Here is a 241,069-nt window from a genome sequence, read left to right on the forward strand (position 1 = left end):
ATAAATGGTAGTGATTTCCATGATTGCAGATCATGACAACATTGGCGGGAACATTTTCTTTAAATGTCGTGTCACTTTCACCTACTGCCTTCAAGCCAGTGCACGACACGCAGTAAGTGTCAGGCGAAATGTCACATCTGGGAGGAAGAGCTTGTGTGAACATTGAACTGGAATGTGGAAAAATGGTGTCACATACCCTGTAATCTCATACTGTTCTCTCTTAAAAGGGATGTTTTCACTATGGAGATACATGTTTACCAAAAAGACTTCTGCTTGAAGTTCAACAAAAACTAAACTTAGCTACTTATCCCCAGTTTTCTTGGGAAGCTCTTGCTACAGTGGTTCAATTTCAGGTCCTTGTATATTTTGCTGACATGATAAGAGTCTTCAGCAAATAAACTCAGAAAATGGAAAGGAGAGGAATGAAATTAATTTGTGCTATGAATGAAAATAACCTTCTCCTAGGACGTGAGAACAGCATCCTACCCCTAAGACTCCAAGTCTTGCAAGAGTCCCTATTCTTATATTTGGAAGGATCCAAGTATAAGAATAGGGAAGGTATCTAATAATGCATCACTGGTCCATACTCAGTTCAGGAATTTTGAGGACTTGGGATGCATTGTGTGAAGTGCCTCTTTCTGTTTGTTTTGAATCTGTCACCTGCTAGGTCTATTTGATATCCATAGTTCTTATATTAGAAAAGGCAGTGGACCTACTCCTATTCATTTTTTCTTTGCTATTCTGGTTGCAGAACTCTACCACAGCATTTCTCCATTGCTTTCTGGCCTGTGTTCCATTCCCCTCATGGAAGCCATTGTCTGGCTTCAAGAGTCCTTCTTGTCCTTGTCTTTATATTTTCTGGTTTTACTATAAGCTTTTTGACATGATGGCACTGGAAGTTCAAGTTCTGGGTCCACTGTGGATTCATGCCCTATTCTTTTGCAAAGAATTCCCAGCATTTTAGCAGCTTAATAGTTTATTAGTAAGGATATCTTTCAAAATCTCTCTCCTAAGTGACAAACTATTTCTGAATCTAACATGTATATAGATTGTTTCTCCCACAGACATTACTTTACATTTCTGCATTCAGTTTCATTTGTTGTTCTATTACTGCCTTAACATCATAGAAATCAACAAATCTTCACAAAATCACAACAAATCTTCATTGTGATTACCTTGAACAATAGAGTAGTATTGGCAAATTTTGCCACTTTGCTGTTAACCTCTTTTCCAGCTCAGTGATTACATTCTCTGTCACTGCTTTTACTTGTTTAGGTAGTGTTTTCAATGATTTTGAATTCTTATTTCTGACAAATTTAAGAAAGTCCTTTCAGCTGGTATTGAGGTAGTTATAAACAAGATGTTATATGTAACAGCTGAAAGTTCAGTTATTTCAGGCTTGAGATCCTTTATAACTCTGCTCTGAACTATATCTGGGTGCAGTGATTTGTCGCTATTCACTTTGTTGACAGTTCCACTTCCACTGACAATTCAGTTTGTGACACAGCCTCAGATTCATCCACTAGGAAGAAGGAGTCTGATAGAGAAATACACCCAAAGTCTCCGAAGAAAGCACAACTACAAAATTTTTTTTTAGAGTTTCTGCTGTGACCTTATGTTCTCTGAATGTTCTCTTTTATGTTTGGCCATCAATTACCCTGCTAAATTTCTGTCTGGCTTTTTATTCTTCATCTATTTGAAAAAGAACCTATATGACATTTCTTGTCTTTTGTAAGTTGTTCCTCAAACTCTTTTCCAACCTGCCCTCATATGCATTTATATTTAACCTGCCAGTTTTTATATTATTTTCCATTTTCCTCTTCTCAGTGTAGCCTCAGATGTCTTCTTATTTCAAATATCTTCCATTAACCTGATATTAAATCATGTCAATTGATTGCTTTGGGCTCAGGGTGGAATGTGATATATCTGACATATCTGTGTGGTAGAGGTCCTGCCATCCTTCTGAGCCTCTGATGTACTGCTTATAAATAGTCTTCATGTTAACAGCAAACATTTATTCTTTAGTTGCCCCTTCTAGTTTTGGTTTTTTTTTTTTTTTCCCAGAGTTCTCATTTTTGTATATCTGCTTGCTTTTTTTTGTTTGGTTCTTTTTTTCCCCCTGCTTTTATTTTTGCTTCTTTAAAATCAACTACTACCGAAATAAACAGATTTTGGAGACTTGCTGCTCCCCAGAACTACCACTGCCTTTGTGACCTTGCTTCTGCCTTCTCACTTGTCTGAATACCTAGCTGTAACAGATTGTCTTTATGTGCCTCTTTCAAAAATGATGAGAGATTTTGCCCATGTCCTATTTTCAACTAAGAGGTCATACACCCGGTAATGCATTGGCTCATTCAAATGGGATCCTCTGCATTGCAACTGCCCTTTCTTCCAGTGAGATATTCCCTTCCTGGAACCATATAACTGGATCAACATTCAACCTGCCCTTTTATTTCTAGGCAGGAGGATAGTTATGTAGTGTCATCACAGAGTCTGGAATGAAAATGGCAGTGGTGCAGTGGTGCCATCACACTGCATTTGACAAATCAGTCACAGAACTGTTCGTACATGCCAGCATGTCAGCATCACTGCCTCTGCCCTCAGGCTGATCATCTTCTTCATGCACCCTCTTCATTTCACCTCAGAAGCAAGTCTCCCAAACTCACATTTTTGGTGGGTTGGTACAGAGCAAGGCATACTGACCTCACTGAATACTTTATTAGTGAAGAAGTAAATTATTAAAATGCATACAGATGGAAGGAGAAAAAATGGGAACTATGCTATAAATAGAGCAAACTTGCTGCTTGAGGGTTAAGCAGCCATTCATACTCATCTTCTAAATTATTTAACTCACTGCTTTAATTCACTAGTTTCTTCCAAAATGAAAACTAGACACTCATGCCTATGGCAATCCTCTGAATTTACACTGAGCTGAAGATCTAGATAGACCCTGATATTTTACAGGGGTTTTTATCTGTTTAACCAAAACCTATAAACTCAAGTTTACCTTTATTTTTCAAAGATATCCTTGAGGTTAGCTCTGGGTCTATACACTGATGACAGCTATAACACAGTAGAAAAATGAATAAGGGAGGCTTAAATTGGTTTCATCAGGATGTTGCAGCCACAGTAACCTTGACATAAACCAGCTGCAAGCTTCTCAGGCTAAAATGGTCCTGAGGTGAATCAGTTTTAATAATGCTTCTGGCTTGTGAGCCATTTTAATTGTATCTAAAAGTTCTCCCGTTTTACTGAGTTCAAGAGATATTGTTATTATTCAGTTTTATTTGCATGAGTCACATGAAACTTAAGCAATAAGCTCCCCACATGCTATGTACTTTAGAGGGTCTTAAGTGACCTGTAAAGAAGTTTGTGGTAAATCCTTCTACCGTAGAGCTTGGCAGACAGAACCAAGTGTAACCATGAAGCTCAGAAAAAAACTTATGTCTGTGTACAAAAGACCAGAGAAAGAGAAATCTCATTCTTATCTGCTTTCTTCAGTTATGATTGAGGGGTGGGCCTGAAAGTGCCTGATCCACCAGCAGCCATTTCATTATTGTACCTTACAAATGGTGCAGGGTAACCCCATCTGTCTACAGTTCAGTGAAGTTCACGGTGAAATCAGTAAATGTAAGGATTTTCAAATTGACCCACCCAAAGGCCCAAGTCTAGGTGCTTGCTCCTTACTTATTTTTTGTCTCAAGTGATGAAAAGTATGCATGTTTTAGCAAGTGTCCTTGGCACACAGTGGACTTATACAGCTGTCACTGTATTTAGTTGCTTAAAAGTGGACTGAAAGGTTTTGGGACTGCACCTGCATTATGACTAGTTTGCACTGGGTCTCACTGTGAAGACAAATCTAAGCAATAACCAGGTGAAGTTTAATGGTACCAAATTCCTGTTTAATAGTTTCAGAATGCTTTGTCTCTCCCCCTCTGGTCAGCTTCTTATTTTCTTGGCAAGGAGGTAAATCAGAAATAGCCTTGAGAAGCAAGTCCCATTACATTTTGCTTTGTCTTGAACTAAGCACTTCTGAGGCCAATTTGGATCATGATCTTTGAATCTGATTTCATCAGTCACTTGAAATGTAAAGGATTGAAAGATTATAGATGAATCTTGCTGACTCAACAATATTACCCATAGACCTTTTCAAAACAGGGAACACTTCAATATAATTCTGACACAGCTTGGTGCAAACCAACGTAATCTGAGAACCTCTGCACGCATGCTCTTGGTGGTGACCTTAACACTAAGGACTGCAGTGTTAAAATCATAGGATCTGTCTGGTACCACAATTCAGAATGGTTGCATAAAAAAATAAAATGGGACGACACTCTAGCATTAGTTTATGAAATAACGGATCTAGGGGTAAGAAACTGGATATAGTCTGTGTTACATTGTTAAGAGTTGCTGTAGTGGGATAGAAAAGAAACATAGTTGATAAAAGCATGTGTATGATGGCAAACCAAGTAAGACCTCAGACGTAAACCTGCACAAAGGGATTCTAAATATTTGAAGAGAGATGCTCCTGGTGAAGATCCCTCTTAGCTCTGTTACAAGTGTCTCTAACTGCTGGGTATTTGGGCATATGTCAGGTTAATCACAGCATGTGAGTTAAATGTCAGCAAATTCCTATTAGATCTGTAATTTCCTGCCTTACAGCCCCTATTTGCCTTCAACCAAAAGACATACAACCACAGAAATTGCTTCTATATTTGCAGAATGGAGGAAGGCAATGTGTAAACACCGTGATTTCTTCTTGTTTGTCTTAAAGTAGTGACTTTAACCATCCTTTCCAAAAATGTCATCAACACTTGCAGTTGTTTGCATTTGAATGGATGATCTCATTATAAACATAGGCCTTTGGTGTTCCCCTTTCTCAGCATCCTGTGATTTTCACTTCAAGAAAAGGAAAATTGAAATGCAAACTGCACTTCAAGATAGTGACAAGACCCTTCACAAAGTAGAAACTCACAGCTTGAGAAAGGAACTTCAACAAAACTGGGTTTGCTGTCCAGCAAGACTGGATGATGATCTCAGTGCTGTCACTGAACCAGAACAAAGACCTGATGGGACCTGTTCAGGAATTTGAGAACAAAATGTGATGACACTGGAAAATCCTGACCTGTCAAAACCAACATGTTCTTTGGAAATAGTTTGGTTTCAACAAACTTCTTCCAAATCACTGTTGTATTTCCTTTTAAAACTTGCCTAGTTTTCTGAAAATTCATGTAGAGAGGGCGGTTCAGGAGTTTGTGTTTCAAAGGTCTAGAACTCCTGCCAGCTCTGGCAAAGCTTAAAATGAGTTGAGTTGGAAAGAGTTGAAGACAAAGTTTACAGTTTGTGAACAGAAAGGTGGTTTGCAGGAGAGAGCACTTGACAATATTCTGAAGAAATCCCTCTAATTGCTTGCTGTCTTCACAGCCCTGCATCTGGGCTAGAGCAGCTGATGACAGCTTCTGCAGAAAACAAGGTCCATTGCTCAGCCCTCCTGACGGAGTAAGACCAGGCAGAAATGATCCAGTATCACAGTTTCCATCCTGGTAGTAACAGGACCGCTCCTCTCATTTCCATCTCTGCAAAACCTTTATGGGAAAGGGGAAGGACCAAACAGCACCTGGCTCTGCCTGGTGTCAGGAAAGAGGATGTCTTTGCCATTACAAACTTGGCAGGGACTGCCTCAGAGAACAGTTCTTCATAAATCTTGCTTCCACAGTAACAGACCTGCTTTGGGTTTTGAGAGATCAAATTAAATTTTTGACAGGGGTTGGGCCACTCTCAGTCTGGTGGCCTTACCCTGTGATTATAGAACATGCAAGGCACAGGTGTATTTGCTCTTCAGACTAGCTGATGGTTAGAGGTCCCCAGATTTCAAGTCCCCTGCCCATGCATCTGGCAGATTCCCTTCTTGCTGACCTCCCAGGTTGTAAGACAGAGCGCAGCAGCCCTGGGAGCCTAAGCTCCCACTGGGTGTCACAAGACCTCCCCCCTCCTCAGCAGAGGACTGGGGGCCACATGTAGACACTAGAGTTTTTTGGTTCCCTGAGCTGGAGCTAGGAGCTGGGAAGCCAGGATACAGGTGGGGGCTTTTGAGTGTCCTGGGCTCTCTGCCACAGAGCAGAGTGCTGTGCCAGGCCGCAGGGCAGCAGCAGCAAACCTGCTGGGGAGACCCCAGGAGGTAAGTCAGCTTCCTCACCTTTTGAAGACAAAAACCAAAACCAGAAACAAAGCAAGAAGACAGAAGAAATCTGGCAAGGGAATGACAATGCCTGTAGTTTCCATTCCACATCAGAGGGGAAATATTCCACGTTTAGGAGTACAAAAGCCTAAGTTTTAGGCAATTCTAATTGCAACCACAAAGCCCCAGTCCTTGCAACTGCTTAGGCATCAGCAGACTCACAGAGACAGAGCTAGCCATGTAGTTGCTTCAGCTCTTCACCAGAGAATGTTTCTAGTGCATATTCAGAATCCAGAAGACAAAGTAATGTATGATTTACACTAAGTCAGTACTTGTCTCTCCTATTTTCATCAGGACACTGACCTTTCTGCCTCCCTTGCTGAGACTGATGAATCAGAATATTGATACCTACAGCTGCCTGTCTCTTGCATGAATACTTCTGATAGCTAAATATATATCACATTAATTTGACCCTAAAGAAAAAAACAAAAACCACTTCACCAGCATTTTTTGTCCATGCTCTGTGATAACCATAGCAGCAAGACCAAAGCAATGTTGCATTTGAGATGCAGTCATCTGCCAGTCTCAATACTTTCTGCTTATGCTGGTGTTAAGTCCACAGATGCCAAGAGAGGATCACCACATATTTCTTCTGAGTTCGCATATGCGCTGGTCATGACAATTATTTGTGGCAGAATTTTATAGAAAAGAACTCTAAGAGGCCACTCACATGCTTGGATTTTAAAGTGAGGACTTTAAGGTATCCTGGTGAGTAGCATGCAGGTTCCTTCCTCTGACAGCAGCACCTCTTTCTGTCTCTGCTCTTCCCACTGTCAGTCCTGCAATGACCCACGAGGCCCTGCTGGCAGGAGCTCAGCACAGCTCAGCTCCAGGCTGGGATGCTGCTGGTGAGGTTCTCTCTGCAGTCCCTGCGAGCAGCACATGGTAACCTTCACTGGCAATGACACTCTGTCTTGTGAAACCTAAATAGCTGGAGAACTATTCAGGGGGAGTAATATGTAAAATGGTCTGTCCAAAGCCTGAAAGTCATCCTGGGCTTTGCCTTCTCTGTCAGAATGAAAGCTGTTGGTGAAACAGAGAGTTGGAAAACCAGAGTTTTGAGCTCTTGTGTGCCATAATCAATCTTTTTTAAAATACTCACTGAAGGAAGAGCTTCCTTCTGGAGAAAAGTTGTTTACAGGATGAATTCCATGCTGAGGTTAATATTTATAGCCACTATGAATCTTTTAAAGGAGAACAGCTTCTAACTGCAATAAGGTACGAGGCTTTAATAATACAGTATTTGCAGAGCTTGGGCAAAACGTGTGGTAGTTTGTTTTCAGAGCCAATGCATTGCAGAGAAAGAAATATAAAATGAACTCTGCCCATGCTGATGCCAGCAGTCACAGTTACAGATTGTAAAAAGAGCAGAGACTATCTTCTTCCTATGGCAATCTCCTAGGTGACTGCTTGTTTTCTTATCATTACCTGTTCATCACTTTGGGCTTAAGAGTTTCATATACACTGGAGAATAAGCAACCTGACTGTTCCATGAAAAGCCACAATAATGGTAGGCATTATATGCAGCTGATTTATTTTCTTAATATAGTATCAAGGCCGTTTTAAGCTGTATTTGAAGAGATACAGTGACACCCAGTGGTTGCTAATAAATATAACAGACTGACCTATAATTTATTTGGGGCACTGGATCTGATCATTATTTAAACTAGCTCATATGCCTTCAGAAAAGTTCCAGTGTATGCTGTTTATTGAAAAAAAATGTGAATCAGTACCTTTTTTTGTTTTATATATTTTATTGAATCTCCAAAACGAAAATAAAATAGAAATATACAAAGCTAGTGATACAAGTAGTATTTTCTTATAGCCCTTGCTAAATAAAGTTGTATTGGTTCAAGCACAGTTCAAATAATCAGCTGTTTTCATCTGTCACAAAACTTTTGCTAGCCAAGTCTGTAGAGGAAATATTCTGTGTTGTCTTTAAGGTCGAAGATAGGATGGCTTACATTCAATTTATTCTTCCATTTTTATTTTAGCATTTTGGGTAGCAGATCTGCTCTTACAGTTGACAGTATGTGAAGACCACTTCGTATTTTAAAGAACAAATCTGGTTTTCCTCTGTGTACAAAGTGTAGATTGGAATTTTATTGTGATTTTTTTTTTCAGGAGCCAAATGAGACTTAAAAATGGAAACTCAGTGCAGGGTTTAATGAAAAGAATAAATTGCTCTTGCATCAGCTTGACATAAATAAGAAGTTTCCTGCTTGAAACTAAGTGAATGGTGAGGAGTGATTGCTGATTTCCAATCTAGCAGCAGTAGAGTCATTGATTTTTCACATTATGTAGAGCAGATGTTCAGTAATTCAATTCCCTTCACTCTGCATTTTTTATTGAATCTTTGCTGGAGATTCACAGAGGTTATTCTTACATTCTTGTGGTCAGCAGGAGTACAACAGTTTAAGGGTGGTTCTGTGCCAGGCACAGATGAGCATTAGTATACTGTGAAAGATGAGGCTGTGCATGTTCAAGAGTCAGGGGAGGTGAAGGAGCAGCGAAGCCCAGGCTCCACTGAAGATCCCAGAGAAACTCCCACTGTCATCAGCAGAGCACAACTGTGTGTAACTGGCCATGAGTGCTGGCCCAGGTGATTCCTGCTGTTGACAATCTGCCTCAGGGTTGGGGCAGATCTGTACCTGTGAATTGGCTGTTGCCACCCTGACTGTTGGGGGATATTGGCATACTCACTTGTCTTCCAGGCTGTGGCTTTAATGAAATACTGGTTTTGTCCTAGAGCCTGAGGAAGAAATCTCCTAGTCACCCTTACTTCTTTTCATGTCATACTGGAAAAGGTTTGCTTCCACCAGTCATGCAATCTCACACTCATCTTCTAATATATATTTCAGAATAGGGGTTGTTTAGGCCTTTTTTAGGATTATGTGTGAGCTGACATACCCTCTTACCTTCAGTGCATGAGCTTCTAGAATTTCCCAGTAAGGCACTGTTGCTACTGGCTGCAGGGAGTCAGGTGGGCTCCACATTCCTACCTTCAAACCTTCAGTTGGAAGTGGTCTGGGGTAATTTTGAGTAGAGAACTTAAGGGAATGTGAGTAAAGCTTCTGAGACCTCTGTGTGCCTTGAAGAAGGACTAGGAGTAGCTAAGTTTCTGCAAATGTCTCCAGATCACTGCAATTTCTCTCTGGACACTGGGATATTCAGTTCAGAATTGAGTTTTAATACTAACAAACCTATTACTGTTGTTATGTTTTTGCCTTGTGGCAGGTAGTACCAGTTGGTCCAGATCTCAAGCTAATTTTTGAGGCCCCAGTCTTGAAAGAATTTGAGCAGTTGCAGCTCCCACAAAAGCAGTCTGACCATTCCAATATCCCCATGAAAATCTAGTTGTTAAAAATCTCTTTGTTTTTAAAAGAAGGATGTCAGGGAAGATTCACAGAAAAAAAAAAAAAAGGAGAGGGAGGAGAAAGGAGTAAAGTTAAAAAAGAAAAGGAAAATGAGTGCAGAGGAACAAATTTAAATGCCAGATGTGAAGGTTAGAAATAGTCCCAACCTTATTTCCCTCCTATTGGTTCCCAGTAGGTTTTCACACAGGAGAACTAACACAGGAAGGACGCTAATACACTTCTTGCGTGCTAGCTAGTTCTTAGAGCCTCACAACAAGGACGGTGATCAGAGAATACTTGTCACATGCCCAAACTACCCTAAGTCAAGGAACCTGCCACCTCAGTGCGTCATATGAGGCAGGTCAAGCCTAGGGTGAAGCAAGCTTTCCGTGTAAGAATTTTAATTAGCAATGAGCACAGTAAAATACATAAGCTGCTGAAAGTTAACAAGTGCTACTGTTTGAGATTTATGTTCAAATCCATGCTGTGCACTTCCCTTTCCTCACTGCTAATGGATTAGCAGTATACTGGATAGTAATCAACAAATATTACAGTCATCCTTCTAATCTTATTAACAAACTTGTAAGAAGCATTAAGGACACATTTATACCACTTGTGGGAAAGAGTCCAAATACAACGAACCAAAAGCTGCTTATCTACAAGCAAAACCAGCATTATATGACTGAAGGGGGCCAAGTTAATCAGAGCTATCAAGAGGCTAATTCAGGTCCAGAGGGCTGAGAAGGCAGATTAAATGATCGTTCATAAATCATTGAAAGCATACCATATTGTAGCACACTATACCATATTGTAGCAACAAACAATGTTCTTTTGTAGGGTGCAGTTTCCTGCTTTCTATATGTCTGTGTTTTGATATTTTAAGTATCTCATCAGCATCTTTTTATCCTTAAGTTGTGAATATGTTATAACTCAGCTTGTTAATCATCAGATCTTTAGGAAGGAAGGGGATAGACTGTAAAAACAAACCTAAAATTGTTCGTGTTTGCAGGCAGCACTACTGTGCTTACTACAAGCATATACAAAATAGAAAAGAATGTGGTTGCAAGATACTGTGGAGGAAAACTGGGGAAAGCAACTGAAAAAATCTGAAAAATCAGCTGTATATGTCTCAGGCACCTTTGCTTTATGGAGGATGGAGGGGAGGACACTGATGGTTAATTTTTCACTTTAAAATATTTTAGAGAAGCACTGAAATGTGCTGGTTTATGTAATGTAAGCTTATTCACTGATTCCACCATGGAAAAACTGGGATCTGGTCTTATGCTTTTTTTCTTATAGGATTGAGACTATCCACAGGCTACAACTGACTACTCTTTAGAACTGTCTTCCAAAGGCTCACTTACCCATTTTTGAAAGTGTTTAAAACACTGTTCTTCATCTGCTTTTTTCCCTCCTCTCAACAGTTCTAAGTGACTTTTCCACTATTTATCATAAGTAAAGGATTCCTCCAAGGACTGGAGTTAATGGCACTTGTTTCTGATTTTATAAGACATGGAACACACTCCAGTTCTCTATACAACATAATATTCCACATTTCCAGTGCCTGATATTCTACTGCTATGCACTATAGTATTTACCTGCATCAGCACAAAGGAAAGGCAAAAGGCTGTCATTGCAATGTGCTCCCTCTGGAAACATGACACTCTGGGATGAGAGACAACATAACATGTTAGGAAGAAGAGAATAGTCCTTTAATTACAATGATTAAATCATGGTTTTGTCAATTTTTCCTTAGAACACAGAAGGTCTTCAGACTGGGACAATATGGCTGAACAGAACAAAAGGCTAAAAACCAGTGAAGTCAGCAGTTCTATTTGATAACACTGTCAAATCAAAATTGTATAGATTTGTCCCCAGCTATCTGAACAGCATTATTTGCTCATTTTTGTGACTTCAAGGACATGTTTTTCAGTTCTCTTCTTTCCTTTTCTCTACCAAAAAACTGTGCATACCCATTTTTAGCTCTAGGACGTAGATTGCCTCAGTGCTCACACAGTCCTTTGGCTTTTGGCATAGCGTGAGACATAAGCCCTCATCTGGCTCTTATTTTCTTTCTCCGTCTCACCAAAATTTGACTGCTCTGTAGCTCACATTTCCAGCTTGGTCCTATTATGTCTGAGATGCCAACTGGCAACAAACCTGCACAGGTACCTGGATTAAAAGGAAATACTTGTTCCTTCTAATTTCTCTGCAGCATGTCAGAGCCACTGGTTTGCTCCCTGACTTTCTCCCCGGGGTCCCTTAATTGCAATCATCCTCAAAAAAAAACAAACCCCCAAACCAACAAAAACAACAAAACAAAAGAAAACAAAGAAAAAAGAAAGAAAAGGATCATCCATCTCCATTCAAGCTTCAGGACTGAATTTTACCACCGTCTGTCCAGGATTTTGGTCCTACAAGGCTCCCTGCCTGGATTGTGCACACTTTCTTCTTTAGGTTCACCTATAGTCATTAACTATTTTGTCAGCAGCTTTCTAGATATGAGTTTTTGCCACTGCCTTTAAATGGAAAATGAAGTCCTTTGAAGATACATTGATTGTTTCAAACATCTGTCCACATCCTTGTGCATTAATTAGGAGGCCTAATAGAGCTTTTTGGTTTTGTATCATATGTCTTAACTGTCAGAGTGGATTTATACATCTCAAGACAAAAACACTTGGTATGCTGCAACTCAATATCCACCAGAAAACACAGAGTGTGCTTTTCTACTTGTATTTTCTTACAGAATAAAGCTCTGGAGGGCAAGGGATTTGCCTCGATCTGCAGGATCAGGTGACAGTGGTAAAGAGTAAACAAAAGAATACACAGAATAAAAATGGTCTTTCTAACTTTTCATTGTTTCTGCTGTAAACAACATTAACTACAGTCTTGGGTGAGAAGTTTAGTCTGTGGAGGAAGTAGGGGGGAAAGAAACCAAATACAGCCGTGAGAAGAGAGATGCAGGGGTTACCAAGAGCTTGGTTACTCTTCACATTTTGACCAATCTGAAAGAGAGCTTTGAAGCACAAAGTTGCTCTGCTAAGCAACTAAGAAATTGAAAAGATTGAAATTCTTAAATGTTGATGAGAATGTCTTCTTTACCGTATTATGTTGAAATCTCTGTTCTATGTCAAAATTAAAAGTAAGTATTTACTACAAAAATCCATGTGTCTATTTTCACAAATGCACCCTAGCAATTTTAAATCAATTTTTCTATTTTATTCAGCTTTATTCAGTTTTGGGTTTATATACTTGATACAGGATTTTTCTGCTTGGGGAAAAAAAATTTATACTATGTCAGATTTTGTCAATACAGATAACTTACACATTTGCACTGAATTCAGCTCTTTGCTGAATTGGGATCATGCCTTTGAAGGAACCTAACTACAGGGAAAGCTAATAAAAATGAGCTCATAAAAAGCACACAGTTAAAGTGAACAGTCTTTGAAATCATTTAAAGACCTTGGGGTTGTTACAGGTTTCCAGATCTGAGGCCAATGCAAGGTCAGCTCTCCCTTAATTTCTTTTGACTTGTTTCTTCCAGAAGAGGACATGATACTATTTTCACTCCAGTCTTACTTGCCAACAAGGAGATCCAAATAATCCTCAAGCTGCTGAGTCAATTTGTGGTTATGGAGAAAAACATTTCTCAAATATGAGAGATTGGATGTCCACTGGGAAAGCTCTTTTTCAGACTTCTCTCTCAAGCAAAACAAAACTAAACTATTTCTCTTAAGTCACATTTTATTAACCTCTAGCTCTTCTTGGTGCTCTCTCTCAACTTCTCTATACCTTTCTCAATAATCCTGCTGAGGCTGAACACAGACTTGTTTTTCAGGACTCACCACCACATGTTTTTTGCAATAGCACAGTTTTTTCAGTCTTTCACAGAAGAGCCTCAATTCTTAACCTGTTACACAGGTAAATCCCATTTATATTAATGAAAATGATTACTCATTCCCAGCTACAGCTCTTTATATCTGTCTGTAATGAATTGCCTATTGCTGTTTTTGAATCACCTCTTAAATACATCCAATTTGATTTGTGGTTTTCTGTTACACAATTATGTATTCATTTTCAAAACACACATATTCCACCTGTGAACTTACTATTATTATTTTTACCTAGAATTTCCACAGCATCTCTGGAGATACAGCAGTTGCCTAGTGGGATTTCTTCAAGGTCACTTAGTTCATCAGGGATTTATCTCACAATGTAGGTGATGGCATCCTCAATAGCTTTCAAATGTTTCATGTATAATAAGTGTAGCCTTCTCATATTTCTGATACCTTCAACCATCAATGGGATGAGGAAAAAAAGTAACAGGTCATGTTGTTAGCTGACCTGTTTTGGTATGTTTCTAATGCCGTGATCACAGCCAACTGCTAGACTAGATTTTTACTGACTCACAACAACTATCTGTATTTTGATGCCATCGAATGTATGACAAGTTTTGTTTGCATAGAAAGACAAACATAGCCTACTGATCAGGTACTGTATCATGTAATCAATATGAACTACCCCTCAGCCCAGAGAAGGTAACTCATAGAAGATCAAATGGGATCTTCCTGTGGAACAAATACAGGAGAAGCATTTTTTCACTAAGTCATCAAAGGCAGCCATATGAATTGCCATATCCATTTCAGTTACTGGATTGTGTGGCCCTAGCAAACACTCAAACTTTTCAACCTTGGTATCCAGTGACTGACCTCACAGAAAGTCAGCAATAGGTCAGAGATGGGAACTGTGTCACCTTTGCAATCTGAATGGCAGTTCATGCAGATTAGCCACTTCTGGGGTCAGTCTGTCAGATCGGCTTGACTGTGGTATGCATTACTAACTTGAAAGGAGCACTCTGATACTTTGTGGCATTTAGGATACAGAACATATCACAACTTCAGTGCAAATGTATAATAAAGTACTTTTTAAAATTAGATAGTAGGACTTCCAAGTTGTAGTAGTGTACAAACTTCAGAGGTTGTTAAAACATTCACATTCTCAGCACAATATACTTTATTATGGTGTAAAATAAGAGTAAGCAGCAAAGTGTTACAGTGCTTGTCTCCCTGTTATCTGAACTTTCTTTGCAAGTTTCCTTCTTGTAAAATTACTTAATATCTTGTTTGCTTACAGAGTAGATTGTGCAATGCCCTTCTGTTGCCAGAAAAATAGAGAACTGTTTCTTGATGTAAAGCAAGTTCCAGTTCATAAGTACTTGAAAATTTATGGTACAGCAGTTATCAAAAACTTGTCTCTCTGTCCAGAGTTAATGGTCCAGTTAGTAAATATTTCTGCTACCAGTAGAAATGAGTGTATCTGCAATGCATTTAATTTATTCATTCTTCAATGGTTTCATTACAAGATGGTAACTTTAATTCACGAACGAGATGTTTATTGTGGGACTTTGATATCTAGACTAAACCAAACAGTCATACTGTTCCAAGAAGCCAGGGCTCAGGGTTTTCCTCACTAATTTGAGCAGCACTGACTCAAGCAACTAGATATAGTGAGGCAGGCCCAAAGAGAAGCTCTAACAACCCTAGATGTAAATGCAAAAGCCATTTCAAAGTGGATGATTTATAAGGATTAACCTAATCTGATATTACTCTGACACATTAGGAATAAAACTCCACAGCAATCTGCCTACTTGCCTTGTCATGGCAGTTGGATCCAAACTTCCCCAAGAAATCAGAAGATGGCTCTTAACATCAGTGATTCTGACTTCCTTTTTACACAGTAATTATTACAATACATTCTGGTAAATTCACATAATGCATGACTCTTGAATGTCTAAAATTAAAATTAAACAGGAGCCTTTCCTACTGGCAGACAGGTTGCATTTGTGACTACCCAACAATGCAGCACAGCTTATCACAGCCTGTTAAAATGCTCCCTTTCCCTTTCCCTTTCCCTTTCCCTTTCCCTTTCCCTTTCCCTTTCCCTTTCCCTTTCCCCTTCTCTTTCTCTTACACAGTAAGCCAGAGAGAAAGCAAAATTGTCCCACTGGTGTAGGCTTTGCCAATAGTTAAGATACATGGAAGGGTGGCTATGTGCAGAGACCTATAAGATACCTTAAACTTCAGCCGACCATCCCGAACACTTCATGGTTGCTCACATATTTACATGTGGTGTGGGCCTTAATCACTGAAAGCAATTTCTGAAGTGTGCAGAAAGGCAAAATGCAGAAATTGCTGAGAAATCTGGCGGCAGCATCTGGGTAAAACAGCGTTACTCAGCTGGTTTCAAGCACTTTGTCGATCCCCCCTCTCCCCCCAGGAAAAAACCCTGAACTGGAACCCCGGACAAGGTCTGATCTGGCAAAAGCAGTGCTAGACTGCCCTCCGCTGGCACAGCCCAGGCAGGGGACAGAGGGTTGCTCACCTATGGTCTGAAGCGAAGGAGGCTGAAGGGAGGAGACCAAAATCTTAATATTTGAGCAAATGCTGAGAAAAATCCAGTGTGTTTGGATCAGGTGGATTTCTTGATCCTTCACTACCCATGTATGATAGAGCATCTGGAGGAGCAACTCGTGAAAACCTACTCACTGTTATTTTAGATAGGCATGGGCAGAACATCTATCCTTTGTCTCCTTCAGTGTCTCTGATGTGAAATTCCATCTGGATCTCAACTGGTCAGAAAATCCCTAGAAAAGGAAATAATTAATGCAAGTTTTCTTGTGTTATCAAAATTATTTTTAAAAGTAGATAATGAATGATAATGAATGTCTTTATAAATAGTCTATTGAAAGCGGAGAAATCGAATTACTTAACTGCTTGTGTTCATACAGAGATCACTGTCAGAATCAGACAATGAGAAAATGCAGAAAATATTTCCAAATAGCGAACAATATCTCGTCTTTGCTAGGTACCAGCAGTGTCACAAAATTGTCTTCTGCATCATATCAACCTACGTGTATTTCACTTAGAAAATGTTACAGCACATGCATAGCACAGGGTCCAGTGCATGAAACCATGAAACAAGGAGAGACAGAACTAGTCACCCAGCCTAACATGGAGTCTCATTTGTCACTGCTCCTTTTCGGCACACTAATAAAATCTGCATTTGTGACTCACTGCATAATATTCTGTCATTTATTATTGTCCCAAGTTTCCTCCTCAAAGCTGATTCAGTGTAATATTTCGTCTCTTTCTCTTTTGTCTCCTCCCATCCTTTTACAGTGCTCTGAGGACTACTCCTTGTGTTTATCAAGAGGTACACGACTTTTGTGCCCCAAATCACCAAGTTTTGTTCTAGCAGTGTATGCTGTTGGTCTTGTTAGGAGACAAGTACAAAACAGCTTAAAATCCTATTTATTTCAATAAATAAGAATTGCAATGAAGCAAGTGAAAGGTTTGCCTTAAGTGCAAGCAATTCCTTGACATGGCATTCTTTGTTGCCATCCCTCTATGTAGTTATACAAAAACAAGAAATAAAATCAAGCAAGCAAAAAAATAAAAACCACAAACTAAGAAACGAGTCTAAGCTCCACAGAGGGATCTGGACAGGCTGGATCAATGGGCCAAGGGCAATGGTATGCAGTTCAGCAAGGTCAAGTGCTGGGTACTGCACTTGGGTCACAACAACTGCTTGCAGCATTACACGTTTGGGGAAGAGTGGTTGAAAAGATGCCTGGGGGAAAAGGACCTGGGGATGCTGGTTGACAGCAGCTAAGCATGATCCAGTGTGTGCTCAGGTGGCCAAGAAGGCAGGCCAGTGGCATCCTGGCATGTATCAGCAGTGGTGTGGCCAGCAGGACTGGGGCAGTGATTGTCCCCCTGTACTCAGCACTGGTGAGGCCTCACCTCGAGTGCTGTGTCCAGTTCTGGGCCCCTCACTACAAGAAGTGAGATGAGGAAAAAGTTGAGGTGCTGGAAAAAGTCCAGAGAAGGGCAGCAGAGCTGGTGAAGGGTCTGGAGCACAAGTCCTGTGAGAAGCAGCTGAGGGAGCTGGGGGTGTTTAACCTGTAGAAGAGGAGGCTCAGGGGAGACTTTGTCACTCTCTACAGCTGCCTGAAAGGAGGGTGTGTAGCAAGGTAGGGATCTGCCTCTTCTCCCAGGTAACAAGTGACAGGATGAGAGGAAATGGCCTCAAGCACCAGGGGAGGTTTAGACTGGGTAAAGGAACAATTTCCTAACTGAAGGAGTGATCAGGCATTGGAACAGGCTGTCCAGTGGAGTCACCATCCCTGGAAGCATTCACAAAAGTGTAATTGTGGCATGTAGGGACATGGTTTATCGGTGGACTTAGTAGAGTTAAGGTAATGGTTAGACTTGATCTGAAGTGTCTTTTCCAACTTAAATGGTTCCATGATCCTATGATTTCATGATTTGAAATTTGTCCAATAACAGACCTGTCTGGCATCCTCTGGAGGGCACAGTTTCCAGAAGCATCCAAGACATTCCAACAACAGGGAACAGCACACTCATAGCAGTGTAGTTAAATATAATAGAAGAATCATGGAATGTCTCAAATTGGAAGGGATCCATAAGGATGAACAGGTCCAATTCCCTCCTCCTTGCACCATTACCTAGGAGTAAACCATATGACTAAAAGTATCATCCAAAAGCTCCTTGAACTCTGACAGGCTGGCTGTAACTAAGTAAAGAGAAAGAGACATCAGGAGCTGAAGGAAGCCTATTGCAAAGGTCTTGTAGCAAAGAAGTTCCACATAACAGTTAAGAAAATGAGCTGCTCTTAACAGATGTTTTGACTGCTCACCTTTTTAAAGGGAAAATCTGATTATACAAGTATCTGTAGAGGCATTTTGTAGTATCAAGACAATTTTTGATTTAAAAATAGGTTATGTGCAGTTATAGGTGATTTTTTTCTGGTGCTGCAAGGAAACTGATAATCATTGTAAAATGTCTACAGAGAACCTAAATCCAAGTCATATTTGATATAAATGCAAATTTGAGTGATCCTTGGATAAGGTAAAGTAGGAACTTCCAGTCATGTTCTCTCCATAAAAAACAGATTGGGTTTTACTTGTTAAAAATTATTTGAAACGGACCTCCCAGCAATTTCCTTTAATGGGATATGTATGAAAAGAAAAGGTTCCTTCTACAAATCAAACCACTGCTCTAATGCTATTTCTGGACCTGTAATTTTTCCAATTTATATTTCTATTTATATCCCATGGCACTTAATGAGACCTATGTATGAAATAAATTAAATATATGTGGCACGAATGCCACATTTAAGCCTGTTTCCTCGAAATGTCAGGAAAAAAATGTGTCCTCTCACAATAAATGCTGGTATTCAGTAGGGAGCAAAGGGATGGATTTACGTGCTAAGCCTAAGTGGAGTTATCTGGGAGCTTTTTTGTTAAGTCGTTCAACACAGAAAAAGTGTTCTGATTCCTCAAAGCACAGACCACAACCAGAGCCAGTGTTTGTCTTATTATATATTGTATTATTATAACAGGGATTGGCAGCAACATGTCAATTGTATTCTTTTACAACTTCTTTAGTGCTACATAGGTCTCTCTGCAGTCAGTCAAAAACATAGTCACAGCATTATTAGCCACTAGATCATGAAGGGAGGGAGGGAGGGAGGAAGGAAGGAAGGAAGGAAGGAAGGAAGGAAGGAAGGAAGGAAGGAAGGAAGGAAGGAAGGAAGGAAGGAAGGAAGGAAGGAAGGAAGGAAGGAAGGAAGGAAGGAAGGAAGGAAGGAAGGAAGGAAGGAAGGAAGGAAGGAAGGAAGGAAGGAAAGGGAGGGAGGAAGGAAGGAAGGAAAGGGAGGGAGGGAGGGTGGATGGTTCGTCCCATCAGGAGGAGCTTAGCAGCGGAGTGGAAGTGACCTCACTCCCGGGACAGCGCCGGGATCCAGTCAGCGCTGGAGCACCGGCGGCCAGCCTGGGCGCGCCTCGCGAGCAGCCAATGGCAGGGGCGGCGCCGCTTGTTGTCGCCCCGTGAGGCGGCTGCGCCCTGGGCTCGGTGCCGCCGCCGCCGCCGCAGGAGGGACCCGGCAGGCCCCAGGCCCCGGTGCCCGCTCGCCCCTCGCCGCCCTCACCGGCCCCGCAGCCCCCGCGGAGGGCGGGGAGATGCAGCCCCCGGGCGCTCAGCAGCCGCCGCTCTACGCGCCCAGCAGCGGGGACTTCACCTTCGTCTCCTCGGCCGACGCCGAAGGTGAGCGCGGGGCCGCGGGTAAGGCCGCGCTCGCTGTCCCTAGACGAGGGCTGTTCCCGGGCCGCAGAGACAGGAGGGGCCTTCCTTGCCCTCCTTCACGCCGCCCCCGCGGTTGGTGTCGTGGCTGGAGGCGGAGCGGGGTGGCCGAGGTGGCCGCTGCCCTGGGGCCGCAGCCGCGGGTGCGCTCCGCTGCCGTGTCCGCGTCACGGGAGCAGCAGCGTGGCAGAGGAGGCCGTGCCGCTCCGCTTCCCGGCTGCTCTGAAAGCCGGAGCCGAGCTTGTCCCGGCGACGTGACATAACCGTGACCCCTCTGTCACTGCCCGCTCCTCTGGCTCCCGCGTTGCTGCAAGCCCACTTTGGTGTCTTACCGAAGATTGTGTCGTGTGTTCACGTTTGCTGTAATGTTGAGCCAAAGCGTCTGCGCCGTGTCTCATTGCAGCACAGTCATGAAGGAGAAAAAGAAGCTGTGTATGTAATTTAGGGGGTAAAGTGTGGCCGACTGCCAAACTGCAGCACAAATAGCAGTGGTGTACCAGCATGCCGTGAAGATGTGCCTTAAAGCTTCAAAACTGAACATACGGGAGTCAACATCGTGCAAACTTATTTCGCTGGAGAATGATCTTTAGGGCTCTACCCATTTAAAAGGATTATACTTTCATGTATGTATTTAGTTACTCTTGTAATTGTTACTAGGGAATCATATAAATCCTTACTCATGCGTCCCACCCTGGAAAGGAATTGCTGAAGTGGAGAAGTTACTGTAGAATACCTGTTCTTTATTCACAGTCTTTCTGAAAAGAAATACATGTCAACAGTATAGTCATGGTTCTGGGGTTTTTTGTTGCTGGGGGGTTTTGCTTGTTTTCCTTTGGTTTGTTTTTCTTCTTTACCTTGGCCTGAAAAAGGATCCATGTACCTCTGAGCAGAAGCTCTCTCCTTTTTCCTCTGGAAGTATTTGTTGGGCAATGCTGAACCCAATCCAATACAGCCACCTTTCCGGTAGGTTGTGTTGAATCGCACTTAGCTCTGTGTTTTTTATGAACACAAGAAGGTGTGATCTCCTGCCTGTTCAAGTGTAGTCCTGTCCTCAAAGTACCCTAGCAAAGAGAAACATAAGCAAAGTTAAACATCTTGATATTTTAAAGTTAAAATTCTCCGCATTGCACTCTAATTTTTACATGTTTCCCAAATCTCAATCCATATGAAAAAAAAAAATAGCTGTTCTGTTTCCCCATCTTATTTCTGTGGGAGGTAGGAGCTGTATGAAAGAAAGCTGGAGAGATGTTCACAATTAGGTCGCCAGACATGGTAGAAAGAGCAGATTGGGGTTTTGCTTCTTGTACTGCTTTTTCAAAATTAAGAGTCAAGACTGTTTTGAAAGCTGGTTTTCTACAATGCTTGGTTGAAATGAGGCATCTGAGAGACCTTGGTTTTGCTTCTGTGGTGTTCAGCCTGAGACAGTAGCAGTGAAGGCACCCAGGCTCTCCCTAGGAACCATCAGTGTCATCAGTTCTTGGCAGATTTTCCAGCACCCTGTTGCCCCGCTGTTAAAAATCTCATTCAGAGCAGCATGCAGAAGAGGTGGTGACCAGTCCCTTTTTTCCTAGGTTTCTGCAGCTTTGTCTTGCAAAAGAGACTTAAGATCATGTTAACAGGTTTTATAATTCAAAAGTGTGGCTGCAAGTATTCATTGACTTGCTTAGAGTTTCCATGCCTTAGGATGGATTGTTAGCAGTCCCTGAGAAAGGAGAAATACTTGGCTGGTTGGACTGCTGTGTTTGCTTCTTTTGACCGCTGTATTTATGCATAGAGTAGCAAGAACCTCTCCTTGCAAAAAAAGTGTTATGTTGTAGCAGAAACAAATATTTCTTAATGATATAAGGGTCCCAGAGTCAAGAGAAAACTTCTGAGGCTTCAACTTGATGCCCAGGCATTAAGATTTTCCTTTTTTCCTCCCTCTGTAAACAGCAGAGGAAGGCTTTGCTAGAGTCTGGTGAGAACAGTGTGTGCATGCTGGGACTGAGAAGAGCAACGAGAAATTCCTGCCTTAGGTTAGGATGATCTTTACAAGGGTCCTGTGCAGATGGTGTTCCAAGAATCAAAGGAATGGATCACTAATTCTCACGATTATGAAATAGTTGAAAGGCATTTATGGAGAAGCTTGAATCTGAGTGGCCTAGCAAGCTGCTCTGGGAAGGAGAATTCTGTTGAATTAATTGCAATACTGAGTGATCAGTGAACACTTAAGACACGTTGGCTGAAGACATTGAGGTTCTGTAACTGTACAAATTTTGTTCCTGTAAAATTATGTAATATTTTCAAAGAGGATGTTGCAAATGTAATCTACAAATATGGCCTGATGTACCTCTGTGAGTATGTGTTTCAGAAGTATTTGCTGTAGTTAGGTGTTTTGGGAAATTTGTGCTGAGGAGCTTTAATGTGTGAAAAACACACCACAATGAAAAGGCAAAAAATATTTTCTTTGGTGAGGTGAAAAGTTGTTGGATGAGAAGAGAGTTTTTATTTCTCAATATATTTATAGTAAGCTTGTACAAAATATTTACACATTTCTGTTTGGATTTTTCCTTCCTAGCAGATAATGGAAATCCATTATTTCCAAAAGGAATAATTATTCCCTTCTTATGTATCTTTTTCTTTCTTCAAGTTGCTTCATTTATTTTCCAATACTATTTTTTATTTTCCATCTGTATATAACTGAATGAGAAAAAAAATTGATATTTATTGGTGATTTTGACACAACCAACCAGAACATAGAGAAATTACTCTTTTTTTTTTGCTTAGCAATGTGGCAGAGCAAGATCATAGTATATCAAAGAGAACTTGTATTACTTCTTATTGTCCAGAGCCTCAGGATCTCTGGTAGCATTCCTTCTCTAACATTTTCAGCTGTATTAAAGGCAGGCTACAAATTAAAACATCTTCAGATGTTTTCCTTTTATGAAAAATTAGGCATAAAAGCAGGGAGCGGTTTTGGCTGAAACAATGCCTCTATAAAAAAATGAGCTCCAAAAGAGGTAGAGTATGGTCAGAAAAAAATGATGAATAATCCACAATTTATAGCATGCTGAGGCTCTCCTTAGTTCTCTCTTTTTGTGCCTTTAAACACTTAATGATAAGGCACAAATGGAAGCCTTTCTGTCATACCATAACACTGTGTCATAAAACAAGAGTCCCATCTAAAAGCTAAAACCTGGTCATTTGAGACCTAACCCAACATTGTTACTATTGCAATAAAACCACAAGTACACTTTCAAATTATGTATCTGTGAAAGTATAATTTTATTTTATAACTTTGAGTGTTTTATGGTGATGACCAACACATGTAGCTTCAAATGTTTGTTGTTTATCTTCCAGTACTTTTAATAGCAGATGGTTTTGGCAAGACTTAAAAAGGTCTATATTTTTCTCCCTTTTTCTTTAGATCTTAGTGGCTCCATAACAACTCCAGATGTTAAGCTAAATCTTGGAGGAGAATTCATCAAAGAATCTACTGCGACTACATTCCTAAGACAGAGAGGATATGGCTGGCTTCTGGAAGTGGAAGATGATGACCCAGAAGATAACAAGCCACTCCTGTATGTTGCAATTATTTTTGGGTATCTATCTTTATTAGCTGTGTAGGGAAAACAAACAACTTGTAGTCTTCCATTGTCCCCCCGCCTTGTGCTGTGACTAGAATTGTGTTTGACAAATTATTTGACCAATGAGTGTTTTCTGGTGCAAGAATGGAAACATTGTTTCTCATTATGGGTTTTAATCTCTATAAATATAAAGCTTATATGGTTTTTCTGCTTTTATCTGTTGATCTTGTAATGGTTTAAAAAAAAGAGACTGTATTCTTTGTATCTTTTGCATTCACGTTTCTTGATATTGTGAAATAATCAAAGGCTAAGACAATCCTGTGGGAAGATTCCTCTTAAGTGAATCTCTGTCAGTTATTCTGAAGCAAAAGCATTCTGAATCATGATTATTACAGTAGGGATGTTAGAACCAAGGTAGCACAAACTTTATAATCTTTGATGCTGCCTTTTACTATAAAGCTAGATTAAAAGGGTGCTAGTGCTGACAGACAATAACCTCCTTAAAACTGAAAGTCTTGCGTCCATTGTTCTGTTCATAGAAACGTGGTTGGCTGAAGAAAGTTTGTATCTTGAGGTTACTACACTGAGTCAGGCAGCCTGGTCCTTGTTCTGCATCTAAGCAATTTCATTTTCAGTGTCTCAGTGTTTTTCTGAGAATTAAACATAATGATGCTTTTAAAAATTGGAGTGAGACAGAGAGTACTCTGGAGAACTCAGATGAGAGTGTTGGGAGACAACAGGTGTCTGGAGAGCTTAATAATGACAGTGCTACTTGAGAAGTGGTTTAAGTTAAAGTGTGCAGAAGTAGCTCCTTCTGTGCGTAAGTCTGTTTTGTAAACCCCTAACTTTTAATTAAGAAACAGACTGGTGTAGTGAGGTGACAACATAGGAATTCTGACTTTCGTGTAATTTTGTTGTTTTGATTATTCCCAGAAACACATGCCATAATGAATTCTTGCTATCTGAATCGTATTAAGGATTGAAAAAACAGCAGCCTGTTAAGGGCAGTTCACCAGTGCAGTGCTACTGTGCAAATGTTTTGTTCAATAAAGTGAGACTATTTTTTTTACTTTCTCATTGGGCAGCCTTACTCCAGACACTTGTTTCCTGATACAGCTGCCATCACTTTCAGGTGAGGTAGCTGTCAGCTTCACACAAACGATTTATTCACATGAGGAGCTGTCAGAAGCCCTAGACAATGCCAAAGAATTCTTTCTATACAGCCAATATTTGTGTTACACAGACTTCAGAGTAAGGTATAGGGATGCTACATCCTTTTTAGAGAAGTGGTGAAAGATAGATGCTTCTAGTCTGTCTATTCCTTAGATTCAGGGTTGGTTAAAGAACAATTTTTGTTACTTAGTCACCACTTAGTAATACCACTTCTGAAGTAGCTTCAGTAATAGTAATCCAAAAATTACCTTGAGAGACTGAATTAGCAGTATTTAATTTTTTTTTTAAAGAGAAATTGTGGTGAATCATGTCTTTGCATTTATTTCTCACTTCAGCTTTTCTGAAGAAAAAGCCAAAAAACCAAAGCCTTGGATAAAACCTTCATGGATGGACTTAGGATATTAAATATTCTACATTTTTCTTCACTGTGTACTTAAATATAGAGCAGTATATCTGCTGCAAGTCTCTTGCAACTCTTCAGAGCTCCTCAGTCATGTCTGAAGTTCTGCACATAAAGAAATGGAATTGCCCATTACGTGGGAAGTCTGATTCCTTCCCATTATGCTGGGACAGTCAGGGCAACATGGACCAGTTGGGAGTCTCCTGGGCAGATGAGTCTTCCTGCCAATTTGTATCTGCTTTCAGAGAGTTTGTAACAGGAAGCGGGAATGCAATGAGAGAAGGGCAAGATCTGTTGATCCATACTGCTGCTAGTTCAAGTGACCTCTATTTATTTTATCCATATTGGAAACAAGCTAGAAATTAAAAAATTGGCATAAGCTGATCTGTTGAAAACTACTGTTGTTGAAGGAAATTAAACTCCATTTTCTTTTTAAAAAATTGGCTTTATGTGAGGTATTTGGAACGTTTTAATGTTAGTGGATGTAATAGTATTCTTGCGGAATTTGAAATAAAATGTTTTCATAGTAAGTGTGCTCGTGGCAAACTGCTTGGCATAGGAATACAGGGACATTATGTGTGCACATCTTTGAATTCTAAGTAGTTACAGTGATAGAAATGTGTCACCTGTCCTCATGTGTCAGAAAAATAGACCTCCTGTCTTAATGCAGACTCTTAGGGTATCACAGAATCATAGAATTGTTTGGGTTGGAATGGTTGACCTTAAAGATCATCCAGTTCCAACCCTGCTGCCTTGGGCAGGGACACCTTTCACCAGTCCCAAGTTACTCAGAGCCCCATGCAGCCTGGTCTGGGTATGCTGTGTATGTTTTCTGTTCTCAGTCATGTAGTTTGTTTTTGACTGATTAAATAAATCTAACTGTGTCCCACCAGTTACTGAATGTGCATGAAGGTATGGCCTTGCTTTACTGTGCACCAACTGTTCCTTTGTAGTCATGGCCTCAGAAAGCCTTGTGGGTGACAGGAGACTTGCTCTATAAACCTACTGTTTGCCCCTGTACTTACTTTTTTAGGTCTGTTTCATTACTGTGGTGTATAGTAATGCTCACTTGCTTTACAATTTCAGGGAAGAACTCGACATTGATCTGAAGGATATTTACTACAAAATTCGATGTGTGTTGATGCCTATGCCATCTCTTGGGTTCAATAGGCAGGTAGTGAGAGACAATCCAGACTTTTGGGGTCCTCTGGCAGTTGTCCTCTTCTTCTCAATGATTTCATTATATGGACAATTTAAGGTAGGTATAAATCTTCTGACTAAAACGAAATCTGAACTAATTTTGGGGATGTGATTGCTAAGCAATTTGCATTCTTACGTAGGTAGAAAATCTTTTTTTCACATACTAATGTGGGGCATTTCAAGTGCTGTTTCTCAAGTTAATATGTAGAAAGACAGCATTTAGGAATGTATTAAATAGCCCACGGATAAGTTAATCATGATGAAATGTCAGGTTTGTTTTTATACAGTAAAACAAATGAAAGATGTGGTTTCTAGAGGAACCAGATTGATACTGATGGGTTTATAGTCATATTAGTGAATCTTTCCATTTTAATTGTAACCTTTTGTTAACTTGCTTTTTATTACTAAAAAATGCTACCAAAAAGCATTTGTTTGGATGCCAGGAATTCTAATTTCCTGACAAATAAAGCTGCTTATTTAATTCATGCTATATGACTGCTGTTATCTGGTATATTTAATCTTCATTAGTGACATTTGCTATTTGTCCTCCCTGCTCAGTTACAATCAAATAACTTTCCTCTGGTCAATAGACTTTTTCCACAATTCCTTTTGAACTCCAGGGTGAATAGCTGCTCAGAGGCATTGTGCATATTTAATTGATTTCCATAAACTCTGTTAGCTTTTTTCTTTATGTTCTGGTTAAAATAAAGAAGTGTTATCATTTATAGTAACAATTTGAATGTAAACCTAGGTGTTCCTGCATTGGAAGTCTTTATGACTAAATGTGTGGTTGCAGTTGTTTTAAATGTGACCAAATATGGCAGTAAGCCATATGTAAACTAGCAGAATGTGCTTATGCAAGGATTTGTGTGAATGGTGGAATAAAATCATTCCCTTTGGACCTCTGGCTTCAATATGGTGTACCAAATGCTGACTAAGAATTCACTCTCAGTATCTTGTCTCCATGAGGCTTGAAGTGAGTAGACTAAACCACTTTATTGTTCAAGTCTTCTGGGTGAACCGCTTGCCTGCCTCCTTGGCAAAGCAAGGACCATTCCTTGACCCTGTGACAGATGAACCACCTCCTGCAGTTTGTGTATCTCCTGTACAGGAACACTGGGTCTAATGTTTCTTAGGAACAGTGGGTTTACCATATGGATGCAAGAGTGCTCTTATATGTATGAGAAGGGAAAGCTAGCAGCTAGCAACAGGATGACTGACAGCAGCTGGACACATGAACCCAAAGGTGGGCTCTAAGCTGGGGAGAGATGAGCACTCCTGCTCTAAGACTTTAATCTGGTCCTCTTCTTTTAGACAGTGGAGGAAAGCAGGAAGTAAAAGGAGGCCATGTGCTATTTTCACAAATAGCATAAAGCCACTATATTTTCTTTTAGTTTTTATCTGGTTTTCCCTAGTTCATTCTTCTGGAAATCTGGAACTTTTAATTAAGCAAAGTATTGAACTGAGTACTGACTTAATTTTTTAAGTTCAGTCATTGTATGTTTGGAAATACAGAGACTGGACTTAGACTGTTTCCTTCTAAAAAGGCATTTCAAAAAGGAGAGCTTTACTTCTAGTCCTTGCAGTGGCTCAACACCAAAACCAAAGTTAATTTGAAAGTTCTGTTAAGCTAGAGAATGATTTTAGGATTTCTTCTGTAGTTTAAGAGCATAACTATGAAAGAAGCAAGAAAAAATAATGACAGACTTGGTCCCAGGAATCTGAGGCTCTTTATTAAGTTGTCATCATCATCAGGTTCCACTGAGGATTAAAGTCCTGTGTCTTCTGAGCGTCTCAGTTTGAGTAAAGAATGAAGTGGCATCTTTATAGGTGAAAGAAGAATTCCAACTCCTTATATTGGTGGAGCTGACTTAAAAACTGTCTGAGCCCATATTTTGTAATAGATGAGATGTGAAGGCATTTAGAGTAGTTTTAACTTCCTATTCCTGCTACAGTAGTTAGAAAATGCATTGCATGTACACCAAATTTACCATTAATGTGATTCTGTAAACGTAACCTCTGAACTTTATTTGCAAATTGCATTGTGCTGCTAAACACTATTCTTGCCACAATTCAGAATTCAGTTTTCATAATAAAATCCTTGACTGCAGTGAAAGTGATTATGGAAATGGATTTTCCTTTTTCAGAATGACAATTACTCATACAAATGAATTGTTCTTTATCTCTTAAGGTTGTTTCTTGGATTATAACTATTTGGATATTTGGATCCTTGACAATTTTTTTACTGGCCAGAGTTCTTGGAGGAGAAGTAAGTACTTATATGTGAAAAGGATGTAAAGGGAGGTAACGTAAAGTCTCTTGACTATGTTTTTCAGCAGTAGTTGGGTTTTCATAGTGCTTGGCTTTGGATCTTGTAGTCAGCTAAGAATGGATGCAGTTGCTAAATCAACATTTCGGGTTCTCAGTCTCCAAAATAAAATCTGAAATACAGATATCATCAGCTAATCTCTCTGTGCAAGGGATTGTGCACTTGGAAGTGATAATCTGGAAATTTGTACTATGAGTCCCAGAAATTCTACCAGCTTCCTGTGATCCAGAACTGAAGTCCATTTTTGAGGGAGAAATGCTTTCAAGTTTTTGGTCACTGGGCTAAATGGGACCTTTTTTTTTCAAATGGGAGCTAACAGCAGTTAGATGTCCTTGTGTGTAAAGCACCTGCCAGTGTTTGTTTTCAACCCTGGCCTGATGCAGTCCAAACCCATTAAAGTATGAAATCCAGTGCATGTTTCTCAACTGCAGAGCCAACTGGAGTTGTGGCCTGCATCCCTTCCTCCAGCTGCTTGCACCAGCAGGGTTGGAATAGCTGCTTGAGCTGTTTACAAATTGAGTCATTAAGTGATTCAGGTGTAAACAACAAAAAATGACTTAGAGCAAGGCCCACAGACAGCTACAGTGGAACAGTCAGGAGGATAGAACTTCTTAAAATGGATCTGCAGCATGAAATGCATTGAACTGTGTCGTGAAGAACTAAATATTCAGTGACGCTTGATTTCTATACTTTTACTATGGATATTGCATTAATGATGCACCAGTGTTGCAGAGGTCCTATGTTATTTACTTTAAACTTTTTATATTTTCCTTTTAATCATAATTGTTAGTCTTCTTGTGTGAACGCTGCTTTGAAGGAAAAATTTTTTATAAATGTGATTGCATGGTATTTCTGCATATCAACACAATCCAGATGCCCTTAAATCAATCTGGTTTGCAGCTCAAAATGTGGAATTACCAGAATGTATAAACTGGAGAAAAAGTATAGGTTAGCAGAGCTGATTGTGAAGGATTATCATCCACAAGAAAATGCTTAAAAGATGCCACTATTTCTCCTGTTAAATCCAAGAAGCCTAGCTGTGCACAGGAACATTTCAGACCATAGTAGGGGAAAATCAGACATTTCCTTCTGAAGCTAAAAGTAGTTATGGAAGTACTTGGAACACCTCTGTTCGAGGTAGTGACAATAAATTGAAGCTGGAAATCAGAAGAATTCTGTGCCTTACAGGGATCAAGTTTCAGGTGACTCCAAAAGCATTCATGTACTTTATGTATTTATTTATGTATAATGGATATGAGTATGTTAATGCAGAAATTATGTCTTTACTGCTTGGGACAACTAGGACTACAGGTGGTCCTTGAGAGGTCTGTTACAGTTCTATGCTCCTGGGTATCATATGTAAATGTTTCCTTTGAAAGTGATCATTTACAGTGTTTCAGTAAAAAAAAAAAAAAAAAAAAAAAAAAAAGACAACGTATTTCTAAGGTTCAGCATACAACACCAGTTTTTATACTACCAAGCCTCCGTTAGCGGAAACTTCACGAGTATAACACATTATAATTGTTATTCATAGTGTTATAACAAGACCAAATTGTATTTGGTGACAGAGATTGAGTACTGCACAGCTTATTTTTGTGTGCTTGAAAATTTCAGGTTGCTTATGGCCAAGTTCTTGGTGTAATAGGATATTCCCTACTTCCCCTCATTGTCATAGCACCTGTACTTTTGGTGGTTGGATCATTTGAAGTTGTTTCTACCCTAATAAAAGTAAGTTCATATCATCTATTGAGAATTGTTTAGTTATTTTTATGTCACTTTCTTAACACTTCAAGTAATCTGTTCAGGAAAACATAATGATGTGTCAAAATTTTCATAACTACAAAGTGAGCTCTGTGATCCTTTTGGTTAGTGTGGTGGAAAGTGAATGTCGTTTTAAAAGCTCCTTTTGAGTGCTTGGGCATATATACAGTGCTGTTGCTATAACAACACCTGTTGTTACTAGGCTAGCTTGTATTTAAGTATTTTGCTGTGCTCTAATAGTTGCACTACAAAAAAAATAGGATTCTCATTTTGAGAAGAGAATGCATAATAAAACCTCAGAATGAAGAATCTGAAAATAAGCTGTTCTCTCCCTTCCCCCATCGTCCAGTTTATTTTTAGTCACTGCAGCATGAATATGACGTTAGTCATTGTTCTGAGACCTCCCTGTAGTGGTAGCAGTACAAAGCTCTCGATACCCTTTGCAGACAAGGTAAAGATTGTTCTGATTTAGAGATGGGGAAGGTATGGCACAAAAAATAACCTGCCTGATACCACCTGCTGCTGGACACCTTCTATGGAACCAGCAACATTCCCTAAAAGATCCCAGAATGACATAACACTCTTCAACACTTCCAGTACTTCTTAAAACCCTTTTAATAGCCTTTGAAGTTACTGCTGAGCCTGGAAAGGTTAACTGACAAAATTCTGTTAAGAGATAAGCTGTTCACTTTCTGGGGGTTTTGTTGATTTCATTGTTTCTGTCCTTTTAGCTTGCTGGTAAACAGTATAATTGAAATACAACTAGAGTGTATGATAAGTAACAAAATTGCAGTATTTGTGATTTGATAATTTGCAATTACTGATAAACGATAGTCAGAGAGTAAATCATTAACTTGCCAGTTAACTAATATATAACTTCAAAATAAATATATGCTCATGAAACCTCTGTTATTTGACTACTACTAACAGCCTTACGTTAACTTCAGGGTGAATCTCTGCAAGGTTCTTATCTTTGCACCACTGGTATGAAAATGCATTACAAGCCCCAAATGGCCAAAGCTACTTGGGCTGTGACAAGTACTACTTCTTATGGCTGGCTCTGTATTGTATTGAGAGAAGAAGTGATTTTTACTGTGGTATTTGGAGAGACTTTCTTGTGGTGTCAGCTAAGACTCTTCATCTTCTTTTTCAGTTGTTTGGAGTCTTTTGGGCTGCATACAGTGCTGCATCATTACTAGTTGGAGAAGAATTCAAGACCAAGAAACCCCTTCTAATTTATCCAATCTTTTTATTATACATTTATTTTCTGTCCTTGTATACTGGGGTGTGATCTAGTGTAAGATGTGGCCAGAAACCGTATTTCAGTCACTTGCAGACTGATAATGTGTAAGATTAAGAAGGCTGGAGATAATACAAGTGACTGTTTTGAATCCAGTTGTCAAGATGTTTTAAGATCGAAGAGCATATTTGTGTATATTATTTAATGAAGCAATTGTAGCTATATAGATTTGTATCAAAGTTCTAGGTTTGTTTAAGACTCTTCAGATTTTAATGAACAAAATAAAAGGACCTTGTGTTTTATAACAAAGCGTAGCAAAACTGCAACTCAATACCTGTGCCAAAAGCACTGGGACCAGATTATTATATTCAAGAATTAAAAATGAGGAGTTAACTGTTAACAATCTCAAAGTGCAATTTTTCTTTTGAGCTTAAACACAGCTGTCTTTTTCTGGCACAGCAAATTCTGTAGATAATATATATTTATGAAACAGTCCTGATTGTTCACAGAATAGTCTGTATAATCAAGACAAGAAGATACTACTTTTAATTTAGTGCCTCTATTACTGTGATTTGGCTGTTGAGTTTTTATAAATTCCAATTTGTTTTCAAAACATGTATATACTGTGTATTTTGTATCTATGGCTTGTGTGTACCGTAAATACTCCTTGGTTAAGGATGTATATTGGGTTTTTAAAAATAGAAGATACAAGTATTTGAAGTTTTCATTTACTATCTCTGACCAAAGGAGCAAGATATTTACTGCGTGACATAATTAATTAAAATGCATATTTAGAGAATCAAATTATTTTACTTAAAAGTATAAATTTACAGAGAAATGGGTGAACACCTTTCTCAACTCTAGTGCTGGCTTAATGTTGGAGAAAAAAAAAGATGATCTATCAAATTTGTGTGATCTTTAAACAATGTTATTTTATGATGACAAAATAAAAATTTTGCTTCCCTAACTATGTTTTACAACATCTTGCTCTGTTTTGCTTTTAATAGCATGGTATTTAACATGCATCCTTTCTTTTTTTCTTGCACCAATACTATTAATCCCTTGTAAAGAGAAATAAGAAAGATTTGGAAGGCCAGATTCTCCCTCCACTAAATAAGGCAGAGTTACAGCCTTAGTAACAGTTGGAGTCTTGCTAATTTTGACTCTCCAAGGATTATGTAATAATGTGATGACATGTTAAATATTTCCTGTGTACTGTGTTGATTGCTTATATAATGGTCCTTATGGTAATATTTCTTCACAAGGGAAGTCCACTGAAGTTCACTTTGCATGGGACTAATATAGGCATTTGCAATCTTCAGTATTTAGTATCAACACATAGCTCTGAAGTTTCTTTTTTTTTTTCTGGTAACAGAAAAAAAAGCATTTCCAGTGCTCTGCCCCCTGCCCTTTTTTTATTGCTACAAATAATCAGCCATGACAAGGTAATAGCAAGGGCTGTCTTTGATCCCTCATGGACATATTTCCATAGCAGAACTGGAGCTTTTCAGCTTTTTAGACTGTGTAACTAGCCATCTTGGGAACTTATTTTTACCAGTCATTACTGATGCAAAATACATAATTAAATTCCAACTCTCCCACAAACCTTTAGCTCATTCAGTCAGCTTTCCTGGCTGATGCTTGTGTTGGTTTTAAATGGAACTACTTGAAGTTAGTGCTGGACATAAACTGTAGTGTAATACTTGAGCTTGTAATATATAAAAAGAGAAAAATTAGTAGAGTGATTGACATTTCACCTGATTTTTGACTTCTGAAGAAGTTGTGGTGGAATTAATGCAAAGTGGTACTAAATCAATTTATACCAGCAGCAGCTTATTTCTTACCTACAAGTGTTTTGAGAGCATTCATACCACATTCTCAAAAGAAAAAGGAAGTTACAGTGTATTTAAAAAAAGCATATTAGCTTTGGAATCTTGCATGATAATCTGGTTTTTACCTCTTCTTTTCATGACTTATATTTCTTTTTTTTAACAGGAATATCCAACTATTGTTAAAAGTCTCCACCCAGCCCCTGTGAATACGTTTAACTTCATCCCCACAAAGGTGAAGGGCAAGAACACTTTTAGGTTACTAGGCTGTCGGAGAGCTTCAAGCTTAGTTCCTCCTTCCATAGTTGTTCATAAGGTGTTCTGTGCATCTGAACTATGAATATTGACAGGATGCAAGAATGTTCTATTGAGTCTCCAGATGCCTCCCTTTCTAGTAATGTTCTGTAAAATTTATAGTTGCAATTTTAACTGTTCCTTTCCACAGACTTGGCACATGTGTAATATGCAATGTAGATATGCACTTAACATAGTACATATTTTGTACACAATTGCAGATTTGCACCTTTTAATCTTAGTATCTTTAGGGTCACTTTTTGCATATGTTGTGCAAGAAACATACAAACAGCTCTCAAATGATTCTGATAGTTTGTAATAACTTTGCATTCAACAAACTCATATTTTTAGATGAGGTATGTGTAAATACAAGATGTATTTTATAAAAATTTTGAATTAAACTTGTTTACAGAACATATGAAGCTCATTTATATTTACTGACTTAATACTGAATAATTAATATTGATGCATTAAGACACGTCCATGTTCCTGTGCATGCCACCAATATATGGATGCTATACATAGCACCAATAGCTTTGAGGCTATAAATAAGTTTTTCTGATAATCAACACACTACTTCAGTCTGTCAAAATGGTAACTTAGGCAATTTTTTTGCTAGATGGATGTGCTTAAGATGCATTTGGCATACCTCATTTCGGCATGGTGACATGGGTATCACCCCTTGGTGAGACATGCATTTTGGATGATCTCCAGAGAGCAGCTAGATACGTACTTGTCTTGTTTCCTCCTCTACCCATCAGACATACTCTGCTGTTTATCAGAAAAATTATGCTTACTTGAAAAGTTTATTAAATCCATTGTTGAGACAACATACAGCTGGAGATCTGCTGTAATTTTATCATTATCCTTATCCTTACTGGTGTTTAATGTTTTGCTTGAAGTACTACTTAATAAGAAGCTTAAAAGCGGCTTATTTTGCTCTCAGGACAGTTTTGATTAGCCTGGGTGGCACACATACCCATGTGGGTTTGGTTTGATTTCCTTATTTTTTTCTTCACACATTGTATTTCTTAAAAAATTTCCCTGCTAGAGCAGCCTGCGCTAATTTGGGTCCTTCTAATAAAAGTATTTTGTAGAAAACTTTATACTTGAAAATTAGCTTAAAGACCATCAGTAGCCTAAAAGCTTTGTGAAATATTTAACTCGTCATTTGGATAAAATAAAGCCTGTGGCACATAAAGTAATGCGTACAGGTAGGCTGAGCTATACAAATTGAATTGTTATTTTAGTGGGTGAAAAAGGGAAATCCCAACTAAGTACAAGATGTTTTATTAAACTCATGTCATTTTTGAGGCACTGCTTCAGAGCAAAATGCTGTCGTGGGTGCAATGGCTCCGTGCTCCCCGCCCGGGACCAGGGACACCTTTTCCAAGGGCAGCGTGCGTTCCTCGACGGAGCCGCGGCAGAGGCTCTGTGGCTTTGTCACTCCGTACCGGCGCTGAGGCCACTTACACTGAGGCTCTCTCGCACCGCTCGGGTTCAGAAGCAGAACCAGTGTCGGAGCCGGGGTATGAAACACAAATCCCCGCTCCGGTTTCCCCGAGGCGGGGGGCGGCGAACTCGCTTGCCCGCTTATGAGCCAGCTTTTGTCCGAAGCGGTAACGACACGGCAGCGGCGAGGGCCGGGAACGCCGCGCTGGGGCTGCGGCCGGAGCAGAGCCAGGGCCGTGTGGGCGCGCGGGGGGCGCGGGGAGCGCGGTGGGCAGTGCGCACGCGCGCGCAGCGGGGAGCAGCGCGGCCCCGCCCCCGCCCCGCCCCTCGCGGAGCCGCTGCTCGCCCCCGCCCCCCGCCGGGCCGCCGCTGCTCGGTTCCGCATCCGGCGCGGTTGTGTCACTTCCCGCTCACGCGGGCGCTCTCCCTTTCCCCCTCTCCCCGGACCCGGATGGTGACTGGCGGCGGCGGCTCCAGGGACTGTCAGTGAGCGGCTCTCCCCGGGCCTCTTGTCCTGAGGGCGGCGGCGGCGGCGGCCGCGAAGATGGCTGCGGCGGCCTCCTGCTCCTCGGCGGCGGCGGCGGCGGGGCCCGGTCCCGGTCCGGGCTCCTGCGAGTGGCTGCTGCTGCGGGACGGCTGCCTGCGCTGCGACGCCGACGGGCTCTGCAGCCTGTGCTACCACCCGGCGCTCAACGCCATCCTGGCCGTGACCGCGCGCGGCGCCATCAAAGTCATCGACGGCACCTCGGGGGCCACGCTGCAGGCGTCGGCGCTCGGCGGTGAGCGGGGAGCGGGGCCGCCGCGGAACAGGTGTCGTGGCGGGCCAGGGCAGCCTCGGGAAGGAGCGCCCGCCCTCGGCTCGGGCCCTTGGTGCCGGGAGGTCCCCCGGCTCTTTGTCACCCCTTTTTGTTCTTCTGGCCTGAACGGCCTCCCCTGCCCGGGGAGGTGGTGGAGTCGCCGTCCCTGGAGATGCTTATGGAGAGACTGGACCTGGCATTGAGTGCCATGGTCTAGTTGACATGGTGGTGTTTGGTCGTAGTGGACTCAGTGAATCTCAGAGGTCTTTTCCAACCTAACTGAGGCTGTGATTCTGTGTTCCTACTCTTTGTGGCAGAGATACTCATGTAGACAGCGCCGAGGCGTTTTATTTCTGTAAAACATATTGGCATCGTTACTAAAAGATTAAATGGGGATGGAAGGCTGCGATGTATAGGGTTGTATTTTTTAGTTTGGGTTTTGCAGGTGGTGTTGTGGATCACGTAACGTTGAACCTTCCAAAGATTTAGAAGCAGCATGTTAGGCAGGACGGGCATAGCTCTAGTTCTTATTGATATGTGATACTGTATTAATTTATTTATTGAGCCTTGCTCTGTTTTTTTAAGAAGGTTTACTGCTTAAAAGTGTCATTTGTTCTATGGCTTAAAACTATTTAAGATCAGAATCCTTCATGAAGTTAGTTGGTGATATGGTTTTGTATGTATTTGGATAGTTCCTCAGGCTGTTGACTGTCTTGGCTGTCTCTGGCGGCAGTAACCATATCCCTGCTATTATGTTCAGGAGGCATGATTGTGTACTGGCTTTGTGGAGGGTTAGACTGTAGCATCTCCAAAACTATGAAGCAACTTCATTTGTTGATCATTAGTGTTTTTGCACTGTTAGTAAACTGGCTGCTCTGTAGAAAAAGATCCATATGCCATTAACAGTTTTTGTTCCTTGTTCATTAATGGCTTTTAAATTGTGGCACTTGTCAGAGTATTGGTGGTGGGTAGGGTTGTCTCCTTGTGAGTCCCGCCCTTGGAATAGAAAGATAGGTTTCTTACCAGTTGTGTACATCCATGTTCAGGTTCTCCTTGCAGTTTTGTCATGCTAAGAAGATGTTGCTTTGCTGAGTGGTGGTGGTGAAAGGTTGTTTGTTGCCTGAACATGGTACAGTAATGCCAAGAAGTGCATGGGAATGCCATAGCTTAGGCAGTATGTACACTTTCACCTTGAAAACCAGTAACTGTATTGCAATGTCAAACTGAAGAGTACAGGACAAAAATTGCTGATTTCCTTTCATAACTCAAAGTTGATACATTGTATGTAAAGGTTAAGCGTTTGGGACAATTGAAAAAAAAAAAAGGTCTGTGGAATTATTAAGAAGGTGTCAACTGCTTTTGTTGTCAATTGCTTGCATGGAGAATTAGGGTCTCGTGTGATCTTTCCTGCATTGTTGAGGATTCAGATCGCTCTGCTTCTGTTATTCCCTTCTACCATGTTGTCTCCTAAAGTGCTTTTTTTATTAATAACTTTCTTTTCTTCAAGCTATTGCAGGAATTTTATAATCGCTTTTAAGTTGCAGATGAAGAGGGCATAAATAGAGAACTTAATTTGTAATTGGCTGTCGGTGTAGGAGATGTTTAATTCTCAGATACAGAAAAGGAAGTGAACTGTAAATCAAAGTGATTCTACACTTTGCTGTGATAGAATCCTTGGAAAAGAATTTGACTCAGTATTCAAAATGCTAATGGCAATTCTCCCCTAAATAGTAACTATTTGAAAATAACATATTGCTTTGCTTCTGCTACGTACATTCAGTCATGTATACTTCCTTTAGTGTCAGTCTTCTCTGTGACAGCATGGCTGTAAAAGATGGGTTCTACTCCTCCTCACATAAAACAACAGAATTGCTTGCAATCTTCCCAAATTTTATCTGTGCAGTAGAGCTGATGATTATATTACTGGAAAAAAAATGATAACCTTAGTTTAGTTTGAAGAAACTTCAGATGAATTTTGTTACAGATTTAAACTGGCATGCCTGTCAGAAATCTGGTTCATCTCAGTGGTTGGTGTCTGTTGCGGCTATTAGCAATGCTGTTCACTCTTGTTCTCTTTCTCTTCCTCCCGTCTTTGGGAGGAGAAGGAGAAGGGAATTTAGCTGCTCTCTGATGTCTGCCTGCACTGTACAGCATGAGCTCTTTTAATGTAAGATAGTAGTAGTTGGACACTCAGACCTGTAGACCAACTCTGCCCCTGCTCCCTCCCCTGCCATAAATGACAGGTCAAAGGATATTGTTGCTTCAGGGACTTCTGGTGCTATAACTAAAAATAGAGTCTCTAGGAATTAAAACTGCTTCTCCTGGGAGACTGCTTGTCCTCCTTGGTAATTGAGGCTGCAGGTCTTCTGCCTTGCCAAAAGATTTATGTTGGACAGAAATGCTGTTGCTTGTTACCCAAAGAAAAACAAAGTGTAGCTGGCCTCTCTCTAGAAAGCAGAGCCAGGAAAAGAATCTCCTGTCAAGGCGGGATAGGGGAGAAAAAGAAACACCACCAAGCCTCAGTGTGTTTTGTATTTGCAGTCACAGTTCACTGCGGAAATATATATTAAGCTTTGAGCTCATTCTCTGTGAAAAGATTGAACCTGTGGAATGCTGAATGTGGTAGAGCAGTGGAGGCTGCCTTCATTAGAACAGAAATGCAGATTGCTCTTCGGTGTGTAAAAGAGCAAGGCAAGATATTCACAGCCAAAAGACAGTTCAGTTATAGATCGGGTCCAGACACTAGGATGTGGTCTGTGTGCTTCAGTTCCTCATGTGAATATCATTGATCTAATGTATGTGGTGATCCAGGGATTGTTCTGAGCCCAGTCTGTAGGAATTCAGTGTGGATTATGGTTATTATTATACCATGTCGAATATTCAGCAGCTCTGTCTCTTGAAAGTGTGTAATCATCTTTAATCTGTTTCCAGTATGAGCCCTGTAGACCTATTCAAGAGGACCAGGTGATCATTTGCAACAGCCCAGAGCGCTGTAGTGCATAAAAGTAGGGGGAAAATCAGGTGACACTAACATTAAGCTCTGTCTTACCCGGTCACAAGGTTGTTCTTTCTATTCTGTCAAGACTGTTGCATGCACACTGTGCATTTCAGAGAACCAGACTGGGAGTGCAAGGAGAATTCTTGTAATTTCTGGATGTTCCGCATTTCTGTTTATTTGCTAGTAGTGGTTAGTCAGGACTACTTTTGAATCTGTCGTGCAAGTCTATCAAGTACTTTATTTTCCCTCTTAGATATTTAAATATTTCTGTGGTTTCAGTTTCAAGTTGAACACTGGTAGCCAAAAAGCATAAATGAGCAATCTCCAAATACAGCACTAAAGATGAGTCTTTTCCTGGGCCTCAAAAGAAGCAAACCAAAACAGCCAGCCAAAAAAACCCCCTGAAGAATCTAAACAAACTTCCACAATAGTCTTGAGTGACTCTTTTAGTGTTCACAGAGGTGTTTGATTTATCAGTTCCTTCTATTTACAAATAAAAAAACTGCCTGAACTGGGAGAGTGCTGTGATTCCCAGAGAAGCTTGGGCAGGATTAGAATAAGAAACTAAAATGTACTGTCAGATGGACAGTGACCATCTTGAATGTTCCAGCAGGTATTTCTAGATTAGTTTGGTGTAGCAGTAACTTCAGAGCCTCTTTCGCTAAAATGCAGTGTTTTGTAGCTAAGGCCTTCTAAATTACTGTAGAGGCCCTAACAGGAATCAAAATACAGACTTCTGAATCTGTAGGGGAAGGATCTGTTCTTGGTACGTATATACCAGTTCCTGCAGGGGAAACAGAGATTCTGTGTTATCATCAGAGGCCCTCAAGGGCTCTTCCTTTGTCAGAAGAATTTAGAAGTAAATAGATCCCAGCCCAGGAGGCTCACCTGTGCCAGCAAGTTCAACACCACTGCATTCCTGTCAGAGTTCCCTTTTGGGAAGTCTTGTTTTTCTTTAGCTGTCTAACTTCAAATTATAGTGGCTTGGAAATCTCTCAAGGGGTATCCAGCTCTGTTTCTTTCTGATTCTTTTCCATGTGATGCAGAAGGCAAAACAAGAGGAGAAGATTCTTTTTTTGCAACTTGGAAGTCATAGAGGGAATTTACGCTTCTTGTAATAATCTTTAAGGAGAAACTGTTGGGATACTGTCATCCAATTCTACACTTGACTTATTTGAAGACACCATCAACAGTTTCAGCTGTTTGAAGCTCACTTGTAGTACTGCTCAAGTTCTCCTTCGTTCCTCAAAATTGGGGCGAGTTTCTTCCATCTTTTTGTTTCTTACATTCTTCTGTTCCATTATGAAACAAAGACAATAATGAAGCCCCTTGCTCTTAATACAGAATTTCTCATCACATAGAGAATATTGTCAAATCTAGTGATCTGCTGCAGCATACCTTGGATTTGAGCATACTTGGGTGACTGCTAATCTGGGTGAAATACTTTTTAAAGTGATAATTTCATTGATTTATATGATCTTAAGATCGTTCATGAGGTGCCTTAAGCATTTGAGAAAACAGAATAGGAGAACTCTTAGATTTGGGTTCAGTGTTTTATACTAGCAAAGACTCTAGGCTGCTGTGAGCTCCATTTGTCTGCTACCTTAATCAGAGTATGTCAGATATCCCTTCTTACTTACCAAGCGTCTTGCCAGACTGTCAAGATGCTGTTAATTGGTATTTCCAAGCTCTGTTGAAGCACATCTGGATTATCTTCTGCAGAAGCTACAATAGAGTAAAATTAGAGATCTTTTCTTTTCACATGGCTTTAAAGGGATGTTTGCATGTGTATATTTCATGCAGGGATTCAGAAGTTATAACAGGCAGCAATGCAGGCAATATGTTATGTTGCCATGCATGATCACAAAACATTTTTTCATTTTATTGACAGATCATTCATATCTGGACCGATGGATTCATGGCTGTCATTGCAACAGCAGTGCAATATTAAAGGTTGCAGAATGCTTTAATGTCAGATAATCGGAAATTTCCTACACCTCTGCATATGAACCTTGAAAAAAGGTCTTCTGCAGGAAGATAAATCCTGAAATGCTTTGTAGTGACCTGGAGAGGAAACACTGTGTTGGGATTTGTATCAGCGATTTGAACTTTGACCTCCTGCCCTAATTGTCTCACAGGTAGTTAAAGCATTTCTCATTGATATGGAGGTTTCTCAGGGAAAAAAACTGACTTTCACCTCAGTGCTGATTATTATGCAATTTTGGTCAAGACAGCTTTTAATATGTCTATGTGATAAGCCCTTCAGCTCAGATCCCGGTTATGTTGTTTACCGTGTTGTGTAAGATGTAGAAGAAACTTGGCAGAAATGTATTCCGACAGGTAACTGATAGTTCAAGTCCACAACATTATGGATAAAAGCAGGTGAATCTCTGTTGGACTTAAAGTAATGAAAGCATGGAGAAGGCTTTTACTGATTGCCCAACCTTAGTAATCTTTAAAAGCCTGATCTTTTACTATTCTGAACATCCTGGTTATCAGTGGTTTGGATCTAGCATACTGTCTTGTCCTAGAGTTGGTCCTTTCTGGCAGCCCACCATAATGTTAGCTGGCCCAGTAGAACCACTTTCTGAGACTTCAGTTACACTGTTTATAATTATGTTTTTGTGGTTGTTGTTGCACTGGTATCCATAACTTAAGTGAAATAGAACATCTAAAGTTTTATAAGACAGAATATAAGAAAAATCTGTCCTAGATGAAGATTCACTTTAATTCTTTTTTAATAATGATTAGTTCTGATTGTTTTGGTATGGTGTTGATCTGTTATTTCAGTTTTTCTTTCCAAGTTACTTTCAAATCAGGAAACAAAGCTGTCCATCCTTGTTTTTATAAGCATTCTTTAATTTTCCCTGAACAGTGTGACGTATTTCAAAAGTGTTTCTTAGGCTATCTTGAAGATGGAAGTAAGGCTTGCAATCATGTGGACTCATGGACCTTTGAGTGTATCAGACTGTCCCAGGTCATGTTGCGAGATAGCTTGTTGCATGTTGTCTGTTCCAGTGGGATCAGTAACTTCTCACCATTTTTTAAAAATTTGTAAATAAAAAATTTACACATTGGTCAGTTCACTTTCCTGATGGCTCTTAAGTGATGCCACAGTATTGCTTTCTGCTGTTAGAAAGCTGTCCTTTAAATAGTTAATGCTCTCTTAATTGCACCGACTGCTTGCAGTCACCAGATGAGTGCTTGTCACCAAGTAGAGGTTTCAAGAAAGAGAAGCTATTGCTCTGAGTTCTTTCATTTTTGAAGTACACATGAATACTAACACTTGCAAGTCCTTTGCTGCCTTGTCTTTGGGAAGAGTATCAAGGTTTGGTAAGGACCCAGTGTACGCTGCTAGTGAAAAAGTAGACAGAAAGTCTGCAGAACATTTATTTTGAAGATTCCTGTGCATGTTGGGGAAAGAGCACTCCACAGATGAAGATGATAGACAATAAACATTGTGCATAACAAGTTTAAAAGTGTAAAATTATGGAAATAATAACTTATCTGTCACATCAATATAAACAGTATTGTGTTTAAAATTTTCTTGAGGTATTTGCTAGAGCCATTCAGTGAGTATTGATAACCTTTTAGTGTGTGATTTAAGAGGGACTTTGCTTAAGGTGTCTTGAAAATTGGTAGCATTAGTGAAGACATCCAATCACAAGTGCTGGTTAATGAAGGCTTGCATAGCGTACGGTCTGTCAGCAGTTCTTCAGTCCCCTGTACAGTTTCGGAAGGAAAAGCTGTTTGATCCACTGCACTTCCCTGATCTGACTGAGCATGAAGCAATCAGGATCTCATCACTGCAGTTGGCAGCTGTAGAACAGTTTGGTAAACTCTGTTTATTGGGCAACAGGCTACAAAGATTTGTGAAAAACTCCGTATTGAAAGGAAGAGCTGGGAGGGTGAAGGGTGGGACTGAGAACTATGATGGAGTGCCTGAATGACAATGGGGAAAGGGTTAGGCAGCTGGGAAGATGGCAGTGAAGACTGGAAATGAGTGTTTAATTGGACAGCAAGAAGGCACTGTGGCTAATGTGGAGAAATGCTGTGGTAGACTTGGCTGACCTGTCTTCTGCAGGATCCTAGATTTATGTTGTGATGTAAATGATATGTAACACTGCTTGATAAACTTTTTTTAATAGTGGATTTTTCCTGTTCAGTTTCCTATAGCGTTTGTGAGTCAGAAGTCATAAGACCAGCATTTTCCAGTAAATAATCTCAGGTTCCCTACCCGTGCCATAATGAGAAAGGAAAAGTCCTTATTCTGAATCTGTGGAGGAACCTGCTTCCCAGTACCTGCAGAAGGCATCTGGCAAGGCCAGGCTTGAGGTAGCTTTTCTGAATGTCCCTCTTTAGTGACAGAACTCAGGTTTAACTTAAGTGATCACCATGTTGAAATACTCTTATGCTGAAAATAAGTGTTTAAAATATACAAGGCCTTTTAATTTTGCCAGCTTCTCTGAAGAATTTGAAAAGACATCCTAAAGAATAGTTTCACTTTTAAATATAAATTAAACGCGCATGAATCTAGTCTGTTCTACTTCAGCTTCCCTGTGTAGAAGTAATTAGTAGGAGATTGTGAGAATGCATTTAATAAACTTGAAATACTCATAAGAATTTAGTGGAGTGTTAGCCTGGGGTACTGGGGTCTGAACTAACTCATAATGCCAGAATGAGATTTTGGAGTTGTGCTAGGAATATGAAATACCATCTTAATGCTCAGTAGTTGCTGTATAAGCAAATGCTAGAGAAGTTGTCAAGAACTCAGCTAATAATATGTCCATTTCAATGTCTCTATGTGTGCTGTATTTCTGTCTCAAAAAGCGTGTAACAGAACTAGAAACTTAAGGTGTGGACTGTTTTATGTAAGTGAAACAGTATTCAGTCTGAAAAAGATGATGGGGATGATTTGGAATGGGGAGGTAGGAGAGTGAGAGCATGTGAATAGTGAAAATTGGGAGTTGGTTATTCAAGTACAGGAATGGAGGGCATCCAAGAAGTAACTGTGTGAAATAGTAAAATATGGAGTTCCTGGCTGCAGGGCATTGTGGATGCTATATGTTTGTGGAATTACAACACTGTTGGACAAAGTGATAGAAGAAAAACCTATCAAAGCTCACTATAATAACCGAAATCCCTTTTGGCACAGAAGGTCCCTAAGCACTGGGGCTGGGAGTGTTACAGGAAAGAACCATTGTGTAGATTACCTTTCTTAAATTCTTCACTAGCCACTTGGTTTAGACCACTGTCTTGGACAAAATGTGCTGCTATGAGCATTGTTCTCTGATCCACTGTGGCTGCTTCTCTGTTCAGTACTTTTTTTTTAAGTAATGTCCAAAAGAGAAAGATAGGTAGTAACTCAGCAGTCTAAAATAGCTTTTGAACTACTGCTGCAGTAATGGAAAACTGCTTTTAGATTTTCTCCTAAACCTTTTTTTCTGCAGGCTAAACAAGCCCAGTCATCTTAGTGTTTCCCCACATGTTGTATGTTCCAGCCCTCTAACTTCTTAGTACCCCCCTTCATGGGACTCTCACATATGTCCTGATATCTCAGGTGGAGGAGCAAAGATGGAAGTGGTATTCTGGATGTGGGCTTATTGCTGATTAGAGGAGACTGATCTTTTCCTGTGGTTCCCTCTATGGTAACTTGCTGCGAGGATGCATTGCTGCCTCATGTTCTGCCTGTGCATCAGGATCCCCAAGTTCTTTCTGTTGGGTTGCCACCCAGACAATTGGTCCTCAGCTTCTCTTGATGTATGGGGTTATATTCCATTCTGGGTGTAACACTTTGCATTTGTCTTCATTGAACAGCAGGAGATCAGTGTTGAGCCATTCCTCTGTCTTTTTGAGATCCTTGTAAAAGGCAGCCCTGCCGTTTAATGCATCAGTTGCCCTCAGTCATCTTCTGTTGGTGTCATCCGTAGTCTAAATAAAGGGGCAGCCTGTCCCACCATCCAAGCCATTGCTGAAGGTAGTGAACCATATATCAAGCTTTGTTGAATGCCATTCATAACTGGTTGCCAGCTAGGTGTTGTATCCTTAATGACTAACTTTGCACGTGACAATGTTTTTCACTTGTCTTATAACCCACCCATCTGCTTTTGAGAACTTGCTGCTTCTCCCAGCATGACGTCTTGGAATCTCCTTACAATATTGGGGCTTGGAAGGGGGAGAAGCTAAACCATTTCCTGCCAGACAGTCTCGGGAGTTCAAAAAGTGCCATATGTGAAGATGTTTTCTCCTGTTGCAGAGACTGCAAGATACATAATGGGTGAACTCAGATGCCACTTTAGGGACCAAAAGAGGAACTGGTAGTAAAATTTCATCTGGCAAAGTTTCTTTGTTGTGAAATGCTGTGATGGGACTAGCACTTGAAGAACGGGAACTTCCTGTTACTGAGCTGTGAAGTGTTCCTTGCCTGCGTCTGATTCTGGGTGGAAGCTGTGGAATCTGTCTGTCTGTACTTTTTGAAAGACAACTTTCCTGAATTTTTTTCATCATCTTTCACTTTAAGAAAAATTTTGAGGAAGAATGTGCCCTCTGTGAGGTGTTTGCAGAAGAATTGTAGAGACTTACATTTTCACGGTTTACCAGGGCTTGCAGGAAGGATTCTAGAATGCCTTGTGAAATCTCTCCTAGTTTGTTCTTGGGATAACGGCGTAAAGCTCTGTGAGCAGCTGTGTTCTGTACATACAAGGTGGCAGTGATGTCAGATACATGGAGATCTGAAACCACACAAAGAGCACGGGCACAAAGAGCTCACCAGTGTCTGCCTGCTGATTCACTCTCATTTTGAGTCTGTAGAGTGGAAGAAGACTCTGTGCCTGCAAAGTGAGTGAGATACGAACTGTCATGATCTCAGTGGGGTTTTGTTTATGTTCTGAAACCTTTTAAGTGTTAGTGTTAGTTTCTGTTAGTAGTTGCTTGAGCAGACACATCTAGTTAATATTCATGTGGCAGTCTCCAGTGCTTTGGCCCAGATAACACATCTTCCTATTAATAAGGATTATTAAAACCAGCTATCATATAATGAAACTGATGCTGAAGCAACTCTGTCCTGCTTGTTGCCAAAAGAGAAGATGAACTTTAGATCACGTGTCTTGTTTTTTATTAACTAAATCCAGTTTTGGCAAATAAGTTTGAGTTTGAGGGCACTTGTATTTGTCTCCTTCAATATTCTTGCTGTTTGGAGAACATTTTTAGTTTTCTTTCCTGCTTTAGCTCTAGTGTGTTTTTTCTTTATTCAGTCATTTTGGACAGCTCTTCCAGGTGATGTGGCAGATGAAGTTGTGTGTATATAGTGAAGTCTAAAAGAGAAAATGTTGCTTGTGTATACCTGGTTTAAGCTATTTATGTAACTTGTCTAAAATAGGAACTTGAACTTGTGTTCATTTTACAGTTTCCTTTCTATCCTTTCCTCAAGTTTGAGTGTGTTTTTGTTTTGGGGAAAGGAGGGGCTCATGGAGTGCTTTTGTGATGGCAGCAGACTGCTTTGGTGAGGTGGTATTTAGTGGAAATAAGGGGCTGGGCCTGGACCTGGAAGATAAAACTACACTGTGGAAGTACCCACGGGGGAAGAGAAGAGGAGGAACAAGGGAGAATCTCTAACTGATAAATTCAGTAATTAGGAGCAGTCATGGCCTGATTTGGCCATGCCTTAGACAGCTTCTTGTTATGGTGTTCCCAAGTGCTCATAACCACCATGTCTTTGTTTCATTTGGGAGGCACTGATGTGAAATAATTTGGAGACAACTTTATTTTCAGACCAGCCTTGCAATGATTTACTCTTTATCCTCTTTTGTGTGACCCCATTGCAGCTTGTTCGTAGTTGTGATTTTCTGTAGTATTAGTTCAAAATAGACTCCTGCAAATACAGCAAGTTAAGACAGCAAGGTGAACTTTAAGACAAGAGTTTTCTTCTTTTTTTATTTGTACTGCAGAACTTCCTCAAACTGCAAGTGTTCTGATACGCTTGCCTTGGCAGATGTGTTGCTTAGCTAGCATATAATTAGGTGTTATACTTGCTAACTTTCAGTTGGTTTTGTAATCACATGAAGTGGTAGCAATAGGAAAGGCACCTGCCTTGTAGCAAGTGAGGACAACTGATATCTAAAGTTTTTTAATCCGAGGTACATGTGAAAAATGTATGAGAAGTAGCTGAGTGAGGTTCTAGCAGGAAGTGTTTTTGTCTCAAATGGAAAGGATAGTTTTGCTGTTCACTAACATGGCCTTTTCTTGAGTTTTGGATTCTCTTTAAGTAGTTTGATGCTCAAAATCTTATGGTACAAAATAAATGGAATAGATGGAGCTTTTGATCTCCTGAAACTTCATTCATTTGTTTTTTCCATGCTTGCAGTATTTTGAAAGGAGTACTGAGATACTGTTTAGATATTTTAGTTTAAATTGAAAATACAGAAACCAGTATTGGTGCACATAATGTATCGGCTCTGCTGGGCTAATGGGATTTCTGTTTCTCCAAAAATGTTACTTTAATTCTTAATTTAAAGACCTAGTGGCATCCATAGATCAAAGTTATGAATGTTCCTTTAGATGTTTGATTGGACTTGGATCTTTGCATTATGGAATTAGTGCTATGATGCATGTGTTTACCACTCTCACTTTATAGCTGCAGGTAAGTGTTAGTTTACTGTAATTTAGAACCTATTGGAGGGGCTTTCTTGCTCTGTACTGGGAGCTTCTAGTCAAGAAAATTACTGACTTCGGTATGTTTTAGTACCATTCCTGGCTAGCAATTTTCTAGGTGAATTAACTTTTTTTCGATACCACAAAAGATAAAGGTGTTACTGCCCGCATTAATCTACATCTCTTCATGATGGTGGCCAAGCATTTTCAGGTGACAGCCACTTCTCTTAAGCTCTATAGCTTTGAGGCTGAATCTATCTTTAACAGAGAGATGGAGACAAACTTTTTTGTTGTTCTGCTCCTTGAAATGCAAGGCTAATTGTCTAATTGGTTTGGTTCATCTTAATGCCCACAGGCAAAGGGGCACGACAGATGCTGCTTGGACTGGTATGAATTCCCCAAACAAGTTTGTTTTCTGTAATAGTCTCATAGGTCAGATTTTGATCACAGGAAATTGCTGGTCGCTGTTCTCTTATTGTTTGAAACAAAGAAGGTGGAGGTGATGAAATGTTCCTTTTCTTAGGTTCTTAATTTCTGCAGTCTGATGTTTGTTTGGTTTTAAGTTTTTATGTTGCTAGTTCTAATGTTGTAATAGATGACATACCACAATGTAATATGCTATTGGATTTGCACTTCTAGCTTGCTAGCAGCCTGCCAGGTTTCCTCGTAGGAACTGACAAAAGGTTTAATGACTTCTTCGTGAGTTGCTTTGTTTTTAATCCTAAGCAGATAGGCTGGAGATACTGGGAGAAGCTATGATTCACTTATGCCAAGACTGAAAATCAAAATCATTAGAAACTTTGAATGACTGCTTCTTTTCCTACCACCCAAAATAAATTACAGCCGAAGAAATTTCAGCTAAAATGAGAGTAACAGTTGGGTTTTGATGATCTGCCTTAAGTAATTTAGTGATTTTACATGAAACTTTTGAGCTGTCGTTTGTGAAGATGCAGATCACTATTTATTGCTAGTAAACTTAGTCCAGCTGGACAGGCAGGACATAATGCTAGAGTGGCACCAGTATGTTTTTCAAAGGGTATTGGCAGAGTCCTTTGGCAGATTGTAAAATATTGATCCTGAGTTAGAAAGGACACTTCTAACAATGCTTTGAGGATGATTTAACTTTTCTAGACATAACTTCTAGGTTACTACTCCTGTAGTGGTGACTTCTAAATTTTTTGGTTTCCTGGTTCTCAATCTATTATTATAATCATATGATCAGCCATATGTAGACTGTGTTATAGTATGTGACTAGTATTAGAATCATCTTGAAATGTGTTTCGTGTACTTTTAAAATTAAACTCCTGTTAGCAAAAAAGCTTCTCAGCAACTCAGAGGCTATTCAGTGTAAACTAGTCAGTTACAGAATGTGTTTCTCTGGGTTTTGGAACAATACTAAATATTGATCAAATCATTTCCTTGAAACTCCATCGACTTAGGCTAAGGGAGCTTGTTTTGTTTTTATGTGCCTCAAATAAAATAAAACCAGCAACTGTAAATAATTTCTAGAGAGAATTTGGCCAATCTTTCTGTCAATGTAACCAACCATTAGCCAGCACAGGGAAAATCACAGCTGGTAGGCAATATATTTCTTGTTCTGTAGTTACAACGTCTTCTTTTGTTTTGTAATGGAGTAAAAATACTATGTTACCTGCCTCGTTAGTAATATTCATTGGCTTCTAAAGATTTGGACCATTTACTCAATGGATGTTAGCAGTTTGCTGCGTTAGACATGAGATTTCATTAACATCACTACAGAAATGATAAAGTAAGAATGGTCTAGCCTGGAAAGCCACAATGACTGGGGCTCCTACACACTGCTGAACTCCTAGTCACAGGGCATGAGCATACTCCTGTGCTTGACAGGAAATAAGGAAAGTGCAAAAGAAAGTGTTCATGGTGTTGGCACTGCCAGAAAGGGTGAGCTGCTTTTCCCATTTTTTCTGGGAGGGAGAAGGAGAGAAGTGATAGGATAAAGAAAGTGTCCTGTAGTGATCCATCCCTTGGATCACACTGTACAGTCTGCACACACCATCATGCTGAGGTTTCTAGTCTAGTGCATCGGATACCATTCAGTTTATTTGCATAATAGTTTCCAGTACATTGTTGAAACTTATAAAGATATTAAAACATGTATTTGAATTTTTGTCAAAACTGTTACTTTCCTGTAGAATGATTTACTTCCTTGCCTGCAGCTGTGTTGGCTGTAGAAAGTCTTGTGTGAAGAACTCCAGTGTATTGGCAAAAACACAGTTTGAAATTAGTTGATTTGCCATTCAGAGAAACCTTTTTTGGTGAGCAGAGACCAACGACTTCATAACTATCAAGTGATTCCGGACTCTCAAAGCGTTTCTGACTGCTATATCAGTGATTACAGTTGCAGTATACTTAATGCAGGCAAGGGCATACGTCCTTTGTTTTGCGAGTATATGAGTCATTGTTTCCAAAATCTTGGTGGGAAGGGCAGCTGACAACTGTTCTTGACCTGCATTTTCAAAAAGAGGATACCACAAATGTAATATGGTCAGATTCATGTGCCCTATATTTCCAGGAGTTTTAATTTCCATTTAACTCTATCAAAGTGTGAAGATGACAGAATTATGTAGGTGTCCTTACCTGGATGTTTTACTGTATGCTAGCTACCAAAATGGTGATTTTTAAATTATTTATAATAAAAACAGTATCCAGTGCCTGAGGAAAGAGGAGAACATGGACAGGACATGACTAATGCAAAATTTAATGAAACTCCTGTTCCTGTGCAACAGGAAGCCATCTATGTTGACGATCCAGCATTTTCAGCTGCCATTGGAGAATGTGTCCCTATATTTATAGCACACACAGTCCGCTTCTGGAGTGGCAGCTTACACTGTCTGTGATTGAAAGCAGTTTACCTTCTATGCAGGTAGCATTTTACATGAATTACATTTGGTTCTGCAGTCAAGCCAGCTTTAGACGTGTAATAGTGTTGAGTAACATTAAACATTTTGGGGGTAATATCCATTGCCACAACCTTTCCTTATTTATTTGCTGACAGTCTTCCTCTACCTTCACCAAACTTCTCAAACCTGTTACTGACATCACATGTGCAGCACAGAGCAGAAATTAGCTGTTGTAGTGTCTCAAGGAACACACACACATTGGTACATGTTGCATGCTGTACTTAGTTTTGAGAAGCTTAACTATTGTTTTGCTGGATGAAATGGTGTTTATAAATCTTAATGGTAATTTAGCAATTTTGTCTCAGTGATCATGCTGATTTGTACAATTTAGTTCTTATTATTGACTGTCAGCTAGTATCAAGTATACCAGGCATCTGCATTAAGCTTGAAAACACTAGTTTTGGTCTCCTGGTAGGAGGAGGACTTCAAGTAATGACTTCCACTGTAGGAATAAAATGGTTGTAGTTATTGATGGGATGCACAGATTTTGGTAGTTTGTTTTTTAATGTAGGAAATATAAAAGCTTGGTGAAAGTTGTGGTAGCTAAAATGCTAGGTTTTGATCATCTCAAGAAGTAAAGATTTTGCCAAAGTGTTACATTACTTTCCAAAAAAGAAATTAGAGGTCTTTTCTATAAAAGCATTTTTCTAATTAGATCTTGCATTTGTCTTTCCCTTTATAGCTAAACCAGGTGGACGGGTGAAATGCCAGTATATTTCTGCTGTGGATAAAGTGATCTTTGTGGACGATTACGCAGTAGGATGTAGGAAAGATCTCAATGGTATCTTACTGTTAGACACAGCTCTGCAAACGCCTGTTTCAAAACAAGATGACGTGGTTCAGCTTGAATTGCCGGTTACAGAGGTAAGATTGGGGGGAACAAAAAGAGGTATGTAAATACCTGTGTCAGAAGTACTGAAACCAGATATTTGTCTCTGGGTTTCTAGAGTGACATTAACACCATGTAATGGAAAAGTTTCTTAGTTATTACCTGTCATAGGGCTGTAGCTTTTCACAGTTACCTGTATCTCAAACAAATAAGAGCATGCCTCAAGACCACATTATTTCAGATGGAAGAACTTTTTAGTGACCACAGATAAGAACTCACTTCCCCACCTTTGTCAGTGCTTGTGTATGGAATCTATATGCACTTCTAGGAATCAGTCTGGGCTGTTAGGTATCCCTGATTATGTTGTTGTTTCAGGGAAAGAAAGACAAAATCAGGTAATACAGTGTTTCTTCATGTGAAGAATTAGTGCTGGAATCTTAAGTTTTCTAGCAAGGCCAGCTGGCCTAACAGAAGACTTTTTTCTGTGCAAACCTGGCTTCCCTTTTATGTTTGGATCAGCTGTAACACAGTACTTCGTACTTTGAGCATTTAGTATCACTTTAAGAGAAGCTAATGTAGGCATTTCTGCTTAGAGTGTAATGCTTAAGATTTTGTTGCATTTGTTTATCCTCAGCATTGATGTAGATTATTTATGTGTTCCTGAAGTATTGAATAACAGGTGCTTCCTATGAATCAAGAATGTGTGTTATGTGTGAGGTTTTTGCTATGCGACTTGAGTAGGAATAACAGCAGTAAAACGTTTCACAGAGGTCTCTGAAGAGAGCTTCCTGGGTTCTGCAGGCTTGCTGCCCACTGGCATCACTTTTACACCCTTTGTGGGTTACTAAAGAATCTTGGTATGTGTGGCTGAGTGTGAAGAAAGTGTCAGAGGTCAGGACCTTTCATAAGGTCTGCTGTGACAGGCTTACAGTCTCATATGGTTCAATACAACCAGTTTTTTGGCACAAATGTTCTTTGGTTCTAAAGAGTTTACAGACCCTTATTTACAGCACTTCTTTGTAAAGATATTTCCTGTAGAAAAAGAAATTTGGAGTTCCGTAGGAATAGCTTTGGGAGGTTCATCACCAGATCAGTGAGGTAGAAGACAAAACATTATCTGTCTTAAGTTCTTACTTTTAATTTTAAGGAGGCGGTAACCCAGACCTTGGAAAAATTTAGTAAATATTAAGCAAATGTCATACAAACTCATCTGTCCACCTCTTTCATCATAGAAAGGTCAAGAATTTTTATTCAAGGAAGGGTGTTTAGTTTCTGTTTGTCTCTAGAACTTTTCTGCAAAGTTTTGCACTTAAGTAGTCTTTTAATATGTTTGATCTGCTGGTAGTGCAGTGCACCTTTATGCGTTTCTAATTGTCAGCATTAACAAGTTATGAAGCAACCTCTATGCTATTTGGAATTACCAGTAGAACACTAAAATTTAGGAACTACCACAGTCTGTTTGTTGTTCTTCTGATACAACCTTAGCTAGGGGACTGGTTTGCCTTATTTCAGCCTTTCTTCTCCTGAATTTCCCAAGGACATACCCAAGGGGCCATTTGGTCCATTCTGTTTTGAGCAGTTTGTGGTTGTTTAAAGGACTGTCTGACCATTGTCTTTGGGAAATATTTCCCTGTGTTTGTAACTTGAAAGAATTCCTATCATGTTTTACAGATGTTAACCCACCTAACAGCAGATTTACAATACTCTGTGCCTTGTACATTAAGCATACCTTTTAAATCTTACCTGTCAACATGAAGTTAGCCGACAGCGGGATAAGCTCGAAACAAATGAGACTTGGAAGAAAAAGTCTATAAATGGATGCTTACAGCATTCTTTTCTTGCTGCATTATTTCTGAGTTTTAAGAGCAAATTTCTGAACTAGCCTGGAGTTTTTTTGCCTTGTTTTTCACCTTCATTGTATTAGCATTTTAAGTAATTTATTTCTAGTTTTGTTGCAGTGTTGTTGCTCTCATTATTATCTACCTTTTTGAAGATACAAAGCTACTCAGAAAATGTCAAGACTTTTGTTCTTGCTCTCACTTTTGTCCTTAAAGCTGAGTGAATCCTTTTGAAGAGAAAGCACTGGGCAATAGATGTGTCCTCACTGCTTGCTTTAATAGATCTTCAGTTTTAACTTTTATGACTGACTTGTTAACATTTGGTAATATTGCCCTTGAGGGAATTCGTAGTAATTACTGTTGCCATTGCTGAAGTTTATCTATTGGCTGGCCTATGAATTTGGAACATCTTACTCAGCTCTGGATCTTTTATGGGAATTATGCTGATATAATGTATGATAAAGTAGGATATGGCAAAGGACATTCCCTGGCGTGATGAAACAGGCGTAATTCCTGTTGTAGTTATTCAGCATGGATGCTAACTTTGCTTGCAAATCTGCATTTTAGGCTCAGCAGCTGTTATCTGCTTGCATAGAAAAAGTAGATGTTTCTAGCACAGAGGGATATGATTTGTTCATCACTCAACTGAAGGATGGCTTAAAAAATACCTCACATGAAACAGCAGCAAATCATAAAGTTGCAAAGGTAAGACTTTGTACTGTCTGACACGGATTTCCAAGTCTAATTTGTGTGTCTGCCACTGAAACATGCAAAATCTGTGACTCATTGTGGTGGATTTTGGTTGAAGACAGTGTAGTATATTATCTGTTCCTTAGTTTTCTGTGTGAAGCTTTACTTGGTAAGAGAATAAACACGGTTAGTTTCTTGCTGACAAAGCTTAAAATTTGAAGTTATTGACTTTCCTTGCGTTACGTATGTGTTGTTTTTGTGTGTCTGTTGTTGTATTTCTTGATGTAACGTGCTTAGTTTTGGTTTTGACACTTCTGTGATCTGTTTGTTGTTTAGATGTTAAAATTTTAAAATGTAGACGCTTCTTTTCTTATTTAGTGGGCAACGGTTACGTTCCACCTTCCTCATCATGTTTTGAAGTCTGTCGCCAGTGCCATTGTAAATGAACTCAAGAAGATAAATCAAAATATTGCTGCCTTACCTGTAGCATCCTCTGTGATGGATAGGTTATCTTACCTCTTACCCAGCGCACGGCCAGAGCTTGGTGTGGGACCTGGACGATCTGTGGACAGGTACATTAAGACAAAATAAGTGATGAATTTGACTCCTTAGTTGTATCAGAATAAGCTCTTAGATGGCTTTAACTTACTTGCCTGAGAATTAATCCTATTTGTGCTTTGTTGCTCTTACACATACAGCTAATTAACTGTTCAATGCACGCTGTGCCATACATATTACTGAATTTAACAAAGCCTTTATGGATGCCACAAGACTGTCTGGGTTTCAACTTTAATGCCAGGCAAATTGAATTCACTTTGCTCTTAATCCCAACATATACTTTAGAAAGGTAACAATTGCAGCATTAAATACATACTACACTGTATCCTGAAGTAAATTCATTTTCCTTCATACAAGAAAGAGTCATACCTATGTTTTATGGTTTAGAAGTTTAGGAAGTTACCTTTTCAGACCATTATATATGCTACTTCTGAACTCTCTAGTCACCTGGTATGTATTTGGGGTCAGAGAACATTTTACATCAGATGGTTGCTTCGTCTCTTTTTGATCCAAGTGGCCATGTATACACAGGCAAGTAATCCATTCTTTTAACTTTCATAAGCTGAAACTAGTTAGAATACTGGTAAATCTTCTAAGTCTGTAAATTAATTCTTTCTTGAAAGTGTCTGTACAAATATAATTTTGCAAATGTATTATCATTTCTTATACCTCAAATAATTTAATCAATTTGATTACATCTCTTAACTTCCCCTTCCCAAGCCTTCAGGTTCTACCTGTGCATCACCATATTGTATTTCGATTAGAGCTCTCCCAAGATCTGTCTCTCGAACTGGTACAATGTCAAGTTAAGATAGCTCTTATGTGGGTGTTGCTAGAATAGATTACTTCCTTGGCAGGAAATGTTTTAATATTTCCATTCCTTTATAAGACAGCAAAAATCTCCTGAAACTGAGGAGCCAAAACAGGAAATAAGGCACCTTTCCATCCAGCAGCACTAGTTCTTGGGAGAACAAAATCCTGTCAAGGGAAAAGAAAAACTGATACTCATTTCTCATGTACTGTTGCAGATGAGCGACATGCACTGAGTGAAGGTGGAAAGGAGAGGAACTTCTTTGCTCTGTAACTGTTGAGTTGCAGAGGGGTTCATATTTTGGGACTTAGTAGTTTAAAATTTATAAGTATTATAGTATGTGGTGAGTGGTGACTGTGGGGGGGTTGTACCATGTATTCAGTTAACCTAAAATATTGCTTTACACTATTTTTAAATATGCATATTCATATCTATTTGACTAAGAACCCCAAATATTTGCAGTAGTTGTCATGTTAAAAAAAAATCCAACTCTCTTGCAGTTCTTTTGGTCTAGATTCTCCACCTTCCTTAGATGCAGAATAGCTTTGGGTATTTGATCCTTTTCTGCTGGTAGATCAAATAGGCTACCTGGAAGCTTATTTTATTAATCATGCTTTTAAGGCCTGTAGGTTATTGTATGGCTTTTCATTTTTTACTGGGGATGTACTTTAAGCACCCAAGTGAGGGAAGTTTGTAACTTTCCTGTAATAGTTAATTATAATTTTATGTATAAGTTATAGGTAACTATTCATGCTATTTCTAATGGTTACTAAAGCACTGAAAGTATCTCATAAACAGGTGAGGTTTTAAATTTTAAGTGGCAGCTTTGGGTAACGTAGAGTTTTTCACCTTTCTAGGTCTTTGATGTATAGTGAGGCTAACAGACGGGAGACGTTCACTTCATGGCCTCACGTGGGTTATCGGTGGGCACAGCCAGATCCTATGGCTCAAGCTGGATTCTATCACCAGGTAAAAGATTTAGTTGTACTTAGTATTTGTTCTCTAGGTGGGACAGTGGAGGAAAAAAGGTGGTGATGTTTTTTGGTGGGTTTTTTTTTTCCTCTTTTTTTAATGGATTCTTTCAATTATGCATGAACCATAAAAACTTTGTCATTTAGCTCTTTTTCTTTTTTTTAAGTTTCAGGGGGTTTCGGTGCCTTGAGTTTGCTTCTTTTTTTTTGGGTTGGATCACAGAAAATACTGTTCTGAACTTGAGCATATAAAATTTTTCTACATATCAGATTGATCAGAGTTAAACAATGGTAATAAAGATGAAATTGGTTGTTATGTAGAATGTCTTTCTCCTTGTTAGATTGTTGAGTAAATAATCCTTTTTATAGTACAAGTAAAGCAAAAGAGCAATAAGCTTGGCACTGGAGTTCTCTAACCATATTTTCTAGTAGAACTTGAACGGTACTGTATCAAACAGAGGTCCTAGATCACATTAAATTGTTAGGCTTAGTGAACAAAGACCACCTCAACATTTTATTCCACTACTTTTGCTTATTTCCATTTTTCATTTTTGAAATTATTCCTGCCGTAAAAAAAAATATTATAATATGGATTTAGATAATGATGGCTGGGCAGTGCCTGTCATTTGACAGCAATATTGTCTGCCTCATTATGTCAGCTGCAAAGCCCGACAGGTGCAAGTGGATTAACTTTTTGGATGATTTCTTAAAGTAGTACAGAAGGAGAAATGCAGGAAATTCATATGTGAGAATTGCATCTGCATATTCCCAAGCATGTCTTGAAATGAGGTCATGAAAATGCAAAATTTTAAGAGAATGGAAATTTTGATTGTTTTTCCTCAGTTACTTCAGCTAGTAACAACTGTTCTTTTCATAGGAGTGATAGAGAATACTTTATGTCCTAAGAGATTAGTTGGAATATTTTTTAACCTGTGTTTATCCAAGCATTTATTCTGCTGCAGTTCTAAATTTTTTGAACTTTGTGAACTTCTGCCAAAGAAAAAAAAGTAATTTCTGTTCTGTGTCTGTGGTTTGCATCGAATGACTTGCATGAATGTTAGTTCTGGATCTCTTCTATAGTAATGTGTATCCTTTTTTATTGTGAAATACTGCCACTTTGTAGTATATGTTTTGTGGCCTTTTATATGTTTGATGTGATGCTTTAGTATGTCACTAGAAGGAAAGGACTTGATCACTTAGTTAAAAGTTTTTCACAGTACATAGCTGAATAAATTTCAAGTGTTTCTTCCTATTTTCATAGCCTGCTTCATCAGGAGATGACAGAGCCATGTGCTTTACCTGTAGTGTGTGCTTGGTGTGCTGGGAGCCTACAGATGAACCTTGGTAAGTTTAATGATGTTTGAAGTAGGCTTAATTTTGTGTTAAAGAGGTTAGAAATCTTCGAAGGACAAAAATCAGCATAGCTCAGTGGTATTTCTGGTGAGTTTAGGACAAGTCATTGACAAAAATAGCTTTCTAAAATGATTCCATGGAACAAATCACAAAAAGATTTGATGTACTATATCAAATTTCTGTGTAATGCTAAACCAAAAACTTTGTTGTTGGATTTATTTCTTAATTCTGATTTGCTATTTCATTTCAAATTGCTCCTTGAGAGTTGTCAGCCAATACTTCTGTGCAGGGATCCAAACTGAGCCTTCTCTTTGATTGTGACTAGAACACGTCTCTTTCCAAGTTCAAAAACTGCCATGGCTATGTAGTATGTATTTGCCTTTTATGTGAGGTTGCAGCATCCATTACTAGTTTCCTGAATAATCTAAAATTGTGCATAGTGACAGAAATGTGGGACCTTACACTGATTAAAGAATTCTTAATGTAATTTTTTTCTTGAATAGTTGGTAGTTTATAATCTTTTCTTGAACACATTGGATTCCTGACTTGCTGGAAGCTTTTCCTTGTAATATTATCTTCATAGTTTTTGTCTACTCCTTTCACTTAGGATTTTCAAGACATTTTGTGGCTGTGTAATTGCTCTTGTCATGTCTCTGCCTTAGTTGTATATCAAGATTAGGTCTTTTCCGTGCTTCTGGGTCAATGTGACATTTAGGACTGTTTTCAGTTTTGATTTATTTATTTGTGGATATAGAACTAAAAATGAGACATTGGTTCTAAAGCTACTCATAACATTGGAGTTTTAATGTACGTTAATTTATGTGCATTAATGTGCTTTTCTTCATGGGGACACGATTAGCTACTGCTTATAGAACAATTAGTTTTTAATGGACTAATTGTATTAAGAGCACTGTGTAGATTGATCTATTTGAATATGAAAGTGCATTGAGTGATCAAAGTCTTTAATACAGTCTGCTATTGACAATCAGGGAAAGCTGTGTTAGTAACTTCAGAACTCTCTTGTATGGTTGACTGCAGTACAGTTCAAATAGTTCTGTTTCAGTTTCACTTCTAGGGCTTAGCTTGTACATGCTGTGTGTATTTTTCACAGTAAGAAATCATTATTTTCTGTGGTTTTTTTTAATCTGAAAAGGTCTGAACATGAGAGACATTCCCCAAACTGCCCGTTTGTCAAGGGTGAGCACACTCAGAATGTACCTCTTTCAGTCACGCTGGCAACAAGTCCAGCACAATTTCCCTGCACAGATGGCACTGACAGAATAACCTGCTTTGGATCTGGAAGTTGCCCTCATTTTCTAGCTGCTGCAACAAAACGAGGAAAGATCTGCATATGGGATGTTTCCAAACTTATGAAGGTATGCAATATAAACAATCATTTTTCATCTACTCTTTACTGATTAGGCAAATCTTGATTCAAAATCAAATACCTTTTCTGTTTTTGTTGTTATTTCTCAGGTCCACTTAAAATTTGAAATCAATGCGTATGATCCCGCTATTGTGCAGCAACTTATGTTATCAGGAGAACAGAGCTCAGGGGTTGACTCAAGGAGACCAACACTAGCATGGTTAGAAGATTCATCTAGCTGCTCAGACATACCAAAATTAGAAGGAGACAGGTATGCCAGTCTACAAAATTAGAAATATGAAATGCTGCTGTGTAAGTGCTACATGCCATTTAGCAAAGTCATGCTTTATGAAACGTAAGATTGGTAATTTTCTTTTCATGGAAATAATATTTTTAGTCACGCTATATTTGTATACAACTGAACACTGGAAAAAGACTAATCTAAATGTCTATTTTTTAAGCCAGTTTCCTGCTGTTCTAGTTTGTATATTCCACTAGCAGAGAGATTGCAGATCTCGTTGCTGCCCTATGCTGATATTTCTGAGGCAGAGAAAAAAGAGAAAGGAATATAAGTTTTGGATTAGCTTTTCATTTTAGTTATGGATTATACATTTCAGATTTTGAAAATAAAGGCTCCTCATGGACTTCTGGAACATGCTTTTCCCTGATTGGTTCTCCATAATTTGGATTACGTCATTCTGAAAATAAACTGTGTGGATGTGCTAGGAATTTGTACTTCCTTGCGTACCTTTAATACATGTGTACAGACTCTAAGCAATTAGATAGTCCTGTTGCAAGGGTTTGGATAAGCTACAGGGTATGCCAGTGCTTAGAAAGTGTGACATGAGAAAAGGAGTATTTCACTCGTGCTTCATACAGTCTCTTACTGGGAACTCTTGTCTGGTATTGCCAAAGCTCAAAAGAGTGAATAACTGTTGGAAAAATTAGAACAAAAGGTGTTTGGGGAGTGTTGCTAGTTTTCTGAATGTTTCTTCTTAAACTTCAGCAGCAAGAAGAAAGTAAGAATACTGCTACATGCACAGGGAGGTAAATCTTTGGTTTTAAGCTTGGTGTGATATCTGTAGTAGTGCAGAGCGAATATGAGTCTTGCTCTTCTGAAGACATGGGCAATATCTGCATGTGGGGCCTAACAGCTGCCTGGACTCTTACTGTAGCTTTAGGGCTGTGAACTCCTTAAGAGTCAAAGAATTAAACTGATTTTAAGAGCTGGATAAAGGACAGTGTGATCATGCTCCTCAGAACTAAGCACCTTTCATTTCATTTAACCTACATGAAGTTTACTATCACTTCTCTGCTTAAGGGGAAGCTGGATGAGAGTCAAAGTGCTGAATTGTCTCTGTTGTGTTGTGAAGTGAAGGTTGATCAGGTTTGGCCCAAAAAAGATCTGTTTCTTGGGTATGAGGAAGAAGCATCCAGTTTGGTGAAGTTTGAGGATCTGACTTGGTATTTTGAGTAGTTATACCTGAAGCTGCAAAGGGATTACTGTTCTTCCTGTGTGTAAGGAGCCTGTAATAGTAAATAATTTCTTTTATTAGAAAAGTCAGATGCATTAATTATTCATATATTCTTAGAACTACTCAGGGACCTATTTCTCCTGAAAAGGTATCTTGAACAGAATCTGTTTTAATGACAAAATGATTAATCTGGCAGTACTTTTAAAACCAACACACTACTCATACCTTGTTTCTTTACTAGCTTCAAAATCGCTCTGGTAGAATTGAAGACCAGTCTGTCAGCCCTACTTTCCAGAGATTATTTTGGGGAATTTGACGATGTCAGTATTAATTTTTAGATGTCCTGATAGTATGGTTTTATTTTTCTTGGAATGATTCCTGAGAACTGGCTTTCATTTTAATTCCATTTATGCCTGAATTGTACAATACAGTAGTAGAATGGGACAAAAAGAAATCTGATCTAATGGTTTGATAAGGGAGGAAAAAAGTCTTTATGTTGTTGGTGTCTGTGATGTACTCATCAATGGATGAACAATGCTGGCTAAAAGGAATGGCCAGTTTTAGTACACATCGTGGTTTTTTTCCTAATTTTTACTAATTTAATTAAAAATAAGCATGCAGTTAGAGTGTGCATGGTGTCATTCGTGCATTATTTTTTTCAGTGATGACCTACTGGAGGATTCAGACAGTGAAGAGCATTCCAGATCGGAATCTGTGACAGGTAGGTTATAGCTGATCTGTTGTATGTGTAATAGTTTAGAGGTGAAAGGGGAAATTCTTCTTTCAGGTTTTTAAAAAAACCGCTGTCAAAACCGATGATACTATATTCATATGGTATGTATTAGAAAAAAGGAAAAGGATTTACCTTGAAAGCAATGCCAGTATTTAAGGCATTCTTTGTGGGGGAGAGATTGCATACAGGAGAAAAGAAAAACTGCACTTTGTTGGTTAATAAATGTCTTTTTTGACAACAAGCATTGCTTATCTTGCTGTCAATAAAACACACAAACCAAGATAAAAGAACTTTCTTAGAACAGGAACAAATTACAGCTGTACAAAACGCTTTCAATTCAGGGGATTGCCAGAAAGAGTTCCTGTGTCTTGATTGTTTTCCTAAGGGTATGCACTTTGACAAAGTATTTTTCTTCCTGAATAAGGATTTCATATGGAAGCAAAACAGTGCTATGCATGGTGTTGTATTATTTTCTTAGAGTTGGAAATTTTGATGGAGGGAGGATTACATGTTTATTTTCTATAATCCAGTTTACATCTTTGAGTAAGGATCACCAAGTGGGGGAAAAAAGAGCATGAGATGTAGAAAAATATACTTTTTTCCCAATAAACAGTAATAGATGCAGTATGATTCCTGTTTTGTCTTTTGAGGATTTGTATTATGTTAAACTTTTTTGTTTTAAAGGGCATACATCACAAAAAGAAACTATGGAAGTCAGCCTTGATATAACAGCTCTCAGTGTTCTTCAGCAACCTGAAAAGCTTCAGTGGGAAATTGTTGCAAATGTTCTGGAAGACACAGTCAAAGATCTAGAGGAACTTGGGGCAAATCCCTGTTTGACCAACTGTAAGAGTGAAAAGATGAAGGAAAAACATCTAGAACAACACAACATTCCCTTTCCTTGTTTATTAGCTGGAGGTCTATTAACATACAAATCACCTGCTACCTCTCCTGTTAGCAGTAACTCTCAGAGATCACTGGATGGCTTAAGTAGGACTCGAGGTGAGAGTGTCTCGGAACAGGGATCAACTGACAATGAATCCTGCACTAATTCAGAACTGAATTCCCCTCTAGTAAGGAGGACTTTGCCTGTATTGCTGCTGTACAGCATTAAGGAGTCTGATGAAAAAGCGGGAAAACTCTTTTCACAGATGAACAATATTATGAGTAAAAGTATACATGATGATGGTTTCACAGTTCCACAGATCATTGAAATGGAGCTGGACAGTCAGGAACAGTTGCTGTTACAGGACCCCCCTGTGACTTACATTCAGCAGTTTGCGGACGCTGCAGCCAATCTGACATCTCCGGACTCGGACAAGTGGAGCTCTATGGTTCCCAAGCCTGGGACTTTGGTTCAGTGCCTGCGTCTGCCAAAGTTTGCAGAGGAGGAGAACCTGTGTGTAGATTCAATCACACCTTGTGCAGATGGAGTTCATCTCTTAGTAGGACTGCGGACTTGTCCTGTTGAATCCCTGAGTGCAATAAATCAAGTAGAGGCCTTGAATAATTTAAATAAATTAAACTCGGCACTATGTAATAGAAGGAAGGGGGAACTAGAATCAAGTCTTGCTGTAGTAAATGGCACGAGTATTGATGTAATCCAGCATGAGTCACCAGCAGATGTACCAACTCCTTTAATAATTCAGCCTGAGCAGAGAAGTGTTAGTGGTGGATACCTAGTGCTTTATAAGATGAATTATGCCACTAGAATAGTTACTCTAGAGGAGGAACCAGTAAAAATCCAGCATATCAAAGACCCCCAAGACACAATTACCTCAATGATTTTGCTCCCACCAGATATACTGGATAATCGAGAGGACGACTGTGAGGAGCCTGTAGAGGAAATACAATTAACTTCTAAAAATGGCAGTGGGAGAGAGAGAAGATCTGAGATCTCTACTCTTGGGCACCTGGTAATAACTACTCAGGGAGGATATGTAAAAATATTAGATCTTTCGAATTTTGAAATTCTGGCCAAAGTGGAGCCACCTAAAAAAGAGGGCACGGAGGAACCAGATATGTTTGTCTCTGTGATATACTGTTCGGGCACAGACAGATTATGTGCGTGCACCAAAGGTAAGACTTTTCTTTAATTTTTTTTTTAAATTACTGATTTTACTGTATTTGGATTATATTGCAGAATTTAGAATCTAAATTTCAAATTCCACTGGATTTACATACAGTTTAGTGATCTAGGAAGCATGGACTCAAGTTAATTCCTTGCCTTAAATGTCTATTTTAATCTCTAGAATGGCAGTAATTCTTGTGTGTGTCTAATTCTTGTAGAGGCACAGATTTCTTAAGTCCAAAACAAATAGAAGTAATTCTTGTATGTAATTATTTCTATGATAGAGAAATCACATTTCAGAAAAATGTCTCCTGCCTGTAATTGATGATATTCAAGAGAGCAGAGAAGATAATGCTTTTATAACTTTTTCAAGTGTATCTTCATTCAGGTAGCATGCTGCTGGTTCTGCTTCAGCTTTTTACAATTGGGGTCATACTATCTTAAGTTTTAGAGCCAGACTATCCATGCAGGGTTCTTAAGTCTTTTTTTCCAAATGAACATGAAGGCATTTTGGGGAAGGGGGCAAGTAGGAGCAGAGTGTAACTCAAGTCCAGGTAACAACTACTTTGTCGAAGTCCCTAAACCACCACACAGCTCCCCACTTCCTTGTGTCACATTGGAGCCCTGGAAACAGCTCTGGGTGTCATCCAGCTGCGTTCCTCCATGCCCCGGTGTTTTATTTAGTTCTCCTGCAGTTGATTGCAGCTCCACTGGAAATGCTTAGGCTCTCAGAGGAGCTAAGCTGATGGGATGGTTCATACATTTCAAATAGATTTCTACCAATATCATGTTGAGCTTCCTCTTTACTGGAAGAATTGAAATTGGTACCTTTTTTGCTTTCATGGTGGTGTCACACGAATTATAAACTCCTGCTGTGAGCAGCTGTTAAATCAGATTTACTTGTTATTTCCAACAGATAAAGTCAAGTTTATTGTAAACATCTCAGCTTTCTTAAAGATTCCATGTTTGTCACTCACCTACCAAGACTTCTAGAAGTGGGCATTTTAGATTTGCTTTTTAAATATAAATGAAAACATTGGAAGTTAGTAACTACTATTTATGTTTGCAGGTTCCCAAGGTTAATATTCCTATTTGCTAAATTGTTCTCTTTTGGTGACTGCTTTTGAAGAAATATCTATTAAACTGTTTCAACTGTATTTAATAATGCACACTTTTTCCTGGTTAAAATGGAACTGTAACTGAAAGGTTACTTGCCTTTGAAAACTTTTATATCATATCCATGTCATAATTTTTTTACCTTATACTTAGCTGATCAAACTGCAATCTCATTGAAAAGACCTCCAAACAGAATTTTTTTTTTCTACAGATTTTTATTACTATTAATTTCTTTCTTGCATCAAATCTGTTTTGTCTTTCTTGTGTTTTAAGATTCATGGTAAAAGTTAAAGGCCTTGTTGTTATCATGCATGGTACTTTTCCATCCAATATTAGTGCATATGGTAATTATATTCTTGTACTTTTGGTGTCATGTAAACTTCTTTGGGGCACAGAGTGTAAGATATACAGGTCTCTTGAGTTGGAAGCATTTGTTCTCTGTGTGTAGGAGTACTTTGTCTCTGCCTAGATAACCACCATCTCTGTTACTGACTGGGAATACTTCCATCCTGTTTGTAATGGATAAGCACATCATTCTGCTTTCCCAGGAAATCTCTCTCAGTATTATAATATACATCTAGTAGTTTATAAATGGCTTTGTTGGATTGCTTTTGTTCGTGCTGCCCTTAAGATGACTAAGATTTTGGGGTATTTTTTCTTCTGTAGCCCAGTATGCTACAGGTATCAAGCCAGCCTGCAAGGTTCCTCTTTTGAATGTAGTACTTTGTTTACTTAAAAAAAAAAAATCCACTGATTATTCTTATCTTTCATTTATACCCACTACACCTCTATTTGGAACTTCCATTTTCTGCTCGAACATGTACTTTGGAGTTCATTATTTTCATTGCTTAAATGTCTTTAGAGGCTTTCAATTTTTATTCCTTTTTTAACATTTCAGTCACTGTTTTTTATATATATATATATATAAATATATATATATATATATATAAAAATTAAGTCCGCAGCCGTCATAAATACTTAGGGGCCAATGTCCATTAGAAGTTTGGATTTCTGGATCTGATGCTACGTATGTCCAAAGCCTCAGAGTCAAAACATTTATGCCAAAATATGACACTTGGTAAAGAATGACTTGAACTGAAATGTTTATAAATAAGGTATAAAAGGCATAAAATTCAGGAACACCGAGAGAAAAAGCAAATCAAGGACCTCAACTATTAATATAACTTTTTAAATCCTCCATCTTATTGTAAGTTTGAATAGCTTAATATATGGAATAGGTTTTGCATAATTTTCCTTGTCTTCAATCATATTCGTCCTTTAAACTTTTGGTTTAAATGGGTAGAATTTCTTTATTAGCGAGGTGGCTGAAGATGAGGGTTTTTCCTGTTATTATTTTTTCTTAAGTGCAATTTTCTCAGGCTTCTTCACAAATCACTTTGAGGTCTTTGCTCCTCTAGGTTTACTGCCACATGTGGGATGGTGCCTGCAGTCTGACAGCATTAGAAAGATATGCTGAAAGTGGAATAACTATATTCACTGATGTGTTCAACATTATTCCATCTAGAAAGGAGCTTGTAGTTCAAAGACAAAAATGAAAATGTTCTGTGAAAGTTTTGGAACATACATGCATTGGAAATGCTTGGATGATGTTGGAAAATATTCAGGCATGAGCAGTGTATTCTTTCCTGTTTACTTGTTTTGGACGTCAGAGCAGGCAAAGAGGTATTTTAATATCTGAAAGTTCTGAATGCAGAATAGCCTTTTCTTCTGTTTCTCCTGCTTGTTGAAGTATTATTTTCATTGGCAGAGCATAAAAAATTTTTCCATAGCTGCCTCTAAGGTATAACTGAAAAAGAAACCTCTGTGTGAATGGGTGCTTCAGATCTGGAGTGGTTTTCTGGAAAGATGTTTTAGGACCTGCGTTTGACGTCATCCATCTTTGTGAGTCACACTTGAGAATGTTGCCTCTTGGTGTCAGCCTCAGGTACTTACCTGTTTCTGCAAGGATTTCCTGAGCTTGACCTCTGGGGAAAAGCGTGCAAGTAATATTCTTGGTTCCAGTTCCGTTAGGCAAACATAGGGAACTTCAATGTCTTTGTATTTTGCTTTCTTCTCTTCCCCTTGGCCAAGGTAGACTATATGTAATATCCCTCTTAGCAGTGCTTTGGCGGCTCTCATATGGGGGTTCAGATGTTTTCTCTTGTGTCATTAATATGACAGCCTAAACTCTGCTTTTGTAATATTCTAAATAATCAGTGAGAAAATAAAAAAAATTCTTTATTCTAGGCAGCAGGTACTGTTTTTGAATAGGTATATAGCTGTAGGGTGTTCTTTTGATATTTGAAGTCTATTATCTTTTGTTTAAGAGGGTCAGATATAGTTTCTTATTGCTGGATTGTGCTCACCTGAAATTTTGAGTGTGTTACATTATAACATTTTACAGGTTCTACATTGTAACAAGAGTTTTTTAGTCCCTCCCTTTTGTTGGAAAAGGATTTTTTTTACAGCTGGATATTGGTGTGTTCACAGTGAGTTGCCTATGCTGCTATTTCTTACCTGCAAGCCTGGCAGAACTGGATGGCACTTGGATACATTTAAGAATTGACTCCCCCAAATCTCGTACCTTTAATTTATAGCAATTTTCTTGCTCTTAAGTTCTAAATACTGTACTAATCACACTCTGTAGCTTTTTCCTCATTTCGTTTAGATATCTTATTTGCTTCTTCCTTGTCATTAGGCTTTGTCTGCCCTGTGTACTGTGTATTTGAAATTCAGGAATCAATTTAGTATTTTCAATTTTCTACCTTTTTCAGCAATGGAGTGTAATAGGATTGGAGAGAGGTCAAGTTTTTTCCCCATCAGAATTAGTGTTGGAAGTGATGCAAAGAGCTCATCTTCAAGTCAGGGTCAATTACACTTACCCACTCAAAAACAGAGTACTGTACACCATTTTCAAACACCTTCAACGTGGAGATTTAAGAGTCTACTCATGAAATTTCTCTTGCTGCATGCTGTCTTTGATGATTTTTTTCACTAGTGTTTAGCCTGTATCATCTTTGTCACTGGGGTGGTATCTGTTGTACTATTCATTATGAATATGGCAAAGAGTTTTCTTAACAAAAGTAGGGAAAGACAGTGTTTATTTAGGTGCTGTCCTTCTCCAACCATTCATTTTCTCAAGCTGAATATCTCAAATCCTTTTAAATTTTATAAAAGTAAAAAAAAACCAAAGCAACCTTTACTTTCCCCTCCCAAACGATCTATCAAGTCAGTCGCATGTTTCTTGATGAGATATGCAAAACCAGGTCCAGTAATCCTACAGATGAATTCCTTAGGCAGCTCTGGAGTCTGTACATACCATGTGTGTGTATATATAGTGGAATGTTTGCACTTTTGAGCAGGAGATTGAATGAGGTTCCTCATCTGACTCACAAGAGCCTCTCCTATAAAACTGCTGTCTAGCTAATTTTGTTTCATCCTGTAACAGGGCTTTTAATTATTTCTCTCTAGGCATAGTAACTTTCATTTGTCTCTATTCAATTGCATTCTATTGTTTCAAAGTCGAGGCAAAATTTTATAACTAAAATCTCCAAGAGTGGTGTAAATGGGAGTGTCTCCAAAAGTAGTGTGTTAGTGAGGTTTTGGGATAGCTTGACATTTTTCAAGTGTTCTGAACTTGCACGTTTAGAGCTAACCAGTGACAAGAGAAGGAGAGGACTATGAATTGGTTAATGCATCGTTCACTGTGGTATGGCTTTGTTTTCTAATTCTTTTTAACTAATTGGGTATTTTCAACTATGTCATTGTATTGTGATTTGCTAATGACAATGGTGTCACTCTTCCCAAACTCCTCCTATCATGCAGAAACATCTCACCAGATTGGCTTTGACTGCAGTGACCTTAGTCTCTGACATGCTGTGTAGCTTGTTCCAGTACTGCTTTCCTGGAACCAGGAACTTTTTTGCCAGAAGGAAGGCTGTGACTTATTTGAATGAATTTATTATTCCTATGTTGTGTTTGTATTGCCCACCAGGTTCTTGAATCCATGCAAATTGCAGGTTTTAAATTAACAATGTTTTGATTGTGTTACCTGTTTTTTGAGGGAAGTATAATGATGCTAGTTTCCAATTTGTGTCTTTTGTGATAACTGAGTAAGTCAATGTCAGCTTTCATATCTTCTTGGTAGTGCAACAGAAGCATTTATTGCTTCTGTCAAAGTGATGCAAGCGCAGAAACCTTTGGATAAACTGCTACTTGAGATGTTTGCTCCCTGGCTAGAATTAGAAAGCACTGGACGAGTCACTCTTTGAGCCTAGTGCTGCAAACAGTAGTAGTAACCCAAAAAGAAATGAAGCATTTACTTTTGCGCAGATTTTTTTCACTTGCACTTGACTATTGGAACTACAGTATCATTGAAACAAATAATGAAGCATGCATCCTGAGAAAGTCAGCTTTGGATGCTCTGTGAGAGGAAATGCCTCCTTTGTGATACAGAGGCAGAACCATCTACAGCATTTTGGAAAAGTGCATAAGGAGAGGCTAATACTGTACAAGTGAAGTTCATGGTAAACTTCTTTACAGAACCTTTTTAAAATGAGGAAGTGAGATCTCAAGTTTAGCACAGACTTTTTCTTGGAAAAGTGCTGGAATCTCTCAGGGATTCAGGGATTGTGACTCTTCTCTTGTATGGAAAAATTGGTAAGGATATTTTTGCTCCTGAGCAGTAAACAAAGTCATAAAGTGAGGTTTGACTTACTACCAAATGAAGCTGTCAAGGTCTGTGTTTTCTAATGTGTCTCTAATTCTCTTTGAAGTCTGAGGAAAATTGCTTATTTATGAGCTGTTTAATTTCAAGGAAACTCATAAGTGTTATTTGCTAGAACTATTTTTTCCCACCTCCACTTCTGAGGTCTCCTTGGGATGTACTGTTCTACACCAAGGGTGTGTGGGTTGAGGCTGAGAGAGGGGAGGTACAGGCTTCTTAGTGGATCTCAATTAGAAAAGACCCACCAAGAAATGGCTTAATGGCTTAATAAAATAGCTGTTTTAAAAAGATAGAATAAAAAGATAAATACAGATAATGAGAAAATCTCCCATCCCTTCAGATTGTGGGAACGCTAACTTTTGTACAACATTACCCTGACCTGATTGATCCTGTCCACAGAGTTGTTCTGACTGTTTTGTTCATTTGAGCTATTATAGTCCTCTTGTTACTCTGTCTTCATTAAAGAGTGAGTTTGTTAAGCCATTTGTTGTCAGGCCTTTTTTAGTGAAATATCAAAAAAACCCAAACTGTACGAGTTCTCTCTGTTCCTCAGATCTTTTCTCTGTGCCTCACACACTCTGCCTCCCCGTGCCTCTCTGTCACTCTCTGTTTCACTCTCTTCACCCCTCACAGTGCCGAACATATATGTTTCATCTTGGAGTTTTATTACATTTTTATTCTCAAGTTTGTTTGTTTCAAATTACCTGGATCTTTTGCATAACAGGGTTTGTCATCATGTTAGTCAGATGCCGAAGGTCAGTCTAATAATGTTTCAGAAAAATCACATAAGGCCTATGCTTGGATTGGCCTCTGGATTTGAATCCTGATTTGAATCCTGAATACTGATTTGACTTTTTGTAACTTGGGAAACTGGTAACAGCTCTTCTCACCCCCTCCCCCCACCACCTTATGTAAAGTTAAACATTCCTTCTCATTGACTCAGAGCCCAAGTCAAAGGAGGAGTGGCTGAGGGAGCTGGGGTTAATTAGTCTGGAGAAAAAGAGGCTCAGGGATACCCTTATCCTTCTGGACAACCACCTGAGAGAAGAAGATTGTAATGAGGTGTGGGTTGGCCTCTTCTCTGAAATAACAAGTGGCAGGATGAGAGGAAATGGCCTCAAGTTGCTCCAGGGGAGATTTGATATTAGGAAAAATGTTTTCACAGAAAGGGTTGCCAAACACTGGAACAGGCTGCTCAGGGCAGTAGTGGAGTCACTATATCTGGAGGTATTTAAAAGATGTGCAGATGTGGCGTTTAGAGACCCGGTTTAGTGGTGGACTTGGCAGTGCTGGGTTAATGGCTGGACTTGATGATCTTAGCGGTCTTTGGTTCTATGACGTCTCTGTAAATGATACTGATCTATGAAATGATCTGTGCGTATCTGTAGTGGTGAATAATGGGCAACCTCCTTGAATGATTTTAAGCTTCCATCAATACACTGTGTCCACTGAAAATTTTGGACTTTGCTCTTTTGTCTGTTTACCTGATCAGTGTTTTAATTCTAAGTTTGATGAAATAATGGAGAGAGCTCCTTAGTTAGGAGAATTCAGAGGAATTTGTTTAATTTTCAATTTTGAGATACTGAATTTTAAAAGGGAATTTATGCACTCTGTACAGATGAGGTAGTGTAGGCCTTCACTTGACATGATGTAGTGTTTTCTGTTATAAGTGTGATTTGGATTATGGGAAGTGTCACAATGATTATGATTTTTAGTTTCTATTGAGATTTCTTTTGTTAATTGCCTTTTAAAACCCATCCCCCCAAATATTTTTTACCTTTGATGCCATTCGCAACTGCAGTATTTTTGTAGTTCTGTTTTGCATTTGCCCTAAAAAAAAAATAGTAGTAGTAAAGCAAAATAAGTATTCCTGTACAATTTTACTGGTTTCAGGTCCTGCATAAATACTGTCATAATTGCATAGCAGTTCAAGTGCAAGCCTGTCTTGTGAGTTGAATTTAGCTGTATGCCTGTCTAAACTTTCTTCTTTTGTTGTCTGTGATGATTTTAGGTGGAGAACTTCATTTCCTTCAGATTGGAGGAACCTGTGATGACATAGATGAAGCTGATATACTTGTAGATGGATCCCTTTCCAAAAGTGTAGAACAGTCATCAGAAGGCACCAAGCCCTTATCCAACCCTTCTAGTCCAGGCATTACAGGTAAATTGCACACATGTACATGTATCATGAGTAAAAATACTTCTATCATTTTTGAAAGTTGCATATGAACATGATTTTCAGTTATTTAATAGCCTGCTGCTTTATAATTTTTTTGCTGCCCAAAGTTAGAGTTCTGTAATTGCTGTTTGTCTGTCACTGGGTGTGTACAAGCATAACACTTCAGCAGTTACTGATTTAAAAAAAAACCCAAAACAAACCACTTTGACTTGCTTCAGTCTCTACGTGTGATTTTAACTGTGGCAGACTGTATTTGTCTGACCCCGATTTTATTCCACAGGAGTCAGTCAAAAGAAGGAAAAGATGCTTTTTATCATAAGTTCATTTGTAAGCAGCATTACAGCGGTTGCTTTGAGGACTGAATTTCTCCTGCTCCTCCTCTTTTTCACCAAAGAAGCCATTGTTGAAGTTTGAAAATCACGAGAAAATAAACTGATTTACATATGTGAGGGGAAGAAAGTCTATGGCTTTCTTCACCCTTCTTTTGCTAAATAAAGCAAAAAAGAATATAGATGTCAAGGACATAGATGTGTTTCAATGGATGCATTCCCTGTATAGTAGGTTATCAGCAAATTTAAGTGACTTCCAAGCAAGTGGTAACTCTGACAATCCTGATGAGTCAAGTAGATGATCATTACTGTTTAAATTCTGCCAGTACTATAAAGGGGAATTATTTTCCTTTTTTCATCTCGTTCCCACCCAGCCTTTAGTATAGGCTTGAATATGACTTACTGGAATAAGAAATTGATTTATTTATGTATAGACTTCAAAGTAGCTGTATCTTCAGATTGTCCACAAGCTGCATGTCCTCCTTTAAGTAGTCATAATTCAGACATCGTGGTGTTACTTGATGTTGTTCTGTAGCGGTTTCCAGAGAGCTGTTAGTTACAAAGTAATGATCAGATAAACTGAGTACTGTTTTTCTGTGGCATCAAACTGAGCCACTAAAAGCTCTGAGAGAAGCTTAATGGTTGTAAGGAACCAGTGCTGAAATGAGGGGTCAGAGTGGGAATTGTTGAAACTAAATGGTGGTTACAGAGCTCTTCGTCTGAACTATCCAGGTTAAGGATACTAAAGTCAGTAACACGGGACTCTTAGCATATATGAGAATGATTGTTAGGACTGTGCAAACATCTTCAGTAATGGATCGTGATCAGCCTTTGCCCTCAGCATTTATAATATCAGTGTTGCTTCTCTTTTGGTCTTATGTATTAAACAACAGAAAAAAACATTTCTTCCACTTCTGTCATAGTATGTTTTTTAGACAGAGACACAGCTCAAGAGAAAGGTTTCTGTTTGGGGAAATGAACTCCTGCAACAAGCAGAACCTTTTGCTCATATATATTATTACTTTATATTGTAGGCTTTGTGTGTTTATTTTTCTGCACTGTTTGCATTCTAGAATGCATTTCTTGAATGTAATTTTCTAGCCTCAATTTGCGACTTGGATGCATTTTAAATTTTATGGCATTAACAGAAAATAAGTTAACCTTATAGCAATCTTAGATTACTGTTTCCTTTTAAGGAGCAGAGGGTTTTTTGTGGTGAAGTAATGTAAAATAATGCTTCTTTTCAAAGTGAATTAAAAAAGAATATTAGTCTTCCTGACCGGTTTAAAACCTGTTTTCAAGTTTGCTGTTAGAACTTCATCTTGTTATAACACTCTGTTAGAATAAATTTAAAGTCTCGTAATTTTTAAAAGAAGCCAAGTATACCTGACAGCAGTGGAAAGTTAAATCCTTCATTTTTCAGTTTTAGAGGTTGATTACATGTATGTGGTTGCTCTGAATACTTTGAATTTGGCTTTGTTTCCATTGGAGGAGGAAGGAGAATGAAGCAGAAAAATCCAGTCTGATCAAAGATAGGCTTGTTGTTCAGTTTGAGCAATGATCTCACTTCTCATTGCAGTGTCATCCAGCTAATGAGGTTCACATTTGGCAGTTAAAAAAGTGGAGGTCTTTGCTGTATTATTGAAATTCAATTTCTAAAGCATTTCTAATTTCTTTGGCATTTTCCTGCCTCCTAGACTGAAAAGTAGAAATTATTACCATTTCAATGAGAGTGAATTTATTACCTGTCCAAGTATCTCACCTCAAGCTCGACCTGGATTGCTTTTCAAGATGCTCTCTAGGTTCAGGCTTCGCAGGGAGGGTGGTATTTGTGTTTGTGTATTATAATCTCCCCACCCTGGGTGGTGACAGTAGTAGTCAGGTAACAAACTTTCTCCTTTTAAAAACCATGATTTCTTTAAAAGTAAAGGCTTTTCTTTCAAAATGCATTTTTAAGAGAAAATGCTCAAAATACTAGAAAATATACATTGTGCATACTTTATTTTCCCTCAGGTTTTGTTGGTTGGGGTTTTTTGTTTGGATGGTTGGGTCTTGGTTGGGTTTTTTTTGTTTTGGTTTAGGTTTTTTTATTTGGTTGGTGCTGGTTTGGTTTGGGTTTTTTTGATTGGTTTGGGGTTTTGTATGTCTGAGGAAATCTGATTATTTTTGGTTTCTTTGTGGTTCCTTTAGGTGTTTGGCTTCCTGGGATATTTTAGTTTTCAATACTTCAATTAATATCCTTGTTTCCTTGGTACAAGGCCTAAATATAAAGACAAGAAGACAAAATAATTGTCTCAGCTCAGTGTCTTTTAAGAGCCTTACATAAAGGATGTTTGTTTTTCACTTACCCCTCTTTTAAACTAAATTGGGAACCTTCCACAGCATTGTAGTAATCCATCCTAAAACACGTCTCTATTGATAATCAGGGGCCAAAGTAATGTTTTAAGCAGTGATAAAAATGCATAGTAATTCTGTATGTCTGTTTTTGTGAAATATAAAACTTTTTTTTATCTGAGTCAATAGGGATATTAAAAAAATGTTTAATCAGCTTTGCATCTTCAAAGTATAATTACTAATTAATATAATTACTAATTACTGGCTAATTACGTATTCCTGATGCCTCTGTTGAATCCCTGACAGTATGCTCAGACATCTCAGTACTTAGAAAATTTATTCCAAGTGAACTGCCTTTAAAGGATACTGGCTTCAAGGCTGGGATGTTTGGTTGCTTGTGTTTGGGGTTTTTGTGGTTGGTTTTTGTTGTTCTTTTAGGGTGCTGCTTTTTTGGAGGGAGGGAGTTTATTATTATTTTTTTTTTAACTAAAAAACCTCCATATGACTTACAGTTCATTTTGCTTATAGCAGTTCTGATATATTTCGAACTTTTTAAAAGGATGTTGTAGAAAAAATACCTATGTAGTGATGAATGCATGTGCTGTAATTATTCAGGAGTTGATCTTTTGGTGGACCAACCGTTCTCCCTTGAAACACTGACGTCCCTGGTGGAACTGACCCGTTTTGAAACCTTGACACCACGGTTTTCAGCCACTGTCCCTCCCTGTTGGGTGGAAGTCCAGCAGGAGCAGCAGCAAAGGCGGCACCCTCAGCATCTGCACCAGCAGCACCACGGGGATGCAGCTCAGCACACTCGGACTTGGAAGCTGCAGACAGACAGGTACGTAGGGCAGCAGCGCACAAGGAATCGTGTGCATTGCTTAACTAGTTTGTGTAGCTGTACAACCACAGATTTCTTGCAATTTAATTGTTTTCAGCTAGTGTGCAAGTTTAAGAACGTGTGTTTTCAAAGACGATAACCCTCATTTGGTAGTTTGCATTATAGGTGTTCATGAGATTGCCAGAGGCATTTTAGTGGACCTTGAAACAAATTGAAAAGTCAGGTTTTGAATTTTATTTGCCAAATGTGGTTATTACATTACATAATTAGACAAGCACATTTTCCAGAATTAGAGATATTCTTGATAGTTTCTATAAAAGTCTGATTCACCCTTCTTAGGTATACACACATTTTGAGCACATTATTTAATCAGAAAATGCAAACTGTGGGTGCCAGTGTGACTAATCAATTGTCTTAAATGAAATGGTATTGTAATTTACTTCAAAATACGAAGGTAGAATCTGGATTTATGTCTCTTCAAGTTAAATCTTTATATAGGAGACATTTAAGCCACTCCAGAGCCCTAGTAGTACTAAAGTTTAGGCAGTATTTTCATTGAAATGAAGTTCACCAACATGCTGTGTATAGCAATACTTAGTTTTTTACACATGACATGAGAACTTGGAGTTCCTCTGGGCTCCTAAATACAAGTACAGCAGTGTTGCAGTCTCCTTGAAGAATTGCTTAAAACCTACATGAAGTAGCTTTGTGCAGCTTTTTGTGAAAAATGCTTGGAGAAACAAAATGTAAATAGAAGTTTCTTTGGTTTATTAAGGGATGTGAATAAAGACACTACAGGATCTTTTGGGTCAGACTGCTACACATCTGTTCCACTGATGTGTAACATTTGGATTGTCATATAGACTCGGAATAGCCATAGATTGAAAACAAGGAAATGGCCAGAGGGTGCTAGGGGAGCTAGAGGTCATGTGTGGGGCAAAAAAAGCATGTCCTATAAGCAACTGAAAGATAGCAAGTGATAATGAAGCATTCCAGGTGGGAAAACACATAATAGATGCAGGCATCTCCTGGACTGACACATAACAGGAGCTGAACTTGCTTTAAATAAATGTTCATAAGCTATGGTTAAAAACTTGCAATGTATTGTAGGCTTTAAAACCTTTCTTTATCTTGTGGTTTTGCTTTGTGTAAGTCAAATATTCTGTATGTAGCAAGGGGAAGGGAGGTGGTTCCTTGCAAAATAACTTCCAGTTGATTATCCAGGTGTGTTCAGCAACAGTTGAAAAGTATAGAGCTATCAATATGAAGTTATAAGGAAGCAAGCAGTGAAGGTAATAGCAGTTAATTGTAAGGGGATAAGTGGAAAATTAGCTTATGAATATAGTTTCATTAGAGGAAAAGAAGTATGCCTGCTGCTAAGTAAAACACAGTTGTAAAGGGGAAAAGTTAAAAGTTTTGGTTTAGTACTGGAAATCTTTGACAGCTGCTATGTGACTCATGATGAAAATTATTAAATTACAATCCCTTTGTTCTTAGGGTAGAATCTTAAGATTGAAAGCCATGTTAGCTCTTAATTAAAAGTTATCTGGGAAGAAACTTTTTGATTTCTGGATTATTTTTTTGGTCGTTACTATGAGGTTCCTTTTATCTCCTTTTGAGTACCTCATACTGATACCTATCACCATGTGGGATTACAGTGTTAGATGGATGAGTAATGCAATTTGATATGGTAATTCTTTTGTTTCTCAAATAGAAAGAGATAATCCTGTAACTGTATTTTAGAAAATGGCATTATATTGCAATCCTAGTTTGTTATTTTAAAAAGACTGTTCAACAAAGAAAACAGAAAAGCAGAATCTGGTTTACCTTGTGAATTATCTAAATATCAGTATTGTACCCTCAGCAGTAATTTAACTGAAATGTTAAATGAGGTTAATTCTTTTAAAAGAGAGATACATGAATTCCTAATATGCATGGATAAAGCAGTGACATCTGAGTTTCCTGGCTTTTTCTCAAATTTATGTAGCACGTATTCATCTTATGGAGACATATTTTAAAATATATGAAAGAAGGAAGAGCTAGATACTAATGTTCTTTCCAGTGTTTAACCTCTGTAAATGTCTCTGCAGTTCAAAGTTCAGTTGCATTGGAAGATCAGATGGTGAGATGTTCTAGAGAAGGAATGAATAAGTGTGTTGGAAAATATCTTGTAGTTGAGAATGATGCTATATTGTCATTTGGAGCACAGTATGGAATGTATGTTCTTCTTTAGAGAGATGCTATAGATTTAGACGGGTTTCAAAGGTAGAAGAGTTCCTAAAAGACTTTGCATTAGATTGTCAGAGAAAAGTGATATTTAGGATAGATATGCTAAGATATTGAGAAAATAATAAGGAAGTAATTTGTTTGCTACTTTGGAACTTTACACATGAATAAAGGATGTACTTAAACCTATGAGATACTAAAAAAAAAATCTTGAAAGGGAAGTCTTAGCTAATCAGAGAACTAGATTGTGAAGTTTATTGTCAGAGGTATAAGAAAATCTCTTTACTGCTGGGTTAATATGAGACCTTAATGGAGATTCTTTATTCCATCCATACCTATTGAGCATCTGCTGCTCAATTCTGTCAAAAATAGATTTCTGGGGTAGACAAGTAACAGTTGTAATTCACTATGGCTGTGTGCATTGTGTGCAACACACAGACTATAAAAGACTGCTGCAGACAAAGTGGTTTATTATTCATTTCTGGGTTTGTACCAGATCTTTAACTAAAACTGGATGAGCAGAATATTACTTTGTCTTTCAGAAGTCTGGCTCCTTTGAGTGTCTTATTTAGTCCATGCTTTGCATGACATGAAAAACCACCCCCAAACTTTTCTCTGTTTGGCACTGGATTATGTGTACTCCAAGCTAGAGGAAAGGCATGAGTGATTCTGAGTATTTAGTATTACAGTTGCTAACAGAGGTTTAGGGCGTTTTTTTCCCCAGAGCAATGGGATACATTTTCATTATATTTTATTTACTTGTGTTCTTTGTACAGTTAGCTGAAAATTCTTCGCTGTTACTTCTTGAATCATAACCACAAATTCTCTTCTGTCCATCTTCCGCTTCTGTCCATCGTTCCTCCCAAAATCTCTGCTTTTCTGTGTTGCTTGCTCTGGAAAGCTGGCATGCCATTTCATTACTTGTACCTGAAATCTCTTTTGAGTCTATTATATGTGCCTGAAGGAGATCTGGCCTTCAGGCATATTACTGTAAAGAAATAAATACATTTGCATCATTTCTTAGTCTATTTTAAAATGGTTTTCTGCACAATACTCAGTGTGTAGCATGCTATTGGAGTTAAAATACTTATTTGTGAATTAGGTGTTAGAAAGATGTTTCAAAAATATTTATAGCAGCATACTCAGTTTCTTAGTGTTCTCGGTTATACAACTAAATAAGTATATCAAAGTAACATTTAAAAAAAATTTACTGCCAAAGGAGATCAAGAAGTTCAATTATTTAAAAAAATGCGTACAAGCAGAACAGTTGACACATAATTAGTTTTATTTTCATTGCTCTTTGGTTTGAACAATTTTTTGCAAACCCTAGTGTATCAAACTATGGAATGGATCATTGAGGGGTACTTGTCTCAAGTTTACACTTTCAGTGTAAAACCAAACTTGTCTTCAAAACTAAAATGTGACTTACTAAAAGGAAGCTGCACCCTTTTGCCCAGAACAGTCTTCTGAATGTGCATCTGGTAAGAAGCACGTTTCATCCTGTATGAATTATCAAACGTGCTTTAAAAGTAATTTCAAAATAGTATTTTGAGTCTCCTGTATGTTGATTTTGTACCACTGGAAAGTGACATTGGTAAGTGTTAAACAATGGATAAGGGCAACTTAAGAGAGATTACAAGGTAGGTACTTCCAATCATGCTTTCCTGTACTTCACTAATCGATAGATCCTCTTTTAGTGTTGTGTTTGCTTTTTATTCTCATACCTTTTTTCATGGAAACAAGCAGCTGGTATTTATAGTAATAAGAAAACCATACTGCGATGAAGGTAATAGGGAATCTTTCCACTGCTGCTTTTATCTGAACATTGTTTCTCCCTGCCATATCAACTGGCTTTTTAACATCTTCACAAAATTAATATGGTTATCTTGAAAGCTTTAAAGTTTGAAAGACTTCTACTTCAGAAATCCATGCAGATGTCAACTAAGACAAAATAAGTTTTTCTTCTTGTTAAAGACAGTGTGCATAGATGCAGAATGGACTGTGTGATTCTGCCTGCATGATCTGAATTTTCTCCTGACACTGGGTCATTGTCTTCTTTTATTTCCTGACAGCAACAGCTGGGATGAGCATGTCTTTGAACTGGTTTTACCAAAAGCTTGTATGGTTGGACATGTGGATTTCAAATTTGTTTTGAATTCAAACATCACAAACATCCCTCAGATTCAAGTGACTTTACTGAAAAATAAAGCTCCAGGCTTAGGAAAAGTCAATGGTAAGAAAAAAACTTAAGATATCTTTCAGAACATTATTTCTTTTCTCAAACTCATTATTCTCTGTGATGTATATCAGAAAAATTGCTTGTAATTGTGTAAGTATTTCACTTTTACTGCTTTATTCTGTTTCTTAGTATCATGGGCTCTTTTCACTTTATCATGCTTGAATGTAAATTGCGGAGGCAAACTGGGTAAACAGTTCCAAAATCTTGACATTTACACAAGTGAAAGTACATAGCTCAAAAAGACTGAACTCATTTATAATTCTGTACTGCATGAATCCTACAGTCATTAAAAATAAGTTGTCAATTGTAAATCATCCTAGAGATTGATTAAACAAATGGTGCTCTTTTAGTTCTTGACATAGTAAAAAAAATTATAATAAATTATTCTAAGTCACAGAAGGAAATTATTTGCCAGTGAGAAAACAGCAAGGCTTTTCTTGATGGCAGTAAGAAAATCCCTGGCTTCCTTGGGAATTCTCTCATCATTTGGCTCATTAACTAAGCTATGTGAAAGCTGCAGTATAATTTCACCTTTTGTTCCTTGCCGCTTTGACTGAGTAGACCAATGTTAGGAATGCTCTTGCCTTGCAAGACTCCTAACTGGACTCTGCATCTTACTAGCTCCCAGGGAACCTGTGAGGGGGTAGCATAAATTGAAAAGTCATTTCTTTGATGTGGAAGTGCCTCTATTGGGATTTTCCTGTGGTGAGAGTGTTCGTTTCATATCCTGCTGCCTTGTCTGCTGGGAGTGGAAGGTATTACATGCAGCACCTCCTTTTATTGAGGCATTAATTGGTTATCTTTAACTGGCCACCTCTGTTTCAAAAGCTTCTGGGAACTGACTATTTCAGAGAAATCTTGCTGTCAGATATTAAATTGGTTGCTGGATATAAAATGTGTTGAGGAGAACAGCAAGCATGATCATAAAAGCCCTTTTCCCCCCTGCTTTTCCTATTTTTTCCTAATTGCTAAGTAAGACCATCCCACTTATACAGGAGTAACAGCTGTAAATTTCAAAAAGGAATATAGGCATTTTAAAGATCATTGACATGCTTTCATAAAACTTCACTCTGTAGCATCCCCCAGTGTTTAACAGCAAAAAATGTGTGCTGGAGATGCTCCTTTAAATACTGTAAACTGGTTGTTACCCAAGAACAAAATACGCTAGCATATTCTTTGAGAAAAGCCTGTTCTTTTAGGAATCACGATGGTTTAAATTTAACAGAAGTGCTAGCTGTGAGTGCAGGACAGCAGTCAACAGGTGTTCTTTCAGTTTCTTCATTTTTTTAGTACTTGATGTAAAACCTTAATTTTAACATGTAGAAGAAATATGTTCTATCAAAAAAAAACCAGAACAGATTGTCCATGTTTCTCTCCTGAATGGAACCTGCTTTGTTTTCAGCATTATTTCAGTCCATTTGCAGATCTGGATGTCAGAATTAATCTGAAAATCTTCACCTATGGAACAAAACAATAGAAGAAAAGTTAAACTCTTTTCCTTAATGCTTCAATTTTAAACACTTCTGAGCAAACAGTCCCATGAGTTGGTAATTCCTTGGAGACATTTGAGTTAGATGTGAACTAAATTGCCAGAGCTCTCTGTGAATGCTTTCCAGCACAGCATACTGATCAGAAGACATGACAGAGCTCTTCCTGAAAATGACATTTCATTTCCTTACATGCAATGTACTGGAATTTGCTTTTTTCTGTTACAGGCAGGGTAGAGTAAGCATCGAATAGGGGATCAGGCAGTATGGAAGGGGCTGGGGGAATGTGAGAGCACCTGCAAGGCAGCCTTGACAAAGTTTTTTCTTTTTTACTGAGTAGGATTGGAGATCCACAGCTAAGCAACATCTTCTCCAAGTGTAGCTGCATTGCAGTTATTTCCTTCTCTTTTTCAATTTATTGAGTTTTGGAAAAGGACTTTAGTGACATTTGCCTTTTTTCTGTGCAGTATTGAATAAAATAATAGGACACTAATGATTTCATTATAAGGGAAGACAAAGCTAGATAATTTATATCTGTGATAGATCTTAACCAAAATGTCCCAATCCTAGGGAGAAGTAATATTCAAGATAGTTTGATGGCTCTTGGAAATGTATAAAAACCTCAGACTGGAATTCAATTAACTTCCCTCCCTCCTTTCTCTCCTTCCATGGGGTGAGAAAGGAACTGAAATTTTAAGATAATGAGATGTAGGGAAGATGTGTAGGGCAGAGTTTATTCAGTCATTATTTTGTATGACAGGAGCCCTGGAAATAGTTAAATATGTAGTGTGTAGTAATGGGAAGGCCAGAGGCGTAATTCTTCCGGTTGGGAACTAATGGTTTTGGTCTGGCCGTTAATTCACTGTATATGCTTCTTGTTAATTTGCTGGCATGTCCTCTTCATCTATAATTCATGTGATCCATTTAATTGGAAAAAGGGCTGTATTTAAGTATTACCAAAATAATGTTTGATGTTCAGCAGGAGCAATCCAGTTATTTTAACTTTAAATTATCAAACTTTAAGTACTGGAATTTAATTGCTTAGGAGTAATCTGTAGTTGATTATTAGGGGAAAAGAATTTGGGCAGTGTTAAAGCAAAACAGGCTCATTACAGGTCATGCGGAAATACTATTTTTTAACTATTTGCTGCAGCTTCAATCCATATGAAAAATATGTCTTTGTGTGTTTGTGGGTTTATATTAGAAATATTGCTGTGGGCAGAAAGCTGATAATTTTGCTATGCAAACTACCACTTTTGTTTTTCCTGAGCCTTGAACAGTGTTTGAAATCATGCTAATATTTTTATTTCCAGAAGCAGCAGTAGATAGACAGATCACATTTCCTTTATCTCCAGCTCATAACGTTGAAGTGGAGAGAAATGGAAAACCAGGACTGGTGGAATTCAATGAGGAAATGCAGTATATGGATGTAGAGGAACCACAATGTAAGTTTTATTGATCTTGTTGTACTTCAATTAAAATAGCAGCTTGCTTTTTTCTTCTTTTAATGATAAATTTGAATTCCCCTGCAAAAATTTCTCGGACATTAAGATAGACTGATTTTTCAGCTGTATTCAAAGTTATTTCTCTCACTGCACTGTTTACTGTATGAGTTGAAAGTTTAACAGAAACCAAAAACGCGCAAAACTAGAGAGGTTTGGTGCTTATAAGCAGATGAATATTTATTTGAATAGAAATCAAGTAGATTGCTAGGACACCTTTCTAAGTGAGGTTGCTAGCCTGTTTCAGCAGTATTTTACTTTGTTTCTTTGACTAGTTTTAATATAATTTTTCTTTGCATACCCAGGTTTTGTAGAGATTGCTGCAGTTAACCAAGAAAGCAAGGAGCAGAACATAAAGAATTCATAACTAGGCCACATCACATGGACTGTGCCTGTCTTTGTAACTTTTCTTGTTAACTAGCGCTCTTCCACAAAATGTCTTGGACTGTGAAAGGCAATGAGTGGGTCTGAGTGAGGAGAGCTGCAGACTAAAATTTGACAGTTGGAGTGATTCAGTTCTAGAGCTATGGTTCTTTTGCTTAGTCCTTTCGACAGTCTTACTTCACAGCTTATCTAGAGCATGACTGTAAAGGTCCTTTCCAACCCAAACCATTCTATGATTCTATGACTCCAAGACAGGAGGGGTTAGAAAGGATCAGGGGAAGGATCAAGAGGGTGATAAAGGAGGTGTTTCATGCTGAGAAAGGAGCAGCAGATGAGTGAATAATAATTTCAATAATTAGTATATCCCATAGAAGAAACAAAACTGTCTTTGTTTTAAATTTATTTTTAATTTTGTTCTGTTTTAAACAGTATTGCCCTGCTTCAGTAATGACCCAGTAAGGGTGTGACTCATATATATTGGTTCTTTATTTCATCAGCTGTGTATTTTGTGGCTTTTGTAAGCCAGTCAACATATGTGTTATCCATATAATGCGACTGAAAATGGTTTTAAAAATGCCATTTACCTTAATTGATTTCACTGGAAAATATCTAAAAGTGAACTTCAAGTCATTTTTTATGTAGAGTTACATGTGTTTAGTGATCAGAGTTTGACATGGTGTATTTTTAATCCGTGCAAATGATCAGATTTTGTGACTTACGGCTAATTCAGATCCATATTACTCATGTTTTTGTAAGGTCTTAGATTGTGTCCATTTCTGGAGGAACACAAAGAAGATATACTCTGTGGTCCAGTATGGCTGGCTACTGGACTTGATCTATCAGGACATGCTGGAATGTTGACACTAACAAGTCCAAAGCTTGTTAAAGGTAAACCCGTTTATTATGCTATTCGCATGAAGTGTGTGTGACTGAAGTGCATCTCATACTTCTGTAGTCAGACATAGGTTTGTTATTTATTTTTACATTGACAAATTTTGCTGTGTAATACCATAGTGAGTTGCTCTTTCAAACTGGTGATCGAGTACTGTAATTTATGTGGTTGATCTGTTCTGTTTACAACTTGCAATCTGTTTAAACTGTGCAAATTCTTCCCCCTCCCTTGTTCTTCTCCACTTTTAGGCATGGCTGGTGGCAAGTATCGTTCATTTTTAATTCATGTTAAAGCAGTGAATGACAGAGGAACAGAAGAAATCTGCAATGGTGGCATTAGACCAGTGGTTAGAATACCTCCTCTAAAACCTCAAACGAACAAGGGCCATTCACTTGCTTCATTGCTGGCAAAAGTTGCAGCAGGCAAGGTAATAAATAGCCAAGGAAAATTCATGTGTTAGTTGTAGACTTGGTGTGATTCCTGTCATCTGAAAACGAAACAGCTGCTAGCAGAATTAAGATCCATTAAAAGACTACCTTCTAAAGAGGTGACACTGTGTTGACACCTTCAAGAATTAGAGTTCAACATTTCTAAATTGCTTCTTTTGTGCAAATTTAGTGGAAAAGGTCTGTTCTGCCGCTTTCACATTCTGAACACTTGTTTTTGAAACTTCTGTTTGCTTGAGTATTTTCAGTAGTTGATAGGCCTTATCCTTCTATGAAGATGTGTGTGTGTGTATTTTACTCTTGATCATTGTAGTTGTAAGATGGGATGATATGCTGTACATCTTGTGGACATTATTAGAATAGTTAGAGCATAATAGATTACAGAACATGAATAATTTATTGTTCTATATTATAGAATTTAGTCAATAAAAAAAGTTAATTTTAGTACAATGCTCAAACTGAGAGATTTTAGTGAACTGCTTGCATTTCACTGAACAACGTATAAGAATAAATCAGAACCAATGTGATTTATGAATGTTATTTTTTCTGAAAATATAAGGAAAAGCCATCTAGCAAAATTGAAGCCACTACTTCTTCAAGAAAATCAGATAATCTGCGAGGCTGCGACTTACTTCAAGAAGTCTCTGTAACAATTCGAAGATTTAAAAAAACTTCAATTTCAAAGGAAAGGTTAGTAGTTGTTTTTTAGATCTGAAGGAATATTAGCTTTAGTTACACTTCTTATAAAAAGCTTAGTTCTCAAAATAGCTCAGGTCAAGATACTGTTTCAAGTTGTCATTTCATAAGCTTATTTTATATGGAAAATCATGTAAATTGCAAGTTAGAGGGCACTATGCTGTGAAAGTTGTGGTAAAATAACACCATGCATGAAATTACATGTCGAGTGGGGTTTTTTGCCTGACTTCAAAAGGCAAATGTAAATAAGTTTTCTTGGTAAAACAGATACATTTTTTAAAGGAAGCATCTTCCCTTTCTATTTCCTCATTGCCTTGTTTCTTACAGCAGAAATTAGATTATCTGTCAAAAAGTTTAGAGTCAAATTTAGCTAACAAAGAAGTGGTTGAAGTCTCTGGTTTGGTGCTGCAGACCTAGATGCAAGTAACAGTGTATTTAAAGTGTATTATCATCTGCCACCCTGCAGTGGTGGCACTGACTGTAATGGGCATAAAGAGGTCATCGAGGCTGCAAAGAGGTGTGTGCAAAGTTGATAAGAGTGATGTAGATGGTGAAAGTTTGTTTAGGTTTAGAAGTTGCTAGACAAGTTAATAGGGGTGAAAAAACTTCATAGAAGCTTACAAGATATATCATAATGTAGGAAGTTCTGTGAGCAGAAAATAGGACGCTTGGGAATGTGTGCGCAGGAAGTACTGTGTATGCTTGTGTACTGCTTTTCCTTTCATCTAGGATTGTCTTTTATGCTGCTCCTAGGACAGGATACAAAGCTGGAGAGACACTATTGGGAGAACGGCCATGTTGGATAATTGTGGCTTTTCTTTCCTTCCCCTCCTCCCTAGAGTTCAACGGTGTGCCATGTTACAGTTTTCAGAGTTCCATGAGAAGCTTCTCACAACTCTTTGCAAGAAGACAGAGGATGGGCCGACCACAGAACATGCTCAGAGTCTTGTACTCGACACACTTTGTTGGTTGGCTGGAGTATATTCAAATGGCCCTGGCAGGTAAGGGAGGAATTGTGTTCAAATTATCATGGCTATTTCTCAGTATCAGTTTGGTTAAAAAAACAGTTTTATATAATTCTCTAAAGTATGCAACTTGTTTCCACAGCTCGAAGGAGGGAAATGACAGTTTGCTTTCTAAAACACGTAAATGTGTCTCTGATGTTATACGTGTTTGCTTCTTTGAAGCTGGGCGGAGCATAGCTCACAAATGTGCACGATTTCTTGCACTGTGCATCAGGTTAGTGCTAATGATTTGCATATATTTATTTTTGTTTATTTCTGTTTTACATGTATTTGGGGGATTTGCATGCATTCTAAATTGAACATATGTGTTTGTAACTGTTTCATCTTGTGTAAGAGATTTCATCCTTCTTACTTCATTGTGTCTGGTTTTTTTGTAGCAATGGAAGGTGTGACCCAAGTCAGCAAGGGTTTGGATCAGTTCTGCTAAAAGCTTTACTCGACAATATGCCTCTTTTGCCTGCTGCTGCCACGGGCGGTATGTATGCAGTGTTTGTTGTCATAAAAATACACGGTACATTTGTTGTGTTGGACTCTTGTGGAATTAGAATGAGGTAATTGTTCAATTAGTTCAAAATGCTCCTTGGAGTGGTCTGGTCATGAAGTAGACATTTGTAGTTGGTGGAATTTTAGGCAAATAAGCTTGATTAAACCAGAGCATGAAGTCTGACATTTTTGGAAGAGCTTAAGTAAGTTTTGTAAGAATTCTGAAAGGTGTTTAGCAGCAACAGATTCTGTTGACATCAGTTATAGTCAGGGTTGTCTGTTTTTTTTTAAAGTTAGGAGATAGTCAGGAAGCTTGACTATCCAAATGATGTCCAACTAGCAATCCACTTCTGATTCTTCTACACTAAAAGGAAATTTTAACTAAATTACATTCCTTCCTTATCTATATTGCAGTGTAATGGTCTCTTAGCACCTTGTTGGAGCATCTGGAGTGCCAGATGGAATGGGAAGATGACTTCATGCTCATATTTTGGGTGGCAAGGCCTGCTTTTCACACTAGGACATTGTTGAATTGTTTCTAGCTTGGCATCACCTAGGGGTCTTGCAGAAAAATTAGTTTGCATTCCAAAAGGCTTGTTGTACTACCACCTAGGTCAAAACAATTAACACACTGCTACAGAGGGTATGGAATGTACAGAGAGGGAAGGAGAAGGAGGAAGCTGAGATTTGTGTTTCTGTACAGTTATCACCATGCTGTGCTCCCAGAACTGATTTGTATGGAAGCAGTGCCTCCAGCAAATACAGAGTAAGGAGACAGCAACCAGAACTGGAGGATGAAAGGAGAAAAAGAGCTGGATCTGGAGTATGGTTTGGCTCTGATGGGATTGGAACCCCTAGCCAAACACCTTAGTATATCAAGAGCATTTTGATTGCTGTGGGTAAAAGCAATGAAAGAAGTTTACAAAGCTGTCTCTTGGGAACCTTTCTTTCTTTCAATTATGTGTTAGTTGGTAAGAGAATTAGAAGTACTTGTGGAAACTTACGATTACAGAATGATTCTTAATTGAAGTCTCTCAAGAAAGGGGAAGGAGTAGAATACCTCCTAGTCTATATTTGGTAACCATTAGATAATTATTTATCACTTCCATTGATTATCCTTCAAAGTATGCTTTCTCAGTGAAAAGTTTATATCATGTTTCACCTGAAATATATATTTTTTTTAATGCAGGATCTGTGTATTGGTATTTTGTATTGCTGAACTATGTAAAGGATGAAGATTTGGCAGGATGCAGTACAGCTTGTGCATCATTGCTGACTGCGGTGTCCCGGCAGCTGCAGGATCGCCTAACACCAATGGAAGCGTTACTTCAAACAAGGTACTAAGAATTGTGGTTGTTGTAAACTTAGTAAAAACAAACCTAAGAACTGTCTAATGCCATCCTTTGGTGTTCTGAAAGGGTTGTATGCTACACTTTGCTGTATTTGTTTGAGAAAGGATTAATTTGCTAAAGTTCTGGAAAAATGTTTTAACATGTACAAAGTTAAAGTTGAATTTAATTGCTATCTCACATTTTAAATCAGCAAATGTGTATGTGGCGTTTGAAGTCTGTGCAATCCTTAAATTAGTCTTTATGATTTTTAGTGTAAGGACTAACAAAGCATGTCCTATTTTGACTCTCGGAACGAATTAAGTGTACTGAACAGTTTCAGTTTGGCATAGTGCTTCACAAAATTATAGTCTTTCAGTAGGCTGACCATACATTTAATGTATTTCTTCTAAAGGCCAGATTCTAAGTGTAGAGACCTGGAGTAATTTACTGGGAATGCAGGTTCTTCTTTCAAATTACACATCAATGTAATTTAGGACTGTGTTGTTGCATCTTTTGCATATTAAACTGATTGGCCATTTAACTTTGGATTTACATGACACAGAAAGGAAATTTCTGATGGTTCAGTTTTCTAGCAATTTCCAAAGCTGCATTATGGTGGTGGAAAAGTGCTGCTGTTCGACAGCTCTTTCAGCTGTGGTTCAGGTGCAAGGGTCTTCCTCAAAGTCAAGCAAGATCAAGGTAGAAGAGGTTTGGTGGAGGTTGGTTCAGAATTTTCAGATAAAATTGAAAAGGTAATAGAAAATGTAGTAAGGGAAGGTGTAGAGGAGGGAGGATATCTGTTTATTTTTGGTTTTGCTTTTAAAGAACTATAATTCCAAAATACTTCATAAAAACTTAGTCTCAGGTATTATACTTGGATCCTTTTCCTGCTGTCTGCTGCATTCCTCTACTTAGTTGTTAATATATTTCACCATCTGTAGTCCTTGCAGTTGATTAGAAGACTTATCCCAGCAATAGAAATGGTATCTGGCATAATTGAGAATTCTGAAAAATAAACAAAGTGAATTGAACCAAAGGGAGGAGAAAAATGTGAAAATTACACTTGATATGAGAATGACACCTTTCTGTGGGAATCAAGTTGTTCCTTCATATAAATTGCTTCCAAGTACTTTCTTTAAACAGCATATCTGAAATAGAAGGTTTTCCTCCTTCCCAGTTGACCACTTTTGAACTTGGTACATGTGACATTTCAGATCACCTTCTGGTGAGCACAGCTGTCTGCCTGGCAAGGGAAGATTTCTGAAGTGAGCTCATTCTTGGTGTCCTTCAAGCTTAGATTTTCTGAATGATTCTAAATGGTGTTTTACTGATTTTGTTCTTGGAACTAAATTCCTCTTTTAACTCCGTAACCCCATAGGTGGTTTAAGAGTAGCAGCAAATCACTTACTTGATTACAATAGCTCTCTAGCAAGGACTGACTATTTCTTCATTTAGTTTACTAATTTAAGCAAAATTTGTGGGCCTTTTCTTCATATGTCTACAGATCAAGAAAATACTGTCATTTTTGAGATTTGGTTTTTGGTTTTAGTTTTTTTGTTAAGGAGAAATTAGTAGGCAGCCATAGCTTTACCCTTTTCCCCTTTCCTCTTCCCGAATTGTATTCTGTCTTTTTTTGTGTGCATTTGTATTGCAGAGTTTATACTATTGTGTTTTTCCTCTTTGTCTTTGGTCCCAGCTGCAATAGCCTAACATCTGGTAATCAGCTAAAAGCAGATGTCTAATTAATGGATCTGCACGTTCGTGGGAGAGTAATACTCATTTTACTGTCATGTGCTGCAATAAATCAAGTAAAACTTGCAAGGATAAGGCCAGTAGGGTGTGTTACATGATTTGCAGGTCAGAAAACAACAAAGAAAGAGATTTCAGATAGGATTTTAGGCTGTCTTTAAAAAAGCAGGTTTGTTTTGTCTCTAGCAAATCTGAGAAAATTTCTCCAGCCTGTTCTTGAAAGTACCAGATTTGTGTACTCATGGAATTAAATTATTCTATATATTGTAAGGTGTTACATGGTTTAATTACTGTTATCATTAGCACTTGAACTGTCCCCTGCTCACATCTGATCTGAAAACTGTCTTGCTGCAATTAAAGCCTTTTAGTGCTTGTGTCCTGCCCACGTTGGCACTGGAGACCAGATTCATTCTAAACAAATTCTGGATATCTGGAGTGTATTTGTATCTTCATTGTATTCTCCAGGTCTGTAGTCATTCTTAAAGCATTTCCTTGAGCTGTTTTCTTTGGTCCTTACCTTCCTTGTGTTGTGATACACAAAATTTGAGACATTATTCCAGTTGAGGGCTCTGATGAATGAAGCAGAAGAGGTATTTCACATAGTTTGTATTCATTACTGCACAGATGAGTAAGGTGATTGATGAGTTTTTACATGACATTCTTGATTTAGTCTTTGTTGTTTTTTTGATGTACCGTCTATATCCTTTTGTGAAAAGGATTGTTAATGAAGCTTAAAACTGTGAACCTGATCATTCCTGCTGAAAAATGGGTAAAAGGCACTCTGCTTGTTGAAATAAATCTGGGTTGGACAGAATAAATTAAACCCCTCTGCAGTATGTTCAAATTCTGATTCTACTCTACAGTGCTCTTGTAGAATTTTTACATTTTATGACCTGCTTACTTAATAAATCAAACTCCTCATTTAAAACATGTAAATAATCAGTATTAGTGTTGAGCTGACCTGATTTATTAAATTTTTTAATCTGATGTCTAAAGCAGGCTGTGGAGGTACCCCACTGAATTTTGTCTGAGCAGTTTTGTGTGTTTTAGTAGCCACTTTACAGTAGCATGTTGTCTTGGCTGGCGTATGAAAAAAGGTCAGGCAGCAAACACATCAGTCCTGTCAGATGCACAGGATGCACTGATCCTGTCTAATGCATGCTTGTAAAGAGCAACCAAGTCTATCCTGTGTTGTTCTGAGCATAAAATTATTTTGAATTTGCTACCTTGTAAGTAACTTGGTTGGGAAATGTAATGTTAAATGAGTTGATCTGTAATTCTCAGATGATCTGTAGCAATTACTGCCCTTTTGTAAGATTATTCATCATTTTCTGATTATTCCAGTCATAGTATTTTGTGGCCAAAAGCACTGAGCCCAGCTAATGTGGTGGAAGCATTTTAACGTTCATAGAAATCTAGAATCTGTTTTTACCTTGTTGCTTTCATGTAGACATTTACACTTTCATGATTACTGGATCAAAAAAGATGTTTTAACATTTCAGCCTTCTCTTTTTACCTGTTGGGGGTTTTTACCTCATCTGGTAAAGAAAAGACAAACTGCTCGGAGGCAGAGGGAAAAGGGGGTGGAAGAACTTACTGTACCTGCTGGTGTTTGTGGAAATATTTCAGATTTCTTCTGTCTCTTGGCAAAGTGCAGAGTGTTATGTTTCTCACTTTTATACCTACACAGATGCATTCTTCCTTTCTACTCTGGCTTAGTAATTTGGCCTGATTTCCATTTTTTTCCTCTTTTCAGTTGCTGGTAATAGGTATTGGTAAATACAAAAAAAACCCCAACCAAAACAAACACAGACAAAACCACAAACCAACAAAAAACCCCACTGATCTTGACACTACTTTGGAGTTTCCTTCTTCTTGGCTTATAAAACCCTAATTGGTTTGGGACCACTTTGAGTGATGGTTCTATTTTTTCCCCTCCAGCACTGCCAGAGTAAATGTTACAAGTTTTCTTCTGTTGAGGTATTTAACGCGAGCGTTGATTGGTATGCCTGGCAGCATTTCCTTTTTTAATTCTTACTTCAGCTGGAAGAACAAGCTGAGGTGGAATTTCTTCTGCATTTTTGGAAAAGTACTGTGTTTTTATTGACTTCAGACAAAAGTCTGATTTACCATGTGCAGGTGTGTGTATTGCTGTGGCTCATTGTCTAAGGCTTGTAGTTCTAGTTTCCATGTCTAGTGTGATTGTGTGTCATGTTTCCAGGACATTATTACATCTTCAAAACTATTTAGTAATGAAGAGTTACTTATTTAGCATTATAAGCTATTTAAAAATGCCATCTAATAAATTATTTTAACGAAGTATAAGTAAGTGATAATTTCAAAGATGTGTCAAATGAATGAACAGAGTAGTTTGGAATATAATAAATCCTGGTGGTGAAACACTCGGCCTTTTTGGCCTTTTCCTGTAATTTTATATTAATTCTTATTGTGTGAATGGTGCTGTTTGCAGATACGGATTATACAGTTCACCTTTTGATCCAGTTCTGTTTGATTTGGAAATATGTGGCTCTTCTTGCAAAAATGTGTACAACAGCAGCATTGGAGTACAGTCAGATGAAATTGATTTGTCTGATGTTCTATCAGGTATGTATGTTTGGCAGTGATTGATTGTGGTAGAATTGGTAAATCTCTATTACACTGTTTTCTTTTCATGATTTTATACTTTCCAGCCAAGCTGAAGTCCAAGGTATTCTCTTGCTTATGGTATTTTTTACATTTCCTGTGGTCTTAGGGCAAGGAGTAAAAGCCTCTTTCTGGAATCTGACATTTTCTTTTCCTGTAGAATATCTCAGGGTAGAGATTACACAGAAAGGCTGCTCGTATTCCCTGGGTCAGTCATCAAGGAATCATCTGTCACCTCTTTCAGGTAGCTTCCTTGAGGGGTGTGTTACTATTCATTCAGGCTAGCAACACTCACATAGGCAGAGAAACCTAAATGGATTTTTCTGAAGTTGGGAAACTGCCATATGGTGTTCCTCTACTTAAATATAAAGGTTTAATGAGGTATTTTTTCTGTTTTAGAGGAGCTAAAATACCTTAAAAGCATTTTTGTGTCTGTCTTCTCAGGTTAATTCATATGAATCTTTAGGCCCTGCAATGTCCTAAAGAACTAGATAATTTTTACCTGTCAGGAAATTCTTTTCATAGCAAGCGTATTCATGAGTCATAGTGACTCTTTTCCTTCTCTTGTATGCTGTTGTCTTTCTCCTTCCTATCCCTTCCTCCATACAACTCTGTCAATTTGTTTGGATGTTGATTAATAGTCTGGGGTTTATACTAAATTCGTGCATGATCATAGTTGGTCTGACAGTTTCTTCCTCTTCCTTTGCAGTAGATATATCCAGTATCAATGTATTTTTGCAAGCTAATTTGCTTTCAGTGTAGAAAGAGTAGAGCATCCATCATATATAATTTATTTCTGGAATTAAGAAGATTATACTATGCTTCTGTCACAGTTGACAGTTTGACTTACTAATATATTCTGTTCAGATTTGACAGCATTATCATTTTAAAAATATACTTCCATTTATATTGAGGATATGATAGTGTTAAGATGTTTCTTTTACAACGTGAACTAATAAAATATGTGCATTATATTTAGTTGTCCCTTTTGACACTTCATGACTTGAAATTTCACTGTGAAGAAAACATTGGCTGACTGTGCAGATACATGTTTCTCTTTCAGGAAATGGGAAAATAAGTAGCTGTGCAGCTGCTGAAGGTAGTTTTACTTCCCTTACTGGACTTCTGGAAGTTGAACCTCTGCACTTCACCTGTGTTTCAACAAGTGATGGAACTAGAATAGAAAGGGACGATGCAAGTACGTTTACTGGTATATACAATTTTTCATTTTTTCTACTTGTCGTAGTTCCACAATACATTTTTAATTGAACATAATGGCACTGTTTGACAAAGGGATTGCTTGTAGTTTTGCAAATGTTGAAATGTTTTGTCTGTGGTTTGTTTTTTCTTAAATAATTTCTATATGCTATATAACATGAAATATATTCTATATAGTTCTTCTATAATTTCTGTATTTCTTGGATCTTAGCAAACAAATTGGATTAAAAAGTTATTAATTTGAATCAATTTGTTTCTATTGGAGAGTATAGTGTACAAGCTTGCATCTTTACATTACAGCCTTTTGTGGTGGAAGAATTCCAGAGCTAATAGGTGGCTTTTCTATAATCCAAGTGTTGCATGCATGACCAGTGTGCATAGTCTATAAACCATATGCTTTGTAATCCAAGATGATGTTAACTTGTAGCAAGAACTGGATAAAAAGAGATATTTCTCTTGTTTTTACGTCACTCTGAACAATTAATAAAGAATTAAAGGTGTGCTTTATAATTTCTACATACATGTTTTGTTTTGGTTTGTTTGTTTGTTTCATGCCAGTGAGTACCTTTGGGGTTACCCCAGCAGTTGGTGGCCTCTCTTCTGGAACGGTTGGGGAAGCCTCGACAGCACTGAGTTCAGCAGCCCAGGTAGCTTTGCAGTCTCTCTCTCATGCAATGGCCTCAGCCGAGCAACAGCTCCAGGTGCTGCAAGAGAAACAGCAGCAGCTTTTGAAGCTTCAGCAACAGGTTGGAGGCTATTTGGCTCTTTTTAGTGCTGTATCTAAACTTCGAAAGCTGAGAAAGTAGTTGCCGAGCTAGTTGCCTTTTTTTTCTCCATAGTGTGTCTGAGGAAGGAATTGCTCAGCACTCTGGTTCAGTCTTCTTAAGCAAAGTGCTGGGAGTGTCTCCCATGCTGCTTTGGTGTTTCAGACTTGTTTTTTGTGTATTTTAAGGGTGGGTTGGGAGTTTGTAATAAAATCTAAGTCTTCATACATAAATATATCAGTCTGAAATTGAAAAAGCCCACTGAAATGAAAAGCACAGTTGCTTACCCAGGGAAGTACCAGTCATAAAGCCATTGTTATTATGGGCCTTGGCTGCATTGACTCTACTTTGCTGTTCAGTGGTAGGGTTTTGGTTTGTTTTGATTACTCCATCTAACTACTCATGTTCCTCAGCAAGTAAGTCAAATTAAATAGTTTAATAGTTTAATTTTTCAGCTTATAGTTGGTCATCTAACTTGGCAATGTTGAAGGTAGCTTAGGTTTATTAAATCCAGTTGTATAATCAAAGCTGAACTTGTGGTTCAATACTACTCCTGTGTTCACAAGCAGTATTATCTGCTTCATACACTGCTTTCATCTTCTCCACAGAAAGCTAAGCTGGAAGCAAAACTGCATCAGACAACAGCAGCAGCAGCAGCAGCAGCATCAGCAGTTGGTCCTGTTCACAACTCTGTGCCTTCTAATACAGTAGCAGCTCCAGGGTTCTTCATTCATCCTTCAGATGTCATTCCACCCACACCAAAAACAACTCCTCTCTTCATGACTCCACCTTTGACTCCACCTAATGAAGCAGTTTCTGCTGTTATTAATGCAGAGCTTGCTCAGCTTTTTCCTGGTTCAGTCATTGACCCCCCAACGGTTAACCTTGCAGCACATAACAAAAATACAAGCAAGTCTAGAACGGTAATTATTTTCTTTTTTTTTTTTTTTCTTAGTGAAACAAGATGCTGTAAGCATTACCAGGGTCTTAATTTGTACTTCAGTGCTAGTAAATATATGTTTATTTGGGTGAAATGTGATAACTATATCACTAAATTTACACCACCTGGAAAGAACGTAAGAAAGCAAGATAATATTGTTATAGTACCTCATAAGGTTTCTCTTTATTGAAGCTAGCTTAACTGTGTAAGGAGTTATTAATCCTTTGAACTTACTGGTTAATATATTTTGATGGTTCATGCTCACATCTAAGTGTAGTGAGGTGTTGTCAAAATGGTATATCTTTAACAGCTCACAGTAAATGCATAGATTTTAATCACTTAATTTTACTGATGTTTTTCCACTCTTCAGAATCCACTTGGATCTGGCCTTGCTCTTGCAATATCTCATGCTTCACATTTTCTTCAACCTCCACCTCATCAGTCAATTATTATAGAGCGAATGCACTCAGGTAAAACCACAATTCCTGATAATAATTTTGACACGTGTTCTAATGAGAAGTGGAATATTTTCTGGGGCTTTAAGTAAGTTGCTTAGCTACAGTCTCTCTTAGCTTTCCAGAGTAAAGATATTTCTCAGTGTGCATTGTGTCATATCTGGGAGTTTAAGACCCAGCATTTGGTGATAGTTGAAAAATCCTGGGGACTTGGGAAATATGTTGGGTCTCTGAACCTGTTCAGAAATAATGCATAAAAAGCAAAACAGCTTCATTTAAGTTGATGTCAAAATTTTCTTCTTGAAGTGCTTAAGCTGTAGTGAGAGTTTCTGGGATTGTGCAGCTATTTTTAACTTCAGGTATACAAATATACTTTTTAAACAATGCATAAACCTTTATATACCTTTTAAACAATACATAAACAGTGGCTTTATTGTTTGAGAAGTAATATGTCTTGCTGGTTAGCGCACTCTGGTCTTTTAGGCAATCCTGTGTTTTTCTCCCCTAGGAGCAAGAAGATTTGTGACGCTGGATTTTGGAAGACCTATTTTACTGACAGATGTATTGATTCCCACCTGTGGAGATTTGGCTTCTTTGTCCATTGACATCTGGACTTTAGGAGAAGAAGTGGATGGAAGGCGACTGGTAGTGGCTACTGACATTAGCACACATTCACTTATTTTACATGACTTGCTGCCACCCCCAGTTTGCAGGTTTATGAAGGTAAAAGGATCTTTTAAGTTCTTGAAGTTTGTTAATATGTGACTTTTCACTTAAGTTCTCCTTAGACCAAACTTTTGTTGGCTATAAATTTTTTTATGTATTTTTGACTTCATGGATCTTTTGCCTGTTTTGATACAGTTGTGTTACAATATAGTTGCACTTTTTTTCAGATCACTGTTATTGGTCGATATGGTAGCACAAATGCCAGAGCGAAAATCCCATTAGGATTTTATTATGGCCATACCTATATCCTACCCTTTGAAAATGAGCTGAAACTAATGCACGATCCCCTCAGAGGAGAAGGTGAAGCAGCAAATCAGCCAGAAATTGATCAACATTTGGCAATGATGGTTGCATTGCAAGAAGACATACAGTGCAGGTTAGCAGGAAAAAAAAGTGTATTTGCTAGTTATTTTAATGTAAAACACTGGGATATCATAATGTTACAGATTTTTTTTCTTCCCATTATATTGTTCAGACCAGAAAATCCTCTGCTGTTGTAGAATGTGAATGTAGGTTGTGAATGCCTTTATAGCAGTAACAAAGACTACACTGTATTTCTTTTCAGTATCTGTTTTAACAGTGCATTCACAATGGACCAGAAGTTGTCTTCTGATAGGGTGACTGTCAAATGTATTGTTGTTTGCTAATGTGTATTGAGTTGTGGGTTTTGAATATTTCCCTTTAGGTACAATTTGGCCTGTCATCGGTTAGAAATCCTTCTGCAGAGTATTGACCTGCCACCACTCAACAGTGCTAACAATGCCCAGTACTTTTTGAGGAAGCCAGACAAGGCAGTAGAAGAAGACAGCAGAGTATTTTCTGCTTACCAGGACTGCATTCAGCTACAGCTTCAACTCAACTTGGCTCACCATGCTGTTCAGAGACTCAAAGTAGCTTTAGGTGCAAGCAGGAAAACACTGAAGGAACAATCGGATCCAAAAGAGTTGATTCAGATGTCATCCACAGAACAGTTACGCACCATCATTAGATACTTACTGGATACTTTGCTCAGTTTGCTACATTCATCCAATGGTTAGTATTTTTTGAGGTTTTGATTTTTTTGTCATGTTAGTAGAAACAATTTCCAAGTTTTTCTATTTCTTGACCTGCACTTTCCTACTATAAGGCCTTTAAACTATGTTTAGATATAAAATCACAGAAATGTAGAATGGTGTTTGAGTTTGAAGGGATCTTAAAAATCATCTAGTTCCAACACCCTTCCATGGAGAGTGACACCTTCCACTAGACCAGGCTGCTCCAAGCCACATCTACTGTCATTTTAGTAGCTGATAACAAACATTGTAAAGTTTTACCAGTGGCACCAAGCTAGCCTAATCACTTACTGAAAAAGGATAGAAGGTGTCAAGGTCTTTCTCGCTTTTCTGTAGTCCGGGCTGCGTATTCCTTTGTTCAGATAGTCATCTGATCCTTCTGTGGTATGATCCGGTTTGCTGAAGTAGCGAAAAACTGCCCAGGCAGAATACTCACAGGCAGAATCACCTTGTGGAAGGATCTGTGAGCACTGAAGCCTGTGCAATGCTGGGGATGGATTAAGTAGTTAGAAGTGGACTGAGGAAGCAGAAATTGCCTTGAGAGTGGTGATGGTAGTGAACTCATAAAAGCAGTATTTCTGCTCAGTTCACAATTTTCTAATATCCAGTAAAGGTTTTTATTTCCTAAGTTTGCCATTGAAAGAAGTCTTGGAGAATTGAAATAGAAAAATCTGAGTAGGAGTGGTGGTTCGTGTTTTTTGTTGGGTTTTTTTTTGATTTTTTTTTTGTTTTTTTTTTTAACAAAAAAAAAGGCAGAACATTGTTCTATTGATAGATTGTCTGTCTTGTGATTTTCTGTGCCAGTTTGTACTAAAGCATGCTGATGGTTTGCTTTTTGCGTTGTGTAGACTCTGGGCAGGTATTTGTATTGATTTGGTTTTGACCAAATGGCCTGGTGGTTGACTTATGTGCAAATTACCATCTCCCCATATGTTCCCTCCTCCTTTACTCCTGTGCCAATTAGTCTAACTGTAGTAGTTTTAAAAACTTAATAACTTCTTCCTATGTTTTCAAGTCATTGTCTCTTTAAACAGAGGTGTTCTCTTTCCTTAAAAGGGCACTCAGTTCCTGTGGTTCTGCAGAGTACTTTTCATGCTCAAGCTTGTGAAGAATTATTTAAACACCTGTGTATCAGTGGAACCCCCAAGATACGGTTGCATACTGGCCTTCTGCTTGTTCAGCTCTGTGGAGGTGAAAGGTGGTGGGGTCAGTTTCTCTCAAACGTACTGCAGGAATTATACAATTCTGAACAACTTCTCATATTTCCACAAGACAGGTAAGGTATAGATTTATATTGATACATTACCTGTGGATCAGTGAAGTAATTCCATTGTTCATAATTTAGCATTGGAATTGACGAAGTTGGACTGAAGGGTACTTATCCATGGTTTTCACTGATTTAAGAAATAGGCCATAAAAAGTGCTGCAGATGATAGATGTCCAATTGCAGTTATTCATTGTACCTATTTGGTTCTTACACCACAAAAATTTGCTATTTTTTCTTACTTGGAGATCTTCATATACCTAGCAGGATTGCTCCCTAGTGTCAAAAGTGGCCTTCTCCTTTATCAGGCTTAAGTGTACCCTCACCATAGAGCTGCTCTCCTCTGGCATTTGAAAGTGGGATTGAGACTGGAAGGTACACTATTAGCATTTAATACAAAAGATTGCACTGATATAAGAGGAGCAATGTGTTGAGTTGAGGACTGAATGTTAGATGTATTGATTATTTCAGATTATTGATTGAGGTCTTTAATATTCCAAATCTTAGCATTTTATTTTAATCAAACGTATTTGCTGTTAAGTGACTGTCTGCCTTCTTTGAACAGCAACATGTATAGTTTCATATATTTTTAAAATTAATTCTAAGGTATAAGAATACATGGATTTAATTCTCTTTCCCTGCTGTTCAGTAATACATAATAGGAAATAAAATATATGAGATTTTGTTTCAGTTGTGGAAGGCTCTGCTGACCTCTTGAGGGTGAAAAATACAATGTTCACCCTAAAATGCTGCATTAACCTTTAAAACAATAAAATGTGAAATCCAGTCTGCTTGCTGGGCCGCAGTACTGCTTTCCATACCAACCTGTCTGTGTCTCAGATGAAAACCTGGGACAATATTGTTATATAATGGGTGTTGCAGGATATTACTGAATCTGAAAAAGAGATAAAATCTTAAATATGTAAATTTTATTTTTAGGGTCTTCATGTTGCTTTCTTGCATTGGCCAAAGATCGCTTAGCAACAGTGGTGTTTTAGAAAGTTTACTTAATCTCCTGGATAACCTGCTGTCACCACTGCAACCTCATTTACCTGTGCACAGAAGAACTGAAGGTAGCCCTCTAATTTGGGAAATTATTTTCATATACATTATAAACTAGAAAATGGAGAGATCAGCTCACAAATTTTGGTGTATTAAAAGAAGAAGTTGCTTGTTTACTATATTTCTAAAACACAGTTGTCTTTTAAAATGTGATGAGTTTTCTTGTTCTTCAGGTGCTAAAAGAGATTCCTCCCCCAACCCCATTAAAACCTGAGAAAAACGTATTTGACTGCTTTTAATTCAGCTAGGAAGCTTTGGCAGAGTGTCTGACATTCAATGTACAGACAGCTCTAGTGAATGACTTTGGAATTTAAGGCTTTGGAAAGAAATGCACCTTTTTGCTTATGAGATCCTTTCTAAGTTTCAAGCTTTTGAGGTGAAACAAAGACAAGTTTGTTAGGTGTATCTGCATGGTTTCTGCAAACTACATGGAGTTTGTTTTTTTGTTTTTGTGAGGCTTTTTGTAATTACAAGGAATTTACATTTTTTTGACCCTGAGAATTTACTGAAATTATATTCTGCAAAGTTGATTTTTTTTGAGTGTTCTTTTAACTACCACAAGGTTGAGCAAATTCTTACTTTTGAAAGCATCACACCCTAGGCTACTTCATTTGTTATGCACAGATAGCAAAGCATCATAGAGGATACATTGTTTAAAATTCTTAGCCTTGTGAGATCTTTAGGTGCCAGCTGAGACTCTGTCCTTAGTTTTCCCTCATTTCCTGATGTTAACAGACCTACAGCTGGTGTCAGAAGCTGTCCTATTGCTTCCCACTGATCTACCGTGTACTTTCTCTATTGGGGCCATATCCTGCTATAGTCTCTAACTAGTTTGAGGCAAACCCAAGCTTACATCTCCTCTACCTCTGTTTACACTCTCCCCACAGCTTCCAATTCCTTTCATAGCTCTTGCCTTACTAGTTGTCCTCATGGAGGACTTTAGGAAGCAGAAGTAACTGATACTTCAGAGCTTTATTTGCTGGTCTTCCAGCTTCCTTCTTCCTGGACAGTACAGGTGAGTACTAGGGCAATATTATGTGTGGTGGAAGCATCAGGTATGGCAGAAGAAATTCCTATTTGAGAACTGTCACACATAACTAAAGGGTCAAAGGGGTGAAAACTTACTGGGGAAAAAGTGAAAAAACAAAGGAAAACCAGAGCAAGAGGTGAGTGTTATGGGTGAAGTAGTAAACTTTGAGGCCGAAAGAGGAAAAAAGGAATAAGCAAAAGACACATGGAGGGAGGGAGAGAAGTTAAGAATTCTGATTTTTGGTTTTTTTTGAGAGATAAAAGGAAAAGAAATGGTCTTGTTTTAACAAAAGTATGAAAAGGTATGTATTCACTCTGCAGCAGGCTCCTTTCTTTTTATTCTGCCAACCAAAAACGTGTGTAGTGGTCACCAGTGCTACTCATTTCTGTTCTTGCAATTTAGTCTGTGGTTCCAGTCCAGGTCCTGTTATGGACCTGTTGGGGTCCTTCCTCTGCCTGCTTGGGCTGCTTTCTGTCAGAGTGTGCTCAGGAAACTGGGGTTAACAAGTCAGGCTGCATCCTACTGCTTGGATGTCAGCAACATGTGATTTTGGATGGATCGTTTCTGTGCCTTAGTTTTCTTGTTTGATCTGCATTTAATAATAGTTTGAGTTAATTATAGCGTTTTTGAGGCCAGTGCATGAAAAGCACAGTGCAGTTAAATGTGGCTCAGCACAGTGCACTGATATGAAAACGTGTGTGTAACCTCTAGTGCTGATGTCTTTGCTGGATTGACAGTTGTGTAGAAGTATGCCATTTGCATAATGACTGTAATTAAGTGGTTGTTATTTTTTGGTTTCTGGTCTTTGTAGAGTTTACTTTGTATGAGTTTACTTTGGAACTGTTCCTTTAGATTTGTCCATGTGCACAAAGATTTTTCTTGCATGGTGCGCAAGATATGTTTCTTTCCTTTCTGCCTGTACAAAAATATGGCATTTTAAATGTGACACTGAAATAAACAATAGCCAGTCATTAGTGCCACCAGCGTGGTTCATCTAGTCTGAAGTCACTCTTGGCTTTCCTGCAACTTATTCAGATAGCTACATGAAAATAAACTAATGAACAAGTGAAAATGGAGGTATTTGTCTGCATGGTTATAACTATCTTATTGAAGCCCTGCTTGATGGAGGAATTTCACACAATAGAATTTGAGACATCTACTTTATGTGCTTTAATGCAAGCAGCTGTCATTATGCATCTGGTATTCAGGAAATTTAGGCATACAATTTTTGACTCTTCACAGTTGAGGTGTAGCTTTTGACTTCTGACTTCATCAGACTAAGAGAACTGTGACATTTTCCTTTGCACCTAAGTTTTATACAGATCTCTTCTCTCATTTATGAGTGCTCATACTCCAACTCTCCTTTTAAAAAACAAAAAGAGGGGAGTGGAATCTTTGTGGCCTAGTGAAATGTGTGACATTTGTTACGTGTTCAACTTTATTAAGGCACTCAAATCTGTTTATTTTGAAGGAGTTTTAGATATTCCCATGATCAGTTGGGTTGTAATGCTGGTGTCCAGACTACTGGATTATGTAGCTACTGTTGAAGATGAAGCAGCCACAGCCAAGAAACCCCTGAATGGAAAAGAAAGGGAACGATTTTTGACAGGTACATCACATTTACTATCAAAACTCAATTCTATGGGTATTGCTCTGGGAGCTGTTCAAATACCTAAAATGTATTTTCTATTCACTTGAAAAAAGAGATTTTTAAAATGGATTTTGGTGGTCTTTTTATTTGCATTCTTGTCTGCTTATTTACATCCCCTTCTCCTTATAAATATGATCTCTTTCATTTTTTCAAATGAAAAATGCAGGATTGATTCTAGTTTGTAAAATGTCTGTATATTACCCTGTGACTTTGGGACTTTACAATTGAGAGTGCACCATGTTGAGACACTTTGTATTGTGAGAAAGGGCCGACAGTGTGACTTCATAAATGTTTTGGTATTTGTATCCACTGTTTTTAAATGTGATTTTTGCCTGGTTTTCATTTATTTCATAATAGTAGTAGTAATAATAATAATAATATGTAGCATACATTGTTGTTATTATCATCATCATTATTATCATTGTTATTATTATTATTTTGATTAGCTATGGTTTTCGTTTCGTATCTTTCCTAAAAATGAAAATAAATCTTATATGTTATGAAGCTATTCATTCATCTATTTTTACTTAGGACAGAGTTGCTTGCCTGCTTATATGTTCTAAGAATAATGAAAAAAGATGGTACCACTGCATTATAAAATCTCACAGAAATATTACTGTGAGTGGGGATAGTTGAATAATGCCAAGAGTTAGCTTTTGCTTGTTTCTTTAGTACTTAGTATATGGAGATGCCAACTATTGAAACATAAAGGCTTTTCTATAGAGTTAAATGAGTTTAATAAGATGGATTAATTTTTTTTTTTTTAATTTCCATTAGGAAACCAGTGGAGTTTTATAAATAATAGCCTTCATACTCAGAGTCTGAGCAGATCTACTAAAGGCAACAGTAGCCTCGATAGACTGTATTCCCGAAAGATCAGAAAGCAGCTTGTGCATCATAAACAGGTGACTTCCTGCACAGTAGTGGCTATTTTCACAGAAGTATGTCTCATTTATAAGACATCCCATTTCTTGAAACAGCAGCTTTGGCCTTGGGACTCATTCAGCCTTGCTTTTGCATAGGTCTGGTTCTGTAGCTGAAGGCTGCCTAACTTCTTTGACATTCATCTAAAACCATGGCGCAAGGGATCTGCTGGAAAAACAAATGTTGGAGTGTACTGTTCTACTCTATTGGACAATAAATATAATGTACTTTCTAGATACATCTGAGTACACCTGAGTGCAAGCACCTAAGCTGTGATTTAAAAGTATTTTGAAAGCTCAAGTTACAGTTTGAACTGAAGATTGCTATCATGTGAACATACTGATCCTTTTAACATCTTATTGCTTAAATTTTCATTTATTCCTATTAACATTTTCTTTTAGCAACTTAACTTATTAAAAGCAAAACAGAAGGCTTTGGTGGAACAGATGGAAAAAGAGAAAATACAAAGCAACAAAGGATCATCATACAAACTTTTAGTAGAACAGGCAAAACTAAAGCAGGCTACTTCAAAGGTATGATGCTCTGAAACTGTAACTGACTTCTTGTCCTTTGTGTGAAAAGACCTGTTCCTGCAAAGTCATTTTTGTCCTACTTTGACCTTACTATAAAAAGTTGTTTCATCATGGCTGCTCTCAAGTATATTCTAATATTTAAAAAAGCAGCTATCTGGAAATTTATTGCTCTGTGAGAAATAGTTTATCCTTCTACAGGGTTCTTTTAGGTAGTCATGGCCAAAATTACTAATACAGTTGTAGCTTTGGGAATGCCAGTCGTGTCATTAAACTTCGGATAACATACAGCAGTAGAAAGAAAATAGTACTTTATATGCTAGCTTTTATACATGATGCTCTTCTAGATGCTTTTCTGGTTGAGTAATCAGAAAATAATCATGCCAGTGTCTGCCTCCCTGAACTAATAAATACAACTTTTCAGAATTATTTTTGAAGTTTGTCATAAGCTCCTTAGCTTCCTGAAAGTACCCACCACTTCAGTTGTGGCATCTTGCAATAAGCCCCAGATACTGAGAGTTGATGTAGTAGTTAAAGAATTGGTTTGGTTATGAGAGGAGGTGCTGAAATTTATGGATTTCAGGAGGTGACAACATGGACTTTGCAGGGAACACAGAAAATGTGTAAATCTTTCTAGCTACCAAACTTAGGTATCTCTTGAAATATATACTCCCTAGTTCAAGTAGTACTCATGTCTGTTAGGATGCCTGAAAATAGGTCTGTGGAAGGAGATTACATAATGTTGGACCTTACAGGCAATCTAAAGGGAAATCTTAAAACTTCCAGTAATTACAGAAAAAAAAAATCACTAGCATAAAAATGAAACCCTAAGTTTTCACTAACTGTGCTTGTCATGAGCTGTTCTTTCCTGCACTATCTTCTGCTTTATTCCAGCAGGTTATACCAAGGGAGCTGCTTACTGATGGCCCCTTGAGATGTCTTTAAATGAGTTACCGGCTGAACTGTGCTGTCCAGCTGTTTTAAGTTTCATTCTATAGTCGCCATGTTGCATAAAAAAACCATGTTGATCTAAAGATCTTTCCTCTTGTAGTTTCTTAACTTGTAGTTAAGGTGTTAGTGTACACTTGATAGTTGCATTTTATGCAGGTTTTGCTATTTTGCCTACTAATCACTGTGACTGACTTAAAACATGTCCTGCATTTAGGAGAAAGTGAAACCTCTGCATTAGTAAATAGCTTTTTCTTTGGTCTACTTCAGTAGCTACTGCTTAAGGGAGATTATAAGAGGCATTTGTATTATCTAATGACTGCTAGTGTAGCTGATACAATGAGCTGAGCTGCTAAATGAATGCCCTTGTTGGGTGAGAGGATTAATGAAGGCACCTTCTTTTCTCCATCGCATGTAGGCCCTCTGTCAAGAAGATTGTAGTTCAGAGCCGTGATCAAATACCAAACTAGCTCAATTTATGGTATGGCTAATGCATACTTTATATCATGGCGGTATTAAGAAATTTAGAAATTATTGATGATTTATCTAATGTGAAGAACTGAGAAGTCAGTGTTCTTGTAAGAGTAAATTTCCACATTGGCTGTTTTTATGTGCAGTTTGCTTTATGGTAACTGTAGCTTTATGTACAGGTGTGGAAAGATAAAAAAAACTTTGAAAATATGTGGTTTTAATATGTGTTATGGCATACATAAGGCTTAATTGACACTTCTGCGGAACTGAATTTGATAATGTGTTTGTCATTTGAGATAACATGCTGCCAAAACAAATTCCTGCCAATAAAGCCGTAATTCCATTCCAGTTTCTCATATATTTTTAGACTTCCTTTTATTTTTTAAAGAAGTTTTACAGTCTCTGTTATTGCTGCCATACTGATTCATTGGGAAGAGATTTAGAGGTTAGTTTTAAACTGTAACTGTTGTTTCAAATTTAATTTCTGCAGCACTTCAAGGACTTAATACGCTTGCGTCGGACTGCAGAATGGCCTCGTTCTTCTTTAGATACAGAAGTATCAACAGCAAAGGAAACTCCAGAAATTGAACCTCTTCCCTTTACGCTGGCACATGAACGTTGTATTTCTGTAGTGCAAAAGCTGGCACTCTTTCTCTTGTCCATGGACTTCACTTGTCATGCAGATTTACTTCTTTTTGTTTGTAAGGTAAACAGCATATGGAACATCACTAGGTGACTGCAGTAGTAACCACATTAAATTAGCTTTCTATTACTACTTTTTTGCATGTTTGATGGTAAAAATTAGCTGCAGCACTAGAATTCCTAATAATTTCTGGTGGGGTTGTTTTTCTGATCTGTCACTTTTTGTGTAACTTACAATATGATGGCTTCAAAATTGCATGGAAAAATTAACTTAAAAAAAATATTCATGTAATTACACTCACAAAATTCTAAAGTGTGAGCTGGTAAAAATATCTAATTTACTTGTAAGCCAAATCTAATAATCATAGAAAATAAAACTATTATATACTTTCATAGGTTTAACCATGAATAGGCATATATTTGTTTTATTTCTTTTTTTTTTAATAGGTTCTTGCTAGAATTGCAAATGCTACAAGACCAACAATTCATTTATGTGAGATTGTAAATGAGACTCAGTTAGAACGATTATTGCTGCTTCTTGTTGGAACTGACTTTAACAGAGGAGACATCTCTTGGGGAGGAGCATGGGCTCAGTATTCTCTGACCTGTATGCTACAGGATATTCTAGCAGGTTTGTTTTAAGTTTGTATTCTTCAGAAGGTATCTCATGCTGGAATCTTTCTTCCTTTAATATTTTGCGGGGGGGGTGTTATCACTATGTTAGAATCTGCTGACACAATCCAAATTATTAAAAAACCAAACAAATCATAACATTTAGGGTAGTGCGTAAAAATGCAATGTAAAATTACAATTACAGTGACTTATGCATTGAAAAGTTAATATTTATATGACCCTGATTATTTGAAAATTATTCAAAACACTTTCCCTTGGAGAAATAGTTCCCAGAGAATTTAGAGTTAGATACAAAAAATGGCAGTTGGCCTAGACACTGGGATGTTAATTTGTAATGGGAATAAAGCTTGAAATGAAGTTGTCTGCTTAATTTAATACATAGGAGAGTTGTTGGCACCTATAGCAGCTGAAGCTATGGAAGAGAGTGCTTTGGGAGAAGATGCTGGAGCTTCGGCTGGAGATTCTGATGATTCTCTCCAGCAGTCCACAGTTCAGTTAGTGGAAACCATAGATGAGCCTTTGACACATGACATCACAGGTAAATAATTCCATAATTTTGTATATGTGTATTTATTGAAAAGAGTAAAAAAAATTTTACTCATCTATCAAGGTATCAGTAGAAGACTTTTTGGTGATAAATAGTATAAATAGTTTCTGATAATGAAAGAACGCAGATTATGGGTAATTCTTCCAGTTAGTTTTACATCTGACAAGTAAAAAATGGTTGTTTTTCCTATTATTTTTAAAAAGGCAACTTGATTGCATATTTTAATGTTTTCCACAAAATTGTAATACTAAAAAGCTTAAAATTATCTATTAAGTGTATTATACATCTTTGTTCTATAATTTTTACTTGATACTGTTAATACTCTTTCAATGATTTAAGGTGCTCCACCCTTGTCATCATTGGAAAAAGACAAGGACATTGATCTTGAATTACTGCAAGACCTGATGGAAGTTGATATTGATCCTTTGGATATTGATTTGGAAAAAGATCCCCTTGCAGCCAAAGTCTTCAAGGTATGTCGCACCTAAATTTTCGGGATAACCTTTACATGAGAGATAGTGAAATCCTTACTCTCTTGCACTTCTTCAGTAGTGGTATTTGATGTCTTAGACCTGCTTCTAGTTTTTTATAATGTTTTATGTGGAATGACAGGAAAGAATGTAAATATTCACATCTCAGTTGACCACAAAATATTTTGCTTTTGCATGAAAATACTTGTGTAAACAAGAGGTTCTGAGTTTACTCACACTTCAGCACGTGTTAAAGGCAACAAAAGCATAATAGAAAAATAAGATCTAGTCTTACTTTTTTATTAAGATTAGAGCATCATTTCTGTAACTGACCTTAAGATGGGTTTATACTGTTAGCATTGTGCTTAAAAAAGGAAGCCAGCAGTAGATAGTGCTCAGATTGGCTTCAGACTATGAAGAGAAGCAACTCACTTCAAAATTTACTTCACTGGGGAACAAAGAAATTACTAAGTACTTTTATACTTAAAATGAAGGCTAAACATATCAGGGGTAGTACTATTACATTTCGATGTAATAGTATATATATTGTCAATGTGTATGAAAAACCAAAAATATTTGGGCTTTAAAGAAACCCACTGTTCATAATGAAATATTGAGTCTCTTGTCTCTGTTCATAAGGATGACATTTGGAGTTTTTCCATGCCTGTCTGTCTCTGTTGATTTAAACCTCTCATTTGAATTAACCTAAATTATCTGTTTCATCTCTTGCTCAGAAAACACTAAATATTTTTCTGTATTCCCTCATATGTCCTTCCACCAATTACCTATCATGTAAAGATTTTTTCTTTAAATCTCAGTCTACCACCAAAAAATACACTTATTGCTGAATTTCTGTGTTACTGATGTTTCCTGCCTTCTTTATTCTACTATCATGTCATGTGGCTGTACTGTTTAGTCAACTTCATCCAAGGTACCTTCATCATCTCATTACCTGCTTTGATGTCCACTCACAAACAGCCATAAAACCACTTCTTCATTCTTAATCCTTCTTAATATTTGCTTCCATATCTGTAAAATGACAGTTGGTATTGGATCTCGCCATTAAAAAGACCAGCATATGTAAATTGCCTTCATACAGTGTTACATTATTTTTTTTCTTGTGATCCATATACTTTCTTAGTATCTTAAATTATGACAGAAGTAGAGATTATTCAACTGTTTCTTTTTCAGAGCCCAGTACAAATAGTCACTGAGGCTTCAAGGTACATTAATAGTACAGTTGTGTAGTATTCTGTCTTGATAAAAAACTCCTCAAAATATCTGTGTAATACTCTACTTCCAAATTTACAATATGGTACAAATGTGTGAAGGAAAACTGATAATAACGTTTTGAAATTGGCTTCTTGAATCTGAGGCAGCTAACAACATAGCTGGATTGTGACAATCACTAAAGATTCAGTAGCTTATACTGCAGTAAGAACTGAAACAATTTTCTAAAGCTGTTGGAACCAATCTTCTGGTTTTCATTTTTTTTTAACTTCAGTTTGTTGTTAGTCATTAAAGGCTTTTGGCAATCTAAAGACTTGATGTTTATTGTTTTTCCTTGGTTTTTTGGTTTTTTTTAAGCCTATAAGCAGCACCTGGTACGATTACTGGGGTGCTGAATATGGCACCTACAATTACAATCCTTACATTGGTGGTGTTGGAATTCCAGTTGCAAAACCACCTGTAACTACAGAGAAAAATGGATCGCAAACTGTCAGCATATCAGTCTCTCAAGGTAAGCAATGAATTAAAGTTCTGTTCGGGGCCTCTTTTCTGTAATCCTGTATTTGACACCTTAGCACAAGAAACTATTTTAGCAATATCTATGTATTTTAAGGGGAAAGAATTACATTTTATATATGCCACAATTTTTTTCCTGTGATAACTGAGAGAATATAATGTGAAGCTTACATTTTAAAAAGCCCAACATAGCAGAAAATCTTATTTTCTAACATTTTGGAATGCAATTATAGGCAGTTTTAAATCTTTCCTGTTTTTTCAGGAAATTTTGGAAGCTCTTTTCTAGTTGGCTGTACCCCAAAGCAGTGAAGTGGCACACTTGTTTCGTTTGTAGGAGTACTGCTGAACTGGGTGATAGATTTTTCTTCTGCCACACTGGGAAAAAACAAGTTTTTGGTTCTTGTTTGAGAGCTGTTGCCTTAGGAAGAAATTACTTGAATGTATGCTGATTGTCATGTGTGACAGTAAAGTGGCTGCAAAAATAAATATTGGTGTGTTTCACAAAAATACAGTATTTTAATAATTATATATTTCAGGTCTTTAAGAATGTTATAGAAAGTTAGAGGAACAAATTAAAGGTGAGATTAGCTCAGTTGTTCAGAGCGCGATGCTGATAACACCAGGGTTGTGGGTCTAATCCCTGTATGGGCTATTCTCTTAGGAGCTGGACTTGATGATCCTTGTGGGTCCCCTCCAACTCAGAATATTCTGTGATTCTGTAATTATGTGTGTCCGTGATATAACTCAGTTTTACCTTGTTTGTTGCCTTCTACAGCTTTAGATGCACGTTTAGAAGTTGGACTTGAGCAGCAGGCTGAGCTGATGCTGAAAATGATGTCCACGCTGGAGGCTGATTCCATTCTACAAGCATTAACAAACACATCTCCTACATGTAACTACATGTTGTCAAATTATTCTCTTCACATAATGATCATGATGCTTTGAAATTTGTAGTAATGTGTTCTGCAGTCACTTAGTAGCTTAGAAAAAGTTACATTTTGCTTGAATTTTCTTCTTAGGCTGAACTTTAGAGAGTTCTTTATTCAGATTTTTGAATAACTTATATGCCTGTATTTAAGACACTTTTTGAAACTGTCAACTATGCATGTGGATTATGCTACAGTGGAGGGAAGGTTTTCATTTTTTGGCCAAGGTGCAAGTGAACATTAAGCTTCCTATGTGAAGCTGCATTGAAAGCTGCTTTGCATTTGACAGTTACACCTACTGAGTGATGAAATACAATTTTGAACTCAGCTGTTCAGTGAGCTTTATGTTATAAAAACGCTCATAGAGTGGTTTACTTTTGAACCTTTTTTCAGTGAGTTGTGCTGCCCATCTTGTTAAAATGTGTTTCTTTGTAGCCCTCTGGGTACCTTAATATGGATGCAGTCATTGGTTGTATATCTAGTGATGGAGTAGGTTTAGTGACATCTTCAGACTTTATTCTCTGGAAGTTCATTATTATCTGCAACAGTTGTACCATAACGAGTGAAAGAGATGTTCCAATTGTTTGTCTTACCATTGTGTTACCAGGACACTGCTGTAATAGCTGTGAAAATGTATTTGTGTGGACTTAGTTCCAAATAGTTTTTGTGAAGATGGAAATGTCTGATATTCAAGTATGCCACTACTATGGTAGTCAGTAGTCCAATTCAATTGAGTGCTACATTGAAGATGTTCTTGTAAATTATAAAAAAGTGTCTTTTGCTTAAGTATAAAATGCAAGGAAATAATTATGAAATTACTTCTGACAACTTTTCAAAGTAATGCATGGGGGGATGGTACCCTGTTTTGTTTTCTAGTGACGCAGTCTCCCAGTGGCACAGATGATTCATTGCTGAGGGGATTACATGCTGCTAACCAAAATGCCCAGCTGATTGTGCAGTTGTCATCTATACCTATGCTGAGTGCATGCTTCAACAAACTCTTTTCCATGCTACAAGTCCACCATGTTCAGGTATAGAATTTTGAAGCTTAAAGTGTTCTGATAATATTTGTCTCTAAATTTAAGAGCTGTTTTCCTATACTTCTTGCTACTTAGGATTCAATAAATCTGTTATGTTATGTGCTTTATTGCTTATGAATCTGTCAAGGACAACAATACCAATAATGTAATAATTAAGCTGCTGAAAGCTTTTGTCAGAGCAGACATTTCTTGTTACAGTGGAAAACTGGTATAGATTTTCATATTTAGAAACAGGTTTGTATGTTCACTGAGTGATAACTGTTAGCTTATTAATGAAAAATGTCACTAAGTAACACTTAATGACAAATGGAGATTTGTGGAGGTTTTCAAAACCCAGTGCAATAAACCCCCACGTGACCAAGGCTGATGTCTTCTTTGGTCTTTCTTTGAGCAGATTGGGTTGGATAACTTGCAAAGGTCCCTTCCAATCTGAATTATCCAATGATCCTGTATGTTAAATTTAAAAGTTTGCTTTTTGAAAAGTCATTGGTTTAGCAATGCTTTTCTAGATTCATACAAAGGAATGCCATGTGTGCAGTATATATAGGTGATTAGATGCCTGCCTGCCTCTTGGTATTTTGATAGAGTGGCTGGCTCAGTCCCTCAGTTGTTCTTTAAATATCTCATCCAAAATACAGTTTGTCATGTAAACATCCTTGATTCTTCCCCGGAATATCTAAAGAGTTATTTTCCTCAGGGGAATTATTCAATTTAAGCATCAGTGTCTCTGAGATTTCCCATTAGATAAATGGGCCTTCTGAATAATTTTGGTTGACTGGGAAACATCACTTTAATAACATTCCAAAAGCTTACAGGCAAACCTGTAAACCTACATGTACATGTTACAGGTATAAGGTTATGATAAAGGTATTTCTGAACAGTGTGTAAAGCTGCATTTTCTTAACACAAGTTCGAAGAAACTTCTTAAGAGAAACTATTTGGAAGAGATCAATTGCAAAAACATAGCAGAAGCATTTGCTACTTAGGCTGAATTTGCCTTGAATATTATGTTAGCAGAATTTTCAAATCCAGTAAAGGAGAGGGAGTGTGTGTGTGTGTGTTATCAGTGAAACAGCAGCAGCTGAGAATGTAGATCAGGCTTTTGAATTTAAAACTTTGATGCTCTGGGGTTCTGAGTTTGGATTCATAGTGGGTTTTTTTCCCTTTCTTTCAGCTTGAATCCCTATTGCAGCTATGGCTCACATTAAGCCTGAATTCCAGCTCCTCTGGAAGTAAAGATAGTGGTGCTGATATTTTCCTTTATAATGCTAACCGAATACCTGTTGTTTCCCTGAACCAAGGTAAAATACATTAATTATGGGAAATAAGTTTGGGTTTGGTTTTTTTTTTAAATAGTCAATTTTTGCTAATAAGCAAAAAGTATTGAAGTAAGTATTTTTGATAAGATCAGTATTGAGATAATTTCTGTGTTCTTATTAGAGAACTCTTGGTCTCATTTTCCTCTTAAAGTGGAAAATATTTTGCTAGTGTGTAACCGAGAGTTGACTCATTCAATTTTTATGAACTTATTGGAAATGAAATGGTTAAAGTTTGTAGTTCTTAAGTCATAATTATTTCCAAGAGATTCATTAAAATACACTTCTTAGTCTGAGATGAACTGTGCAACTGTATGCACTTTTCTGACAAATTTCATCTCCTTTATACCATCCTATGATCCCTCCCTTACCAAAGGGGTCAGCAGAATGGGAAAGCTATGTTACTGTTGAGCATCAGACTACTAATCTAGTACAAAGACATGCTGAGTTGTTTTTCTTGCAATATATTATATAATTAAGAAAGTCTCTGGTATCTTGTGGTGGTAATCCAAAATGTTAATGCCGATATAATGAACCTGTTACGCTGACTTCCATGAGAACATTTGAAATCAGTTTCTTTGCATCGTTTTCTTTGAGATGTCATTGTCTGGGCACTGTAGAAAGTTCTGTGGGCCACTTTCTGGGAAGTGTTGTTGATGTTTCTTTTCCTAATTTACTGCAACAATGGTTGTCAAAGCAAAATAAATACAAGGAACAATAATACTAATAACAATAATCAATATAGCACCTTACAGTAAAAATTAGAAATTTACAGTAATACCCTGAAGATTAAAGCTTGGAAAAACCTGTTTTTCTTGACAGCCTCAGTAACTAGCTTCCTGTCAGTTCTGGCATGGTATCCTAATACTTTACTCCGAACGTGGTGCCTTGTGCTTCACAGCCTAACGCTCATGACAAATATGCAGCTTAACGGTAAGTTTGTTTGGTTGGTTTTCTTATGCTGACAGTTTTAGTGATGTACAAATGAGTGTTAATGCCATCAAAAGACTTCCAGAACATTCCTTTTGTCGTATAAGTACTTTTGTTCTCCATTAACTTCAGGTTTTTCAAGGGTGATCTCCTTGAATTGCTTGTACCATGGGAAACAGAAACCCTTATGGTAAAAGAAAATGTCATTATAAGTAGTTGTCAGTGTCCTCCAAAAAACGTTTTAGGACTAGCTAATGATCCCTGAAAATTAGTTTTGCACTATGAGGAGGAGTAGCAGAGAGGAATGATTAAGTTGCTATGAGTGAGATTGTAGTTTTTCTGATGGAGTAGGATTACTTTTGTAAATATGCAGGTACCAGTTACTGCTTATATTAAGCTATCTGAAAATAAGCCCCCAGAAGCTCAATTTATTAAAATAGAAATCCAGCCATTTCATTTCCCTATGCATACCAGTATATCTCACATTCTCTATATTGCTCAATAACACACTAGAAATAATCTCACTTTGTGAATGAGATTTTGCCACAAGACTGATAGAAATTAAAGGAAGTCATTTTTAAATATTGCCTATGAATCTTTTTTTCATATTGGCCATTTTAAATCACTGACTTTAAGATGCACTTTTTTCTTAAAACTTATACTCTCTGTCCCCTTTCTGTGATGTTATATAGAAATCAGTCTCACAAAAATCTGCTGAAGTTTTTGCCATCAGGTGAAGAAATAGAACTGCGAAAAACTAATGAAAGAGATTTACTATGCACAGAGACTTTGCTCTTATTCTTAGTATTTGAGAATAGAACATGGCCTGATTTCTGGTATAACTGCTTTCAGTTAGCAAGCACATGTACTGTCAACTCTCCAGTTTGCATTTGTAGATTGGAAAAATTTCCAAAATTTATGCAGTGTGTATCACTGGGATGATATGTGAATATCTTGCAAGTGCTTTGAGGCTCAGTGTTCTTCTCTGACACTGACAGGCAGCTGTGTGTTTGCAAAAGTTTCTTTAATAGTTGCCTGAGATCTGTAGGTGAATAAAAAGCTGCTCAGAAGCAACCCCTGTGGTTCATGGCAGGCACCCTTGAGCATATGAATGTGGTTGTGGATTTTTTGTATATAGGATTGTGAGTTGGAGTTGAGTTGGAAAGGGCTGGAGATCCAAGTGTCATGACCTGTCACTAAAGGCCAGGTTACAGGTTCTTGTTAATAGATCTCGTGGAGTGGATTAGAGTGAAACAACACTGAATAATCACAGTTCATGTATATATATACACACACACAAAGAGAGAGAGATATAGATATATACCTCTATGGCAGGTTTATTTTAGAACAATTTGGTTGCAATGGAAAGGAGATACGTAGCTGTTTTGGTTATTCTCTGTAGAAGTGAAACAATACATAAGTATAAAGATAACACTTAGGAAAACATATAAGGAAAAAGAAAGAAAGGATGAGAGTAGATAGTGGAGAGGAAAGGTATCACCACCTGTGGATTCAGAGACAAGATTTGATTGTTGCAATTTAGATATCCATTGGTGGAATTGATGGTCACAGTTTTGATCCATCAGGGATGGGGGAACCTAGGAAACATAGAGGTCAATGGCTTAATATACATTCAAGTTCCGGTGGGAATGCCCACCTGATGCAACACTGGATCATGCACAATCCTCTGGTGGAAGGCCCCTGAGATGAGTCTGGGGCATTTTGGGGGTCTTTGATGGTTTGACACCACTTAAGACATGACAGGTGCCTCTTAAAGACAGCATAGTTGAGTCAGTTATGCCTTATGAGAAGGGATGAACACCTTTAGGCCTGCTTGTCAATGTCCCTATACTTCCCCCAGGGGGGAGTTGTACACCTGAGCCAGTTGTGCACTGGCATGATGACATTTATCAAAAAGCATTATCCCACTTCCACAGGATCTGTTTCATAAAGTGTTTTGAACTGATTCAGTATACTACTGCTGCAAGAGTAAGACTTCACATGTAGTAAAGCTCATTCATTTGATCACTGAAGGGTGGTTTTTAATTCAAATTCTGGTGTTCAGAGTTCTTATCTGTTAAGCTCCCTACAGTTTTATTCTGAGAAGTCTTTGCATGTGCCAAGAACAAAAATACTGTGATTGTTTACAGGATAACAGAACACTTGGTCTCTGTCTGACAAACTAACAAATGCACTTAAGCCTTGTTAAAGTCTTGGACTAACAAAAAGAGACAAATCAAAATGTCTGTATGTATTGCGCCTACAAAATTAATCTCTATTTTCAGGAATACTGCCTTAGCAACCTTGGAGCACTGATTGGACAGTTTTGGGGCTTTATATCTGTACTTACTGGAAAACTCAAAATTGTAGTCCTGAGTAAGGAGGTTTTGGTAGCTGATTTAGCTGAGAATATTTCTGCATCATGAAATAAATATAAGGGATTTTCACTATAAATTTTTGATTTACGCTTAATATTTAAGATTACACACTTAATTTTTATGTCTTTATTTTTAAGCTGGTCCAAGCAGTGCCATTGGAGCTCAGGAAAGTACTGCCCAATTGTTGGTGTCAGACCCCAACCTCATTCATGTGTTAGTGAAATTTCTTTCTGGCACTAACCCTCATGGAACGAATCAACACAGTCCACAGGTAACAAGCAATTAAGAGAAAAACCGTTTGTAATAGGATTTCAAGACAGTTGACAGAAATATATGTTCATTCATAATGTATTATATCCTTGTCTTGTTTCTTCTTCTAGTCATAGTCTTAGTTGGTTCTGATGAGCAACCGTAGGGAAGTTCGTGTTGTTGATACACTCTCAGTAGTGCTGGTATGTTTTTACAATTCTCTGGAGACTTGCCACAGGGAGAGGATGCCGTATGTTAATGAAGTGTTCCATTCAGTTACTTTCCCAAAATCTTGTTGAGTTGGGATAAAAATGCCAATCAACGTTAAGTTTTAATATCTAAGAATTCTTGAATTTAAAATTACACTTTTCTGCATGTTTCTGAATTCATGTGGTATCTGCTGCTTCTCCTAATTTCAAGTAGTGTTTTCTTGCTTTTTGCAGTCTTTGAAATATCTGTGAATAGTGTTTAAAAAAAAGCCCAAGTGAACTTAATTGTATGTAGTATTTGACAGGAGTCTTAGTTTAGGAGACAGAAAACACCTGGTAGTTTCAGGGGGTTTTTTTCCAGCAAATTTTTCAGAAAATACATAGTCATTTCCAGAACTTTAACAGTGCACGGTGTCATTAAAGTACTTACATAAGTATGTAGTTTGTTAAAAAACATTCAGATTAGCACAGAAATATATTCTGTATGGAGTATAGTTTGCATTACTGAAAAGAGAGTCTCAAGCTGAAAAACACGTTGTAGACAAAGAACTGAATTTCTTGCTTTTGACTCATGATTAGTAATAGGAAAACATGTAATATAAATGGATAGATTAGCTCTGTAAAAATGCTGTAAAAATTTTCAGAAAGCAAGGTAAGCTATGCAATAATTTCCTGTTCTTAGAAGATGATAATGTTCTTGAGGACATTTCATTTATAGATAATACTTCCTAAAATGCCTTTTCTTCTAGGTTGGGCCAACAGCAACACAAGCTATGCAAGAATTTCTTACTCGATTGCAAGTGCACCTTTCTTCAACTTGTCCTCAGATGTTCAGTGAATTTTTATTGAAATTAATACATATACTTTCAACAGAAAGGTAAATCTTGCATGTTTTTTTCTTTCATACCCTCCTTTTCTTTAAAATCTGTGTGATTGTGAATCACAACTAAGATGTGTGTATGCCTTGTCATACTGTCAAGTTACATGTCAGTGGAAATTGTCACTGTGGCTGCAGCAGTACCAGCAGGATCTGAGCTACTCCTGGCACATGGAAAAGTGCATCTGGAATTCACACACAGCTGTCTGTATGAGGGACTGTCAACAGAAGCACTAAAATTTTGTACTGATTTTATTTAAAGCTAGGATGTAGACTTGTTGAAGTAATTCCCTAAAGTAAAGACACTATTGATGAGCTTACCTATTAAAAAAAGTATACTGAGAAGTCTGAATTAAGGAAAGATTCCAGAAATTATTCACAGATTGTGAAAATAGTAGGGATGGCTTTTCTCCATGGTAGGATGAAATATGAGATTGTATAATTCTATTTATGCAATATGCATTTTTATTGCTTTATCTTTGGTGGTTTTTTTTCTCTCCACACAACAGTGGAAAACATCCTCTGCCCCACTCCCCTGGGGCCTCTTGATGTCCACTAGTGTAGAGAAGTGTCTCTGGCCAGGAGAGAGATAAGAGCTTATGTCTTGTCTTTCACAGTTCTGCTTCCTCAAGGCAAAGCCAATGGGCACAAGACTCTGTATCCAGTGGTACACTGGAAATGAGGCAGTTGTTCAGTCTGAAGTACACTAGGAAGCATTTCTTTATGGTATTGGCGTTCTGCTCATCTCCAGACAAAGGCTTCATATAATTGGGGATGAGCTTCCTCAGTTCCAGGTTCCCAGTAGGTGGCACTTTGGTGTTATCTATTCTGTAATCTTACAGAAAATGGTTCCTGCCTTCTCTAAGGGATTTTACCTTTGTAACTTAAATTATAGCAGTGGTGTTTACCAGGTTATATTGATGATCAGTGATTTCTACGAGACATGTCATAACACAATAAAACCATTGATTCACAGTGAACCTTGGAGTGTGTGTCTACATGCCAGCATTTGTTTGAAATAAGCTAATTAGACCACTGAAAGGGTAGTTTTGTAAATGTGTTAGGGTGAGACTGAAATGCCATGAAATGGAAGCAAAGTACCAGAAAGGGATTTAGATGGTTATTTCTAAGAACACAGGTAGTTACTGAATTGTACCGTGTCTGATGATAAGATTAATTGTGAAGAAAAGCAGTATTTTACTGTTAGAATTAATTAAATTTCAAATATTTTCTTCAGGGCTGTTTCTATAAACTGTTTTGTTCTGTATTTAATTTAAAAAGTTAGGATAAGATTAATCAAGGTGAAAAGATACAGAGGAGTATATGAAAATCCAGTAACCAGTACAAGTTTTATTTTAGATACTGATTCAAAAGGTTCTTTTTGTAGTCCACCACTATATGTGTAAAAACAATTGATAAAATAAACTTATCCTTAAGAGAAATCCTTCAAGCAGTCAACCTACAAGCACCAGCCTGTGATATTTTGAGTACCTACCTTCTCATGGTCTTATGTATAAGTACTATTTAGATAGGTGAAACCTGACCATTCTTCTTTTTATCTCTGGGTGGGGAGTGGCATGGGCTAAACAAAAGGCCTATGGGAAGAAAAAATCCATCACGATTTCCTGTTACCAACTAAATAATCCTCCTGATATTAAAGTATTGTGTGACTGCTTCCCATGAGGTTTTCTTTAGCTAGTGTAGGAAACTTTCCACCAAGAACTGAACAGGACTATTCAGTCTATATATAGACTCTTCCAAGTTTTTACCTACGAAATTAACTGAATTTAAAAAAAAGAAGGATTAATCCTAGCCTTTCTCAAAGCTAACCTCTTAATCCTTAGTGGTATCAGGAAGGTGGTGGCATGAGCACGTTCTACAGACTGTTTAATGCCCAGTGTATTAAAAAATTACAAAAGCTTGATGCAGGTGAAAGATTAGATTTTGCTTCAACATGCATTTCTGAAAATAGCTAGATTTTTATTTATTGGAAATCTGGTGTGCTTTTTGATTCTTAAAAATCAAGGAAAAAGCCATACTCAAAACAGCCAAACCTGTTTAACTTGCAATCTCTCTCTTTTTTCTTTTCTTTTTTTCTTTTTTTTTTTTTCTTTCAGGGGTGCTTTCCAGACAGGCCAGGGACCATTGGATGCTCAAGTGAAACTCCTGGAATTCACCCTGGAACAGAATTTTGAAGTTGTATCAGTTAGCACTATTTCTGCAGTAATCGAGTCTATAACCTTTCTTGTGCATCATTACATTACGTGTTCGGACAAAGTAATGTCTCGCAGTGGCTCAGACAGCTCTGTGGGTGCTCGAGCATGTTTTGGAGGGCTTTTTGCCAATATTATCCGTCCAGGTGATGCCAAAGCAGTTTGTGGAGAAATGACAAGGGATCAACTCATGTTTGATTTATTAAAGCTGATAAACATTTTAGTTCAGCTGCCACTTTCCAGTAACCGAGAATACAGTGCCCGTGTTCCAGTAGCAAGCAGTACTACAGACAGTGTGTCTGATGAGGAAAAGGTTTCAGGAGGCAAAGATGGCAATGGAAGCAACCCTAATACTCAAGGATCAACTGCATACGTGGCAGACTTGGTGTTAGCCAACCAACAAATTATGAGCCAGATTTTGTCTGCACTTGGCCAGTGTAACAGCAGTGCTATGGCAATGATTATTGGTAGGTATTTTTTGAGTAAGATGGAAGGTCTTTTGGGTGGTAAAACATCTAAAACTTCTGCAAACTCATAAGCTGGGTGTAGATGGGAAAGAATGTGTCACAGAGATGGCAGGAAAGAAGAGAGAAGAAGGTAAAGGGGAACGAACAGATGCTTGAAAAAAAAATCCTAACATGAAGTGGAAGACAGTAATTGAAACCAAACAGCAATGCGTTTGGCATTTGAATTTCCTGAATCTCAGAATGCTTAATGTTAAAGGAACTATGGAGATTGTCTAGCTAGGAGTGATTCCAATCCTTGTAGTTACCCTATTTCCTTCACTAATTGCACTCTTTTTTATGGTCTAATTTGATTTAAATTTCCTGACTTCCTGGGCCAAGTCTTCTTATTTATACATATCTGGGAACACTAATTGTAATTCATGTGATCCTGAATTTGTACTTTGTAAAAGTCATGTGAACATTTGAATATTCTTGAAGTCTCTTATGTGCTGTTAATGGTTTGTTAGGTCTCAGTTTGTGACCTTTGAACTGTCTGTTTTCATTAAGGTGCAAGTGGCTTACATCTCACTAAACATGAGAACTTTCATGGTGGCTTAGATGCAATATCAGTTGGAGATGGGTTGTTCACTATCCTGACAACACTTAGTAAGAAAGCAACGACAGTTCAAGTGATGCTTCAGCCTATTCTTACCTACATGGCCTGTGGGTACATGGGAAGGCAGGTAAGTTCCCTTAGGCTTGCTGTCTTTCAAGGTAGTTGATTCTGTAATCAGTAATTAGGTCAGAAAACTCAACTAGTTTTATGTAAAAGAAATGTTAACATTTTTACGACCTTGCTTCGTTTGGGTACTGAGGTTTGGAAGCTGTTCTGTTGCCCATGGTAGAGGGAGAGTTTCTGTATGGACATTTTCACATTCATGTAAGCGTTCCTGGCTAAAGGCTTGAAGAGGGATGAGATAATTTATTATATGCAAGTGAGAAGCACATTTATTGTGGGTGTTTTAATGCTCAATACTCTTATTTCCCTTAAGCTGCTCACCCTGTGGGTTTGAGCTTGTCCATACCCCAAACACTTCTCTTATGTAAAGAATTGAACCATGTGGAACATGGTATTGCTGTATGGTGGCAACTGTGGTGGCATTTCCTCTCTGGTAGTTTTTCCTACTAAATGGGGAGGCTGCGAGCTGTTACGTGAATTTCTACTGTACTGATTTTGTATGAAATCGTGTATTTCTTAATTGTTTTTCTGCTAGGGTTCTCTTGCCACGTGTCAGTTATCTGAGCCACTGCTCTGGTTCATTTTACGCGTGTTGGATACAAGTGAGGCTCTGAAGGCTTTCCACGATATGGGTAAGAATGTATTTTCTTTAGCCACATCAAATAAAAGGTTTGGTTTAGATTTTTTTGGCACTTCGGGAATACATATATGTGTCTACAGGGGCCAATTTACTAAACAGGCCTTTGCTTGTGTGGAATCTGTTGTGTGCTTCTGAGGAGTATTCTTTCTCTCTGCCCACATTACACACAGGGGGTGTTCAACTTATCTGTAACAACATGGTAACAAGCACAAGAGCTATTGTTAACACAGCAAGAAGCATGGTTTCAACTATTATGAAATTCCTGGATTCTGGTCCCACCAAAGCGACAGATAGCAGTTTGAAAGCCAGAGTGCTCGCTTCTGAGCCTGATAATGCAGAAGGAATTCACAATTTTGCACCTTTGGGTGAGTAATGCTTCTTTCTCTTAGATTAATGTCTGCTGGTCATTTGAATGTGTATCAAGTTCTTAGCAAAAAGTATTACAATAGTGTCAAATGTTCCAATACTACTGTCTTCTAATGAGAGGGGTTGATGGTGTTTCAAGGTAATGTTGAGGGATGAGGTTAGTCCCCTCCACCACAGGTAATAAGGTATCATGTGGACAGAGCAGAGAAGGAAGGGAAGTGATCTGGTAAAGTCGTGCATCAAGGTGAGCTCCTTTCTCCTTCCCTAGATCAGGGAATGCATGGTTCCAGCCCACCATCTGCCTTAGACACGCTAAGACTCACTAACTTCTCTTAAGTCACATCAGTTTTGGTGGAGCTAATACAGAAGCATAGTGTGGTGGAATGATAGAGAATGAGCCTGAACTATGTGAAGCAGAGCTGAAGAAGCTGGAGCATAAGGCTGATATTGCTGATGGTACACTCATATCTACTTCTGGCTGCTCTCATGTTGCCTGCATGAGCATTTGTTAGAATTGCAATGCTGTTTTGATATCAATACAATGGCTGCCAGTTAACTAAAATGTGTTTTAAGAGGCAGTGGTACTGTAATACCTTACAAAGGCTTTCCTTTGCAATTCTAGTGTCTTTGTTTTCTTTTGCTGCCCACTGGCCTGCTGTAGCCCTTGAATGTATTCATACAGTTTGTCTCACTGATGAGAGGGGAAAAAGAAAGGATTAATTTTAAAATTTCTGGAGAGATTTTTGGATGAGAGAGGAATCCATTCAGTCCTGCAATTCAAATTTAAGAGTGTCAAAAATAATGGCATTACAAAAGACAGTAAGAAGAGGTTTATTTGTTAGAGTAGGGGCAGAATAGGAGCCACTGGAATCTACTTTGCTCTTCACAAATTTCTAAAAGGTAAATTTAGGAATCCTGCAAATGTTGGCTCTCTTATTACTTTAAATAGTAAAAATCCTAAGCATGTGTGGTGGTAGGTTCCTTCCTACCTTATCTCCCAGCTTACAGAGTGCTGCAATTCTTGATGTTCTGCCATGAGTGCATCTCTCTTAGTATTTAGCTTTCAGTCAGGAGTGCTTTTGAAATTAACCTTCTGTTTACCCTCACTTAGTACATTCAGATTCCCATCATTTAGTAGTCTCTGTAGTACATTCTGATTCTCATCATGTGGTTATTATCTGAGATGAGCTGAATTCATTTGGGATGAAATTTATTAAAATGTGTTCAGGAATTAATGTCCAGCTGCTGCTAGGCATTTAGTTGTGGGGTCAGGCTATAGCTGCTTTAAAGTAAAACACCACAAGTACCTGTAGTTTGGACCAGCTCAAATCTGCTCTTGTTATACCCTATAACTTGCTAAAGAAGGCAGCCTAGATCTTCCTTCTTCATTATTACCTTATGCTAGGAGTGGAAAAAGAAGCAACTGCTGTGGTCAGGTTTTTTCTGATTCTGGTGTCTTTTTTAGAAAACAGTTTTCATGTGAAACCTTGTTAAAGAAAAAGTTGGTTATAAAGTCATTTATGTTATTTTAGTATTTAAACCTTTAAAGTATGTTAACTGTGAATTAACTGAGTTCAAGTTCTAAGCATACTGTTCAAGCTGCACCTTTCTGTTTGGTTTGTTTTTGTCATGTACTCTTTAGAGTAAGCTTAGAGTTTTGGTAGCAAGTGTCCCCTAGCAAATTTCAAGGGCATACATATGCATGTGGATGTGTAAACTGCCTATTCAAAACAGTCTCAAGTAAAAGAAAAATAACTCAGCAGTGGGCATTACACATGGGATATTATCGATAAAGCAAAAGAGAGGAGACAGAAAAAGAAAGGTGTTTTCCACAGTTCAGGTTGTAAATTAATCCAGGTTTTATTAATAAACATTAATAATCAATGTTAATGGTGCTGTTTCTGAAGGTTCAATCACCTCAAGCAGTCCCACTGCCCAGCCTGCTGAAGTGCTGTTGCAGGCTACTCCTCCCCACAGACGGGCTCGGTCTGCTGCATGGTCATACATATTTTTACCTGAGGAAGCTTGGTGTGACCTCACGATTCACCTTCCTGCAGCTGTGCTGCTCAAGGAGATCCACATCCAGCCTCACCTGGCCTCTCTGGCAAGTAAGTAGATTCACTGATGTTGATGCCAGTTCAAAAATTTGAAGGTTGGGATTTGGAAACAATGCAAAGAGTATAATCAGATGAACTAAAGCTGAGAGGTTGTTTGAGTAAGGCCTGTAAAATAAGTTTGAAAAGCTTGCAAATTCTGCTTTCCTTGAGAATGGAAGGCCCTGCCTCTGCTTGGTTTCTAGCATAGTAGGTGTTATGTGGCGTTCATGTTAAGCATGTCAAAAAACTTTGCCCAGTGAGAAAGTGATATTGGTCAAACATCTTCAGGCAAAATGCTTTTCTGTGGTAGTTGGGAAAAAGCATGATATTTGCAGCTCTTATTGTTGTAGCCCTGATAAGGAAACTGTTTTCAGTGACAGGACTTTTCTTCATTTGAAATCTTTGAGATAAACTGTATATACCATGTATCAAAATGCTTGTGCATTTTAACATGTGCCATCACCCAGGTCAAGTCCTTCAGCTGCAGTTCTGTAGTAGGGTCTGCCTGAGATCATTTCAGTCATTTTGTTCTCTGAATTTTAAGTGTTGAACATGTATTGCTGTTGAAGACAAACTAGTACAGATTTTAAAATAGTGTTAAACCTTTTTATCTTGCTCTGTAGCTTGCCCTTCATCAGTATCTGTTGAAATAAGCGCAGATGGTGTCAATATGTTACCTCTGTCAACTCCTGTTATCACGAGTGGTCTCACCTATATAAAAATCCAGCTGGTAAAAGCTGAAGTTGCCTCAGCTGTCTGCCTTCGTCTCCATCGTCCTCGGGATGCCAGTACCCTGGGCCTCTCTCAGATCAAACTGTTAGGCCTCACAGCCTTTGGAAACACCTCCTCTGCCACTGTCAATAATCCCTTCCTTCCCTCTGAGGATCAGGTCTCTAAAACGAGGTAAGGCTCCAGTGTCAGGGGACAGTTTGTGCCAGTTCCTGGTTTAGGGTTTGGGGGTTTTTTTATGGTGTTTTCTTCTCTGAGTCAGATCTTTCAGTAGCAAACTCTTCCTTTTTTTTTTTTTTTTTCAATATGGAAATATAAGCAGTACTTCTCACTTCTTTAGTAGCATGCTTAGTCTGCATATCTAAAGGGAGTGCTTCATATATGCAATGGTGAGAGAATACAAAGCACAGGAAAGCATTTAGAGTTGTATTTTGTGTTTTTAATGGGTAGGCAGTTGTCAAGAAAAATGGAGTGCCAAAATACTTCTTATCCTCATAGAAGTCAACGGAGTTACATAAGTATTGGAGCAGGAGTAGAAATAGAACAATGGAATGTTTTCTGGAAGTCATATCTAATATTGCTGTTTGCAAACATTTCAGAAATAGGAGCTGAATGTTGTTATGATTCTGGCATATCAGCAAGATTTCTTTTCAAACACTTTTATTTGGTTAGGTGACATGTTGAGTTTCTTACTCATTTTAAAAATAAAAATAAACGCGTAAGGATTTTTTAAAAAGTGTCAAAGTTTTCCAACTTCGAATTTAATTTACCAGATGGATTTTTGAGATTTTCTGTTCTTAAATTTAGCTTACTAAATTGTAAAAACTCATTAATTTTAAATATTTTATCTTTGAACCTTGATGTTTATAAATTTGAAGAGAGCATGGGAAAGTTTTAAGGACTTTTCTTTTGCCGGGAAAATTTTTGAGAGCATAAGTAAATTTAGAGAACATGAATATTTGCAGTATATATTTAATAAAAACTGTAAAACTAAAGTTGGTCTGAATAGCAGTGAAGAAAATTATTATAGCCAAACTATACTATAATTTTACTTCAGAAAAGGTTATAATAAAGTGAAACAAGAATAATCAGTATCTAAAGAGAGAAGGTGAGTGTATGTTCCTCATTTCCTGAAATGTTTTATTGTAGCTTTCAGCTTAATTTTTTAAGTAGCTCAATAAAATAATGACAGTAATGTGATAGATATATTCAATAAACTTGCATACATTTTTTTTAGACATAACAGAGAACTTGCTCTCTTGTAATTGATGAATCCAATTGATTTAGGAGCAAATGATTCCTAAAATAAAATTGTAAGCTCAATTTAAGATCTATATGCAAGTTTGCATTTTTTTAAACTGTGGTAAAGGTTAGCTGTGGAAACAAGTTAACCTGCTAGTGTAGAACTTGTCAGTGAAAGATGCGATTTATTTCACATACAGCTTAGATTGCCATCTTGTTCATGATGCCAGTTTAAATAGTATTGTGGTGTATTTTATAAGTAAAGTCTAATTGATTTGTTTCCAAATTGATTCAATTACAATAGGTTTGCTTCTCAGGATTTTTTATTAGAAGGACTTCTGAGTGATTTTGTCAAAGAATGAGAGACATGAGGGAAATGTAGAGACATGTTTTTAATTTCTGTGCTTTTTCTGTATGCAATTTAAATGAGGCTCCCTAAAGTTCACTGTAGTTTATTGTAAACTACAAATAAAAAGTTTGTAATGTCAGGGAAGTTGTGCAGGTGTATAATTTTAATGCCAACTACTGTTGCACCTTCGCTCCTTTTGATGTAGAAAACACGACACACAAGCAAACAAAACTCAACAAAGGAAACCAAAAAAACCCAACCACCAATAAAATGCAAGCCCACCCTACACCCATTCCCCTGCATAAACCCCTTCCCTTTCATCCTTCCCTCAGCAGGTTGGCCCTATTGGAAGAAAATGCATGTGAACTGAGAAATCTTAAGAAACTTCAGTAATAAAACTTGTAGTCTCTTAACTCTTCCTGCCCACACACCCTGCCTTCCTTCAGTCTTAATACAATGATTGCAACAGCATTACTGCTGTATATTACACTGTGGTCTTAAATTCAGTCATTTGCTTTGCTCAGATGATGTTTGATCATGTCACAGAAGTTTTCTGCAGTACTTGTCCTATAATCTAATACAGATAGTTGTGCTACAGATGAAAAATAATGTAATAAGAAAATAATACATTAGCTCATTTTTCTGTTTTTCTTTTCAGTATTGGATGGTTAAGATTATTGCACCACTGCCTCACTCACATAAGTGATTTGGAAGGAATGATGGCTAGTGCTGCAGCACCCACTGCTAATCTGTTGCAGACATGTGCTGCTTTACTAATGTCCCCTTACTGTGGGATGCATTCTCCAAACATTGAGGCTGTGCTTGTGAAAATTGGGCTTCAGTCCACCAGAATTGGCCTAAAATTGATTGACATTCTTCTAAGAAACTGCTCGGCATCAGGGAGTGATCCTGCAGGTGAGTGCAGTGTTTTTCTTTTCAGTTGTTGCTTAAAAGCATTGCTTGTATAAAAGTACAAATACAATTTATTTGCATGTTGCTTTCTGATTCTGAATCTGGATTGACAGAACTTGCCATTGTGCTTTGATTGGCTTCTAAGTATCACAGTCTTTGTATGTGGGCAGTCCTACAACAGTGAAGCAGTGCAACCAGGGTTGTTTGGTTTTTCATAATTAGGTGAGTGTTTTGAAGAAACAGAGTAGGATGTACAGTGTATCCTAAACGTCTCTTACTTTAGATATTGTGTCCAGATGTTTTAAAATAAAGAGTACTGCCACAAGTACTGTCAAGGAAAACCAATGCAGTATTTGGACAGCAGTAGTCTGGAGGACAGTATGAATTCTGAGTAACACTAAGCACTGAAAATATTTTTGTGTGGAGGTACATAATGAAGATACAACTACGTTCTATGTCCCACAGTGAAATTTTGCAGAACCTGTTCTGTTAATGCACTGGGGAATTTGTATTTATGGGTTCATACCACTTCGCTGTTTTGTAGCTTTTAAATGAAAGAAAACAAATTAATTTTTGTCCTGTTTTGAGGCTGCTGACAGAAAACACTTTTTAAAATTGGCTTCCATGTCTTCTTTTGCCATGAGTTAGTGTTTCAGTGTAGACTGCTCTGTTTTGCTGGATTGTTGTTAGATAGGGGAGTACTTTCTGTCAGGGCAGAGGATGAAGCTGAATAGGAAATAACCTGTGAAGATCTTCAGATCTAATCCCATTTATGGAAATTGGTGTTGAATAAGCTTTAATTTTGAAATAAGTGTTTGCTTCTGTGAAGCAAGAGATTTGACAGCTCTATTGGAATCAGTCATGTCTTTTTGGAATATGTTGAAGAAAACCCTGCTATGTAAACCTCGAAGTCCTCCATTCATCTGATGAACGTTGTAGTGGCTTTTCCTTTCATAGTAAGGCTGAACATTGAACATAAAAAATGCACAGTTTTGAGACAGTGGTGTGAATAAGAATTTCATCCTTACGTTAATGGCAAAACTTAATTCAATGTTAATATTGCAATTCTGTAATAATGTCATTAGTACACTTAAAAAATACGTATGTAAGTACTTCTATTATTTCCCCTCCCCTTTTTTTTTTGAATGCGGCAAGATCTGAATAGCCCTTTACTGTTTGGAAGATTAAATGGTCTCTCTTCTGACTCCACAATAGACATTCTTTATCAGCTTGGAACAACTCAAGACCCTGGAACAAAAGATAGGTAATGTTATTTGGGTTGTCATGTGGAAGCATATACAAATAGTAATCTGCTAAACAGTGGCTTGATATTAGTTCACAAAACCAAACCTTTTTGAAATCTCTTTGTTATGAGATAGCATGAAAGTGCAGAAATCTGAAAAAGCTTTCTGTCCTAGCTCTTTGCATCCTTTCCACGGAATGCTGTCCCTCTTTTTCTGCTCTTATAAATGTGATTAAACTTTGGTTTTTAACTGACTTTCCTCTCAAATACTCAGAACTCAGATACCAGCTATATTTTCTTTTTCTGTAGAAGGTTCACATTTGGCTGTCCGAGATAAATTTTTTTAATTAATTTTTGCCCTGATCTAAGTCTTGAGAAAACAGGGATTGAGCTCACTCTTGAACTTTTCTTCCAAGGAAGAGATAAACGTGTAAATTAGATTACAATAAACCAGCAAGTTAATCGGGTTCTGAGTGTTTCTTTGATCCTTTATAATGTGCAACATTATCTTGTCTTACAGAATTCAAGCATTGCTGAAATGGGTCAGTGATTCTGCAAGAGTTGCAGCTATGAAAAAAAGTGGCCGGGTCAGCTACATTTGTCCCAATAGCTCAACCAGAGAGTACGGGCTTCTGATGCCGTCTCCTTCCCACCTGCATTGCGTGGCAGCGATTCTGTGGCACAGTTACGAGTTGCTCGTTGAATACGATCTGCCAGCATTGCTGGACAGGGAGCTCTTTGAGTAAGTAAAGCAAAGTTTTGCACTGCATGATTTTTATAACTAAACTGTTCACTGCCATAATACAACTTGAAGGGCATTTATTTTAAGATAGTAGTGGAAAGTCACATCCCTGGAGCTAACTGATAGAGTGGGTACCTAATGATATCCAAACAGGTAGTTCTGTAGTTCTAAACTCAAAGCTGCCTTTCACATATTCCACATATAGTTGTGTTTAAAGACCCAAAAATCTGAAATGAAACAGCAAATCCATATGTATACTTGCATATATGTGAAAGGTAAGCTGGTTCATGGTTTCGTTTGTGAGGTCTTTTAGTGGACTATTCTCACTGAAATTGTTTGCAATAATTTTCACATTACTTCTAAGTGATCCTCATTAGGATGCTGTTATAGAAGCATTGTCTTATTTGTCACAGTATCCAATATCTGTAACTGATAGCTGAGAGGTGAGAAGTGGGAGATGTTTTCTTGGGAGTTTCCACTTCTGTTCTGGCCAGTCTGATCTGAAAGAAATGAAGGCACAAAATCTGGAGTGAATCTTAAGCTCTGAATTTGCTTCATTTTGGTGCATTCTAAAGGGAAGTCTACCCTAAACACCAAATGTATACTCTTAGTGACTCACAAAATGGAAATACATGATCTAATATTTGCAATTTATGTTGCTTAACTATGTCTTCTGTTTAAACAAAACAAAAGAGAAGCCATATAACTTTGTTTCTCGGGTTTTATAGAAATATGGCTGTTAAATTACTGTATCTAGCATTAGCCAAGCATCTTTTATTTTTACTGTTGAATACAAATGCAATTAATGAAGGGATCTTTGCACATGGTTTTGTTGCTGCTTTTAGAAAACCTTCATATTTTTCCACGACCAGTCTCCTTTAGGTGTAGTCAAACATTCAGACTCTAGCAAGTGTCTAAGTTATGGTTACAGGTACAAGCATGTGGACCTCTTATATATGTGCAACATTATGGTCTTTAGATACATGACTACAAGCAAGACAATTTCCAAAGACACTTCAGTGATACTGTGATAAGGATAATTTTTAATTCAAAATGAGCTTGTTCATCTTGGGAATTGGTTTAAGGATTTTAAATTGCAGGTCAATTAGTCCTTTCAGCAATATACTTTTAACAGAAATACATTTTCAGGATACATTTGAAAAGAAAAAGCTCTAATAAAAATGGACTTTCTAAAATGCACAGCCCAATTAGATTTATATAAAAGTGGGTTTCACAACTGAGTTCGTGTCCTTTGGAGGACAGTGTGTTGTTTTCATCACAGGGAGAAATGATAGAATACTGATAAAACTTAAGTACCTAGTTTGAGTATGCATGTTACAATACTGCCCTGTTCCCCTACCTCCTGCCAGATATAAAGCTATAGCTCATATCAGCTACCATCTGGAGCAAATTATAAAATATATTCTTTAATAAATATAAAAGCATTTATGCTAGAGTTATATGGGTAAATAATTTTTCTATTAAAAATAACTTTCCATGTGTATCCATAATCTTCTTTGATATTGTAACTTTTGAAATATTAATGGATTCTAGATATAACTCCAAGTTTCTCCTTCATGTGATAAATTACTTTCTTGGAAATATTTTCCCGTCATCCCCATTTTCCATTTCAGTATTTTTGCTTTGGCCAATGGATGCTAATCTTGAGTTATTTTTAAATATGTACTTAGAAAAAAAACTTATTTTTCCTAGAGCATGAACTCATCCAGAAGATGTTGGCAGTTGGATTGTGTTAATATATACAGTTGGAGAAGAGTTTTAGTGTAGCTTTATTGTATGTGGACTTTTGGAAATTGTGACTGTCTTTCCAGAAGTTATAGATCATTTAGTCATTGAGATGAGTTTTCTGTTGGGGAGGGGTTTTATCAGCCATTCTCTTGACTGGTGATAAATCCAACTTTTGGTTAGACCCAAAGAGGTTCTTGAGTTCCTAGTGTGCCCTTAGACTAAACATAGGGTCCATCCAGAAGAGGGAAAAACAATCCTTATCTTCAAATGGAAATGTAATATATGGTGATACATCCAAACTTAATTTAAAAACCTAGTGTTGAATGGCATGAAGTGCACGTTCACCTCTGTATGTAAATTTTAAGATAATGTAACATCTGTGGTGTCAAAGTACTGTGAATGCAGTTTGGAAAACCGGCTTTTTTTTGAAAATACTTCACATACTCTGAACAAGTCTCTGTGAAGAAATAATCATTTTACTTTAAAAGTACCCCTACTGAAATTCAAGCTGAATAACAGGAGCTAAATTAGCTTCTGCACTCATATGCCTTGGATTAGCATTCAGGCAGATAGTACTTGGATGTGAGGCCAAAGGTAGGTGGGATTTTAGAATCGATGAGGAATAATTCTGTTCTTAACTTGTGTCCTAAGTTTAGGTCAAGTAAGGATAGCAAGGGTAGTGTTGTTCAACCAACAAAATTATTGCTGCTTTCATTTATTTTGCAGCATCTTCGGGAAGATGCCTAATAAGGGAGATTTTAAAAAATTTCGAAACATGTTAAAATACTTTCAGTTCTTACAAAGAATTGAGACCTTCATGTAAAGGAGCCCATGTACGCACGTGTGTGACCCTGATAGCTGCAGCTTGGAGAATTGACAGCACAAAGAGGTTGCAGTTGGTTAAAAACGGATAAGATGTATGACAACTATCAAAAGAGTGAAATCTGGTTTTTGTCTGCAGCATGCCAGAAAAGTTGGTTTATATCTATTTAAAATACAGTATGGTGAAAGAAATTTAAGCATACAATTGAGAAATGCCTTTTGGGTCATCAGCATCCTGCTGATACTCTGATCCAAAAGAAGCTTTTGAGTTCAGCACGGAGTGTTTTACAGCAGCTTCTACAATAGTAAATCATAAATGTGCAAAAATGTTGTATGAACCAGTGATAAAAAAGGGGAAAATGAGTGGCAAACTATGTGTTGATATGATTTCCTGTCTTCTACAGGTCACTGTTTAACTGGTCCATGTCTCTTCCCTGCAACATGGTTTTGAAGAAAGCTGTCGATAGTTTGCTTTGTTCCATGTGCCACATCCACCCAAATTATTTTTCCTTACTCATGGGATGGATGGGTATCACTCCTCCTCCAATGCAGTGTCAACACAGACTGTCTATGACCGATGACAGCAAAAAGCAGGACCTTAGTTCATCTTTGACAGATGACTCTAAAAACGCACAAGCCCCTCTTGCACTAACAGAGTCTCACCTGGCTACTCTTGCTGCCTCATCTCAGTCTCCTGAAGCTATCAAGCAGTTACTGGACTCAGGTTTGCCTTCACTGCTTGTAAGAAGTCTTGCTAGTTTTTGCTTTAACCACACTTCTAGCTCTGACTGCACTGCACAATCAATGGATATCACCCAGGACAGGCTCAGGAGGCATCATGTTCCACAGCACTTTAATAAAATGCCCATCACGGCAGACCTGGTTGCTCCTGTTCTCAGGTTTCTGACAGAAGTTGGCAACAGCCACATGATGAAGGATTGGTTAGGTGGCTCTGAAGTCAATCCATTGTGGACAGCACTTTTATTCCTGTTGTGCCATTCTGGTGCTACCTCTGGAGGACACAATATGACAGCACAACAGACCAGTGCAAGATCCAGCTTGCTTTCTTCAACTGTAACCACAGGACTGACCACTCAGCAGCGGACAGCAATTGAAAATGCAACCGTTGCTTTCTTCCTACAGTGCATCTCTTGCCATCCTAATAACCAGAGACTTATGGCACAGGTGAGAGAGAAAAATAATAATGTTTTAATTTATTAATAGCTACAACTAACTTTGAAAATTTTCTGGTTTTTTACCTTTCTTTGTAATAACTTGGGTTTTTGTAAGCTGTCACTGAATGGAAAAATTTTATATTAAAATTGTTAGCTTGTTGGTCTGAGTCTGAAACGTATAAAAATGTTTTGGCATGTCTGTCCAGTCCTGTGTATAGATTTGTATTCCTCTTGGTTTAGAGGAATAAACTTTAGACCAAACTCCAAAAGGCTGTTTAATTGATTTGAGCTAAATGTTTGTGAAATGAAATTTGAACATCAAGCTTCATACACATATTTACTCTTAGTAACCTAAGGAGATTTCCTGGGAAGTTTGCTTGTGCAACCTGTGTCCGAGGAAATACAGGGTATTGCAGAATATGGCTCTGCATTTGGCATTCTAGAGCAGATTCAGCTATCTTCCTCACATTCATTAACCTTGCAGACCTAGCTGAATACAAGTATAATGAAAAAAAGGCTTTTCAGCATTAAGAATGATGATGCCCTAGGAAGAAGTAGAGTAAAAAATTGAGTCAGTTCTCTGTTAATGGCTGGGAGTAATACTGCATTATGCCGTGGGAATTGTTTGTTTTAGGGATTCAGAAGGTGTTTTTATAACTACTTTATTTTCAGGTTTTTTTCTTTCAGAGAAATCCACATCTTTACAATTACTTTGATGCTGTTGTCAGCGTTTTAAACTTAAATTAAGGGTCTTATTTGCTGCAGGTATTTTCTGCAGTGGTGCTCATTTCTGAGCTGGTTTGTGTGATAACTGGAAGTGGATCTCACTGCCTCCTATGGCTGTGTAGAGCTATGTTTTAGAGACCTAAATATAGAAATATTTTAAATCTGATATCATTTTGCATTCTCAGGTTCTCTGTGAATTGTTCCAGTCCTCTCCTCAGCGTGGCAACCTACCAACGTCTGGAAATATTTCAGGATTTATTAGGCGGCTTTTTTTGCAGCTGATGCTAGAGGATGAGAAAGTGACTTTGTTTCTTCAGTCGCCTTGTCCAGTAAGAATTTCTGATACCGTACAGCAAACGTGGAATAAATTTAGCCTTTAAATCTTAAGTCTGAGTATATTCAACTTTGAAATGTTAGACAGCAGCTTTTTTCTGCTGTACACATTATGGAATTTTGGAAGTGAAAGTGCTGTTGAATTGTAACAGCATTTTAGAAGAAAATTCAAGGCACTGTGTTAAGATAACACACAATATTTGTAGGAATTGCACTGCTTCTGAAAGATCTGACAACTGAAATTTTTCTTACAGAAGGCTTTTTAGTAGCAGCCTTACACACCAGCAGCAAATATAGATACAGTATCTGTCCAGTAGTCCTTAGCAGTTTCATGAAGGATCAGTCATAGTCAAAATTGGCAGAGATCCATCAGCAATTAGCCAAAATGCCATGAATAAACTGAGTGACAAATACGTGAATTAATTTATGAAGCAGATGTATGCTTTATGCTTCCACGTGCTTCACTGGAACAGAATTACAATTGATGTCTGAAGTGCTCTCCATTGAAGGCTGTGACTAAAAAATAGGGTAAAACCACAAGTTTTCTTAAAAGATCTGATACTCCCATCCAGAAAAAAATATTTACTGCTTTGGTTTCTGCATCTCGGAAGTAAAGTACTCCAGGAGATTTATGAGGGAAACTGGATCGGATAATATAAAATGGAAAAGGAGGCACAAATACAGTTTTCGCACAAACATCAAAAAGTTTTGTTTTAACTTGGCTGAGTAGTTGTTAACAGATCCATTGATAATGTGAAGGTAACATCAATTTTCTGTTAATTGTTTTACATACAACAGATTTTTACAGAAAGCTGTTAGTAGATATGTAAAAGCAGAAAAAATGTCTTGAAGTTGTCATAATTCAATGAAAGTCTGTTCTTACTGAGATGATTCCTCCTATAGCATCCAAAGACAATCCTTAAAAATAATGTGGATGTACAGTATATACTTGTAGAATATCCAACAGCAAAACTTCTCAAAGATTGGTTCCTCATTTTTATCTTGAAAGTTCTTACCAAAACTGTATTTCAGAAGCTCAGTTCTGATTGTCAGCAAATACTGGTTTTTTTTTAATTGCATTCACTACAGTAAATAGGTTGTATAAGTGCACATTAATAAACAGGTCTTCAGGGCTGCCTAAAATACATTACAGTAAAATATTTGAAATGTTTTAACTAGTGACTTAGTTACCTGTCATAATAACAAAAAGTAGATATTAAGTCCAGAATAAACTTCCTCCTCAAGTCAGAGTAATAGAGAAACATCATCTTTCTCTACTCAAAGTATATTGTTATTTTTCTATATTTAGTTCCAGAGTTAAGTTTTCATTTCCTGAATAATTGCAAGTCTCAGGCACTCAATTTTTCTCTCATATTACAGCTATCTAAAATAATTGGTTTTTTTAAAGTGAAGATGGTATCATACTGTTTCTGATCCTAAAAATATTGTGGGCTTTCAAAACAAATTATTTTGAGATAAAAAATTAAACTTGTAATAATTTAAGACATTTTTACTGTATGCCTTCAAAGGTGAAGGATATGTCCGTTTTCTTTATTAGCACACTAAGAATTTAGCTTTATTAGCTGATGTGGCTTTATAAGAGCTTAGTGGTTTAAGTTATTTCTCAGTGTTGAAGTCATGTTAAATGTTGACTGTTTTTCCCTTTCAGCTGTACAAAGGTAGAATTAATGCAACTAGTCATGTAATTCAACATCCAATGTACGGAGCTGGACACAAATTTCGTACTCTTCACTTGCCTGTCTCAACAACTCTAGCAGAGGTTCTTGATCGTGTGTCAGGCAAGTTTGGAATAGTTCATGGTTTTGCTTTGCTTTTTTTTAAATGCAGTTTAAAAAAAAATCGTATACTGTTTGTTTGACCATACAAATGGTACTGCAAATATCAGCCTTTAAATATACTGTCTTTCATCCACTTATTAGATTTCTCCAAATTTTGTCAGTTAAATATCCTGGAACTCAGTGATATATCTCAAGGTGCAGATGTATGTCCTGTGAAAAGGACCTTGATGAAGGCACCATCTAATTTCTGTGGATATACATTTGTCTGCTATATAAATATTTGCATTTGCTTACTAAATGGAAATTGAAAAAGCATCTTTTACTTTTAGATATTAATTTTTAAATTATGCACAGTGAGAGGATAATGTTAAGGCATTAATTTATTTGGTTTTTTTTTAAATTTCAGTACTTTCAGTTATACTACTTGAATATACACTGAGAGATGAACCTCTCTTTAGAGAATTGTGTTGATCAGGCCTTCACAGACCATAATGTGGATTTTGACACCTGAATGGTAGACATCTTAATCACAAAATTAATTGCACCTTTAATTTTAGTGTTTATTTAATACTTTAGGAAACTGAAATATATGTTAAAGATTAGGGTTAATAATTTTTTAAAATTTAGTTAAATTGTAGAATTCATACCAAAGATGTCATGTCCATGCCAGAGCTCTGTAGGTAAAACCAGGCAAGATGCAAGTTGATTCTCCCCTAATAATAAATAGAGCAAAAATTATTTGGACATGTTAAATGAAAAATCAGTTTTATACATGTCTAGTTAAAAAAATATTAACAAATACAGGACTTCCTCTTTATTCTTAAGATGTGGTTCTCAGTAATATTAAAGAAAAGTCGAAGATCATTAGAGCAATTATGTTTTTGCCGTATGGGAGATGTGCACTGAAGGGTGTGCACTTAGTTGCACATTCATCCGACTAGGAATGTATGTTCTTCTAAGTGGGTTTACTTGAATGTGTACTTTCTTGGAACTCAGTGTAGATCAGCTTTTAGTTTATGAGGCAGATCTCTGTAGAGTTAAAAGGAACTATTGCCTTTTTATATCTATGGAAGATTTTTACACTGAAATTGGTAACAAATTTGTCAGGGCAATAAATGATACCTAACAAGCTGATAGGAGTACCAAAATGGTATTTGACAGAATACTTGATAGGACAAGATGTGGTTAGGATTTTTAATAGAAAAAATATCCATTCCTAGCGAAATGCTTGTATCTTACTTATCAAGGAATAGTTTACTCTTTCTGATAGAATTCTACATTTATTTACTGTCCAGAGAGTCATGTGTGAAATGTGACTAAGGTCTTTCTGACCACAAACTGCACAAGGACCTCATTACTCTAATGGGTGGGATGATTACTGCATAAGAGGTAGGGATCAGTTGTTGAGTAGTGACATAAACTGTACTGAGTAGCTGCCTTAGTGGTGTATTGTGGTCAGCTTGATAGCCAGTGCTAATAAGGACTGGAAAGGAAAAGGTGGTGATGTGGTAAACTGTAATGTCTGTAATTGAAAATGGTCAAGTGCTGACTTTGAGGGCACCATAACTTTGGGGTTTGCTACAGCATTGTTATGCCCTGGCTTTGTGGCTCATATGGCATTCCAGGAAGTCCGTGGTTAGTACAGAGTAAAGAAGGCTTGGATATCAGAGGACCAAGCGGTGTGTTTGGGGTGAGAGAGAGAAGGGATGGACTGGGGGAGAAAAGAAAGAAACTGCTGTCACCGCTACAGCAATAGGAAGTCATGAAGATCCTGTGTCAGAATCTGTCCCTTGGGTTAACTTCTTTTTTCTTAACTACTGTTAATGTCTCAAATTAATTATCTCATACTTTCTGCATAAATAAATCACAAGAAACATATTCACTTTGTACTTTTTTTCCCAGCTTTAAAAAAAAAAGGGGGAGAAAAGGGTCCTAAAATCAGTGATAAATCTGCTGCTTGTATCCTTTCAACATAGGAAGAAAATGTGCAGTACACTGTAGATAGGATTGCTTAGGATGAGTACCAGCTGGTTTGTATTCCATGCACCTTAGTCTTGAGTTACTGCTTTTGGTCAGAAAAACTGAACAACAAATCTGGGTATCACCTGAGTAGTTAAAATACCATTGCTTAACCTTCTTTAATAATGTTATTAATAATCTTTAAATTCCCCAGCAGTAAATGGACATTGGGTCCATGGGACAAAACTAGAGCAACTCAGAAGTTTAATAATAGTAGTAATAGTAATAATAATAATAATAGTACTGATGAAAATTTTTAGAAAAGTCTCATAGACAGATGAGTGTGTGTATATATATGTACACGTTTGTATACGTACACATCTATACATAGAGAGAATGTGTGTGAGTGTTGAGTCCTAAGTGGCAGTAGTTTCATACTCTATCTTTTTTTAGTGTCCACTGCTGTCTGACACAGACATAACCAATGTCTTCAGGCACAAATCATAATATATTTCCAAGCAGCCAAACCACATTCCTTTCAGCACCTCACCCACTGGTGACACACAGTTAAAGGTAGCTGGATGGTACTTCTAGGCTTGAGTCTGGTTATAACTTAAAGCTGCTGTGGCTATGTGGAAACATGTTACTACTCAGAAGCAATTAGAGAATTACTTGGCCATTTTGATGCCAGTGTTGTACCGTACAGGGTGTAAAATCATCCATTGTCACCAATCCTCAGTGATTTAATAAATTAGATTAGGTTTAATAACTTACTTGTAGTTGTGATCTACACTAATGTTTGAACCAAAAGGGTTGAACTGCAGTAATCTAATGTTCTCTTAAGCAAACAGCTCAAGTTTTGGTTGTGTAATGTACTTTAGGCATCTTCCAATTTCAAAGGAAGAGAATTTGCCTGAAATTGGATCAGTGTGTAACATGAGATACCCAGGCCCAAATACAGGAGCCTTTTAAAAAGTCTGCAGCTGTCATTAAAAAAAAATGTTTTGGAATTTTTTTTTGTTGGATTTTTTTGCTGTTGTTTTGTCAAGATTTTTTTGTGGTGTTTTGGTTCATTGGATTTGGATGGGGATTTTTTGCTTAATCTCAGTTTTGTTTGATTGCAGTGGTTTAGTGGGTTTTTTATTGTGAAAACACTTGACTCATCAAGTAATGGTTTTAAACTGTTACAGATTTAAATTGTCAGAGAACAGAGTTTTGGGAGAAGAAGGAGACAGAATTACTGTAATATCTTAATTCATAGGTATTGACAAGACTATTGCTGCCTGTGTTGGAACTCAGACACTAAAGTAGTTCAGAATAGCCTTGTAAACAGCTTAGAAACTAATAAAATCAACTTAGTATCTTGAAATGCTTTTCTTTCCTCTCATTTTTTGTTTGTCCTTGTCCTCCCCCAATCCCTGTCCCCCTATAGATACACCCAGTATTACAGCTAAGCTAATTAATGAACAGAAGGAAGATAAAGAAAAAAAGAACTATGAAGAGAAAGAAAAAGTTAAAGCAGAAAATGGATTTCAGGACAATTACAGCGTTGTTGTTGCTTCTGGTATGTCTTTTTCTTCTGTCTTTTATAAAATGGATCTTTCTGGTGTTAAAAGTGTGTGTGTGGGGAAGAAAATACCTACCAATAATTAATTTTACTACTAGTGATGGTTAGAAAAATTGTAGTACCCAGTACTACAGTTTTAATGTAACTGACTGTTAGGTAGCAAGGATTGATTCCTGGTGGAACAACTGCCTCTAGCAGATTATGGTGTGACAAAATTGTACCTACATATAAGTGTCAGTGATATCTTCGTGGAAGCTGTTGCTAGGGTATTTTACAGCATTTTTTAAAGACACACCTGGAGCTTGGTGGGTATTATTACTTCTACTTTTTTGCAGGAGCTGGTGCATCAGAGTTTAACCACCTCTATACCCAAAATATGCTTTGGAAATAAAATGTATCCACATACTTTGCATAATAACTAGTGGTACTCTGCTAAAAACTGTCAGATGGAGATGTCAGCATAAAACCATGTTATTCCACTTGGAAACAACTAATACTGGAGTTTCTTTTAAAACATTCAGTTTATAAAAAGTAATGTGTCAAACCTTCAGAAGTCTTTCATGTAAACCATTTTCCTGCAGACCTATTGTTAGAGGATATAGATTGAACACAGTAATTTTGCAGTGGTACACAAATGTTACTGTTCAGATGATGGCTGTAGAAATCATTAGTCTTTCAGTTTGAAGTTGATTAATGAACTTCAAACTACTCCCTTTCTATCTAGCTTTCTGCCATTGTTGAGGTACCTCAAGCTCGTTCACACTTCATGAAGCATAAAGCAGAGATGCTGATTTCCTTTGACTTTTGGCACCAATATTTCTTAAGCTTTTTATTTCAGGTTTTTAGATGCAGATTTAACTCTTAAAGCAATTGTTGAATAGGCCAGCAGCTTCACTGAACTTGGTATACATTTAAAACCCCATAGCTATGTTAATTACAGCATCTTTATTTGACAAGATATTTACAGTAGGTGCCACTTAAACAAGTTAAACGTGTTTTTGTCGTATCTAAAGTATTAATAGGTCCAATCAAAGGTTTAATAATAAATAAATGAATAAAATGAATAAAAAATCTGGAAAGAAACAAAAATATTATGCCAAGCTTGAAGATACAGCTTTTGAAGTGTGGATGTTGTTAGTTTTGTGTTGGCTCTTGGGCAATGATAATAATTGTCCAAGTTAGTAATTTTATCTTGACCTGCTGGCTTTTTACCTCGGTCTCTCACCTGCACAGAAGGGTACATGATTGCAGTATAATTTTGCTGTACCTTAAGTCAGCTTAAGGTGTTTTAAGGCAGTCTTGCTGTGTAATAACAGTAAGCTTTTATGCAGCTATTCTGCCTCCTAATTTTCATGTAGTGATTACTTCAAGTATTTTGGGGCTAGGGAACTTGAAAAGCACATTTAAAGACACTTTTCATCACATGTGGTACTGTCAGTACTGGAGCTAAAGTCGTCTTTGTAAGCCAGACAAGCGGTTGTTATCTGTAGTCTGTGCTGAAATGTCTGTCAATTTGGAAAATTTTGCCTTTCTTGCTTTCAGGTGAAAAGACAACCTAAAAAAGTTTTGCTGTGAGACATTCTCTTTAATGAGAGCATAGTCGGAATAGCTTTTGCTTTTTTTACGCATAGTATGGTCTGTTTATGTTTGGGGCTTAGGAGAATGCACAGCCTTTTAACTAAAAATACTGGGATTATATTCAAATTATATTCATTATTTTTTATATATGTATGTTATTCTGGTATTTAATTAGCCAGTAAGGTTAAGTTCTTACTTTTTTTCTATCATTGAAGGTTTTGAGTACATTGTATCTTGGCTGAAGGTATTAAATACTAGAACAACTTGAAATTTTTTACTTTTGTACTAGGTTTGAAATCTCAGTCAAAAAGAGCTGTTTCATCCACCCCGCCACGTCCACCATCAAGGCGAGGAAGAGTGATGGCAGATAAAGTTGGTACTTCTTCCTCAGGAGGAGAATCTTCCAGCAAGACCATTAGTGTTCCAGTCTTTCATCTGTACCATAAACTACTACCAGGTAACTTTAATAATAAATTTTAAACATCAAAAATTTTTCAGTGGCTGATACGTGATCAGGAAGCAGTTACGATGGTAATGGGCATTAGCATCTTGGAAGTGTGGAACCCTTCTGGGCTGGTAACAGCTTTCAACTAGAAATAATTTTAGGATCAGCAACTGCAGTGTTGTAGCATCATAGCAGCTTGAAAAAAGTAGCAATTACGTTGATCTCCCTTGAAGTTTAGTACCTTGTTCCTAAAAAAACCTCTGAAAACACTTCCACTTTCACTCACAAATGAAAGCAGAGTGGGTTTGTAAGGTGGCTTAGGTTTTCTTGCACGTGCAAGGCAGAACTGAACTGGTACCAGTGCCCTATTACTTGAGGTTCTAAATGGGCAACCATCTTGCATTGCTCTCTGAAGGGTTGATTTGCCAGCAGGAATATTCTTGAATTCCCTAACATTTGTGTTTTAAAGCAACAGCATGTTAAGCAGTTAGTCGTGTTCCATGTGTATCAGATGTGGTAATGGCAAGGTTGCCAAGTTGGTGGCAAGGTAGGCAGTCTCTCTTGTGTAGAAAGAAATTGGTGTGACTTAGATCAGGAATAAAGGACAGAAACATGGGTGAAACAGTTTAATATTATGCCAAACAGCTTCTTGTCTGGATCCAGCTAATGAAATTCGGTGGTTAACTTCTGAAGATCAAAAGTAATTTTCACCCAAAAAAACCCTAAATTTGAAACTTACTATCAAATTACCAGCTTTGGGCTATCCTCTGGCATTTATTGGCAGGATCACATACTTGGATTAAAATATCTAAAATTGGTAAGCAAAACCTTGTGGGATGAGTCCTGTGATTGGTGTGCCATGATGGGTGATCACAGGCTTTTCCAGAGGGTAGGCAGGTCAGGTGAGCATCAGGCACAGCATCGCCAGCCAGGCAAGGGAGGGGATTATCCTGCTCTGCTCTGCACTGGGGCAGCCTCACCTCCAGTGCTGGGAGCAGTTTTGGGTGGCACAATATAGAAAGGACATAAAGCTGTTAAAGAGAGTCTAGAAGAGGGCAATGAAGAGGGTGAAAGGCCTTGAGGGGAAGCCATATAAGGAATGGCTGAGGTCTCTTGGTTGGTTCAGCCTGGAGGAGAGGAGACTGAGGGCAGACCTCATTGCAGTTACAACTTCCTCTTGAGGAGAAGAGAAGGGGCAGGCACCAATCTCTTCTATGTGGTGACCAGTGACAGGACTCGAGGGAATGGCCTGAAGCTCTGTCAGGAAGATTTAGGGTGGATATTAGGAAAAGGTTCTTCACTGAGAGGATGGCTGGGCATTGGAACAGGTTCTCCAGGGAAGTGGTCACAGCACCAGCATGACAGAGTTCAAGAAGTGTTTGGACAGTGCTGGACAGTGCACATGGTGTGACTCTTGGGGCTATCCTGTATAGGGCCAAGAATTGGACTTTGATCCTTGTGAGTCCCTTCCAACTCAGGATAATCTATGATAGTCCTATTCTGGAGATGAGATCAAAACCCAGTGCCCGTTTTCAGTATTTAGCTGTAAAGGTTGACTGTCTTGTGATGGTCATGTAGACGATTCTGTATTTGTTATCTGGTCGTGTCTTGCACAGCAGACAGTTACAAAAAAATAAGCCATGCAAAGAAAATCAGTGATGGGGAAAAAAGGGCAGAAAACTTATTCACTTGTACAATGGCAAGGCATTTTTAATTTTTGTTTTTCTTAAGACACAATCATCAGTTGAAGCAACAGGTTGTTACTGAAGAACTCTCGGATGTTGTTTTACTTGATTAAATACAGTCAAGATGAAATGGGCATGCTATTTATTATATGATCCAACTCTAAAATGTTTCATGTGTAAATCTACTTGTTGTCAGGCAAAATTTTTCTGCATTGAGAGTAGCTTGTAATTTCAGGGAAGAACATATTTGTAACCAACAGAGTGGCCAAAATCTGAGTTTTGAGTAATCAGTTTCGACTGTATTGCATGTGCATTTCAAGTCGACATTGCTGTGAAGAAAAGTAGTCCTGGCAGTGCTCTTCTTTTTTTTTTTTTTTTTTTTTTCTGCTGAGTTCTGCTGTCTTGACACAGGAGTAGTAAGTTATGCTTGAGATTAGTAGGACTGAAAAAGAATTACAGATTTCTTTGTTTTCCACTTTTTTCAATACCATTCATTTTACCTTATGGTGTCACATACCTCTATGCCCCCACAATCCAAGGGTGATGCATAGGTGGTGTTTAACAGAAGGGGACAGCCAGTACCAACTTAAAATGCACATCAATTTACAGCCTTAGCCATTTACTAAATACACCAAGTGCTTGTGCTCTCAGCACAGAGCTGCCTTAGGGAATGTTGGCATAGATCTTTTTGATGATTGGTTCCAAACTGATGGGACCCCTTTTCCCAAGAGAACAAATGGTGAAATTAAGGCTTTAGTTTGGAGCCAGATAATATTTAGTCTATTTGGCATCTGTGGTGCAAGTAGTGAACAGCACCTGGATATGTATGTTAAAATAACCCAATCAGAATTTTCCTCTCTGACTTGATGCCATTGTTGTCTAGGTCAACCATTACCAGCTGAAATGACACTTGCCCAGCTTCTGACTCTGCTGTATGACCGTAAACTCCCTCAAGGATACCGATCAATAGATTTGACAGTTAAACTTGGTTCCAAAGTAATCTCAGATCCAAGCTTATCAAAAACAGACTCATTTAAACGTCTTCACACAGAAAAAGGTGAGTGTTCTTACTTTCTCGCTATATTCCTTCTTAAAATGTTTTTATTTGGGAAAAAAATTGCTTTGATTTTCTTGATGAGAAGGAGAAGTTTTCTGTGTTTTCTTGGATGATTTTCCTGAGCTATTCTTCTCTAGACAAGAGCTAAACTTCACAATAAAGTACAAATTCATTGCCTGTGTGAATTGTATCTATAAGATGCTCCAATATCGTTGTTCTGATTTCACTTTTCTTTCTTCATTGTAATGTTGCATGTGATACAATTATGATTGTATAGTTACAGTATATTTTATTTCTTGACATGTATATCAGTTCTCTCTAGTAAGTGTTTGTGCTGATAACTAGGGCAGATTAAGTAACACAGGAGCTCTTTGAAACCATATGAATTAGAAAAGCCTGGGAAATTTTTTATTGTGGCAGCTTTAGGTACCAAATGCTGCTTTGAAAAAGGGGATTTCTCTCAAGCCCATCTAAACAGGTCTTATAACTCCAGCTATAAAAACGTGTATCAGTTTTTAACATTTTATAATATGATATATTTCTTGGTAATACTTTTGCCAATTGCTTACTGTCTACTTGTTGGGGAAGGGAGGAGGTCTATCCCAGGAATTCTAAAATGTTTTTGTATCATTTCTTTAGGCAAGACTTATAGAAAAGGGACTTTGAAATTAGGATAATTGTGATCTGCTGATCATCGCCCTCCTTACACAGCATGGAACTCCAAAGTTAATAATTCAGTTCTTTTAAGACAGGGACTCCTTTTAATAACTGTTCACTTTATAGTCTGTTTCTAGAAAAGATAAGAAACAGAAGTGTTGAAAAAAAAATTCGTGATGTCTCTTTTGAAATAAGCATTTCATGACTCCATGTAGTATCTGGATATACATATCTGTCACACTATTGAGAGACCTATCTCTTTCAAATAATACTTTTGTTTAGTTATGCTCTTTATTTAAATTCTAAACCTACAATAAATATTTTACTGTTTGAATAAAACTCAAATTTTTAGAGAAGGTTCAGTTTAGTAGTAGAGCTGCATGTGAAGACATAAAGGTCCTCTGAACTTTTGTTAAATTACTGGGCACTTTATTTTTTAAACTTGAGACAAATACTTTTGAAAATTTGAGTTTTTCATTACAGGTCCATTGAGCTGTGGTGCTATACAGCAAAAATTAGTTACATTCACAGTCACCACTCAGCAATAATGAAGGTCAGAGCTACTGCTTTTTCATGACTACTTTGTAGTATCTAGGGAAATCATTCTTACATATCAGTATTCCTTTCCTTGCTACTTAAAGTAGACTGTGGGTTTTTTTACACCATCCATGCTGTATAGATTTTATAGCTTCACAGGTGTCTCTGGTGCTGCATTTACTACTACCTGAGGAAAAGTGCCATTTACTAACATTTTTTTTCTTTGTGCTTCGCTGCCATTGAGATCAGCAGTTTTCCACAGCTGAAGTGCATGACTTCACTGAAAAATTGGAAAATATTTATGGAGGTGAAATGGCTTAAATTGGGTTATAAGAAGGTTGACTAAAGCAAGGACTTGAGAAGCATGTTTAAGTGTAACTCCTTGCATGAATTTGAAGATGATATTGTATTTGCACTCACAGTGAAAGGATCTGCCTATAGCCTTACTCACTGAGAACTTAGTTGTCAAGTGCTTTTCCAGAGAAGCAGCTTTCTGTGCATTGTCAGTATCTCCGTGTTCCTAATTTCTTGTTTGCTTCCTTTGGGAAGGTTTACAGCTTTTTACACTGCAAAACTGAGAGTTGAGGGGTTTTTGTCAAATCTTTATTTTAAAACCGTCATTATGAAGGATGTTTAACATTTGTTGTGGTCTGATCAATTCATGCCATTGCAAGCAATTGAATTGCAAATCACGTTCAGCCCAGTGAGGTGGAATCCTCCATATGTCTGCTGGAAGGCAGTTCCTTGCTGATAGCAGCATGTTTGTGACACCCTCAGCCACTATCTGTGGGGAAAAAGAGCACTTCCACAGAGGAGATTTCTGCCTATGTCCTTAAGAGCAGTAGACATCAAAGCTATATGTACTGAAAGTGTTAGGCTTGAATGTTTTCTGACAAGGATTATCCTGCTTTGAAAGTATCTGTGACCTTTTCTTTGTCTGTGAAAGACTTCTTCAGACAGACAGACTTCTCATAGTCTGTGTGTTTGAATTAGCATGAATTGATGTACATATTCCTGCATATCCCTGATCTAAGCTTATTCAATCTTACACTTTGATCATATCGTTCCAAAGCACTGTGATCCTCCCACAGCATATCCATGATGTCCTTGTAAAATGGTGCTTCTTGCATGTTTAAAAGTTGAGAATTAGGATGGGGAAAGACCTGCTATTTCCTATTCTCTTTCAAATTAGAGAAGAAACAGTTTTAAAAGATTAAATATCTGTTTAAAGATGCAGTGTCTGCTGTTCAAAAATTTTTTCATAAGAAATTTGTTTTGGTAGCTGCACGAGTTATTCTTTAATGTGCTTCTGTGTTTTTACAAGTATATGATAAATAATAGCCTGTGTGCTGTATATTTGGAGTGTAACCATGGATTATTGTGGGTGTCAGACTGCTCACAGCAAAGAGATACTAAGACCACTTTATCTCTCCTGCCTTTTGATGTGGCTATGCTGTGAAGACTTGGAGGACCCCTGCATTATATTGTTTAATAATATAATCTGCAAATCAGATTTTTAGATTAAATATATAAAATATATAAAATGAAGTTTGCCTGTGGCAATTATCAAAGAGGGTTTATTTTTGGCAATAAGGAATTGTGGTAAGGTTCAGTATATTCTGTATATACCTGTGTGCATCAGTGCATAGAATGTTGATTTTTTTTTTGTCTGTTGAACAAAATATTAGGGTGCCTAGTCATAAACTGGGAGGATGGAGGCAAGCAGAAAGAAATCCAGATCATGATCTTTTTTCATGAGGAAGAGTAGAATTAAATTTCACAGCTTTCGCAGAGGGACATTTTGACACCCCACAGAGAGGAGATGTGAGAAGCAAAACTAATCTAAGGTTACGATTATCTTTCCTTTCTTCAGCTATAAACTCTTTATTGGAGAGTAACAAACCTACACTTAGCTTCTAGATGAAAGGCATTGTTAAAAGGTGTCATTACTCCAAAATTAGCAAAGTCTTGAAGGCATAGATCAAATTCTAATAAAACATAGAATTCTAAAAGTTAACATGTAGCCCTGTATAAATAATGATAAGTTTGACATGGATCTGCTGTCGCTGGCAAAAGGTACCATTAACACTTATTTTCTTCTGATATTCTTGCATTCATTCATTTCAGGTTCTTGGCTCAGTCTTTGCTTCAGAAGGAGCCACTACTTTTGACGTCCACTTTTAAGTGAAGACAAAGAGATAAACACAGTACTAATGATATGTATTCATTTCTTTTACGTTTGTGTTTTTGTAGAGCATGCGGATTTACTGGGACCTTGCCCTGAAGATGAAGCCATCAGTCCTGGGGATGAGTGTATGGATGCAGTTCTAGATGAATCACTTCTTGAAACCTGTCCCATTCAGTCTCCACTGCAAGTTTTTGCAGGCATGGGTGGATTGGCTCTTATTGCAGAGAGACTCCCTATGCTTTATCCTGACGTAATTCAGCAAGTGAGTGGAAAAAAATAAATGTCGGAAAACATGTTGAGAGTATTTTGTTTAAGGACAGTATTTTCCTTATATTTCTCTATGGTTCAGTTTAACTTCTCAGTTACGTGGGGAAGCTACTTAAAAATAGTCAAGGGCCTAATTCCACAGCCCTGTCCAGTTATACACGTGCTTCCCTGTCCATGTCATAGACTGCCTGAGTAGCCAGGCCCTTGTGGGACTAAAGCATGAATTGAGGGTTGCTGTTTGCCTTGCTTCTGTTAACGAGAAATACCGTGGAGGGTGCAGTAAAATAAAGTTGCTGATGTACTGTAAAGGCATACTTGTTTATCAGTCAATTGCTCATGTAAGTGTACCCTCATAGATATTTTTATGGTTAAGTGAAGTTCAGTTCTCAAAGCCAATGATGTAATTTTATTATTATAAGTAATGGTATCATCTTAATTATATTTATATTAATAAATAATAGATACTATTTATGTACTTATATATAGATAATTCCTCTGGATGCACTGATAGGCATTTCAAAAGTGTCAGTAGTGGCATTAGTGTGGAATTACTCCTTTGGCTACTGTTCTAGGTACACAATGCTAAAAAGGGAAAAAATAACCTGCAAATTATTCAAATTGTATTTGACTATATTTTTAAAGTTTTTGGCTGATAGTCCTAACAGGAAAGAATATTTATTCCCTTTGAACCTGAATTAATCATGAATTAAGGGTGCTGAACAGCATCCTGACTGTAAAATTATGGCAACCATAAGAACCCTGTAGTGAGACTGGGTAATTAGTATGCATCCTTTGTAAATAGGCCTTAGAGGTGTAGTACCAAGACAGTTTAAAAATTACAAGTTAAGGAAAAGTATTTACATAAACAGTTAGTGTATTACGAATTCCAAGAGGGATAATGTGTACTCTGTATTGAAGAAAACTGAAATATGGAACTCTGCAACATGTGAAAGGTAACATATGACCATGAGAAATTTCATTCCTTTTTTTCCTTATTTTTCTATGGTGCTGGGAACTTAATGTCTTTTCACAATTTCTTAGCTTGAGATATATGTTTAGATTCAAATACTGAATAAGAATTCTGTGATCCATAAAAAAATTAAATACAATAATACCACATAGACTGTTCAGAGTTAAGACTGATGACTTCTCCAGACCCTTAATTCTTTAATTTTACTTTTATATTTTTCCAAGTCATTGGTAATTCTGATTCTCCTAATGTGCAGATAATTGGAATAAATGCTGCAAAACATGGCTTTGACTTGAAATTAGGAATTTGGTATTCTGGATAAATTCTGTAAAGGCTTTTTATGTTAATCTTTTCCAGTGTAGATCAGTCTGGTAATAAGTACTAAAATTCTAAATATGATGGAATCAGTTTATCTGAATAGCATGAAAGCCTGAAATCTCTGTGATGTTTAATTACGAGAGGCACCTCGGTGTTATAATTTCATTTAAATTGTTTGATCGTGTCTTGGGGCACTGTACAGCTACTACCCTCTTAAGCTCTGATTCCCATCATAATGCTTGACTGCACAGTCCTCTGGTCATAAAACAGACTGTTCTGTTAGAGTATAATAGTAATAAAGCCTGCCAAATCAATCAAAAGCTCAGAAGGATCACAAGTTGCTACAAGACTGCTAAGATACCTGAAGTTATTCCTAGTTTTTAAAGGCATTACAATTAACTTTTCTTCTTTTTGCAGTATGTAATTAAAAATTAAATACTTAATGTTCACATTGTTTAATGTTAAAAATAAAAGGGCCATTTCTTATTTAACAGTCTGCTATATAAACTAATCTTTGTATTTACTTCAGAGTAATTTGTGTCTCTTATGCCTCTGTATTTAAGCAACACACTTTAACTGAGGATTTTAGATAGGCAAAATACATTTGCTTGCTTGTGTAGGTACAACTTCCTAGCAGTGTATTGAAACTGCAACTAGTACGCCCTTTTCAGCCATTTAGCATGGTCCCTGTATGTGCAAATGGTAGAGTATTTCATGTGACTTCTTTATTGTGTCCTACATGAAGATTGCATGTCTTTTAGATCCTAACCATAATAAAATTTTTGTCTAAGGTTTAACTGAATCACCGCCAAATTTCTTTGTTGTTTCTGTTGGTTAAGGTGAGCACTCCAGTGGTTACGTCAGCCACACAGGAAAAACAGAAGGACAGTGATCAGTTTGAATGGGTTACCATTGAACAATCAGGGGAATTGGTGTATGAAGCACCAGAAACAATTGCTGCAGAACCTCCACCGATCAAGTCAACAGTCCAGACTATGTCTCCCATACCTGCACATTCTTTGGCTGCCTTTGGTTTATTTCTCCGTCTCCCGGGCTATGCTGAGGTGCTGCTAAAAGAACGGAAACATGCTCAGTGTCTGTTGAGATTGGTGTTGGGAGTTACAGATGATGGTGAAGGAAGTATGTGCTGTAATTATTACCTTTCTTTATAGACAACAGCTAGATCATTTTACTTAAATTTATTTGCACTGTATTGTTTTTAGCAGGAAGTTAGAATTGGTTTGTGCAGAACTGCGTTTGCAGGCATCTTTGATAAACTCGTCTCTATTAAATTCTGTCTGGCAAAGTTTTATCACAGTCATCAGTATTCAAGGGTTCTCATCTCATGTCAGAGTAATTGTAAAATAAGCACTGATAAAACATACAGTGACACTGTCAAGATGACTGCTTTCAGACAGAATGGTCTGAGTAGCTGGATATGCTCAGCTAATTGAGCAAACATCCAATAATTCTGCAACCAAATGCAGAATAATATGGATAAGAGCAAAGCTACAACAGATGGAGAGTAAACCACTGAATAATACTGTTCTAGAAAAGGAGAGTAAGATCTAAAGATTGTGGTGATTAAATTGCCTAAGCAGAAGCTCTACCTTAAATGGTGTGAGTTCAGAGGGACAAATGGGATATTCTTCAGTGAATAAACAGCCAAGCCAAGACAAAATTAGTTGTCAGTGTCTTTGCAAATGAACCTGGAATTCTGCATATGGTTCTAATACTTGTGTTTCTTATTATTTTGAAAAACTGGAAGAGTGTGTATGAAATGTGTTTTGGTATGTTTAAGGCATTTCCTTTCACTGGGTATTGTGCACTGGTGCACTTCAGCAGCGTCAGGTTTACAGTTGAACTTCATGATCTCAAAGGTCTTTTTCAACCTACATGATTCTGTGATTATGACTTTGAGGAGAGTGCTGGTTTTTCTAGGCTGCGATCATCAGAAGCTGGTCTCTATTTAGCACTCTGTAGAGTGGTGTGCAACATGGACCTCATAAGACCAGCTGGAAAACCAAGAGTCATGTTTGCCCTCCCTTCTGTTTATCTTTTTATTTCTCTGGTATTTAGGTGCAGGACAGTAGACGAGAATAAACTGGGCAATAAAAATTCAATCTAGCTGCTTACATCCACCTAATTTGAGTGGTAAATAACTAAAGAACTATATGCAGTTTCTGGAGTAGTCCCACTCCCTTAGTGCTGCAGGCAATTTTTATATCCTTCTTTTCTTTTTATTATAAAGAGACCTTCAGAATTTGGGTTGCTTTCTTTTTGTGTGTGTGTGTGCAGCCACTACTGCTATTGGAATACAGTTCCAGAACATAATTTTCTTGATGGGTAGGGGCTGCTTTAATTTTCAGCCTGTATTCTTATGCAATTTGTGGCCAATAGCTCTTCTTTCTCCAATGCATTTGTTGATGGGAATAACCTTCCCTCACAGGCTTTGTTTTAGCTGGACTAAACAGTCAATTTCTCTATTCCTTAAGCCAAATGTCTGAATTCAACTCTTCAAAATGTGGGTTCAGTTGTACACAGTAATCCACATTAGTTCTGTGTATAAACTATTAGTATCTTCCTTTTTTGTTTGAAATGCAGCTTTTCACACATGTAGACTGTCATTACTTTCTTGCATAATATGAAGAGCTGCAATTATAAATCCATGGCTTATAGATTAAACACGGATTCAGTTGTCTGCAAAGATAAATAATGGGCAAATGTTTAGCTTTTCTCTTTTTTGATTTGGCTATACCTGCAGTTATGGAATTCTATCAGATGGACTTATTTTCCAGGTTTTGATTTTATTTATGATGACCCAGTCAGAGGACTTTTGATTCTTTCTTGTTATTGTCTTTACAAAGAGTATCAGATAGATATGAATTAAAACGTGTATGTATGTGTGTGTGTAGATACATATACACAAAATTCAGGCATATGTATTTGTAATGTATTTCAATTTAGATCTCTGGATGATGATATAGCTGATAAACTCTTACGAGTGAGGGAGAAAATAAAATATTTAAAATAGGAAGCAAACTTCTGGACAGAGTTGGCTATTTTAAAGTATTTTCACTGTTTGAAGCATCTCCAGTTGTCTCTATTTATGTATGCACTGGGGAAGGAATGTGAAATGTATTGTTAGATATAGGAAAAAATTGAGACAGTTTCCCATATCTGAGTATCATGCATTGATAGGTCACTCCATTATTTGAATGTGGCTTTTAAAAGAAAATTTTTCCTCATATGCAAAGGGGTTAAAAATTTTAAGTAATTGTAGCACAAAATTAATACTTGCAACTCATCTAATTAAAATTGTTAGTATTTCACCATGTATTCAACTATAGACACTTGGTTTGTGTCAGTGACTTCATGCACAGTTTGGGCACATGAATCCCAAAAATGAATCCTACATATGATAAACTACTACTGCTGCTTGTCAGCTGAGCTGCTATAAGCTAATCACATGCATTCTTTACCTTGCTATATTTGGAATGATTAAAAACATATATGTATTTTTTTTAAAAAAAAGAGTCCGAACCACCTTCCAAACCAGTTTTCTCCCTGGAAATGGCAAATCAGATTTTCAAAATTTGGTTCTTAACCAAATCCATTAATAAAATGAAGAAACATTTTTTATTCTACACTTTCCTCATGATGAAATTTTTGAAGAGAAACATAGTATTAGCTAGCTTTACTGTATGTGAATGCTTAAGTCCTTAGTAGATTTCTGTATGTTCATAAACTATTGCAGAGATTAATAGGCTATATTGAACTATTGAAAGAAAATGTGGGTTTGATATTTTTCTTCTTCAACCTAGGTCATATCCTGCAGTCTCCTTCGGCAAACGTGCTTCCCACTCTGCCCTTCCATGTGTTGCGCAGTTTGTTCAGCACGACGCCGCTGACTACTGATGATGGAGTGCTGCTGAGGAGGATGGCACTGGAGATCGGGGCCATCCATCTTATCCTGGCTTGTCTGTCTGCTCTGAGCCACCACGCACCAAGAGTGCCCAACTCTAGTCCCAACCAGGCAGAGGTAGGGTTATCAGCACTGTGTGTACCACCCAGAAGTACTAAGAGTTTGAACTATAAAAAAGAAAATAATCTCATTGCTTTCATTGTAGCCTAATTTTTGCAGACGTTAAAAATAATTATTAAGTACTTGATTAGGTAATTGTCCCTGCATGTTGCAAATACACATAGTAATCGTGAAAGTAAGCTTTTCATGAAAGTAGAGAAAGAAGGCTTGTCTTGAAGCATTGAGGTGTAGTTTGTTTCACAAGGCATTCTTATTCAGGACAGGCATAATGCTCAATGAATGGTGGTTCTTTAATACCCATTAGATAGCACAACCTCATGACCTTATTTAACATTCCCGTCATCTAAACTCTTGGTTACAAACTCTCTCCTTTCAAATGCTTCACAAATATAAATGAGTTGTGAAAATTAATGAATTAATGAAATGATTTTTGTTACTGTCTTTGTACTGATATTTAAATGAGATCTCAAGACAAAAATTTTCCATAGTTCAAGATCCCAAATTAATCTCAAAAATCCAACTTTTTTCACGGTATTTCCCATATTATACCACCCTCTATTCAGAATATGTGTACTCTGATTTTGTTTTTAGGATTGTAAGTTACCATTTCTGCATAATGTACTAATTGTCTATAAAAGTGTTTAGAAAAACTATGAATGACTTTCCCTCTTTAGCATTGTTTTGGTAGAGTCTTGCATGAAACAGTTCCTGGTGGCTGAATATGGATTAGTAGCTGCAAAATGTAGGTCTGTCTGTATTTTAGCAGCTCTGATACTGATGAAGGTTGAGCGAGCCAAGAGATGAAGCTGTGCCTGAGAATAATTCACTTTAATGGCTAATCAAATCCAAGGGGTAGCTGAGAGATTCTACTTCTAATGGGGTATCAGGCTGCTGACACATTAACACCTTAGCATTTTTGCATGTTTGGAGGGAAAGGGCAACCATTAATTCTTATTTCTGCTTCAATAATACCTGACCCCTTAAATAGCTTGCTTTCTCATAATTCATGCCTATCAAGTGATAGATAGTAACTTGAAACTAGAGATCCATCAGGCCTGCACTGAGGCTTGTATTTCTGGGGCCAGACTCTCCCTTAAGTGCTTTAATTCAGTACTTATGACAGTCCTCTTGAGTGTTAAAGGCACTACATGTTCATGAGTGATGTAATGAGTAATGTCTACATGAAAATAACCACACAGCTGTTTCATCACCAAGACACATTACATTCCCAGTGTAAAAGTTAAAAGATGATTCCAGACTACTGTCAGGATGATACTTCACAGGTGATAACTTCTTTTACCATTGCAGTTTGTTTGTACATAATTTCTTTCCTTTAAAATACAGTCTTTAACAATATCACTGAAGAAGATCTGAACAGAAAATGAAACCTTTTGGAGCCATAAAAAAAATATTGCATGGTGTGGTTTCCAGCTAATTGTCACCAAGTAATGAAAGTAACAAGTTTCTTGTTTAGGGTGCTAAATATGTAAATAGTAAAGCATCCGTTAAAAAATGCTTATTAGAGTTTTTTCTACATCCTTTTCACCAATGACCTGCTAAGTTTCAAAAATTAGTGTAAGTGCTTCCACAGTTTCATGAGGGCTAAGCAGAGTATTACTGGAGTTATGTTAGTAAAATCACTGAGGCAGACCATTGGTAAAAGCTGTGCAAGCACTGCTGGGAAAATGCTCTCTCAGAAAATTTTAAGGATGCGTCCTTTCCTCCCTCTTAAGGAGGTAGTGTGTATTTTAGTGACACAGATCACGTGTCAGAGCCATACACGTAACTTACTCCTCTTGCTGTTTTGGAGCATTTATTCAAAATCAGCAAATACTTGAGCATCTCAGTGTTTCAGTTCTGTTCTCATGATAACATTTCCACTCGCATCCCCTTCATCTCATTCTGTTATTAAACTTGACTAGGTGTTAAACAGCAATAATTACAGAGCTGCGATATTTAGAATTATATTGATTAAGTAGCATTTTAATACCTTTCATCATTTAAGCAGTAGTAGTATCTTAAAAGAGAACAACAAAGGGCTTACTGGTCAAATTGAAGAACCACTTTCAACAATTTACTGCTGACCTTTACCAGAACTCCATATATTGTGGCAGTCTTTCCTATGGAAAGCTTTGAATTTCACTGGATCCTGATGATATCTTTATAAAGTTAATAAACTGGGATTACATTCTTTTGCATTACAAAGGCTTTTTAAAGATAACACTACTAAGATGAAATCATGAAATAATGGTGATTTTCTTTTTTTTTTTTTTTAACTTTAGCCACAGGTGTCAAGTACACACAATACTGCATCAACAGAGGAACAGCAGTTGTACTGGGCTAAGGGTACAGGCTTTGGAACAGGCTCTACAGCTTCAGGATGGGATGTTGAACAAGCGTTGACTAAGCAGAGACTAGAAGAAGAGCATGTGACCTGCCTTCTACAGGTGTGTAATTATGAAATTTTGATTAATGAGAAGCACTTAAAGCATTAGGACTGGATAAGAAAACTGGAGTTTTGTCAGTCACATAGCAGAGTAGTTATAATATTTTGGGCAAAAATTATTTGTGAACAACTGTATTAATGGAAAATTATATAGGTCATACTTTGAGCGAGGCTATTTTCAGATGTCAGTAGGCTGCTGCATAAAATACCTCGGTGTGAATTCTGAAGATAAAGTGAACCAGGCATTTCCCTCGAGCTGTCACACACCTCTGTCAAAAGCACTGCACTCAGTCAAAAGTAGAGTGTCCATTAAAGGAGAAGGATAGGGGAATAGGCATTTTGTTTTGTGTGCCAAACAGTGTTACCTGTTCATTTCTTGCATATTTTTGCTCTGCTTTAAGGAAGTGCCCATAGTTGATACTAGTGTCCATCAATGTGTTATGCCAATATAACAAAATCTCACTCATACATACTAGAAAATCTTGAGTATGTCAGTTACATGACAATAGTAGTTCGCCAATAAACATCTAGCTTTTAGTAAAATTCTGATGTCTTCCAAATATCTAAAGAGAAGAAAATCCTGCATAATCAGGCTTTTTAGTCTATTATGAAATCCAGTCAATCCCTGTTATCTTGGATCAGTGTAGGGAATATGAGATTGTATCTAGCCATCAAAAGTTTAATTCACAGAACCTGCAGTTCAAAAGCATTAGCTAGCCTGCTGGGGTTAGAGCACAAAGGAGATGAAATGCTGAAAATGCCCACACCCTGACTGATGAAGATACCATTCTGATGTCAGTTATTTAAGTCACAGATTACATGGCATAATCATCATATCTCAAATAAATATATCAAAACAAATAAAATCCGAAAGCATTTTTCTATTCAAGAAAGAGAAAAATCACCTAAATTAATCTCAGCGTAGCTTCCAGGCAGTATTCTGTATTCTGCCAGGCAGAAGTTTAGCTGTGAATGTGGTAAGTCATGAAGTAAGGAGGCATTTGCTTAGGGCACTCAGCAGTTGAAGGAAGTAGTATTTTGCTGAACATGTCAGTCAGTTGAACAGCAGACTTTCCTTGGTCCCTGCTCTAGAAAGATTTAGAGAAATTCTATTCTACAGAGTGCTGATAAGATGCTGCAGCAAAAGACCATGGGTAATGAGGTCAGAAGAAAGAGGGAGGATGAAAGAAAAGAGAAAGGGGTGAAAAGGTGAATAGAGTCCCTGGGACTTCAAGCAACACAGCCCGTCAAGCCTCCAAGTTAGTTAGTTTGAGAGTACAGCTGCAGAAATCAGACCCATAGAAATGCTTATGACTACAACACATGGTAAGGGCCTGTGAACTCAGCCACAGCTGCCCTTGAGACAGGTGGGTGTGCAGTCAGGAGGTGCCTTCCCACCATCAGCAAGGGGAAGGCTGCTCTTTGTTTACTCAGATAAGAGCCGTATTCATGAGTAGTTGTTCCTCCAGGTGACTGTTGTGTTCACCATAACTTACTGTTTCATCTTGAAACCCTGAAGTCCCATCCCAAAAGAAGTTACAAAAATATTTGAAGCATTTGCAGTTGAAGAAAAGTCTTACTGCTAGTTGGTGTACTTGGTGTTCTAAAGTGAAAGGGACTGGTCAGCTGCAGTCTCTGTGGTCTGAGCTGGCAAACTTGCTTTGAATAACTCCAGCAGGTTTGTCAAAATTCATATTAACTGATCTCTTAAAATCACTCAGAATTGTAATAGTTATTTAATTTTATCGTTAGCCAAAGTTGGAATAATCTAGTAACTGTATAGAAATTCTTCTGAAACATCTTTGGGACTGCTGAAATTAATACCAGTACTGAATTTTCAAAACAGTTAGTGAAGTGTTAGGGCATGTATCTTAAGGAAAGTCAAAGTTCTTTTGACTGAAATAAATCAGTTTTGATTAAATATTTTGGTGTATTTCAGGTTCTTGCCAGTTACATAAATCCTGCAGGGAGTACATCAAATGAAGAGACTCAAACCAGCCATGAGGGGAGAGGCCAAAACAGCAGTGCTCTTCCATCCGTTCTCCTAGAGCTGCTCAGTCAGTCTTGTCTCATCCCAGCAATGTCATCGTACCTCCGCAACGACTCAGGTAATGTGCCCTTGTCTCCTTCAAAACCAAAGCTGGCTTACTTCTGTCAAATGAGTTTTTGTAGAAGCAATAGGTAGTTCTTGCTAGCTTCAGTGCACTTGCCAGTAGTATTTTTACTCATGAAACATTCACATGAACCTTAGAAAACAAAATAAAATAGAATCATCTGGCCGGATCTTGTTGAAATGCTCACGTTTGTTGCAATATCTTTAAATTTGAAGTTCACTTCTTCGGCTGTTGAAACCAACAGGAAGATGGTGTTTTCTTCTGAAAAGTTTACCTGTTAGTTCTTCTACAGAAGATGCACAGAGAGGGAGTACTTTATACAAGACCATGAAACTTACTGTGAAGAAAAATGTTAATTTTAAAGAAATTTGAGGAAATGTATGCCTGAATTTGGTAAATGTTGCATATAGTAGGGCAATTCTACTTCAGTCAAAGCTTTTTTTCCTTTATTTAGGAAATACAAAAATAAGCCTCTTACCAGAACTGCAGAATATTTCAAATATATAGGAACAAAATAAATTGTTGGGTATTTTAAAGCAAAAACAAATGAGTTCTATGAATTCATCAAATTTCTGCTCATAATTTTAAAACAAAGATGCTTTGATAGTTTTCATTTGGTATGTTGTACCTTTCTGAGGAAACCATTTCAGTTCTATGAGGTGGTGTGAAGCAGTATGAATTAAGCAAATGCCTGTGCAGAACTAATGGCAAAATCAGCAGACTGGGTTTGTAATTTATGTTCAGTCTCACTAGATGACAGGCTTTAGTTTGGAGATGAGCCTTCAGTTGGATTTTTATTAAGTTACTTTGTTTTTAAAGATGGATTTAATCCTTAAGTATCTGGAGGAGTTGTTCTAAATCTGAGTAATTTGGTTTTGGAGCTTATTTTGCCTGCCCTATTTTCGAAGCAACTGATAAATGTCTTTGTCACATTACTGCAGTTCTTCGGGATGCCAGTTGGAGGGTGTGATGATGTGAATTCAGGAATCAATGTTATAGCTTCTTGACTTGCAGCATGTATTTTATGTTAGAGGTAAAAAGAAAATCATTCCCGTGTTAAGTATTTGCAAAGCAACTTAGGACTAGAACAAGAATGTGGCTCTTTCAATTTGTACTAACTAGGGCATTACATAATCTTGTGTGATGGAATGGAACTAGTTCAGAAAGTCTGCTGGGGTCTTACAGTAAAAATAAAAATACAGAGATGTTTCACTTGCTAGTCTGCAGTTTGACACCTCACCCTAATTTTGCAATGAATTTGTTGGTTCTGTTTTGCACATACTGCAGTGAGGAAAATGAACTAATGATAGACCAAGCTCATTATTGCAATAGAAAATACAATGTAAAACAATAAAGGAAATGGTAAAGTAAAAGAATAAAGTAATCTTTCTAACAGATACTCAAATTCTTCTTTGTTGAGGAAAAGGAGGAGTCATTGAAAAGCCTGGCAAAAATGCCATATTATCTAAAGGATGAAGCAGTTGATCCTGAGTTACAGATGAATCGCAGCTGCTGAAATTGCTTTTTGCTGTTTTCAACAGAAGAATGTATCTGTCTGTGTAAGTCACCTTTAACTGGGAAAGAACAGTCAGATACTGATAGAAGAGATGAGATATGTGGCTGGTGGCAAGAAGTTCAGACTAGTTTGGCTTTCAGGGACCATTTGTTTTCCCAAAGTACAAAGAAAAGGCAAAGTTCCGGTGAGACATGTTCATTTTAGGTATGTTTTCCACTGCTGAACTACTGTTGTTTGTGGTTGGCAGGAGGTGTTGAAACATTGTGCCTGTGCATTAGCAATTAGGAAAGGGCAAGCAATGTAGCAGTTAAACTGTATTAAAGCAAAGCAAAACCTTGCTTTTCAGAGAAAAAAATGAAAACTACTCTATTACAAGTTCACAAAGAGTGGGGTTATTTCTACTGAAATTTAGAACTGTAAATTCTGATGGTGGTTATCCTTTGATTGATCCAAGCAGTGTAAATGTTTCCTGCTGTATTTGTTCATAAGTATATAACACTGTAATTAACAATGTTCTCCTGGATTTAAAAAAGAAAAGCTTTGCAGGCTTGCATCAGTCAAGCTCATCTTTGGAAGCACAATAGGATAGCAGTATGAAAGGGAAGTGTGCAAGAAGGATGACTTCTGGAAAGAATGTCTTCTCTTTGTTAATATTTGAGCCAGATGCATTTAGTTGGGAAGGAATCCCTGGAAACAGTTTATCTTAGTGATAACAGGGCATAATTCCAGTGCAGTAAGTACTGTTGAGTTGAAAGGCAGACAGATAATTTTCACATTAATGAGTGCAAGTTACACCTGATGTGGGGGCTTTCAGTGTCACTGATTTTGAGTGTCAGGAGGCATAGCTAACACAAGAGAGGCAGATTGAGAAGCTCTGAAGCTATGTTAGGCTCTGGTACAATGCTCGTGGGACTGAAAAATTCACTTAATCTGTTTATAGTTCAGACATTTCAAATACGGAGGTTATTTTTTCATTATTACTACTATTTTTATTTGATTTTTTAAAACCTTGAAGACCAATGCAATGTAGTTGAACAGATTTGAGTCTTTCCTTATAAAGCTTTGTCTAATTTCAGACTTAACTATCTTGAGTACTGGTTTCTTCTCTAGTAGGGCTGAACGGGAGCCTATGGAGAGTAGAAAAGAGAACAGCATCAGTAGTAATGCACACATATATGGTATTCTAATTTTCAGACTGGTGCAACTTCTGCTGTCAAAATGTACTTTTATGTGGAAGAAGCAGGTAACTATTCTTCCTGTAACATGCTAGACTGAGAAATTAGGATATTGCATCTAGAATGCTAACAGAATGTTCTCAGGTTCTGGCACCTGAGCAGGAACAAGCTGTGCCCAGCACAATGGTGACAGAAATTAGCAATTTTCAGCACCTCTATAACTTTCTCAGATTTAAATGAGTATTGATGGGACCAGCTGAAGGTTACCTTTATGCTGAAGGTATTCTGCTAGATTTTAGGTATCATTGTAATTGTTGGAATAACAGTGATCTTCACATATCTATGTGTATCTACCATACACACATAAAACTAAGGGGGAGAAAAAGTTTTGATAAAGAGGTATGTGCAATGAAGCTGCAGGCATGGTCTTTCCTTTCATTTCACAGTAGGCTGGTAACTCTGTGGTAGTATAAGACAGTAATAAGTATTCTGGTATTGATGGGAATTTTGTGTTTTGTTTACACATGTTCAATTAGCTACAGGTCTGGCACATCCAGCTTGCAAAGCTCTTTCGGCAGATTGGCCCATGTCACAGTTGTAAATCTATCTGGGTTTTTTGTTGCTTAAGTTTATTTTGGCATTCTGCTTAATTTGCCCAAAACATACGCGGACAAGATTGTTATCTATATAGTTCGAGATAAAAGGAGTATTGATCAGACAAGCAGTGCTCACATAGCATTTAATCTTTTAGAAACCTCACCTTGAACCAGATCAGTACAAACCAGATTGCTCTGATACGTTCTGCAGCTGCATCTGCATCAAAGTGAGGTGATTGTGAAGTCCTTGAAAATTGTGAACTGACCACTTTAATTAATTTCTGTAATTGCTTTTTTCTTGTAGAGAAGGAAGGTTTATCTGTCTTTGAAGAACTTTCCTTAGTATGCAAGATAGCTCTCATCACCAGGGGCAATAGCTGCTGTAATCCTCACCATTTCTTGATCACTTTTTTGGTGTTTGTTTCATGTCTTGTTATGGCATTATGGTGGCTTTTATTATCTTTCATTCTGTAAATGAAAAAAGTTTATTTTTGCAACACAGTGAGATTTTTTTATTATACCTGTGCTTATTCCTAAGACTTAACTCATATTTACATTTGTAAAATTGATGTAGTTTTTAACTTCTGTATCATGGAACATCTAGCACGTATTCACTACCATGCATTTATGCACATTTCCCACCAAGAGCTGTCATGTAAAACCTTTTCGCTATTGTCTTGTATACAGCACATTTCATTTGAAATAATTGCTGCTGTAGGGACTCTTCCAAATATGTGAACACTTCTCTTCTTGAACAAAATGCACAGCAAGAAAATCAGCACTGTACAAGTGGCTCCCAGCAAATGTGTGACCGTACATGACTGTCTTGAAGGTCTTGCTTTTGCTGATACTCATAGGAGTTATTTGACTGGTAAGTTTATGGAAACTAATACAAGCTAGTATTTGCAAGTGGGACAGAAGAAAGCAGTATTTATAATAGTCTTTGTAGCTAACAAGATTTATAGAGACCAGGCAGTGGAAAGGAATCATGAAACAGAAGGACAATCAATTCACTTTTAGGACAGGGACTATTTTTTAATAGGCTTGAACAGTAAGAAGCCGAGTGAAGTTGGGATTTGTCAGTACTGCAATATTAGGTAGTCTCTTCATGATAAAAAACACAGTTTTGTACTGGTTTGTCCTTGAACTAGTACATGGAGAGAGGTTTGTTACCTTTTGTTTGGAAAACAGACCTCATAGCAAGTTGTAGAATTCTGCTTGAATTCTCCTTGTTTGAATTTCCACGCTTACAGGAAGCAGATGATACTGTAATTTTAGCTGGGGTTTTCTTGCATACTCCTTTCTTAGCCACCTTTCCTTCTTTGGTGGACAAAGATGCCGTGTGATGTGGTCAGCATAGCTTGTAGTGTTATATGAGCTTAGTCTTCCCTGGGTTTGTCTGCTGAGAAGAGGTGAAGCATTTCTGCAGGATGGCTTTGCCAAAAGGATTGTCTTTACTGACCAGTGTGTTCCACTTGATAAGAGTCCAGTATTTGTTTCCAATGCACCCTTCGTAGTTTACCAAGTACTACCACATCATGGACTTGGGGATTCATTAATGTTGTGCTGCTTTATCTTTCTGCCAAATACCTCAGTAAGTACTGTGGCCAAGTATGTTGAATGTGAATGTGCTGCATTCTTTCTGCTTCTTTTGATGTACCTGTGTTAGTTGAGTCCATTAAAGTCATACTGTTCAGGCCTCAGACCATGAACTACACTAGCTGGTCTGCTGAAGATAGGAGTACTTCTTTTCTAGCAATCGTACTTATTCTCAAGGCATTATATGGTGGTGTTTTACTTTCTGCCAAGTAGTCCAGTCCCACTGAGTAGAGTATGTTGAGTACTCTGAAGCAAGTACACTGAGCTCTTTATTCATCCATCGCTGAAGGTGTGATGGTACTGCTGCAGTGTAAATGTTGAATCATCATGGAACTCTGCTTTTCCCTAGACTATTGACTTTTTGCTGTGTATATTGAGAGGTAGCTGCTATTAAGATATTTTTTGTTGGTGAAATTCTTAAGCATATATTGGATTAAACATGTAAGTCCCAAAGCTGTTTATTAGAGCTCATTTAACTTAAGTTAGACTTGGGTCCACAGGAGTATAGCCCACAGGTACTACCTTTTAAGAAAGAACATTAGACTGCTGTTTTAAAACAAAATGTAACTCGTATGCTGAGGCAATCTAATGATAATGTTACCCTGGGACTTCCCTCTAAGGGTCCAAGCCTTTGCTATAAATGAAATTAGAAGTACAGTTACAGTGGCAGTTTAGATAGACAGCATATAATTACTGAAATTAAAAATTCTCCTAGTCTTCATTAATGTTCATGAGCTCATACATTGGTAAAAGAATCATGCTGACCCTTTGCCACATTCGGTTATAATTTTGGGATTGGATTTTGTCTGTTTTGCTGTTGAAAAGCTTACAAAGAAAGGTGCAGTATTTCACTGTAATGCTGATGTACTAGTTGAATCACGATTTCGAGAAGAGAGCTATGCACTGAAATGATATGAAATAAAACTGTTTATTTATTTCACAGAATTGACAAATTTTAAATAACTTCAGGATCCAAATAAACAGCAGTAATTTCTACCTGAATTTCACTTTTCAGATTCTTGTAATCTTTCATTTTAGAGACCCATCTCAAATAGCCTTGTATTATGAGATTTAATGCAATAATATCTGTAAGTATGTAGATATAAGAAGTACATGGAAAAACTAATACTGGTAATATCTGTTCTGTAGTCTTAAATAAACATTAGTAACCTGCCTAACTTATCTAGAATGTAGCTTAGTTTTACAGAATGCTTTGGTGCTTCATATACTGAAAATAAGTATACATTTAATAGAGACTTGCTGAAGACTGTTGCTAGTAACTAAATTTTCTTGTCTGCATGTGCTTCCTTCCAGTGCACAGAGTCTCAGCTCTGTTTATCATTTCTTCTAGTTGAGCCAGTATTGACTCAGAGTTGCAAAACCAGAATATACCATCTTCCACCTCATATGTCCATAAATCAGTGTTACAGTGTGTTTCTGCAACTCACTGAAATATCGTTGCCAAATTCATTCTGATCTAGATTTCTGACCTTATTCTATGCATCTACTGGTTTCAAAGGGACTTCCAAAGGCTCAGTTGGTTTAGCAGTCACCAAATTCTATACAGTAATCAGCTATCACCTATGTAAGGGATGCATTTTTTTGCACGTCATTTTATGGAGGAGCTGGATGTAGTTTTGTAGCCTTAGAAGAAACACAGCTGATTTTCAGAAATGCAGCTGCTCTGTTGTTCCTCTGTGGCACATGTAATAGTAAGAAAAGTATTTATTAAAATCAGTTTATTTTTACTTTTTTCATGTTATTTATTTAATGAGTTTTTAATCCTAAGATCTCAAAAGTCATTTTCGTTATAAGGTACATGTGAGATACATTCATGTATACAAAAACTTGTATGGTCTCAGACTGTCTGCAGCTTTGGATCTAGTTTAAAGGCATATGTAGATTTAATTTAAAATGTGGATATTGTTTCACTAATTTCAGTAGCCCAATTGTGTGTTCCATGAAGTATGCTTAAGAATTGCAATTCTGGGCCTCAATCATAGTGCAAAAAGGGAAAATGTCTTCAGGACCTGGTCCAGAAGGGAAGAGTACAGTCTTCTAGACAAAGTTTAAACCTGTTTTCCATGCAACACTGTGAATCCTTCCATGATATGTTTTACTTGAAAATAAGCATCAGGGTGAAAACATGAGAATTGTATTTGGCTTCTGGTAAACACCTTCTAAAAATGATGATATAGAAAATGTAATTTAAGATTTTTTTCATTTAGAGAATATGTATTAGTGTGTCACTGAATTATTAATATGTCTTAAAAGAAGTACTGAAATTATTCTTTATTTTTTCACACCACTTTAAAGTATTTTTAATTAGAAAAGCACATTGTCATTATAGCACGATGATTTCAAATACAGATTTAGTAAAGGCAAGAAAATCTAACCTTTTCCAGCTTTCCACAAGACTAACAAAAATGCTGTAGAATATAGTCAATAGTTAAAATTTTGTTAATAATATTACAACTTCTAGTATAACAGTGTTCCTGTTTCCACACTTATTATACATTAGTGTAAGTTATAAGCCTAAATTATGGTGGCCTAAAAATAAAAAACCCTTTTGCCTGTTTTCTGGTCTCAGCTATGAAGAGACATACTGCACAAAACCATAGAAAGCATGGGACTTGCTTATAATTATTTATATATTTAGTTTATCTCCTTCTATGTTCTGATTATTTTCATTGTTTGCCTACATTTCTGTCTTGCTTGTTTGCTGGCAGTAAAACGGTGCCATCTCTGATCCTTCTGTTTGGATTTCATCTGTTACCAATGAGAAGTTGTACATTGTCCGCCTTCGTTTACGTAATTTAGCACCCTAGCTGGGCTCATAGGTACACTTTGCAGTCATTGATGCAGCACCCTTAGCCAGACACTTCACTCTGGAATGTTTCTGATACTCTTTTCAGAGAGTGGAAGGTTTTTTCCTTTAAATTTAGAAATCAATTCTTACCATTGCAGGTCTTTGCATTTTGTTCTGTGCAATTGATACTCAAAAATGTCATCAAAGTGTAGTGTAGATGTACACAAAAACGATAACAAATAAATTGAGCACAGTTCCAATAATCCCAAGCAGTGCTAAAATAGATTCTTCTTTTTCCTCTTTCTCCTCTCTCTTTTTTACATCTTCCAGTGTTGTGATGGCAGAGGTCCCCATTTTTCCTGCAAATACCTTCACCAGTATTCTGGCAGCTAGCTAGAAAAAAGAAAGCAAATGGTAAATCTGGTCTGACAAACATGCGAGCTTTGATCTTTTTAAAAAAAACAATTCTGTAGCTCTTCATACAACATTTCTTGATGCTGTGTTTATTGAGTTGTATATGTCTTTTGTTTTCTTTTTGTGTGAACATGTCCATGTTAAAAATAAACATTCTGTAGGTAGAGATTGATAGGAGTGAAAAACAGCTTGGTGCTTCAAGCCAGTTAATGTGCTTTATTACAAATGACATTTAAAATTTATCTTTAGTGAGCTAATTTGTTTCCTTATAAAAGATGAAACTGGTGAAAGCAGGTATGTGAGCATTGTCAAATACTCTGAAATGCCTGGGGAGGTTATATGCATTTTCAGCTTTTCTTAAATATTTAACTGCCACACTACAAAAACAGTTAAAAATATTGATGCTTGCTGTTTTCAAACATGGGAAATATGCCTCCCTAATACAGTATCACAGTTGTTTTTCACCAGTGAGCCCCAAGTAGGCAATTGCAAGTGAGATCTTATCCTTTTTCATGTTTAATAGATCAGCTTTTGGACATCCATGCAACAGTAAACATTTAACAGAAAATGTCTGTCCCTTCAAATATAAAGGTGGTTGTTCTATATGTTGATTACTGCAGTATGCCACAGGATGGTAGTACTTTTTTAGTAGCAACATTCTATGCAATATAAGAATTTGAGTAGACATTTACAGATGCATATATGACTTGTTACCTTTTTTTGGTTGCAAAAGTGAGGTTGACAGGTCGTTTTCTATTACTTAGCTGCTCTTGTACTCTTAATTTGCAGTCTAATATCCTCTAGAAACATATTCCCTATAAAATTATGTTCATTGGTGACTGAGATGTTGATTTTGTATGTTGATCTTGTATGATCTGCTATGCTGTTTTACCTTCATTGATCAGAAATTTGATGGGGATTTCTACTAGTTCAGATCACTCCAATTTACTGAAGATACACTATCACATTTTATAGTGCAATAGCATCTTTCTCTCCTGGCACACGGCTTTAATCATTAGAGATTAACGTATTTCTGCTTTGAGTCTAATTAATGTCATCATCTCAGAGCATATCTTACAGAAAGGTTTTTAAAAAAAAGGTGTTTCTTACCCTACATTGCATCAGGAATAAAATGTCATCAGACATGCTTCTTACTCGTCGATTCAGTGGCAAGCCAGGCTTTTATCTTCATGAAGGGGCTGCTCTCCTCTCTCAGACAGACCAGATAGGAGCATGAACAGTTTCTTGATGAAGAAGTTTATCGGTGAGGATAATAATGTTGCAGAATCTTCCAAATGAGTGGTGTTCTTTCTCAGTAATCCACTAAAGCACGTATAGTTGAAAAAACAGTAAAGCTCTTTCTCAATAATGATCCTCACTGTTGACTAATTGTCGTTAAAATTAAGGCTTCTTTTCCTTAGATGATGCAGAGCAACGAAATGCATGCTGTTCTGTTTTGTCTAAAAAAAAAAAAATGCAAACAGCTCCTGGTTTTGTTCAGTTATACTTACTTATTTATTAAGACTTCAGAAACACCCAGCCTTTGATTTACTCTTTGTGGCAGCCGTCTGAAGAGGCTTTCTTACGTTGACATGCTGTAATTCCAAATGCAGCGAACTACGTGCAGTCACACTATGTAATTTTAGTCCAGCCTGAAAAAGGAAGAAAAGAGGTCTGCTTTGCTGGCAGTAGTGTGAACGCTGTCACACACCTGCATTCAGACCCTCTGGAAAGAATTCCAAGGTATTCTTCGGAGCATTGCATAACTCAGCCAGGCAAATCTGAAGAGAGGAATGGCAGTGGCTTTAGTTGCACACTGTGGTGAGCTGTGACATTGATTAAACATGCACTTGGCACTTGCTGAATAAAGAAGGAGCTACGAGCCACCCTTGCAGACAGTGAGTTGCATAACAATGTGCGATGGCTCTGCTGTTTCATCGTCAGGCCAGGCACATTTTAATCCTGTACCAGCGGAGAAAGTGTGCGGTGTAAAGAGGAGCAGAGTTAACGGTACTTCGGGGTTTTCTGAGGAAGTGCTGCATGACAAATGGTGGCATTAAGGCATTCAAGCTGAAACAGTGTTTCTGCCTTTTGTCTTTTTATGCTTTGTTTGACAGGCAATTGTTTCTATGGGAAATAAATGCTTTTCCTCTTTTATTCACCACCCAAAGAATGCAGGTTACCATATAATTAATGAAAACACTTAAAAATAATCCTGTTCTGATTTCATAGGAAGCATCAACACAATTTTTTTCCTGTTTAAATCAGAGGCAATTTTTTCCTGCCCAATTGGAAAGGGGGGAGAACTCTGCAAAGTCTTCTCCTCCCGGTCTCTTCAGATTAAAAAAAAGCACGCAGTTTTAATAACCTCTGGAAGAAACCGTATTTCAAATAATTTTATTCAGTCACTTTGATCTATGAAGGCTACCAATGCAGTGTGTTTTCATTGGTGTAGCATAGCTTCTTGCTATGAATGCAGCTTTATTTTAAATATATCAGAAAACTTGTTTTGTAAAAAATACTGGCAGTGTCAAGCAATTCAGAATCCAAATGTACAAAAATGTATTTCTGTATATGTGTACAAAAAATCAAAATACAATTAATTAGATCGAGTTCAAACGATAGGAAACCTTAATCATTTTTCAGAACAGCATATTTTAGGAATTAAGAGGCAATATTTGAAATTCAGTGTTGAATCATCTTTTATAGAGAAAGCAGAAGACAGTAAAATCATTGTTTTGAATTCTACCATTTTCAACTTAATTTACATTGCATTTTTTCTCATTGTTTTTCCAAAGTGTCTAAGTACATTTGTTAGTTTCTTAGTAATAGACAAAACTGCACATTTTACATGTGCATTATTTTAATGGTAAATACCATGTTTGAAGTACTGTGAGTTGTATGGTACTTGTACATGATTTCCCCTTTATCCCAAAAGTTATGTTGCCTCAATGAAATTGCTTGACTCTAGAAGATTTAACTAATTAGGTTAAATCTCTCCAGCATAGCTTCCTTAAATATATATTCTAATATGTATATATGATCTTTCCTTTCAAGCTCTTCCCTTGTTCTGGAAAGGCTGCTGCATCTTCTGTTGTTCTTGGAATTATTTTGTCTCTGTGTATCTTGAATGTATTTCTGTATTCATTTAGATCCATTCAGAGACACAAAGGGGGAGTTTTCACCTGTGTATTCTGACTATTCACCTTGCTGAGAGCACCTAGCAATAACAGAATTTTCAATCCACTGTACTGTTTTAACCCTCACATGTTCAAAATCAAACCCTTTCCTTTGTGAAAGGGGGAAATAGTGCAACGTGCGTATTTTATTTAAAGATTAATGATATATTTGCAGCTCCACTGCAAATAACCAGCTAATTACGATGTACCCACAGAGAGCAGCAAAAAAATCCTGAAACATTTCTTGGCTTGGTTATTGCTGTGGTTGAGGTCTCATAGTGATCTGCTGTTTTTATAATTGTAATGCAACTGGCATGTCAGTGGCTATGGTGAACCCTGGGAAACAAATGTGTCTGTGCTCCCTTTGCACGCAGGTGAGGGGCAGAGATGCCTCCTGCACACGGCAGTTCAGATGCAGTGTTTGCCAGGGTCTCACGGCGTTTCTCCCTGACGTCCTGCCACTGCATCAATATGCGTGTCTGTGTGGACATGTCAAGAATGGGTTTGGGAAACAGACCCAGCCAAAAATAAATCTCTAGCACAACTCAGTAAGAAGGATGGGGAAGTAGCTGCTTAAGCTGTCAGTGGTGGCAAAGAGTTGCTGTTTGGAAGAAACAAATAAAGGTTGTCAGACTTAACATTTGTCAGTTATAGGAAACTCAAGGAATTCATCCATGTTGGGTGGAAGCTGGCATTTACAAATAACTTCCTTATAGCTACAATGCATCTCCAGTGTAAAGAGAAAATTTCATGCAAGATTTCTCACAAGTGAAGTGAGTAATATATGTTGATTTTAAAAGGCCTTGATTTATCCATAATACTTGATGATATTTGGAAAGATGGGGAGATACTTTACATTTTGTGTAAAATAACATTAAGAGCCTGGGAGTACATTTTATAGATGCCAGTAATAAACCCACCCGTTTTGGGGTGACCATTACATGGTTATATAGTATTTGAAGTTTGGACACTGGTATCCATAAACATCCTAAATTTAATTCTGTTATTTCCATCTAGGAAGAGCTTTCAAGCACTTAGTAAGACTTTGGCAACTCCTCGGTAACTGATTTATGTGGTATTCTGAGAGCAGGACAAATTTGGTTGATTAGAGGTCACTCTGTTCATTGCAACTGAAGTCTTCTATTGCATGGGAATAGACCTTAGGCAATACAAATGTATGGCATGTTTTAAAGATACTTATACTTCAGGGGAAGTTGCCAAGCTATCTTGTAAAAACTCAGTGGTATAAATTCAACAATCTGCGGTCCTGATGCTGCCGATGATCGTTATCCTGCTATATGCTACCACTATGAGTAATGTAGTACACTCAGAGCATCAAAATTGCAAAAAGAGCAAGTTCTCTTAAGTTTATGTTTTATTTTTCTTCATGTGTTTTTATGAATTAATATAATTTTGATTTTTGTGTACACTGAAATTATTCTATATGCTGTATTTTTTCTTTAAAATAGATGTTTTCAGTCAGATAGTGTCTAGACTTAAAAGTCTATTTATGTTAAAATGCTGTAATGAAATCCAAAAGATCAGTTGTCCATGAAGGCTGTTTTCCCTTGTAGTTGTTCTGAATTTTCCCCAAGATGCAGAAAATTATGTGAAGTGAGGTAGCACATGTATCCTGTAGGTGATGCATTCTAGTTTTCTTCTCAAACAACCTCCAAAAACTTCCCTTTATGAGGTCTGATAGTTTTTCAGTTAAATTGCAGAACAATAGAGCAAACTGTGTCTCTTGGGAGATGCAATAATATGCACAAATTAGGATGAACTGGCTGGCTTAGCATAAGCAAGAAGTAGATAGCCACATTCTTTCTCCTTTAGTTTTTTCTTTATTTCTTTTTTTTTTCTCTCTTCTGATACTGTTTTCTTTGTGTGTGCTGTTAGCCTATTTTTTATGATACAGATTGATGTGTGGTGCCCTTGAGTCAGCAGTGATAGGCATGGCCAAGTTTCAAAGTATTTTTGTTCTCTTCTGGTGAAAAAAGAGGAAGGACTCAGGTTCTTCATCTGAAGCAACATAAGTTATTTTTAGCTTTCTTACTATTGTCTTTCATGGCTCTTCTATATATTTCAGCTCAGCACTTACTTGATGATTTTGACATTTCAGCCATATGCTACATCTTGTTTTCCTTCTGACTGAGGACCTTCATTGTCTTTTGGCTGTTGTCTGGGGGTTTTCCTGATTTTGTAACTTAGCTGCTGACCCAAAATATCCTTGGAAAAATTCAGAATTCTCTCATAAGTAACTACAGAAGTTTCTCTAGTCAGTTCCCACCTGACAGCTTTCACTTAGCAAAAATTTTGTTGTCCCAGTCTCTGCCACTTGCTCTGAAGTAGTTCTGTGTTAAGAAGTCAGTCGGATGTGAAACAGTACCAATTCTTTTGCCACACCCCTTTCAACACCAGCTTCTCTTCATACTGGTCAAGCTCAATTCCTGTGATCATGGTCAGAATGGACACTGCTATTTTGTCAAGAAAAGTGCTAAGTTTGACAATTGAGTAAAAGTTTAGAAAAAGCCTTTGCAAGATGTCACGTGACACGTCACATATTTGTTCGGAGAGAAGTATTTAAATCACTATCTTCATGTACTGAAACAATTTAGAAGTTGGTGACTTATTAATGTTCCTGAGTTAGAGGTGAGGATTTCAGCCCCAGCTGTGTGTGGTGACCTTCTGACACTGGGCAATCTTCATTTTTCATATTGTACCTTTATATAAAGTAGTTAGTAACTTTTAGAATGCTTCAGTTCAGATTCAGTGCTTTTCTCTGCAGCTCAAGAGGGATTTTTTAATCAAAGACAGCAGGTTTTTGGGACTGTTCTTTCACACTGGTTTGAGTATAGGCTTCATGTTTCTGTAGGAGTATTAGAGCTTTCAAGTATCAGTTTTTTGAGTTCTCATCTTCATAAATTTTGTTGTGTTAGAGGAGTCCAGTAAGTGAATATTGAGTCCTTACTGGGCAAGCACAGGGGAAGCAGAGTAGGGATTGTAGTCCAGGAGGGTGGCTGTCAGGGAACTGCAGTACTACACCAACTTCTTCTTTCTCCAAAGTCCTTAAAGCATCTTACCATCTGAGAAAGAGCTCATCTTGTCTGTCTTGAGTTTTCAGATGACCAATCTTGAAAAACAAAACAAACATAGAGGTTACTGCGATCTCAGCATCTTTTGCTATGTTTCTTTCCTCTGTTTTGTCATCTTTATTTGGAAATAGTTTTGGAATAAGAGGATGAAAATACTAGCCTATGAAATCTCTTATTTCCTATTGCAAAAGAATATGAATATATACTTGTATTTTCAAAGCATTTAAAGTAGCAGACTGTTTTCTAGTAGATACTGCTTTTGGATTAGAACTATAACAGAATTTTTTTAAATGTCGAAACTGATTATCCATTTGACTGGTTAATAATATAAAAGATTTATGAAAGAACAAATTATAAATTTGTACTTTCAGCTCTACTGTATTGCAGAAATTTGTTGTAATTTATAAGGAGTAATTATGTGTTGAAACATCATGGCATTTAAACCTTTGAAAATTAAAAACCTAGTTGTTACAAGCAACGAAGCAGCTTAGATTTGGTTTGTAATTGAGTACTGGATTGCATGACAGATAAAGCACTTAGTCTTTTCAAGACTGAAGCTTGCAACAAGGAGCTAATTGGAGGTATTTTTTTTCAACAAATTGATATTTAGCAAAGTTCAGAGAGACTGGCTTTTTGCTTCAATCTTTATCTGTTTCTGTACTGCACATTGTTTTATATGGCTTTTAAACAAATTCATGAACTGGTGGATCTTCATTGATTTGTACAGCTGGTGGTATATTTTGCAGCTGCATGTACAGAGCGTACCTCAGACTAGCTTGTGACCTGTGGCCCCACTCACTTGATCATAGTGAATTAAAGTGCCTGTTAAATTTTCCAGAAGGAAAGGATTTTTGGGGTTAAGATACTCAAGAAATATCAGGTGAGAAATAGGAAGGTGTCTTGATTTGAAAGGCAGGTGTCTGCTAAGGAAGGCAGAAGCCTCCCTTGGAATGGCAGATGCAACCCCCTTCCCTCCGAGTTACTATAATTTTGAAATCAAGGGCTTTTAGGCAAAGATGTGGGAAATAGGAATAACAGTTCTTTACTATTATATATCTGTATGTGTATAACCAGTCACACAAACAGCAATAACTCTGGCAGTAACAGCGAACAATCACAAACCCAGTCCCAGCCTTCTCGGCTGTCGGGCCCTTTCCCCTCGGGTGCAGTTCCGCTCGCAGCCGGCAGGGGCGCTGGCGGCTCCCGGTGAGCAGGGCAGGTGCGATGGTTCCCCCGCGGCTGCAGGGGGCGCTCCGGAGCGAGCTCGGGGAGCACGCGGCACTGGCGCCCTGGGATCCCGGGAAGGGATGGGACAAAGGCTTCACAAACCCCAGACAGCTGATCCCGGTGTCCGGCCGGACCCTCGGGAACAGCAGGCTGGAACGGCAGGGACAAGCACAAATCCCGGATGGCAGACAAGATGTATCCAAAAGGGGAACCCCCCGGAGGTCTGGGCAGGCAGGGTGAGCACGGCTACAACGCAGCAAAGGCTCGAAACAACGGCGGGGCAAGGCAGCCACGGCCCGGCCCCCAGCGGGGCAGGGAAAGCGGCTTTGGGATCCCGGGGCTTTCCAGCACAAGGAAAAGCAGCCCAAGCAAGCAAACTCCTCTCTGTCCAAACGCCGGAGACCCAACTGCCCACATACCCAGGTGAAACAAAATGAGCAGCCAGGTCTTTTGTTTCTCTTAAGCACCCAGCGATTTGTCGTCTTAGAAACAGTATGGGGGGAAATTCCTTTAACAGAAAAAAAACTAGACCTCTTAAAACCCCAGCAGAAGGGTAAAGATGAGCTTTCAGTGGGGGTTCTCACATCCCACGTTGTTCTTCCTTCTGCTTCTCACCCACATGTTCTTCGTCCTGCTGCCTAAATGATAGAGTATTTTACTCTGGGATCAGGAGTCGGGTGTTTGTTTTTATGAGCCTTAAATAACAGAAGTTTTTCCAATTGATGACTAAGCTTCTGAGGGTGCTTTACAGGACAGTCCTGAAAACCTAAGTAAACAAGATTTCTTCCTCATCTGAGACCACTATGAATTTCTGGACCCTTGTGGTTACAGGATAATATGACTGTCTTGAAAGCTTGAGCAACAGACTGCTCATGTATCTGTATCTGCCTGCCAAAGACCTTTTATTTTTTACTATTCCCCTTTGGATCCACTCAGACATAACTCTTCGGGTACTAAGCAGAGATGTACTTTTTTGACAGACCTTTATGCCTTGCACTCCGCTGCGTAATATGTCTTACGTAAAAGGAAACTAAACTATGGTGTTTGCCTTCGTGCCTCCCACAGATGAGTTATCTTTCTTAATAAGCTTTCAGGAGAAATAGTTAGATGCTTATCCTTGATACAAGGATGTATAGAAGCTAGCAAATCATACATGAGATGCAGCTGGTGTTCATTTCATTCTTGAAATTAGTTTCTGTATGCTTATTTTTAATTGTTCACTTGAGAAATGAAAGGTCTGGATGATTGTCTTCAAAAGTGTTCGGGTTTGGCCATGAGTGTTCAGTGAAATTCCCTCTGCCAATAGACTGTCACCATCTTGTGATGGCTGTTTAATTTTGAGAAAACAGTGCAGGCCACTGCCCTGACTGTTCAAGGCATGAGGCAGTAAAGTTTAGTGTTGAGGGAACTTATCCTTAGGCTTTCCTGGACCATTTATCTCATTGCTAAGGCCCACAAGCATTTCACCCAGGAGTGCCCTTTTTTTCCTTCATCAGAAACCAGCATTGGTAGCTGTATCCCTGCTCCCAGGACAAGATTGGGAGTCCATAAGTACTAGATTGGCGTCCCCTCTGAGGATAAACAGTAAAGGCATTCAACCAGCCCTTTAAACCTGGAGGTACCACACTGCATTTTTCAAAATTTCCAGTATAACTATTACTGGTCCTATCATTTTTTCTTATTTTACTTTAGTCAGACAGTACATCTCAAGCGGTTTCATTTAGGCTTGGTAATTATGGTTGGGAATATGCATGCTGGATGTCTGAAATAGATTGCTCTGCAGTGCCACATGCTACAAACATTCACAGATTTTACTAGAGGCATTAAGAATTAATTGTAAAAATGATGCCTCATTACCAACAGACCCAGTCTTTTTTGAAAAGAGAATATGACTTCAGAGGAGAATGTGACAACACACTACATGTCCTACAGTTCCATATTACACAGCAGTGTCCAGTGTGCTTTCTTCCTTTTTTGTAACTCTTGTGCCTTCCTGGTAAGATACAGTAACCACTAACAGGACACAAATGTTTTACAGTACACAAAAGACCTCTGAAAGAACTGTAAGTAATACATACTCAGTTTTTTGTTTCTCCATATTAGTGGCTTTCTCAGGTAGTGGCAGCACAATTAGATAAGCTGCTAAAAATTTCCTGACTAAAGAAACGAACAATCCCTTTCTGTTCATGTGCAGAGCAGATTGCCAGGGTTTGTTGTAGATATTTTTGCTTTGCTTTTCCTAAGAGCAAGCTCACTGTACTTTCAGGGAAGAGTTTTGGGGTGTGTAGCTCGATGTGCATTTGAAGAACTTACTGAGGTGAGGGCTGGCTTTCATCTTCAGCAGTTGAGAGTCTTATTTATTTAGTCAAGTGATAGGCTTTCATTTTCTGGGCAGTAAACACCTCATTTGTCATTTATTTCTTTTGTGTTCTTTTTTCCTCTCCTGTTTTTGAAAATAAAATACTGTAAATGTATCTGGCACTTCCCCATATTGTTATGCAGGCACTTCCCATTCATAGTATTTCCTTTCTTACTATCCTCTGAGGGTATTCTTAGTCCTGACTACAAATCCAAGGAAATGGATCTCTGTGGTTGAAGGAAGTAGTCTGTGGTAAATTACTCCAATACAAAGTATAGTTTTTTATGATGGGATTTGTATCTTCTTGTCCTCTCTAGAGGACATTAGGATAATGCAGCTCATTAAAAAAAGAATATTGTACTTTATTTTGAGTTATTTTTTGTTGCTCTGCTGTAACATAATGGGGGATGATCTGTTTTAATAAGTGGTGCAGGAACTTGCATGAGGTTGTATGGAAGGTGCAAATTCTCCTATTCCACAAGTCTTAGAGATGATTCTTCTAATCATATTATTAATATGGTTGATATATTTACCACATAAGAGCTATTTGCACTCTAAGGCACTTTGAATATGCAGTGAATACAAAAGGTTACCCTTCATTTAACTCAGACTCAAGGAGGCTGTTCAGCTTTAATTTTTCTTTTCAGCCTGCACTTCATGTGTTTACTAAAAGCCCATCTTGGTATTTAAACAACCAACTATTCTCTGAAAAATACACTGGAGTGATAAAAGTTCTGTTTTGCATATGCACAGTGGCTGTGCCATCTTGGCCAAGCGAAATAATTAGATATTTAATGCAGAATGAGATGCTTAAATAGTTTCCTTTCTGGCCCCTGAGGACATGATCTTGTAGGTGTGCTCACGCATACAGAAAAAATAAAGCACAGAAATCGCACATCCTTTCATTCCAGTAACAGTGTTGGTATCCTCTGCTGACAGAGCAGAAGACCCAAGTCTTGGCCTTTTTCCATCTGCTGAAGTAATGGTTTAAAAACACTCCACAACTTCATTATCTAATTTTGAATTTCTGCATCTATTTCTGCAGCATGTGCAATGAAATGGCAGGTTTCCATCTTATTTTCGATTCCCATCTTACTCTAAAATACTAGTGACTGTTTTATGGCCTGGAAGAGGTAACGCTCAGACTGAGGACCATTTCAAGGTGGCTGCTTGCCCACTCTTCTGCCAAAAATAGTGAAATCACTGTTCCCTCCTCCATTGCAGGGATGGTGAAAGTCAGATTAAGTTTTGTAAAAATCCTGATCCACGTTCTGAGGGTAGTGATACCTTTCCTGTCATCTCGGTGTAGTGTTGCACACTTAAGACACTTAACATGAGATGATAGGAAAGCTTCCACCTTCTTATTTATTTTGAATTTATTTTTACTTTTTTGAGAAAGGGTTGGTGTGCAGGATATTTAAACCTTGTATTATTCTCTGCAGAAAATATTTTCTTATTTTCCTAAGTGGAAGGTAATTGGACACTTCTAGCTTACCTTTACTATTAGATTTATTTCAGTACATCGACCTGAAATAGAAATCATTGGTCCTTTCTATCTTACTAAATGCCATACTAAGGGGTTGTATTAGTAGTAAGGTTTTTTTTATCCCTTAACCAGGCAAACAACTTGTCCTCGTGCAGTCTCTGAATATTTTTTTTTACATGTGTCTTTCTTCACATTTTTATGTATTTTTTAAATTATTTTTTATTTTATTTATGCCTTTCTATATATTATTCTTTATTTATTTGGCAATATAGAATATTCCTAGAGCATTGATGCTTCCTGATGCTTGTTTTCTTTTTTGATGCAAGCATGATTTCGTTAGAGCTTTATGCTTTAATTGAGTTCCTTCATATTTTGATGGTTTTAAGAACTGGTAATGGGTAAATCCATCTTTCTTTCAGAGGAGAGATTATTAAAAGTTGCAGTGAGGTTGGATCCCATGGCAGTATGTACTTACTCTTCAGTACTTTGCTCACAGCCTTTCTACACTGGGCCATTTTTTCAATCAAACAAAACCAATGAATACAAAATTCTGCGTTTTTAGTTTTCATTAATTATTCTTTGTTGATGACGTATTCCCAATCCCCCATATGAGATTGCTCTGTAGCCTCTAAGAATAATCTGTCCATTACCTGACCACCTTTTCAGGTTTATTTGGAGCTCAGTTTCATGGCAGAGAGTGATCCCTAGTGGATTCCATTATGAGGGACTACAGTGTGGCATTAAATAGTAATATCTCCAAAACTGGGGATCATGTGTGGTTTTAGTAGCCACTTATGCTTTAAAAGCTCAGTTTGGTTTTCATGTCTTTCGTACTGTTTGGGTTTCTTTTTCCCATCCTTTCAAATGCAGGAAATTGTGTCTTGTTTATTCAACTGTACACATTGGCCTAATGAAATGCCTTCCACTTTTTCTGGCAAAGGGTTTTTTCTGGGTTCATAGATACATGTGTGAAAAGTCTTGTTTGACTTGACTTGTAAACAGAACTTTCCTGAAAATACTCAATTTCTCCAAAATCAAATATTCTTTAAAAAATAAGCAAAGCAGAAATGGTTAAGAGCAGTAGTTTTGAGCCACATTACTACACTACAGATGACTGACCAACTTCCCTGAGCAATGCATTTTGCCTGTATAATTGAGCACAGTTTTCATCTCCTGTTGCAGTTAAACTTTTTTTTTTCCAAGTTTCCTAGAACACACCGTAATAGCAATGCCAAGACAGACCAAGGTTGTTAGCCTGCTACTTTATCACCAGTAGTGGACAATAACGGGCTGACATGCAGATGCTACTTTGGTATTGCTAGTATGTTGCCAAGGGTGGTGTCCCCTCATTTATTAGCCCTTGATGGCCTGTTCTTACATCAATTTACCCAATTACTTTTGAACCTGTGATAATACTTACTACCCTGACATTTAGTGCTAAGCTTTTCCAAACCTTAAAAGTGATGTATTGTGTAGTGTATGTTCTTGTACAAATGGCACTATTTCTTCTAATGGTGTGCCCATTCTTTTGAATATATTGATAAGTCCAATTCTATTCACTTTTCTTGCCACTGATAATTTAAAAGCAATGTCTTTATGGTACCCTTCATTAGTCACTGAGGCTGCAATGTCTTTATTTCATTTTAGATAGTGCAGCAGATCATTCTGTATCTTGCATTGTTTAGTCACCCTTCTCTCTCTTTTCCAGGTCTGTCCCATCTCTCTGATAAAAGGGGGAAATGCACATGGTGTTGAAGTGATACTAGTTACTGAATGCAGCCTCAATAATTAATTTCTAATTTGTCTTCAGCTTTTCTTACATTTGATCTGATTTTTTTGACTGCTAACAGGCTCAGGGCTGACACCACAAGAACAAAATGTTCAAGCTGTATCTGAACAATAATAGAAATAATTTGGAGCATGACACTGTACCCATTAAATTCAGAGGCCCACCCTTCTTGTATTGTTTTACTGCTCTGACATGGGCTTTGTTACTCATGACCTGCAAGAGTGCTTAACTGCTTTCTCCTGCTTCGTTATTCAGGGGACTAGTCCCTCCTGATGTCGTTTTCCCTAATACTGAAAACAGTACTGTGAAAATGCTGGTGTTACTCCTATTTTAAAAAGTGAAGAAAAAGTCAAGCTAATTAAATTATTACAAGATGACAATATTTGGAAAGCTTTTGTTTCATTTTTACCTCAAGGCTAATGTTTTCTTAGAGATCTGATTTTGAACTGCTCTGTGGGCAATCCCTTTTTCTATAAAAGCAGAGCAGAACACAGCGTGTTAATTAGGCCTATTATAAAAGAGGCTTGCCCTGGGTTGATTCTGAAACAGAAAATCAAGAGGCAGCAGAGCATGACGTATTTGGAACCGACACTATTGCCTGCAGCAGGGACTGCATTCATAGATCATATGTTTGCAAAGATGCAGCGAAGGGGGGCTGAAGAACGGCTTCAGTTTTAAAATATTTTGTAAAAGGATGTGTGGCCCTGTTGGAAAGACAGAGTGCCTCACTCATGCTTGGCAGTCTATGTGGCCACAAGACTAGGTCTTCTGAAGGTTTTAATTAAAAATACAAAATGAGTGTTTCCTTTGTGTGGTTTTTTTTTGAACAGTGGTGTTCATAGCACCTGAGAGTCTTTAATATGATAATGAGATTCTGAAGTCTTTAATTTGATCATAGCTATGGGTTTTAAGTTTGTGAATAACATACTGAGGCATAAAAAAAAATGTCCGCAGTAATCACTAAGCATGTTTTAGGTATGGTGTAAAATTGGCAGAACTTTAGGATCTTACTTTTAGTTTATTTGGAGGTTAAAAAGAGTAAAATAAAAGAAAAAAGAAAAATGTAGAGCCAGGTGAATGTGGTACTGTAGACATGATCATAACGTTGGTCTTAAACTTTAGTGAGTAGCAGGGTAATGAGGATGTCTTATTTTACTTTTTACCTGAACTGATGATCCCATATCCTTAAAACTTAATTACTATGAAAGAAAAAATAGGTCACTTGTAATACATAGGTACTTTCTTGGGGTTTTTGCAGGGGAGATTTGGATACCCTGTAGTAAATTTTGAGCATTTGTGCATGATACTAATAGAACAGTTTTATAACATAGTTACTCTACATAACTGTTAGTTGTTTTCTTTCACATTGCTTCTTAAAACAGAAGCAGGATTGCATGGCTACTTCAGAATGAATATTTAACAAAACACTATCATTCCTCTTTCCAGGAAGATAAAACATCATACTGAAACAGTTCCAAAACAAAACAAGAAATGAGATTTGGAGGCATCTCTTGGGTCACTGGAAACTTTACCCCATGCAAGAAGGAGGCCTCCCTTACATTTCCTGGGCCATATGGGTTCTCTCCTGAACACGTTTTTCTTTTCAGCTACTTCCTTTTAATTGATCATTCATGATCATCTGTCTCATATTTGCAGTGGCAGATCTCTTTGGGAAAAGAAATAAAAGGACTGTAGTTTTGGAATAGTTTCCAGTGGTGCCTTCTGCTGTGGCTGCCAGCACAACCTTCTTTCCTTCAACAAAGGCAGAACATCAGTCATGTGTATCAGTCAGAAGTAAAACAAGATAGTACAGAAGAAAAGTACTTCTGTGGGCCTCTAAAATAACTGAAATTCACTAGGTCCTTAAATAATGAATGCAGAAAATGAGAAGTTACATACAGGAGAAAGATTGAGAGCATATTTAGACAGCTTTTCTCAGAGCACAGAAGCAAGGAGGATCTGCATTTGGCAGTGTCATAGTTGTAAAACTGGTAAAGGTGTTGATTTTTTATTTTTCCTCAAGTGGCTGTTTTGGGGTTTTTTTGCATCAAGTTTGTAGGCTCCTTTGGGGGAGGAATTCCTAGTACAGTCACAGCGAGAATCACAGTGGGGAAGGCCTTGACATTAGATGCAAGTAAATCAGAACTTTTCATCATTTTCTTACTAATCACTGTTCTGTATTTGTTTCTTTAATTTGCTGTAAAGTGTGAAGATTTTTTGATATAATGGACATACTATATTAATAGTTTGCTTAATTTTAGAATAAATGTGCATATTCTGTATGATGTTTTAAATATCCTTGGCAATGGAAATAATCTTATTCATAGCCAGTTAAGCTGAACTGAGGATGTTAAATCAATTGCAAAAAAAAATTATTGCTGTTCAGTACTGTCTATTTAATGGGCCATTAGGCCTGGCTATTCTTTGAGCATTGTATAATATTAAAAGAAAGCAAAGGAATATTAGACTCAGTTGGGTCATTATCTTGCTACAAATATATGAGAAATTTAAGGTGATACCTTGATCCTACTACCCGCCCTCACGTGCTTTTTCATTATATTGAGGTTGTAATTGCATATGGCTAATCTTAGATATTTGTAAGAAATAGATCTATATTAGTGATGAACAAATAGATTTGTGGAAAGCAATTGAAACATTCTGAAATCACACACGATCTTTAAATGTTAATCGATTGCTTCCCAGGAATAAGTAGGCATAGATTAAAAGTTCTCAAAAATGCCTTAATATCCCATGATATTTAGGCACATGAAAGACAGCAGTTTTTGAAAGACAGGATGCTCAGCAACTCAAGACTTCTTAATACAACTTTAGTCATACTCCTTTTCCTTCCACCCAAATCAGACTGATTGTTATTAGCATATAAGGGAGATTTAGTTTTATGAAATCTCTGGTTTTTTACCTATTTAGCCTTCATTCAGCATCTTTCTAAATTGCAAGTATTGTGGCAAGAGACTGGCTGAATTGTAGTGATTCCAGTAACAATTGACCTTTATTACCAAAAGGATTGGGAAAAGGAGGGTGAGACCTTATCCCCAGATACGGTTTTCCAGATGTTTGCCATCCCTACCTATCTTAGCAAATGGCAGTGACCTTACTGAGATTTCTGCTTTCCATAAGCGCAGCAGAATAAATTTAGACCTGAGATACTTTTTTGATGTGAACTGTGAGCAAATATGTATGCTGCCTGTTGCCTCTGCTAATCATCAGGGACAGTAGGATATGGATGTGGTTTTTGGACATGTCCACTCATAATTGCTTAATTAATAAAACAAAGGTGGTAATAAAGATGCTACTGTCAACAGTTGTGTGTGGTAGCACTGGTATTCCAGCCTTTAAGAGCACTGCTGCCATCATCTGGCCACCCCCCCCCCCCCATGGTGCTGTTCCCTGCTGTTCTCTGTCACCTCCTGCCCTGCCCTGTCACCCTGGGCTGTCACAGCTGCCTCTGGGCCCCCGCGAGGGGCCGTGGTGGTTTGTCCGCAGCTGCCTGCTCACACTCCAGGTTCAGCTGCAGTTTTTAGCCTGTGCTCTGCTTCATGCTCTGCTGGTTGAGCTAGTTAACTGCTGGTATAGCCAAAAGGTGAGACCTTGATGTGTATTTACACAGTGCAAGTGGAGAATCACATGGCAGGCTGTGGGGGAAGCAGCTTTGGTCAGGTGGTGCAGAAGCCAGTTCCCACCTCTGGTTTTGGAGCCTTCTCTGAAACACCACGATTGTCCCCAGGCAGATCTATCCTGACAGTACTGGTTAAGGCAGACAAGGAAGCAGGATAAAACCTGAATGCAAATCCCTGCCTTGAGTCTAGAAATTAAATAATTTAATCTTTACTTTTAATATAAGTATGTGTCATACAGTAATCATTTGAAGAAGTGCTCAAGAAACCCGGCAGAAGTTCAGGTGGGCTCTCTGGGGCAGCAGTTCTGTTTGAGAGTCAGCAAGGGGGAGCTTCTGAACTGGTCTGTGGGGCTGGAAGCTGAACATTCCTCAGCACTTCATTGAGCCACAGAATCAGGGAGCACCAACAGCACAAAAATGAACAGATGTGACAGACACTACAGCTGGTGGGAGCCTGACAGCCAGGACGGTCTGAGTGTACTCGGTGCAGGAGCCTGAGAGCCCCAAACTGAGCTCTTTGTAAAAGGTATCTGTCATTATCTAGTAACTGTTTTGTCTTTGGGGTAACAGAGAATCCTGGATAATACACCCATCTGTCATTTTTACAAAGCCAAGGATTTTAATCTCCCATTTTCATTTTCTTAGGGGTGCTGTGTATTTGCAGTTTGGTGTGCTTACGTGCATGTCCATAGAAATCAAAGGTTGTTGGCGCCTTCTTACACAACCAAAGTACCCAAATAAAAAGATTCTGGCTTATTACATATGTGCTAATGGTATTCAAATTGTAGGGCTGGTATAAGCAAAAGTACTTGTTTCTGTCTCGTGGTGTGTTGGATTTTTTTCTCACAAGAGAAGCCATCATATTTAATTCAGGTAAATTATTATGATACACCTTCATTGCTCAATTGAGTCAGACAAAAAAAGTTGGATATGTTCCCAAGGGAGAGCATACTTTGAAGAATACAGTGGTTTACTTTTAACATTTGTTCTTCACTGAAGTTTATATTTGCTTGAAATAGAAATTGTTGGTGTCTTAGTTGGCCAGATACCTTTATGTGACGATAGTTGTCCAAAAGTTCTATTGCTTCTATTTGGTGGAAATAGGCTTTTTTAATTTGCAGTTTTGTATTTTATGTTTTAATTCATATTTGTAGTATTTCAATTCAATTCCCTTAAAGGACTTTGTTACAGGATCAAATTCATTTTTTTTATTACAAATCTGTGTCATTTATATTTATATATTTGAAATACTGTCCCCACATAAATGCATAATGATATCTCAAGAAAAGACATATTTCCTAAATCCCAACTAAATATGCTGCAAAAACTAAAAGCAGTAAGGATGGTGATGGAGTGTGAGTGGCACAGCCTGAACATTGAGGTTCTACTTGGAATGCTGCTGGACTTGTTAAGCCTCTCAGTGCAGAAAATTGCTGTTAGGGCATCTGTAGGTGCAGCTGGTCACGCCAGGGGGAGGTGGACAGGTTAGCAAAGAGTGGATCTGGGCCAGGGGTGTAATTTACAAAAGATTGTCTTGTCCTAGCAGCTTAAACACAGTATCTGAAAAATTGCATAGAGCTCAACAAACTGCTCAAGTCTTCTTCATCTCTTTCAGAAAGCAGAGCTGTATCTACAGGAAGCATACACTGTAAATCAGCTTGGCATTCTTTCAGTTGAAAGCAAAGTAGGCACAAGGAGTAGGTGAACTGCCAGATGAAGATAATAAACAGTAATTTGCCAATTTTGAGTCATTTACAGCAAGTTTTTCTGATATTTATCTAGGTATTCAGTCTCGATGAAAATTTTGAGGATTTAGATTTGGGGTGGAAGGGAGTTCAGGCATTTTGGACAGAAAAATACACTTGCATGAGTCACAATTCTTAGTAGGTGTAATAAAGGAGAAAAATAGCGTAAGACACATAATAGTACCAAAAAGTGAGTTTCATGGAGTCTGGCATTAAGGTAAAAGAAATTAGTAGTTGTTCCCTAAAAGATTGTTTAAATTGAAGCCAAGTGGATGCATTTCATTTTTTTCACATGGGAACTATTGCAAAGCAGTGCAAGTGAGTTGGATCTGCTAAAACCAGAAATCTCTCCTATCTCTCTGGAAAACATTCCCACTTTAAATGGGAATAAAGTTATGTCAGTTCAGTTCCCGTCACGACAGTAATTTTGAACTTAACTATCCATGTAGCAAAGGAGAGGGCAAACCAGCATTGAAGGATTTGAAATTATATATTCTGGTCTCATGAAAATTTCATAGTTTAAATAAATAAATAAAAGCCTTCCAGAGTGAAATGCCATGGTTATCTAAGAGGTCGTATCTCTCCTTCACTCACTATCCTCATAATAAACAGCTATTGATTAAATTGAGGAGCCACTTGGTCTTCAGCACTACAGTTGGGAGGTGGTTTCTGGCCAGGGCTACACTGTGGTATGATATATTTTATGTTTGCCCTTTCTTTCACCACCCTGTTTTTCTACTTTTCTTCTTCCCCCCCCGTTTTTTGTGTGTGTGTGGTTTTTTTAAAATCCACACATTATCAGATCTATTTTTACACATTGTGGGGATTTTTTTTGTGGGCAACCATTGTTTTTATATATATATATATATATATGTATATATATATATATATATAAATGTAAGAATCAGCAGATAATTGAAACTGATTTCTTAATGCCAGGGTTTAAATTTGGTTTGCTTTAGATATATGGAGTATTGTGCCAAGGGTTGTTTTTAGAGCCATGATACCAGGCCTGGCAGATTAATACTTTGTTTTGGTAAATTTTCTTCCTGTTCAACAGCACTTCACCCAGTTAAGAGTTTGTGCCATTGTAATAGATTCAAAAGACAAATAGCAAGCTGTTGATCAAAGAACTCCTGGCAGAGATAAATCCAGCCTTAAACCTGCATGAACTGGCTTGTTGAATTTAGCTTGGCTTTTTATACTGTCCCATCATGCTGTATTTAGAGCTAAGGGTTTGGTGACAGGATTTGAAAGTTTGTGATCTACTTTAGCTTGGAGGATGAGATGTGCTAAATGAAACATTAAAGAGTTCTTCTGTGCTTTGTTCTGTCCTAATGTGAGTTGTCAGAGGCTTTTTATTGTCTGGGGTTTTTTGCTGGAAAAAGAATAAATTTATTTTACCATAAACTCAGTCATTTGTGAATACTTTAAAGCAAATATTTTCTGCAGTTATGTTAAAAATAGTATGTCCTAGGGACAGAGGAAGCAGCTGTGTTAAACTATCTGCCTATTGCTACATTTTCAGGATTTCTATTAATGATACAAAGTCAGTTGAAATGACATCCATTACATATTTGTCCAAACAAGTGGAGGAGAAAAATAAACATTGTGGTGCTAGAGAATCTGTTAGAATTGTGTATCTCTGCCTGTCTTTCCTAATCAGAGGAGCTGATACCTGTACTCTACCCACAGTTACTTCTATAACACGTATATATCACACTGAAAAGCACTAAGACAGTGAGGTTTGCCTGCCTAATGTATGTTCTTACTCATCTTTACTGCTTTGTGGTTCCTATGTATGCAGATAAAATTTGCGTGCTCTGAAGGATGCATAATGGTTTTTTAAATGATACTTCCTTCATGAAAAGAAGTAAAACTAGTCTTCTACTGAGTAGATGACTTCATTCATTTAAGGACCATAAATATTCTTGCAATAATGCAGACAAATTTTCCCAAAGGAGAAGATGTCTGTAAATAAAGCAGGTGATGTGAAAGTCTTTATTAATGCTTATGCTGTTAGATTCAGCAAATGCTACTCTGTTACGCCATAGGTTACAATTTTTCCGCCGTAGGTTTTTGTTTGCGATTACTGTCAGCGTACAATTTGAGCCAGGACTGTGTATTAAGTACTGGAAATGAATACAGCATGTGGTAATCCTGTTCCATACCTTGTTAGTGCTTTTGTCCTCATGTCTTTTGTTAACCTTTGTTTCCCAGGTATCTTGTGAATTTCTTTCTATACAGGTCCATTACAACACAAATTAAAAATGGCTATTACAAAATACTGTATTTTATCATTTCATTTCATTAGTATTTTAATAATTACCAAAATCTAGCTTTTCTATTTAAAACATCTGTACTAAGAGTGAAAGGGCCTCCAGTTTTAGTAATTTTTGTAAACTGTTTGTCTCTCTTAGTTTTGGATATGGCTCGACACGTTCCTCTGTACCGAGCTCTGCTGGAATTGCTCCGTGCTATTGCATCCTGCACATCGATGGTGCCGTTACTTCTTCCTCTGTCCGGAGAAAGCAGCGAAGAGGAGGAAGAACAGTTGGAGTCACAGGCTTCTGTTGGGACCTTGTTGGCTAAAATGAAGACCTGTGTAGATACCTATACCAACCGGCTGAGGTAAGCACTTTCATCAGCCCTATCCCTCATTTAAACTGTATTGTTGTGGTTTAGGACTGGTACTCCCCAAGGTAGTGTTCCTACCGAGATGCTCCAAACCACGCTGCCCCTTGCTAGCTCCCACCTTCCCCTCCCCTTGTGGTAGGCTGGAGAGGAGATTCGGAGGCACAGAAGGTAAAAATTATGGGTTGAGATAAGAGCAATTTACTGGAAGCAGCAATGAGATAAGAAGACAATATTATTGTCCTGGGTTGAGGTGTATTCTATTACCATCCTCATGAGCCGTTGAAATCAGGTGGGGCAGTGTTTCCTTGCCTCCTCCCCCCAGACTATCTTTCTGTTAATGGCCCATCATTGTCCTGCTGCATGACTCAGAGATAACTCCCTCCAGACTATCTTCTGTTAACGAGCCTAATCAACACTTGGCCTCATGACTCATTACCCCATTGTGAGATGCTCCAACCAGAGGGAGGAACCAAGCATCCCATCGTGGATATAACTGGGACTCTGAGCATCAAAGGGGGGGCTCCACTGGATTTCCAGAGGACAGGAGCTACACAGCCACCGCTGGATTTTCTGAGGAAGAGCAGACCCCTTCTACTACAGGATCACCACTTCAGAGAATTGCAGCCACCATTCCACCAGACTGCTACCACTACCCTGCCTAACAGGGACTCAGGTTGTATCTTGACTCTGTCAGTGTTTTCTTTTACTTTCTTTTCCTTTTCTTTAATTTCCATTAAATTGTTATTCTGACTTGGTGCCTCTCACTGGTTTGTTTTCAAACTAGCACATAATTTGGCGCCGAACGTGGGGCTAGGCTGCTGAGAAAAGTCAGAATTACAATTTTGTATTGTAGAAGCCATCTACTCACTATGATGCTCAACATGCTTACATGGGTCTTGTACCTAGCTCTCTATATTTTTCCGCACATGGGGACCTATCTGCCGATTGTAATGCTCCTGTGTAGACCAGGGTATGGTATAAAATTTGCTTTATTAGTGTATTATGCCTACTGCATGATAACCTCCGAGACAATGAACATAATTCGGAATATATACTCAACTTTGTCTGCCTGTCCTACTTTAGGCTGCTACATCTGGGGCCTCAACAATCATACTCAGCCCCTGGGGGGAGGATTAAAGAATGCTTTTTTCCAGCCTTTCAGACCGGACACAGCAGTTTTTGAAAATATTGAGTTCCCTGTGGATGTTAAGGATGGCATAATCTTTTTGGCAGTTCTTTTCTCTTTTTTCTCCATGACCTGCACTGTGTACACTATGCTTAGGATCAGAGCTATGGCACAGCATCCTCAGGATGAGAGGAAAAAAAGGAGCCAAGCAACAAGCCCAGTGTCTACACCGATTGTCGCAAAGAAGAAAGGAACCAAAAGCAAAGTGACAGCATCCATCTCTACTCAGACTGTCACAGAGGAGAAAGAACCCAGACCCAAGACCACAGCGTCCATGTCCACGCAGACTGTCACAGAGGAGAAAGAACCCAGACCCAAGACCACAGCGTCCATGTCCACGCAGACTGTCACAGAGGAGAAAGAACCCAGACCCAAGACCACAGCGTCCACGTCCACGCAGACTGACACAGAGGAGAAAGAACCCAGACCCAAGACCACAGCGTCCATGTCCACGCAGACTGACACAGAGGAGAAAGAACCCAGACACAAGACCACAGCGTCCATGTCCATCCAGACTGACACAGAGAAGGAAAAAACCAAAGGAGCTGTAAGCATCTCCACACAAACTGTCACTGAACCAGAACAGCCTAAACCGATTGCAGTTGCCCCCGTTCAGAAGAAGAAATCAAAAAGCAAGTCAGTCCGCATAGTGACTGACGAGGATGCAGCAGGACCTTCACACCCAGCAGAAGAGGCAGAGCCGGAGATCATCACTCGGTCACTATCCCTGGGTGAGCTGCGTGACCTGCGGAGGGAATTCACACGCCAGACGAACGAGTCCATCCTGACCTGGCTGCTCCGCATTTGGGACGCTGCAGCCAATGACACCATTCTGGACGGAAGTGAGGCCAGGCAGCTGGGATCTCTGTCCCGGGATGTGGTCATTGACCAGGGGATCGGGAGAACCCAAGAAACTCTCAGCCTCTGGCGGCGACTGCTTACAAGTGTCAGGGACAGGTACCTTTGTAAAGAAGACCTCCAGGTGCACCAAGGGAAATGGAGCACAATGGAACAAGGTATCCGGTGCCTGAGGGAATTGGCTGTGTTGGAGATCATTTTCTCAGAAGACGAGAGATTTCCTAAGAGCCCAGATGGTGTCCAGTGCACGTCACAGATGTGGTTGAGGTTCGCACGCCTTGGACCAGAGATGTACTCCCGTTACCTGGCAACGCTGCAATGGAGGGAAGGCGAGGACAGGGTGGGCGTCTTGGTGAACAAACTGAGGATTTACGAGGACACCGTCACAGCCCCGTTTCGCACCCATGTCTCATCCGTGGAAACAAGTCTTTTGGCTGAGCAAGTCCGGAGTTTGATTGAAGAAGGCCATCAGAAATTGAAAAAGGAACTTAAGGAAGAGATTTACCAGATCTCGCCAGAACCAACAAGAGTCTCTGCCATTAGGAGCCGGCGTCCCCCAACCAGGGAGAGAGGATACACCCCACGAGGTAATCTCTGGTTTTTCCTTCAGGAACATGGAGAAGACATGAGTAAGTGGCATGGAAAACCCACCTCCTCCTTAGCAGCCAGGGTACGTGAACTAAAGAGAGGGACAAATACCACAAGAAGCGCATCTAGAGTCAACATTGCTCCGGTCTCTCACACACAGAACTCCAGACGATACCAGAATGATAGTATGACTGATCCTCTTGAAGGGACCTCAGGAACATACTCACCGGAAGGGAGCAACATGCACCAGAACCAGGAATAGAGGAGCCCTGCCTCTAGCCAGGTAGAGGAAAGGGATAATCGGGTCTTTTGGACTGTGTGGGTCCGATGGCCTGGCACAGCTGACCCACAAAAATACACGGCTTTGGTTGACACAGGCGCTCAATGTACTCTGATGCCATCAAGGTATGTGGGAGCAGAACCCATTTCCATTTGTGGGGTGACAGGAGGATCCCAGCAGCTGACTGTACTGGAAGCTGAAGTGAGTTTAACTGGGAACGAGTGGCAGAAACACCCCATCGTGACTGGCCCGGAGGCCCCGTGCATTCTCGGCATAGACTATCTCAGAAATGGATATTTCAAGGACCCAAAAGGACATCGCTGGGCTTTTGGGATAGCTGCTGTGGAGACAGAAGATATCAGACAACTGAGTACATTGCCTGGCCTCTCAGATGACCCGTCTGCCGTGGGACTGCTAAGAGTTGAAGAACAACAGGTACCAATCGCCACAGCAACAGTACACCGTCGGCAATACCGCACAGACAGAGACTCTGTGGTTCCCGTCCATGAGATGATTCGTAAACTGGAGAGCCAAGGGGTGGTCAGCAAGGCCCATTCACCCTTCAACAGCCCTATATGGCCAGTGCGTAAGTCCAACGGGGAATGGAGACTGACAGTGGATTACCGTGGCCTGAATGAAGTCACACCACCATTGAGCGCTGCTGTGCCGGACATGTTGGAACTTCAGTACGAGCTGGAGTCCAAAGCAGCGAAGTGGTACTCCACTATTGACATTGCCAATGCCTTCTTCTCCATTCCTTTGGCAGCAGAATGCAGGCCCCAGTTTGCTTTCACTTGGAGGGGTGTGCAATACACCTGGAACCGACTGCCCCAGGGGTGGAAGCACAGTCCCACCATTTGCCATGGACTGATCCAGACTGCACTGGAAAAGGGTGAGGCCCCAGAACATCTGCAATACATCGACGACATCATCGTGTGGGGAAACACAGCAAAGGAAGTATTTGAGAAAGGAGAGAAAATCATCCAGATTCTCCTGGAAGCTGGCTTTGCCATCAAAAGGAGCAAAGTCAAGGGACCTGCCCAAGAGATCCAGTTCCTGGGAGTAAAGTGGCAAGATGGACGACGTCAGATTCCCACCGAGGTCGTCAACAAGATCACTGCGATGTCTCCACCGACCAGCAAGAAGGAAACACAAGCTTTCCTAGGTGCCATAGGTTTCTGGAGGATGCACATTCCTGAGTACAGCCAGATTGTGAGCCCTCTCTACCTGGTTACCCGCAAGAAGAACGATTTCCACTGGGGCCCTGAACAGCAGCAAGCCTTCGCCCAGATCAAACAGGAAATCGCTCATGCGGTAGCCCTTGGCCCAGTCAGGACAGGACCAGAGGTGAAGAACGTGCTCTACTCTGCAGCCGGGAGCCATGGTCTGTCCTGGAGCCTCTGGCAGAAGGTGCCTGGTGAGACTCGGGGCCGACCACTGGGATTCTGGAGCCGAAGCTACAGAGGATCTGAAGCTAACTACACTCCCACAGAGAAGGAAATCTTGGCCGCCTATGAAGGAGTCCAAGCTGCCTCAGAGGTAATCGGCACAGAGGCACAACTCCTCCTGGCACCCCGACTACCAGTGCTGGGGTGGATGTTCAAGGGAAAGGTTCCTTCCACGCATCACGCCACCGACACCACATGGAGCAAATGGATTGCTCTCATCACACAGCGTGCCCGTATTGGAAACCCGAATCGCCCTGGGATTCTGGAAATTATAACAAACTGGCCTGAAGGTGAGACTTTTGGATTATCTTCTGAAGAAGAGGAAGAGCAAGTGACTCGTGCTGAGGAAGCCCCACCATATAATGAGCTACCGGAGACTGAAAGACGTTATGCCCTCTTCACTGATGGTTCCTGCCGAATTGTAGGCACTAACAGGAAGTGGAAAGCTGCAGTATGGAGCCCCACACGGCAAGTTGCACAAGCTACCGAGGGACAAGGTGGATCGAGTCAGGTTGCAGAGCTTAAAGCCGTCCAGCTGGCTTTGGATATTGCTGAACGAGAGAAGTGGCCGAGGCTCTATCTCTACACCGACTCGTGGATGGTAGCTAATGCTCTGTGGGGATGGCTGGTTCGCTGGAGAAAAGCCAACTGGCAGCGCAGAGGGAAACCCATCTGGGCCGCTGAGATTTGGCAGGACATTGCCGCCCGAGTAGAGAAGCTGACCGTGAAGGTTCGACACGTGGATGCGCACGTACCCAAGAGTCGGGCTAATGAAGAACATCGCAACAACGAGCAGGTGGACCGAGCTGCCAAGGTGAAAGTATCACAGGTGGATCTGGACTGGCAGCACAAGGGAGAACTATTCCTAGCTCGTTGGGCCCATGATGCCTCTGGTCATCAGGGGAGAGATGCAACATATCGATGGGCCCGTGACCGAGGGGTGGACCTTACCATGGACAGCATCTCACAGGTCATCCACAGCTGTGAGACCTGTGCTGCAATCAAACAGGCCAAGCGGGTGAAGCCTCTGTGGTACGGTGGACGATGGTCAAAGTACAGGTATGGGGAAGCCTGGCAAGTTGATTACATCACCCTTCCCCAAACCCGCCAAGGCAAGCACTATGTGTTGACCATGGTTGAAGCAACCACTGGATGGCTGGAGACCTACCCTGTGCCTCATGCTACAGCCCGGAACACCATCTTGGGCCTGGAAAAGCAAGTCCTGTGGAGACATGGCACCCCCGACAGGATCGAGTCAGACAATGGGACTCATTTTAAGAACAGCCTCATCAACACCTGGGCCAGAGAACACGGTATCGAATGGATATATCACATTCCTTATCATGCAGCAGCTGCCGGAAAAGTTGAACGCTGCAATGGACTACTTAAAACCACCCTAAAGGCACTTGGTGGGGGGACCTTCAAAAATTGGGAAGTGAACTTAGCGAAGGCTACCTGGATGGTCAATACCCGAGGGTCCATCAATCGAGCTGGTCCTGCCGAGTCTGAACCCTTGCACACAGTGGATGGAGATGGAGTCCCTGTGGTACACCTGAGAGGTATTTTAGGAAAGACTGTTTGGATTAATCCTACCTCAGGCAAAGGCAAACCCATTCGTGGGATTGTCTTTGCTCAAGGACCTGGTTGCACTTGGTGGGTAATGCAAAAAGATGGGGAAACCCGTTGTGTACCACAGGGAGACCTAATCTTAGGTGAGAACGGTGTGTAGGGTTTCATTGTATATATATATATATATATATATATATATATATGTATGTATGTGTGTTTAGAGTTTAAGAAGGTATTGATTTGGGATGATGTAGATGGTAATAGAATAAGGGGTGGATAATGTCCTGGGTTGAGGTGTATTCTATTACCATCCTCATGAGCCGTTGAAATCAGGTGGGGCAGTGTTTCCTTGCCTCCTCCCCCCAGACTATCTTTCTGTTAATGGCCCATCATTGTCCTGCTGCATGACTCAGAGATAACTCCCTCCAGACTATCTTCTGTTAACGAGCCTAATCAACACTTGGCCTCATGACTCATTACCCCATTGTGAGATGCTCCAACCAGAGGGAGGAACCAAGCATCCCATCGTGGATATAACTGGGACTCTGAGCATCAAAGGGGGGGCTCCACTGGATTTCCAGAGGACAGGAGCTACACAGCCACCGCTGGATTTTCTGAGGAAGAGCAGACCCCTTCTACTACAGGATCACCACTTCAGAGAATTGCAGCCACCATTCCACCAGACTGCTACCACTACCCTGCCTAACAGGGACTCAGGTTGTATCTTGACTCTGTCAGTGTTTTCTTTTACTTTCTTTTCCTTTTCTTTAATTTCCATTAAATTGTTATTCTGACTTGGTGCCTCTCACTGGTTTGTTTTCAAACTAGCACAATTATAAACAACAACAATATTATATTAAATATTATAAACAGCAACAGTATTATAAACAAAAGTGTACAAAAGAGAGATTGATTCATATGCAGAAATGCTCAGCACAGAGCTCAACCCAGCTGCAGTTACACCACCCTGACCCCTCCCTCCAGCTCAGAATGGGCATTATCCAGCTGCTCCTGCCAGTGTGGAACTGGCACCACCCATCTGCTCCCTCCACGATGCTTACTTGACCAGAAGGAGCCCCTTCTTCCCAAAGGAGAGTCCCTTTCCCCTGCCCCAGCACTGGTCCGAGGTGGTATAGAATAATCTCTGGGTCCTGGCCATGCCCTCTCCTGGATACTGCAAAAATTAACCCTGTTCTGGCTGGAACAGGACATGTGAATATATGAATATAGAAGTGAAAGAAGATTGAGTTCTGTATATTTCTCTGGATGGATGCTGCCATCCAGAGTGAGAATATACCATCTGTTTGATCTAGATTTGTATTTGTATGTATCTGTCTGGTTTACTGTACTATTTAGAGGGAATGGTTTTGGTATGACAGATAGGAGCTGGTAGATTTGCATAATCTTGTCATTTCATTGGTAATTATAAATGTTGCAATGCAAATTTTCATTTCTTTATTTTAATAATTTTCTGCTTCCAGTAATTAATTGGTTTCTTGATTCTGTTTACTTGCTTCCAATTTAAAGACAGCTTGTTAAGAAATAATAACCTGTCCTTCTCCACAAAATTTAGCACTGTCCCTCAGTATATGCTGAAACATCGTGAAAAGAAGGTAAATACAATGTCAGGAAAAGGTGTGTAGAGAATGTTCTTTCTCCCACTATTAACTCGGAATATTTACCAACCACTACCCAAGAGACTTTTTGAGTAGGAATCTCATTGTTGGGAACCCTTTCTAGTAACTCCTGATGGACTGGACTTAACCCATAAATTTCTCTAATCCTTCCTGAGATTACAGGTCTTGCTTATCAAGCATGAACAGTACCTTTAGTGGATTTTTTTGTTTTGTTGGGTTTTTTTGCTAGCTTAGTGCAGAAGAAACAGAACTGGGAAGGACAAAGACCAGTTCTTTATGTTGGATGCCCGCCTAAAAGAGTCAGCTTGTGCTTGCTGGCAATATTATATATATCATGGTATATGTAATCTTCTTAAAACAGGAAAGATATTTGGCTTCTGTGTAATCCATTTCCAATATCTGTGTATATAATTCTCCACCAGAATAGCTGACTGTTTTTTCTTTGCTAATCTGGTCGCCCATTAGCCTTGGATTTAGTGGCCATGGAAACCTGTATCTTCTCATGTCACTTCCCCAGGCTGAAGTCTAAAAAGTTTCTCTGTGAGAATGGCGTGTGACTACTGTTCATAAGCTCTTCAATTTTGTAAAGTAAATACAGTATGAGTAGTTCTTCAGTGCCAGCTTAGGATCTGGAAACAAAGAAGAATTCTAGAGTCACAATTGGTAGTATTTTAATAGTAGATGGATTTGATAGGAATTCTGTGGTCAGTTCTTTGTACATTATCTGCACAATTTTCTGGTTTTACTTGGATATACCAGCACAGAAGGACAGCTTGTCTTTTACTCGTTGGTTTAAGCATAGTGCTGTTTGTCTTTAAAGCAGTGTATAGACAAGGATGAAAACAACAACAGCCTGGAATCACTGGAGTGGAAGGTTTGAATTCTCAGCCTTTTAGTTGAAGGTGTGCCAGAAATATAAGCAAGTGTTGGCATGAATTTCTTAAATGGGACAATCTGCTGTTCCTTTTAGGTCAAATTGCCAGAACAACAACCCATAATTATAGGTTCTAGTTTCAAAGGCAAAACATCACATCCTCTGAGCAGCAGACTTGCATGACCAAATGTCATCTCCATGTTGGAGTGGAAGTGTCCACTTAGATCCAGAATTTAAGGGGAACAGTTTTGGTTTTGGACTCCAGTTAGCATTGAATTTACTTTCAAAGGCCATAGTATTCTGTTAGAAAATTGGGAAATTTCTGGATAATGGAGAAGATTACATTTAGTTATGGGATGATTTCTCATGACTGTTTTGACTGCTAGGGAGTCAAAAGCCATCAGTAATTGGAGAGCAGTCAGGCTGGTGTAGTGAGTTGCCACGAGGGCTGAGTTTGAGACATCAGCTTGCTGGGATGGCTGAGGCCTTTGCTGCAGAAAGCTGCAGATGTGTGGCAAAGCAGGAACCACTTCTGCTGGGTGAGCCTCATGCCAAATGGTTGATTCTGGCAAAATGAGATGGTGACTTATTCATGTGATGTATTATATAGCAAGCTTACCTCTAAAATTCATAACTGTGCTTCATGGGGATGCTGGAATACAACCAGGTAGGCCTGAGGCATTTTCTCTGCTATGGTTTTTCATTGTCTTCACTGCTGTTTTGGAGAACTTCTATGTGAGAGAGTGCAATTTGCAAGCAAAAAATATTTTCTTTAGAACCGGGCCCCAAGAATCAAGGCCTAATTTGTTTTAATTTACTTTTCTTCACAAGACAGCTATCAGTTCCTATTGCTGCATGCTGAAGTTCAAGTTTGGAGCTGATCGTTGTCTGCAGGGAGCAGTCCTGCAGCCTCTGGTTTGGAATGCTGCAGCTTAGTGTCCGTAAATAGTGCTTCAAGCCCCAGGGTGGGGCAGGTGGAGCCATCTGGGAGGAAGCTACCAGCTTTCACCAGTGGTCATTTGCAAAGGCACAGTCCCTTGCTTGTTTTGCCTGATTTCAGGAGATTTGTTTAAGAATCTGTGAATTACTGAAACCTAGGCTAGTTTTATCCCAAGACAGCGAACCCCAGTTAAGACTGAGCAACATTGGGCTATAAAGCACTGTGGTGCACAGGGGCTGAATGGTTCATTGGCTTTAGTCTGCAAATGCTTTGATAAGGGTATCATTCTGTACCACCATATTTACCTCCAAGTATCAGGCATGGGTGAGGAAGCGTTAGTATTGACTTTGAAAATTAAAGTTGCCTTGGGAGCATATAATTCATTATTCATTTAGCACAGCGTAAAGAGAAGGCTGTCATCTTCTAGCACAAGCACAAGGTTTAAATTATTAGCATGTACACTGCTGTCTCTTCTAGCAAATATATTAGTGACTGTCATCCCTTTAAATATGAGTTGACATTTCTCTGCTTTTTCTTCAGTGGCTGAAAAACTGTATGGGGAAGTTTCTGTGTCTAAATTAAATATCTGGCTCCTCCTCCACTTTGAAAATCATAACATGTAGATAAAGGTTTTTCCTGCACTAAAGCTCAGGAGTTTGATAAAACTGTTAGCTATCTGCATACACAGATTTCTGTGCAGGCTGATAGAGTGCAAGGAAAGAGCTGAAGCATCTTACTGGCTTTATGACTTCACTTCTGGTATTTCATCTCTTCCTTCATATGGTGTTGAGAAAGCTGTGTAGTTCCCAGCAACTCCTCTCAAGCTGGGGCCCTGCTGGTGCCCCTGGATCACTCATGTATGATACACAGCTTGGAGAGAGAATGAGTCCAGTCAGGACTGCAGCAGTGCAGATGACACCAAGAAGGGAGAATGGTATTTTCTCAGCTAATAGTGTGCTTTGCCCACGTTATATGTGCTCATAAATGGCAGAGTAGTCATCAGGTTGCTTTTCTCATGTGCACACAAAGCAATGCCATGTGTTTCAGGTCACAGTGAGAAATAGTTTGTGGATAAAAAAAAAATCATCTTCAGTAAAGCTGTAACTTTGACCTTGGAGGACTCCAAGATTGAATCTGATCAAGGAGTTATTTTGTAGGGTCCATACAGCAGCCACAAGGCTGCAGCAGGCTCATGGAGGCTGCTGACCTTTCTGAGTGACTGGGACCCTCACAGTGACTCTGAGCTTTGTTTGTGTGTTCTAAGATTCCCCAGTGCATCAGTGATATGTGTTACCCTTTGAATGTTTTCATGGGCTTTGAATTACATTTTTGTCTCAGCTCTTCTATAACCATACAGTTTAGGGAACAAAATAGACTTTTAGGTTTTCCAGACCAGGATGTTTTGTTACATAAGGGAGATGGGTACATAGACCAGATTCACACCTCCGTTTTCAGTTCCAGAGCTGTTTTGTGTGAGATTTTAATCTTACAGTGCACCTGTTCTTTTTAAATTGCATTAATTAATAACCATGATAAACATGTTTTAAGGATATGTTTTTAGAAAGGGCTGCTGTGGTTTCTAATGTAAAAGAAATATAAAATGAAGTCTAATAGTTCATGTCTGCAATGATGTTCAGTTCTATCTCAGATGGCAAAACTCTATGAGCTTTAAAAATTATCATCGGTGTGAGAGTACATATGGCTGGGAACCTTTGACAGATTTTCCCATCTAGAGTCTAGGGAATTACTTGGTTTTCCATATGTTGATTGTAAATAAACTGAGAAACTGTAGAGTACTGGTAAATTTCTCCAAACATTTTTGAATAATGCTGAAGTAGAAAATAAAACAGTGAGGCAGATGCCTACAAGAGAGCTGGAGAGGGACTTTCTACAGGGGCGTGCAGTGACAGAACAAGGGGGAATGGCTTCAAATGAAAGAGTAGGCTTAGATTAGATATTAGGAAAAAATTCTTTACTGTGAGGGTGGTGAGGCACTGGCACAGGCTGCCCAGAGAAGATGTAAATGTCCCATCCCTGGAAGTGTTCAAGGCCAGGTTGGATGGGGCTTTGAGCAACCTGGTCTAGTGGAAGGTGTCCCTGCCCATGGCAAGGGGTTGGAATGAGGTGCTCTTTAAGGTCCCTTCCAACCCAAACCATTCTGTGATCTCACAAACCGTGCAGGACTGATCGCACTAAGTTGATATTCTTTTGAATCAAATAAGGGTAAGAAGACAAAAGAAAAAAAATGGATGTCATCGTTCATAGGAGTCTTGCATGCTATGGCAATATCAGTTAGTTTGTTCCCCAAATGTGGGGAAAAAGGTGACCTTTAGCCTAACTAACCATTGGAATATACAGGCAAGACTTGTGTGAGGAAGCTAAATGTTGATAAGGCAGTATGTCTAATTTGGGGAATTTATGTACCAGCTATCTTACCCTCCCTAAGAAACTGACTGAAATCCATGATTAGGCAGAATCAAGGTAAAAAATGAGACTTGGATGGGGCAGAGGTGTGGTTGAGTTAGATTTATTCATGCATTTCGCTTCCTAAACTGCTCTTCCACAGGTATGGCCTGACTCAGAAGTTAGGCAGCTTCATTATGCAGACCCTCACACAAGCCCCAGATACCTACAGCTGTCAGGGCAGAGCTGTTCTGCAAGCACGTGATTTCAAAAGTCTCTTCTGAGGAGAGGTGGGGCAGGGCTTTTCTGTTGTGCTCATAATTGCAGTGGACAGAATCTCCTTTCCTTGGTGGCACAGGAGATGCTTGGAGAATACATTCTCCTTTGACAGGTCAAAAGTGCTGAAGTGTAACTGTTGTGGACCGCAGGGAGAACAAGAGGAAATTATGTTATTGGTACTGAAAGTTTGCATTTGAGTCGATGTATCCTTTCCCTACTGCTTCAACTAGATATATATTCCTTGTCTGCTGAGGTAGTCGCTGTCAGTAACTCTGTAGGAGTTTTTAAGCATGTGGTGAAGCATTTTGCTTAATGAGGTCAACATCTTGATTTTTTTGATTCTAAGACCAAATAGAAGGAGGAAAACCAAACAAGTAGTCTAAATTGTAAAAACAAGTGGAAGATAAAAGAGTCACAAGAACACTCTTTTGAAAATGAATTTGTAAAAATTAATTTTGTTTTCAGTACCTTCACCAAGCACATTTTTATTGCTTTTCACACATCTTTCTCTTGCATAATGCCCACTGACATTTACTTCAGCCAGAATTTCTCCAAGGCTTTTGTAGCAAATAGCTTAAGGCTTCTGCATCAATAGCAGGCAGATCTAAATCTTGTACCTTTCTAGGGACTGGTAGCTGCTGGCACATGCATGATGTTAAAACCAGTTATCACTGAGGTCTGGTAGGTTTAAATATATATTTCTGAAGGTGCTTAGTAGGTTATTCAAAAAATATTGGCATAGCTTTCCACAAGGAAAAATGCAATAATAAGGATTGGAAAGTATGAACAAGAGATGCAGTTGCTGCTTTTTTGTCATACAGTGTTCCTCAAATGCGACCTGGGGCTGGTTCTAATGCCTCTGATTCCTCCTAACTTTGAGGATCTGAAAGCTCAGAATAGCTTGAAGTCTGCAATGGGCTAACATCCTTTTGGATTAAATCTGGAGCAGGGAAAATGGACCGTGCTACAGTAATGTATTTTGTTATTAATGCTCTCTAGGGATATTCTTATTTGATTAGGTACAGTTCAGAGACCATATTCAGTAATCACCTCTACTGAATAGTTTAGAGAGTCATTCATTATTCACTATTTCAGTCTAGATTAAAACACAAAAAGGTTATAGTTGGTAAAATATGTTTGCTATGTCAAAACATTAAATTGCTATTTTTATTTGTGCAGATAGTTTCTTGGTTTTCTTCTAGGTAGGCTAATGAGAAAGAGAAAACCACTTCAACTTGGCTGTTGAACTTGTTTGGGTCTCAAAAGAATCAAGTGCTGTTGAAACAATAATGTATAGAAATTGTTGTAAAATAATTTGGGTGCTGTTAGCATTAAAATCTCCTAAGATTTGCAGAATGACTGTAAATTTATGCAAGCTCTTGAAACACAGAAGCTTTTAAATACACATATGTAGGTTACATTAGTATCAAATACCCTTGTCCTCATTTCAGCAGTTGACTATCTATGCTAGTAAGGACTGGATTGTCACAATCTAAAGATTTAAATATATCTTAAATTACTAGCCAACTAGCTTCTGTCAAACAGCAGTGTTAGTATGCACTGCATTTTCAAAAAACATCGTTAGAAAAATTTGAAGTGTTTAAATTGACATTTTGATTTGCAGTATTTTGATTATAAACATCCAGTGTAACCTAGGTCCTTTTTATATTTCAAGACTTTTAACATTATGTTACATTAAACTGTTTATTGAAATAAAAGGTCTACATTTGTATAGCCCAGAAAAGAACTGCAAAGCGAGGCAAACTTCATGTTTGACCCACGGTCCTGTGGTGCCTGGGTTGATGTTCATCTGTGTGTTGTGAATTTTTACTGGAGGTTTCCTGGAGTTTTATCATTAGTGTATCTTCAATAATTGCTAGTGTATTGTATAGCAGGAAGGAGCACTTTATCACCTGTTTACGACTTAGTTTTGCACAATGGTCTGCAAGAATGAAATGCATCTTCATTACATGATTAGCTTGATTTTGCAAGGTTCCCTAATACTATGGGAAGGTGTGCAGACATCAGGTCAGCCTGCAGGGTAACAATCAGGAGGCCTGAAAGGTTGAAGCAGAAGCTGCTCTTCTGGAATCGCTGGCTTTGTGTTCCTACTTTCACTCCTCATACCAGCTGTACATCTGTCTGTCAAACCAAGGCAGCATAGCCTGTTCAGTGTTGGAACTGCTGATTGCTGCATTCAGTGGTGAACCTGAAGGTACAGAGAGAGATTCCATTTCAGAAGGCTTGGTTTAGTCTTGATCCTCTATCTTTGGTATTTTCCTCTGTTGAAAAATGCACTGGATACTGTATGGTTGAAAAATATTCCCTCATGTTATATCCAATTTCTTTGCCCCACATAGGTCTAAAAAAGACAAAGCTAAAGCAGGAGTTAAACCGGATGCTTCTGATCAAGAACCAGAGGGATTGACCCTCCTGGTGCCAGACATCCAAAAGACTGCAGAGATTGTTTATGCTGCAACCACCAGTCTGCGCCAAGCAAACCAAGGTAAAACAGAAACACTTCATAAGTACTGTATGCTGTTTATCTGTAATACAGTCATTTACAGATAACTTAAAAATCAGCTTAAAAGCAAGACAAAACACTTCCCGCCTGTCCCCAGCCACTGACTGCATTTTCAAAGGTGGTTGGAACATTGTAGTAGTTTTAAATGTTTTGATCAGTAAACAGAATAATTCAAGTTAGAGTACACCTCACAGCTTCCAGCACAACTGTGTAGCACTTTTTTTATTATTATTTTTCTTGGCAGAAAACAACATACAGGACCTTTAGTAGTAAAACTTTTTCTGTTAAAACTAAATCTTATTAATTGGATTAACCATTAAGTAGATGAATGCAGAACAAAAATCTGAGACATGGGTTGAACTCGCAGATGTTCAAAAGACCATCTGGTTGTCTAGTAAAGAAGACTAATGATTAAGTAGCTGAATTAGGGGAGTGCATTTTATAAAGGCATGTATAATCAGCCTCTGATTTTGGAGAGTCCAGGAATGCATGTGGGAATAGCCATCCACACAAGCATATGTCATACTTCCTGTTTTAAATTAAAAAAAGATAAAAGAAGCAATAAAAGAATATTCAAAGAAGCAGCAGCTGTCATGAATTATTTCTGAGCTGAGAATATGGTCTTTATTTACTCCAAGCTGTTCAGATAAGGAAATATACAGTAGTGAGAAAAAGAGATTCGTATATCCTGAGTGACACCCAGTTTTGAGATGTCTCTGCAAAAGAATGTAACCATAAAATGTCAACACTTGCTGTGCTTTTCTTGGAATTACATAGTTAACTACAAATAATCATCACATTTTATACAACAGAAAAGAAGATGGCTGAATACTCCAAAAAGGCTGCAGTGAAGCCCAAGCCTTTGTCTGTTTTACGGTCCCTTGAAGAGAAGTATGTGGCTGTCATGAAAAAACTCCAGTTTGGTAGGTTGAGAAGTGTGAATGTTTGTGTTTTAGAAAGCAGACACTGAAGAAATGTGTGTTCTGTTGAACAGAATCTCTTGTTGTTTTAAAAGTTAACAACTCTCTTGCATACGTGACCACTGATAATTTGCACGTAAGGAAAATTATACATCTGTGTTTTCAGGTGACCAACTCTTGTGCTCTTTGAACTAATAAGAAATGTTTTAAGCATGCACTAGAGTAATTCAAGGGACCAGATGAATTCGGTGAAGTGCTGGTGTTTCTGTCTTCCTTACAATAATGCTGTTTGTGAGTCTTTCAGTTCTCAAGTTACATTGAAATATTTGATTTTTTTAAAGCTTATATATGTTAATGTAGGTTTTATTTTTTAAATAGAAAAGAATTCAAATAAAAATGCATTTTTTAAATGAAACTTCAATGAATTTGATTGTGTCCTTTCATGAAGTGCAATATATTGCATTTGGAAAATGTGACAGGAATTGGTCCTTACTTTGGCCATAAAAGGAATGTGTTACAAAGAAAAAATTCAGAAAGAACTAATAGTATCTTATCCAAAAAAGAGTTATAAAATTACTGCTTTAACATGTTCACTGAGTATTATTTGAGTTGCAGTGACAGCATTTGCAGTCATATTTCTTTGCTGTTTATTTGTAAGAGATTTTCCTCACAAATGTTTGTGGAGTGCATGCCAAGAGTAGGAGTTAGGTTTGTAGGAAGTGGGAGCTTTTCCCTCTGGCAGCTGTGCTGCAGATTTTGTGTAGCAAGTGATTAAAGAAAACCAGCTCCAGTGGAGTTTTTCATGGTTCTTCAATAACATGGCAACCAGTACACAAGTAAATACTGCTCGCACTTGGCTTCACACAGGTTCCACTATTAGCATTATGATGCATTCGTAAGTATCCTCATATTCCTGGTCTGGAATAGCTGGTAGATTTCCAAGTTGGGAGAGGTGTATATTTGACAAGTTGCATATGAAAGCTTGTAAATTAGCTGCAGAAATTATTTCAGCCCAGTACAGATAATGCTTTGGTTTCTGTGATCACTGTTAACTCACAAAACACATATTTTTTTGCATTAGTGTGATGCAAATTAAACTTTCCTGATTTTCATGCTCATAATCTTTATCCAAGACTAATCCATTATAAACTTCACTCCTTTCCTGACACATTAAAATCTTTTTGTCTTCTAGATACATTTGAAATGGTTTCCGAAGATGATGACGGCAAATTGGTTTTTAAAGTAAATTACCACTACATGTCTCAGGTAAAAAACGCGAGTGACGCCAACAGCGCCGCCAGGGCCCGACGCCTGGCTCAGGAAGCCGTGACTCTTTCAACCTCCCTGCCTCTCTCCTCCTCATCCAGCGTGTTCGTACGTTGTGATGAGGAGCGCCTCGACATCATGAAGGTAAAGAAGCAAAGCTGGTTTAATTCTCTCTTAGCTTGGCACAGAAGTGTTTAGGAAGGTGCCTGAAATCCTAGGAAAAAACAGAAATATTTCATGTCTACTCTAACCGCTGTCCAGGCATTAATGTAAGTGGCAGTATTTGAGTCTGATTTCTCAGTAATTTGGCAGGAGCAGGGAGAATCCATCTGCCCCAGGAGTGCTCTCTTGGCCAAGGAGTCTTCACAGAACAAGGTTCATTCTTCTTCAGCTATTCCAAAGGGAAAAGTTTCGTTTAGTTTAGTGGACTCCACTATGGTCCAAACGTCTTTGCATGTGACCATTGAAGCTGTAGGCAGTAGGTGTGGAGAAGTACACACTGAGTGCCTCTGGACCTGGATTTTGAAAAAACCAATCTATTAATAGCTTTCAGTAGGAAAAAGTTTCATCTCCTTCTGTCTTCCTTTCCATTTGTAATCTGGAGAAATGAATGCTCGCAGAGGGCTTCGCTTACCCGCAGTATCAGAATGGACAGACTGACAGCCTGCGTATGATTATGATGTCTGATAATAATTCCTGCTACCTAGCATGTGGAAATAAAATGCTTCATACAACTTACAAAATTTCAACTGTGTGATAGATATAACGGTGGGGATTTTAATTTTTTTTTTCCCCTCTTTTTAACACTGGTAGGTTCTCATTACTGGTCCTGCAGACACCCCGTACGCAAATGGTTGCTTTGAATTTGATGTATATTTCCCACAAGACTATCCTAATTCCCCTCCACTTGTGAATCTGGAAACAACTGGAGGCCACAGTGTGAGATTTAATCCAAACCTCTACAATGATGGCAAGGTAGGTCAGCTGGGATCCTGTTGTAAGATGTAACAAGAAAGTGAAACAGATGAAAGTTTTTTCCTCTTGTGATTGAATTATGGATCAGCCACTCCCTCATGTACAGGAGGAAGCTCTTTGGTTAATACTGGTCTTCAGATTGAAGTGAAGAGGGATTTGCCAGTTTGAAGTGGGAATTACCCTCTTTCTAAATAGTCTTGGAGATTTTTGAAGATCCAGCCTTTTTGAGCTGGATTGGACCAAAAAAGCAAGTGCTTTTGAGTGAGAAAAGTGTTCTTTTCCACCACTTTTTGCTAAATGAACCAGTCAGAAGTCTGTTTTGTCTAGCTGAAATACCCTTTCCATGAACAAAGTATGTTTTCCCTATCAGCTGCAGCTGAAGGTTTGCTGAGTGCTTTATCTCCATTTTTCTTTGTCTAGCTTTAAGTCTTGGAAAATACTTGCCTCTAAGTTTCTTCTGTTTATTTTGTCTGTTTGTTTTCCCTGTCTTGGCTTGTTCCATTTCACAATAAGATTCAAGAACACCATAAACTTCCCTAAAGTTTGGATCAGTCACAAAAGTTAAGGAATAATTCCAATTTCTTGATAGTCTGTGTGACAGAAACCACCTTTTACATGCTTAAGCAGAATGACTGTCTTTAAAACCCACAACTACAAGTTTTATAACAGTATTTAAAGCAGAAAGTAGAGAATCAGAAAGTATTCTTTTTTTTTTTTTGGAGCCACTAGAATCCATAGGTTTCCCATGAGGAAAAGTAATCTGCCTTGTCATGTTTGTTTATTAACATGCTGTTCTTGCTTATCCACATCATTTTTATCTGTTTTCCTTTCAAAGTAGTTTCATAGTCTTAAGCTGTGCCAGGGGAGTTTTAGGTTGCACATTAGGAAGAATTTTTCCACAGAAAGGATGATTAGACATGGGAATGGGCTGCTCAGGGAGTTGGTGGAGGTGTTCAAAGGAAAGACTGGACCTGGCACTCCATGCCATGGTCTGGTTGACATGGTGGTGTTCAGTCACAGGTTGGACTCGATCTCTGAGGTCTTTTCCAACCTAATTGGTTCTGTGATAGGAAACAACTTCATCTTTTAGAATGCTGCTGTAAAAAAGTTTGTCAAAAAAATGAATGTAATGTCAACATTCTGTTCTATCCAAACAGAACAATTTTGTCATAATAGTTGTCTGTGGTATTAATAATGTCACCTTTTCAGGTGTGCTTAAGCATACTTAACACATGGCATGGGAGGCCAGAAGAGAAATGGAATCCCCAAACATCAAGTTTTTTGCAGGTGAGCAATTTCTTCTTTCTCTTCAAATGTCATTTGGGAGTAGTGAGTTGTCTCTTGCTCCTAAGGATTCCTTTTCTAGAACATTTAAACCAGAATTATCTTCTTCAAATAAGCATAAATAAGACAAAAGTCCAGAAAACGTCCTTGGAGCTCTAGAAAAGGAACACTGCTGAGGAGACAGGTTCTTCAAAGTGCTCTCTCCAATGAGTATTTCTGTTGGACTGGTCTCGAAGAGTGGCTGTTCATGTGTGCAGCTCATTCCTGCACCAACTCTGCTCAGATGATTTCAAATAGTTTATTTTATTTAAAAAAAAAAAAAAAGGGGGGGGGACTGGGAGATGACATCATCTCATGGAATTATCACAAGCTTTTTATGGTGAAGACAAAAGAGGCTCCACATTGTGAGAGATGAGGAAGTGAAGTTATATTAGTGCAGACTGTAGCCTTCCTCCTCCTAAGCGTACAGGTGAGCTGAATAGAGGAATAAAGATGAAGGGAAGGGAAGTGTAGGTATGCTGTGTTCAATAACAATTAGTGTTACATTAGAGCAGAATTTATTAGGGCATACAGTCCTTATAATTTTCAGCTGTATTTCGCAGACATGCACTGACTCATAAGCAAAGACATTAAGTAAAAGTAAAGCCTGCAATGGCTTCTTTCCTATGGCAGTTACAGAATTAATACCGAGTTTGGAGTAATTATTATGTAGCACAAGGTGCAATTTCTATTCCAAATCCTAGAAGACTGCACTGCTTCAGCATAATACAGTTACTGCCTTCAGCTGAACTGATGTCAGCTTGTTCAGGATTTGGCCTTGGAGAGCAGATTTATCAGTCTCCTAGAAGTTCAAGAATGGTCTGTTCCAGTGTGTGGAAGTCAGGTAAGAGAGGCAGAGGGCCAGCATAGGTAAACAAGAACTCTTGCCTAAGCTCAGCTGCAAAAAGAAGCAAGAGAAGGTGGAAAGAGGGGATGGGCTATTAGTGTGAAATAAAAGGACATTGACCAAACATTCAGCAGAGAAATTAGGGAAGCTAAAGCTCAGATGGCATTGAAGACATTGAGGGTTATAAAGACGAACATGAAAAGCTTTTCATAACCATGCTGGCAGCAAGAGAGCACATTTTCTTTCTGCTGCTCAGTGGGGCAGGAAACCCCACTAGGTTGACTAGGGCATGGAAAAGGCAGAGGTCATCTCTGCCTCACTCTTAGGGGTAAGATTTGCCTGAGCCGTCATTAGGGAGGTCTGTGAGAATGAGGAATCACCCACAGTAGAGGAAACAGTATTGAAGCTTCTTGGACCCACATGTTGATGGCTCCCTCAGACCCCATGAATCCAGGGGAGCTGAGGGAGCCAACTCGTATCACTGCAAAGCCATTAGCTCTCATCTTTGAAAGGCAGAACAATCAAGGGAGCTTCCTGGCGAATCTCACACTCTGCTTCAAGATCAGCAAGAGAGAGGATCACATTGGGATAGGTATCTAAAACTTCTTTACTGAGTGCAAGTCTCCCAGGATCCAACTTCTTAATCAAGAGATGAACTGCAGTTTTGGACTTCAACTGTAAAACCAGTGTAGAAAGTTGCAAGTATTTAGGAAGTCTTATTTTCACTAAAATCCTTTTCCTTACATTAAAATGTTCGATTTTATTGTTAGAAATCACATGCAGTGTAGAAGTTTATAATTTAAAACTTTTTTTTAGTGTTTCATTTTAAGAATAGTAAGAAAACTATTGGAAAAAGTCCCATCCCCATCATATTGGGAGAAAAATACAACTATTAAATGGAAAGCAGCTGTACGACTAAATAAATCGCTTGGAAAGAATTAAGCACTACATGTTTTTTCTGGCTCAGAGATTGAACTATTGTCAGACCACCCAAAATACTTCAGAAATTAATTTTTATTGCCCAGCGAAACTGGAAGATCAGTTTACAGTTTCTCATTCATTACAATTGTAATTCAAAGTATCAACTGCTTATTCAGGCCCAGAAAGTACAATGCTGCAGTGTCAAATTTCTCTCCCATAGCTACTTAAAAAAAAAGATAGATATCTAAAATAAAAATTTTTTAAAAAGCAGAAGCCTATTCTTCCAGACACATGTAAAAGCCACAGAGATCACCAAAACACCTTTCACACCCAAAGCCTTGGCCCTGAAGTCACCCTGCTGTAACTTAGCACATCTGCATTAATATTCTGCCTTTTTTGGTATCTAAGTGTCCATTTGCTCGATGGAACCTCATTTGTGAGGCACATTCCATATATTTTAATGCATTTGCCTACATTTTAAGGTTTAACACTAAATAACCGTGACTGCTTCTAGTTGAGTGCAGGGCAGGTACAGGAGCCTGTGATGGTGCACACAGTACCAGCAGCTGCCTGGAGCACTGCCTGAGAAACAGAAAACCTTGTTTAATTTTCCTTCTCAGCCCAACAAGGGATGCTGGTTCACGTCTCCCACTGCACAGCTACGTGTCCAATCCATCAGGATAAAGACTTGGCTGCCCTAGACTGCCCGTCTGTGCTGTAATGAAAGCACAGCCACTACATGAGGACAAAGTGCCACGGCACCTAAAGGGGTGAGGGTGTGTTCCTGTGAGGTGCTGCTGGGACTGAGGGTAACCTGTGTCATTCCACTGGCTCTTGGACTGCTGCTTTGATACAAGTTACTGATCCGGCGTTGTGTCTGTCTGGACACATCACGGAGAATATGGGAAGCTGAAACACTCCTGTGCTGGCTTTGCTTCAGGAGAAACTCCAGGAGAATGTCACTCTTGAGCACAGAGCACAGCTGTGGTTGTCAGGGCAGTGCCTGTGGAAGAGTCAGAGTTGGAATTGCTGCTGATGTGGCATCTGTCGGATGTAAGTTGTACATTCTCCATCCACCAAGAAAAAGGAGGTGTCTTCCATATCCAAATTCACAAACTGGATTGCTAAATTAGGGAATGTTTTAAAGCTCTACATTGTACCTAGACTGGGAGGAGAGTCAGTTCCAGAAACAGCTGCCCTGACATGTGGGTATCTTACACCTAGGTATGCCCAGTGCAGGAAATGCCATTCCTATGTCTGTAACGAATCATCAGCTTTACACTAATTGAGGAAATATAAGTGTTCAAATAAGCTTTGTTGAATTCTTTACAGTTCTGGAAGTTTGTGTCACAGAACTGTAATCCCTAAAATTTTTGCTGGTGCATTTAGTCCTAAGTACATATGAAAAACTTCTTACATAAAGAAACTGGTTTCTTCACTTAGTAAAAAAAAACCAAGTTGACAGGGACAAACATTTTAATACTGGAAAAACTAGCAAGCCATCAAATCATGAATATGCTTTACATCTACATTTGGATGCCTAAGAGCCCTACGTATCTATTCAAATCTTTGGGTTTTATTAGGAATAGCTGAGTATATAGTTAAATGCCTTGAATTTATGTAAGCATCTATTCCCACATGTGCTGGATAGTAAAATTGAAAGGAGGAAAATTGTTATTTCCTAATTACTGAATAGTTGGTGCTTTGTTGATACAGTACTGAAAACACTTTTTCCCTTATCTTAAGAGAAATACTGAGATTTTGTTTTATTGGCATATGACACAGTATTGTTTGCAAAATCTGAAACGAAAGGGCTAAGAACATTCATTTGAAAGAAAAAATGAGAGACAATGTAGATCAGGATTAATTTCACCTGGCTTTTCACCTCCTTTGTTTATTTTCCATCTAGTTCAGAACTAGAAGAATTAGTAATCTCTTCCACAGGGAAAAGATCAGAATTTTTGACTGAGAACTTGACAAATACACTTTCTTTCACAAAAGGGTGCAATCAGACATTTCTTCCTTTAAATACTTCCTTTTACTTACATCTGTATGTTTGTTTTGCAGGGTTTTAATTTACATTTGTAATTTTCTCAGTGTTTGAGCTAAATCTGCAGCCACAGGAGTCGGTGGTTTTTATGTGTAGTGATGGTTTAGGTTGGAAAGCGTGGACATTCCCCGCTTGCACGTAGCCTGTGTCACAAATGAGAGTACTTTGCTATGGAAGTGGTTTTGCTTGTAAGGTGAGCAGAGCTGTGTAAATTTGTAAGAATACTTCAGTAGCACAATTTGAATACTTGGTTTCTTCTCTTAACAGGTGTTAGTGTCTGTCCAGTCCCTAATACTGGTGGCAGAACCATACTTCAATGAACCAGGTTACGAACGATCACGAGGTACTCCAAGTGGTACCCAGAGCTCCAGAGAATACGATGGAAATATCCGACAGGCAACAGTCAAGTGGGCAATGCTTGAACAAATGCGAAATCCATCACCATGTTTTAAGGAGGTAGGTTTTGTGAAAGGCAATATTTCTCTTTTTGAGCTTTAAGAATAATGCAAATATTTGGTAAGATTATGCATGAGATGTCTGTTTTAACCTGGGGCAACTGACTCAAGAGACTGCAGTGAATAAGGACGCACCAAACTTCACAGATTCTTTTCTGGGAAAGAGGAATGCGTGCAAAGTGGGACTGACCTGAATGGGATCTTGGTGCACAGTTGGATAAAACATGGTTCAATCAGCTCAGCCCACTCTTACTACTGAGCAGTACCTTCTACATTGCCTGTAACACCTGCTGATCAGCCCTACAAAGGGGCACTCTGTGCTCTGTACTTGACATAAATAACAGGCAGTATTTTTCCAAGGATCATGAATTTGAAGCAAATACTAAGAAACACTTTGGATACACCAAGATAATGCAAATTGGAAAAATACCTTAAAAGAAATTGCACAAAGCATCTGCACTAGAAACCTGTGCCTTTGGAAACAACTGTCTTGATGCTGCTAAAGCAATGCTAACCTTCATGCATTCATGCTGTCTTAAAAAAATTACTGTAATAAATCAAATTGCTTAATTTGTTTACATTCCTGGAAATAGACTAAAACTCACCTGTAGATCATAGAAGAATTTAGTTATTAGGGACTTCTCTCAGTGTCTGTAGTCCAGTTCCTTTCCCAAAGCAGATGAGTTAGATCTCAGGGACTTGGAACATACACAGCAAAGAGTTCAAGGAAAAAAGAGCTGAAGAAATAGTAAGAGAATCTGTATGAATATTAATGCAAAATGTTTGGTCAAACCTGACTCATCTCACAGTATTACCAGTGAGTATTTCCAGAAAAACACATTTTGCTCTGAACTACTACAGATGTTGCCAGTGTTGAAGTGTGGAACCATCTGGCAGTATCACCTATGCTTTCCATTGTCTGCATAATAAAATGTTGAAAAAGCCTAATTATTCTAGGATTATGCACATTGCTAGGTGTGGCATCTGAGATGTTGGTGTCCCATCCCTTCCTTGATGTCATAAAAAACACCCTTTGGAATACAAAACCTTTTTTCATTAAAATTACTGTGTCTTGTAGAATAGGAAGATATTGACACTTCACCTGCACTACAAGTGTTAGATATTTTTATCCACGTGCAAGTGAAAAAGGATGTGCAGCGTATGTAGGGGTGTTGAATTAATGAAATAAAACCTGGTGGTGGTTCAGAATTACCTCTTAAATGTTCTACTCAATAAGTTAGAAGACCATGATAAAGATAATATTCGGACACATAATCCAATAACCTCTGCTAATAGGTCTTTTTCTTCTAGCTAATGTAATGGTTTCACTTTGGCAAAAGGCATTCTCAAATTACAGTAAGATTAAATTAATTGAATATATAAGAAGCAGTGGGCTCCCTGACAGTAATGCTCCATGTTTCTTCTCACATGTACAGAAATGAAGGATATGCAATATTACTCCATTTGGTAACTGAACCCCAGGTTATTGTTACTGCACTTTCCTTCCAGAGTCTCAGCAATCATGTGCTTACTCTGCAGCTCAGCTTTCACACTGCTGGTATGAAGAAGGCAGCTCTGGAACAATGATTCCATCTGCTGCCCCATCCTAATGGAAATGCATCTCCCAGATTATTTGAGCACTTATTTGGGAGATTCACTTTTTGTTAAGACCTCTAGGTTTTTTGTAGGGTCATCTTAGAAACCTTAACAGTGATGATCAATTCAGTAACATAAATGCAAAGTCATCCTGAAGACTGAGGTCTAAGAATGGAGATGCTGAGATCTGTTGTCTTCAAAAATCTGAGCTGTCTTGTCTTTTTGTCTTAAATGACAGGTAGGCTCAGGAGACCTAACTGCCAGTCTTTGGGAGTTTTTCCAAGCTCCATTATGGATTTAAGGAATGTATCCAGAATTGAAGTCAATTACACTTTCAATATGCAGTTCCTCTTTAGACAGATAGCTATTTTCTCTAACCTCCAGAGGGAAAAATTATTTTTCCTATTATGCAATATGGCCAAGAACTCTCAGTGCTCAATAAAATTTCTTTGGTTTTATTGTTTCTTTCACCATTCAGAGTTCTAGAAAACCTTTTAAGACAAAGCCAGTACCAAGTAGAGCTTCACAACTTCGTATGAGTGTTGATTGGTTGGATTTTTTAAACTCAAATATGTACTTCAATACCAAAATTACTCCCATCCAAACAGTGGGCAGTTCAGCTACTATGGCCTCAGAACTCCAGTGTTCCCAAAGGTGCTGCCTCTGCTTAGAGTGAAGTGGTTGCATCCCTTCTGAAGCAGCTGCTATGATCCTTCTCTCTGCAGAGGCGCGTAACGTTTCTGTGCTCATGCAGTGCTTCTGCTTACGCTGTGCTTCTCTGGCAAAACAGGGCAGTGACAGAAACAATGAAAGCCTCAGCACTGCATCTGTGCAGCTCTGCTCCTGTGTGAACGTCCACATGCTGGGCCTGCGTAGGACGTTCAGCTTTGAACTGCAGAATGTGAGCAGCATTCTGCTCTCCCTTTTGCTTTTGCTCTCTGTGTTTCTGGCACTCGCTTACCCTGCAACCAGGTAACACAAGTGACGGCTGAAATGGCAAACAGTGGATTTCTGCAGATTGGAACAGATATCCAGACCAACAAACTGCCCAAAACAGCATCAGCTGAATTCAGAACAGGTTCCTCAGGGCTTTTTCCAGTTGGATTTTGGAAAGCTCTGAGGACAGAAATTCCAGTTTTATCTACAACCTGGTTCAATTCTGAAATTACCTTCATAATGATTATTTTTTCTTTATCTTCAGCTAGACGCACAGAGATTTTGAAAATTTGGTATTGTTAAAGTATATGGTTCTTCCATCCATATTGCATTGGGAATGTTTTCTTGCAGGTCATCCACAAACACTTCTACTTGAAAAGAGTGGAGATCATGGCTCAGTGTGAGGAGTGGATAGCAGACATACAGCAGTACAGCAGTGACAAACGGGTAGGCAGGACTATGTCCCATCATGCAGCAGCTCTGAAGGTGAGACGTTTATAACAAATCTAAGTTTCCCAGTTGTCTAGGGATGAAATGTATGTGCACTCCACTTCCTCAGTATTTGTACTACAAGTTGGATTTTCCTTTAGCACCTGTCCTGCCTATTTTTTCTATGAATATTTGTATAGGATACAGTGACCCCGAGATGAGTTCAGTTGGTTGGAGTGTGGTGCTGATAACGCCAGGGTTGTGGGTTTGATCCCCTACGGGCTATTCACTTCAGAGTTGGATTTGATGATCCTTGTGGGTCCCTTCCAACTGAGAATATTCTGTGATAACAGAGAGGTTTTTTTGTTCACTTTAAGATGGATGGGTGGGGGTTAATGATAAAGTCGTATTGTAGCAAATTCCTTGCCAGAAAACAAGCTCTTAGAGCAAACAAGCAGTTAATAAACTGTGGTCCATTACAATCAGTTTTACCCTGTGTTAACTTTAATCAAGTTCTAACCATTATAAATGTTTTCTGCCTTCCTAACCAAGTATTATCATTTGTATATTTTGTGACCGCACAGACAACAGGTCTATATTGTTTTTAATACTTTTTTCTTCCCCTGAGGTTTAACCCCCATATTTTTAAAGGCTTTTTTTTTCAATTGCCAGACTTCCCTTCTTTCAGTGTGACCGGTCTTCAAAATGAAGTTACTGTGATCAGTTTACAATCTCTGCATATCTGTCTCTGTGACGGGTCTCATCCTGAATTCTTTATAAACTTGGTTTGACTGTATGACCTACCAAGTCCAAGCCAGTTTCTGCTGTGACCCCCAAACACAGAAATGACTCAACTGCAAGACCAGTGGTGTAGCGTTTATAGTGATGCACTCGTTGGCTGCAGTTCTGCTGACCGCCTTTAATTTGTCCCCAGCAGCACTTGCTAATTATTCTGTCACTAAAAGGAAAGTGCCAGTCCTTAAATACAGGGGAGAAGTTGATCCAGACATTGAAATAGTACATTTAAGCCTTTTCTACCTACTCCTCTTTGTGCCTTGTAGTGTCTAACCTTGTGAAAAGTATGGTTTTAACTGTGGCCTTCCACGCTGACTTGTTTTTGTATATCCAGCGTCATACAGCTCAGTTGCGGGAAGAACTTCTAAAACTTCCCTGTCCTGAAGGATTGGATCCAGACACTGATGACGCCACAGAAAAATGCAGTGCCACAACAAGCTCAGAAGAGACCATGTTGCACGACCAGGTTAAACCCAGCAGCAGTAAAGATGTCCCCACTGATTTCAAGTCATGAGTTGCATTGACATGGACTTTGTAGACACAACGGCTTTGAAGCACAAGCCAAATATGTCAATATTTGTATGTAAGAAGTTAATTATGTAATAGGTAATGAAATTGAAACTATACTATGCCCTTAAGGATATACAGTTTAATTAAAAATGATCTTTTATTTACCTGTACAAGAGTGTAAACTTTTTTGTGCTTTTATTTTTCAATTGTGAGAACCACTGATTGGTATGTTTAAAAAGTTATGTATACAAAAAATGGATAAATCACTGATATATAAGGGAAACTACCTTAGGAAAGAATGTTTACTGAATGTTTATTATTTTTTTTTTACTTGTAGAGTGAGGGCGGTTGTAACAAAGAATATATATTGGTCATTCTTACAGCTACTATTTAAAGTCGGAAAATTTTCACTGAATTTGATAGATTTTACGTTTGGCCATATATTCATGCTCATATTTGATTCTAAAGAAAACCTCCTGTATACTTCAATAAACGTTAAATGGACATGATCCCTCTTTTATGATTTACTGGTACATTTTTTAAATAAACTGCCATAAAATACGTTCTAGATGAAGACTTGCACTTGTATGACTGAATTCATTACAGTCAACATACTTAATTTTATGCTTGCTAAATCTAACATGCAGATGAAATAAATGCACATGGTTTTTACCTCATGCCAAAATTTGGACTTCTGAATTAGTTGAGTTTTTTTGGCTATTTTATGTAAACTTACAGTATTCTAAATTTCTTAAGGGCTATTCTGGAACAAAGTCTTCACTGTATTGAAATGTCTGATTTTTACGTACTCAGCTGTACTCTCACGTACTGACACACCACACAGGACTCTGATGTTCTGTACAGAACTGTGTAGACTTATTTCCAGTTTTATACTTGCAGCCACAGATCCGTAACTAAAAGGAGTTTGCTTGATTTAATAATCAAGTCTCACTTTTAACATAACATGCATTGCTATCATTGTTACTCATTTTTGAGCAGTCCTTGAAGGACTAAACAGTTAATACTGGTATTACCTCAGACTAATGATCTGTTGTATGATAAATACTATAAATCAGGCAAAACCGAAAGGTTTTTTTGTTTTCTATTTGTTCTTTGTTTATAAGTATCACTCTGGAATTTTTTCACTTTTTGTTTTACAATGTATTATTTCTAATCATTAAAAATGGCACCAACTGAGGTTGTGTTCTTATGCTGATGGTTAACAGTTAGTTCTGGTAGTCCTGACCGAAGAATAGTTTTTGTGTTCTACTGATCTGTTGTGTTAATCCAAGGCCTGTTCTGATTGTACATACCTCTCAAAATACCAACTTGGCTACATCTGTGTAACTTCAGGGGTCCTTAGTCAAAGAGCAAAACAAGCAGCCCTGTGCCAGAACTGCTGGTAAATACATGAAACAAAGAGCTTATGCCACATAGTCCAAGTGTTAGAACTTCATCAGTGTTAAAACAGCACTGCATTTTTCCAGATGGGTATTTACTTACCTTCTATTACTGTACAAAATGACTGTGATACTCCTGTAAAGGCTCCAAAAGCAAAATTACCCACTGACTTCCAATTATATTTGTTAGGAGTTTCCATTAGAGCTCTTCATTTATTGCTTAAACTGTCTGCCTACAGGAGCACAGTCTTTTTATAAAATCCTGGCACGTGTACCAAAACCAAATGTATTGACTCTGAAGATCCTCTTTAAGTGTGAAGACTTTTTTCTTTACCATTAAAACACAAGACTGAAACAAAAAGTACCCATCTTGCATTGATTTGACATGAGGAAGGTGGTTAACATGATTGTACCTTTATCTCTGGTGTGTATTTACGGTTTCATAGCAATGCTAATGTGAAGTCACTGCTGCTTAATTAAGCAGATGTAAACAGCTGCATGGGATATTAAACTTTAATTTGCATCTACATACCAATTATCCTTTTTTTGCTCTAACATGAGCTAGAATGGTATTGTACCAAATTAATGCAGAGATTCAATCCTTAATAATTTGCAACTGTGTTACAGTCTAGTAAGTAAACTGTGAATTTGGCAACAAATACAAAATACACATTTTCAGGTTTTTAAATACACAAGGTAGCTATGCTACTTGGCAGTAACATCACAGTAAATCCTATGAGGTAGTAGACTCATCTTTTACCATTTCATGAAAGTGAATAGAAACCTGTGCAGATGACAGTTTCTAACCATCCATTTAAGTCCTGTATTTTTAACTGTTAAGCTGATTTTGTAGAAAATGTTTTAAAAATCAACAGAAGTTATTTTCAAAAGTGCAAAGGGCAGCAAGGTGCTAATTAGATCATTATGGAATTTTACTCCATGTTTTTTGGTGCTGCCTTTGGCCCAGGATTGACTGTTGACACTACAGTTGTGCAGTGTAGCGTGGGATGTTACCAGCCATTGGAATTGCTGTAGCCACTGTGCCAGAGGAAGAGTGCACCACAGAGTAAGGCAGGAGTGTTTCCTGGTGCTTCACAGACAACACTGCCAAGCTTTTCTGACTGGTGCAACTGCAGTGTCTACAGAAGAGGAAACAGCCTGGCAACCGAGGAGACCTTGTGCTCCCTGAGAGCAAAGCCCTTGTTCCTCTGATTGCTGCACATGAACAACTGTTCTGTTCTGCAGCACTCTCCATGTACAGACAGGAATGATGGTACCGCTGCAGGATTTGATGGTTTCCTCCAGATTTTCTTCCCAGTAAAAGATGTGTATAAATGTACAGATTAATGGTCCTCTGTAATTCTACCACTTCCATACAGGAAAAAAACAAATATGACAATCTAGAAAAAAAAGAAAAAATAACAAAACAAAATTTGAAACATGAGAAAGCTGTAAACATCTTCCAAGTTTCACTCCAGTAATTACATGTTGAATGTTTAGGTAAAAGCAGAATAAAATATGTGTGACTATAGACCGACTGGATCTGCAGTGACCTGTGTGGCCATGTTGGTTGGGCTTTATTACTGTTTTTCTTCTGTAAATCTTTTATATAAGCTCAAGGTAGATACTGTGCACCTCTGCCAGCCAGGTGAGGAGCCTCTACTGCAGCCACAGGTAAAATCCTGCTGACACAGGTAAGGCACTGGGCTGCTGATCGCTGCTAGAGAGCTTCAGTGTGCACGTGCCAGTGCTGTGCTTGGATGGTTTGTTTAGCAGCAGTGGAGTGCCTGTTCTTTGCTTGGAAAAAAAAAAAGGAGACAGCTCCCATATAATACAGGAAATGTACTGTACTACTTTTGATGGCTCTATCAAATAGGGCATTCAGTTTCTGGCAGGATCATGTTGTTAAGAAAACATTACTACAAAATGGTCTTTTTTTTCCAGCCATGTCATTCATTACTTTTCTTCAAAATGTTTCCGGTGGCACCTTAAGAAATGTTCTGTTTTACATCTTGAGGAAAACAACTTGATAAGCAAACAGCCATATTACTGATTTATTTAGTATACCCATAAATACCTGAACACAAACCCAGCTGACCTACATTTAAGCCAAGAATATATTGTTACTCTGATCCCTGTGAAGGAGAATTATTTAGGCTTAGACTTTTAGTTGGAGTTCCTCAGGCATGTCTTCATTTTATAACTCCATGCTGCCTTTGTATTAGTGTGATTTAAAAGGGTTTCCTTTTTTATTTCTTCAGAAACCAGTCACCACCACCAAGTGGACTCACCTCTTTGGAAGTCAGCTCTCTGTACAGAAAACAGAAATTAGAAGCATTTTTCAAAGTAAAGGAGACAGATTTTTATCTGTCTTGCCATACAAGTACAAGGTGCAGAAGGTATTTCAGATCTGTTTCTCAGGTTTTTTTACCACCACACATACATATCTATCTATGTATAAATGCATCTGGTCTGGCAGTTACTTGTCTTGAAAAAGTTTCCTGAGCTTTATTTTTCCTCTCCTTTTCCACAGATAGTGACAGCATCAGTAGGAACAACTGAGCATTTATATCACAGCAATGAGCATTCTGAAATACACGGGGCTGAGTGGATGTAAAAGTAAGCTCCACAATTACTAAAATGAATCACAGGTAAAAACATTTTAATTCTCCAGAAATTTGGTTGTTGCCATTGTTTTATTCTCCTAAACCATGAATGCAGAAAATACATTATCTAGCCATTGAGTCACTCTAGCAGAGCTCCCAAATAATCTCACCACTGCCTCTGATTAATAAAGGCTCAGAGGACAAATCCCAAACCACAATTCTCTGTCTTGATTGAGAGAGTTCTGCATATTGTGACCTGTCATCTCTGCAGGCTGCAGTCTCTTCTGTGGTCTTCTTGACTCAGAGCTGAAGTTTTGGCTCTTAAAAAATAACCTGGTCCACTCAGTTCTCCAGGTGTATTAATACAACTTTGCATTAAGAATGCCTATATTATCTGTATTATTTAATAATACAATATCATCTTCAAATGCTAGAGCTGGGAACATTTCTGTAATCCACACAGCAAAATTTTGTATTTAAGATTGTTTAGTCGAAAGTCCAGAAAGAAGAGAAGTGGGTTCCTTGTCAATCAGAGACCATGCAGGGCATCTAACAGCTCTGCTTCTGATGGGAACCAGTGCAAGCAGAGCCCTAAGAAAATCTGGGAATAAGAAAAGGCATGTTATTGCCACCCTCAAAGACATTTAGAAATGAGGCAACTATGGTGAGGCTTGCACAGGAACAGAATTTGTTAAACCACAAGAGTAATGTCCAAAATTATACTTAAACCAAGTAGGGATGTGTATTTGCAAAAATAACAAGCAGGCTGATCTACTGAGGTACTAGAGCAATGAGTCAGATGTGGTTTTACACGAGGAACATGCTTCTCAAACATACCATGTCTCACTGCATTTAAAAACCTGCAGACACTTTCCTGTTGCCACTGTTGGGCTCCAGGCTCAGCTTAACCACTTACTGCATTCTCTTCTAGATTTTTTTGTCCCGCACCTCCATTCATTTTCCTCTTCCTCACCTATCAGCCCACGTCTACAGGCATGCACAAAGCCTTCAGTAGTTCATAAACTCTTTGGATAAAGCTCTGTGAGTAGAAAATGACCACATCCTGGTCACTGATAACAAACATATGAACACATATTAAAAAAATAGTAAGACCCACAAACTGGAAAATGAAAGCAAACTAAAAATCTCATGATAAAAAAATTCAGATTGCCATCTGGAAAGACTCTGTTGCTTCATTAAGGATTTTCTTATTTAGCAGGAGAGCAAATGGGAAAAGAAAAACTGGGGGGGGGAGTTTCCATCTTTTCTGTTTTCATTAAGATACACAATCATTAAGATCACAAGCACGTGATTCAGAAACAGAATACCAACAGAAAATGTCTTGCAGTCTACTCCTAAGCAGTGGCTTGGGTGTGTCCAGAAGTCCTGTTCTCTCACCTTGAAATTCTACATTTTCAGCCACAGAAAACCTTTGTCCATACCTAAATTAGGAATAAGCACATCAGTGCAAACTTCCAGAACTTTTCCAGTCAAAATGTCTTCGTTTATTCCAGAGTTTTCAATAATAAACTTCTTTCTACAAGTCTTTTAAGCAGCTCGTAAGAAGGTGACCTAACTGGATTCTGGTGCAGCACAATTCTAAGCCTGCACTACGACAGTAACTCTTTAACACTGCAGGAGGGGTACCAGTGGGTAACTCAGGGTTAATTCAGGCTGTAACAAGGCCACCGTCATCACATATGTATAACCAGCCCAGGCAAGCACCAGCATTCTCACATTAGGGAATCCAAGGTGCCAGATCCCTGTGCACAATGGCTGGGGATGGTCTGCAGGATGCAAGTCCCTGCCTCCATCCTGGCTATAGCTACAGTTCAGGCTGTCCTGAAAACCTTGCAGCTGTTTGCTGGCAATGTACTGTGGCAGTGATTCAAGAGGCAACGGAGGTGACATGATACATCAAAACCTCACAGCCAGCAGCAGGATTGTGGGAAAGGAAATTACATGCTTGCCAACAGGACCCATTTTCTCAGCTACCAAATAGTCACTCTGCAAATCTCAACTGTATTTTGAGGCAGTTTCAACCAGAGAAACTTGATGTGATAGATATAATTCACAGGGGCTGGCATCCAGCAAAGCAGCACTCACAAGAGAAATCGTGCAACCATCTGGCTGGCTGAATTTTACCATAGCATGTGGGATTCTGGATATGTCCCAGAGCATTACAGAAACCTTAGACGAGGGAAAAAAAATCAGATTCAATTCAACACATCTCCCGGTTGCCTCATGGTCACTAAAGGCAACAGTGTGCAGGCTTGTCACACAGACACTGAAACACTGCTCCAGTACAGGTCCCTGGGAGACTTCAGCAACATGAAGGGTCTAGTAGAGACCACCTGAGCCATCTGACAGAACAGGGAAAACAAGGGGGAAATTACATCCAACTATTGATTTAGCTCCATACAAATTTAACTTAGTTAAGAAAAACAAGCAACACTACAAATGTACACTACGTACACTCAGACTCAAACAATTGCTGTTGATGAGAGTAAACGGTGACTGAAGCAAAGGTACACCAAAGAACAAAATATCCTTTTGTATCTGCACTGCCTACTGATGTGTTAAACCTCCTTTCACTCTTTTCTAGCTCTCCCTCCAAGGAAATCATTCATGTTAGAAAACAAATAGCCAGATGCACAAACAACACACAGCAGGGAACTGAACATCAATAACTTGTATCGGAGGGAAAGCCAAGCCATTTGAACAGAGAACAGGAGAACAACAGTTCATGGCTCCTGACAAACAACTGTGTAAGTCAGGAAAGACAGTTCTGTCTTGAAGAGCTCTCAAGAGCCTGTATTGGTAGCAGAAATCGATGAGGGACAGTGCTGCAACTTCTAGATTGCATATAGAGAACTGCAGTAGAATGCTAAATTCAGTGTATGCCTAATGGAAGATTTGGATTAATCATCTGAATAAAAATAACACAGCTAAAATGCTTGTTGTGATACTGCTGTCTTCCTGACAGTGTTAGTATGACTTGTGTATTTTTAATCACTACCTTAAATCCATTTTTGCTTTACTTGCAAATGCATTTTCATGCACAGAACCCAACAGCACATTGTTTTCCATTGCCAAGTGTGCCCTCAAAGACAGTTGTCCAGTCAACGTCACTAAGGACAAGCCGTGAATGTAAATTCATCCAGTTTTCATTTTTCCCTGATAGTTTTACACAATTCAACACACTGAAAGGCACCAAGGCTCCACTGAGGCAGCAGAACAGTGCTCAGTGCCCAGCATCCATCACAGCCTGGGATTAAGTGTCCAAAAGCAAAGTGTAGTTGATCTATCATACAGAAATTATTCTCTATTCATTCTCAAATATTACATCTTGTGACTGATGCAAAGTCTCCATGCAGATTAAATTGCCAGCAGTGTTCACCTCAACCTTCTTTTTAGCAGAGTGATTTTGTTCCATATGGCCATTTTGTTCCATATGGAAAAAAAAATGCCACTATTTACGTTTTTCCTGAATTTAAGTCTTTCCATAGTTGAACAGCTTTTGCCTTAATGGCCTTTGGGTTTTAGTTCAGTTAACGTACACAAAGAAAATATTTCAGAGCTCTTACTCAGCATCATCTTCTCATCTTAGTTTAGGCCTTGGTGTATTATTGGTTATTTATATGACATTTAAGGAAAAATACAGCTCTGTATGAAGCTAAAGGAAATGTTTCAAGTGTCATTTTAAGACATGCATCAGAAAAGATTATTTGCTCTGTGTGTTCCGGCTAAAATAATATTTCGCCATTCATGTGACCATTCTGTATTCTAAGTTCTCTGCCCAAAGTCAACTGTGTTATAGAGTCACAGGAATGGTGAGCAGGAGGAACAGCTGGGGGTGATCATCCTTTAGCCTGCTCTTCCCCAAACTAAACATGTGCCTTCCCAGAAGACTTTGACTCTTCATGGAGTATGTGATCCAAGTCCCCTGCCATCACAGTAGCTTAGACTCTGTGCTTCAAGCTGATTGCTTTCTCCCTTTTGTCTCTAGTTCTGTAGTGATGTTACCATGGATACCCCAGCATTTATAGCTTACTTCAGTTACAAGAGATAATTTCTACATTTTAATTTACTCACAACCACCACCATTTTACAATAACTGAAGAAAATAAGGAGGAAAATTGAGCATAGGTCATGTTTCACTTTTAAAAGGTCGGCCATTTCCACATACTTGCACTAAAACCATTAATCATCATAAACTCATTTTGTCTAAAAGCAGAGGTAATACATTTTTCCATGTAAATCACTTCATTGCCATGACGGAATGATGTCAGAGAATTGAAATAGGTGATACAATAAATTTTCCTTTTGGAACATTGTTTAGCATTAAAGGTTATGGGGGGACAGGGGGAGGGGAGAGAGGGGACATGATTGATGTCAGCTGCTAACGAGTAAAATTTGATTTTCATTAAATAGACCTAAATACTGTATTGACACAGACACACTTTTACAGACTACAAAAATATACACACAGCTTAAAACTGGTGCAGTAAGGACCCAAAACCCTTCTAGAATAAAAATCAAGCTCCAGCTAATAGTTTGTAAAAGATGATTAAAATAATAATTAGCATTGCAAGTTTTCATTTCTTCCCCTTTTTTAAGCACAATTTTTGAAACTCAGGGCTTCATGTTCACCATTTGTACAGGCACATAGAGTTGAACACATAAATTCTTTAAACTGAAATTAGCTTTGCCTCTAATTTGGCTGTGTGCATACGAATCTTCAAACAATGAAGCAGTAGTACAAGAGAGAAATAGAATTTTACTGCTTCCCCTCCAAAAGCAAGCAACCTTGTCTGAATTACAGCCTAAACCTTAACCAAAATGCAACTATTTTCTGATATCCTGCAGCAGCCTGGTAGAACAAATATATATATATGGCATCATGGAAAAGGGAAGGATTGGGACCAAACCTAGAAGTCAAAGCTCTCACTCCCCATTTCTCTCTGGAAGACTTCAAGTCAAGCTTTGGAAGAAATTACCAATTTTGGTTTGGCTCAAACTTTTTTTTCTATTTGCTCTTTTTTATTTCTTTGGTGAAAACATGAACAACAAACTGGGGAAACAGCTGAAAATCTGTTTCACTGAGCTTTAATACCTCCTCCTTGCTGTAGCCATGGTATGTATAACCACAGCCCTGCTGGGTGAGGCAGAGCAGTTCTCTTTCCACACAGCTCATCTAATCCAAGGTGTGCAACAGCCCACACAGAACAGCTGCAACAAAAAAGCAAGTCCCCTTTAAAACATCTATTTCCTATACAGATAAAATGGAAGGTTGGATATCCCCTCAGCATTTATCCTGTTCTTAAAATGGGTCCCACAGGGCTGTGGCTCTTTCAGCTTCCCAGTCAGCAACTTTAAAGCCAGGTTTTTGTACGTAAGACTTTTATATCTTAACTCAGAAATCAGACACCCCAAAGAAACAAATACCATCATGCAGAACACCTACTTTGGGCAAAAGAGAATTAACACTCAAAAGTATGGATTTGTTCATTATTTGTTTCTTTTCATGTTCAAATTATACTTCAATGCCTGACTCTAAAGCAGAAGCAATTTTGTTGAGGCGGTTTATTTCTGTAAAATGTAAAATTTCTGTACAATGTTAAGCACAATGGTTAACACAAATGTTTTAATTACCCATTTCATCCTGAAGCAGAGCACACAGCCATGTGGCGTGGCCTGACTTGACCTAGCTTCCACTGGGGTGGTCTCCAGCACTCCAGAGCTGAGCTGCCAGCTGAGCTCTGGTGCTCATCTGACACTGCCATCGCTGTGACAGTGTCGTCCTCAACCTGTCAGGAAGCTGCCTGAACAAAGAGGCACCTGTCAGGAACTGCAGCCTCCAAGGAAGGCACAGGGCAGTGTGGATGGAAGCAAGGCAGGAGGGCAGGGTGTTGAGACTTCTCATTTTCAGAGGCAGTGACCTGTTCGGCCAGCTCAGCTGCTCATGTAAGTGAAGCCTCAGCTCTTCTGCCTGGCCAGTTTTCAAACTTACCTCATAACTTTCAGTTTCCTTCTCTGTTAAAAAAAAAAAAAGAATTAAAAATCTACGTATATATTTTAATAGATCCTTAAACTAATTTGATTTATTATAGAAAGACAGTTTCTTGGTGAATTCAACCTAATTCTTTTACCAGTCATGTTTATTGATTTTTATTCAGCATTAGCTCACCAATTTTAAATTCCTCTAGATGGGCTCTGAAATACATTTTTGGGGTAAGGCATATCATTAGCATGGCCTTGCACCAGGAAAACCTCAGTACACAGTATAGGGAAAAAAAAACCCCAAACCAAAACCAAACCAAAACCAACCAACCAAACAAACAAAAACAAAACCCCAAAACAAAACCAAAAAAACACCAAACCAAACAAATATCACCAGTAAAGCCTCCTGAATACACACAGAAAATAAACAAAAATCTTTTTCCATACTTCTGCATGCTGTCCAGGAATCCTACTGCCTCCCACATCACACATCAAAATAAAAACCAGCCACCTTGAGGACAATAAATCTTATTTTCCCCTTTTCCTTCTGTTCTCACCCTCATAAAGGGAGACTGTATTTCCATAGTAGTACTTGCGTGCCAGCTCACTGATCATGACAGGAAAGCAAAATCAAATGAAATAACCCTGCCTTGTTCTGATAAGTATGACACAGCCTCTGTGCTTCTGATGAGCTTCATTAATTCGTCAGGGGATACAGGGGAAAGAAAATAGATTCCTGTGCAGTGTAAAGTCAAGTGCATATGTAGCTGCATACTGGTTCTCTGGCATCTTGGAGGATGCCACCTTAAATGAGAACAATCCTTGGCAGCAATCAGTCAGGATCTGGGTGGTATAATCTATACCTCTGACTCTCAAGAGATTCAAAATAGAATCAGATATAAAAAAAAATTGACTCAGTTATGAATTCCTCCCACTAAAACATTTTAAACTCAAACACTGTATTCTCAAGTGCTGTTTCCCTGCATGACTCCCTTTATCAACTCATAGACTTATCCCATTCACTTATCTTGCTTTCACTGCAAAAACTACTATCATCTTTTCCAAAGTTTGCATTGTTCTTTCCCTTCTATATTCTCCCTGCTCATGCAATGCTTGACTTCTGTCTTTTAAAAAATGCTCTCTTCTGGTAATATGAGGCCCTTCATTCCAGGCTATTTAATTAGTGTTTAGGACCAAACTTATATTTGGATGCCCAATTCTCTTAACTCATACAGGATTTCCTAGGTTAACAGTAAAATCTTCACCATTTTTTCCTAAAATGGCACCCTAAATGTGTTCCATCTGCATTATTATTCAAGATCTTCACCTTTCTGTCCCTTTTAAGAAGAAAATATAAAATGGAGTTCAGTAACTGAAACAACTATTTGATTCAGCAATATGTTAATGTCACATTTAAATGTTAATGACAGCAGTAACATAAATGAGGAAAAATGTATGCACACATTCTCCATATTGCATTCAGTGTAGGAACAGACTGTAGGTGTCAACTTTGTGTTTAGTTTAAGAAAACTGAGTAGTCAAACTTTTGTACTCCTTGACGTTGATAAAGATGGTATGGTTTTTTAAGTAATACTGAGGCCTCTTACCTTCTAAAGTCATGCTAAAAGCTGACAAATTAAACCTGCCAGCTATGGATATATTAAATTCCCTCCAATTCCCTCAACCTACTACACGCAGAAATCAATTACGTTTTTTTTTTAATCTTTGTATATATGTCTCTAATAATTTCTGCCAGGTGCACTGCCATAAGCCAAAGAGTAACATTAAGCAATTTGCAAAACTGTTCTATGCAGCATTTGCTGAAGTAAAATTTCTCTTTTCTCTGTTTTTGACATCCCAGTGACTGCACTGCAGAATTGCTCTAACCACTGCACTTAGAGGTGACAACATGCTGAGATCTTATTTAAGTTCTGCAAGGGCACCATCTGCCCTGGTTTTGAGCTATGAGGCTGAAATGCTCTTTATTCCAAGACAAATAGGAGGTGTTTTAGAGAAAAGGATGTAAATTTTGTGAGGGAAGAAGGAACATAGACTAGGTTTCATTTGCTTGAAAAATTCTATTGCACTCCAAAGAAATAAAGCAGACTTCAAAGGAGTCTTGGTCAACCACTGAACCTGTTGTCCCAGTGCTTAACCTCTACCAGCAGAGCTGCCACAATTTACTTGGAGGTTCTTCCCAAACGTGATTCTCAGCATAAAATGCTACCTTTAATATTTGTTTTCCTTGTCTGTAACAGCAGTGTATCAGACCTTTTATATGGCCACCTTTTCCCCTTATTCATCACCTCTAGAACAAGGCACTAGAGTTTTTAATACACATGTAGGTAAACTGGTACTGCAACATTCATTTCCATTACCTGTTTACCCTTTCTCCACAAACACATTCATCTATCTTTCACACTGCATTATGGACAAACTAAAACAAAAGCCTTCCAGGCTTGTCTGCAATGCCACTTCTCAGCACTCTTCTTTTCATCCTTTTCCAGGATCTACCATGACAGCTCCTGCAATGTCCTGATTGTAAATACATGGAGGGTTTGCAGCAATTTCCGACATTTATGTAGCACTCAGATCTTTTCATTAAAAAGATAAAATCTGACAAGATGCAGCTGTTTACACAGCTGACTTATGAAAAGATTGTTTTCTCTGCCTTTTACTACATCAGCTCTCCACAGCATCTCCAAGTGTATCTTGTAACAACTCTTGCCAACTTAAACACTTAAAGAGTTCCTGTCAGGACCCCCGGTGCACTGATAGGCCTTGGCCTTAACAAGCCTGACAGCCCCACCTGGGGCTTCCATACACCCCTCTTCCTGCAGGCTCAGAAGCAGTATTTAAACCCAACCAACACAGCCTGGGACTATTACTCTTGAGCTGAGCTGAGCTGAGCTAGTGTTGGTTTCTGGCTGTGCTACAGCCATGGGTTCTGTTGAACTGACCCCCCTGGGCTGGCTTGATCTTGGACCTGGTGAGTTTTTGTAATGATCTTGACTTGGTTGGACTTGTCTGTGGGTCTGCCTTGCTCAGGCACTGTGGGTAGTGGGCTCTGGCTGTGGGGGACATGGCCCTGCCCTGCCAGCTCTGTCCCCAGCATCTCCTTTCCCACCTCACCAGCCTTAAGGAACAGCCAGCCAGCCCCATAGCAAGGACTGCTACCCAAGTCTGCTGTTGTGGTTAAGATTTCTGGTTCTTATTTTAATATAGGTCATTAAAAATTATGAAATTACTTCCCAAGCAATGAGTTAGCAAAGCAGTTTGATTGCAGAGCTGAAATCAGACTTTCCCTGGAACTGACAAACCTCTTATGCTGTGTTTGCACACTGAGTGGAATAGCAGGATCTATCAGAGGCACAACCCTAATATTAACAAATAACAACACAGCTTTGGAAATTCAAAAAGAAAGGACTTCATCCTTCATTCATACGGGCTTAAAAATTGCTATTGAAATGTTTTCTATTAAAAAATATATTTATAAATAAGAAAGACTGGAAGCTCTGTTATGTGAGCACTCTGTAAGCAAAGCTCGAGTTGGTGGCACTGAACTGCACTGTCAACATCAGAGAAAAAACTGTCACTGTCTTCTTACATGGACTGAATGCAGATGAATCACATTTAAGATAAATCATTCTTGGTTTTATTTCATCCTCTGGCTTCATCCAAGCTGCTCCTGTGCTGAACTTGCCAAATTGCTCACATTTGAATCTACTGGCTGCCAGAATTATACGTAAAACCAGTGTCCTGCACCACGAGGCAGTATTTGTCAGAGACACGTCTTTTGCCTCTTAACTAATCATTTAAATAATAAGGATGAGGTTCATTTGCAAAAACCATAAGAGAATTCAAAGGCAGGTATTCTACCTGAGAAATCTGTAAAATGTTCCAAGAGCAGGTATCTGACTACAATAGAACTGGAGCATGAAGTGCACTGGAGTGGTGAAAAAAAACCCTGCAGACTGCTGGGTTGGCTTTATTTAAATTGCAATTATATTTTACTCCATCTTCTTGAAAGAATTACAAATTACAGATTACGGAAGTGGTGAATTCACTCATGCCTAGGGAAACTATGAAGACTGCAGGAGTGCTGGGAAGCTGTTATTTCCAAGAGCTGATCCTTTCTCTGTCTCAGAATATTCTTCTATCTTGAATTAGATTCCCTGCTCGTATATGTTTTTGAATGTATCTTGCTTTTATTTTTAATGTATAGATAAACTCATTAGGATGACAAAAATACCAAAAGAGGGATATCTGGGCAAACCTTTTGAGAAAGGTGACTTGTTTTTCTTTTTCAAAAAAACCTAACTCACATTTTGGTCATATTTTGCAAATGATGTTTTCTATGAAACCTCAAGAGACTGTGGAGTTTTCCACAGTATATCTTTTTTTGCAGTTATTTTTGGCCATGGTTGATCCTTTTTACTGTACAAAGGACAAGGAGAAGAAAAGCCTCGCTGGCCCCAAGTTCTTGATGGGCTCTTTCAGAAGTACTCAGTGTTACCTAGAATCACTCTTACCATGAATTCTGGATTAAAATGTAAAGCCAGCTACAAACTGATTTAGGAGTCGTGCAAGTTTTGCAGCTGAAGAGTGGGAACATCTTATGCTTTATAATTTGCTTTAGGGGTTTTTTTTACAGAAAAGCAACAACACAAAATGTTTTATACTTGACTTCCACTATCACCATAGCTCTGATGCCTGAGAGAAAGTTTTATAAATAAATGTTCGAAGGAAAATCCTTTAAACCTGGTTATTTCTGATTGGTTTTAATCTGTTACCATTGCTTCAAAAGAGAAAATTCTAACCTCAGTTATCCAGAGACGGAAGCCTTGATCTTTCTGTCAGCATTTTAAAAACTGTGACTTGTTACATAGTGAAAAACAGGAATGCCTTTCTTAAAGAAGCTCTGTTCCAGGATTTCGCAGCTGTGTTTCTGGGTCCAAATGAAGCATTAAATGTGAGAGGGAAGCAGCCAGTGCTGTTGCACTGGGAACTGCCATGAAGGTGCCCCTGTGGTAGCACTGAATTTTGATTTCATTGAAATATACAGAACTTAATGGCAATATCCAGCTGTCCTTTGCAGAGGCAGGTGTGGTGAGGGTGTTTTATGGGACTATTTCATTTTTTCCCAATTTTTTTTATTTAAATGATAAACTGCAAGATCACAGATGATGATATCTTACTCAGGACCTATTAAGACCTATTAAGACTCAGCCCTATTAAGTCCTGTTGCCAATCAATAGTATTTCAGTAAGAATATATTGCATCCCCAGTGAAATTAAGAAGATGCCAAAAGAAAATCATTGTCAACTTTGCAATCCAAGGATTCTGGCAAATCTGACTCAACAGATAAAATATCAAGCCTTTCTCTTTCATCTCTCCCTCTCACATTTTCACTTTAGCTAGTATTTTCTAAGAGTTTTTATTTTAGGACTGTGATAGTAACATGTAGCAAAGCATTCCCCATGTTAGAATGCTTGGAGCATATTGACAGTGATTAACACCACAGCCACCAAGACAGGAGAACTTTACAAAGAAAATCACTGTACACCAGAATCATCTTCCTCTTCTTCCCCAGAAAACATCAGCGTGAGTTATAGAAACAAATTCTGGTTTAGAAGTGGAATGTGGAGATTTTAAGCTGCATATTTTTATTGATGAAAAGAAGACTTAAATGTAAGCTGGTTTTGAAATAAAGTCATATCACTAACTGCAATACAGGACAAAAGTGAATGATGACAATGGCTTGTGTTGCCATTGGCAGCAGAATTTAGCTGAGATGTAACATGGATGCCATGACACAGGAAAAACAGTGATAGGTCTAAGGACAAAAAGCCCCTGTGTTATGCAAAGAGAATTCAAGAGACAGAAAAATTTACTGGGAAAAGTAAACAGTTTCCAAGTTCGTGTGCTGTAAGCAGTAATGTAAAGGATAATGGTGACACAACTAAATCAGGAGTTTTGCATTCTGAAGGGTTGGTGAGGCATGGCCTCCAACTGATTTGTGCCTCAGCTGACTGCAGACTACAACTGAAGCTTTTTCTGCTCTTAGGGCATTTAATGTTCCCCTCTCCCACACCCCTTACCCTCCCAAGGCTGAGTTCTCTATTATATAATAATACAAAAGTTTTCATGCAGGATCCAAACTATGACTGTTATCTTTCTCTTCTCCTTATCTATCCAGCTTTTTCACAAACCTGGAAGAAACTTAATAATCTCAGAGACAAGTTATGCCTCTGTTTGCATTTGGCTGAACAATGCCAGTGCCTTCTGAGTGTATTAACGGAGGGCAGTCACTGAGACAAGGCTGCATAGACTGGTTTTCCCTAGGAAATCGGGCTAATAAGGACAGTACTAAAGGGGTTGGAGAACTTCTTTTGCCCCCTTATGTAAAGTGTTCTGTTTATTTTCAGTCATGTGTAGGAGTAAGATGTTGGTATTATCCCATTATTAGGGTTGGTTAATATATTTTTATGTGTCACCATCATCCAATAAGCTCTGAAGTGTACTGCCTATTTATTTAGGCAGTGAGTCTGAACACTCTTAGTCCAAGCTGCTGGCAGAACTTTTTCCTGGAGGCTAAATGGCATCTTTCCAAGCTGGATGCTGGCAGGGATTTTGGCTGTGCTTCGACCTGTGGGATTTATTTCTTTTTGTATTTCTAAGTCATTAAGCAACAATAAAATCTTTATGATATCTAATGTATTGAATTTTACAACCATTGTTCTAGTAGTATGATGATAAAATTAGTTTATAATGTCTTTTAAATTTTGCTATCACGTGCTGTATTAGCTTCCAATTTATGCATCAACAATCACCAGGCTTTATACAGTGACAACAGGTCCTCTGTACAGTCTGGGTGTGGGACCGTCCTGCATTAGGGCACGGTGTGTATTTTGATCCCAATTACTACCATAAATACTATCAGAGAATACAGTACCTCTTATAGATTTTTTTTTTAAGCTTGTTTTTGAAGGTTGGAATAATGCAATAATATCTAAGACCAACTAAAGTATCTCTGTACACACCAAGGTAAGAAAGTTTTGATTTATAGTAACTTTATATCAAATTCAACAAATTCCCTTTTTCAAAGGGAAAAAGAATTACATTTACAGGTGACAAAAAATTACATTTTCAGTCCCAGAGTTCAAAAGCCAGCTAGTGAAATAAGCTTCTCATCTTCCTCTCCCCATTGCCACTTGTGCAAGTCTGGAACAGTTTAAAAGATTCTGCATTTGGAATTTGTCTGAAGTTACTTAAAAATGTTTTAAAATTAACTATTTGAATTAACTGTTTTACATATCTAAATCAGATATGTACTATATAATAAACATGAAGCTTCCCTGCACTTAGGCCTATGCACTTCAGTGCAGAGACAGAATGCAGAGTTTGGAATCTCTGAACACTCAGCCATTAAAGTAAACAGGGGACACATTCAGAACTTGGTTCATTTGTCAACCTGACAGCAGATGGAAGATTTCGGCACACGAAATATAGGAGCATCTGGCTATGAAGGATATTTAAGACCTTACCTATTGATCTCTTTCATCTGTTTAAATTAATTCAAGATGCCAAAAAATGGTGATTAAAGATCCCATGCGTATAAAGCTCAAATCCCAATAAGCAGTAAGAAGGTAATACAAATACTACAAAACAAAACCAGCAGCAGAGCTCCCAACTAAGTGATTATAAACCTGGAAACACCAGAAACTTGACTGCCAGAAATGGAGGACAGTATGGCTTATTAACTGAGAGAGACACATACACACAGAAAATGCATTTTGTTACTTTGCCAAGAAGGTCTTTAAGGAAAAAAATCATTGCAAGGAAAGTTAAGGAACTAGAAGAAGGGGAAAAACACAATTAAAACCAAAAAAGAGACAATATTGCTTACAAATACAGGCTAGGTGTAACTTCTCTAACAACGGCCAGTAGGCTCTGCAAAACTCAAGTTGCACATAATAAATACCTGTAGCAGATTCCTTTAAGTTCAGAAATTTAGCAAGTAATTCATTTAAATAAGAAATGTTCGAGACCAGACTGGATGGGGTCCTGAGCAACCTGGTCTAGTGCAAGATGTCCCTGCCTGTGGTCATGGGGTTTAAACTCAATGATCTTTAAGGTCCTTTCCAACACAAACCATTCTAAGTTAGAAATTGAAGGGCTTCACAACATAACAAACATATATTGCTACACTAACTAGATGACTTAGAGATAAAACCCTTATCTTACCATTATTTATTTTTTAAGAGAGTGGGACAAAAGTCAACTCCCCAACACCACCTCCGTTCTTCCAGAAACAACTGAACTATAGCAAGGGCACTATCTTTATCCTGTGCCTTTGTTACCTTTTTGGTACTAGCAGGAATTTTGTGGCTTGAAAATGAGATGTAAATAGAACTAGCTATTATTCTATGTCAGGAGCAGAGAGATGACATTAGAGGAGAATCCATCCACACTAGAAGCCAGACTAAATTAAGTCCTGACCTGTAACACACTGTGATGCTATCAGAATCTGGCTCCATACCAGCCAGTCTCAATGTTGACTCTGCAAACTAAATTCAACTATTAAAAAGTATATTTATCTACAGAAAAGAAGGAAAGCAACACACAATGGTTGCTTACATTGCTAAGTTTATAGAAAAGTAATAAAGCATTATTTCAGTAGATGAAACACCATTAAGACTGAATAATACATAACTGTAAAAAAAAAAAACTACTGAGAAAAAGCAGCAGCCATTTCCAATCAAAGCTTTAATTCGGCCTGGTCTTTCTAAGGTCATGCAGGTGTCATTCCCACAATGAGACTTATTACTCATTTTAGGGCTCTGCCTGGTTGCAGAGAGGGGACTGAGATAACAAGCTAAAATAGCAGAGGAAGATGAGCAGGAAAGGTTCATTTTTGTTGTTGGGGTCTTTTTGTGAAGCATTTGACTAAATGCTTTGAATATTTTTTCTAAAAACATTAAAAAGGCTTACAGTATGATTGAGCAGCACTGCAAATGGGACACATAGTTTTAAGTCTATTTATCAGATCACAACCATCCATGACAGATCTTGTTCCCCTTTTCATGACTACAACTTCAATGGAGCAGACCAGGAAAGGTCTGTACTGATGAAAGTTACACCAGCACATTCTGTACAACATGTATTTCACCGTCATCAAATGTGAATGCAGCCATCTCATATCATGGGGATTCATGGCTCAAAGAAAAACTTCAGAGGAGACAAAATCACAAGGAAAAACCTTCATCCGGAGATCACTTAGGCAAAGCTTGCAGCTTCAGAAGACCACAAAAGTCTGAATGTGTGCTGAACATCGAGTGTCTTTTTTATAGCAACTTTTACAAATGGGAAGATTATCATGAATTCCTCTAAGACTTCTCTTTATTGACTAAACACCATCATAACTCTTTTTTTTCACAGGCTAGTTCATAAAGAAAATATCAGAATTTGACAAAGAAAAGAGAGAGAACCTGAGAGTTACTGATTAACAGGAAAGAAATAAGCTAAGAACTGTAAGAGAACCTTCTGTTTCCCTAACTCTTTATCCATTGTCAGAAAAACACCTAAACAAATACACCTGTTCCTAAGGGTCAAGAAATCTAAATTTATTTGTTTCTGAGCACAGATCTTGTGATGACACATTAACTGGAAATTTCCTCAATGAAATTATCATACTTCATTTCAGCAATTTAAAAAATTAATCATTAAAATGTAATGCATAAATGAAAAATATATTTCATCACTTCAACAAAGCTCTGTGTGAAAGAGAATTTATAAATAGATTCTAAAAAGGATTATTTGACAATAAAGGAAAAATTATCTGCATTGAAGGTTGAAAAGGCATGTGAGCATCCAGCATGGGAATGATGGATCTATAGCTCAGCCTTAGCATTACTGCCAACTCCAAAGGAAAATTTTAATAAAATAACCTAAGCTTCAATTTCCTGGGTAAGAAGAGTCAAGGCATGGCTTCATTAAGTTAAAAAGAAAAGGTCTGGACAGGAAGGTCTAAGAACACTGTCAAGACACAGGTAGCTGCAGAGACCCAACACATATTTCTAAGAAAGGATGCTTTTATTCAGGAGGGCACTTGATTATGCCTCTCTGCCCTGACCTCTCCTCAACTTGTGAGGGCTTATCAATTTTCAGAAGCAAATCCTGTAGGACTTTTGCCAGACATTAAGTCATATGCTCTTAGCCCAAGTGTGCTGACAAGAATTTGGCGGTAATACTAACATTCACCTGAAAAGTCCTTCTGAAAAATGCAGCGAGTGACAATTCTAGTGACTTTGTGGAAGGACAGATCACCCCCTATGTCACCAAGTTTATAGAGGATGGCAAGCATATGAAGAGGGGGGAAAAATCATCACAATTTCTGGAAAAAGGATGTATTGAGTTCCCTTCCCCCTGCCCTCAGCATAAATTTGGAGATCTGCCCTGCAAACACAGTGCCTCATCTACATCCAGAGAGATTAGAAGGACATACAGTCAGTGAAGGATCTACTCTTTGTGTGCCACTCCTGGTTCATTTAATCTAGGACTGATGTATGGTGGCAAAAATCACAGAATATGTATCAGTTCATCCCAGGCTGGATAGTTCTGATCTGAGTGGAACTCAATAAAAAGAATTCATAGCACTGACTGATCATCTTATTTTAGAAAGGCTTTTCTTTCGGTGGGTGTATGCAAGATTGTTTTATAAGGATTAGCATCTTTATTCTAAAGGGTTTAGATGTTATATCTGTAAAGGGCAGGCCCATACAAACAGTTCAAATTGCCATTCTGCTTGTGTTATCCTCTTGTGTAGATAACACACTGTTATCCTCTTGTGTGTTGACATTGGAAGGAATTCAGCTGTAGCAAAGACCCCAGAAGTAGTAGGTAGGATTTTATATTCCTTTTCCATTTGGAGGAGTGAATACTTGCTTCTAATAGAGCAATAAATGACCTACTGCACCTGCAAAACAGCACCTGTCTTCTTGAAGAAGGGAAGCTCTGCTGTAGATGTCTGTTAGGACAAAAACTTCATTGGGAGGAGAAAACAAAAATGTGCCAACTGAAATTGCTACAAGGGAGAGACAGCAATTCTTTCCCAGCTGGGATGTCAGGATGCAATGAGAATGAGTCATTATGATGCAGTTCTATGATTCAGACAATTCAAAGCCACTCTGAGATGTCAGACCACCAACATATTTGTGCTGTGTGTGAATCCATACAAAGATAAAAGTATCCTCCAGCTCTTAATAGACTCCTACGTCTCTAGCAACTTTCTCATAAGGTTTTTTTACATTTTCTTTTCTAAATTTGTTACCGCAAATCTGGATTTACACAACTTTTGCTCCTTAGTAAAATATCTGTATTTGTTTCACATCACTCTTTATCAGGAAACCTAGAGGTACTATACAGTGTAAAAGAGCCTTAGGCAATTCAGACAAATATCCTAGGACTCAGAGTAGATAAGGACTAAAAACCAGAACTGTTTTATTGTTAATAATTTTTTTTACTCATAAAGCTGAACAAGAAGAGCTCTTCCTCTGGGATACAACATAAATCTAAAGCAAGTGCTTTTCTTTCAGGTGAACAGGTTGAATATTTTCCTTACCCTCCTGCTCTAGCATGATCATAACATCCTGCAGCTTATTTTGTGGCAGAACAAAATTAACCTGTAGACATGGGCTAATCCCTTACTATTACCTATTTTCATTAATAATTGCTACAGTCAGTCTTTGAACAGAATGGATGTATAAATAGATCAGCAGAGTTCAGGCACACAGTAGGTATAAAAAGTGCTTTCTCATCATATGCATTTCTAGTCTGCTCTCTTGTCATAAGCCTTCCAGAATGTTCCTAAACCTACAGTATCAGAAAGAAGAAAGAATTTCATGCAGCCACAAAAATAAGGCATAATTCTGCTGCTCAAAACAGTTGGAAAACCTACAGGAATTTATTTTCATCCTACTAGCCACAAGAAACCTGGAAGAGATTGGAATATGATACCACTCACTTTACCATAGGATCTGAAAGATTGTACAGAAGTTATCAGTGAAAGTCAAAGCCTGATTTTATTGATACCAAGAGTTTTGCCAGTGGAAAGTAAGAGATTGTGAATGACACAAACAGATTTCCTAATGTTTGTGGAGTCTAATGATTAACAACTGCAAGATGAATGAAAAATAACTTGAGTGCTGGTAGTACACAGAAAATTTGTTAGACTTGAAGAATCCTTTGGACAACTTCAAGGACTGTAAAAGAATGGATTGATTTCTTCCAGCTCTCTGGAAGCCTGCTCAGAACACGTCAGAGTTTCTCCTTCGGGCAGTCAGGGGAAGTAAAGAGCTCAGCAGAAGCAGTCATGAAGGACAGGGAAATGAGTCATCCTAACCCACTGTAATGATCTCATCAATCCTTCACTGTATCAAGTTATAAATATATAGTAAATATTGACAAGCATGTTGAGGCAGGTTTTGAAAGAGAACATTTATCTTATTGTTGTTCTTGCCAGGACAGATAATCCTCAAAGAAGCTAGTAATTTCAAAGATTTAGGGAGAAACTCATTATGGAGAATATGAGAAATCATTTCAGGGAAGATTTTTGGTTGCTGAAGGACATTGAGATCTACTGTAGTTTTAAGTGTGAATACTCTTTTTCCATCTACTCCCCTCCACCATAATCTAGTTATTTATTTTACTAGAACCTTTTTCTTTGCAACTTCTAACATTTGCAGTCAGTTTTGCCTACCTCAAACTTTGGAGGACCAACAGCATCCACAGTGTTGTCCTGTATCGTCCAATTTTATATTTGAAATTATCATAAAACATTAACTTCTCATAAATATTGCACAAGTGATTATCTAGATTAAATTCACTACAACAGTTGGATTTCTGTCTTTTCCAGGCACTTCCAGAATTTGAGGCCTCCTGCCTTAACACTTGGTTCTCATAAGTTCTATTCCTCTATTATTATAATCCTATCACACTGCAGAGCTACGATGAATTTTTACTTATACAAATTCAAGCTGTGATGGCAAAAAGTACTTCTCTGACATACAGGGCACCACACTCCCAATCATTAAGCACCTCCTCATCCAAAATACACATTTCAGAAAAGTGCAGAAAATACAGGAACAAACATTTTTGTGCCTGTGATCACAAAAAGAGAAATTGCACCTCGTTTGCTTAGAAGTCCAAACTAAGGGACATTTTCCAAATAGAAAAACATCAAACTTGGTACTTGTGCTCTTTGGCAAAGCTGTAAGTAACAGGAAGTTTTTAGGGTAATACTCTTCTCATCAAGCAGAATGTTCCTTGTTATGTTACTCTCATTACAAATTACCACAGAGTATTTAAGCTAATACCACTGTTAACGTTAAATCCTTCATGCTGATTAGTTAGGAGAATTGTACTGGAAGGTACATTGTAACATCTAAGTTTGGTGACTATTCTGTAGATCTAAAACAATCCCAGAATCCAATTTGCATAAAATGTATTAGTGTCTAATCATGTAACAACTGAGCTCATGTTTTTAAGAATCTAAGACAGAAAGATGAAGAGAACTGCTTGCTTTATTCTTATAAAAATAGTTACAAACCCATAGCTGGTATTTTCTGCTGAAACACATGGAATATTCTGTAATTAACATGACATCCCATATTTCATCCACAGAACTCACCAAATCTTACATATAAACCAGGAATGACCAATGGTCCTTATTCCCTAAGTCATGCACCAAATCTTACTTAAGTCAAAAGTCACAGAGATGCCCCAAATTTTGGAGGCCCAACATAAAACGCATCACTGTGAGTGATTTTCAAGCACAATTGGAGCTGACTACCCAAGCGCTTCACTGTTCCCTGGTGAAAGACAATACATCAAGGATTCAGCTGGGATCTCCAGATACGGAACTCATCACCCCTCCACTGTTTGGTGCCTGTCACCATCAGTGTTTCTGATGAACCCACCACTCTCATGCCAACACGGTCCCACAGGGATGTCCCAGCAGGAGCCACCGTGACCGGTTGTGACACAAATGCATTCCAAGAGCCAGAACTATCCACTCTTTTCTTCGATGCGAGATAATCTCAAAAACATATTTCTGCTTACAGGTAACCATGCACACTCTATGTTCAAAAATATAACCATGTTTGTGGTGCACTGAAGAGATTAAAATGATCATGGAGCTTCAATAAAATATTCTATCTGTTTCAGCTAAAATTTCTGTTCGATGTAGTGTGACTGGAAGCAATTTTGTTTGGCTTTCTTTCTCCGGACTAACAAAGAGAATCCAATTAATGAGAGCCATTTAATATTTTTTTAAATCTCATTTTAAATCCTTCTCTCCTTTTGAAGCTAGCAAAGACAGAAAATGTTGCTTTACAAAAAAATAAGACATCATAAGATAACGATTCTGTATGAGCTCATATAAGAAGGCATTAAATACTTTGCAAACTTGGGCAGATATTACATGCTTATTTAATGAAAGAGTAATTTCCGAATTCTTTTGTTGAACAGTAAATTGAATTATTTCCACATAAGCTTTGGTTTCTTCATCTGCAAACTCACAGATGTTATGTAGTTGAGGCAGAGCAAAGTTCTGCTAACCAAGTAATAATTAGTTTTTAAAAGTTTAGATGAGATATGTTCCGATGTGACAAAAAAGGAGAAAAAAGAAGGAACAGAACAACATTTGCAAAATGGTCAGCAGATATTTATTCATGGACATCAGGAATGACAATAGATTTTCTACTAAATGGCTAAATTTTAGAAAAACTAACCTATTAAGAGTGGGAAGACTGCATCTCAAATATTATAGCTGTATTTTACAGACAGTATATATTTACTGGAGATGTACTTCCTCTTTGTCTAGTCATTTACTGATCCTGGATACCATACAAAATGAGATACAGTAATATTAATAGATAGTATTTTCCAAATCATTAATGAAGATTAATGTCAGCTTCTAGAAGAGTTGCCACAATACTAGAGAAGAGCTGTCCTGGGTTATTTACAACTGGCCATGTTCTTTGTTGTACATTCCCAAAGAGTGGTTTGAATCACTCTTTCTTTTCTTGTTGTGCAGTGGCCTACACTAACTCTCCCTGTTACTGCTTTATAAAGTTGTAAGTAAGAGAAGAATTTCCTGGCCTCTATTATTTTAGCACATTTGAAGAGCAGCTTTTCTACCTCCACTTCACTGACTGCCCAGTAACTGCATTTTTTGGGGTTTGGTGAAGAAAGAGCGTAAGTTGGCCAAGTGGTCAGAGAGACTCAAGGGATGCAGAGCTGCTTGGTGAGTGCAGTGAAGCAACTACAATCCATGTCAAGCATCACATCCGTCCCTGTGCCTGAGATATCCTGCTAGGAGGTTGTAACAGCTGTGTAATAATTGCCATTCTTCTGCCCTTGTCACCCTGAGACTGCAAGTCTAAGTTTATTTTTAAATTGCAAATGTAACTGGAAAAGCAGTAGATATGCTGGGAGCCTTCTGAGGGACCCCATCCTCCTTACAGTGAGGGCCTGGTATTAACTCTCAGCAAAAGTCAAGAACATAGTTTGAACATTTAGCTGATGTCTGTTGGGAGCCACCAAGCTTCCAAGGAACTTGAAGTTTCTGATACTGTAACTAAGATGATGTAACCTTAAATATGATGAATCACAAAGAGGTTAGTGGGATATAGCTTGACTGAACTTACAGACCCCAAGCAAGAAAAACTGATAGCATTCCCTAATATGAGCCCTGCATCTCCCCTCTTCTCACCAGATGCATCAAATATGCTCCTTAGAATTGCAGAAGTTTGGTTGCACAATCCTGCAAATTTTCATCCTGGTATACCAATGAGCCGGATTTCCCTCGACAATTCCTCCCCTTTCCCCACTCCTCAAATAGCAAATCAACTATTGCTCAAAAATGGCACACAACACAATTGATTCTTTCCTCAGCAGTACCAGAGACTCGGCAAACAGAACTGAGGTTCCGTTTAAAAATCAGGTAACAGCAGCTTTTACAGAAAGCAGCTCACAAATCTATGTTATTGTTAATTATTTGAAGCTTACAAAATCTTTTTTTTTACAGTTAGCAGGGTTTTTTGGTAGTCCACAAGAAGATCATCTGTTTCAAAATGCTTTAGGAAAAAAACCCCTGCAACAGAAGACAAATACTGCATCAATACAGCAGCACAGGTATCTTGCAAGGTGATATTAAATATGCTAGCTCAGATACCACGGTAGCACGCTTCATATGGATAATTTTCTTACACTCTCAGAAAAAAGTTAATGCTGAAGGTTATTCTCTGAAAACTCTTGTAACAGAAATTTTGATTATCTCCTTCCTGCTTTGAAATAATAAGCAGCATTATGCTAAAATCTTGAATATGCACTACATGGCCCTGCAAAGACTTTCTTCCCCTTGAGCCATCTGGCAGAAGATATCCTTAGATGCAAACAAAACTTTTTTTTTTTTTTTTTTGAGAAATAAATGTATCTTCTTCAAGTAATTTAGGGAAGCAAACTTAAGCAGCAGATTTCAGCAAGTCTGTGGCAATGGACAAACATCCCAAACCATCTTTTACATCAGCAGTAACAATCAGTCCAGTGCCAGGGAGGAGAGCACTAATTCCTGCCAGGGGTACTCCTGCCACATACCTTCTGCAGCTTCTAGATGCTCTGAGAACTGAACTGCAAGGGTAAAACCCCACACATTGGGGGAAGCAGCAGAGGTGAGAAAGACAGCAAAATATTCCTTCCTTTTAAAAAGGAATTGTATTTAGCAACTATTTATTCACAGAAAATGTTACTTTACTGGTTTTCCTGAAAATAAAAAGCACAAAATCTCATAATAGGAATTTTAATTTTAATATTATCAACATTGTGTTCGGACAAGTGCTGAAATTGATGGGGGATAGACCAAAGCATGGTCCTGACCTGCCTGCCCTGAGGGCTGGGCACCTCAGCCTGCACCTCCCCGGGATCCCAGAGGGTTCTCACAGAGGACATACAGATATCTGAAGAGTGGCACCGGAAAGTGCCAAGAGGATGGAGTCAGGCTGTGCTCGGAGGTGCCGAGCAATAGGACAGGAGGCAATGGGCAGAAACTGATGCACAGGAAGTTCCACCTGAACATGAGGAAGAATTTCTTTACTGTGTGGGCACTGGAACAAATTCCCCAGAGAGGCTGTGGAGTCTCCCTGACTGGAGCTATTCCAGAACCGTCCGGATGCAATCCTGTGGCATGTGCTCCGGGATGACCCTGCTCGAGCAAGGAAGTCGGACGATGGAGGCTGGACCAGCTGATACACTCTGGTCCCTTCTAACCTGA

The 241,069-nt window shown here is 38.3% G+C and overlaps 2 protein-coding genes across 7 annotated transcripts; both read left to right on the forward strand.

The window, feature by feature from the left end:
• The first annotated feature begins 19,369 nt into the window (after positions 1–19,369).
• On the forward strand, positions 19,370–32,631 carry YIPF4 (Yip1 domain family member 4). 2 transcript variants are annotated; one of them, XM_069010016.1, is made up of 6 exons: positions 19,370–19,739; positions 23,164–23,317; positions 25,983–26,154; positions 28,288–28,365; positions 30,040–30,153; positions 31,340–32,631. In XM_069010016.1, the coding sequence occupies exons 1-6, from the start codon at positions 19,637–19,639 to the stop codon at positions 31,475–31,477; spliced, it is 759 nt and encodes a 252-aa protein (XP_068866117.1). In that variant the 5' UTR covers positions 19,370–19,636; the 3' UTR covers positions 31,478–32,631. The 2 variants fall into 2 exon arrangements, with proteins under 2 accessions (XP_068866117.1, XP_068866118.1); XM_069010017.1 differs by having other exon boundaries at positions 19,373–19,721.
• Positions 32,632–35,471: 2,840 nt separating this feature from the next.
• Positions 35,472–214,925, forward strand: BIRC6 (baculoviral IAP repeat containing 6). 5 transcript variants are annotated; one of them, XM_069010018.1, is made up of 74 exons: positions 35,472–35,780; positions 51,067–51,248; positions 53,619–53,756; positions 54,120–54,313; positions 55,968–56,079; positions 57,343–57,425; positions 58,588–58,810; positions 58,911–59,071; positions 60,938–60,996; positions 61,693–63,087; positions 70,933–71,082; positions 74,379–74,604; positions 78,903–79,063; positions 81,870–82,001; positions 83,199–83,330; positions 83,583–83,761; positions 84,340–84,470; positions 85,316–85,477; positions 85,584–85,715; positions 85,879–85,976; positions 87,174–87,321; positions 91,535–91,668; positions 92,771–92,917; positions 93,484–93,671; positions 94,298–94,612; positions 95,000–95,099; positions 95,593–95,807; positions 95,978–96,186; positions 96,496–96,842; positions 97,919–98,138; positions 99,066–99,199; positions 101,690–101,827; positions 102,647–102,774; positions 103,195–103,326; positions 105,233–105,448; positions 105,832–106,015; positions 106,400–106,555; positions 106,904–107,037; positions 108,622–108,775; positions 109,556–109,672; positions 110,583–110,737; positions 111,921–112,047; positions 112,885–112,995; positions 115,508–115,641; positions 116,578–116,705; positions 118,823–119,385; positions 119,932–120,107; positions 120,639–120,735; positions 120,914–121,108; positions 123,017–123,217; positions 123,829–124,108; positions 126,184–126,440; positions 127,593–127,701; positions 128,201–128,422; positions 131,398–132,178; positions 133,080–133,223; positions 134,897–135,026; positions 138,418–138,549; positions 140,420–140,587; positions 143,144–143,317; positions 146,765–146,961; positions 149,094–149,394; positions 152,079–152,296; positions 154,582–154,746; positions 156,685–156,853; positions 185,903–186,113; positions 200,542–200,687; positions 201,518–201,628; positions 202,818–203,035; positions 203,705–203,866; positions 205,076–205,153; positions 209,275–209,463; positions 212,346–212,480; positions 213,553–214,925. In XM_069010018.1, the coding sequence occupies exons 1-74, from the start codon at positions 35,546–35,548 to the stop codon at positions 213,730–213,732; spliced, it is 14,565 nt and encodes a 4,854-aa protein (XP_068866119.1). In that variant the 5' UTR covers positions 35,472–35,545; the 3' UTR covers positions 213,733–214,925. The 5 variants fall into 5 exon arrangements, with proteins under 5 accessions (XP_068866119.1, XP_068866121.1, XP_068866122.1 ...); XM_069010020.1 differs by having other exon boundaries at positions 127,653–127,701; XM_069010021.1 differs by having other exon boundaries at positions 93,484–93,572.
• Positions 214,926–241,069: the final 26,144 nt, after the last annotated feature.

Source organism: Aphelocoma coerulescens, chromosome 3, assembly GCF_041296385.1.
Source record: "Aphelocoma coerulescens isolate FSJ_1873_10779 chromosome 3, UR_Acoe_1.0, whole genome shotgun sequence".
NCBI classification, from domain to species: domain Eukaryota; kingdom Metazoa; phylum Chordata; class Aves; order Passeriformes; family Corvidae; genus Aphelocoma; species Aphelocoma coerulescens.

Excerpts from the sequence above, each read along its gene's own strand:
- BIRC6 (XM_069010018.1), top strand. The coding sequence starts at position 35,546 with ATGGCTGCGGCGGCCTCCTGCTCCTCGGCGGCGGCGGCGGCGGGGCCC. Across the intron at positions 102,775-103,194 it reads AGCTTGTGCATCATAAACAG|CAACTTAACTTATTAAAAGC; the intron begins GTGACTTCCTGC and ends ATTTTCTTTTAG. Across the intron at positions 201,629-202,817 it reads CATGAAAAAACTCCAGTTTG|ATACATTTGAAATGGTTTCC; the intron begins GTAGGTTGAGAA and ends TTTGTCTTCTAG.
- YIPF4 (XM_069010016.1), top strand. The coding sequence starts at position 19,637 with ATGCAGCCCCCGGGCGCTCAGCAGCCGCCGCTCTACGCGCCCAGCAGC. Across the intron at positions 26,155-28,287 it reads CATTATATGGACAATTTAAG|GTTGTTTCTTGGATTATAAC; the intron begins GTAGGTATAAAT and ends TTATCTCTTAAG. Across the intron at positions 28,366-30,039 it reads CCAGAGTTCTTGGAGGAGAA|GTTGCTTATGGCCAAGTTCT; the intron begins GTAAGTACTTAT and ends TGAAAATTTCAG.